The 288,358-nt window shown below is 44.2% G+C and overlaps 1 protein-coding gene across 1 annotated transcript; it reads left to right on the top strand.

The window, feature by feature from the left end:
* Positions 1–40,112: 40,112 nt before the first annotated feature.
* Positions 40,113–170,133, top strand: LOC147678675 (beta-1,3-galactosyltransferase 5-like). Its single transcript, XM_086946132.1, has 3 exons — positions 40,113–40,237; positions 61,560–62,144; positions 169,619–170,133. Exons 2-3 carry the CDS (start codon positions 61,580–61,582, stop codon positions 170,086–170,088), a joined length of 1,035 nt encoding a protein of 344 aa, XP_086802258.1. The 5' UTR covers positions 40,113–40,237; positions 61,560–61,579; the 3' UTR covers positions 170,089–170,133.
* The last annotated feature ends 118,225 nt before the right edge of the window (positions 170,134–288,358 follow it).

Here is a 288,358-nt window from a genome sequence, read left to right on the forward strand (position 1 = left end):
CTGACACACCTTTTTGTGTTATGTATAATTTTACATATGCACACCTACTCTTGAAATGTAACCCTACATGGAAGAAACCATCAATCTCAATTTGTGTTCCATTAAAACTCTCTTCAATTATATCAGAAGGTAATAATTTGTCATATCGAATAACATTGCTTAATTTCTCTTTGTAGTATTGGTGTGTTATGATTGTCCACAGTGAACCAGAATCCACCATGAGCATTACATTTTCTCCTGAAATGTGAAATTCAAATTTTTGGGATTTCATTTGATTGTTTAGTACACCATCAATAACAGACACAACAAAACCTTTGTTAAATTCAGATACATCACTAACTTCAATGGTATCATTGCGACTAGCCACATAGGACACTGAGCCACGTGTTTGTGTGGAATGACGTCAAGTGTCCCTGCACACTCTACTAAAGTGTCCAACTCTGCCACAGTTTTTACATTCTCTATTAATAGCTAGACACCCTGGAAAAGAAGCAATGTAAGATCTATTACCACATCTATAACACATGTTATGATTGGAAAAATTATCATTTCTCTTATGAACATGAGATGAGTTGAATCTGTTAAAATTAAATTTTGTGTTTGACTGAGGTAATGACTGATGATGTCCAGTCTTAACCTCATTTTTGGGTTTAACAAGACAAATCTTTTCTTCCGTAACAGTTTTACTAGAATTGTGTCTGACAACTTCCATCCACTTCTCGGATTGTTCTAACACTTTAGTTTCAGTAATTGCTTCAGTCAAATTGGGATCACCCATAACCCATAACTTCTCTTGTATTTTCTTATTTTTGACATGTACTATTATTTGGTCTCTTATCATTTCATCCGTAATAACACCAAAGTTAAAGTGTAAAGATAGTGCTCTAAAGCAGTCACAAAGTCATCAAAGGCTTCCTCCTCTTTTTGTGCTCTCGTGTAGAACTTAAATCTATTCTACGCAATACTCATGACTGGTTTAAACCCTTTCTCCATTCTCATCAATGCCTCTGTATATGCATTCATGTTATCTCCTCCTCCATCATTAGGTGTAACAATTTGAGGTAAAGTTCTGAAAATAACTTGTCCCTCAGAGCCTAACCAGTGCAAGAAATATTTATTTTTCTTTCGGCTCCCATGTGTTTTCCATCTATAGCTTTCAAGTACGTAATATATTCTTCTTTCCACCTTGACCACAGCATAGGTGGATCCCCCTTTAGTTGAAGGAACTTTGTTGGCGGGTCAAACTGCATTGTGGTTACTACAGTATAAACTTTGGACTAAGAAAGAATAATAATGCAGTACTGGATAAGTAAAATCGTAAAGGGTTACTAATGACAAAATAATATGTTGAGTCTTTAGTTAAATCAAGAATATAATGGTTGTTGACAACAAGTGATGGTGAATAAACCCCCAAAAATCCAAATATGATGCCCCAATGAGTAATTAGTGAATATATTCTTGCCCAACTTTAAAACAGGGGGAGATAGAGAGTATTAGGCTAGGTCCACCCTCCTTTCATTCATGTACACAGAAAAACCGCAATACCGGATATAGAACCTAGCTAGGGTGGTCTATGACCCCCAAATCAAGTATAGTTGAAGGGTCTGGTTTCTGACAAGAAAGAACAATTGTTTTATTGAGTCCCCTCACTCACCAGGGTTTCCGCACTGGTGACATGCTTCATCATTGAGGTCCACTCAATCTGCTGCGGATTGAGGCATGCTTCGACTTGCAAAGTTACGGAGGAGCACTAATATGAGACTAAGGGCCAGATGTAGGTAAGTAACATTTACCGAATCTTAATTACCGAAAATTACCAAATTTTACCGATTCGGTAATTAAGATTCGGTAAATGTGAGGGGTTGGTATGTAGGGAATCCAGATGTTCCCTTTTACCGAATCGGTAAAATTCGGTATTTACCGATTCGGTAAATACCGAATCGGTAAAGCCTATTGATTCCTATGGGCTTCAAAGCCCATAGAAATCAATAGGCTTTACCGATTCGGTATTTACCGAATCGGTAAATACCGAATTTCACAAGGGTGCAGGGGGTGTCACTTTGACACCCCCTGGCACCCCCTAAACTGGATTGGGTGCCATGTGGCAGGCATACCTGCCCTAAGGGCAGGTCTGCCTGTCATATGGCACAGGTGTGCATGCACACATGTGCATGCACACCAGAATCGGTATTTTACCATCAAATAGTTTTTGATGGTAAAATACCGATTCTGTAATGCTTGTGGGACTCAGAAGAGTCCCACCTATATATCAATTTTACCGAATCGGAAAAAATACCGATTCGGTATTTTACAGAATCGGTAAATTTACTGATCGGTAAATTTACCGATTCTGTAAAATACACGGCCCTACATCTCAAATTGCATTTACCGGTCGGTAACGGCCGAATTCGGCCGTTACCGACCGGTAAATGCCTACCTACATCTGGCCCTAAGTATCTTGCAGTGTTAGTGGAGTGGATGAAAAATAAAAATACCTGGCTAGTGGGCAAAATATTTTATTCTAGCTCCCAGTCGGTATATTCAAATCAGGGGTGCTAGAGAACAATGTAACCATAATGAGTTAAAAGCCTCTAGGGTTTGTCAACATGTTTCAAGCCTCCCCAAGACTCTTCCTCAGGACCACACAGGGGCCAACCCTGTGCGTTCCACTCCTAAGTGACCTAAAAAGTGAGGTGAATAAATAATTAGTGATAAGTGTTGTGCCACACCTACTGTGTGTGCACTATAATACATACGATTTAACTCAATGGATCGTAGTATTTTAAATGAGGTTCAGAATTGCTCATGGTCTGGAGGGATTGAGGGGCTCGTAGTCACACTTTGAGCTGAGTACACCTCGCCGGTGAATCACCTACTCGTACCGCTGGAGACCGCTGCTGTCCATGTACAGAGCAACACAAAAAGATAATGGGCGGAATTCTGAAAATTGTCAAACATTCACCCCAGTCACAGATCAGGGTTAAATCCATTTGTTTCTTGCTTACCATGCCATCCCAGTTTGGATCCAGTCATATGCAAATCAGTCTTGATCCTGCTCCCCATGGGAACATGGCCAGGCCAGTTCCTCCGTGGACTGGAAACAAACATCCTAGGACCGGTTTTGGGGTATCACCTCTCATCAGCCAGGCTAGCTTGAATCCAGTGGACACACCCTTACCACTTACGGCAACTATACCAACACAAAAAAATGATGGACGGAATGCTGAATATGGCAAACCATTCACTCCCATCATAGATCTGTGTTAAATCCATAGTTCTTTTGCTCACCATGCCACTCCAGTTTGAACCCAGAAATATGAAAATCAGCCTTGACCCAGCTCCCCATGGGAACAGTCCAGCCCGACCTGCCAGGCCAGGACCTCCCTGGACCGGAAACAATCATTCTGGAATCGGGTTCAGGGTATCACGCCTCATCAGCCAGGCTAGCTTGCATCCATTGGCACAGTGAGCACAGGACCCACGTCTGGGCATATCCTTCCCACTTAGAGCGACTATAGCAACACAAATAAATGATGGATGGAATGCTGAACATTGTCAAACAGACAGTTGTGTACAGACAGCCATCATGAAATAGTTTTTCTTAAAGCAAAAGAAAAGCAATCCAAGATCGCTGCCTTATGTGTGCACTTATGCACAGGTGGTCTTTTTGGAATGGTTTAAAAATCATCTAAAGATGTATTTGCATGCTGGTGATGGAGTGTGAGGTGGAAGGAAGTGGGCAACTATTTCAATAAATAGAGCGGGTGGAAAAGGGGAGGAGAAACAAAGAGAGAAAGAAAAGGACAAAGTGGCAAGTGGTTGCTGTGGTTGTAGCTAAATATTTAAATTAATGGAGTGGAAGGGGGAACAGGGACAATAAAAGAAAAAAGGGAAAGATAGCAAACAGTCCGTCATGCACTGCAATGTCCTGACTTCAGTAGTGGAAGGATACAACTTATTGAGTCAAAAACAGTGGGACTGAAATGCTTCTTAGGTGGGACAAACACTAGGGATGAAAGCCATTGAAACATGATCAAGGGCCAACCCAAGCCCACTTCAGATCTATATTGGACAGTCTAATGCAAGTCCATTGCAAAGCTATCTGTAGGCAAGCCCTAAAATGACCAGACCTATTGGCTTTGCCAATTATTGTTTAACAATGAAAGTACTTTGTGTGTGCTCTCCCTTGACTCCTTTTTTAGGGAGCATTTTGTTCATAGCTGTCCTGAGGGCAGTGCTTAATTTGAGACAGTGGTATCCGGTGCTCATCACCGACACTTAATTGTCAACACTGGCACCTTTACTCTTGTACTGAATTCCATCTGTTGATTATTTTCCTTTCTTTCTCTTTCATCTTTTTTCTTTACATTTCAGGTGTTTATTGTATCACAGTACTATTTAGTTTTGTCTCATGCATTTGATTAATTATCCTGATGATGATCCCATATTGATACAGGATCGAAACGCCATTGACCCACACTCTTAACTGCTAGATTATGTATAAAACGTCCGCTTGGGTGCAGAAGTGAACTGTTTTCTTAAATAACAGACCCTACTATTGTACATGAATATTGGTCACACTTGGCCTTGCCTGTATGTTTTCTATTTTTGTTTTGTTTCCTTTTTAACACCTGTTTTAGATTGACTCCAGCAGATGTATATTATAATCATTGGAACAGTTCATGGAAAATATTATTTTTCCAGAAGTACTGCTAACAAAAATGTAATTCTTAGGGCAGAGGTCTTCAAACTGGAGGCGGGTCCCCCTGGGGGCCATGAGTGATCTCAATGGGGGTGCCAGTCTCTGGCCAAGGGAAGCATCATGCTTTGTTTTAAGTGTTAAAAATGATCGGCGGTATGCCACCTTGTAATGGCCATCACTGAGAACTTTAGGCATTTATATCCTCACTGGGTGCGTGTGTTAAAAGGGGTAACAAAGTTTAACTGCAATGTTTAAATATGTTTAGACATATTTGAACATTGCCAATTCAGCGGAATAATTGTGAATAAATTGAGGGTTGGCCAGAGGATTTTTTTTTTTTTTACAGCGGGCACAGCATTAAGCAGTTTGAAGAACACTGGCATGGACACCAGTGTTCCTGTAGGGACACTGGCACCTATGGCAGTCTGCCACGTGATGGCAGTGTTTATTAATTTAGAGATCAGCACAAAAAAAGTTTTTTAATGATTCAATAGACATTAAAAGTGACTAATACCTGCCCCCCAACCCATTATTATAGCTTTTGGTGTCCTGGAATATCTTCACTGACACCCTTGTGGTGGTGTGATGGTGTGATGGTGTGATGGTTAGTAGTTGTATTTGTACAGTCATTGGCAGAGCTGTAAGGGCCAATGGGTGGCTCAAGCTGCAATGAGCTGCTGGTGAGAGCCCTGGCACTTACATTGTTTATACAAATCGTACTAAAAACTGCCTGAGGGCGGGCTTTACTCTGAGCCTTCCTTCCGGTCGCATGTGTCAGGCTCTCGACTAGAGATCTCAGCTATATTTCACTTGTCTGTAGAGGAACGAGGAAGCAAAAAAAAACTATTCTTGGAATGTGTTTTTTACTCTCCTCAGTGAGAGGAAACTCCCAGGCTCTGCCTAATCGATCAGATAAAAGAGACATAGGTTTCTGTGTGTCAACTGCCCTGGCTGTGATTTATTTGCTCCTCCATCAGTGTGGTTACTGGAGAGGGCTCTCACAGTGCTCACTGCCAAGTCAAGTCAAGTCAAGTCAGAAGATTTATATAGCGCGCTACATACCCATAGGGTCTCAAGGCGCTTGTGGAGGGGTGGGGAATTATTTGTCGAATATCCAAGTTTTAAGTTGCTTTCTGAATGATAGGTGGTTCTGAGTAAGGCGAAGGTGAGTAGGAAGAGAGTTCCAGGTTTTAGCTGCAAGGTAGGAGAAGGATCTGCCTCCCATGGTGGTTTTGTTGATGCGAGGTACAGTGGCAAGAGCTTGGTTGGAGGATCGTAGCTGACGGGAGGGGGTGTAAAAGGACAGTCGTGTGTTGAGGCATTCAGGTCCAAGTTCGTAAAGTGCTTTGTGTGCGTGGGTAAGGAGGCGGAAAGTAATCCTCTTATTTACGGGGAGCCAGTGGAGGTTCTTCAGGTGATCAGAGCTGTGTTCTTTACGCGGGATGTCTAGTATGAGCCTGGCAGAAGCGTTCTGGATGCGTTGGAGTTTTTTCTGGAGTTTTGCGGTGGTACCGGCGTAGAGGGTGTTTCCGTAGTCCAGGCGGCTAGTGACCAGTGCGTGGGTGACCATTTTACGAGTTTCGGTGGGGATCCAGCGAAATGTTTTTTTGAGCATGCGAAGAATGTTGAAACAAGATGATGAAACGGCGTTGACTTGTCTGGTCATCGAGAGTGAGGAGTCCAGGATGACGCCCAGGTTCCGTGCGTGGTATGTCGGGATGGGTGCCTTTCCAAGGGCTTCTGGCCACCAAGAGTCGTCCCAGGCGGAGGGGGAGGTGCCTAAGATAAGGACTTCTGTTTTGTCGGAGTTCAGTTTCAGACGGCTGTGCTTCATCCACTCGGTTACTTCTTTCATTCCTTCGTGTAAGTTGGTTTTGGCGGTGTTAGGGTCTTTGGTGAGTGAGAGGATCAGTTGAGTGTCGTCAGCGTAGGAGATGATGTTGAGGTTGTGTTGGCGAGCGATGGTCGCAAGGGGGCCCATGTATACGTTGAAGAGGGTGGGGCTGAGAGAAGATCCTTGTGGCACGCCACAAATTACTTCAGTGGCCTCTGATTTGAATGGTGGGAGGCGGACTCTCTGGGTTCTTCCGGTGAGGAACGAAGTGATCCATTCCAGTGCTTTTCCTTGGATTCCGACGTTTCTGAGGCGCTGTAGAAGGGTGCTATGACAGACTGTGTCGAAGGCAGACTTACAGAGAGGACTCCGCGTCCTCTGCTCTGGCACCTGGTTCACTGAGTTTGGCCGTGGTGACTCAGTGAGCAGCGACCACCCTCAGGGGCAGTGTCCTTCGTCTGTGAGCAGAACAGACATCTGGGAACCCTCTGTAGTTATACTAAGCAGTGACCAGGCAGCCTCGACGTGCTATAACATGTATTAGTAAAGCGCACGTTCAACCAGAAGGGTACCTTGAGGCTGAATAATAGATGTTTACTGTTACCCAACTCAATGGTTCTCATTTTATAGCCCTTAGAAGGATGAAAGGCTAAGTGGACCCGCCATGATTTGAACCTGTGACCAGGAGGTCGAACACAGGCCTCTACAGTGGATGATGCATTAGTCCACTGAGCCACCAGTGCCGGTACTAATCGACCTATGTGACCTAAAGCTGACTCCAGTGCTCAGTGCAAAATCTCAGTGAGAAAAGTCTAATTTTAGTGTGCAAAACCTAATCTTAGTGAGCAATGGTGATTGCCATCATGAAACAGTACCCAGCTTTAGTGAATAGGGTCTGCTCTCAGTGAGCACAGAGCACCCTCAGTGAGCAGCGGCCTGTTTTGGGTAGCAAAGTCCAGTCTCCATGAGCAGAGGCCAATCTCAGTGAGAGTGACCAACCTCAGTGAGCAAAAACCAACTACATTGAGCTGAGTCCAACCTCAGCCAGCAGTGACGACCAACCTAATGGAATAGGATCCAACCTCAGTCAGCCGTGACGACCAACCTAATGGAATAGGATCCAACCTCAGTCAGCCGTGACGACCAACCTAATGGAATAGGATCCAACCTCAGTCAGCCGTGACGACCAACCTAATGGAATAGGATCCAACCTCAGCCAGCAGTGACGACCAACCTAATGGAATAGGATCCAACCTCAGCCAGCAGTGACGACCAACCTAATGGAATAGGATCCAACCTCAGTCAGCCGTGACGACCAACCTAATGGAATAGGATCCAACCTCAGTCAGCTGTGACGACCAACCTAATGGAATAGGATCCAACCTCAGTCAGCCGTGACGACCAACCTAATGGAATAGGATCCAACCTCAGTCAGCAGAACCTAACAATAGGGTGTAGCCTGAGTGAGCAGTGGCTAAACTCAGTGAGCAAAAAAAAACTTCATTGGGCAAATTCCGACCTCAGCGAGAAGATTCCAGCCTTTGTGATCAAGGTCTGGCTTCAGGTCATACAAAAGAAAGAAATTATTTTTAAATTTCGCTGATATAAATTGAGTAGAACAGGAGGAGATGAGATAGATCTTTAAATGATTCAGAGGCACAAAATCAGGAAATGGAGAGGGGAGCTCTGAGAACCCCTTAATACTGTGAGGAGGAAGAGGGCTTTGCCAGGCGATCCTGGCACCTGACTGTTCCTCGGTCCTGCCAGTGGGAATGCTGCATGGGAGGGCTCTGCTCCTAACCTCTGACCGCTGTCAGAGAATATCATCAAAGCCTGTGGCTGCAATGTACCCAGAGGCCCGTGTCCTGCGGGTGCCTTTCAACCAGCAGGTCAGGTGTTTTGTAGAGAAGAGTAGGTAAGTGTGGCGCCTACGTCACTCGCGTGCAGCTCTGTTTGCTAATGAGCAAGAGCAGGCTGCAGATGTCTCATCTGATGTGACTGCTCTCAGCCCTACTGACCTGGGAGCCTGGGGCGGTCACAAAATACACTAGAATGCACATTCTGATTGCAGACACCCAAGTCAGACAACTAATGAACTCACCACGTGAATCAAAGATGGGAATCCGCTTCACCTTGCAAACCTTTTGTTGCCATTGTAAGTCAGGGACAACAGTTTCCAAGCTCTGACTTGTAACAGGTCACATACAGATCTGCGCAGCAGGCACACTAACCGTCTAAGATCTGTAATGTGGGTTACACTTGAGACATGCAGGTAACCTGTAGATCTCTGCGGCAGGAACATTAACCCGTTCAGGTACTCTACAGGGCTGGGACTTCGGTTTGCACAGAGAGCTTTGCAGCAAGTTGTTTAATACCGAGCTCCCTTCGCCTGATTGGAGCCTGCAGATCACATACTTACCTCTACAGAGGTCACGTTCACTCATTGCTCATTGACCTATCTTATTGTGAGGTGCAAGTTACACCCCACTCTCTTCAGCAGGTGCACGTACCCTCTGAGCTGGATTTAAAGATGTACCTGGACACTCAAGCCCTTCTTATTCAGATTGGATCCCTTGAACCGAAGGTTACACACAGGTCACTGCCGGAGGTGCACAACTCGTGAGCAAAAATCCTTCTGGGCAGCATGTATAGACACTCCAATACATCATTTTAAAGCTCATTTAAACCAAATTAACATGGGTTGATCTTATCGGCTTCAGAAGTTTGAAAGTGTCAGTTGGCCCATTGAGGGCCGGATCTCCAGGGCCAGAGACATCGGGGGCAACTAGGGACCAAGGGCCAGTGAAGTCGGTGGCAGCTAGGGACCGAAGGCCAGTGACGTTGGTGGCAGCTAGGGACCCAGGGCCAGTGACGTCGGGGGCAGCTAGGGACCCAGGGTCAGTGACGTCGGGGGCAGTTAGGGACCCTTGTAAGATGCACTGCTGTTAGATGGCCCATAGAGTGCCAGATCTCCCGGGCCAGTGACATCGGGGGCAGCTAGGGATCCTTGTGAGAAGCACTGCTGTCAGTTACCTTATGCAGGGTCAAATCTCCCAGGTCAGTGACGTTGGTGGCAGCTAGGGACCCAGGGTCAGTGACGTTGGTGGCAGCTAGGGACCCAGGGTCAGTGACGTCCGGTCAGCTAGGGATCCTTGTGAGATGCACTGCTGTTAGATGCCCTATTGAGGGCCAAATCTGCAGGGCCAGTGACGTCGGGGGCAGCTAGTGGCCGAGGGCCAGTGACGTCGGGGGCAGCTAGGGATCCTTGTGAGACGCATGGCTATTAGTTGCTGTTACATTCTCATTAATTATGCATTCCGGTTAACATAACTCTTCTATGTCTATAGTTAAGTCATGCTGGTCCTGTTAGCCTGGCATGAGATGTGTTTATCTTTAGATAAGGTTCCATGTTCCAGTCTGATGTATTGTAGCAGTACATTCTGCAACAGGGTCAGTTTTCATCTGAACCTCCACTGGAATGGTTTACACAGTCGTGCTGGGATAAATTTCAATTTGAAATGTATTGATTGTATCAGAAGACTTTTTTAATATTAGTGACGAGGGGAAAGGATAACACTGTCTGTTATCAGCACGGGCACAGAGGGGCAGATTTACAATAACTGGCGCATCCCCAGGGATGAGCCAGTTATTGTGCGCCGCAGCTCCGCCACCCATGGTGTGTCAAAACCTGCACAGATGCGTGACGCATCTGTGCCGTAAAGGCTGCGCATTGCTGGAGTTGTGTTGCAAGCGCGACGCAGCTCCAGCAATGCTCTGGGGGGCCCTATCTGTCCAATGCTGCGTCAAGCCTTACGCCTGCTTCAAGCAGGCGCAGGGATTTGATGCAGCAATGGCCGTTTGCGCTGCCGCTGCGTCACAAAAGTGATGCAACGGCGACGTGAAAGAGGCGCAAGGGGCTTGTAAATCTTCCCCAGAGTGTTTTTATTGGACCCATGGATTTTTACTGGACTGATTAAATCTGGAGCACTTCAGGTACTTTTTCTGCCTTTCAATTTTATTGCGCATGGTCTTTGGATTATTAATTTTAAGGATATACCAGTTTGTGTAATGATTACACCTGCGGCTGATAATCAATTTAGAAGTGCTTTGATTGCACCAGCGGCAGATCTTTCATAATTTTATATCGTACTCGGCCATTCCGATTTTTCATACTTCAAATATTAATAACTCTTACGTCATTATCAGCATGTTTATGGCAAATCGATATGGTACATATTTGGACTCTACCATGTTTCAGTGGTCGTAGCATCATTTGAATTGACAGTGCATCTTTCAATATTCACCGCGAGCGCTGAAGTAGCTGCTGCAGAATTTTCCTCAACGCTGCAGTCTATGAGCGCGTCACTGGGACAAAAACTACACGCACTCTGGACTCCTAAGTATATCGGGGCGCACACTGAGCGATGAAAAGGAGTATGGAAGGGAAGGCAGAGGCCACTTGAGGGGGCAGGCTTACCACTTTGCTTTTGGCCAATAAAAAACAACTAGGGCGACCAATAGAACGACCAAAGCGCATTGAGGTGCTAGTATCCCATCAAGAGTTCCGTGTATGGTTTATGAGGATTACCAAAAAAAAAAAAAAACCTACACGCACGAAGTGGAACGTATCTGCGCACGAAGATTAACGTGTCTACATCATCGCGCATGACGTATGGTGGCCATTTTGGTTGCCATGGTTTCCAATTAATGCTAGAAGAGCGTTCAAGACTACGTTCAATGCCGGCAAAGATCTTCTGTACATAGCGCAGCATTTAAAACTATTTTGACACATCGTTCCTCCTTTTAAAGCAAATTTTTTACATTCATTCAACTTAAGGTTATAATATTTTGTCATTACAACCACAACAAATTGACAAGTATTTCTTCTACATTTGGACTGTGACAGTGAGTTTAACCTCATTTTACATTTTATTTACATTTCCGGTTTAATCTATTGTACCACATTTCTTTCAAAAATGCAATTTGATCCACCTGCCAAATTCCTATAGGTTAAGGGAGACCCACCTATGCCTTGGATAAGGTGAAAAGAAGAATTTATCACATATATGAAAGCCATAGATGGGGAGGGTATGGGTTCTGAGAGGAAAAAAAGCATGTTTTTACATTGTCTAGGTTCTGAGGGGCAAGTAGTATTTAGAACTTTACCTCAAGTTGGTGCACCTAGTGATGGTAGTGGTGACATTTTAAATGACTATACTTTAGCATTAATGAGAATGGAGAAAAGGTTCAAGCCTGTAGTGAGTATCGCACTAAACAGATTTAAATTTTATACTTGAATACAAAAAGAAGAAAAATCCTTTGATGACTTTTTAACGGCTTTAAGAGCACTATCTTTACACTGCAATGTTGGTACTAACACAGATGAAACGATACGTGATCAAATAATTGTACATGTTAATAACTAGAAAATACAAGAAAATCAGTTTATCAGAGTCTATTTCTGAAGCTAAAGCAATCGAACAATCCAAAAAATGGATGGAAGTGGTAAAACAAAACTCTTCTAAAACTATTAAAGAAGAGATGAATTGTGTGGTAAAATCTAGAAATGAGGTTAAAAATGATCATCAGCAAATAATACCTCATAACAATGCAAAATCCAAGTTTAACAAGTTCAATCCACCTCAGTATCACAAAAGAAATGATAATTTTGCTTCACATAGTCAAAATATGTGTTACAAATGTGGTAATAGATCTCACATTACTTACTTTCCAGGTTGTCCTGCTATCAATAGAGATTGCAAGAATTGTGCCAGAATTGGTCATTTTAGCAATATGTGTAAAGATAATAGACGTCAATCAGCACAAATGCATGGTTCAGTATCTTACATAGCTGTAGGGATGACACATCTAGTGATAATCCTTCTAATCAGACTCCCCAGGATATAGCGGCATGGATTAGCAAATTTAGCTGCACAAAAATGGAAATTTAGCGGCACAAATATGGAAATTTAGCGGCAATTTTGCGGCATTTTATGTGGCCATTTTTCCTACAACAAACACAGATATCTTAGTTTTTTTAGTTACTTAACAACATGAAGCTATGTATATTTGGTTTCTTTACAATGTAGACACTTTGGGGCAGATTTACAAGCCCCTTGCGCTGCTTTTACACCGCCGTTGTGTCACTTTTGTGACGCAGCGGCTGCGCAAAAGATGCACCATGGTGCAGGGTATTTACTACGTGACGCATCTCCCAGATGCGTCACATTGCAAAGCCTTGCGCCAGAAGAGGCGTACCATTGCAGGTCAGTTTGTGTCTTGCAATAGCCTTAGGGCTTGGTGCCACTGTACCTGCTGCACTAATGATGGCAATACCCATTGCCCCTTTTATTAGTAAGCACGTTAAATAGTACAGTGTATTTTGAACACGACCTGATATCCCACCGGATGCCCGTTCGACAGACCTAAACACTAGAGAAAGAGCAGTCAAAACCGCCAAGTGGTCACTTGTTAAACAGTAGCGAACTGCATGTTGGTACTTGTAGTTTCGTTGCAAAATGTCAGCCTGCAAATCGTGTCCGATTTAAAAGCGGGGACTGATTGAAGTTGACACCCATGACATGGGGCCACTTGACGCCCGTGTTAAATTTCTCGCCTCTAGGATTTTTCCCATGGCTCACTCCCAGGGGGAAATGGTCTGCAATAGGTGAGCTCAACCCTCTGACTTCATCCCTTGTCCAGCGCGCCTCTGCAGATACCCCATCCCGTGTGCGCCTCAGCTCTCTCGGCTGAGTGGTTCTGTCTGTTTATCTTGAGGGACAGACATCTCTGCAAGGCACTCCGTCTCCAAGCCCGCGAATAGGGTGACCAACTGGCATTGGTGCAAATTCAGGACGGTGAGTGTAAAAATTCAGGACAAAGGGTCAAAATTCAGGACACAAATTCAGGACACGAGCTCAAAATTCCGGACAAAACTTCAGGACAATAGGTACGTTTTACAGACATATCAGAGGTCGCGCAATAGTATATAAGTAAGCCCAGCCATTTCCAAACATATTCAACCGTTTGCAAACCTATCCATCATGTATCCTTCCATCTATCATTTCACTCATCCATCCCTTCATCCATCCCCTCATCCATCCTTTCACTCATCTCCATTATCCATCCACCCTTTCACCCTATCCATCTGTACACTTATCCATCCACTCTTCATCCCATCCATCCATTCACTCATCCATTCAGCCATTTACCCTTTCACCAATCCAGCCATCCTTTCACTTACTAATCCTTCCACCCATCCACTATTTTAGTCATCCATCCATCCTCCCTTTCTCTCTCCATCGACCCTTTCACTTAGCCATCCTTCCTTCCATCCATCCTTTCACCCACCCATCATCCATCCATCCATCCATCCATCCATCCATCCATCCATCCATCCATCTGTCCTTCCCCTCATCATCCATCCTTCCCCTCATCACCCATCCATCCTTCTCCTCATCCATCCATCCTTCCCCTCCATCCATCCATCCATCCATCCTTCTCCTCATCCATCCATCCTTCCCCTCCATCCATCCATCCATCCATCCTTCTCCTCATCCATCCATCCTTCCCCTCCATCCATCCATCCATCTGTCCTTCCCCTCATCATCCATCCTTCCCCTCATCACCCATCCATCCTTCTCCTCATCCATCCATCCTTCCCCTCCATCCATCCATCCATCCATCCTTCTCCTCATCCATCCATCCTTCCCCTCCATCCATCCATCCATCCATCCTTCCCCTCATCCATCCATCCTTCCCCTCCATCCATCCATCCATCCATCCTTCCCCTCATCCATCCATCCTTCCCCTCCATCCATCCTTCACCTCATCCATCATCCTTCCCCTCATCCAGCTACCCTTCCATTTCTTTATTTTCTTAAATTATAGACTGCATGTTTGAAGAACCGAGGTTTGCTTACAATTTAGTGACAGTAATTGCGCTCTGTGAAGAGAACCACGTGCTGCCTCGGTGTAATAAGGGGTGTAATCTGGCCGAGTCTCGGATGTTTGGGGCCCTGGGTAGAAATGGAATGTGTGAGCCCCCCTCTAAATAGCAGAGACATGACACATTGCCTCGTACAGGAATTCACAGACGCAGGGCGCTTGCCGCCCCAGAGCTCGAGAGACAACCCTCCAACCTCACCTCACCCCAGCCCCTCTTCCACCTGCTGGCGCGTGCTGCCCTCCTGGGACCCTGTGACCTCTGCGGCTGGCCCCTCTCGGGCTCTCCGTGGCTGGATAGCTGAACCTGTCTGCTCCTTAACAAGCACGTGCGAGGTGGGATCAATGGGGCGCAGGCTAGCCACTGAAAGGTGCTTTTATCTGATAATTAGCATCAACTTGGAGACAAATTGATTGTTGGCTCGGGGTAACAAGAGGGAAATGGCAGTCGCGGATTCCACCATCAGGCAGGGCTGTTTGCATGTGAACAGATGTCGCTGCTCCTGAACCTGCAGCCCCTCCCTCTCAGTCACCTTCGAAGCACCTCTTAACAGGTCATCAAGGGCTGGAGGTGTGAGGGTTGCAATCCCGCTGTGCCTCTCCAATGCTGCTGATAAAGCAGACCCCCCAGGATATAGCGAAAAATGCCGCGATTTCTACAAAAATGCCGATTTCGCGGGCATTTTTGTAAAAATCGCAGCATTTTTTTAAAAGTGCCGATTTCGCGGCAAATCGCGAAATCGCGATATCCTGGAGGGTCTGTCTAATACTAACAAAGGGGTGGTGGTGTCCATTATTGACAAAGTATCTAAGAACCAAATTACTTCTCCTAAATGTGCATTTCGCATTCTAGGTAAACAACTAATCCTCATGGTGGATTCGGGGTTACCATGGACGATTATTACACATCATTATTGGATACACCTGGTCCCACTCTGGGAGCTCCGGTCGGAACACCCAGTCGACCCCATTCGAGTGACCTTGGTCTTTGCTTGGGTGCTCCGGATATCTTATCCAGTCGACCCCTACTAAGACAGTTTCCCCGCCCCTCTTATGAGGAATTCTGCAGTTTGGCACAAACGGTTGCCTCGGGCTCTCCGCTCGACCCACTACCTCCCAAATTTTGGAAGGTCTTCCATGCAGAACTCTTTCCACCGTTGCATGCCATCTGTCTCCAGTCTTTGGAGTCGGCTTGGGTTCCTGATTGCTGGAAGTTAGCAGTGGTATCTCCACTGCTCAAGAAGCCAACGTTAGACCCTGCCTGTCTCTCCAACTACAGGCCTATCTCTTTGCTCCCATTTCCTATTAAGATCATGGAAAAATGGGTGACCCGCTCGCTCTCTGGTTTTCTTGAAAACATCGGTTGGTTTGACGAGGCACAGTTTGGCTTCCGCCCCGGGCATGGGACGGAGTCAGCACTGGTTACCGTATTGGACAACCTCCGGACGCGTGTCGACAGTGGACGGGCAGCCTTTTTAGTGCTGCTCGACATGTCGGCCGCGTTCGACACGGTTTGCCATCAAACCCTCATCAGAAGACTGGAGGAGTGCGGGGTCACAGGTAGCGCAAGAGATTGGTTGGCTTCTTATCTGGGCAGCCGGCAACAGCTGGTCTCGCTTCCTCCTTTCCGCTCTGAGCCACGGAAAGTGGGACAGGGGGTTCCACAGGGCTCGGCCATCAGCCCGATACTTTTCAATCTGTATCTTCGCCCCCTAGTCCAGCTTATTAAATCTTTTGGTGTCTCGGCTTTTAATTACGCCGATGACACCCAGTTGGTCTTTTCTCTGGAAGGTAACAACGCGGTCTCACTGGAAACTTTCCATCGCTGTATGGCAGCTACAGCAGATTGGCTTCGAGCCAATTCCCTCCAATTTAACAGCTCTAAGACGGAGGTGCTCCACTGCTCCAGTGACCGAATTCCGCGGGCTCTTCCAGAGAACTTCTGGCCCACTGCTTTCCCGGAACCAGTAGCGGCGGCGGAATCAGCCCGCAACTTGGGGGTTATTTTTGGCCCGAACCTACAGCTCGACCTGCACGTAAACAAAACTATCTCTACGTGCATGATGCTGTTACGCATGTTGCGCAAAGTTCTGCCTCTTCTCCCCGCCCAGGCCAGGCCAGAGGTAGTTCGCAGTACTATTTTAAGTCGTTTAGACTACTGCAATGCGCTGCTTCTGGAGGCCCCAAAAAACCTGGTGGGGAAGTTACAACGGGTGCAGAACATGGCGGCCAAGCTGGCTCTCTCGCGGGCCAGATCTAGCTCTTCCACTCTGGCTTTAAGAGACCTGCACTGGCTCCCGGTGCATTTGCGAGTGATGTATAAGGCCGCGTGTCTGGTGTTCAAGGCCGTACACCAACAGGGCCCAATACCTCTTCGCGACATGTTTGCTTGGTATGCTGCTTCGCGGCCCCTCCGCTCATCCTCAGCCAGCTTGTTGGTGGTCCCGAGGTTCCAGAGAGTCAGAATGGGTGGCCGCTCATTTAGTGTTGCGGCGGCCAGACTATGGAACTCCCTTCCTCTCTCTCTGAGAAGCCATAAGGATTACCTACCATTTAGGAAAGCGCTGAAAACGCATTTGTTCCCGAAAATTGTTTGAGCAGTGAGTTGTGTGTCTGCCGAAGTTCAAAGCGCCAGGATGCCCTCTGGGTGATAGGTTGCGCTTTATAAGTACACAAAATAATAATAAATAAATAATAAATTATTATGAAGAGAATGTAAGTAGTGTCATGACTTATGATAAATTAGTACCTCCTGTCATAATTACAGAAAGTTTCGATGGTACAAGAATTGATTTTGATGGTATTTCAATGTTGAGCTGTTTTTCAAAAACAGATCCGCTTATGTGAAACTGTATATAACACAGAAAGGTGTAAATGTTTTAGGTTGGCGAGACCAATGGAAGCTAGGTATAATTTTAAATCCACGTGCTTCTGATCCTGTCTCTCTATGTGATGATTATTTAATTGGGAAAGTAGCAATGATTAATAATGGGGACAATAACATACATGAATTAGAATCCAAATTAATTAAGTCTTTCAAAGAAGTGTTTTGTGAAAAATTAGGGAAGTTAAAAGATTTTTCACACAAAATCATTTTAAAGGAAAATGTAACTCCTGTCAAACAAAAACTCTGCGGTGTCCCAATTAATGTTAGAGAGGAACTGAAAGAAATGCTTAAAGATTTGTCTGAAGAAGGAGTCATTGAGGCTATAGAATCCTCAGAATCGGTTTCTCCCATTGTACTGGTTCGCAAACCTGATCAAAAACTTAGGGTCTGTGTGGACTTGAGAGCACTTAATTCAAATATTGTGATTGTTTGTCACCCATTGCCCAACATTAATGAGGTAGTCAGTATGCTAGAAGGGGCACCATTTTTATCTACGCTTGACTTACGATTGGCATACCACCAGATTGAATTAGTAGAAAATTCTAAGAAATATACAGCATTCATAACACCTTTCGGTTTGTACCAGTACACTAGGATGCCATTCGGATTGGCGTCTGCTGCGTCAGTTTTCCAGAAAATCATGTTTCATATTTTTAGAGATCTGGACTACTGTGTCAAATGTTTCCAAGATGACATACTAATTTTTCTAAAATTGAATCAGAACACTTTACACATTTGAATGAAGTATGCAAAAGGTTAGAAAGTAAAGGTCTCACTCTTAAGGCACACAAATGCAAATTATTCAAATGATCAGTTAAATATTTAGGTCACACCTTATCTGGCGATGGTGTGCTACCTAAAAAATCCAGCATAGATGCCATTGTTAAATTCTCATCACCCACCAATAAAGAACAGCGGCTTTCCTTTTCTGGGATGTGTGAATATTATTTATTTATTTTATTTTTGGCGATTTTTAGAGCGCGCAAATACCCTAGGGTGTCTCGGCGCTGTAGTTGCAGATCACTCCAGAGAAGGGGGGATTAAGCAGGGAACAACCATGTCTTTAGTTGTTTTCTAAATTTAAGAAGGGTCGGAGCACACTTGATGTTTAGAGGAAGTGCATTCCACAGTATGGCTGTGGCCACGGAGAAGCGTTTGTCGCCCCAGTTGGCCCTTCTTGTACGGGGGACCATGAGTAGGTGCGCTGAGGATGACCGCAGGGTTCTTGAATGTTCAAGCGGTCGGAAGGCTCTTCTTAAGAATAGAGGTCCTTGGTCGTGAATAGCCTTATATGCAATGCATAAAGATTTAAACTTGATGCAGCTCCTCACAGGTAGCCAATGTAATTGTCGGATGTAGGGGGAAACCGATGCAAATCTAGGGATAGATAGCAGTGTTCTGGCTGCTGCATTCTGGACAGTTTGCAGTTTATTAAGAACCTTTTGTTGTGTGTTGAGTAACAATGCGTTGCAGTAATCTGTTTTGGAGAATATTAATGCACTGACCAAGGTTTTGCCTGCATGTGGCGGTAGGTATGGGATTAGTTTTTTTATCCTTTTTAGTACGTGGAAGGAAGAGGAAACCACAGCATTGACATGTTGCTGGAATGTCAGCTTGTTATCGAAGATAACGCCCAAGTTGCGTACCTTCGTCACAGGTTCTGGAGGTTGTCCCATCTGGTGAGGCCACCATTGAGGGGACCAGGTTGGTTGAAGCCTCCCGAATGTCATCACTTCTGTCTTATCAGAATTGAGTTTAAGACAGTTGGATGACATCCAGGAGCTTATTGCCTTCATTCCCATTTTGAAATTGGCTGCTACCGAGATTCCGTCATTGTATATCGACAACACCAGTTGGGTGTCGTCAGCGTAGGTAGTGAGGGAGATTCCATAGGATTTTATGACCCTCGCCAGGTCCGACACATAGATATTAAATAGTGTCGGACTTAGCGAGGATCCCTGTGGTACTCCACATGGCAAGGAAAAGGTCTGGGATGTGAAATTGCCTAGTTTCACTGTTTGTGGACGGTTTGATAGGAATGAAGCCAGGAGGTTTTTTGCTTTGCTTGTGATTCCTAAGGCTTCGACACGGTCGATCAAGGTGGCGTGGTCGACCGTGTCGAAGGCCGCAGATAGATCCAGGAGGACTAGAACTGCTGCTCCTCCGTTGTCCATCGTAGACCTAATCTCATCTGCTGCTTTTAGCAGTGCCGTCTCTGTTCCGTGGCCCTGTCGGAACCCAAATTGGGTATCGTCCAGTAGATTATTGTGATGAATGTAATTTGACAGCTGGGTATTCATGATCTTTTCAAAGATCTTTGCAGGGAATGGGAGACAGGCGATGGGCCTATAGCTAGCAGGAAGGAGAGGGTCTAGACTAGGTTTTTTAAGCAGCGGTTTGATTATTGCTTTTTTCCACTGCGGGGGGTATACACCGGATTCAAACATTGCATTACAGATGGTGGTTAGAGGAGGGGCAATAACCTCCGAGATAAGGTTGAGGATGCTTGGAGGACAAGGGTCCAGAGGTGAGCCGGATTTTGTTCGAGCGATCAGTGGTTGAATGAATTCACAGGAGGTGAGTTCAAAACCTGCGAATATGGGGCCGGTGTCAGCTATAGAGTGAGAGGGAATGGTCGCTATCTCAGGTGTAAATGTGTTAAAAATAGCTCTGGCCTTGTCCTCGAAAAATTTGGCTAATGCATCAGAAAGGGCTTGAGACCCTTCTGACTGAGGAACAGATGGGTTGGACAGGTAAGTTACTACTTGAAATAGTTTCCCTGAGGAGTTTTTCGCCTCATTAATTTGGCTTGTATAGTACGTGTTTTTTTCTGTTTTTATGAGTTTTTTATAGTTAGTGAGAGCGCTTTTGTAACTGATCTTGTCAGATGTGTTAAAGTTACGGCGCCACTGCCGTTCAAGGTTTCTGCAGTGCTGGCGCTGAAGTCTGAGCGGCTCAGAGAACCAGGGGGCTGATGGGCGTATTCTAGTCCGGTGGGAAGTTTTGGAAGGTGCTAATTTGTTGCAGGCTTCGATCAGAGTCTCCGTATAAGTATCTGACGCTGCTATGGGGTCGTGCTCATTAAGTAATGGGATATCCTGGATCATCTGAGTAAGACGTTCGAGATTTAAGTTCTTCCAGTCTCTGAATTTAGTAGAATGGGGAAGAGACAGGGGAGGGGGCGTGGGTTTAGTAGGAATAGAGAAACATATAGCGGAATGATCCGTCCAGATTAGAGGAATGATCTCTGTGATGGAGATTTCAGGGTTGTTGGTGAATAATCCATCCAACGTATGACCTGCTTTGTGCGTGGGTTTTTTAACAATTTGAGTAAGACCGGCAGTCTCTAAGTCTCCAAGTAACGTTGTAGTGTCAGGGTCTTCTAAAACTTCGAGGTTAAAGTTAAAATCACCTAGGATGGTGAAATGTGGTGCTCCAATAGATGTCTCGATTATGTGATCCAGGCGTGCTAGAAACTTGGCTCTGGATCCTGGAGGGCGGTAAATCAGCATGCCTTTGAATGTTGCTTTACTGGATAGGCCTATTGAGAAGAGGAGGGCCTCGCATTCAGGATAGGTTGTGTCTGTAGTGGATATTTTGAGGTGGTTTTTGTAAATGATCGCGACTCCTCCACCCTTCCTTATAGGTCTGTCTAATTTACACACACAGTAATTGATTGGTGTGGCGTCTCTGAAGTCGGGGCCAGAGGCCTCGTCTCCCCATGTCTCGGTGATAAATAGAATATCTATCTGTTGTGAGTCTATGAACTCGGCGATTTCATATTTATGTTTCGGCAGGGATCTTGCATTGATAAGAGCTGCTGTCACTAGTGGGGGAGGTATAGGGGAAGAGATAGGTGGAGTCTTGGTGCAAGTGGGACACTTGAGTGGTCCGAACCTAGGATCGTTATAGTTAAAGTTTGGTAGTGAGTGAGGGTACCTGGTTGTTTGTTTGATGCTGAGGAGTTGATCCGCAGTGTAAGTTATTGGCACGGAGCTGGGGGCGGGAAGAGGGGATGAAGGATCAGGGGGGGTGGCCCTTGGCCCGGCCTCGGCGCGGACGAGCGCAGACGAGCTTGCCTTATGCGCGCCTTCGGCGCGCAATCGTCGCGCCTGCTGCGCTCGTCCGCTGCGCTTCCGACCAAGACACATGTTTTATGCCGCTGATCGGGGGGTTGGAGGGGGTGTGGCCAGCCGAGGGGGCGTGTCTCGCCTCACCCTCGTGAATGGCGTCGGAATGAGGGAGTCGTTGCAGCAATTTTGCTACGATAATGGAACTCTTGAGAAAATTGTTGAAACAAAATGTGAAATTTGAATGGAGTGACACACAACAAAAAGCTTTTGATTGCATCAAAGAAGAAATTGTGAATTCCCCCACTTTGAAACCTTTTCGCTTAAAGAAAGAATGCATTATTACAGTAGATGCTAGTTTATATGGCCAGGGAGGAGTACTTTCTCAAAGAGAGGGTAAAGAAGAGTGGAATGTGGCGTTTGCCTCCCGCACTTTGAATGAATGTGAGCGCAAGTATGCAGTAATAGAGAAAGAACTGCTTGCTTGTATATGGGCTGTTGAGCAATTTAAACTGGATTTATGAGGCAGTAAATTCGTCCTTAGAACAGACCATAAGCCTTTAGTTAATATTTTATCGACAGGAGGAGGTTGGAACGCTACGGCTAGGATTGCTAGACTTGCATCGAAATTGCAAGAAAACAATTTTAAGGCAGAATATGTTCCAGGTAAAAAAAAAATCACTGCTGATTTTCTGTCTCGCTTACTAAGTGATCTGGAGGCTTTATCAGCTGTTAAAGAGTGTTACTTTGTGGTCACAAAAAATTAATGATGTTATTCCAGAACAATTCCAAGAAATTACAGAGGAATCTTGGGTTAAGTGTGAACAATTGGATGACAAGTGGGTTGAGTTAAAAAATGTATTACTGAGGGCTGGTCAAAGAAAAATTTGGTAAGATCTGATTTGTTACCATTTTTTAACGTTTCAGAAGAACTTGAAATAGAAGATAATTTAATATTCAAATCTAGCAAGTGTATTCCTCACGAAGGTATGCAAGACATCATACTCAAGTTAGCGCACAAAACTCATCCAGGAATATCATCTATGAAACACTTGATTAGAAGTTTCTTTTGGTGGCCAGGCATGGATAGGTTTATCGACAGGGTTGTAAGAGATTGCACTGAGTGTGTGTCAAGTGATAAAATGTTAAGAGTACATGTTCCTCCATTGAAACCTGTGACATGGCCTCATAAAACCTTGGAAAAAGGTTGCATTTGATATTTCCGGTCCATTCAATTTTTTACCTGAAAATTCAAGGTTTGCCCTGGTCATGATAGATTACCATTCCAAGTGGCCTGAGGTCAAATTTGTTCCAAATGCTACAACAAATGTTGTTATTGTTTTTTTAAGACATTTTTTCTCTGGAAGGATGTCCTTCTATGTTAGTTTCTGATCATGGTGTACAGCTTACATCCACAGAAATGCAAGGATTTCTCAAAGATTGTGATATAACACCTAAGCTGACTTCGTTATATGAACCACAAGAAAATGGTCAAGTGGAACGATTTAATAGGATTCTCAAAACCTTTATTAATGATTCAGTGAAATGTGGTGGAAACTGGATGAATGCATTAAGAGAACGTTTGTGGAATTATCGCATCACACCTCATACTACTACTGAAACCAGTCCTATTAAACTTTTTAAAGGAAGAGAGCATGCATCTTATGTTTGTCCCTGGTGGTTGAAGAACAATTGTCAGGACAAATTTTCCAATGGTGAGTGTGTGCACAATATTGCAAAAAAAGTTGGTATTAAACAACTTAGGACTGCCAAATGGTATAATGATAAATGGAGAACTAAAACACATTCCTTCCAAATTGATGATTGGGTAAGGGTTTTCAGAGCAGGTTTTTTGAGTAAAGGATGAAACAAGTTTAGTAAAGCTATTCAAATAAATAAAGCATTCTCTAATAGTGTCATTACCCATGGTAAAGTTTGGAATGTGAGGAAATTGCCAAAGTGTCCATGGGTAAAGAATTATCATTTTGACAATGGCAATGTTATTCGTCATTCCACCAAACATTCTAATTTATCTGATTGCATGTCAAATAATGGTACTGTTGCTTCTAGAGTTAAACTGTCAGAACGTGTGAGACAGCCGCCTCAACTTCTACGCTCCCAAACGCCAGCTTCGATCGACCAGCCTCGCCGCCGTCCCCCGCATCCGTAGAGCCACCACAGGGGGACGGTCCTTCTCCTACCTCGCAGCCAAGACATGGAACTCCCTCCCCACCCACCTCCGCCTGACCCAGGACCACCTCGCCTTCAGGAAGCAACGCAAGACCTGGTTGTTTGAGCAGTAGCAGATCCCCCCCCACCAGCGGCTTGAGACCCTCTCGGTAAGTAGTGCGCTATATAAATGTGATGATTGATTGATTGATTGACTTACCTAAATACATTTTGGATTTTGTAAATTGATATTCTGTTGTTATGTTATCTCATATTCTTCTGCTATTTATGTTGCTCATTTTTATTGGAAAAAAGGGGGATGTGTTACATTTTCATTAATTATGTATTCATGTTCACATACCTCTTCTATGTCTATAGTTAAGTCATGCTGGTCCTGTTAACCTGGCATGAGATGTGTTTATCTTTAGATAAGGTTCCGTGTTCCAGTCTGATGTAGTGTACCAGTACATTCTGTATCAGGGTCAGTTTTCATCTGAAGTCCACTGGAATGGTTTACTTAGCCGTGCTGGAATAAACTTCAATTTCAAATGCATTGATTGTATCAGAAGACTTTTTTAATAGTTGCCCTATTGAGGGCAGGATCTCCAGGGCCAGTGACGTCAGGGGCAGCTAGGGATCCTTGTGAGACACATGGCTATTAGTTGCCCTATTTGAGGGCAGGATCTCCCGGCCCAGTGATGTCGGGCGCAGATAGGGATCCTTGTGAGATGCATGGCTGTTAGATGACCTATTGAGGGCCAGGTCTCCCGGCCCAGTGACGTGGGGGGCTGCTAGGGATCCTTGTGAGACGCATGGCTGTTGCCCTATTGAGGGCCACATCTCTGGGGCCAGTGATGGGGACAGCTAGGGATCCTTGTGAGATGCACCACTATTGGCTCTGTAACCACAGATGTCAGACACTATTGCAAGCTCGCTGAACTGTCCAGTGCTTACTGTGCGTGCTTTGAGTTTCAGGGGTCGTGAAGACGAACAGTCAAGGTTGCCTCAGAGGAAGATGCGCCTCGATCACCAGCACACACATCACCTACAAGCCCCACTTCAGGAGTTCAGGCTGCTGTTCAGGAGGAGGGCCACTCTGCAGTGGGGGATGGTGTCAGCCTACCGCCCTGGTTTGATGAAGCCCCCACTGACTGTTGACTTGGCCAAGTAGTGACTACTGCTCTGTCCCCTGGGCCCCTGAAGAAGGAGGGCCCCCCTAGGTCCCTGAAGCTGCCGGGACCCTGCGCCACGCAAGCGCTGCACAAAGAAGCGCCTAGAAGGGAAGGAGCTTCTTTGTGCAGCGCTTGCGTGGCGCAGGGTCCCGGCAGCTTCAGGGACCTAGGGGGCCCTCCTTCTTCAGGGGCCCAGGGGACAGAGCAGTAGTCACTACAACCTGACCCCCCTCCCAGGAGGTGAGGAGTGTTACCCCGGGGCTTGCTGCTGGGATTGTCCGCCCCCTTGCGCTGTGTGCCTGGAAGTGCTGGCCTGCAGAAGACTGCTTGTGTCCCAAGAGCGCTGTGACCAAGACTGCCCTGCTGATTGCCTGCCAAGCGCTATATTCTGGGAAGCGCTGGCCTGTTAAAGAACTGAATTGCTGAGTGCCTGCTAAGCGCTATAATCGTGGAAGCGCTGTGCTGCAGAAGCCCTGGGTGATCTTAAACTGCCTGAACTGTACTGCCTGCTGCTGGCCTGAACGCTATCAGCGGTGTTGTGACGGCCTCCAAAGCGCCGCTGTGTACTCTAAGCGCTGTACCTGCTGAGCAGCGTGTTGGGAGGATTGTGCCCTCAAGGAGCTGTGGCGCTTGTATGCAGAGTTGTTCAAGGAGGGAGCCTACCCCTCACTGCCACCGGTACTAGTCTTTGACTGCCACGGAGGCCATCCTTCCCCCTGGAGACTGTAGTTGGGCCCTGTTGGCCCCTGGTAAAATGAAGCGGCCCGAAAGGAACTGAGGCTCCTGAGCTGGGCATCAATAGAACAGATGCCTAGGGTTGATGTATTAAATGGTGTACTCGCATCGAGGAGGATGCCCTATGCCCTGAGTTAAGCCTAGTGGTTGTATGAACCCAGGTTCATCTTCAGTACACCCCTGAGGTATAGGGAGATATATGCCCCAGGTGCTGATGTTGAGGTCCCTAGTTAAAGGTGTTTTAGGCCTGACAGGTTTCAGATTTACCTCCTGTTGTTAACTCTGTCGATGCCATTCATATTTGCAAAGTGTTGCTGGCCTAAGGAGTTTATCCACAAGGGGCTTCCAGATCAAATTTTTATCTTTATGCAGAGGGCTGTTTTATGCAGACTGATGTTACCCCTGAGATTAATATTTTACGCCTATTGATTGCTTGTATGCAGATGCCATGCAGGATGTGCCTTCACGCCTAATAATTTATTTTACGCTACAGCCTTCTACCCAGGTGATGCTAGGGATTAATCCCTGTGTTGGCCCTGCGATATTGACCCTATGTTTATGCATTTGCTAACATTCTTTTTATTTGAGCTGGACACTAATGGACTTCCTTAACCCTTTTTCTTACTTCTCCCATTTTTCCTTGTAATTAATCCCCCTGGTATACGTTGCTCTGGCGCCAGTTGGCGCCCCATTGTGATTACTGCTATTATTGTGTTTTACCTTTGCAGGTTGGAGATAATACAAAACGTATTCTTTTTCCAACCAGAAGCGGTGTTGTGTCTCTTTTGTAGTGTGCCTGGTGTGTCGTCTGTGGGTACTGCGTGAATGCTTCACGCATGTCCTCTGAAGTTTGGCCTGCCCGCTCTGCTCCATGCTACCCCCTGTAGAATTGGTGACCCCATTTCTGACACACGTGTCACTGGTGTGCGTCAGTTTCAAGTTTATTTATTATTGCTTGGTTAATGAAAACCTTTGCAACCGAGAACAATGATAAAACATGATAAAATAATTCAAATAACAATGTCACGTTACAATGATAACACGGTCACCGCACATTATTCACAGGGTTGAAAACAGAAGTTCTCAGTTTGAGTCCTACTGTGTTATATGCGGTCCTGTATTTAGGCAGTGGATAGGTCTTGCAAAAAAGCAGGCTGAGTGTGAAGCTTATGGTCATCATTTGTCTTCAATAAAAGAGCTTAAAAGCTTAAAGTGCAAGCTAGGCAATCTAAAATACCAAGGGGCAGATTTACAAGCTCCTTGCGCTGCCAGTACGTCACTTTTTGTGACGCACCGGCAGCGAATTTCTCTGCCCCATATTTACGAGAACAGGAAAAGCCACCCTGCGTGGATTTTCCTGTCCTTGTAAATACGGCCTCTTTACATGCAGCACTTTGCGTGAAAGTGGCAGGTGTTGCTGTGGGTGTTCCCACGCAACACCCATGGAACCAGACACATTTCCAGATTTATGAGGAATAGTAAACATGGAAATGTGTCAGTATGCTACACCCAGAGGCGCAAAGAGGAGAAATGTTTTCATTTCTCCTTGTTTTTGTCCTCTTTTAATGCGTGATGCATTCTACAGCACGCATTGAAAGAGGAAAATGCCTGTAGTGATTGTTTTCGTGCAGGAAGGTGCCCCTTCCTGCACAAAAGCAATCTCCCCATGGCGCAGGCATCCTTGTGCCATGGTGCCAGGGTGCCTGCACCGGCGCATGGCTGCTGTTTCTGCGGCAACGCAGGGGAGAGCACAGGAATGCAACATATCATTGTAAGTATGTCATATTCCTGTGCTCTGAAAGTGGCGCAGGAAAGGGCTTGCGCTGCGGCGCTTTCCTGTAAATCTGCCCCAAGTGTATTTCTAAAATATCTAAAAGGATGCCTAAACATTGAGTCTCCCACTAGGATGGTCGGCGGACTTCAGTTTGCCCGCCACCACAGTGGTGCTGGGACCGGCCCCCATGGGTGCAGCGGTCCCTGACCGCAAATTAGGATGCGACCGCCACCCGCATATTCAACATTGTGGCGGGCGGTGCTGTAAGCAGCGCCCACCATAATGTTGAAATGCATGTTGTGCATTGGCATGCGCAACGTAACAGGCACCATGCGGTGCCAGCTACCTTGTGGATGCCAATGTAGGGGGGTACCATGGGTACTCCCCAAGTGCATCCCCCACCCCCCTCCCCTGGGGCCCACAACGGCCTCCAAAGTAAAATTTGCATGCCTTGCCATGGCGGAGTCTGCGCCATGGAAAGGCATTCCACCACACATATCATAATATGGCCTGCACCGCCACTATATTATGGGCCTTTTCATGACGATTGCCACCCGGCGGAAAAGCGGCGGACGGTCTTTCAGTCAACCGCGGTACCCCCGCCATGCTATTGTGGCGGGGGGTAAATGGCCGTCCCGTGGGGTGTTTTGTCGGGCAGATCGCATCCGCTGGTTGGGCGGGTGCGATCCACCCGCCATGCCAATAGGCCCCAGAATCTGCAATGTGTAAAGTAAAGGGGTTTCCAGTGTAAAAAAAAGCAAACATAATGACCTAAGGTATCTAAAAATGCCTTTAATACTATAGTACAGGAGGGTTAACTGTAAGAGATTTTTTTTAAATACGTATAGTCGGCCATCAGTACTTTTTAAGGTAGTAATGAGACGTTTCGGCTACCTATGTACAAATTAACATGATATTATGGCGTTGCCTTATCAAATCAAACTGCAGTAGGAGTTAAAACACAAGCTACAGTGAGAATGTCAGGGGCACAAGCCTTTAATTTGCAAGTGCAAGAGATTAGCAGGTTTTCTAATCTAACCAAAAGGCCATGCCAGGCATGATGGCCATAAAATCGTATGGTGCAGCTAAGCCGTCATCAGTGTGTTTAAGGAAGTGCTAAGGTTCTTCAAGTTGCATGTGTGGAAAATAGCAAGATGTTCAGGCCACAGGAACTTTGCATCCTAACCTTGAGGTGACCTATATACTCATTGGTCAGTTTTTCTACAACTTTCTGAAATGAAGAGGAGCAGAAAACAGAAGTTGCAGTATTGTTTGGGTATCCTTGTGTTCACAAAGGGGGTCATTCCAGCTAGGTGCCGGCTTCCAGTGCGGGGGGGAATTTACTTTCTGCCGTAACCCGAAATTTCACCAAATGTCAGTTCAAATATGTGTCCTTGGGCGATTGTCCTCAGGATCAAATGATTCTTTGGTTGAAGAGTGGGAATAGCATAGCTCTTTACTCAGCCTTTAACTCCTTACAGATACACACTAAGTGTTCCATGTCTTCTTTCTAGTTACCGCACAGACGGCAATCAGTCGTAGTGGTGGTGCATTTCCAAGGCGGATGGTGTAGAAGTGATGGTGATAAGCCCAGTCAGTATCTCAGAAATGCTTATTTTATTGAGTTTGTGTACCCCGTTTCAAAGTAGGGCTGAGGTGTTGCTTTGCCCTAGCTGTGTAGCACATACCAGCTGTGGACTCTACCCGCCACTGATGAATTGTCCTCGGTTGACAAGACCAATTTGATGGTTTTATTTACTAGCTTTTTGAAGCTGGCCTGAGTTGTAGATGTTTCACAAAGGTCCTGAAGGCCTAGTTGAGTGACTGATTCCTTAAGATAGGCCTTGGCGGGAGAATTCCTCCTGGTCGACAGTTCCAGCCATAGATGAGCGTTTAGTGTGTTTGGTTCTGCATTCTTGATTTTATGTCAGCACTTGATGAATGTGCCTCTCCTGGCAAGAGATTGTTTCTGAAGTCTGAACTTCAATCGGATCTGAGTAGGAGAAGTATATTTGGGGAGACCAAAGATCATTCTATAGGATCCCACTATAATCCCCTCCAACATTGATGCGCCCCTTCTGTGTAATGGCACACTCCCATATATTATTGTCGGGATCAATTTTGCCCATTTTACCTGGAGCAGTGGTGTTAGCGTTGGTCCAGTCATTTTCTTCTTCAAATTTCTTAGGGCCAGTGCTAAGGCATTCCCCTTTCGTTTCAAGGCCTCTATCTGCGGTTTGAAAGAGTCCTTTTTTTAATCAAGGATGATGATGACTAAGTATTTGTTTTCTGATACCGACTCCAGGCGTTGGCAGGCGATGTGCGAGCTACACGGTTTTCTTTTCGGGCTGTGCACTGTCATTGTTTCTGTTTTCTCAAAGTTGATCCTTAGGCCATTTTCTGCAGAGTATACTGATGACATCAAGAAGGTGTTGCAAACCGATCAGGCTATGCCTTATTAGCACCAGGTCATCTGCGTAAAGGAGATTGGAAAGGATTACTCCACCCAGCTTTAGAGCTTGAGAGTTGCAACGCTCCAGATTTGTGGTTAGTTCAGCTAAAAAGTGATTGAACAGGGTGGGGGCAAGGATGCAGCCCTGCTTCAGGTCCTTGGTGGTCGAGATGTATATTGAGAGGTGTGTCCCTGACCCTAGCTTGACTTGCACCAATGTGTCTGTGTGTAGCCGAATCAATGGACCGGTGAGGCATGTAGACTGGCTAATATTACCCACAATTTTCCATGATCAATATGATCAAAAGCGGCGGGGAAGTCTATGAAGCAGAGGTACTGTGGAAGTTTTGTATTTTTGGACACATCTATTAGTAAGGAAAGGGCCTTGATATTCGTCTTAGTTCCCATGTGTTTACAGAAGCCGGTTTGGTTTAATGGAATGATCTGATTAGTTGCAGCCCATGATGTTAGCTCCCGTAAAATAGTTCAGGCCAAGTATTTGGCCTCGTTGTCAATAAGCGACACAAGACAGTTATTTTTGTGCTGCTTTTGTCACCATGTTTGTGTATTGGTGAAATGATGGATCTTCTCCAAAAGGAGGAGATCACAACATCCGCTGATATCTGTTGGAAAATTGGTTCAAGCTTTTCTGACCAATAATTGCTGTCCTGTTTGAATAGTATGGGCGGAATCCCATTTGGGTCCTGCGACCCCTCCTGCCTTCCTTTGACTATCTGTTGCTTTAATTGTTGCGAGCGCAAGGTAAGTGGTTTTATTTATTTTTTAATTTAATTTTACCTATCCCGTCGTCTGTCGACTCCCACCCGCTCTGCCCCGCCTCACCACTCTTACATGTGCAGGCCGCCACTGCCAGCAAGGTTTTAGCTAGAATACACATAAGATAGAACTAGTGTTAATGCATCTGCTGGAATGGTCTGCGTGCACTCGCTGGTCACAGACTTGAGTCATCCTAAAGTAGCTTAGAGATTTACGGGGCCCGCTGCAGAGCACAGCGTAAGCTCAGGTCTTCGGCTTGTATGTAAGATAACTCAGTGGGTAAAAGCTGCCATGTGCAGGTCAAAAGATGCAATTCTTTTAAAAATGCTCAGGTAGTTATACACCTACTCCATGTAACCTTCAAGAAATAAGTTTGACATTTTGCAGTTTTTAACTCCATTGATTCATTGCTCTAAGGTTGATAAGTTGAGAATCGATCTACATTAATAATTGGTATTGACGTGCACTTATTATTAGTACCAAATTAAGGGCCTGGTTACGATCTTGGTGGATGGGATACTCTGTCCCAAATATGACGGATATCTCATTTGCAAATTTACAAGTTCCATAGGATATAATGGAATTGTAATTTGGTGGACAGGATATCCGGCACGTTTGTGATGGAGAAACCCTGTCCACCAAAATCGTAATCCGGCCCTAAGTTTGTATGATGCGCTGTAGGCATGAATGTTGTTGGTCTACTCCACTTAAATAGACATACCTACGCAATAAATGACGCATGGCTGCGTGAAAACAGCAATACGTCACTTTTTATTGCGCCCTCTTTGCGACACCATTGATACGTCATATTTACAGTATGACTCATCATGTCGCAAGGGGTTACAGATACGTCAGTATTTTTGACGTATCTGTAGTCGCAAAAATGGCACATTGCTGGAGTGTGTCCAAAAGTGACGCAACTCCAGCAATGGGTCATTTACACATGGGCAAGCCCCAGGTGAAATGTGACTGTGCCAGTCTTACGCCTGCTGTGAGGCAGGCGCAAGATATTGATGCATTTGCGTCCTAGAAGTGACGCAGTGAAATCCCATAGATTTCACAGCGTGACTTCTTTGGGGCTTACTTGTGTCAGAACGACCACCCTGCATACATTATACCTGGTGCAGGTATAACGTGGCGCAGGGTTTTCAAAGTGACGCATCTACCTAGATGTGCCACTTTGTAAATTTGACGTAACATGCCACATTTTTTACCCTGATGGTGCGTCACAAAAAGTGACGCACCGGTGGCGCAAAAGTGGCGCAAGAGCTCATAAATAAGACCCCTAGTATTTCTGCAGATTATACGTTGATCTAGGTATCCTAAAGAGACTCACAGCTTGAGAAAAGCAAAAACACTTTCAAATGACTGCTCGTTCCTTAAACACCTAGTAGGTTACACTGCAGCCTGTGTGTTTGTTTCTCTAGATGGAATGCTGGGTGTGGCTGCCAGGTTTGATGTTCCAGCAATTCTACATCTGAATGTTTGATTGAATAAAATATATTTGTAAAGCATGCTGTTACCCAGAGGCATCCTGGAGTTTGACCCCCAAATGTTCCCAACCACCACACCATGTGGACAAAAGGAATTAGATTGTCCTTGAGGTGAAGTTTTAGTTTAGGAAAATAGCTGCATACATTTTTCACTTTATTCTTGCCCCACCCTGGACACACTAAAGTTTTTATGCCTCGCTTCTGGGGCGGCTGGTGTTAAAGAGTGAAAGGGTTATTGCCCTGCCATCACGGGGGAGAAACCCCTACAAGCAGCTCTAGTCAAAAAGCTAACGGTTGCTCTTTCGTGAACTATTTAGGTTTTTTAGGTCTCGCCTTGGCAGCCTATGTGCTGTCTCAGCAACACATAAAGTAATTTGTATGTTGGGGGAAATGTCATCTTAATTGTTTGCCTGTTTGCTATTGGCTTAGTTGTGGTAGTCTTCATTTTGGTTGGCTGTTGGTGATTTTCTAACTTCCGTGTAGTCCTGATACAGCGGCGCCTAACTACAGTATTTTTTCACTTTGCTTGCACTTTTTTTTTTGCTATCGGTTAGCACGCTGTAGGGTACCTTTGTAATTGGAGATCATCTGGAAACAATCATCCCTGTACTATTGACCTCTTACCTCTGTGTGGCTTCCTGCATGCCTCCTCCTTCCCACCCAGAATCCTGGGTGCCCACTGAGGAGGACAGGCAAAGACATCAGAGTGGGGGAAAAGCGAGTTTCTCTGTAAAACTCCATTTCCAGTTGCTCCACCGGGAAGACGCTTTCGCATACCACCTTAGATGGTGCCTTAAATACTCCCTCGGGCTATACTATACAAATCAAAATAGCATAGCCCTTGCTCAGCCCCTCGCCTCCTTGGTATGGCTGCTCCAAAGAGAACAGGGTTTCATAGAGCCTTGTGTTGTGCAGCTTTATGGAAAATGTGCATTCTAAGCTTAGATTTTGTGAGAAAACAAATGCAGTTTTGAGGAGTGCTGGTGTTTTTTTCATAATAACCCCACAGCAACTCTTTTCCCTGTCTCAGTTGGATGAAGCAGTTCTCTCGAGCTTCAGAATGCACACCCTGACATACACCGAGCAATGGAAGGGACAAAGGGGCGCACGGGGAGAAAGGAAGTATCCAGCCCTGTTAGACCTGGCACCATGGCGTGAGTCTCCCTTCCACTTTTTGCTGATGTGCCTCATATGTTTTGCTGATGTTAGCTGCTCAGAGCACTGTGCCACTGCCAATCAGTGCCACAGTGCAAGTGCTCCCTAGGAAAAGTGTATATGTGATTGGATTCCATGATTGGCAAATTTGGGTTACTACCAGACCCCAGTAAAGTGCACCAGGAGTGCCAGGGCTTGTAACTCCAAATGCTGCTGGTGGGCCTGCAGCACTGGTTGTGCCACCCAGAGAAGCAGCCTTGTAAAATGTGTCTAGGTCTGCCATTGCAGAACCTGCTTGCAGTCTGGTACTGTCATGCTGACTGGGCAAGTGCACCCACTTGCCAGTCCCTAAACCTTCCCTTAACTTCATATTAGTCACCCCTATGGTAGGCCCAAGGGCATGGTGCATTGCAAGCATAAGGTAGGACAAGCCCTGATGTGTGTGGCATATCCTAATAGTGAATTACAGCCATTTTCGTTTTTCACTATTGTAAGGCTACCTGTTCTCATAGGCCAGAATGGGCTGCTTGAATTATTACACTCTATAATCCCATCAGGCTCAGGGAACATGGTAGAAAGTCAAGTTTAGTATGCCTGAACTCAGAATAATAAAATACATATTTTAGCAAAGTTTATTTTAATATACTGTGTTTGCAAATACCACTTTTAGAAAGCTGGTATTTGCTTGCCTAACCAATTCAGCCCGCCTCTGCGAGGATGTGTATCTGCTGTCTGGTTTCTGTGTGTGACAGGGCTGGGGAATTCAGGGAGACAGGCTGGGGCTGCCAGGTGGTGAATAAAGAGATTACACCAGGATGGGTGGGAGGAGTGCCCCTTGACTCTGAATAGGGATGTGCTCTGCCACCACAATGCTGGCTCCACCTCCTGCGGAGCATCTGATGTATCTGCCCTGAACACTGAAAAGACAAGCTAGAGTCACCACAACAAAGTGCTCCAGAACCGGACTGAACAAGGTACAGGCCCCCTGGCCTGAAAGAACAAAATATTTGCTATATAAATGTAGGAGCTCTGCTCCTAAGTAATCAGATCCTGTTTACGCCAAGAAGAACCTCTGCCCGACGAGAAGGACCGGGAAAAGCTGCATGGAGGAGTACTGTCTCTGACCTGGGAGACTGGCCTGTGGTGGGTGCCTTGCTGCAAGAAGGAGAGGAAAAACCTGAAGTGATTTTTATTCAACTTGTGCATCTTTAAAAAACGATCCCCAAGGGCTTGTGTGTCAGCTTTTCCCCTGAACAGAGCCCTAGGACCATTGGGCTCCAACAACCTGGAGAGGAGCTGAAACTGTCCTCTTTCCCGCTGCACTGAAGCAGGGGGTCGTGTGCGCCTCCTGGAGAACCACCGTGCACTCTGAGGACCGGTGCCCAGCTGTCCGCCCCTAACAACGCGACTACTTGGCCCCCCTATGAGCCGTAGCTCGCAACATGAAGGCAGGACTCGCCCGGCCCGAGCAATGCAACTTCCTGGCCCTATGAGCCGTAGCTCGCAACGTAAAGGCAGGACTCACCCAGCCCGAGCAATGCGACTGCTTGGCCCTAGGAGTGGTAGCTCGCAACGTGAAGGCCGGACTCTGCTGTGCCCACTGGCTTCGGCCCTTGGCACCGTCCTGTTCCCCCCGAACCCTGCTTCTGACATTGACCGGCTGCAGCGCTTGCATGAGTATCCCGGCAGGTACGTCTCGCTCGATCGGACCGTACTGCTGGCATCACACTGCTCTGAAAAGGACATCCCAGCATCCGCTCCCCAAGTAGGGCGCGTACGCCGCAACGAGCAGCCCCCACACCACATAAAGCCCCGTCTCCTCTAGTAACGCGACTATGGGCCCATACGAGCCGTCGCTCGCAACACGAAGGAAGACAACGCCTAATGTAACGCTTGGAGCTAGCTTAACGCCTCATCCGTGACTACCCCAGGTACTGTGTACGATTCGCCCTCTGCAATTGCAGCGCTTCGGACCCGAGTGTCCGCATCGCACATTTGACTTGGTGGCTGCATTTTACCCCACAGGGTTGATCTAAGAGGCCTGACTCGCAAAGACTATTTAAACCACGCATTTTTAAGAACTCTTTTGCTAAGACAGTATTGTGGCCTAATTTAAAACATTATATGGATCTTGTGTTAAGCCTTACATAAATACTTATTTTTTATATAAATCTAGAGTGGTGTCCATTTGTAGTGTGTCATGCTATTACTGTATATTGTCATAAATGCTTAACCCATAACGCCCTGAAGTTTAGCCTTGTCTGCTCGCGCCACACTGCCTAGAGGGTGAGATGGGGTTATTTTTAGGAGTAAGTCCCTTGCCCTGACTAGAGGAGAGGGTCCCTGTTTGTCACAAGTACTCCCCGGTGCCAACCAGAGACCCCCAATTCTAACATCCTATGGGACGCCGACGTCAGTTATGGAAGTCTTATTACAGTTCACAGACCCTCGCGTGCCCTCCATCCACCCAGAGCAGCACTGCGTGCACTCTGATTGAGAGTATCTGACTGCGTCTTTTCGTAATTGCTCTCCTTATCTCCTGACCTCCTTTGCTGAGAGTACCCGGAGACACCAGGCGACATGCGAGGTGAATCCGCGGCCGAGGGGTGTTGCCCCCTATTACACCATCATGGACTTTAGGCAAATGAGGGAATTGCGAGGAGTCCTTTAGCCAGTGCTTAATTTGAGCCGGAGGGGGGGGGTGTTTCAGCACCACTACTTAAATGTTAAATGAAATATGTGGCGCAAGCTGCAGCGGCCTCCAGAGGAGAGCGCTGGCACTTAGTTTCTTTACATATTAAGTACTGCCATTAGCCCGTCTATAGCCCCCAATGAGGTCATTCAAAATATATATGTCCTTGCCCCACCCCCTTTTAACACCGCAACTGTCAGTAATTGGAGTGCACCGAAAACTGTGAGTGTTGGCTCTCTGCCGTTACCGAGGAATTTACACCAACCTCTTTTTTTACCTTAGAGCAGTGGTTCCCAAACTGTGCGCGGCTGCACCCCGGTGCGCCGTAATGAGGAGCCAGGGGCGCCGCGCACAATCTAGGGTGACCAACCGTCCGTAAATTTCATGGACCGTCCCTATGCCTTTTGTCTGTAATTTTGGCCTTCCCAGGGAGCAGCGCTGTTCCCCTGTGAGAGGCCTCACCCCCGCTGATGGAGCCGCCTCGCACTCCTCCTAGAGCACAAGAGCAGCCCCTCCCGCCCATTGTCATTCAGTATGCCGCTGATTGCCATTACTGAATGTCAATGGGGCAGTCTGGGGGTGTGACACCATGTGGCGGCCTCCTCCTGCCTCAGGGTACAGAAGCGCATTCTGTTAGATAAAAAGTAAAACGCCCAAACTGCAAAGTTAAAGAACACGTCATTTAAAGAAGCCTGTAAAACAAGTTAATAAAAAGAACGGGTTATCGTTCGTTCTCTGTCTCGTCATTTTAGAACTGAAGTATTTTCAATATTACATTCAACAAAGCCATGGTTGCTGCTTTATTATTTTAAGGAACCAGCAACCATTGACAAAGCCAATAGTCCTGGCTTGTTGTTGGTGTAATGATACTTGCTGTATTATATGTCTGGATGCAATGACAGAAACAACATAATACCAGTCGGGCGCAACACTATGCAAAGAGCAGATTTTTGGCCTAGGTGTTTTAAACTACGCTCCTAATTACATCCAACACCCCCTTTGAAGAGAACCCCTCAGTTTTTTTTACACCACGTAAAGCCCTGGAAACAGCAGCATGTTACAGTCACCTCACATCCTGGCACTGTGCATCATGCATGACTCATGACTTCTACGTTTTCAGTCTGCCTATGTGCAGGGTATAGTGAACTCTCCACCTCCCCACCCCTTGCTGTAGTTCGTTCTTGATAGGCCTCTTCTGTCTGCAACTCTGCAGACAAAGGATCAGCTCATAATGTGAAAAGGTGGGTGAGTAAATAAGTGAAGAAATGTGTGAATGGCTGGATGGATTACTGAAAGGATGAATGGATGAATGAAAAGGGGGGAATGGATAGATAATGAAAGAACGGATGGATGTGGGAATGAGTGGAAGTATGGATGAGAGAAAAGGTAAATAGATGGATGTATGGGTGGAAGGGTGGATGGATGGGTAAAAGGGTGGATGGGTGTGTGAAAGGATGGATGGATGAGTGAAAGGGCAGCTGATGGGCGAGTAAATTGGTGGATGGGTGTGTGAAAGGATGGATGGATAGATGAATGAAAGGGTAGATGATGGGCAAGTGAATGGGTGGATGGATGAATTGATAAGTGAAATGGTGAATGGGTGGATAAGTGAAAGGGTGGATGTAAGGATTGATGAGTGAGTGAAAGGGGGTAGATGGACACAAGGATGGATAGATGAGTGAAGTGAAAGATGAGATTAATAATTCAAGCATTCCAACCATAATAATACCTTCATTGCGTCCCAATTACTTTAAGGAAGACAACAGGAAGTACATACCCCCCACCCACTCACTGGTAAAAAATGGTGGGGAGCCATGGCCAACTGCCAGTTAGGTCAAGGGAGCCACAGGTCAAAAAAGTTTGGGAACCACTGCCTTAGAGCAACAACGTGTTCCTAGACTCGAAGTTAAGGGGTCAAAGTACTCCTCCCTGATTGACCGTACAGAGCAGTGTATTCACAAACTAACTTTACACCTGTGTTTGCGTGAAGAAAGAAAGAGTGAGACACACCGTGTGAGCGTGTGCACCTTCTCCGTGTGATCTTGGTTTCACATGCATAGCTCTGCAGACATTGTCACACTGCTAGTCACTCACTTGCTGCCCGTGGAAGGAGTCCTGAAGCATAACAAACAACGGCCCATCTGAAGACTGTGCCCTGCTCTCAAGATGAAATGTGCACCCCGAGGCATCACTGTGGAGACCTTAAGGACCGTGAGAGCAGTCCACATGCAGAGGGAAGCCCAAAGCAGGGTGCAAATAGACTGTGTGCAGGTCTGTGGACCCTGTCCACACCAGCTCCTGCCCCGAGGATGCAGAAGTGCTGTGAGGCCTCAGCAGCTCCGCCTTTCACCTGCACTGCGACCTTGACGCAGACAGTGCAGGGCTCAGCAGCTCCGCCTTTCACCTGCGCTGAGACATCATCACAGACAGTGCAGGCCTCAGCAGCTCTGCCTTTCACCTGCACAGAGATCTCGACGCAGACAACTGCAGGCCTCAGCAGCTCCACCTTTTTGCCTGTGCTGCGACCTCGACGCACACAGTGCGGAGCTCAGCATCCCCGCCTTTCACCTGCGCCGAGACGTCAAAGCAGACCGTGCCAGCCTCAGCAGCTCCGCCTTTCACCTGCGCCGAGATCTCGACTCAGACACTGCACACTTCAGCAGCTCCGCCTTTCACCACCGCCGAGCTCTCGACACCGAACTGTTCCTTTCTCGAACACCGCTCTCATTACTTTTCTTTTATAATGGCGGCACACGCGCTTCGACTTTGAACATCTTATATTAAAGCGCGGGTGCCCGATAGCTTTAATAGCAAAGAACTAAGAAGCATCTTTTCTTTTACAGCAATGGCGGCGCCTGCGCTTTAGCTTAAGATGTTCAAAGTCTGAGCGCGAGCGCTGCCATTATAAAAGATGGAGCATGTGCAGGGGACGAGTGGTTTGGTGCCTCTATCTCTCCTGCTCGTCACAGCCGGGAATGGTCAGCCGCGACCAACCATCACAGCACAATGCTCCTGGCACTTGGCTGTGATGAGCGGGGTCAGCGGATTAGTGGTAAACTGTGAGTGCGCAACACCTCTCGCCCGGTGTCCTCGTGGGACAGTGCGCCAGGTGCCTCTCTTCCCCATCAACCACGAGGGAAGAGTCCTCTGTAGCAGCCCCACTGGTCACATCCCAGAAGTCAAACACGCCTCTCCCTTATGGGCCCGAGTTATGACTTTGTTTTGTAAAGCAAAGGTTGAAGTACAACATCTCCTTTACATAACAGAGTAATAGATGCTCCTTCACGCGCCGTACAACAGCTGTGCGGCACGCGAAGGAGCAGCTAACCTTGGGTTAATAGTAGGTTTTGTTTCATCGTGGCAGCAGCATTATTTCTAATTAATCTACTTTGCTTTTTTCGTTTTGCGCCCCTAAAAAACATACTTTTTAAATACTAGACACTGTATTAATACTAAATTGGATAGTTTGTGTCAATGTTAGAAACACTTACCTATTACCTTTGAGATAATCGTTTCACAAATATCTGTGTGTTTTTTTTTTTTGGGGGGGGGGGGGGGCTGGGCGCTATCTTATGTTTTACGCCCGCACACACACATCATTTATAATAAATAAATAAGCTTTGAGGATCACGTAGTTATTTTATTAGCAAAATCTGCGTATTCTCAGTAGGGTGCTACAATTATGATGTTCAGGCTGAGTTATTTATGTTGTGCCCGAGTTATTTGTTTATTTGAGAGAAAGTGGTACTTTCCTTCAACATTCAGTGCGCCATGCGCGCTTCCACTTTCCACACAGCCCGGGACAGTAGCGGCCACTACTTTTCACGGAAATAGGTCTCACATTTACAAGAGTTTGAGCTATTGGCATTGTAAATGAGGATGCCTTTTATTTACGTGTTAATTAGCAAAACAGATAGATAAAAGGCATTGTCATTTACCATACCGATAGCTTAAATCCTCGCAAATGCGAGACCTATTGCATTGCAAATGCTTGTTTTGTATGGTACTGTAGTAGGAGTACCAGACGGCAAGTGTACGATTTTCACCCTAATGGCACAAACTAGGGCTGTGACATCACTGTGAAAGGTGTGACGAGTTGTATCGGCAATGCATAGAGTCTGGCCGTGTACTGCTCTGACCGAGGGCAGGGTCTGAAAAGCTGCATTCATTTGATGGGAAAGGGGCGGGGCTAACCCAGAGGGACACTGCTGGAGTGGGTGTCTACAATGGACAGCAGGCTGCACCTCCTTCATTCTTGTGTGGCTTATATCGGCTGGTGAGTGCTGTGGGGTGGACACGGAGTGCTGCGGTGCACGTGTTCGGCAATTGTGGGCTGTGGCAGATCTACCCCTCAAGGACTTCTACCTGGGCTATCTCACTAGTAAGTGATTTGCTTTGTAACTTGGTTTATCAATATAAATAAAAGAGAATCTTCTATATTTGCTAGTTGACTGCAAGTTCTCTGCATGCAGACATGCCGTGCTGCAGCGTTTTAGGAGAAAGGAATTTGCTATGTTAAGTTCCTGCAAGCTGTCACTGCAGTGACTCCTCCATGCTACTGGATGGATCTGTTATTCTTGCCTGTGCGGTGCATGTAGTGCTGTGAGGGTCCAGGAGAAGCGCTAACTAGTCCTGGGTATGTGGTGTTGTAGAAGGGGGGGGGGGGGGGGGCTCAGCTGCCCTCAGCCACTTCCGCTTATGCACTCTCCCCCAAGCCTCTCTGCAAGTTTCTCTGCTGTTGTCGCTGGACTGACTGCCCCCCATTTCTATGCTCTACCCCAGAAAGCCCCCTCTCTCCTATTCTCTCCCCTCGCCCTGCCTCACTCCTCCCCAGTGTGTCCCCTTTCCACCAGTCTGTCTGCAGTCCTCGCCTGCCACTCTACATATCCCATCGGCTCTCACCTAGAAGGTCTCCTCTTCCTCCAAGTCTCTCCTCTCCCTCTCTCCCTTTTCACTTCTAGTCTATCTGTTCTAAATACCCACCCCAGCATTTCCCCTCCTGTTCTCCCCCCTCTCACTGTCTATCCATCCTCTCCCCAATCTCTCTACTATTTACCCACTCTCTCATGCCTTTATGCTCCCTCAAGTAGCCTGACCTCTGGAACCCCTGCCATGCCAGATGGGTGCCCTCACCCCTCCCTCTTATATGCCTCTTTCCTCTTCCCCACCAGCCCTTACCTGGACCTGGCTTAACTCCTCTCTCTCCTGAGCTCCTTGCTATTTCTTCCAGAATCTCATTCTCACCATGCCACCAGGGCCGGACTGGCAGTACCGGGTATCCGCCATTCACCAGGAGGCTGGAAGGGTGGAGACTGGTTTTGCAGTAGTGCTGTGTGAGAAAGTGCCCTCTTTCTTGCATTGGTATGCCCCCACTTTTTGCTGAACTGCTAATGTGCTTTGATTGAGTGTGCCCAGGGCTCCTGCTAATCAGGTACCCAGGGTCCATGTTCTTTCCCTAAAACTGCATTGAAACCAAAACCAAATTGGCATCTCTGGCGAAGGTCAACCCCATGTAAATGGTACCACAGGTACCCAAGGCACTGTGACCAGGGAAGGCCTCTAAGGGCTGCAGCATTTATTGTGCCACCCTTCGAGGTCCTGTACCTTCACACACACACACTGCCTTTGCAGGCTGCATGTCTTGGTGCAGAACAAAGTGAAGAGTCGACATGGAACACGTCCCTGTGGGCCATGGCTACAAACCACTGCCCTGGCATAGATCAGTCACCCCTCTAGCTGAGTGCACTATACCAGTGGTGAGGGCACAGGTGTATGAGCCCTGTAGCCCGCCAGTGTCCATTCTTAGACATTGTAAGTACAGTGCTGCCATTAAAAGTATACGGTGCTGGGAGTTTGTCAATAGGAACTCCACAGAATTATAATGGCTACACTGGAAACTGAGAAGTTTGGTATCAAACTTTTCAGCACAGTAAACCCACACTGATGCCAGTGTGGGATTTAATGTAAAATGCACAAAGTGGGCATCTTAGAGATGCCCCCTGAAAAATGACCTACCACTAGTGTCCAGGATGAGTGGCTGCTTTCAGCTGCCACCACCAGACATGTTTCTGGACCCCTGGGTTGAGAGTCTGTTGCTCTCGGGGGTCTGAAACAATAGACATCCTGGGACGAGGTGCTAAGCCTCCCCCCCAGGATGGGCAGGGTCCATGAAAGGTGAACTTCAAAGGCTTGCCCCCTTTGTGAGCTTCCCCAGGCCACTTGCAGATTTTAGCAACTGGTCCACACTAGTTCTAAACCCTACTTTGGGAGGGAGAACCGGTGAGAAAATCAAGTGAGGAAGGGAGTTGTGCCCATCTCTGCCAACTCCAACCATAAGATGGGGGAGGCGAGATGAAGCACAACTCTCAGTCCCCTCCATCCTGCAGAGGGGGGGACCCAGCCAACCAGGGAAAGGCTTATGCCCTCCTCCCACTGGAGGTTGCATAATAGGGGGTGTACCCACCCAATGGAAGGGAACCATTGGTCCCAACCTTTTTACCTACCTGTAACGCCCCTAAATCTAGTATTTAGGGGCACCCCTGAAACTTTGCTTCCTCAGACAAGAACCTACAAGAAGAAAAGAGGAAGAATGACCGTAAAAGCTGTGCCGACGCTAACAAGAGGTGGACCCCCACTGACTTGGCCCCAGCCCTACCCTCCTGTCCTCACCTCGAACCTGCTCCAGTGAAATCCCGGTGTGTCCTGCAGTCAGCAACCTCAAGAAACCCAGAGGACCTGCCTGCCTTCCCTCCCAAAGACTCTTTCTCCTGTGAAAACCGGATTTGTTCAACAACAGGCTTCAGCTTCACAAGGATCCGCAGGTCTGCACCCAACTCCCACGGCCCGAGTTTAAGTGACCCAACACCCAGAGGAGGTCCCCCTGGCAATCCTGACCCAATATCCGGCAACCCCAAACCTGCCTCAAGCCTCCAGCCCACGCGTGCAGCCTCAAACCAGAAGGTCCCCAACCGCGACCAGGAGCGGGTAAGAAGATCCAACCCTAAAAGGCACCCCTGCTCCCGATGCTCCATTGCCTTGGGTGGCCCAACCGACGGTGCCTAACCAACCCCCAAGATCCCAACTTATCTCTCCAAGTGGGGGTCACACCCAGAAGACCTTCGTCCCCGATCCTGCAGTGATTTGCAATCCAGAGACTCCCTATTGAAAGCTACAGGGCTTCCGATGACAAAACAGCACTCTGCACCCGCCGTCCCAGTGCCACTGAGGGTGCATCTTTTGTGCTGGCTTGCACCCCCATTTGCCCTGAGCTTAAGTCCGGGAGCTTCGCTCCCACAACCTAGTGGCCTGCTCGTCAGCAGCCACCAACCGGAGACCCCGTATCCCCCGTTGGATAACATTGGGCCTCAACACTCTGCACCCGGTCGCCTTGTGCCGCTGAGGGTGTAACAAGGGTGCATCCTTGACCCTGGGGGACCCCTAAGTCTAACCCCAGAATACCAACTCCCACAACCAAGTACTTACCTCTTAACCGATAACCCTATTTTCCTCCATAGAATAACATTGACTGTTTTGCTATGAAAAGTTTCTAAGTGTGGGGTTGGAAAACCTAAGAAATCCTTTTCAAATTGTACGAACGAATAAATACGCTTTTACTTACCTGTTTACAGGAAACATCCTAGTGTAGTATCCAGGTATACTACAGTGTGTAAGAAAAGTAATCTGAAAGTAATGTACACGTCATTTTACTAAAAGCCCATTCAAAGTATATGTATTGTATTTACAAAACATTGCATTTCTCAGTAACAGGACTGTAAATCCAAACAAAGTGCATATACCATTGCAATCTAAACTGTATTACAATTGCATTACTACTGTAAAGTATTTATTGCTTACCTGTGCCAGGCTCGCTTGGTTCTAGAAAATAATATAACTAAAATAATTTTTTTATGGCAAAACAATTGTTCTGAAGATCAGTCTTTGAGTGTGTGAAATCATTTGCTGATTGAGTGTGTACAACAAATGCTTAGCACTACGGTCTGATACGGCCTTACTGCTCGACCACTCTACCACAAATAGAGAGTAAGGTGCTATCTAACTTTACCTCTGACTACCTTTGGGGTTCTACTGGACTCTGCGCACACTATACCTCACGTTAGCATAGTATATATAGAGCCAGCTTCCTACAGTCTGCCATACCGTCCCCAAGTAACAAAAGCAGCTAGCAAGCTTTTCCAGCCTCCCTTGGTCAGGCAGGGCTTCCCCAAGGGCTGGTCCGAGAAAACTGCCAGGGCTGCTTTGGGTTTCCAGCCCAGCTCTGCATGCCACCAGCGGTATATTCTGTCTCCTTTCAGCCTCTCCCTCACACTCTCCCCTCTGCCAGCCCCGATCTCATTGCCGGCCTGCTGCTCTGACATGGTCATGGGAAGTGTGGTTGCCATTCTGATCAATGTATGCCTGTCGGTAGGTGGCCTTCGATCTGTGAGACGGAGTGTTTCAATTAAGGGTGGGTGTAAATTGCATGAGCGGTCTACGCGGAGAGGCACGGAGAAGGAACCAATCTCCGCATAGCTCTGTTACGCGCCGCCCACCTCCCGCCCGCCTCCCGCCCACAGTTGTAACACTTGACAAAACATTATGAATGTGGTAAACAGAATGGAGAGCAAGGGTTATGTAAGGGGCCAGTCCCTACCCCTGAGGTATAATCAAATAAACAACGAGGACTGGCCCACTGTGTTAGAGTGATGGAATCTAGTTAGTATTCCATGTCACCTGTAAATGTAGCGGTGTCAGCTGGGCACAAGCAGTCTTTGTTTAAAAACCCCTCACACACCAACCTGGTTGGTGTCATGCTTCATCATCGGGGTCCAACCAGGCAGCCGAGTGCCGCCTGGTTGTGCTTCAACGCCTGACTACAGCGGAGCAGGTGTCGTGCAGTAGTGTGAAGTTAATGAAAAGTGAATGGCTGATTACAGTCCATTTCAACTGATTCTCTGAGTGTCCTTTATCCAGGAAATGTTCGACCAGTGGTGCATTGGCGGTTTTGCACCTGATTCTGCTGCGATGTTGTGATATCCTGAGTTTGATTTTTTGTTTCGTCTGACCCACATAAATCATGTTGCAAGGACACAAGATTGCATAAATCAGGTTGCAGCTGTTGCAGTTAGTAAAGGTCTTAAGTACATTTTTAGCATCTTTAAACACAAATTCCTTGCTCTCAATACAAAAATCACAAACCACACACGTACCGCATTTGGAGTGGCCTCTCAAGGGGGGAAGGAGCCACAGATCGTTTAAAGTGGTGTTGGTCTTTACCAGAGGTGGTAGTGCCGCACTCACCATCTGGTCTTTTAGGTTTTTTTTGCGTTTAAAGGCAAACAGTGGTAATTCAAGAGAATGGTTTCCAGAGTTAATGAGATGCCAGTTTCTTTTAATGCTTTTCTTTATTTTGTTGGAGGCAGAAGAAAAGGTAGTCACACAAACCAATTTATTAGACTCCTTCTTAGCCTTAGGTTCAAGCAATGTCTCGCGGGGGCAATACCACGCCCTCTTTATTGCATTCTTTACCAGTCGATTTGGGTAGCCCCTGAATCTAAGTTTGTTAGCTAGGATGTTTGCCTCCCTAAAGTAATCAGGTTTTTGAAAGCAGTTTCTGCGTAACCTTAAAAACTGTGAGTAGGGGAGACTGTCCCTAAGAGCTCGAGGGTGGCAGCTATCATAACACAGGAGCGTAGTTCTTTCTGTTGGCTTACGAAACAGCGAGAGGAGGGGATTTAACCAGAATGTTAAACAAAGAAGAATTGAAATGGATACTGAGAACTGATAGTCTCAATACAGGCCTTAATCTACAGGAGGATTGGACCAGCTTACTGTAATTGGGTCCTAAGTTTTGACATTTCAGTAGTATGTATAAATGTGTCAGTGATAATCTATGTACTGTAATCCTTTTGCCTTAACTGTGCTTTTGCACGCGTTCACCCACTCACTTAAGATGGCCGCCACGCCTTCCCCATTCATTCTCTTCTTTATTTTCACTTTGGGATCCTTCACCTCACTTAAGATGGCCGCCGCCGCCAGTCCGTTTTTTATCTCCTTGTTCCTGCTGGCTCGGCTTAACTATCCGGCATCCGCTTTCACCGGAACAGCGCAGGACCGCTGCATTGTGAAGCGCCTAAGTACACAGATTGCCAGCCACACACTTACTTAAATCCTCTATTTTTGAGGGAACAAACCATAAGAGACTTCCTGGTTCGTACGGGTATATCACTCAAACCCTTTTATTATTTATTTGTTTTTTATCTTTTTTTAAGTATTGATGTATGAAAGGGACACCTTATCGTTTTGTACACCTTATATACAATTATTTACAATTTGCGATTATTTACAACACAAATACATACACATAACTAGTTGTATTATACAAAGTGAATTGCTCTGATATATATACACTCAAATATTCATACTACGAAGAAAAAATCATCCGTAATTCCATAAAGACCACAGTCAAAAGTATAAACTTGATGACAATCATAAATCAATGAACTACAGTTGAATGTAGGCAGTTCAAAAAAGGAAAAATAGACTTCAAATTAATTCATTCAGTCCATTCAACCAATAAATGGCTAATCTTTTTACGCCAACGCGTTTCGAATCCGGTATGTCAACTCTACGGATTCTCATCAGAGCTCTGTCTTAATACGGGATATCTGCAAGTGTATAAAATAAAACTTGTTTTAGCTACATTTCTGACAGTTGTTTAGCTTCCAACTACATTTAACTCGGATTCCTCATATTACCTGTTGAACCAGCAGCCGCCGGTCAAGAGTAGGGTATTAGTTCTGACTGAGTTTCTTTTCTTTTCGGGATCTAAAAACAAACGAGTATGGCACTCGTTGCTCTACTCTGCATACCTGCTCTGGAGGATTCCTCGCTTGGGCTGTTCGTGTTCTAATCGGTTGCGGCGGTAAACGCTCTCTAACGATGTAGGCACCGCTTTCCTCAGTCCTTATTATTTGCGCTCGCTTTCCCTAGAGGAAATAACAGCGTTTTATTAGGTTTCTGAGGCTACTGCAATATTGGTGGCAAATCAAACCCATGTTAGCTCTAGACTTACTTGAACAAGCTGTGACTCGGCATCTAGCTCTCATTCACTTAGTTTGGCAGCGCAAATAATAAGGACTGAGGAAAGCGGTGCCTACATGGTTAGAAAGCGTTTACCGCTGCAACCGATTAGAACACGAACAGCCCAAGCGAGGAATCCCTCAGAGCAGGTATGCCGAGTAGAGCAACGAGTGCCATACTCTCTCCGTCTGTGCATAAAAAGCGCGTAAAACGTTATTCTCATTATTTTCAGGCTGTAATACAAGACTGAAAATTAACTCCCATTTGGTGGAAACGTAGGATCACGAGCATGATCCAGTAAGGTATGTTGATAACATATGTGCCCCATTCTGGTCTTAGAAAGTGAGCAAGAACAGGTCATGATACCTGCGTTTGTTTTTAGATCCCGAAAAGAAAAGAAACTCAGTCAGAACTAATACCCTACTCTTGACCGGCGGCTGCTGGTTCAACAGGTAATATGAGGAATCCGAGTTAAATGTAGTTGGAAGCTAAACAACTGTCAGAAATGTAGCTAAAACAAGTTTTATTTTATACACTTGCAGATATCCCGTATTAAGACAGAGCCCTGATGAGAATCCGTAGAGTTGACATACCGGATTCGAAATGCGTTGGCGTAAAAAGATTAGCCATTTATTGGTTGAATGGACTGAATGAATTAATTTGAAGTCTATTTTTCCTTTTTTGAACTGTCTACATTCAACTGTAGTTCATTGATTTATGATTGTCATCAAGTTTATACTTTTGACTCTGGTCTTTATGGAATTACGGATGATTTTTTCTTCGTAGTATAAATATTTGAGTGTATATATATCAGAGCAATTCACTTTGTATAATACAACTAGTTATGTGTATGTGTTTGTGTTGTAAATATTCGTGAATTGTAAATAATTGTATATAAGGTGTACAAAACGATAAGGTGTCCCTTTCATACATCAATACTTAAAAAAAGATAAAAAAACAAATAAATAATAAAAGGGTTTGAGTGATATACCCGTACGAACCAGGAAGTCTCTTATGGTTTGTTCCCTCAAAAATAGAGGATTTAAGTAAGTGTGTGGCTGGCAATCTGTGTACTTAGTTATATTAATGGTCCAGCTAGCCCCACGTCCCAGGACCTGACTCCCCCATTCTTCAAACATTGTGAAGCGCCAGCATAGCGAAGCCCTAGGTAAGTGCTGGTTCCCGCAGGCTTCTTACGCTCAACCGGGTATTATAACCAATCCCTAACCCGATTTCTACTTGTCCTCAGGCTCGCTCCTCCGCGCCTCATTTTTGGCGCTGGATTATTCCTCCACCCATTGCGGGCCACATTATCCTCTAGCAACCCAGTTCAACCGGGAACGATAATTGAAATCTTCCGGTAAGTTCGGCTACACTCCAGCCAATTGCGGTTTTAAGATTTTCTCCTGCTTAATTATAATCACCGTCCTCCTTCTTATCAGGTTCCCCACACGGTACCTCCTTTTACAAGGAGTTCCTCATGCCCTGGAACCTTCCAGTGAAGTGGCTGGGCTTCCAATTGAACGAGCTCCGTCTTCGCAGTACCATCCATAGGCAACCACCCCCTGGTGAGTTTCTTCTCATGACCTCCCCTTTGGTTAAATCTGGGTGGCGAGCAATGACCGAACCCATTTTTTCCTCCTCAGCTGTAACGGTGGGCGGCCAGCTACGCTCCGTGCACAGAGTGTGCGTAGTGCCGCCTACTCCGCATTTTGCGGAGCGGGCGTAGCCAGGCGGCACTACGCACGCTCCGCAGACGGAGCGTAGCTGGCCGCCACCCGCCTCCCTCCCGCCCTCCCTAAATACTTTAAATTAAAGGAATCAAATAATTTAAAACGCACTTACCTTGCCCGCCGCTGCCCGCCGCGTCCCCGGGGCTCGCTATCTTCCGTCTTCCGTCTTCTTTACTAATGCGCATGCGCGGGCGGCCGCGCATGCGCATTTTCTCGTGAGAAATGCGCATGCGCGGCCGCCCGCGCATGCGCATTAGTAAAGAAGACGGAAGACGGAAGATAGCGAGCCCCGGGGATGCGGCGGGCAGCGGCGGGCAAGGTAAGTGCGTTTTAAATTATTTGACTCCTTTAATTTAAAGTATTTAGGGAAGTTGGTGGGTGGCGGGGCTGGCGGCCAGTGGTGTTTGCGGAGTGGGGCTACGCGGAGTGCGGAGGTGGGCGTAGTTTCTCGCCCACTTCGCGTAGCTCCGCGAAGCCCCACTCCGCCAACTCCGCCCAGGGTTACTCAGCTGCATACCAGCAGTACTATTGGCGCCATCCCTATATAAGGCTTTCAGGGTTAACACTTCCCTGATGTTCACAGGTAAACCTCAGCCCTTTTCTGACGTCTCTCCTTAAGTGCCACTGCACGCGCAATCGGACGCCACGATCACTTACGACCTCACTCTCGGGGGCACTCTCCGTGTTCACTATTCATCGGACGCTCTTCCAACCACATTATAATCCCTTCTTCGCAATGCTCTTACCAATTAGGCCACGACTGACACTAGGCTTTCCACATTAATTGAGCATCCCTTCACATCCTGACACTCGCCGGAATTTTTAATGATCCATCACTCTTGTGATCACGCGTGCCACAATTAGTCGTTCCCTTAAGGAATTTTATTCACTTAAATTCACTGGATGTCACAAAATACAGGTTGTTCTGTTATTCCTTGACTGATTTATTCTATTTTTCCTTTCTTCTTTAGGCTATTGTGTAATGTAATTTTTAGGCACAATACTTTTGTCCTGATGATGATTCCGTGTATTGTGGTTATGGAATCGAAACGTCGTCGACTCTCTGTCACACCATATATGCAAATGTATATTGAATGAGATATGCGACTAATGGTGTCACTGAATTTCTGTTATTTTTTTCATTTCCCAGAAATCGTTCACTCTTTGCCTAAATAATTTCCTTTCTTTGCCTTTCTCTATCCTTTTAAATGCTAATTCCTAACTATAACTGGTGTGAAACCTATGTTTTTTTCAGTGAATTTCTAAGGTTTTTTAATAGCAAATTCCTAACTATATAAGACCTGAAAGCCCACCAGGAATCTCCAGTATGCGCCAGGGGACTGCATTGCAGAGAGGTGTAATGAAGCCACAACCCTTTTTACACCTCTCTGCAACGCAGCCCCCGTGCATGTTTGAAGAGGAGGAACTAATTCCCCTTGCATACTGGGGGCCCCTGGGGACCAACTAGCCCACCTGGAACCTCCAGTATGCACCAGTGGGCTGCATTGCAGAGGTGTAATGAGGCTATGCCCCTTGTTAACCTCTCTGCAACGCAGCCCCCTGCCGCGTTTGCAGAGGGGGAACTAATTCCCCTTGCATACTGGGGGTCCCTGGGGGCCAACTAGCCCACTAGGAGCCTCCAGTATGCGCCAGGGGGCTGCATTGCAGAGAGGTGTAATGAGGCCATACCCTTTTTACACCTCTCTGCAATGCAGGCCACTGGCGCGTTTGCAGAGGGGGGACTAATTCCCCTTGCATACTGGGGGTCCTTGGGTCAAATCTGCCCAAACACCGATATTCCGAACAATTGAAAATGACTTTTCTTGAGAAACATTTGGATTATCATGTCCTATACTTTGGAATTTTTGAAAGACTGACTTTGAGGATGCTATAAATTACTCAAGTCTGCCCGAATTGTGTGGGTAAAATTGATACCTAGTCACTTTGAATAAGAATGTACTTACGTCTCGTCTAACATTTGGAAGAAATATCTAGTTATATGACAACAGGATACCGACATAACTTAAAGGAAATAAGAACGCCCTGAAGAAGTTCTGTTGTACAGAACGAAACGTTTCGGCTGGCTGTGGTACATAAACTTAAGAAAAATAAAAGCATTTGAATATACACCAAGATTCAGCGCTTCAATAAGGACTCTAAGTGATATGATTTGATTGGACTCATTGTGCAAGTGGTGCTGTGCCAAACTTTGGAATATTCTCCACTACTCTCTACTACTTACTCTCTCCTACTCCACTACTCTCAAATACTCACTCTCTACTACTCATTCTCTACTACTCTACTACTCTCTACTACTCTCTCTCTACTACTCACTCCCTACTACTCGCTACTCATCACTCCCTACTACTCACTATCTACTACTCTCTACTACTCACTCTCTACTACTCTCTCTCTACTACTCACTCTTTACTACTCACTACTACTCTCTACTACTCACTCTCTACTTCTCACTCTCTACTACTCTCTACTACTCACTCTCTACTACTCTCTCTCTACTACTCACTCTCTACTACTCACTCTATTACTCACTCTCTACTACTCTCTACTACTCACTCTCTACTACTCTCTCTCTACTAGTCTCTACTACTCACTCTACTACTCTCTCTCTACTAGTCTCTACTACTCACTCTTTACTACTCTCTACTACTCACTCTCTACTGCTCTCTACTACTCACTCTACTACTTACTCTCTACCACTCTCTACTACTCACTCTCTACTACTCTCTACTACTCACTCTACTATTCACTCTATTACTCTCTACTACTCACTCTCTGCTACTCTCTCTACTGCTCTCTATTACTCTCTATTACTCACTCTCTACTCTCTACCTCTCTACCTCTCTCTACTTCTCTCTCTACTAGTCTCTACCTCTCTTCCGCTACCTCTCTACCTCTATCTCTCTACCTCTACACCTCTACCTCTCTACCTCTCTCTACACTCACACATATACACATATATGCATTTATTCCAACAACAATCTCCCTCAAAGAGATAAGTGAGTCGCACACAGACTTGCCTTCAATGCTTTATTGCGCGCATTTATATGCATATGCATTTATATATATGTATGTGTATGTATATATATATATAAAAAAAACAACAAAAAGATTTTTTTTTAAACAGCTACATTTTTTTAAAGCTGTCATTCTTTTTCCCCATGGTACGCTCCCCGGTACGCTCCCCGGTGCGCGTACCGGGCGCTCCTCCCGCAAAAATAATTGGGTTTTTTTGCCCCGCGGTGGCCTTTTATGGCCCCCACATCAAACCTAGGGGGTCAGGGGGGGTCTACTCTGCCCCCTTATGCTCAATTCCCCCCTTTGTTTTTGCTACCTCTTGTGTCTCGATCCTACCGAGACACAAGATGGCGGCCGCTCCGGACTGTTTAGAATGTTTACAGACACCCGAGAGCCAATCAGCTTTCTGCGCGCAAGTCGCGTGGCGCGCCCGGTGCGCTCCCCGGTGTGCGTACCGGGGCGCGGCTATAGATATATATATTTTTTTAACCTAAATTACTCAAAATCCACTGGAGCACATATCTTGAGACATAGCAAAGGCACATCGGGCTATCAGTCCCTACAATTTTGCCAAGTTTGGTGGAAAGCCATTCAGCCGTTCGGGCTAAAAGTGAAATCGACCGCCCTATGGAAATTAACATGGGGAAAACGCGTTTTGGGACTCCCCTTTTATCTCGGACCCCGCTTCACGAATCCCCCCCAAACTTTCAAGGAAGGACCGGAGCTTCGCGAGGCCATTTTGAGGAAATTTTCAGTCAGATTCATCAACCGGCGCCAAAGTTATTCCAAATAGAATTTTCAGATTTAACATTGAAAAAAATCCTAACTATAACTACCTACTGGCGACCGCCAGTAGGTAATTTTTATATATATATATATATATATATATATATATATATATATATATATATATATATATATATATATATATATATATATATATATATATATATATATATATTGTGCATTCTGCCGTCTCACCTAGCTCTGGAGTAACAACCAGCCAGGGTAAGTACCACTCGGACACGGACCAGTAAAGTTTCCTTTCTTCTTTATTTATTTAGTGCAGAAAAAGTCCATGACGTTTCGGCTCCACGAGCCTTGTTCACATGACAATGTTTGTTTGTCGGTGTCCACCTTTTAAAGTGCCAGTGATAATTACATTGATTTCACGTGTGAGTGTTTGAAGCATGGGCATAGAAAACATACTCTGTTGGGGTTTTCGATCAACTTATCAACATGGGTAACTTGATTCATATTGGACATAAATATCAGTGAAATACCAATGATACACAAAACGGGTGTAAATAAGTAAATAAATAAATATATAAATGAATGAATGGGGGTTCAATCCATAACATTTGAAATCCGTATAAAAATATATGCAACTATACAGATATACAAATTAACTCATCCTGCACTGTTTTAACCTTAAATTCTTGGTAAAATACAAGTTTTGTTCAAGGTTGCAGACATTAATTTTAAGTCAATTTGAAACAACATCACAGGTGTCCCCCAATTTCCAATGTATGGTGTCAGATAGCTATGGTCAAGTTAAACACACAATATCATAATACTGTCAATAATAAAGTGCAAGTGCTTCTTTTGGTGTTATACCAAACCGTGCAAATACGCTCATCAGATGTGCAAATTTCGCGTTCAAACATGTGCAAAATAGCAATTGAGTGTGCATAATCCGCAATATGTGCAAAATATGAAAATCCAACTCACATCCAGTTGTATTGGCCAAGTATCTGCATCAGTACTATTTAAAAAGAAGACCCGTATATATGGCATCAATATCCTGAAGTACAGAAATGAATACCTGTAGTATTCATATTTCCCTTATTGAGTAAACAATTCGGGGGGAATATTGGAGTACAGCCTGCCACCCTGTACCCACTGGTTTATATCCCCACCCTCCAACAAAGAGACATGTTATTTTCTATAGTCCTGTTCAATAATCGTGAGTGACAAAATACTGTGAATAATATTGACAGACTGACTGGGATTAAGGACCCACCACAGTCCGAATATTGTATATGTGTGCTCCCTAATAATCAATGATTTCACATAGTTAACAGCAACATCAGATTATCGTGAATGAAATTCAAAGTCAAACTCCTCTCCACATGGTTCTCCCACAGTATCTCCCAGCCGGGTGATTCCTATAGAAGAGAACTAATATGGAGAGTCCCTGCTGGTTTTAAAGGCCATTACGTTTTTTGTTTATTTCTTCAAGGCAAACATGTATATAGGTCCTCCGTGATATTGAGGCCCATAGGTGACTTAATATTAAGTAGTAGGATGTATTTAGTCTCCAGTTTCCTCAATTTTGCATCCCTGTCTCCCCCTCTCTTGCTGCTCATGATTGAATCAATCACCCAGTATCTGAGCTGAGTGTTGTCACTGCGATGGCATTCTCTAAAATGGTGGGCCACTGGGTAGGTGTTGTCACTGTTAGTGATGGCTCGCAGATGTTGGAGAATACGTATGTGGACAGCATTCTTTGTACTGCCCACATATTTCAGTGAGCAGGGGCATTCCAATATATACACCGCATATTCGGTTTTACATGTTAAAACCTGGGTGATGGGATGTTGGATGTTGGTAAACCCGTCCTTATAGGTTTTTGTGTTTTGTCCATGGATGCAAGCTTTGCAGGTTTTGCATCTATAAAAACCTTTATTATCTTGCCACCAGGTAGATTTGACATAGGGTTCGGGGTTAGTGACCACCACATGATCTCGCAGCGATGGTGCCCTGCTAAATGTGAGGGAGACTTGCTTGGGGAGACTGTTACCTATGACAGAATCGTGGGTAACCAAAGGCCAGTGTTTATTGAGTATTTTCCGGATCTGTTGATGTTGTCTGTTGTATCCGGTAATAACTCGAAAGCAATTGTTATCACCTGGAGCCTCAGCTGCTGTGTTGTCTGATTTCTCCTCATGCCTGCTGCTATTCCTAGTAAGCAGTTCCTCCCGGTAGACAGCCATGGATTTATCTTTGGCCCTGTGTATCAGTTGGTTCGAGTAACCTCGCTCCAAAAAGCGAGTAGTGCTCTGGTCCTGTGCTCTCTTTAAATCAATTGGATTACTGCAAATGCGTCTTAATCACAACATCTCACCATAGGGGATGCTTGATATTAAATGTGGTGGATGTGCACTGGCCGCATGCAGTATGCTGTTACCAGCAGTCGCTTTTCGGAAAATCCTAGATTCTAACTGGCCGTCCCTTATATACAATTCAGTGTCAAGAAACGTCACACTCTCCTGACTTAGTGTTGCTGTGAATCTCAAGTTCAATTCATTATTATTGCTGGGGGTCGCGTAACTAGTTAGCATGGAGGAGTCTCGTTCGTTATCGGAAAAATCTGGCGCTGAGGAACCAGTTAGGCTTATCCTTAACTTTTCGAGACAGGAAAAGCAAATCAGAGGGATTGTGAGAAAAAATTGTCCCATTATCAAAAGTGACCCTATAATAAGAGGCACCCTTCCTACAAATCCTTTGGTGTCCTTCAGAAAAACCAACAGCATGGGGTGCTCATTGGCGAAAAGCAGTATTGAGGCCAGGCCTAAAAACAGCTGGCTAAGGGCTAGAAAAGGCTTTTACAAATGCTCTGTGTGCAAGGCATGCCAATATGAGTAAATATAACCAGCAATAAAACAGCTTTTGATCCAGGCATTGACAAAATTAACTTACATTTGACGTGCAAAACAGAATTTGCCGTCTATGTGCTTACATGTAGCTGCAATCTAAAATACATATGAAGCACGAAATTGCCTGCACACAAAAGGATTTTGCAGCACATTAGAGCCATTTGTAATAATGAGGAAAGCTACCCGGTAGCCAGACATTTTAAACAAAGTCACAACAGCGATCCCAAATTTCTGAAATACTATGTGATAGATGCTATACTTCCTACTAAGGGGGGTGGTAATAGGGAAGCCAGGCTAAGGAGTCTAGAAACATTGTACATACTTAGATTTGACTCCCAGCACCCTAGGGGTTTGAATAATACGGAGGATCTGTATACATTTTTGTAATGAATTCTATTTATCAATTTTTCAACCTATGTGAGTATGTGTATAGTAATGATAGTATGTATATTTATTTCTATTTATGAACCCATTTTATGACATTCTGATATATATTTATACAATATTAATATACATATACAGGTTGGAGTTATATTGAGCACAGAGCCATATTTATTGGATGTTTAACAATTGCAAAAACAAGTATGAAATATTGATTCACTTTTTCCACTATCACTGTTCTTTTAGTATGTGAGTAGGATTTTAGGGCATTACTATTTATATGTTTTATTGATTTAGGGTTGATTTTAAGACCTATTGTACAGAAAATATTTAATATTTCTAGCAATTAACAATGGTTTTTTAACTGTATTGATCCTTGATGAAACGACTATGTAGAATGGATGTCCCATTGTCCTTAGCACTGCACTTTAAAAGAACATAGCACAGGTCACTTTAGTTGGAATAGATTTTTTGCTCTTGTGGAGGAAAAAAACTTTATGGTATTTGCACTGTCACAGGTTTGCACATTTATTTATTTATTTATTTATTCACTTAGGATATAGGGTGTTTTTAGACATAGCGGAATACGTTTAGTCTTTTAATGCATTTAAGCAGGTATTAATTCATATATATAATTGTGATATCATGTAAACGTGTTTTATTTAAAAACATGACGAAAATTATGAATTTATGCAAAAATTGAAAATGTAAAAGACATACAAGTATAAAGTATGGTTTCTATGTCTATGATATTAGAGTTGCACTAGCACTTTAAAAGGAAAAGAAAAAATCACTGAGATGTCATGTGATCAAGGGAGGGATCTCCCGAAACGCGTCATGGCGGCATCGGCGAAATAAAAGTATGCACTGGAAATTACCTTGGGTCTACGCTGGTCTTTTTCAAAGACATTGAAATTACGAGGCGAAGTTGGATTATATATATATATATATATATATATATATATATATATATATATATATATATATATATATATATATATATATATATATATATATATTCATATATATATATATATATATATATATATATATATATATATATATATATATATATATATTTATATATATATATATATATATACATATATATATATATATATATATATATTACCTACTGGCGGTCGCCAGTAGGTAGTTATAGTTAGGATTGTTTTCCATAGGAAAATCTGCAACATTCTATTGGGAATAACTTTGGTGCCGGTTGAGGAATCTGCCTGCGTTTTTCCTTAAATTTGCCTCACTGCGCTCCGCTCCTTCCCATCAAGCAGGGGCCGAGATAAAAGGGGGTCCCAAAACGTGTTTTCCCCATGTTAATTTCCATAGGGCGGTTGGACTCACTTTTAACCCGAACGGCTGAATGGATTTCCACCAAACTTGGCAAAATTGTAGGGACTGGTAGCCCGATGTGCCTTTGCTATGTCTCAAGATATGTGCTCCAGTGGATTTTGAGTAATTTAGGTTAAAAAAAAATATATATATCTATAAGCGCGCCCCCGCTACGCGCACCGGGGCGAGTTCGCGAGCGGAAAGCTGATTGGCTCTCGGGTGTCTGTCAACATTCCAAACAGTCCGGAGCGGCCGCCATCTTGTGACTCGGTAGGATCGAGACACAAGAGGTGGCAAAAACAAAGGGGGAAATGACCAAAAGGGGGCAGGGTAGATCCCCCCCGACCCCCTTGGTTTGCTGTGGGGGGAGCGCCCGGCACGCGCACCGGGGAGCGTACCGGAGAGCGTACCATGGGGAAAAAAGAATGACAGATTTTTTTTAAAATGTAGCTTTTTTTATAAATTGGAGGTAGTTCTAAAAAGAACTGTTTTTTTTATTCTTTTTGTTGTTTTATATTTTTTTATTGTTTTTTGGAACATTTTTTACTTTTTTTGGCTTTTATGAACAATTTTATATTTCTTTTGTTATTTTTATGGGGACAAACAAAAAACAGGGAATTGTAAACGGCTCAACTGGAGCAAAAAAAATCAGGAAAAAATTAAGGTTTTTTTGGGCACTTGTGGTTGTTACCAGCACGGTTGATGAGTTTAATGCTTTGCTCACAATAGCAAATTGTCCTTCCACAAAATATGCAAACTATTTTGAAAACTCCAAACTGGGTTTGGATGTTTGGGACCATCTCCCTTGTCTCTGGACCCGATGGAGTGGGTTGCTTACTTTTGGAGGTGCTGGGAGAAGATTGGGGAGGGTTTCTGGTCAGTTCTCTGACCTCTGCCGCAGCATAGTTGTTTGGGTGCCGGAGTTGCATGTGGCGAATCATGGTGTTGTTGCAAAAAGAATACTTTTTGGCAGGGTTCCCCCTGGAAAGTACAGTGCCACTTTTCATACAAGTAACCTTGTATGTGTTTCAAGGGTTACATTACACTGAAAGGAGGTCTGTCACTCTGTCACAAGGATGGAGTCATCAGTGATGTCATGAGTGATGTCACTGACCATGTCATGAGTGATGTAATATGTGGCGTCATCAGCAGTGCATTGCAGGCGCGCAAGTTATAGTGAGTCCAACTAACTATAACGTGGGAATTTCAATGGTTTTATGTCAGTAAAATTTCCAGCTAACTATAACTGCTGTGAAACCTATGTTTTTTTCAGTGAATTTAATAGGTTTTTTTAAATGCTAATTCCTAACTATAACTGGTGTGAAACCTATGTTTTTTTCAGTGAATATATATATATAAAAACAAAAACCACTCTTGAACCTCCTTTCGGCAAACAGAGTAAACGGACTCCAGGTCGGCTGCATTCAAGCCATGTTTCTTTTCTTTTTTTTTTTTTCTTATCATGCACCTTGCAACGCGTTTCGGGCAACGAATGCCCTTGATCACACAAGGAATCATGAATTGTTGTGCAAATATATACAATTTATCACGTACACCAATCACCATCACATGGTCATAGAAAGGGAAAACAGAGATATATCTGTCCTCACGAGATGACATATATATATATATATATATATATATATATATATATATATATATATATATATATATATATATTGTTTTTAATATTTATTTGTTATATTTTTATATATTTTTTAATTTTATTATAAATGTATTTTTAATGACTATTTTAAGAAGATATATGTAATATATATATTAACTATCATATATGTGTGCAACTTTTTTTTAATTAAGTTTATTTGTTATATTGGTTAAGTTATGTATCTTTAAAAAAAATCACAATTTAATATATTTGATATCTAATATTTTATTTTATAAATATTTTTAAAGAAACTATATTTTATACAACGATATTAATGACCGATATTTTTACTAATATTTTTATACTTACCATTATAAGTATAGGACGACAATATTTTTGACATCGATAATTTGGACACCGCATTTTGGTATGGCGATATTTTGAGGGTTTATATTTTGTCAGTGAGCCCCTGGTGCTATCTAAACTATAGTAAGATAGCAGTGCTCTTTTAGGGCTGCAGACTAGCTGCTGATAAAACGTTAAAGATTACAGTCTGTCTCTGCATCAGATGGCGCTCAGTATTGTGGTGCTATAGAAGTGGCATCACTGTGTTACTTGGGAAGATGCAGATTCCCTTGTCATCAATCGGTAGCCTACATCAGATCTTTGATTCTGGTACCTTCAGCTGTTATAGTCTGCTGAGATCCAGGCTTAGTGCATTTATCATATGGAGTTATAAGTTTAACCCTTCACCGCCCCATTTCTTCTCAACTCCTGCTTTCCACTTCTCTCCTAAAGGATGCCCATTCCACCCTTTCCCCAGACATACCAAGCTTCATGTGGCATCTCTTACATGCTGAAGAATGGTGCAATGGGCTTAGTAGCAGTACCGAGGGAGACATGGTGGCCCTGCCTTCTCTTTGGTACCAAGAAACTCTTAGAATGGCTTGTCTCCGCATTGAGGACAGATGGCTAATCCTCGAACTTCCACAAATATCTGAAAATCACAGTGTTTTTTAGATAGAGCACCTCTGAATGGAATAATCAGCCTGTGGGGTGTGTCTGTGTTTTGCTTCTCCCTAGTGCCAAGAAGTCCCATGAGGGTAGCAAGTGTGCTTTGCAAACAGCTTCACACAACAAAACTAGATGTTACAAAGACATGAAAAAATGGCTAATGGCTTCAATGATAAAAGTATTGCATGTGCAATTTTAGTATCTATCATGAAAGAATGAATACATGAATGAAACTACTGGTTGAGCGAACCTTCAAAGTTTAGTGGTGTCATTACACACACATGTGATTCAACACAACCAGGGATTTGGGTGTGGACAGGATCCCAAATAGTAGCAAAGGATTTGATGATCTAAAAATGTATCACCAATAAATGCACATCTTTGCAACTCAGACACTCTGGGACTCCCTGAAGCAGCATATGTGATGGCTCTTAAGTTCTGACTCAATATATGAAAACTGTGCAAGCTTGGAAGAGAGATCAGATCCTACTAAGCTAGGCATGAAACAACTGAGCAGGAACTTAACCAGGAAAAGGCGATGTTTCACACTATCACTTGACCAGAGTCGCTGTAGGACAAGTCTAACCTTGCGGGGACCAAAGAAGTGACCCTAAACAATGACTTGAAAGTTCTCTAAGGAAGGCGTTTTCAGCTGTGACCGGGTGGGTACCGCAGTTTAATCTCCTTAATTTACCTGCATACATTAGAGGGACTCCACGCATCACTCTATGTATACCTAGGACTGCAGAAAAGTATTCCACTCAAAACCACCTAACGGTTGATTTATATTTAAAATACACCCTAAACCTAATTTCAGAATGGTCAAAATGCAATACCCCTTGAGTAGGGAAGGATTTACCATAAGTGGACATTTAACTAATGACTTTTCCTAATTTGATACCATGTATAAGACTCAGCTTATCTTACACACTCACTTATCCACATCACAGAGCTGTACTGCACTGTTCAATGTATTTAAACCTGTCGTCCAGTTCTCCAAAGTGACCACCAAGTAAAGTTGTAGCACTTTAAAAAACACTGTACCTAGGTAAATTATAGTTTAGGGTATGTGATCTTAACCTTGATTTTTAGACAATGAAGAAATATTTTTTTTAAGTCAAAATAAAGAAATGTATGATTAGCAGGATGATGCGAGTAGAAAATAGTGCAGGTAGACATCTTTCTACTCCTGCTTGCTTCACGTGTATCAAGGGACACCTTCCACACATACAAAATATTCCCCTGCAATGCAGACACCCTTACACTATGATGCATTGGTACCTGCATTAGCGCTAGGCAGCTAAATTTAGCGCCAGCACAGTGGGAAACCCAAGCTGCACCATATTGTTTTAAATATGATGCAGCCCTGCGTTTCAGAAGAGGCGGAGCACAGCGTTAAGCCAAGGAGGCTAGCCCCATGCTCCATCACTCCTACTGTAAACATGTCTATCTGTGCCAAGTACATTTGCGGGATACCATGCATCCCCCAGTCCCAGGGCTAAGGTGCTTAGTGGGCAGATCATTTTTGCTTACCAATATATATGACTGTAGTTTTTCTTGAGGAGGATAAGAATTCCGGAAACATTTTCTCCTACTCTTATTTACGACTGCATTTGTTTGCTTGACAAGAAGCTTTTCAATAATGTAACAACTGTCTAGTTTGAGGCTAGTGGTACAAATCACATTGTTTTAAACTATTCAGAAACCCAGAAAACAACTAATCTTAGTAATTTATTGTTTAAATAGGATAGCTCAAGCGTAAGCACCAGAGTTTTGTGACCATATCAAAAATGAATGTCATTGTGATGGGCTTTTGGAAAGTAACCTTTTGTGTTTTCTTGTCAACAGGTAAAACTATCCTGAAGAAGATGAAGACATGGGGCAGGAGATGTCCCTTAGTTGGTCTCTTTGTGATCACAGTGTCTGCCCTCTGGGTCCTCATGCTAAGCAATCTGCATGATGTCTGCCCTAAAGACATCCGTTCCAGACCTCAACGACAATCCTTTACACTGAAAGATGAGTTTTCCACCTACCACCTCAACCTCACCCAGTACGAGGCGGAGTTCCCACACCTTCAAAGCTACAACTGTACCCTGTTGGTCGACAAGCCTGGGTACTGTCACTACCCTGGCGGGAAACCACTGCTGCTGCTGGCCATGAAGTCCCACCCGGCGTCGAGCGACAGGAGAGCGGCCCTCCGTCAGACCTGGGCAGTGGACAGAGAGGTGTTGGGCTACCAGGTCAAACATCTGTTCTTGATGGCCACAGTCCCGAGTCGGGGCCACATGGCGCTGGTAACAGAAGAGGTCAAGGAGCTCCAAGACATCCTGCTGTGGGACTTCACAGAAAGCCACCACAACCTGTCGCTGAAGGAGCGCTGCTTCCTGGAATGGCTGCATCACAACTGCAAGGAGGCGGAGTGTATATTTAAAGGTACGTCACACACACCTGTTTTTTCCCTACTCTTGAGATATCGTTCTACACAGAAGTCTGAGAATGAGAAATAAATTAGCAAGCAATTGATCTTCACAAGAGAAAAGTCACCATCAACACAAAAGCGATATTAGGGGTGGAATCTAATGCCACATATAGGAACTCTAAGAATAGTGAACACAGCACTGGGAGGTGGGGGTCTGATAATGCCTTATAGCCCACTGTAGCAGGCTATAGCGGCCATTAAAGGCCTGCTCCACAGTTAAAAGCACAAGCCAAATGTGAAAGTCTCTAATAAGCAATCAGGACTTTAATGCAGCGCTATTGTCCAGCTACAGAGGGCTATAAGGCTATTAGAAATTTCCACCACTAGAGGCAAGAATGTTCAAACAAATAAAACAAGGGCCTCACGGACACCCACGGGATTTCAGTCTCTTTGGGCTCCGTGAGGCATTTGTTCATAGCAACAGCTGTGAACAAACATTGGAACGTTGGAGCTCTGGGCTTCTACTGGACATTAAATACCCGGAGCCCTCCATTGTTTTCAATAGAGCTCCCAACATTCCATTGTTATTATATCAGATAGGGAGTATGTTTGCATGATCACTCACATGTCCTCTTGAAAATATGACCTCTAGTGCACTCTGCCCATACATCTTACAGAGCAGCACCTGAAGGTGAAATTGGAGAGAAGCAGTTCTGGTTATCTTGTACACTAAGAGGGAACATGTATGTATGTATGTATGTATGTATGTATGTATGTATGTATGTATGTATGTATGTATGTATGTATAGCACAACCAGATTCCAAGGCAGTGGAGTATTGTACAGGATCAAAAGCAAAGATGCAATCAAATAGGGGTTAGTAGGGAAGCCCATCTGAACTGATTGACCCCAGCTCCACTATACCAAGCACAAAAAGAGCAAGCATAAGCGTTAAAGGCTATTAGCACAATGCATTTGTGGTTTGATTTGTACTGAAGTGCAAGTAGTAGGCTGGGATGCAACAGGACTTCGTCTTGCATGGATATATAACACTGAGTGTTGCACATTCTCAATATGGTAAAGGTTATTTTACATTTGTAGGAATCCAAAAGTGCACACACTAAATTCTGATCGAGGTACTATAAATATATGTTACAGGGTGGCCTCAGCCTCTCGGTAGTTACAGTTCGGGTGACCACAAAAACGTATTTTTAGGATTTGTGTCCCTTAATAACTTTGCACCCATTTCAAATGTCCGTGAAACTTTTCAGACCTGCTGTCCCCATTTCCTTATTGAAGTCCTGAATGTTTTGGGGCATTTTATCAAAGAGGTGCAAAGAATTGTTTTTCGAGTTTCCAAAAATTTGGAAGGATTCTTTATTATGATGAGCAGATGATTCTTTGGAGTACTGCAGGTAAGTAGGGTAAGTATTGTATACGTTTTAAGTGTTTTTAATGTAACTATATGTTTGGCTGTGTAGTACTGTGGTACTCCTGTGGTAAATAGCAATGGTAGACCATTAGCTGATTGGCTAATGACTGCCTTTACAAAAGTGAAAGGCAGTCATTTTGTTTTCAGTTTGAGTTCCCTGTGCTCTGCATTAGGCCATTCAATGTAGGCAAGTATTAAGGGGCTCATTAAGATGTAGGGAGGAAAGCCGCCCCGACAGATGGAATCTTCTCGACCATGGGCCCTATTCTGATCTCGGTCGGAAGGACTCCAAATCGGATTCAGAATTGCCTAAACCAATCCAGAGCCCTTGTTTCCGACTGAATTGTTCACAGTTCACAACGATCAAGTACGATGCCTGGAAGCCATAAGCGTGACTGAATTGGTTCCTGAAGGCATTCGGAGAAGATGAGTCTTTCTGATCCAATTTGTGCAGCTCTATGGACTTGGTTTTCCGAACGCGTGAGTGATATGAACGATTCTCTCAGCCTTTCCTTTTTGGTTTGTCCGGTACAAAATAGCTGCTGGAATCGGTCTTTGGGGGCCCATAGAAGTGTCCCTTTTACCTGGGGCCCTCCAAATCAGGCCAGTGGAGGTACCCATGGGTCCCCACTTCCCAACCATGCACAGTGTGGCAGGCACCAAGGGGTGCCCCCCACAGGGTGCACGATTATCCCCAATCACCCCTTTTGTCAATGCAAGCCTGTGTACGTATTCGGTACACAAGCTCCCATTGAAGTCAATGGGAGTCCGTCTGAATCGTATCTGGATGCATTCAAATGCATCATACTCGTTCGGTCGGACTTCCCCGATCCGAGTCATACGGAAAGCATTCCGGACCGAGTCGTTCGGTATGCTTTCTGAACGAGATCAGAATCGGGCCCCATGTCGGAGCCTTTCCGACAGACTCGGTAAGGTTTACAGTCCAACCGCCTGATTATGATGTTCGCAATGATAACGTAAACTGACCGGTCATTCCGATTCAGTTCCTGTCAGTCAAAACCGCACCATAACCCCCTATGGACAGCGTTTCTGGTGTCGGGATTACGATGTCGGTTTTCAACTGCCTTTCCCCTCTGGCCTACGGTTGGTGGCCAAGGAAAACCCACCATGGGGTGTCTGAAACAGGGTGCAGGGTTTAAGACACACGCCCCATTTACCCATAGAAGCCTGGGCTATGGCCGGTTCTCAGGAGTAACACGAGCTCCCATTGGAAACACTGTTTGTTTGCATCGTAATCCAGTGGTCGGAACCGCCGAGCACAAGTCGGTGGGCCCCAAAACCAACATGGTGTTGGGCGGAAAATTGTAAGGAGCCCCTAAGTTTGATATTTTTCCCATACCTATTACAAATTTGTTACTAAGATTAGAAAAACCATTTAAATTCACGCAAAAACAAAAGTAAATTATGTTGTTTCTTTATGTTTAGTATACAAACCCATCTTAAACTACAAAAACATTAGAAATAACACTGGTATAGTTACATCTTTAAATTCTCATTTAAGCACCACTTACAAAGTATTACAAGTCATACTTATAACTCCCATTTATATGTATGCACTACCTTAAAATTCAGATAACTTGTGCACCTCCGTACACAGTCATCTCCCCTCACTCGCCATACTGTATTAACTATAACTCAACCCTTCTCCATGGACTACCTACACACACCCTTGCATATCACAGAAGCAACAGCATGTGGAATCCATGCATTATTAACAACATTTATGACACCTCAAATGATTTGCCTGAGCACACTGCATGGCACAGTGGAGAGTTAAAGTTTGGGGGTGATCAATCAAGTGGGGGCAGAGAACAAAGGCGTATTCCAAAATACAAATTTCCCATGCATTTTACGTAGACTTTTTTAGAGGCAACTACAGCTAAAATTGCTCAATGGTATTAAACAGAATTTGGCAGGAAGATAGATCTTGGTCCACAGACTGAAATTTTCATTATTTGGTATAAATCATTAGTTTTTGAAAAAGTTAGGGTAAAATGTAATTGTAAATGTTGCCAACTGGGTCCACAAGAGCCTTGCAAGACTCCTGTGTGAATGCCATTTTAAAAATAACATATTCTAACTGGCCCAGGGAGCTTCATTTCTTGGGCCAGCTCGCTCCTGCAAGAGTCACACTCCTGCGAGTGCAAGCGCTCTGATTAGCTACCAAACAAATTTGTTGCTGGCAGCTATTACGAAACTCAGGGACTTAGGGCCAGATGTACGACCCTTTCTTGTGTCTGCAAACGGGAGAACCGCCCGTTTGTGGCCGCAAAAAAGGGTAATAGAATGTACAAATGCTATTTTTGCAAGTCAATGACTCGCAAAATAGCTTTTGTGACTCTCGCTAGGAAGGGGTGTCCCTTCTTAATAGCGAGTCAACATGCTATGTACTAGTGTTTTGCGACTGCATTTGCGGCCGCAAAACACTCGCAGTTTACCACCTACTTCAAGTAGGTGGTAAACCACTCGCAAAGGGGAAGCCGTCACCAGGGGACCCCTTCCCCTTTGTGAGTATGTCTGAAAATATTTTTAAAGAGCAGGCAGTGGTCCCTTAAAAAAATGAAGCTGAAAAGTTTAATTTTTCTTTTTTAAATGCATCCTGTTTTCCTTTAAGGAAAACAAGCTGTATTTGAAAAAAAAATAAGTTGCTTTATTAAAAAGCAGTCCCACACATGGTGGTCTGTTGAGCCCAGCAGGCCACCATCCCTGGGAGGACTGGCATTCCCAATGGGCTCACAAATTGCGAGAGGCTCATTAATATTAATGAGCCTCGCAATTTGCAACCCCATTGGGAATCGCAAAACAGTGTAATTACACTGTTGTACATTTCATTTAGCGCCTCACAATTTGCGACACGTAATGAGTCGCAAATTGTGAGGCACTCAATGAAAGGGTTATACATCTGGCCCTTAGTCCCCTGTCCTGAAGTTAGAAAAAATAATAATATTATGGGGCAGGTAGAGGTACCCTGACTCCTTAGGCCCCATTGAAAGACCCCCCAAGGACAAAAGAAGAAAAGGGCAAAAAATTCAGAGATCCTGCAGGACTATCGCCTAAATAGCTTATAACCTGAGGAGCCTACCCCTGGGGCTGATTTCATAAAGGGGAGGGGGCTGTTTTGCCCCCTACTCTAGGCTTCAAAGGCCCCTGAGAGCCCACCCAAGATACTTATATGCCTCCAAGGAGTTTTTAAGAAACCATACAAACTTCCAAGGTCTTAGCGAGAAGATTACAATTTTTGTTTTATCTATATTAACTATAAGTTTATTGACCTCATAATATGCATGGAGGGCATTGAATATATGCTACAGACCGATAGCAGTATAGTCCATGAGGACAAAGCATACATAAGACAAGAAACGTGATATCCTCTGATTTTAGGGGAGAAAGATTTGGTCACAGCAAGGTTAATTGGGAGACAAAAAAGGAATAAACTAAAAACAAGGGGATCTAAAACACATCCCTGATGAAGGTCATTTTTAATAGGAATTGATCACCTGCACCTAATTTTGCGAATTTAGTTTGTGGATCAAAAGCAAGAGGTCAGGAGGAAGTTTGTATTCTTTTAATTTAATGCACAGTATAACAAGTCTACCAGATCGAACGCACCGCCATAGTTTACAAAGCTGCAACATAGTTTGCGAAAAGAGTTTATCAACTGCCTTGCCACCGTCCAAAGGGCCGAACAGTGATCCACTGTGGAATAATTTTTCCTAAAACCTCCCTGCTCTCTTTGGATGATACCTGATTCAAAGTCCAGTTTTTCCAGGAATAATAAAAGGATTTTGAATAAATATTTGGCAGGTTTGGAACTATTACCTTTCTCGTGAATTGGTTTTATAATGGCACCAGGCGAAGATTCAGATATTAGGCCTCTACTTTTGACCCATTTGAAGAAAGAACTAAGAATTTGGCCCACCATAAATGTTTGGCCTTAAATATTGCAGCCAAAATGGATCCAGTGCCACCAGCAGGGGAACATTTCATTTTGCCAATTAATTCAACAAAAGCAGGCACTTCCTGGGGGGATGTGACTGAGTACCCAAGATGGCAAATAGAATAGAGGCACATTTTAAGATCACACTCTTGTGTGTTTTTGTTTAATTCTTTGTGTCCTTGGACAGTAGTAATTTATTGGAAAATGCAGACTCACTTGTTTGGTAGTAACATAAAATATCTAACAAAAATCTATCTTTTGTAACCTGCTCTGTTTGTGTCCTTGCACAGAAGCTTCCTATGGGGATTTGTAGACATACTTATTATTGTATATGTTACATTACTACCGCATTCTTGATAGCACCCAAGCATCAGGTTTGTCAGAAGTTTTTGTGATGCCTTAGGCAAAACTGCAATGCGAGTCCCCTGGGCACTGGTTAATTTTCTGCCAGGTGCCAGAGCACCTCTTTCTAGGTATTACAAAAAAAGTAATACAGGGAAAAAGAAAAGATGGCATCTGGGGCCACCCAATGCTGTGGTCAGGTAAACAGTCTCTTTATTAATGAAGATTATAGGCTTTCTTTCATTTAAAAATCAAAAAATAAAAAGCAGAGTGGGCCACTGGAGAGTGCTGGTCCTGGGGCATCATGCCCCCTACCCTGACAGCAACACCCTACCATTTCAGACACAACTGTACCCTATAATGCATCACTCCACTCCTCACATCACTGCACAGCATACTGGTGTGTTACCACTCCACAGTGAGGTGCTAACCTAGTCCTTCAATTCAAAACCCCAAAACAGTACCACCACAGTAAACTACTGCATCCACACCCCCACTTCACTGCACTTCCAGCACTGTTCTTCTATCACAACACAATGCCAACCACCAACGCTTTACAACCACCCACCACAACTCACACCACTGTGCTATGATTGTCGCCATAACTTCCAACCCCATCAGTGTACACCTTCCTCACAGCATCACACACTACCACCATTGTGCTAAAACACTACAGTCCTGCACGTCAATCCCACTATTGCACTAACAGTTGCCACCACTTCACCAACATCACAGTCATACCACTTCACCACTTCTACTTTACCACTACCTCACTCACACCACTTCACCACTTCCACTTCACCACCACCTCACTCACACCACTTCACTTCTACCTCACCACCACCTCACTCACACCACCTCAAAACTTCCATTTAACCACCACCTCACTCACACCACTTCACCACTTCCACTTCACCACCACCTTACTCACACCACTTCACCACTTCTACTTCACCACCACCTCAATCACACCACTTCACCACCACCTCACTCACACTTCACCAATTCCACTTCACTACCACCTCACTCACACCACTTCACCACTTCCACTTCACCACCACCTCACTCACACCACTTCCCCACTTCCACTTCACCACCACCTCAATCACACCACTTCACCACCACCTCACTCTCACCACTTCACCACCACATCACTCACACCACTTCACCATCACCTCATTCACACCACTTCTCCACCACCTCACTCACACCACTTCACCACCACCTCACTCACACCACTTCACCATCGCATCACTCACACCACTCTACCATCAACTCACTCACACCACTTCAACATCGCCTCACTCACACCACTTCACCACTGCCTCACTCACACCACTTCCACTTCACCACTACCTCACTCACACCGCTTCACCACTTTTACTTCACCACCACCTCAATCACACCACTTCACCACCACCTCACTCACACCACTTCACCACCACCTCACTCACACCACTTCACCAACACCTCACTCACACCACTTCACCACCGCCTCACTCACACCACTTCACCACCACCTCACTCACACCACTTCACCACCACCTCACTCACACCACTTCACCACTTCCACTTTTTTTTATTTTTTATTTGTTTTTATTGCAGAATTATCAACAAAATTATCGATACAATACGACCATCCTCATCACCTCAGTATAAGGCGTCATACACTTTCAAGGTTGTACACGGCCCTGCAGCCCACATCCCGGAGGTCGGGCGGCGCAGCAACGAGCACCAACATGAGATCGTCATGAGTGTTACAGAGTGGTTTATGGTCAGCAGCCCAATGTAGTATCTGCTTTTTTGTCCCCCAACAACTCCCCCCCCTTTCCCCAGTCACCCCTTTAAAGGATCGTACGCCTCCTGCCGGCACCGCTCGGGCCCCCTAGGTCTATGTAGCCGGTCTCCGCTGACTGTTCCCCAAGTTGACCACCCGACCGGGCCTATCAATCAGTTACTCCTAAGGATCTCTGCAGCGTGTCCGCAACCTCCTCCCGCGGACAGTAGCTGCATTACTTGTTACCGGTGCATGGCCTATTCCTATCTAGGTGATTGTAACAACTCCCCCATTCCCCTCCCTCCCCCCTGCTGCAGCTGATGCGGGTTATAACTGTGGGTTCCGGACAGAATGGCTCGCTATTAGTAGGGATTACATCTATACGCCCCTGGTTTCATGGAAGTCCATGCGCAAGAAGCCTCTCATCCTCATCCTCCTTCAAGTAGTCACACAACGCCTGCACAATCATCTCCCAAGCTCTAGCCATCTCCAGGCTCTTCTCATTACCTGTACTGGTGGCTTGTCGCATTCTCAGCACACTTTCACACCTAGACCACTTCATCAGCTCATTCGTCCATCTCCTAATAGAAGGGCCCTCCTTGGACTTCCAGCGCCACGTAATCTCTCTTTGGGCCAGCATAAGCCCTAGATCGATAAACTTGCTTGTTATTTTCGTTTTCGCTGTGTGGGGAAACCAAAGCAGCAGGCATGCCGCCATATCAAACTCCACCTCCCTGTCGGTGATCGTGTTAAGAAGCTCGCCCACCTCTGGCCAGTATGTACCCAACCTCGGGCAGCTCCACAACATATGATCTAGCTCAACCCCGGGCGCTGAGCACCTCGGGCATACCGCCTCCTGCACCCGAAAATGCCGTTGGAGTTTCCCTGGGGTCAAGTAGGCTCTGTGCAGTATAAAGAAATGCACCTGCTGGAACCTGGCGTTCCTACTACCCTTCCACGTTCGTTCCATTATGTGGCCCCAGGCCGTGTCCGGAATGGGCTTGCCTATGCTGTCCTCCCATTTGGCCTTCAGCGTCGTGAGTGGTGCTAGCCCCTCATTCAGCATCCGTGAGTGGAGACAAGCGACCGCCTTTACCGTGCCCGCCGCCATTACCATATACTGGCATGCCCTAGTCGTTTCCGGCGCCGTTAAACCCACCCTCCAGTGTTTTTGCATTGCTGCAGAGATCGCCGCGTGTAAGAGATATCCCCCATCCGGGAGACCAAATTGTTCCTGCAGCACCCCAAACGGGGCCAGCTGTTCCTCCACATACAGATCTCCAATCACCTGGAGGCCTAACTCCTCCCACTCCAATAGCGGAGACCAGTCCCCCCGTGTGGCAGCGCCGTCAACATCCCTAGGGGGATCTCTGGAGCATAAGGTCGTGTGACCTGCGCCCTCTTCAGGCTCCTGTGCCAACACAACCGGAGGGTTTTCTCTTCCATGGCGAGCTCCCTTAGGTCCAATTTCTGTTGCATGATTATATAGGACAGGATGTGCCTCTGGATACCTTTCCCCCGGACTTGATCTGGGCCTCTGAATTCCCGTGCGACGTTCTGTGTCAGAACCTGGAGCTGGGCCGCCAGGTAATATAATTCGAAGTCGGGCACCGCCATCCCTCCCTCGGGTTTGGGTCTGGTCATATTGTGCAACACCACCCTGCGTCTGCCATGTCCCCAAAGAAAATCAATGATCATTGATCTCAGGTCCTTAAAGATCCGCTGCGGGATCCAGACTGGCAAAGTTCTAAAGTAGTATAGCAGTCGCGGCAGAGCCACCATTTTTAATAATGCCACTCGGCCCTGCACCGATAGAGGGAGAGAGGCCCAGAAGGACATGCATCCCCACAGCCCCCTGATGCATCGGCCTACATTACCCTCTAGGAGACTCCCGGCATCATGGTAGATCCTGACTCCCAGATACGTGAAGCACTGGTCTTCCCAGACCACATCTACTGCCAGAGGGGGATATTGCATATCCGTTCGCAGCGGGAAAACACATGTTTTAGCCCAGTTCACCCTAAGTCCTGACAGTCCGCCAAAGGACGAAAGCATTTCCATGGCTCCACTAAGAGCCTCCCCTGTGTCCTCCAAATACAGCAATAGATCATCGGCATATAGCGAGATATGATGGGTATCTTCATTATATCTAATACCGTTAAATGAAGCCCCCGTTCTAGCCTGCGCCGCCAGTGGTTCCATTGCAAGAGCGAACAGAAGGGGAGATAACGAGCACCCCTGCCTCGTTCCTCTGCGTACCGGATAGGCGGGTGACACGAGTGACCCCAATCTCACTCTAGCTGTTGCAGCAGAATAAAGAACCCTAGTCCACCTCCCAAAGCCTCCACCTAGCCCGAACTTTCCTAACACGTCATCTAGGTAACACCACTCTAAGCTGTCAAAGGCCTTCTCAATATCTACCGATAGCACAGCCGAGGCCTGCTCTGAGCCTGAGGCGTCGTGCAGAATGCGGATCAGCCGGCGGGTGTTATTAGCCGTGTTCCTGGTGGGAATGAACCCCGCCTGATCGTCGTGCACCAACTTAGTCTTGTGTGGTAGTAATCTGGTGGCCAGGATGCGACTCAGGATCTTGTAATCGACAGTCAACATGGAGAGGGGTCTATACGACGTCATCTCTAGTGCATCTCTACCAGGCTTCAGCAGCGGCACCACCAGTGCCTCCCTCATGGAGCTCGGAAGGTGACCCAGGGTCACAGCTTCTGAGTACACCGTCAGCAGCCTGGGCGCCAACACATCCACATATTTCACATAGAATTCAATTGGTAGGCTGTCCACCCCTGGTGTCTTGTTCCTGGCCATCTGCTTGATAGCCCCCCTAATCTCCATTAAAGTGATTTGTCCTCCTCAGGCCTTTGCCGATTCTTCCTCTAATACCGGAAGCTGCACCGTACTTAAAAAATCTCCTATCGCTGCCGGCTCCGCCTCCAACTGCGTATCATAGAGGCTCATATAGTACCTCTGAAAGCGCGACAGTATTGCCGTTTGCGAGTGGACCACCTCCCCCGACTCAGTTCTAATGCCCATGATCGGGTTGCCCCTAGGCTCCGGGTTGGCAGGCTTCGCAAGCAGTGTGCCCACCTTATCCCTCTCCGCATGCATCTTAGTAAGATACAATTTATAGTCATAACATCTCAGACGCTCCGTTTCTTTCGCCACCAGTTCCTTCGCTTCCAGCAATCAATCCTGCAGGTCAGGCCTCTCAGGCCTGCGCCGTTCAAGCTCTCTCAGCACACATTCTGCCTTCTCCAGATCCGCCAAGACAGTCGTCCTCACATTCGAAAAGTTGCCCATACAGGTCCCCCTCACCACCACTTTCATTGCATCCCACTCCACCGATCTCGTGGTGGCCGACCCCTCGTTCTTTTCAAAATAAAGTACCACTCCCTGGTGGATCATGTCACTAAACACTGAGTCCTCAAGGGTATCAGGCCTCAGCCTCCATGTCGGGACCGCTGACCTCGCCATCTGCCATCGTATCGCTATCAGTAAGGGATTGTGGTCCGTGATGGTCCTAGCAAGGTATTCAGTGTGCGTCACCATAGCAGCTAGGGGGCCACTACATAGGATGGAGTCAATTCTGACATGTAGTGCGTGCAGTGCTGAGAAAAAGGAGTAATCTCTAACATTGGGATGCTGTTCCCTCCACACGTCCATCAGGCCCCATCTCTCCTGCCAATCCTTCCTGTGTGCCGCCAGCCTACGTACAGGGGAGTCGGCCAACGGCAGGTGTGATCTATCCCATGTCACATCTGTGATAGAATTAAAGTCCCCCCCGACTATGACGGGGCCGGTCAGGAAGTGGGCCAACGTGCCCGTAAGAGTATCAAAATAACGGGCCTGATCAACATTGGGGGCATAAGCACTACAGAGGGTCACCTCCCTGCCATATAGCCTCCCTTCCACCACCACAAACCTACCCCTAGGATCCACCAATTGACTCGTGACTTGGAACGGGATCCCCGCTCTAATCCATATCAGCACCCCTCTCGCGAACGCCGAGTAAGATGTGCCAAATACTTGCCCCCGCCACCTTTTCTGCAATGCACCACATTCAAGTTTGGCTAAGTGAGTTTCCTGCAACATAGCTATTTGGATGCCTCTTCTCACCAGATAAGCGTGCACCTTGTATCTCTTAGACATGGTCCTGAGTCCACGAACATTCCATGTGAGGCACTTCAAATCAGGTAACGACCCCATCGCATCCATCCCCCCCCACTTCAGTAGTAGGAAAAAACTCCCCGCACCATTGCAGCAGTACCCCTCCCCCAAAACACCCCAACAAACTACCCCAACCCCACACCCCAGGACAGGACCTAACAACACTGCCGTAGCCCCCATCCAAACCTGCAACATCACACACTGTTCACTATCCTGTGTTAGTCGCCACAGAAAGCCTTAAGGGCAGCGGGGGTGTGTCTCAGGGCCGACCCGGGGCACGGCCCGCTCTCACCCCATGCCCTTGATCCCACATAATAGTCACAACAGAGTACCTGCCAGTCGCCAAGCGACAGGAACTGTCTGGTCCAAGAAAGAGCCAATATCACGCCCCAACACTATTCATTAAACAGATCATCCGCGGTTTGCGGTGTGACCATCGGCCCTGCTGTGCTATCCACCTCCGAAAGTTCTCCTCCAGATTTTCTCTCCCCTTCCTCCGAATCCGAGTCCTCCAACAACTTCTCCTGCTGTGACCCCGTGATGATCACAGTGGCAGCTAACGCCCCCTTACGGTCCGCTGCCAACAGGTCCGCTCTCAACGCCTTCTTAAGTTTATTGGGCGTCCGGATGCGCTGAGACTTGCAAACCTGGGTCGGCCTCTGTTTCTCCTTTCCCCCTCTGTTCTGGCGGTCCAGACCCGCCCGGTATAATTCCAGCCATGACCATGCCTCATCAGGGGTCTGGAAAAATTGGGTTGTGCCATCAAGGATCACTCTCAGTCTGGCCGGGAAGAGCAGTGAGTATTGTATCCCCTCTTCTCTCAGCTCTTTCTTCACTGCCAGGAAAGATGCCCTGCTTCTCTGAACTTCCTGGGTGTAATCCGGAAAGACCGTTACTGAGCTATTATCCACCTGGAAGGGTCCCGTGGCCCGTGCTCTTTGTATCAGTAGGTCACGATCTTTGAAATGCAGGAGCCTGACCACCATCGGTCTGGGGGGCCGGCCCTGCAGGGGTGGGCGGGCAGGGACCCTGTGCGCTCTCTCAATCGAAAAGAATGGAGATAGGCCATCCGGGGCAACCACTGACTTGAACCAGTGTTCCATATACGCCACTGCATTGTCCTCCTCAACTTTTTCCGGAAGGCCTACCACCCTTACGTTGTTCCGGCGGTTGCGGCTTTCGGAGTCCTCCGCCCGTTTCTCCATCGTTGCTAGTCGGGTAAGTATGTCGGACAGTTTATGTTCTGCAGTGACCACCGCCGGTTTTAGTTCCTGGAGCAGCTGCTCATTCTCCTTCACCCTATCAGAAAGTTTAGCATGGTCTGCTTTCAGCAAGCCCAGCCCCGTAGCCACCTGTGCAATGTCCTGGTGCAGGGATTCTTTGGTCGCTGTGATCGCTTCCAAGATGCTGTCCAGACGTGTGTTCAATCTGCTTTCTTGTGCCGACATAACTGGGTCCTCTTGGAGGAGGCTGTCCATGTCCGGCATTGTCGCCTGGCCCTGCTTCCGCTCTGCCGCTGCTGCGCCTCCGACTGCGGCCATCACGAGCCCCACGTGCTGCGTCCCAATAGGGCCTCCAGATGGTTTATGTGGTGGTATTACTTATGTGCCAGCCAGCGATGCACCCCATGCACCCGGATTCCTCACCATGCATTTATCAGGCCGTGGCCCTTCATTCCGGAGTGCAGAGTGTGCGTGCTTGAGGGGTACTGTGCTTGTGTCTAAAATGGCCGACCTCCGTCTATCCCCTCCAGGCGTGGATCAGCCGGCTCCGCTCGTTCACAGGGCCCCCCTTGCGGGCCCGCACCGGTCCGTCTTGGGGTTAACCAGTCCGCCACCCCGCGTTAGATGTGGGATTATCACTCTCCGATGGTCAGCGCAGTGGTAGGGCATTGGGCGGGGAAAGGAAAGCCGATGACCCCAATCGACCAGGGAGGTGTCAACTCCAACCGGCCCCTCAGTCAGTGCAGGGGTCCTCAGCCGCCCAGTGCCGCGGTCACCGGTAACATCCAGGCCTGGTCCATTCCCCGCACCATCTAACCGCAGCTACGCTCTGGTGGCAGGCGCCTACCTCCGTCCGTTGCTGGAGCCGGGTGCAGTCCGCGCTGCAGTCTTTCAGCCCTTACGGGTGTTGGTTGTACTCTGGGGCTCCACGCATGTCTGCACTCGCTTGCCGAACTTCGCCTCTGGGGGCCACAGTGCCCTCCTCGATCCACAGCGTCCGGGCGCCGCCTCGGTCCCCGCTGTGCTGATCCGCAGGGCAGCTCCACCGCCAGAGAGCCTCCGAGGTCCGCTGTGGGGGGATGGACTCCCCGATCGCAGGGCCGTATCATGGCAGAGCAACCACACGTCCTCCTCCGCTATCGGCCACTGGCTGCTTTCTCGGGGTGGGCTCCCTCTCCGTGGGTCCCGGTAGGCAGCGGCTCCCTCCTCACCACAGCCGCAGAGCGCCGCAGTCCTCCGGTCCGTCTCCACCAGTCCGGGCAGCCGCCATCTTAGATCTTTGTCTCTGGCACTCCGGGATCGCAGCGCCGGCTCCCCGCACCTCCGTGGTCCAACCGCCCGTTTGCCGGAGTGTGCCTTGGTCCGCCCGGCGTGGCAGACAGATTTTCGGTGTTTTCGCCGACCTAATGGCGAGGGATCTCAGGAGTAATACGGGATCTGGCACGGAGCTACAGGCTCACGCCCCCATCCCAGTCGGCGTCCAAGCCACCTCACCACTTCCACTTCACCACCTCCTCACTCACACCACTTCACCATCGCCTCACTCACACCACTTCACCACCACCTCACTCACACCACTTCATAAATCACATATCATTGCCAAAGCCAGACAACTGCAGTACCACATTATGACATCCTGAGCTTGGTATTCTAATTTCTCTCAATGAGGTGAAGTGGTAAACATGGAGAGATTGATCTCATAAAAACTGCAAAGATCTTCCGCATCCCCTAAGTCTCAATTCTGTCTCAAGCGCTGATCGCTCTGTACATGGAGGCACTGGCTCTGATCTTTGGAGAATCAGGAATCTCCGCTCAACCAATACAAAAATGCAACCGAGGTCTACTTAAACATGCATTGTACCTAAACCATCCACCCTCTCTGCTTACATCTTGAAATCTCGACCTGGTTAACGTCTTTAGCCTAAACCAAAATAGAACAGATTTCCTTCTCATGTCATGCAACCACAGAATCCATTTCTCCCCTCACCTTTAAATGTCCTGGCAAATGTGAACTTCTCACCGCCCCTCTCACCCACTGTAAAATCTTTGGAAAGGTTTACTCCTAGACATCAGAAGTACATCAGCTCTCTTCATGTTCCCTCTCCATGTGAACTAAGACTTACCTCTTCTCTCCATGATCTATAAATCCACTGATGATATCATTCCAGTTCTCATGTCTGCTGTGTTGTAATTCATTGTAAAGCACCCTAATCCCAGCCATAGGCACTGGTCAGCCGTATGAATTTGTTAGATAACTCAATTAAAAAAAAAAAACTCAGAAGAGGCCATGCCACTTTCAGCCAACATATCTGTCTCTAGTTCAATCCCCAACTCTCCCTCCGAGTATTCCTCAATCGTTTCCACATTCATACTGTTATTTTGTGATTTCCCCAAATGTGCTTCTTGGGCTTCCACAAAACAATCTCCATATCGGCTTAAAGGTGATATGGAGACATGGGCTTGGCCCTTTGCCATCCCTTAAGTAGCCTTACAAATAGTCAATGCCTCTAATAATAGTGATAGTTTGCCTCATAGTTTGTAACTAATGTTGAAGCAATAAGGATGGGGTTGGTAGGAGCACACTCCTTTTAAATCCACACAAGTTTCTAATCTGTATCATGTCTGAGCCATGTAACTGTCTGAGCGATGCTGCTTTATTGTCCTTTATTTGCTATGGCAGCCCAGTGCTGTCTCTTCCTACATGCAGTTGGAGCCTTTTTAAACTGACACCGGGGCATATCATCAAGGACAGTATCGCCGCTTTAGCAGCACTTTTTGCCGCTAAATCGGCGATAATCTTAACGTCCTATCAGCAAGGTCACGCTATCGCCCAAAAATAACGTGAGAAATTACGCTAACCTACATTTCTCCTATCAAAAAACCTTCCGCTAACTTGCATGGCGATAAGAAAAGTAGCTCTAACCGCGCTTATTGCTACTTTTTTTACGCATGCTTTCAATCTGACTTAGCCATCATATTAAAAGGAAGGTGGATATAATGGCTATGTCTGCACTGCCCTATCAACAATGTATTGCCAATCGTTATGCGATTCTCGCTGGAATTCCAGTGATAATCACACATTTGGCAGCTAACGCTGGAATTTTTATCACTTTGGAGATAAGCGTCGCTGATGGCGCTATCTCCGTGATAAAATCCAGCGATAGCCGGTGATAACTATGCTAGCGCTAAGCGCGCTTAGCGATAATTATCGTCGGTTGTTGCTGACATGCCCCACTATTACTCCTGTCCTTTCCTCACAAAAAGTGCAATATAATTATGTTGTCTTTCTTGAAATAAATCTTCCCACATGGAAAGGACTGGTGACCTCTGAAGCTGATGGGGCATAAATAGGTGACTAGAATCGCAGCGAGTGATCTTGCATGGTTTCTGCAAGGAAGACATTTGGATTCTATCCCCCAAGCAATGTTTAGATGAAAAACAATTGGACTCTCTTTTATCTTGCCTCATTCTGCCTCCCTCTCTCTCTACGTGTATTTCCCTCACACTCTCTCCACCTTTCATTCTCTCAGCCTCCTACTGCTTATCTAGGCTTGCCTCTCAGTTTCTGTTTCTCACTCTTTGACTGTTATCTTCTATAAGTTCTTGCTCTGTCTGGCCAACTTCATCCTTTCTTACATGCTTTTTCCCACATCACTCTCTGGTTCCTTTTTCTTACGCTGTCTCCCTTCATTTCCCTATTCCTTCCTATCACCTTCTGCCTATTTTTTTCCTTTGTTTTCTGCTGCCTTCCATTGATTCTCTCCTTAACCCCTCTAGTATTCTCTCTCGTCTTCCTCTCAACTCTCGGTTACTCCAACAAGAACAGAGGTTCTCCTACTGGGATCCAATACCTCTTTTTGGTCTCAGAACTGGTGGCCTCCTGGCATGGGAACTCTTCTAGTCCCAGTATGTTTGATGATAGATGGACCTTTCAATACCAGATCAACAAGGTCTACTGGGATCCAATACCTCTTTTTGGTCTCAGAACCGGTGACCTCCTGGCATGGGAACTCTTCCAGTCCAAGTATGTTTGATGATAAATTGACCTTTCAACACCAGATCAACAAGGTCTCTTCTCTGGTCTTTCTAACTTTAAAGTCAATCAGGAAAGTGTGTATGTTCATCCCCCATGAGGCAGTTAAAACACTGGTGACGGTTCTTGCCATGGCTGGACTCAACTATGGAAACACCCTATATGTGGGCCTTCAAAAACAGTACATAATCAAGCTCCAGCGGGCGCAGAACGCAGCCGCCAGATTATTGCTGGATATCCCCAAGTTTCATTCCATTTGCACAGGCCTAAAAAACCTCCATGGCTCCCCATAAAAAAGAGGACAGAATTTAAATCTCTTTGTCTAGCATGCAAAGCTGTTCATGGAATCAGACCTGCGTTCCAGAAACAACATTTCACCTGGTATCATCCACCCAGAAACCTACGCTCATCTCAGAGCTAACTCCTCGAGATACCCAAATTTAAGAAAGCACGATGGAGAGGAAAACGCTTTGTTCTGAACACAGGGAAACTATGGAATACGCTTCCTATGGACATTAAAAATAGCCCAACGTTATTCTCTTTTAGAAAATCTCTAAAAACAAGGCTATTCTCCAACTCATAATCATCCTATCCACTCTACCTCTGGCAGACACCTCCGCACAGCACCTAATTGCCCATGGGCATTCGTGCACTATATAAATCAAATCAAATCCTTCAATCAAATCTCACCACCGGTCTCTCCCCATTATCTTTCTTTTTTTGTTTCTATTACATTTATAATCTTGCTAACTCTTTCCCTCTGATTGGTTCTCATGCCAATTTTCTCTCATGTTTGTTTTCTCACTGTCTCCCGCACACTGTCAAGCCTACGGCTTCTAGCCCTTTAACTCACTCCTGCATTTTTACACTCACATACTTGGTTCCCCGCTCAAATCACCTACCTTTCAATCATAACCTCCATCTCAATCCCATAATTTGCAACCCCTTACTTTCTCATTCTATCGTTCCTCATGTTCTATCTCCATTTATCACACTCCTCCGTCTCAGCTATTCCTGTCAATTTTATTTCCACTCCAAGATCTTCTTTTCTCAATTCCTTTTTCTGTCCAGCAGGCTCCTAACAGTGCTTTGTACATCTCCTGGTCACTTTTCCTTTGGGTTTGGATCTGTAAGGATCACTCCTCTTGTCTGCTCCATATATATCATTAGATTTAAGGATTTTTTATTCAAAATTTCAGTAAGTTAAAAAACCTTTGTATAAGGGTGTTGCTTGTTTGATAGATGGCATGCACCAGTATTCTTTTCCGCCGTGGAAAAGCATGTGTAACTTCACTGCGGGGGCCAGTTGCGGGCCCCCTAGGTGAAGGTGGCGTGGGGGGTGCACATGGGGGGTACCTATGGTACCCCCCTGCATTTGTATGCAGAAAGCGGCAGGCACCGCGCGGTGCCTGCCTCTTTCTGCATGCAAATGCAATGCGTGCATTTTTAACATTGCCGCGGGTGCAGCTTGAAGACGCACCCGCCGCAATGTTAAAAATAGAGGATGTGACCGCCACCCTGGCGGTCACATCCTAATCGCACAGGAGGGGACTCCGCAGCCCATGCGGACGTCCCCTCCTCCTCAATGATCGGGGACGGACGCAAGTCCGTCAGCGATCATAATCGGCCCCTTAGCGTGGTGGGTGGCCTGCATTTTATCATTAGGGGCCTAGTTATATTTTCGCATTTAATTGTTCTTCTTTTTGTAAAGGAACAAGGTTGCACAGTTCAGTAAATTTTCTCCACTTGTTAAATTTGCATTATTTAATCATTTTACTATGTGGCCTAGTCTGGCAAGGGGCCATCCATGAGGCCCAGGGCATTGCTAGTCATGAGTGCATGAAACCACAGTTTCTGAGGTATATCTTGTTTTAAACATTATTTGGAGCTGGGAGGGCGTTGGATTGAATTAAAAACAAAATATTTCACGTTTTTTCTTTACAAAAGGTATGTATGTGGGGATAATATCTGATGTCTTGAGAGGATGTGTGTTGTTGCAATAATGTTTAAAGCTCAGTTCATTTTCGTTTTTGGCATTTCAGAATTTAAGGGCCCCATTACGATATCGGGCGGATTGCCTCCGCCAGGGTGGCGGTGGCCACCGCCACCCAGGCGGAGGCAATCCGCCCGACAACCACTCTTGTGTTCCCCTCCGCCTGATTAGGATGGCGGAGGGGACAGCAGCGGACGGAAAGACCGTCCGCCACTTTACCGCCACGGTCGGCTTGCGACCGCGGCGGTAATAGATTAATATGGTGGCGGTGTCCAATGGACACCGCCAGCCATATTACAATGGCAAAAAGCAGAGGCCTTTCCGCGGCGGCAATGCCGCCACGGAAAGGCATGCGGTGATTGCTGCGGGGGCCCCCTGCAGGACCCCCAGGATGGTGCCACTGTCTGGGGGGCACATGGGGGGTACCTATGGTACCCCCCCACATTTGCATATGCAAAGCGACAGGCATCGCGCGGTGCCTGCCGCTTTGCATATGCAAATGCAAAACAGCATTTTTTACATTGTGGTGGGCGGTGCAGAGTGCACCGCCCGCCACAATGCAAAAACTACAGGATGTGCCCGCCACTGTGGCGGGCACATCCTAATTCCCCCCACGGGACCCCCGCCCTTATGGCGGGCGGTCCTGTTCTACGATAGGGTGGAGGGCGGACAATGTCCGCCCGTCATCCTAATGGGGCCCGTAGTGTTTTTTTCAGAGATGCCACACCGCCTATGTCTTTCCAGTATGTGTGTGTGTTTGCCATAGGCCACTGTTGATTTGTCTTTGTTTTACATACCATGTGGCCAGGGGCCATTCTGTGGAGTCTGCCTCCATAGCAAGTAAAAAGCAAGTCTTCCTTAGGCCTGAATGTGATCTCTTTGTTCCCCATGTCTCCAAGCTTGCAGTTGTTTGGACATGTGTCTGGCAGCCATTTTGTGCATCCAGCCAGTGTGTCTTTGCCATAGGCTTGCATGTGTTCTTTGTTCCCCATGCCGCCTTGCTCTCTGCTGTTTTTTGACCAGGTGGCACTGGCTGGTAGCCATTTTGGACATCCAGCCAGTGTGCCTTTGCAATAGGCTTGCATAGATGGATGTGCTATCAGTTTAATAATATGCTTGAAGATCATTTGATGATGTACATTAGGAATATGATATGCATGTTTTATTTATTTTTTCCTGTGCTTCATATAGATTTTGTCTCATCTTCCCTTACAAGCATTGGCAATTATTGATGTTTTTTTTAATTTCAATTTGTATTTTATCTTTTTAATTTGTTTTGTTTTATTTTATTATTTTGTATTTTTTTTTTCATTTTGCCTTAGTCGATCCATTCATACATCCACCCACCCATCCATCCACCATAAACGCACAGCCACACAGCAGCAGTCAGTTTTTTTTTAGGTGTAATTACATTTCCGTCTGGACACACTGGCCGCGGTGCACTGCAGAAACATCAGCATCATCTAGGAGACACCAGGAGAAGCAAAGGAAAATAAAAGTTCCTGAGAGCCTTAGGATTATGGAAGTGGATGATGAGGATTAAGAAGATGAAGAGGTAGTCATTGTGGAAGGTGGCACAAAGGGTTCTGACCTTGCTACTCAACCTGCTCCGAAGGATATGGAGCAGGTAGCACCCCTAGCTCCCATATTTGCAAAGCCCCAGCTGAGACCTGCAATAACCACTACCTCAGTAGAAGCATGCACTGCAGAGAGGCAATCTAAGACATACCCACCCACTTCATGCCCACCACACTCCAGTTGTTCTTCAGGCTATGGCAGTAGTACAGTAAAAAAGTACTCCTCCCCAGTTTGGGATTTTTTTTATGGTTATCACACAGGGGAATCACATTGTAGTATGCAGCATTTGCAACACCTATGTTAGTAGAGTTAAGTTTGGTTTACATTATGGTACTGAAGGCAAAACGACCCATATGAAAAAATGATGTGCAATCCAGTGGGAGGAGCACCTTAAAAAATTGCTGAATGTGATCGTGGGGGTGAAAGTGAGGAGAGCAGGGGAACATCATCTACAAGTCCAATCATGTTGGGAGTCGATGATGAGGAAGAATAGAGTGACAGCCTCATGCAAAGAAGTACTGTCCCCAGCAGTGTCCCAGCAGAATCACCCTCCTCAGTGACTTCACAATGACACAAGAAGACTCTGAGTGAGATTGATGGCATACAGTGACTGTTCCACCATGACATACACTGAGTGTACCACCACCTACTTTTCAAAAGTCACCTGCATCAGTGGACTCAGAAAAGACGAACAACATACATGCTACTATTATTTTGTCCACTTGCGGGCTGCCTTTGACCTGGTCCCAAGGGGAAAGCTTTGGGCAGTCCTGAGTGAAATTGGCCTCCCAGCCGAGTTACTTACCCTAATTATGAGGTTGCACGAGGCTAATTTTGCCAGGGTCCAATGGGGCACGAATGGTGAATCTTCCGCAGACTTCCCCGTTGAACGTGGTGCTCGCCAGGGATGTGCAATGGCACCGTTGCTCTTTTCGATATTTATTAACGGAATTGTGGCTCGGATGTTGGACGCCTGTGTCCATGCACCCTCGTTGGCGGGCCTCAGGGTCCCGATCCTGATGTTCGCCGACGACACTCTAATTCTGTCTAAAACACCGGGTGGCCTGCAGCGTGCCCTATATATTTTTGACCACTTTTGCGTGGAACACGGCTTGGAAGTGAATGTGAGTAAGACCAAACTGATGACCTTCTCGTCTAAGCACAGAGTTTGCCCAAAAATATTCTTGAATGAAACCGAGTTAGAGGTGGTCAGTGTATTCACTTACCTTGGGGTCCAGATCACCAACAATCTAAAGTGGTCCCACCATATAGAAAAGGCGGTCCTGAAACACCAACAGATCGCGGGAGCATTAAGGGTCGAACATAAAAAATCAAAATCTAAACCTATCAAAGCAGCCCTGGCGGTTTATGGTGCAAAGGCCATTGGGTCTGCCCTGTATGGGGCGGAACTATGGGGCTTTGACAAGGTTCTTCCCTTGCAGACATCAGAGAACAGGTTTATTAGGGGTATAACGGGACTCCCCCAGAGCACCCCACTAATCCCGCTTGGTCTTGATCTTGGGAGAAGATCAGTCAGTGACCGAGTAAGATTGCGACCAATTCTCTATTGGCGACGTCTCTGGACCACCCCAGAGATACGGCATTATGCAGATGGATTCCTTGCAATAATTAAAGCAGATGTTTTCCACAAAATAACATGGCTTAAACACCTCAGGGCTGCCTTAGGTGATCTTGGCCTCTCCAACCTCTGGAACAATCCCTCTGGGGAAGTTATTCCTAGTAAAAGCACCATTAAAGGTTTATATTGGGACAGGATTGATACCAGACTCTGGAGCAGAACGAGATCTGATTCGATGGGGGGGCGCTTCTTGGAAATTAAACAGTGTCCACTGTTAGAATTATACTGGGACAGTATCACCGTCCCAGGAGACAGGAAGCTAATGTTCCAGTTAAGATCAGGTTCTCTCCCCCTGAGATCTTTGACGGGTAGGTGGAGGAGTACGACCAACTCGTGCTGCCCGGTGTCCGGAGTAGCCAAGAAAAGCATAGGACACTTTCCATTCCTCTGTAAGGCATACGCAATCCCTCAAAGAGTATGGCTAGTTCCAGTCTGTAGGAACTTAGGGACATCTAGTGGTGTAGAGGCGCTAAGAATCATTTGTTCTTCCACAGATCTGCCAATTGTTGTGGGTACAGCAAAATACCTGGGGTGGGCATGGTCCATCAGACGGAGGGCTATCTCTTTTAATGTATATTGATCTTTTGAAGTAAATGTGTATTTAATTGTTTTTTCTCATCTCTTGTTAAAGCTTGCACAATGGTTTTTATCTTTGAATGTATAAGAGGGTTAATTTTATGTCTTGTTTTTTAAATGTATATTGTGCTTTTATGAGTATATTGCTCGAATAAAGCTTTGATGATGATGATGATGCTACTATTATGGGCATATTTAGGCAGGAGAGTCCCCACGACTGCAACCATCCACCAGCATGTTTGTACAATGGGAAGCTGGCAAAAATGTTAACGCTGGAACTCCCTTTTTTCGTGGAAGGAGTTGGATTCTTAGAATTTGTGCCAGGCATCTACCTTTAATGGAAGGTTCCAAGTTGGACCTATTTTGCCAGAGTTGCTGTTCCAGCACTGCAGCACGGGGTGCTGCACTTGGTTGGATACGCTTTTCAGCAAAGTGTTATACACACTAACCACCTGATGATAGACATGTGGACCAGGTGTCAGGGGGGAACAACCATTACAACGCAACTTAAACAACGCACTACCATTATAACTAAACTTTTACAACGCAGGATCTATTACAACGCATTCCATTACAATGCATGCCATTACAACGCAGCTGCTATTACAATGCATGCCATTACAACGTACGTATTTTTTCATAATAATTTAATACTTATATTACATTTAAAATTACTAATAATTACTGAAATGTTTATTTTATTTATTTAGTTATTTATAATAATTTTTGATTTTGTTTTTAATTAACTCTTGGGACGGGATGTAGGGAAAATAGGAGTTTTGCGTGGGGAAGTGTTTTTAAATTTTAAAAGAAACTTTTAGTTTGTTTATAATAAAATATACTAATTAAAAAAATATTTAAAAAAATACTCTTTAAATAAATAGTAGTAGTATTTATTTAGTAATTATTTTAGAAATTAGTAATAAAAATACTCTTTAAATAAATAGTAGTAATATTTATTTTTTATGTAGAAAAACTACTCTTATAATAAATAGTAGTAGTATTTATTTATTAATACATTAATACTCAAAAAATATTTTATTTTTAAAAATTATTTTGTAAAATACATCCTGGGATGGGAATGCAGGGAAAATAGGGGTTTAGGGTGGGGAAGTGTTTTGAAATTTTTATTGAACATTTTAGTTTGTTTATAATAAAATATACTAATTAAAAAATGTTTTAAAAAATACTCAAAAACAAAAATAGTAGTAGTATTTCTTTAGTAATTATTTTAATAATTATTATAAAAAAATACACTTAAAAAAATAGTAGTAGTATTGATTTATTTTTATATTAATACTCTAGAAATATTAAAAATTTTAAATGTATTTTGGTAAAATACCTCCTGGGACGGGATGCAGGGAAAATAGGAGTTTTGGGTGGGGAAGTGTTTTAAAATTTGTAGAGAAATGTTTAGTTTGTTACTAATAAAATATACTAATTTAAAAATTATTAAAAAAATACTCTTAAAATAAATATTAGTAGTATTTTTTGTAATCATTTTTTAATTTAGTAATAAAAAAATACTCATAAAATAAATAGAAGTAGTGATGTAAGTTAGTGATGTAACAGCATGTCCTCAGCATGACCAACAGCAAGAAACACACATTATAAAATCGCCAGAATTTGGGATAACTGAAGAGCTTTGCCCTGGGACGCCTGAACTTTATATGGCGGCCGCCGAGGACATCCAGCAAAGTGAATAATGATAACAACTGTCCCCACCCCTCAATGATGAATATGCAGCTCTAATCTCCACACACTCCAGGACAGCGTATATAGACATCAGGATTGAAGGAGTCCAAAGGGAAAATAAAGTCAAGTCTGTGGATCAATAGTCCAATATGGTGGCCTCAACTAAGAGAAAAGGAAAAAGGACCACTAAGGACCTCCATGTTACACTATGTAAAGGCAAGTGAAAGAGGACTACACAACAACAGAAAGAGAGAAAGGCAAAAAGTTCTCAGAGAAGTCTAGCAAAAGCGACGGCCATCTTGAAACATGTTCAAGGTAACAAAAAGAAACTATTATCTAACCGAATAAGGAGAATAATGGAACTTTTATCACGGTTAATAATTAATTAACATCTTTTTCTGTTCTATTACTACTCCCCCGGCCACTAAACTATCATGACGGACAATTACTTAGAGCCAGTAAACATGAACACCCACATAATAAAGTACCCCACCAAAATGACCAAGAATGCATCAAAAAAATTCAAGCATAACTTACTGAGGAAAAACCCTGACATACTGATATCTGACCCTACTCGCAAAACAGTGAACACAGTTAATGGCATTATCATAAATGACATTATATTCTTTACAAGAAGAACGGCTAAATGGCGCGCTGCCATCGCTAATACGCTCAACATAAAAGCAATAAACAATATACCTCATGGCATATAAATTATGACCATCTATTCACCGAGATGCAGAGCAGACCTCTGGATAACTTTATACAAGACAGGAATAGTTCTGATTCAAGCCTCTAACATCGAACTAGAAGAATTTGGTAACTTATTTCCAATGTTAAAAAGGCAAACAGAGAACACAAGACAGGAACAGTACCTGAGTCAACTAGATGTCAATACAGACCAAGGGGAAATTACTAACACAGACATCATAATAGTTAGAGAACCTCAGGAGCCACAACTGCCTACGAAAGTAGAAGGATCTTGCGAAATTGGAAACGCGTCTTTCAAAGAGATCAATAACAGAACAGAAATATCTACACGTCTTGAGGAAAACGAAACAGGAAACAACATATGTTATGTTATGTTATAACAAGTTTTTCTTAAGCGCTCAGCTACTCGGACCGAGTGTCCCGGCGCTGTCAGACCCAACACAACACAACCATCACGACCAGGGGAGTTAATTGCAGAACAACCACGTCTTCAGCTCTTTCCTAAACGACAAAAGGGTCCCGCATTTCCTAAGAGACAGTGGCAGTGCATTCCAGGCTCGAGGAGCAAGATAGCCAAAAGAGCAGCCCCCGATGCGAGCACGCCTGACTGCCGGGACAGAGGCCAAAGAGAGGGACGCAGAGCGAAGTGCTCTGGATGGAATATGAAATCTCAGCCGCTTCCTTAGGTAACCTGCACCAGAGCCATGGAGTGCCTTAAATGCCAAAGTCAACGTCTTAAACTCGATGCGTTTCCGTATCGGAAAGCCAGTGGAGGGATTTCAGCAGGCCCACAGCGTGGGACCTTCTACCAAGGCCATAGATGGCGCGGGCGGCAGAATTCTGCACCACCTGCAGGCGTGAGAGAAGGTAATCAGGGAGGCCGAGGTAGAGTATGTAGGCGTAATCAAGCCTAGATCCTACCAAAGCCTGCACTATACTTTTCCTGTGGGCGATGGATAGAAAAGGAAGGAATTTCCTGAGCATTCTCAGTATCCTGAAGCATTGACCCACCAAGCCCAGAATCTGTGGTTTAAGAGACAAACCGATGTCCAACTTGGCTCCCAGGTTTTTTGCCATCCCCGTCTCCACAGAAGGGGGGTGGATATCAGCCGGCCACCAAGACTTCCAACAAGGGTCAAGAGGGCACCCAAAGAAAAGGACCTCAGATTTATCTGGGTTGCATTTCAGCTGGTTTATATGAAACCAGCCGAACACAGCGCCCAGACAGTTCTTAATAAGCTCTCAGTCGAAGTCCCTATTTCTGCCACAGGTGAAGAGAAGCATAGGAAAACAAAGAGAGGAAACATCACCCCGCCTCAATCAAAGGGCTGCTCCGACGATAAGAATGAACGCTGAAGGCAGCGAAATACAAGACATAGAAGACTCCTCTCCAGCTGTACCTCAGTCTACTCCAGCTCAAAGGTATTCGAGAACGACAAGAAATGCATCTCTTCCAAACATGGTATTAACTGCATAAAGCTTGGATAGTACATCCAACAACACAAATAAAAGAGAATCAGCCAACCGAACCAATTTCAAAACGAAAAAGAACCCGATGAAGAGAACAGAGCAAAAAAAGAGGAAAACAAAATGTCAATCCCGAAAAAAGCAGGGGAACACACTCAACACACCACCCCAAACCCGGAGATAAATCAAAGAACTTCATACAAAAATGGACAAAATGGCACAAGACACGTCAAGATCTTTGCATGAGATGAAAAAGTTATATGAAGCTTTAGACAGCACCCACAAGAAAGTTGAGCACATCATAGATCTAATGTATAATGCACAAAGAAAGAATAAGGTGACTGGCATGCCATTATCAAACAGGCCTAATCGACCCGACAGGAAACGCAATGACTTAACTGAAGAAGAAACCCTATCATTACTTCGGGAGTATGAGTAAATGGAAAGCAGGATAGGGGAGGTAATCAGAACAGTCCCGATCAATACCAATAGAACATCAAGACAGAATGATAGGAAACCCAAACTTAACAACTTACAACAAATACATATAAACACCGAACAGCAAAACCCAAACTTTAACAACATTGGGAAATCACTAAAATATCTTCTGATTAACTGTAGATCTGCCACTAAACATGCATCAGACATAGCTGACATAATCATTAACAAGGAAATTGATATAACAATCCTCACGGAAAAATGGCTATGGGAATCATCATCTCCTGTCATGGACTTACTAGTGTCCCCTTCATATAACATTGTAAGACTGGAAAGACCAAAAAAATCAGAGGGCGGCTTAGCCTGCATCCACCGCTCAGACATAGAAGTAAACCAAATACAATCGGAACCACTCAAATCCTGTGAATACCTAGGTCTAAATAAAAGATCGGCTAACAACCAATATTTCTTTTATAGAACAACTAATGGAGATCATTACGGCAAACACTAACACAGACGCAAATAATATATTCTTAGGGGATTTTAATCTGCATTGGAATGACAACAAGGACAAACAGGTCAAAACTCTTAAAGCTTTCTTAACCAAGCTAAAACTATCTCAAGCATGCAGACAGCCAACTCACTCGAAAGGAGCTACTTTGGATTGGATATTTTCAAAAAAAGAGAATTCTTCAATCCTATCAGTTGAACCATGCGACTGGTCGGATCACCATGCTATAACCTTCCGGATTCCTACATGGAAAAAGAATAAACACTCTCAAACGAACAAAGATGGCATGTATCACTCACAAAGCGCTTCATTACAGGACACCTAGATACCTGGCCCAGAAAATTGAACTATCTGGAGGAATCAGACCAGCAAGGAGTGCCAAGGAGTTAGTATTGAGACCACCCTTCTTCTGGAAGAAGAAAACCTATGATAGAGCCTTCTCAGGAGCAGCACCCAGAATCTGGAACTCTCTCCCACCAAACATTAGAAAAATAACAAACACAGAATCATTCAAGAGGGAACTAAAAATGTTCCTAATGAGCAAATTCCTTACATAGACGAGACACTTCGTTTTTAAGATCCATGTTAGACCATGGTAACTGTTTATTCTGTTTATTAATTTGTACTTTTCGACGTCATTTAAACAGGCATGGTTCTATTTTAGAAAGCTGTATCTGTTAAAATATAATTGACTGTATCTATTCTACCTCATTCAATGTAAAGCGCTCTGATACCCAAGGTTCTAGTTCGCCCATACAAAACTCTCTAAATAAAATAAATAAAAATTAATAAATTAATACTCAAGAATTTTTTTTAATTTTACATTTATTATGTAAAATACATCCTGGGACGGGATGCAGCGAAAATAGGGGTTTTGGGATGGGGAAGTGTTTTAGAATTTTGAAAAACTTTAATAATTTTAAAATTTAAATAAATTAATTTTAAAAGTATTGCAAATAATACTCTAAAACATTAGTTATATACTTATTATTAATACAATTACATTTTTAATTTAAAAAATATTAAAACATATTTATTGCAATTATTTAAAAATATATATTTAAAAATTTAAAGATTAATAGATTTAAAATAAAATATTTGACAAGGAATAGTTTTGTTTAATAATTCTTTATTACATACTCGAAGTTTTTTCTCACGCTTTACAATTGAATTCAATGAAAAGAATTGTCCTTTATTTATTTTCATAGCAGGCTGTATGTTGGACACGGAAATCATTTTCAATGTCATTTGAAGATAGATGTGGGACAGATCAGAAGGAAACGGAACAAGGATAGAGGTAAGTACATTATTATACTAATATTAAAAACATAACATTAAGGGGTCGATTAGGATCGCGGACGGACTTGAGTCCGTCCGCGACCCCAGAGTATGAGGGAACGTCCGCAGGGGCTGCGGCGTTCCCTCATGTGCGATTAGGATGTGACCGCCACCCTGGCGGTCACATCCTGGATATTTAACATTGCGGCGGGTGCTGCTTCAAGCAGCACCCGCCGCAATGTTAAAAGTGCATGTTTTACATTTACATGCACAAAGCGGCAGGCACCGCGCGGTGCCTGCCGCATTGTGCATGTAAATGCTGGGGGGTACCATAGGTACCCCCCATGTGCACCCCCCACCCGCCAACACCCTGGGGGCCCGCAATCAAAAGTACACATGCTTTTCCACGGCGGAAAAACCGCCGCGGAAAAGCATGTTTACTAATGCTTCCTAATTTGGCTGGCGGTGTCTGATAGACACTGCCAGCCAAATGAGAGCTTTTCCGCCGCGTTTGTAATCCGACCGCGGCGGAAAAGCAGCGGACAGAAACCAAGACCCACCAGCCATCGTAATGCGGCGGTGGGTCTTTGTTGAGTCCGCAGAGGATTTTCCGCCTCCTCCGGGCCGGAGGTGGCTTCCCCCGGCCCGGAGGAGGCGGAAAATCCTCCATCCTAATCGGCCCCTAAGTTAAGAAGGTGTATAAACATATATTAATAAATATTACTACATAAAGCACGTTTGATTATATTGATTTTAATTTGCAAATTTTTTAATAAAATAAAGTTTAATTTTGTACATTTAAAAAAAATTCAAATGATAACATATGTATATATTATATAAAAAAAATATTTTAATAACTTTAATGTATAACATTAATAAATTGTCCTTTTATACTCTTCATAGCTCTTGATGATTTAGACGTGTTGACGAGCTTGATCGTGGCCATTTTGAGGAGCGTCGATGGACAATGCAGCAGCAAGCAGATCTGCGCTCAGGTAGGAAATAATTTTAACTTACATTTTAAACAGTTTGATGTTTTAAAGTATATATATTGTAAGGAGAGAATAGGGAGGTATACTATATTATAGTTGTTAAGTTGTTGTCACTCTTTTAGCATGTCGCTGATCGTGTAGATAAAGTATGCCGTTGTCGGGTCACCTGCTATTAGTTATAAAATTGAAAATGTATATAGTACAGTATAGAAATGTAGATAAGATGTTTTTTTTGGAACTTATAAAATGTGTGTGGAAAACCGGATCAAGAAGAAGATCAAATGCGATGATTTGGATAAAATTTGGAGTTTTTTTCTTTAAAAATTGATTTTTTGCAAGGGTTCTTTTGAGTAGTGGATTTAAAAGAAGTTTTTTTGGATTGTGTTTTTTTCGAAAACTGAATCGAATTTTCAATTGATGGTGGATTTCGAAAAGAGATGGAATTTTCGAATGCAAACTTGGGGATTTTTTTTTCGAGTATACTTATAGAAAAAAGGATTTTTTTGGGAGAACTTTTGAGTCGTGGATTTTGAAGAAGAATCGTTGGATGTTTTAAAAAATAAATGGAAGCGATACAGATCAAAGAAGGTGGATCGATTTTGTTTCTGGAGAAGGATTTTTGAAACAGAAGGAATTATTGGATTTGGATATGGATATTGTTTACAAAATTGTGATTCGATCTTTTTTTGGTCCAGTTTTGACACATTTTGAGTGGATTACCGTCTTTGCTGAATGCTTTTTTTTAATTTGGACATTTTGGGAAATGAATATTTAAAAAGAAGAAAAAAAATAGATTTCCTTGTTCTTGCACTGGAGTGGATATGTTGAAGGATTACCACAAAAAATAGATTTGTTTGGGATTTTTCAAGAAAAAAAGAAGAAGAGAGAAAACATCTAAGGTAAGGTGACCCGACTTTTTAATTTTGAAAAAAAGTTTTGGAAGAAATACCAATTGAATTGAAATGTGTTGTGAATTTAGAGCAAAACAGGAAAGTCATGTTAATGTTTGTGTTAATAATGTTTTATGTGTGCAACATTATCTAGGTAGTCTAAAGCCACACACAACGAAAATTGTTGTAAGGTACCCAATAGTCACTCAGACATTTCTTTTGATTTTTTTAGAGATGCGTGGATTTAGATAACCAGTTAATGCTTGTGAGATTCTTATTTCTTGGAAACTTTGCTCCTTCCTCAAAGTTTCCAAAAAATGATAGAAGTCAGGGTGAGGTTTACCAATTGTATGATTGAAGGAGTTATGCCATCCCTCTATGGCATTGTTTGTCTTTGGTTCTCCTTCTAAGCAGCTCATGTAGCAGTTCCACCACTCCACATGGAAACGTGGTTTCCTCGTGCGACCCGACCTGCTTAGATGCCCAATCCATGTGTCCTCAAAATAATTTAGTAAGGGTGCAATTTTGCCTCATTTTCTGTATAAAATTCAGATTCTGTAATTGCAGTGGAGTATTCGTCTACACTTTCAGGAGGAACAAAGCAAAGAACTGTTAGTTTTTTTAATTCAAATTGCAGTTTGCTATCCGAAGAATAATCCACAACTAGGGATGTTTTTTGTAGTTTATGCCAAAATGCCTGGGAAAAATTGAAAAAACATCCCTGAATTTGGGTATCTGTGTACGTTTTGGTAATAACATTTACCATTGCGAATACAAAATCAATAATTATTTTCCTAGGACTTTTGTTTGATGTTTTGTTTTTAATCACTGTCAAAAGATCAGTGTAGGTTGTTGAGTGTTTGTCAGGTAGCAAACTGTACACTAAGGGGACTACATTGTTGTTAATTTTTGCATGAATAGTGTAAATTTGAATGAATGGATGGGGCGTGCTTTTAAATGTCCCATCCATCATCCATATTTCACTATTCTCTAATTTGACAAGGTTGCGGGGTGTACTGAAGATAAGTATACGTTTAAGAGGGTTTTGGTTATCATGCAGGAGGAAAGGTTCTGTAGAAAAAGATACAGAGAGTTCAGGAAGAATGTGAATATCACAATAGGTTTGTGGAGCAGTTCTCTGTGGGTTATTTGCCTGTTTTTTTCTTTGTATTATTCTTCTCAGATTAGGTATTATTGGCATACTGCTAGCTACATGACTAGGGACATGCTGAGCGGCCTGGCCTCTCTTAAAATTGAACCAGAAGTGTCATTGGAGGTGCTTGCAATATCCTTCATTTCGTTTATTGTTGCTCTAACTTCAATGTCCATTGCAGAGGCAGAGTGGTTATGGTTGGATGTTTTAATAACTCTTTCGCCTAAGGTAACCGCTCTGCCTTTGCAATGGCTTGAGTAATATTGCACGCACCTCCAATGTCTTCTTGGTTCAGTTATTTTCTCCTTACAAAATATATATATATATATATATATATATATATATATATATATATATATATATATATATATATATATATATATATATATATATATATATATATATATATATATATATACAGCATGTTTTAATAGTCTGTTTCCTTTGTTAGACTTGATGTATCTGGCAGTATTATCCGCTGACATCATCTGAAAAGGATTAAAAAAAATAAAAAATATGTTTTTTATTTATCCAACACTTACCCTACTGCTACACCTCCCTGGAGTTAAAATACTAATTTTAACAGCTACACTATCCAACACTTACCCTTTTGCTACACCTCCCTGGAGTTAGATTAGTAATTTTAACCCCTACAATATCCAACACTTACACTACTTCAACACCTCCCTGGAGTTAGAATAGTAATTTTCACACCTACACTATCCAACACTTACCCTACTGCTACACCTCCCTAGAATTAGAATAGTAATTATAACCCCTACACTATCCAACACTTACCCTACTTCAACACCTCCCTGGAGTTAGAATAGTAATTTTTACCCCTACACTAGCCAACACTTACCCTACTGCTACACCTCCCTGGAGTTAGAATAGTAATTTTTACCACTACACTATCCAACACTTACCCTACTTCAACACCTCTTTGGAGTTAGAATAGTAATTTTTACTCCTACACTCTCCAACTCTTACCCTACTGCTACACCTCCCTGGAGTTAGAATAATAATTTTAACCCCTGCACTATACAACACTTACCATACTGCTACACCTCCCTGGAGTTAGAATAGTCATTTTAACCCCTACACTATCCAACACTTACCCTACTTCAACACCTCCCTGGAGTTAGAATAGTAATTTTTACCCCTACACTATCCAACACTTACCCTACTGCTACACCTCCCTGGAGTTAGAATAGTAATTTTTACCACTACACTATCCAACACTTACCCTACTTCAACACCTCTTTGGAGTTAGAATAGTAATTTTTACTCCTACAATCTCCAACTCTTACCCTACTGCTACACCTCCCTGGAGTTAGAATAGTAATTTTAACCCCTGCACTATCCAACACTTCCCATACTGCTACACCTCCCTGGAGTTAGAATAGTCATTTTAACCCCTACACTATCCAACACTTACCCTACTTCAACACCGCCCTGGAGTTAGAATAGTAATTTTAACTCCTACACTATCCAATACTTACCCTACTGCTACACCTCCCTGGAGTCAGAATAGTAATTTTAACCCCTACACTATCCAACACCTACCCTACTGCTACACCTCCCTGGAGTTAGAATAGTAATTTTTACCACTACACTATCCAACACGTACCCTACTTCAACACCTCTTTGGAGTTAGAATAGTAATTTTTACTCCTACACTCTCCAACTCTTACCCTACTGCTACACCTCCCTGGAATTAAAATAGTAATTTTATTAGTAATAGTATTTGATAGTTTTTAAAAGGTTACCTTTATATTTGTTTGGATGGCTCTTTCAGAATATGTTGTTTGTTGGTCTTCTTTTTTGCAATGTGGATTCTTTAATATGTTGTCCTGTTTGCAATATAAAATAGAAAATATTACTTTTGTTGCCTTTACTTTTTTGACTGCTATGACCTAAAGGATTGAATAGTGGTTAATTGATTTCTTGGTTTACTTTTCATTAGTTTTTACCTTTTATTAATATTTTGTTGATTTCTAGTTGCTTTCTTAGTTTGAAGAAGTTGGTCTTCTGATGTCTTTTTTCTAGAAGATGGTTTTGGATAAAAGGTATCTGTGTTTGGAAATAGAATTTTAAAACATTTATTTATTTGTTTGAAACATTTGTTTGTCATCTGTTTAAAAAAAATTGGAAACTGTATAGTTTTTATGACTTGTAACATTCAAAAGCAATTTTCACTAGTTTTTCTGCTGCATTATTTTGTAAGTTCCTTAATGCTTTATTCCTGTTGATTTACTTTTCAAACTTTTATTGCTGCATTATTCACTTATTTGCTTTATTTTGTGCCACACTGGACTTGTCAAAATATTTAATTCACTTGTAATACTCTTCTCTTACCTTATTTTAATATTTCTTTTGACTTATACGATCTTTCGTGATTTTCTTTGCGCTTTGATGTTCTGTGGTTTTCTTAATCTGTTTAAAATGTAAAAAAGCAAATGTTAGTTTTGTGTGCATTTTTTTGGTTTGGTCATTGTTTGAGGATGTAAATGAGGTTAATAAATGACTGTTTACATTTTGCCTTTGAATTTACCTTTAGTTTAATTTGGTTGTTTTGAGGATGGTTTCGCTGATTTAAAGAGGATGGTTTTCAGATGCAGATTCAATTCTGTTTTCAAAGTTTTTTTTATTTCTATTTATCTGTTGTGGGATGTAAGAGTTAAACAAATCTTTAATTTCTACTTTTTATAACTTTTTAAATATTGCAATATAAGTTATTGTTAGTATTTGCATACGCTGAGGTTTTAAAATGTCATTTAAAAATAAATTACATTTTGTATTCTTCAACGTATTTGAATATATCATTTCTATGCTGTCTAAAAATCAGGTTAATAAACATTTATCTTGGTTTTACGTAAACATATAATTTTTATGGTTTAAATGTTTTTATTGTATTTAGCAGAAAAAACAAGAACGTCATTTCGTGTACATAAATGATTTACTGATTCCCAGTTTAATTTGTGAAGTTGGTATAAGTTGTTTGGGCTCTGTCTTCAATCTTTGAAAGATGAAATGATGTCTTCACAAAAAATTATTTAGTAAGCTGGAAAGTTGAAAATATTATACTGTTTAGCTTACTAAATATGTTTACGTGTTTTAGACATAAAGGGGCCCATTAGGATAGCGGGCAGATTGTCCCCGCCAGGCTGGCGGTAACCAGCGCCAGCCTGGCGGGGGCAATCCGCTGCAATCCGCACCTAAATTCCCCCGCCATATTAGGATAGCGGGGGGGACCGCGGCGGACGAAAAAAACATCCGCCGCTTTTCCGCCCCAGTCGCCTTGCGACCGGGGCAGAAAAGGTTTAATATGGTGGCGTGTCTAATAGACACCGCCATCCATATTATGATGGGCTTGTATAGATACCTTTCTGCGGCGGCGATGCCGCCACGGAAAGGCATGCGGTCTTTACTCTGGGGGCCCCCTGCGGGCCCACAGAGTGAAGGAGAGGTGGAGGTGCACACCCTGCATTTGTATAAACAAAGCGGCAGGTACTGCGCGGTGTCTGCCGCTTTGTTTATGCAAATGCAATAATGCATTTTTTGCATTGTGGCGGGTGGTACTGAGAGCACCGTCCGCCAAAATGCTAAAAATGCAGGATGTGCCCGCCACTGTGGCGGGCACATCCTAATACCCCCCACAGGACCCCCGCCCTTATGGTGGGCGGTCTCAAACCCCGGTAGGATGACGGGCGGACAAAGTCCACCAGTCATCCTAATAGGCCCCAAAGTCATTTTTGAGTAAAATAGAACCGTGTAACATTTTTTTCGATTTTTTCGATTTTTTAAAACATTGTTGCATCTTAAATATAAAAAATTCTTATACATTACATTTTTGTTTTTTTAAATGTACTTACAACTATTATCGCAAAATATTTATCTGTATTTTCACATTTTTGCGAATCGATTTTCAAGTATGGTGAAATCTGGAATATGTAATTATTTTATTTTAGCAAAATGTTCTAAATTATTCACTTATATGCTATTTATTTCTTAGCTATGACTTATACTTACTTGATTTTATCAGAGTTGATATACTGTTTTTGTTGAATTGTTGCTGATTGAAAAATGGAGGAGTGTCAGGAAATTCTGTCTGCTCTCTCTGGTAGTCAATTAACTACTGGTTTCAAAATGGTGTCTGAGCTGTATTTATACGTTTTTGTGGGTGTCACCATAAATTTTGAGAATAGTTCCGTTTTAATATGGGTTTTTTTCTGATTCGTTTTATGTGAGGACTTATATTTTAAATGTTATCTTTCAAAGTGAGTGTTTTATCGTTTGAATTGTGTTAAATCTTCCATTTTGTTTTCTGTGGCTTGGTGTCCGGGTCATGAAAATTGTTGTAGGACTTAATTTTTCTTTCGTTTTTAAGATGGCGGCTATGTTTATGTCTTAGTAATTATTTTTCGGATTAGTTCCCTGAATGTGATTAATTTATGTTGCTTTATAAATAATATATAGTGAAAAATGTTTTGTTATATTTTTTAATACTGTTTGTTACAATTGTAATACTCGAGTATTTTTTGTAATAATGTGTTTAGTTTATTTCCGCATTTTAATATTTTTCCCCACCCAAAACCCCTATTTCCTCTGCATCCTGTCCCAGGAGCTTGTTTAAATATATTATTTTATTATTAATACTGTTTTTTTCCTGTGTAATATTTGAATATTTATTTTAATACTTGAGTATTAATTTTGTTAAAATGCACTTAAAAAAATATATATATGTTCAGTTTCTTACTAAATTTTAATACACTTCACCACCCAAAACCCCTATTTTCCCTGCATCCCGTCCCAGGAGGTATTTGACAAAATTATTTAAAAAAAAAAATGTTTGCGTTGTAATTGTATGCGTTATATTGTTTTTCGTTGTAATGGAACTTTTATAACATTTAAATTACTTTGCGTTGTAATGGTATGCGTTGTTTTAACTTTCGTTGTAATGGTACTTGCATTGTAGAAAATGCTTTGTAATGGCACGCGTTGTAAAAGCTTGCATTGTAGTGTCATACATTCAGTGTCAGGTGACTGATTACATCTGAATCATTGGACACTGGGTCTCTTTTGATGGGGTAAAGTAAAAGATATCAACAGGGCTCTTCCCTAAAGAAGGCTTTAAAAACTTTTGGCGGCATGTAACAGTGGCCATGTTCGCCATTGAGAAATCACATCCAACTGTAAACATCTTGGACAAACGTGACAGCAAGGTCTCTGAATGGCTGCAACCCAAAGGTCTCAGAATTGGACTTATTGCACGCACAATGGTAATAACATAGTCAATGCCATGGCAATATTGTGGCTACTTAGGGTCATATGTAGGTATGGGCCGAAAATTTGTTCCACTCGCGGAATTTGCGGATTTTCTGCAATTTCGCGATCCGCAAATCTCACGAAATTGCGGTAAAATCCGCGAATCCGCGAGCGGAACGAATTTTGTTCAGGAAGCACTTACAGGGTTACAGCAGGTACCCAAGCTGAAGCTAATTTCTTTGTAACCATTTACAAAATGGTTACAAAGAAATTAACTTCAACTTGGGCACCTGCTGTAACCCTGTAAGTGCTTCCTGAGCGGCGCCTCGTTGCCTACTTGCAACTATTCTCTGACCCTGCTCTGACCCTCGAAGCAGGGTCAGAGAATAGTTACAAGTAGACAACGAGGCTCCTGTCACAAAAATTAAACCTCAACAGGAAGCACTTACAGATATAAATAAAGCAGGTGCCCAAGTTGAAGCTCAAATTCAGTAACTCCGTAATTAGCCCAAAAAAATTGTGCGCTTTGTCGAGTCTGGGCAGGTGTGCTTTCTCCCAATATCTACCGTCAGAAATTAGCTATGATGCTTGATGGAGGACTTTGCATGAATTAGTCTACTGTCAATCATGAGTGCTAGGTCAGTAGGTGTACAGATTGAGAGGTAGGGAAGTTGAAAATAGACAATAGATTTCCTAATTAAGCTGAATTCAGTGCAGATCTAATGTTTAATCTTATGCTATTCTTCAATTCAAGTGTTTTTAGATAACACTTTTGCACTGTATACTGCTGAAACCTTTTGCACCTTCAAATGCGAATATACATTTATCAGTCAAATAAACGTGAAAAAATACCGATTGCAGCTTAATTTATACAGAAAACACAATAAAATTGGACAAATACAGACGAAATTAGCAAAACATAAAAATAGCTAAATGCAGATTTAAACGTTAAAAAAATAAATACCCCCAAAAAACAGGAGCCCTATATATTATTGAGTGATTGTGAGTGGTGACTGATGATTCATGTGGTGCCAGACAGTGAGGGAGGGTGTTGAACTGTAATTTGTAAACTTGATTGAGATGATTTCAAATGTTTGGGGCCTGAATGATGGGTGATCATTTTCCTGGAGGTGATTGGCCCTTTCACACTTAGCCAGATTTAATTGCAGGGTCCACACCATTTTCTGGTTCTTCAGAGACCATATCAGTCACTTTATTTAACAAACAAAAGCCTATACAAAATACTGCAACTCTTTTTCTACTTGATCTTCAACAGCAGTGCACTGAGCTTCTATCTTCCTCGAGTTGAGACTGGGACAGAGTTACTCACAGTCAAGAAGAGGTTGGGAAAACTAAGGGCGGGACTAACTATTGAACAGCTAAAAGAAAAAAGTTGCTGACTTCAAAGGCAAATCATGACTGAGGCTTAGTACTTAGCTATGTGAAATGGAGAGAGGTGCGTTGATTTGCGAAAAGCTGCTGTGTGTCTGTGCACTGGTGGCAAAAGGGAAACTACAAGTCCTCTTGTTTTTTGCTTTGCCTTTGAGTCTTCTTTGTACAACACTCACAAAGCTTCCCTTCCTTCCGTCCTTCTCCTTGACTCTACATTACAATACAGTTTCTGTTTTACAATCTGCAGGCCTTCTCATCTCCAGCATGAACAAAGGCAAACGCTGAGTTCAACACTTCAACGCTAGAACGCTTAGCTATCGGACCAGTTCAGACAGGCACCCAAGAGTGATAGACATTCTCAAGGATAATGCAGATGTACCACCTACCTTAGCAATATAGTATCATTTTTTTATTTAAACAATCATATTTTTAGAATTGGGTGGGTTCACTCCTCCATAATTTGATATTTTTCCAACCTAGAAGATAGAACATTTAGATATCTGATAACATGAGTCTCTGGGGCAGAAGGGCTATTTGCACTGCATTTAAATGTATTGTGCCATATGGCCGGGATACCCGTCACCCCCTCCCAACACAATCCCCAAGGATGGGGAGACGGACACAGTTCTTGACTTTTGGAAGGCGGGAGGGAGTTACCCTCCCGGCCGTATTTATTAAAATATGAAACAAAATTAAAACATTAAAATAACAGTTTCATATCATGTACAATTTCATTTTCACATTACGATGTTTATTGGCTAACCTTAACACATCTCTAATACAAAGGTTCTCCTAGCCGATTCTAAACATCCTGCAAATGCATATACTCAAAATTAAATTGTACATCCTAACATTACGGGCCAAAGGCAAGGTCGTAACCGGTGTCAGATCCCTAATACCAGAACTCCCCCCCTTACTTGTGAGGGGCGGGCGCACAGAGGACTGTACCTCTGTGCCAACTTCCAATTTCCCTTGTCTTAACGGAGGCCCCATATTTACTCGACGCCATCTTAGTGGTCGTCCAAGGACTCGTGTGAGGTGTCTAGAAGGTAGCGTAGACCCCCCTCCCACCCCACACTGCTTACCACATCCGCCGTCGCGGATGTCCTGGCCCCGGGAAATTCCCAGGAGGGGCCCGTAGCCCCTCCTCCCCTGGGAGGGGCCTATGACCGCCTTCCCTTTTTCGGCGGGCCCATCCTTAGAGGGGTACCGCCTCCCCGTGTGAGGGGCCAATGGCCGCCTCCCCCCGGGCGCTCCCATCCATAATGGGTGGCGCCCCACCTCTAGGGATCTTCCAATTACTGCTCACCGATCATGACCTTACCGCCACAGGCCGGATAGTTGACCGGCTATCCGGACCCCCCCCAAACTCCTACTAAAGGTCATGGCTACACATACTCTTTAACCAAGCTAAGAAGTCTCCTATGAGTAAGACATTCCCCTCCCGGGACAAATGGACCCCATCTTCAAGATACATATGATCCCCTCGAATACATCCATGTGGAATACAATGCAACTGGCCTGAACGAAACAACCTACTAAGTTTGTTATTAACTTTCTTTACCGACTGATTCAAAGCTGACACAGAGAGGGCCCCCCGCCACACCTTTCTAGGAATCATGTGTGACCATGCAATCGTGCACCCCGGAACCCTTCTCGCCAACCAACTCACTGTGTATAAAATTGACTCGAGAAGTACTCGTCGACCAATGGTAACCAAATCATTGCCCCCGAGATGTACTATGATTACAGACGGCGGTGACCTCGTCCGCCCTAGCAGTCCCTCCATAAAAGTTTGAAACTGGTCAATACAGAGTCCGCCCCTTCCGTGGAAGGTCACCCTGCACCAGTATTCCCCAGCCACGTGAATCATGTCACCTGCTTTGAATACGTCCGCGGCTCGCCTCACGTATGAGTGGCCAACGACCCACACCACTCTTCCCTCAGCCGGTGATCTTTGACCGCTGGTCCCCAGGTGTCGGGTCAACTGCACAGTCCGCCCCGCAAAGCCTGCTCGCGAAACTGTAAACCAAACAGAAAACAAGAAGCGTGAGTGCATGACATTAGCTTCACAACATGTGCAACCGCACATACCTTTTATAACAATTCGAGGACCAACGCCCCAAGTGTTTCACCTTTTCAACACTCAGACCCCTGGCTGTAGCCTCTGTAGCAGCCCCTATCCGGAAGGAATGGGTCCCAAAATCGCTCGGGTTCAAGCCCACTGCTGCGATTGCCATTGTCAGCACCCGCTGGAACTGAAACCTAGTCAGTGGGGTGGCGTCGGTGTGCCTCAGCAAGCTTCCCCCCCATGATGCCGCCCTCTGCGCTAAATACTCCTCCACGCATTTTACCGGGCACATGGGAGACCCTGGAATCCGCTGGACTACCACACAATCCCCGATCGCTCCCTGATCGGTCTTGGACCTGGCTATTGAGACTACCATCGTCTCGCCCTTAATTTGAATGTGTTCTCGACACAGACCTCCCCCCGTATCCTGCTTATTCCTCGCTACCAGTTCGCTCACCCGCATAGCCCCATGGAATGCTAATGCAAAAGCGGCCCGGAACAGCACTGTCTCTGATTGAGATGAACATGTCGCAGGGAGTACGGACATTAACAGGGACAACCTTTCTAGACCTATCGGGTGCCTCTCATCCACTCTACGACCCTCAAGGCGTTGCCACCCACGCAGAGCCTTTCTTACGAGAAAGGACGATGTGGGGTCCTGGATGCCATGAGCCTGCGCCATGAAGGCAATGGCGGCCCTGTGCCTATTGGCTGTTGCCAGTGTTCGGCCTGCCTGATGTAGTGATACCAGAAATTTCAGGACATACTCCTCCTGCCCCCAATGCTCCCTCCTAGCTGAACCCAAAAATTCCCAATAGGAACGGAACGTCCCTTCATATGCCTTCCTTGTCCTGGGTGCTAGACTCTCTCCCACGAGGTTTTGTAATCCGGGGCACCGAGAGACCAGAGAGCTTCGGGGAATGGTGCCGCCACCAAGTCCGCTGAGGGCAGAAAACCCCGGAAGGCCTGCATGTGGGAACGAGAGAGTGCATCAGCCGCCTGGTTCAGTACCCCAGGCACGTGTCTTGCCCTAAAGTGGACGTTTAGTCTCATACACAGCAGGACAATTTCTTTCAGTAATCTCAAAATCCATTTGCAGCGTGCTGCCTGATTATTGATACATTCAACAACTGTCATATTATCAGACCAGAACACCACAGTGCGATCACGAAACCCTTCTGGCCATGTTTTCAAGGCCACCAGAATGGGGAACAGCTCAAGAAACCCAATGTTACCTGTAAGCCCACTATCGTGCCACCACGTCGGCCATGTTCGTGCCGACCATTGATTACCAAAGATGGCACCAAAGCCCACACTCCCCGCCGAGTCGGTCCACAACCCCAGCTCCTCGGAGGAAGCTGGCGGTTTGTTCCACACAACGCAACCGTTGAAATCCGCCAGAAATGCCAGCCATATGCGCATATCCTGGCGAACCTCTGCTGACAGTCGTGTGCGGTGGTGACCTTCTTTGAGGCCAACCATGGCTTGTGCGATAGAGCGGGAAAAGGGGCGAGCCATCGGTATCACTCTCAGGGCAAAGTTAAGCTGACCCACAGCCTGCTGCAACTGATGGAGAGTTACTTTTTTCTCGCTGAGGCATACTTTAAGTGAGGCTATAAATTTCATTACCTTCTCCTTGGGCAAACGGAAGCACCCCTCTACCGAATCGAGCTCAATTCCCAGAAACTCAAGTGAAGTAGATGGCCCTACCGTTTTGCCTGGTGCCAGTGGCACGCCAAAACGTTCCATGAGATTACAGAATTCCCTCAAAGCCTGTGCACATTCCGTGTCCCCAGCTGCCCCCAGGAACAGAAAATCATCAAGGTAATGCATAACTTGCGTAAAGCCCGTGGCTCTGGTGAACGCCCATTGCAAAAAAGTACTGAACTTCTCAAAATACGCACACGAGATGGAGCATCCCATCGGCATACATTTATCCATGTAGTAGCGTCCTTGGAACACAAAACCTAAGAGATGCTGATCGTGTGGGTGTACCGGGAGCAACCGGAACGCTGACTCGATATCAGATTTAGCCATCAGCGCTCCGGGCCCCAAGCGATTCAACATGGCGACGGCCTCATCAAATGATGCATACCGCACCGAACAGACTCCCGGGTCAATCGCATCGTTCACCGAAAGACCCTTAGGAGCGGACAAATTGTGGATTAACCTGAACTCACCCGGGTCCTTTTTGGGGACTACTCCCAACGGTGAACAAACAAAGTTAACAACCGGCGGGTCTCCATATGGACCCGCAACCCGACCTCGGGCCACCTCCTTTGCAATCTTTGCCTGTACCACTGCCGAATTTTGTTGAACCCATAGTTGGTTCTTACACTGTGCTCCCCCCCGAAAATCCCCCACCGGGATGCGGAAACCATATGAGAAACCGTCTCGCAACACCCCGGCAGAGACATGATCAGGGTATTCGTTCAGCCAAGGGATCATTGCCATGATATCAACGGGAGTAGGTAATGGTGCCCCTCGGTCGATGTTAGACCTGTTTGGCCCCTCCTCTACCTCCTGTATCACCATTCTTGGCTCTGCACGAACTCTCGGGGTGTGACGACTGTCCGCACCCTGCACACTCATGCCTAAACTTGCAAGTCCCTTGTGGCCTAGTGCACTTGCCCCTGTTAAAGCTCCAACAAACCCCTTTTCTACCCGAGTTCTCGTTATTCCTTCTGTGCTGATCACTGTTGGTGCCCGCCCGAAAGCCGCCACCATAAAATGGCGGGAAGGCTCCGCCTCGTTCCCGCCGAAGGAAGACGACCTCGTCGTGTTCGGCATAACCTGCTTCTGCCAGGAAATGGAGTCGAAACAATCCCACGTCAGGGATGAGTCGTGCTCCTTGGCCTTACGAAATTTGTTATCATAACCCATCCACTGATTACCTTCATACGATTCATAAAATTCCATTATACGTGTCTGGTAACAAGCTAATCCCGACAATACTTCAGGCCTACGTTCCCCCATGATTGCAGTGAACATTCCAAACGCTCTGGCCCAATTAGCGATCGTTTCATCTACCCTGAAACCCGCCATTTTTGCACGCCATACACTCGGATGTAACAACTCCTTCTGATTTCTAACATGCTCTATCTCATAGTGATCGGTCAACAGCGAAAACATGTTCACATATTTATCCGCCCAAATCCTTTCTTTCACATCCATCGGGATATGTTGAACCACCTTTTCCCTCCTTGAGGGTAACGATCCCTCCCCCGCCATTGGCAACGGCTGCTTACCCGAACCAGTAGCTGGATCTGTTGTTGCTGCCTTCCCCACGCTCGACGCCGGTTGTTCCGAGGGAATCTGCGGGGAAACAAGAGGACAAGGTGCCTTCGCAGCATCTCTCGATTGCCGCAACTGCTTCATTATTAACCTGGCCTCCTCGGCCGTATCCCCCGGTGCCACAGCACCCTCGTTCCTCTTGCCTAACCACGCCGCCAACTGGGCGGCCAGCTCGGGAGGCATATCCCCCTCGTTAACGGGTGTAACTACCACAGGGATCGGCTGCCCCTCGTTCGGGCTCGGAACTGGGGCCTCCACTGGACTGACCGGGCTTGCTGGAGGAGACTCGGGAACTGGGGCTTCCACCCCTGCCGCCCTATTCCTGGCCCTTTTACCTCTCCCGGTAGGGACTACTCCCGGCAATGCTGGCCCGATGACTTTCTTCGGTCTACCTGTACCATTCATTGCCGCCATCTGCTTCTTCATGTTCGCCATGTCTTTCACCAGCATGCGAAGCATTTGTTCGGTCCCCACCTTCTTTCCGACCTTCTTGCCAGGCATCGTTCATGGCTATCCGCCTCGAGGTCCTGGATCCAAAGCTTCGGAATCACTGAAAGGAGAAACACAAAAATTACAAGTTTCAAAATTGGCTCCTTGTTCCGTCTCGGGCTCACGTGCAACGATGAGGTGCAGCTTCCAAGCACAGGAACAAGAGGATGCTTCCTTAGATTGTTGCTCCTTTTATTCTTCCACGGGAGGGCGTGTACCCTCCTCCGATCCGCCTACGGGGCGTGGCCAACGGTGTAGGTGTCTAGGACAACCCCTCTTGGGCGGGAAAAGGCGCACCCCGGCTACGCCGCTTCGGGCATACCAGCCGAGACACGCCTCCCGCCCAAAATGGTTTCCCGGGGGGATCAGGGTACCCTACCATACGTTCGGGGGGACCGAGTGGTCGCCCCTTTCCATACTCATTCCTTTGCTTCCTTCCACTACAGATTGATGGAAATTATGTGTTGCTCATTACCCAGATGAATATCCTCCTTGTGTAGTGTTTGTCATTGTCACACCTATCACCAAAGCCCCTTTCCCATCCATTCATCAAAACCCCTTACACTGTACCCCCGGGCTATTTGATTTATTGAGGTGTGACTTAATTTACGCCATAAATGGATCATACCAGCCTCTTCCACTGCAGACGGACCGTTATCTCTTTCCTCCTGCGTAGTATGAGTGGTCCAGCAGGAGTAGCCATATTGAAAACAGAAAAAAGACAAATTGTAAGCAATGCTCTCTGCAAACATTTGTTTAATATTAAGTAGTCGGTGGCATTGTAGTAGTACATTGATGGTCCCCTAAGGCCTTTGGAATTTGATGTGATTATGATTAGGGGAGAGAGAAGGCCAATTTTATTGTTTATCCACATATGCTTCACATAGAAGCACAGACTGTCTTGTATATGAATTTAGCACACTAGTGTAATTTTCCCGATTCATGCCAATATATAGGTATAAATCACCCTATCCTTATGTAGGTATAGAAATCATAACCATGTTTAGACTTAGCCCATGTAGTCCAAATACGGCATGGTTACTTCCACTAATTCGGAGAATCCACATCGATATCTTGGAAAAACCAGCCTTCAGCAGTGGGGGACTTCCCCTTGCTTGAATATTGATTTATCCAAGAACTCATGGAGTTTTCAAATAACTGAGTCTTTGATGACGTTATTATGTCCAACCTTACGTCAAACTCGGCACCTTCAAGGTATAAATATGCCCACACTTGCCCAGGCAAACACACAGTGGTTTTGAGCAGTTCGACTATCTACCTCCACGACACAGCTCGCCGCAGCAAGTGCCAAAGGAAGCCGACCCTACAGCAGACACACTGAGAGACGCTGTCTCTTCTCCTGCTGTGAAATCCAGCTCCAGTGTTTCCAGGCAACCCTTGCGGGTTTCTGGGAAATCGAGTTCTGAGAGAGAGAGATACCAGACCTCCTTCCTTCTAAACGAAGGTACGGAGCTGATTAGACCCTTAGAGAATTCTTGGATAGATTCTTGGCAAAGAATACTAAAACTAAGCTACATCTCACTTACTTCTTCCCTTGTACTAGGCCTAGGCTAAGTACACCGAGGTAGGCGTATTTTAGAAGCACCAGTTGAGTACTTTTAGTCATTATTTATTAATGTATGTATTTCATGTTATTTTATATGGCTTAGAAACCATACCATGCTTTTACAGTATTATTTTATAATACTCTTCGTACTGTACGCATTGTACTTTGAAACCAGTATTAGGATTGTAGCAGTTAATTTCTTCTGCAAGAGAAAGAAGACTGTTCAATAAATACTTTTATTAAAAACGCCTGTCTCTCTATTTCTCTGCAGCTCTGGTGAAACGAAGCATGCACGATTGACTAAGTGAAATATCTATCTATTGTTTCTGAGACTCTAGAGATACGTTTCTTATTCTTGGGAAACAAAGTTGTCATGTTTTAAGCGGTTGTCAGAAACTAATACATTCTTGTTTATTCAAGAAAGTTTCTAGTGACCTCTGAGCTAGCTGGCACTCCCAATTAAGTCTAATATATTCGATAGAGACCTAGTCGACCTCAGTCCTACGTCTAACCTCTAGTATATATTATTCCAATGTGCAGAGCCTATTGGGAATATAGGAACTACACTACATGGCGCCCGACGTTTAGTAAGGCGATAATTTAACGCTAGATACTAGAGTAACTCAGTCGTGCTTTTCACACAGACCCCTTTTTCCTGTAAAAACTCCAATAGACATCTGGAGTGGGTGAAAGGATATAATATCCACCATAACTGAGTAGGACAAAAATCATATGTATTAGTTCTTGGTTTATTCAAAGGATAAGCAAAACAGTGGACTATATAGCGCCGGCCAGTACTGCCACATCACGCAGAGAATCTCCCTCTGCACCGTGGTTCACCCCTGAACTCAAGGCCGAAAAAAGTAAATGTAAAAAACTGGAACGCCTTTGGAGAGTTAACTATTGTGACTCAGCCAAATCCAGCTATAAAAAAGCCCTTCATGCGCTACACTTATCCATTAAAAAAGCTAAGAAAAACTTCTTTGAGGCCTCCATTCTACAGGCGGAACAATCAAGCAAAGAAGTATTCAAGATTGTTCAATCCTTTTTCAAGCCCAAAGCTATCGAGACGGATATCATCCCATCGGTAAATCTCTGCGAATCCATTTCAGACTTTTTTGATACCAAAATTTTAAAAGTCTATGACACTTTCACGGACCCTGAGCCGACACTAATGGATGAACCGAGAGTCTCTGAGTGCCCCATCACCCCTTTAAATCAATTTCAGCCTATTACCCTCTCTGAGGCAGTAAAAGAAATACAAAAATGTAAATCGGGAGGCCCGGATGATCCCTGCCCACCTAAACTGTGGAAACTTATGTCGGAAGCAATTGCTGCTCCCCTCCTACACATATGGAACACGTCCATTGCCACGGGTACGTTTCCGGACTGTTGGAAACAGGCCACACTGCTCCCGCTGAAAAAAAAACCCCAAGGTGCACCGGATGATCTGAACAATCTCCGACCCATCTCTCTCCTTGCAGCCCCCGGCAAAATGCTTGAAAAAATAATCCAGCGGCAGCTTAATAAATTTATTGAAGACAGCGGCGCCCTACATGAAACTCAGTCGGGCTTTAGGGCCGGCTTCAGCACTGAGACGGCCCTCATTGAGGTTGCCGAATCTATCAGATGGTCCTTAGATTCAGGGGCATCAGCAATGCTGGTGCTCCTGGATCTATCAGCTGCTTTTGATACTGTAGATCACAGCAGATTGCTGACCCGACTTAAGGACATTGGTATTGGAGACAAAGCCCTCAACTGGCTACTCTCCTACCTCTCTAATCGTTCCCAGAAAGTGGCCCTGGGCCCCTTCTCTTCTGGACCAAAAAATCTCTGGTGTGGCGTCCCACAGGGGTCGGCACTCAGCCCCCTGCTGTTTAATGTCTATTTGGCCCCGCTTTTCACCTTGATTGCCAAATGGGGGGTCAAGGCAATATCCTATGCGGACGACACGCAATTAGTCTTCCCATACACAGACACGTCCGAGGCAGCATTCAGCAAAATCAGGGGCTGTCTGCAAGACGTGGCCAAATGGATGAATACCAACAAACTCAAAATGAACGCGAGCAAAACGGAGGTGCTATTCTTTGGAAACTCCAAACATCCCCCTCCGGATCTGTGGTGGCCAACGGAAATGGGCCCTGCCCCATCTCCCAGCTCCCATGCAAAAAATTTAGGAGTAAAATGGGATGAGAATTTGTCTTTCTTGCCGCATATACAACAGCTCACCGCAGGCTGCCTGCATAAACTAAAAAACTTGCGGAAATTTCTGCCTCTGCTACCTGTCGAGTGCCGGAAAACGGTTGTTCATGCAACAATCACTTCCCGACTCGATTACTCTAACGGCCTCTATCTTGGTCTACCTAAATATGCGGTGCAACGCCTACAAATCGTGCAGAATGCGGCTGCGAGATTAATAAAACGGATCCCTTTCAGGCAGCACATCTCTCCGCATCTGCACGAGCTGCATTGGCTACCAGTGGCAAGCAGAATTAAGTTCAAAGTGTTAACCCTGGCTTTTAGAGCGCTAAAAGGCACGTGTCCAAACTATCTGAAACTCCGACTCCCCCGCTACCACCAAAAACGTGAGCTGCGCTCCAACTCCCTACTCAAACTAATTGTACCGCGCGTAAGGAAAGCTAGACTTGGAGGCAGGTCCTTTTCGGCCGGCACGGCGAAACTCTGGAATACCCTGCCCCCTGCCATCCAATCTGCCTCGTCAGAAGCAAGCTTTAGGAAACTCCTAAAAACCTGGCTTTTTACGCAATAACTCTGCCCCCCTCCTGACTACTTACTCTTGCTGTGGGACTCGTTAGCGCCGGGACACCTCCCCAGAGGTAGCTGTTCGCGCTCAATTAAGTTTCTGTATTATTATTATTATTATTATTCAACATTGAAGGATACAGTGTTCCAAAAATATTGTGCACCTTATCTTTGTTTCCTTGAAAACTTGCTCTGCAAACTTTCGATCAACAAAATGTCGGATAGTGACGAGGAATTGGCTAGAGTTGCAGCGGCATCTCAGGCTGTTTTAGACGACACAAGTCTCCAACAAAATGACCCAGATACTATATTGATCCCGGTAAATATAAGAAAAAGTATAACTTACAAACTTATAAATAATGGGAGTATCATTGAGAGGTGGTAAAGTAATATTTGTCATAGAGGCACATGAATATCGGCAGACAGAGGTATTCTATTTATGGATTCTGTTTCCATCAGCAAATCTAGTAACACGTGAGTTCCACTACTACAAAGTGGAGGAACCTCCAGCGGAATACATTCCTTTCGAGGACATTGAAATTCCACTAACTTACCAAGAGCATCAGCTCTGGTTTAAAGGCGCCCTACAACATCCAAATCACATTACCAGGCTCGGTCCACTAAATAGGCCAGGAGCAACATGGCCAGTACTAACCAGCTATACACCGCATCCTGAAATTGAAAACATGATAGGTCAAGAACTGTTAGCACAGCTGAAACAGTTAAATAAAATACATAGACAGTTGGTTCAATATGTCATGCGGACTTTAACAGACCAACCTGCTGAAAGGATTCCACAGCACACCCCTAACCAGGGGAACACAAACAAAATCACACCAGACTATACAATCAGTCATTGGTAAATTGCCCGCAAAAAGGGAACAAATTCCATTCTGGTTAGCTCAAAAAATTACTCAGATAGAGGCAGTATTCCCTGATAGTACATCTCATGAGAAACACAGAATTGTAACAATCTGTTTACCAATGGGTATTGCACCACACGTGGAGGATTGTGACACTTGGGGTACAGTCTTTGCTTCAATTTACACAAAAACACATGGTTTTCCATCTATGACGGTGATACCAGACGTCCTAAGATAGATTCAAAATGAATACGGACCAGAACCTGCTTTAAATCTTGGTATGAAATTACTAAAAGATTTCAAACAGGTGTCGGCGATATTATTAGCTAACATTAAAGGTGAAGCAGCATCCGTGATAATCCGCCAAAAATGAAAAGAAACAGATATAGCAGAGCAACCATATGAACTTGCAAGAATTATTGAAAAATCCTAGGAAGAACTAGGAAGAGATAGTTTGGGTGGGAAACCTCTAAAACCCCAACTAACAGAAAATCCTAAAAAGGTCTTTATTAAAAATAATCTCACTACTCCTAAAAAGAAGTGGGAAAACACTAAACAAACACTTCCTAAAGAGAAGCGTTCTCAGTCCAAAGGAAGGTCTCCTCAACAGGAGTCCTCTGCAAAGAGGTATAACCTCAGGAATAGGGATAATTTGAGAAAACCTGATAGATATCAAGATAATGATACACGTTCCTCTTGTACCTTTCAGACTTCCTCACAGAGATCCGAAAGAAGTGAACAATCAGAATAAAAGTAAGAACACGTAAAGTCCTAAGACCAACAGCACGTTCCAAAAAATAAGATAACTCAATTCACCAAGAAGAAGGTGGGAAGTGTAAAGATTAGACATGCTGAGTATCTTGAGGACACAACTCAAGAACGGGGAGTGGGCCCAGACAATGCTAGACAGTACGACAGAAGTCACCATAGCTCACAAGATCCTGAAGGATCATCTGGACACAGTGGACTTGAATTAATGCATTCAAGTGGAAACTGCCGACACCTGGGTTTGTGTACCCCATAAGTTATATGAAGTAACACTCCGGATGGAGGGGGGCATAACTAGAAAAATAAAAGCACTCTTTGGGAGAAGCTATCTAAGGGTTATGACATACTTCTAGCTGAACAAGACTGGCCACCTGAATTTGTCAGGGAGTGCCCACAAGGCGAAAAAATCATTATGCCAGCCTTCTCAAATCACATTCCAATTCATAAAAAATACACCTATGCCACAAAATGGGCGGTAGCCCAGGCTCCAGCATTATATAAAAATCACGCAGGATTGGATGAGGATTCTCCTCATCATAAAATCCAGTTAAAAACTCAACCAACAATGCAAAGGCAATCTCCTGTTAAACAGGAAGCTAAAAAACAGGTCAGGGAGATTTTAAATCAACTTGAATATCAAGGGGTGCTTGAAAGATGCACCTCGTCAATGAACAATCCTTTGTTTCCTGTCTCCAAACAAGACAATTCATATCGTCTAGTTTTGGACTACAGACATTTAAACTCTTGTTGCAAAACTTTTGCAGTACAAAATGCACACAGTGCAGCACTGATGAAAAATATTGTGCGTAAAAAATACAAAACCACATTAGATATTTCAAATGGTTTCTTCTGTCAAAACATTGCACCAGAAAGCAGGTCCTTGACCACTTTCTCAATAATCGGGACACAGCGACAATTTTGCCGTCTCGCCCAGGGATTCAAGAATAGTCCAGGGTTATTTTCAGCCAGAGTAACAGAGTTACTACAAACGTATGATGATGAGGCATTATCCTATGTCGATGACATCTATCTTACAGACGATGATTTGGACAGGCACTTGAAAAGAGTGAACACCATTATACTTGGGTTCACCTCTGAAGGGTACAAATTCAATTTTAAGAAATCTTGAACTGCCCACCACAACGTCCTGTTCCTAGGATATGAACTTTCAAGTGAAGGCAAAAGCCTGGCAGCAAACTTTGTAGAGAAATGTGTGCTGCTCCAACCTCCAAAAACACTGAAAAACTTACAGTCAATTCTAGGTTTCCTGAATTTTGGAAGAACTTATGTTCTAAATTACCCAGAAAGGGTTAAACCTCTCTACGAACTAATGAAAACTGATTTCAAACAAACTAATTGGACTCAAAAACACACAGAAAGTTTGCGTTCAGTGCAAACAGACATGTTAGCGAAAACACAGTTTACAGACATGCGACAACGTGCACAACCTTGTGATCCGAATCATCCCAGGAAGATGCGGATTCACATACCTAACCTTTAATGAAGGTGAAAAGGTACCAATAGCTTAGCTTACAAATCACACTTGTACACACAAGCTGAAATGAAATTAACTTCAACAGAAAAAATTCTGACAGCAGTTCAAACTGCAGTAGCAAAAGAGGGAGCCCTCGCACAGGGTAAACGCATACTGATAGTTACACCTGTACCTGCTTTAGCGGCAGTGACAAAAGCGAGCATTAAAAATGCTAAAGCTTTACATCCAATATGGATACAATGGGTTAATTCTCTTGCTGCATCAGACGTTGAATACGTTTTTGATCCTTACTGCCTATTGACATCTGCCTCCCGAACATTACGGATGTATAATTTATACAGACGGATCAGCACAGCCCGCATTTGGGAGTGAACAAGCCTATAGTGCTGCGTGCGCGATTGTTAAAGGTCGTTGGCACGAAGGTAAATTTAGACTGATGGTCACTAAAACTCAATCACTCGGAGACTGTACAGCTCAGCGAGCTGAACTACAGGCTTTCAAGATGGCGCTTGAAAATACCGATCGTGAATTCCCCACACTCATAGTGTGCGATTCGTATAACTGCGTCAGGAATTACAATGAATATCTGCAGACCTGGGTTCAAAATGGTTTTAAAAATACAAAAGGTGGCACAATCAAGCATAAAATGATTTGGGAACAAGTAGTTCTATTACAGAAAGAACTACAAAAGACTCACGTGATTCATACACTGAGTCATCAGCGTGATGGCGTTCACGTTGCAGGGAATTCATTGGCTGATGAAACCGCAAAGGCAGCTGTACAAACGGCTTCGGTAGCTACAATCAATCGTTTGAAAACAACGATAGACGGTGAAACCATGCTCGCTGTAAATGCTACAAGCAAAGGCAGCGGAGTCGCGTTACCTCTAAATTACCCACTCAAATATAGATACATAATTGATGCAAACTCAGTCCCTTTTGCTCGAATCCCTGGAGTGGGGGAGAGAGTAATTCCAAACAGGAACCAGAGAGGTGCTTTGAATCATGAAGCACACATGGGAGAGGCTCTGACACACCAAGGGATCTTAAAATCTCTAATAGAATTAGAAGAGATGTACTGGTGGCCGGAAATGAGCATCCAAGTGTACGAATTTGGAATTAATTGCGATGACTGTTACAGAGATCAAAGTTTTGAAAAGCAACAGATACCTGACTACAGTGTAGCCAGCCCTGTTCAGACACCGTTGTTAGACAGCATTAGAATATCTACACTAAGCATGGGCGGAAAATCCGCTTCGCTCGCGGATCTTGCGGATTTTCGGTAAATTCGCAATCCACGAGATTCGCGAATCTCCCGCAAAATCCGCAAATCCGCGAGCAGCGGATTTTATGGCTTGCTCGCACTGTTCGCGTGAGTTCGCGGCTTCCCAGTACAACTTCGCGCCCCGCGAATAAGCGCTAAATTGCAGAAATACGATCTTAGCAAAACTGAAACTACTTACCAGGTTCAAAAGTTCAGGCTCATCATTAGTAGCCATTTCCTGTAGTGCTTCCTGAGGGGCCCCTCCAGAGTTCAGTTGCCAGTTGCAACTATTATGTGACCCTGCTCTGAACCTCAGAATAGTTACACATATGCCACAAAGGTCCTGAATTACAGCTAAGGGAGACAAGCAGGAGCCAGGCTGGAAGTTCAAATCCATTAATCAGCCCCTAATTCATTATTGTCAGTTGGGGCAGGGCAGGTGTTGTAACTAATTTTGCAACAATGAAAGCACTTAGCAAGTGCAAAAGATCACTAATCAGGAAGCACTAAGGAAGCAGGTGCCAGCTAAAAAAATATTCTGTGACACATTAATCAGCCCCAAATTAATTCAGGTCACTTGAGGCAGGGAAGGTGTGCTTTGCTTTGCCACAATAATGTACACTGACTGGACAACCAGAGGGTGCTGTGATGAAACAGAGGGTGGCATGGGTGGGCCAGAGGGTGGCATGAGTAGTCAGAGAGTGGCAGTGGTGACAGAGAGTGGCAGTGATGAAGAAGAGTGTCCCAAACAGGCTGGACACGTAGAAACAACAAGTTCGCAAAACTTGCGACCCGACAGGTAAGTTCGCGTTTGCGAAATTGTACAAAACCCTCGCGAACTGGCAGAAACCCGCGCGAACACACAAAAAAAAATCCGCAAATTCGCAATAATTCGTGGATTTTGCGGATTGCGAGTTCGCAAATCCGCAAAATTCGCGGACGCGAGATTCGCAAAATTCGCCCATGCTTAATCTACACACAAACGTCACCATGGACGAATGCGGTCCCACAACTATTAGGACAAGATTCATTTGGATGTGGAGTCAGCGCTTGGCTGACGCCCAAACTGTTATAAAAGATTTGCGAGTCTTTATCAGCACATACACAATTGACACGCTACATTCTGACCAGGGTCCTGCGTTTAGCTCTCGAGCTTACAAAGAGGCCATGACCAGCTTGGGCATTGCATTGCGGTACTCAAGTCTATTCCATCCTGAGGGAAATGCGGTAGTGGAAAGAAAAAAACGTGACATAAAGCAGTCTATAACAGCTAGGGTATTAGGCTCGGGTGACGGGTGGGTCAAACATCTAATAAGTGTCCAATGTAGTCTTAATAATCTGCCAAGAAATTCTCTGGGTGGAATCACTCCATATGAAATGCTTTTTGGTACTAGAATGATTATCGAAGACCTCAATCTTCAAACTTCAGTGGTGGAACAAAAACCCTTTGATATCAAAGACCGTTTGGCTGTTTTGCAGGACTTAAATGAAACAAGAAGAAGTCTGAGCAACACAACAAAGCTAATGACCACTGAAGAGAAACCACCTGTCACAGCAAGACCTGTATGGATTCCAACGATTGGGGATCTAGTCAGAGAAAAGTTTGCAGATAAGAAGGAATTTTGGCCTTCTTACAGAAAACCAGTACCTGTACTAGCAATCCACAGATCAAGAACAGTGTTACTGCCGCCCCTTGCTGGAAGAAAGGAGAACAGGTCCGTATCCATTCACCTGGTAAAACCACACCATGTGGCCGTTAATAAGTAGTAGGCCCAGTGGACTCCCAAGATGCAGTAAAAGACCTAATCTGGCTGCAATCCAAGAGGTTCAAACTGAAAGACTTATCACGTTTGATAAACCTGCAGTGAGAAAAGAAGGACTATGCAACAAATCGATGGAACTTGTGCCTCTTGAGACTCAAATATCAGTTTGTCAAGAAACTCCAGTCTACAATGATATATCCTCTAACTATACAAATATAAAAAAGGAAGAAGCAGCTCCAACGATTCCAAACAATCCTGATGCTATTCCAACAATTGACAGAACTGCCTCTGGCTATTTTATCAACTTTGATACATTTTCTGAGGATCCCAGTGAGGAACGAAGTGAACCTGAAACAACGCCAGCAAATAAAACTTTGAGGAAAAAATCACAGAGCACTTTCATCAACTTGAAAATACATCTCTGATTTCACCATGGGTTGAATTCTGGATTGTGTTAGGTGTACCTTTTCTCCTACTTTGGCTCATTCTTGTTTTAAGGAAAAATGATAGATGGAAAATACGGTACAATGGACACAGCAAGTAAGAACAGCAACCTGCTCCTGAAACCTCACAAATCATCTCATCGTGAGACCTGTCATCCGTAAACATCACTGCCGTTCCTATACCTGGTGGTATAGCATGGTATACACTGATTATGACATTCATGCTCCGGTAGAATTGTTGAAAATTCTGCACCAGTTTAAGGTTTCTTTGAGTGACTTTGTTTCATCCAGCAGTTTTTCTGATGATTGGGACTTTGAGACTGTTAATAACATGATGATAGATTTAGAAATGGCAGCTAAATTCACAAAACATGAATACCTAGAAGGTTCATCAGATTATGAACAGATGTATTGTTTTAATCATTATGGTCACCAATATTTGCACAAATCTGCAATCCCTAGAATTGTGTTTACTTATAATCAATGGGAACATTGTCCAACGCCGCCAAAGGGCAGCTCAAAAACATTTTATTAAAAGTTTCCGTACTTCTCAGGGTTTAATGTCACAAATCAAGAAACGTTTTATTTCAAAAATATAAATAAGACAGGAATGAAAAACATGTTGACTAAACAAATTTCTTCTGCAAACTTTTATGCTCAGCTGACAACATTAGGGTTTGACTTTTGGAACGACAACATTGAGACAAAAACTGTCTGGGGCACAAGAGACTGGCAGGTACAAGATTTAGAAGCCTTATCCCAGAACAAATAATGTTTTTCAATGATACTATTCAACACACATCTTGTCTTGGCTTGGCTAAGATAAAAGATTTAAACAAACCGTCCATACCTAAACCCACACCTGATAGTAATAGTAATATAGATGAGGAGGTAGACGTAAAACAGATTTTACAAAACAACAGAACTAATCCTGATTGGAAAAAATGGTTAATCTGGCCCACAGACACGAATAACTGTCAAGATAGATTCCTGAACAAAACACAAGGGTTCACAGTGAATAGGCAAGATCCAAGATATTCCCAGAGACAACATCCAGGGATAGTAACAACATACAGTGTAGGAAAACTATGCCTTGAGTGGCTACAGAAATCCACACTTCCAGAAATTAAACAACACTTAACTTTACTTAAAGAAGGCGTTGATGTACGAGACTTCTTACTTGGACCTCACAAACCACGTCAAAAACATTTCATATACGCCGGTATATACGCTGCTTACAATGAAGCATGGAAAGTCACGCAAATGGAAACTGCAGAAAGAATACGAGAAATTGATCGTATTCATTTAGAGAAAACTCTCTCTGTAGTGGACAATGGGTTAACTACTCTGTCCTCTAGAATGTATTCTTTAGACCGCATTCTATCCTCTGCCATTGACATAATAGAACAGGATTTGCTAATGTTACAACATGGCCAGTATCAATTGCGTTCTATAATGCTGCTAGGCTGGACGTTACAAAATCTCTGTTCAGACTACATGCCATGGCGTCTAATCAACACCACATCATTGTTTGCTGTATTTAACCTTACAGATAAACAAATCTCGTTGGCACAAAGAGGAGCAGACTATACGGTGCTGAGCATAGAAAAACTGGAAAGATTACCATTAACAGTTTCTGAGAAGCCTGTCATCGAATGGATAATACATGGCACCATCACAATAGCAGTGACGATTTTCCAGTTTCAGTATTTCTTAGGACACATACCAGCAGGCCTGTATGAAACATTGGGTAAAGAATATATCAAGTCAACCTGGAAATTACCATGCACACACAAATGTTGGAGTGGGGGAAAGGAGGTATTTCTTAGTGGCAAAAATTGTAAGAACTCACTAAGCAGTACACTTTTGTGTCAAGGTATTAATTTACACAGAACCTGCGAGGGTTCTTCAAATAACCTTTCTTGCCACCTGCACAGTTCTCCAGCAGCAGTGATAGATCCAGTTTTTAGGCAGCTATCCAATGGTAGCTACATAATGTTGAATGATCACAGCTGTTGTGGCATGTTACCAGGAACAGCCTATCTAGTTAGTGTGTCAGCCAGGTGTGGTTCTGAAAATTCCGGACCCCGCCATAATGGTGTACCAAGGCCTAAACACTTGTGCAGAAAATATCATCATACCACAACGAATTTGGTATCAATAGACCGGTAATGATCAGGACATTATGCCTGTGTATTTGCGTCACGATCGAGTGATGCTATCACCCTTAAATCACTGTTTTTGTCCTGAGCCCACGGCATCCATCTTGTGTCTTGCCCTCATATAGTCAATTGATTAAAGGCTGAATTTGATCCAAAGGACACGTCCACCTTTCTCTGACTTCTCCATGACCTGAACAGGCTGAATCTGCCTACGTGATGTTGGCCTCACCAAACCAGTCCATGCCCTCTAGTCAATCTATATTAAAGATCTGAGCAACTTGTTGTGTACATTGGCCTGAGCAAGATTAGAAGGCCGAATACAGTAGCCATGCTTGTTTATGACCCACAAGCATCCCTTATCCTACATTTCTATCTTCCACACCTGGCTCTGTTTCTCTGCTTCTGGGCTTTTACAATGGGGAGGTGGCTGTTTATATGATGGGGAGGAAACCAGTCTATTGTGAGCTTCTCCGGCCTGCACAGGAAAATATGTGAAGTTTGACATATGTTCATGATGGAAGATGGGTTGGTCAGTTTGGGCAAGTAGAATGGAATTCATAATTATAGCCTGCTTTGTTATGGTACCATGGGAGCGACCTACAATGATGTGTTTCACAGCAAGAATGTGAGCCTAGGGCCAAACTTTTTGTATAAAAGGCCTGCCTGAGAAAGCTCAGGCAGGCTCCCTCTTTCAATTGTAAAACTACGGTTGGACGACGAAGCCTCATAATTAATTATAATAAAGATGTCTTTTGATTTTACAGATTGGCTGTCAATTCCTATTCTGCTTTATTATGCAAACTGCTGGATAGATCCCTGGTGGGGAGAATGAGTCATTTTCCACTTTTCCTCAGTTGGCGCCCAACGTGGGGCCTTATCATGGAGTGGTTATCTGCAGGAGTGTTTTGTCAAAGGATGGAAAAACTGCTGGGGAAGACAAGACAGAATTCTACCAAAAAGAGGTACTCTGGGCACAGGGTTTTCTGGGGGATTATCTGTCTCTGTGGCCCAGTATGTTTTTTGATTTTTCTGACTTAAGACTCTCCTAAAGATGTCACTCCTGACTAAGGAACCCATTCTTTTTTTTGCTGTAAGTATTTTTTTTAACAGACTGTTAGTGCAGTGGGGAATTGACAGTTATAATCTGGACAAATATTTGTGTATATGCAAATTGCAATTTGTATAGGCAGTTGAAGAGATATTTTCTCCATCTGTTTTAGTTGAAGAATAAAAATGGGTCGCTCCCAGTCCTTTGGTTCTGAGTCCTTAGTTATTTATTGGTCGCAGAAATGTGACGCAGTCCTTAGTTATTTATTGGTCGCAGAAATGTGACGCTTTGGTTTGGGTACCGGTACATTTGGTTCATTTGGTAGGCCTTTGGTTGCTGTGGTTCAGATTATCGTTGGATAATCTTCCTCAGTATTGGTTCCTTAGTTTTATTTGAACACTGCAGTATTCAAAAACCGTGGGTCACGTACATTTGCGTGTATATCGTTGGAGATAACCCCATGAAGTTTGAAACCCGACTAGTGAGCGCAGATGCCTGGTCGCGGTATTTTGTTTTGTATTAGTATTGACTAGGTTGCAACAAAGGATTCCCAGTTGGAGGATTCGCGTCTGATACCTCCGGTTGGAACTCCAATTTATGAGCTCTCTCTAAAGGTCTGTGAGGCTGTCTCTTTTGCAGCCTTCTGGAAATCTGTTGAAGAATTTAAAAAAAAAAAAAAAAAAAAAAACCCCAAAAAATAGGAACTAAAACGTTTTTGTTGTAAATATGGTTTACAACTAGTATTGGCAGGTTATTTTTGAAGACAGTCTGTAGGCTGTTCCTTGTTCCTGTCCTAAGTGTTGACCTATGGGTTAAAATGGATGTTTAAATGTCTATGTTGTTTGTGGGTTTTGTTGTAAATTGCGACGGCGCTATGTACAAGAACGGCGCTATGTACAAGAAATGGTTAGAGCGCGCTGTTTTGTGTGTCCTGAGTGTTTGACCCCCTTTCTGTTTATGTCTGAAATGAGCTCAATGTGAGTGGTTCACATTTAATGGATATAAATGAAGCCCTAGACAAAAACGAAATTACATGTTTCTGCAAAAATAAATTAATGTACAGCATTTTCACTTAAATGCACTGTGTTAGATGTTCACAGCCAAGTCTTTTCAGCTGCAGTATATCTAATAAGAATGTTCATTCAGCCAGCACCTCTCTAGTTAAACACGGGTGGCGGAATTTTGCAAACAGTCCTTTTTAAAAACAATTGTGGCACAGTAATCTCACGCAGTCCCAGTTAGGCAGCTGCGCCTAGGCTTGTGTGTTAATATATATCTAAATAATAGGCAAGGGATGTAGTGAGCATTTTATATGTAGAATAGTCACAAATAGCAATAATTAGGCTTTATTAGGGAAAAATAATTATTAATTATGAAATATAATTATTAAAAACAAGTGCTACAAAAATCGTTTTTTAATATTTGTGAAGCTTAACACTCATACTATGACCCCCTAGCATTAAAATGTTTGATTTAAGTTATGTTGTACCACGAAAATGACCAAACACCTCTGTGCGCAATTTCCCTTACCCTAGGCGCAAACAAGCTCATTTCTATAAGGTATAACTTAGTATTTTCAAAAGTATGGCTCATAAATTAGGTATTAGACATTCTAGTAATACCCATTAAGCAATAAAATTATAGAATATTTATTTCTTAGTATCCAGAATGCAAAAGTCGATTTTCAGACAAATAGACTGTTTTGAATGGTTTCAAGGCCCCTTTTAAAGCGTCTCTTTAGTAAATGCATACATTTAGACCTTAATATATATGTTTGCAGGTTGTGCCTTCTTATGATTCAGTGAGTCAATGTGTCATAGAAGTGCAAGAAAAAAGAGAGAAATTATTGTTTTAAATATAGTGAAATATTGCAGGTTATGTGGAAGTGGTTAAAAAACCTACTGGCCTTGTCAGCTTCAGTTACCACGAGCAGGGGACTGGCAGAACCTGTATAACATGTTTCCAGCAGTAGCGGCTGAGATGTTATCTTGTAAGGCTGTCTTGTTGACATTTGTGACCTTTTAATTAGGGCCTCCTATGGAATGCAGCATGCTTTGTATTTAAATCCCTGCCCCTGCCACGGTCCTGACCTGAGGTCACTTGAATAGCCTGACTTGCTCCATAAATGTAATTCCTGCTCATGTTCACAATTTAAAAGTATCTTCTTAGAGAGTTAAAAATATGATATTAGCTGGGATGAGGTTTTTGTTTTTGAACTAAAATGAGCAGAGGATGCAGGGCCATGTACAGCAATGATGATTGCATTTTAGCCAAAGAATAAATAATAGCTCCAGCATGTTCCCACAAAACGCTTGTTGTTCGGTAAATTATGTCATCAACACATTTATCTCAAATTAGAAATACGGCAGGGTTGACACAGCATTGCATCCCGCTAATAATAATAATAGGAACACTATTTAATTTGTAAAACTGCAGCCTCATTTGTCAGTACCCTGAAGGATTGTATAGCCCACACCTGGTTTGCATAGCTCCCAGTTGCTTTCAAAATGCTGCACACAAGCGCTTTATATGAGATGTAGTTGATTGTATATGATTTAAATCTGAAACCTTCATTCATTGCAGGCTGGCTTGTTCTCATTTGCCGCATTCACATTACATCTGCGTTAAAAGCGCACATCTGAGATAATAAACAAATAGGAAAGGTATTCCTCATGCAAAATTGTAGCACCTGCACTTCATGTCTTACAAATTAAGCACTGTGTAAAATGAGGGAACATGATTTAAAAAGGGGAAATGCAAAAGCGATTTCATTGAAAAAAAATATATCAAACATTCTGCTAAATGATCTGTAGAACTGGTATATGTGTGTCTCCATGCTAGGAACTAATTTTTTTAAGTTAAGTTTATTTGACAAAATGAAAAACGAAGTGTTACATTGAGTTTTAGATAGGCAATAAGTAGAAGCCCTTCCCCAAAATTCTGCAACTTAAAGGCCTTAGGCCTGAGTGAGAATGGGCGTTTTTGCAAAGGTACATGGAAAAAAAAGTTACAGGTAAATAATGAAAAGTTTTTGTATGTCACATTGTGTCATGTTTTGTAGTCTGATAAAAAGGGTTATAATTGATGTTGTATTATGAGAAATGTGTGTGTTGTGTATCTTTTCTGCTTCTTCCTACAGATAATTCATGGATTAATTCACAAGACACGTGAGTTGGCTGGTTGAGGAGAAATATTTTTTTTTGCGTAATTTCTTTAAGGAAAAAATGTGTGTGTTTATGTTTCATTTATACATTTGGTCCACTGAAACGCGTTATTTGACACAGCAACACTATATTTTACAGCAGAGTATCAATTACCTGATGCCCTGCTGTCAAAAGAAGGGCATGTGCCATGGTATTATGCATGACCGTTTATTCATATATGCTGTTTGTTTGTCTGGGCTGTTTTTCCTTGTGCGTGATATACAGCAAGTATATCTTATGGCTTGAGATGGCTTGAAATGTGTATTTATTTTTTAATGTTTTGTGTGTATGTTCTGTTCTATGGTGCTACTTTGAATTACAAGTTCCCCTGTGTTGTGAAGGAACGCATATGACGATATGCATTGTTTCACAATAAATTGGATGAATTTGTATTAAGATAAATTTCACAGATATGGACCTCATACTGTGAGCGAGTAAGGCAGCAGTTTTTCCAGTGCATGCCTAAATTTGGCTGTAATAATTTTTAAGAAAACTAAAATGATATACTGGATCAAAGTGTGCCACGCGTCACTTACTGCCTTTTCCTTAAGGACAGGCAGCTCTGCATTTATGTATCCTTGATTGGGCCTAAGGATGGAATTATAGATCCGTGACTAAAGGTGGCCTAATTTCGATATCGCATTTTTTTATCGCATTTTTTGATTCCTGAATAAGCCTATGGATTCATTTTTTTCCCTGAAGAGACAACTGAACATTAGTTAGAATTACCGTGTAGGGTATAGATTGTCAGCGGTAGAGTTAAGATTCTGTAACATTGGTCTTTTCATGTATCCCCGTGCTCTTGGTGCTGTGTCACATGCCTTAGGCCACCCAAGCAAACTCTTGTCCTTCCTATAGATTTTTCTTTTTGCTTCTTCCCTGACCAATGTTGCATCATGTTTAGTTATTGAAGATTTTAGTTGTGCCCTACTTCCATTTTTTCCCTTCTCCATCTTCCTTTCACCAGTCAGCCCATTTATTATTATGGGTGTATTGTTCATGTTCACACTTTTAGACTGCAGTGATGTATTAGGAACCCCTCTTATGCTACATACCATTCCCTTTTGTGTGACCAGACTAGTTTTCGAGAATTTTCTTTAGGCCCACTTCAAATGTCTTTTTCAGACTGACTGTCAGGATAGTGATAGCCTGGTTAAATGACCCAATACAAGTTTTCCATCTCAATAGGAGATATCTCAAGTTTACATTCTTTTTAGTACGACATATTTTTAATGTCTATTTTTGATTTTTCAGTTCTCTTCTGTTTCTGCTGTTTCAATTTTTTTATAAGATGTGTTCTAATCATGCAGATACCAGGACTCTCTAGTTCTTGTCCTCTTTTCTGCGCAGTTGATCATTAGCCTTTGTATTACATAGCGCATTTGATGCACATTGTTTAAAGAAGGGACTTCTTCATGTCCTTGATAATCTGAATCATGTTATTTCTCTATTTGAGATGTTCTAGATAAGGAGTTTAGGAACACCTAGGCTTCATCATTAAGGAGAATATGTATTTACCCCATTAAATAATGTATCCTATTAGATAATGCCACTGTATGAGGGCATCCATTTAGGTTCCCATGACGAATTGCCACTCCTTTGCAGATTGCAGGCCACTTGCTTGCAGCCCTCTTGTCAAAAAGCCAACCCATGAACTGTTTTTATATCTGACTTGAAGGAAACTAACAATTGTGTTACACTTCCTATACCACTAGGTTCTGCGGGAATCTTCCAGAGTCAAAAAGGAAGAATGTTACCCTGCAGACCGGTAATCAAAAAAAAAAGCCTGGTCCCCATCAGTAAACATGGCAGACGACTACAGACTTCTTGGCCTTGCAATTCCTGACAGCAATCAGCAGCATGAACAGCAATCAGCAGCGTGAACAGCAATCAGCAGCGTGAACAGCAATCAGCAGCGTGGGCAGCGGTCATCAGCATGGACAGCGATCATCAGCGTGCCTCCAGTGGTACCTCCTAAGCAAGCCATTTGTTTCATCAGAAGGCGTTGTGAAAAGAAAAGAAAAAAGGAGCTGATTTTCTGTTTTGCCTCAGAAGTTCAGTGCAAAGATGCGATGGATCCCTGCTTTTGATGGCAGGACTGTCATCCACTTTGTGCAATTTGTTCAAACTGTCATGTGCTTGAACCTCTGGCAGCGCGCGGTCCCCTGACCCCCTTGGCCTGATTTTTTTGGCCTTTCCCCACACACACCTCTTTTCCCTTTGCTCCAGCAGAAAGGCAGTGCACCTGAGAATCCAAGTTTGGAAAAGGCACTACATTCCGGTGCCCATGAGAAGAGCAGCTTGATCGTCCTCTGACACTAAATGATGAGTGTTGGAGTCTGAAAGGAGCTACTGATCTTGAGAGGTTGATTCTCAGTGGTGCTTGTTTCTGCACAAGATGTTTTGTGCCCTTGATCAATGAAGAGCACATTTCCTGAGGTGTCACAGAGAAGAGACACTGGTGCATTTGTTTTAAGACATTGAGACTTTGAATGAACTGTGGGTGTTCCAGGAGGGCACTCCTACTGAGCATGAAAAGGCCTGGATCAAGAGGCCCAACGCGAAGAAGACACTGGAAGCGGATTTGATGGATAATAGAAGCCTGCCAGGAGAGGCTTTGACGGACTCTGGGTATTTTCTGTGAGCTTGCATAGAATTGGAGTTTGGAAACTAATTTTTGCTGCTTTGCTGGCATTTGTTTTAAAGTACTATTCTGTTTAGTAAAAGCAGAATGAAGTCTCTCTGTGGAAGTATATCCCTTTTTCATCTGAGAGCATTGATCAGGAACGCCACTGTTTCACTTGAACATATAATAGATTACTGAAATGCATAGGAAGCTATATAGAATGTTATTAGATAATTCTAGGATTTGCCTTCTGCTTAGGATTGTGGAAAATTATGATTTCATTCGTAATAATGGTCACTACTTCCTACCGTGGTCTATGTGTTCTCAACAACGTGTTTCCTAGTGTTATTCTAAAATGACATTGTCTTTTATGGGTGGGATTGTTTTGTTGCTACCCAAATTAACATCTGTACCCACCTTCCAACCTATGTCTCTTCCTACTATTACTTCTTTGCATTTGACTTTTGCTTTTCCTTTTCTCTTGCTTTTTCTGAAATTGTATTATGGTTTTTTGTTAAATTTTTGATTGGTTACCATTTGCCAGTTGCAGGGTCACGTAGGAGTACCAACGGTTCAGTTTGTGACCTGAGTAGTGGCAGTAGGCCTGCAGGACTTGCAGTGTCCCTATGACCTGCTAATAATCACAGCTGAAGTACTCTATCAAGATCGCGTGAGCGACATTAGAAAATGGAGATTGTATTGAGGAATGACGATAAAAAAGCAAGAGATGAAAAACCGAAATTATAGAATATTGTTCTCTAAGTGTGGTATAACTTTATCTATTTTAATACTTTTATGTATTCTATTAGTTATTATATTACGTCTGCACCAACTTCTCAACCTACTCTTTCTTTACTGTTTCTTCACATGATTTTCATATTTTACCTGAACATACATTGGTTAGGCCAGAGTTTACTGATAGACCCTTCTGTACAGCTTCTACATCAACACTAGAACATCACTAATTGTTGGGTGGGTGATCTTATACCACATACTACAGATAGAGGTGTTCACTATTTGGTCCTGCCATATATGGCCTTTGTACCACTACGTGTGTAAGAAGACTTGTCCCGAGAGAGTTGCTAAGTAGTAAGATAATACTACAGCAACCCCTTGATGATCTGATAAGTATAGACCTAGATTCAGACTGACATGGGTTTAGGTTATTGCCTATATAAGGGCAAAAGGAGCGTCTGTGGTTCTGAAAATTCCGGACCCCGCCATAATGGTGTACCAAGGCCTAAACACTTGTGCAGAAAATATCATCATACCACAACGAATTTGGTATCAATAGACCGGTAATGATCAGGACATTATGCCTGTGTATTTGCGTCACGATCGAGTGATGCTATCACCCTTAAATCACTGTTTTTGTCCTGAGCCCACGGCATCCATCTTGTGTCTTGCCCTCATATAGTCAATTGATTAAAGGCTGAATTTGATCCAAAGGACACGTCCACCTTTCTCTGACTTCTCCATGACCTGAACAGGCTGAATCTGCCTACGTGATGTTGGCCTCACCAAACCAGTCCATGCCCTCTAGTCAATCTATATTAAAGATCTGAGCAACTTGTTGTGTACATTGGCCTGAGCAAGATTAGAAGGCCGAATACAGTAGCCATGCTTGTTTATGACCCACAAGCATCCCTTATCCTACATTTCTATCTTCCACACCTGGCTCTGTTTCTCTGCTTCTGGGCTTTTACAATGGGGAGGTGACTGTTTATATGATGGGGAGGAAACCAGTCTATTGTGAGCTTCTCCGGCCTGCACAGGAAAATATGTGAAGTTTGACATATGTTCATGATGGAAGATGGGTTGGTCAGTTTGGGCAAGTAGAATGGAATTCATAATTATAGCCTGCTTTGTTATGGTACCATGGGAGCGACCTACAATGATGTGTTTCACAGCAAGAATGTGAGCCTAGGGCCAAACTTTTTGTATAAAAGGCCTGCCTGAGAAAGCTCAGGCAGGCTCCCTCTTTCAATTGTAAAACTACGGTTGGACGACGAAGCCTCATAATTAATTATAATAAAGATGTCTTTTGATTTTACAGATTGGCTGTCAATTCCTATTCTGCTTTATTATGCAAACTGCTGGATAGATCCCTGGTGGGGAGAATGAGTCATTTTCCACTTTTCCTCACAGGGTCACTTGCTGTATGCAAGTATTGTTTCCTAAAAGCAAGACAGACGGGGAGTCGCCGTTATGGCCTTCACTGAATATCTCTTCTATATGAATTGATACTTTAAGCAGAATGAAAGACATTCTTTTTAAAAAAAACTGTGCCACTGACCTCGTCTAGAGAGACGTATGACCTGCAAGTTGCAACGACTTCTGCAGAGATACATACCTTATTATCAACAAACTGCCCAATACATTTTGCAGAAATGTTGATTCGTATCTTAAACATGTCTGATACGAGTGGTAATGCACATGTATTTAAGGCAGTTTTTTCAGGACTGTTAACACCCTTTGAAGCAGTCCTCTGCATATTTCCAAATTTCGTGCATTCTGTGTTCGGCTGTCTGCCTCTCATTTTGGGACTCGTAGCAGGAATTCTATTTTTGTTTCTTCTGCTCCGATAAGGCAAGTCCAGTCAGCAACGATACCCAGACAACCATGGAGGATGCTCTCCTAGCCATGCGGTACCGTGAGAGAATTACACAGATTCTTGGCTTAGCTCGTTTAATAGATCTGAATACCACTTGGTTCCTTTCATTCAGACCAATGTGGCAAGATTGCATCTTACCTGTTCTACGATGCCTGCTTTGCGGAGAAGAATGCGTGTTAGACGTTTGTCTTACACTCCCATCAGCACTGCCAATGGATGTTGACGCGTTGCTAGGTCCAGTCACGGCTCATGCACCATGTTGCCCCCAACGGCTGCCAATTCTGATGACGGCATTCATTGAGATCTCACTGGCAATTCCATCTGATGGTGGGGTACGTGGAACTACAGGCAAACAGGTACCATCTACAACGAACATTGCTAATACGGATGACGCTGACGGCGATGCTTCTCATATGTGCACAATTGATCTACTTAATGAAGTAGTTCCACTTTCACCTACTGTGGTAGACGATTTCTTTGCCAGCTTAGATGATTTGATGTTTTCTCCTGACACTGAGAATAACTTTTGAATCTTGCACACAGCGTTCCACGAACTCTGAAATTCGACCTTTGCTTTTTCAAAACAAACCTTCTAACTTGGGAACTCTATTTTTCTATGATTTACATTGAACATTTTCCAAAATAGAACTTTTGCTTTTGGCACAGAGTAATCTGCTTAAAGTAGAACTATTCTTAGAGAACAAGAATTCTTTTGAGTACTTCCTAGAGACAATATTTGGCCTTGTCCTAAAACCAAAACAGTTTGTATATTCTGCTATGGGATGGTCTCGAATTTGTTTTTTTCCTGTAATTAGGAGCCATTTCATAAATGTAATTTCGTGCTTCATTAGGCTAGCATTGATACTTTCACGCTATATATCATATATGTAAACACTTTTCTCAAATGCGTACAGTTATGCTCATTTCGTGTACAGCCTTTTCAAATGCAGTTTGTATTTTGGGAAGGGATTGTAAACACATGCTTTAGATATGTTTTACTGCTTATAATTTAGTAATGTTGAACTTAATTAAATGAAATGGGTGTTGTATATGAATTTAGGACAAGTGTAATTTTCCCGATTCATGCCCATATATAGGTATAAATCAACCTATCCTTATATAGGCATATAAATCATAACCATATTTAGACTTAGCCCATGTAGTCCAAATACGGCATGGCTACTTCCACTAGTTCCAAGAATCCACAACGATTTTTTGGAAAAGCCCGCCTTCAGCAGTCAGGGACTTCCCCTTGCTTGAATATTGATTTATCCAAGAACTCATGGAGTTTTCAAACAACTGCGTCTTTGATGACGTTATTATGTCCAACCTTACGTCAAACTCGGCACCTTCAAGGTATAAATATGCCCACACTTGCCCAGGCAAACACACGGTAGGTTGGAGCAGTTCGACTATCTATCTCCATGACACAGCTAGCCGCAGCAAGTGCCGAAGGAAGCCGAGCCACTAGCAGACGCACTGAGAGACACTGTCTCTTCTCCTGCTGAGAAATCCAGCTCCAGTGTTTCCAGGCTACCCTTGCGGGTTGTTGGGAAATCGAGTTCTGAGAGAGAGAGATACCAGACCTCCTTCATTCTAAACCAAGGTACAGAGCTGATTAGACCCTTAGAGAATTCTTGGATAGATTCTTGGCAAAGAATACTAAAATAAGCTACACCTCACTTACTTCTTCCCTTGTACTAGACCTAGGTCAGGTACACCGGGGTAGGCACATTTTAGAAGCACCAGTTGAGTACTTTTAGTTATTATTTATTAATGTTTGTATTTCATGTTATTTTATATGGCTTAGAAACCATACCATGCTTTTATAGTGAGTATAATAGTAATTGTCAATAAGAAGGCAATACGGCTTACCACCGCCCGTCTCTCTAACGGAATCTCCCTCTTCTCCTGCAGTGGCACTCTGTGTGGCTAGAAAACAACATTATATATTTTTTAGATGCCAGATATGCCTCCCCTTAATTTTTTTAATCAAACAAATACAACCACAATACTGCAGTTCAGTTAGCACTGCAGCATCCGCTATCAAAAATATCACTCTGGGCATTTGGTTGGTTCACAATGTTAGAAAAGCCAGGTAGTCAAGCCAATTAAAAACTTTCATATGCAGGGGCATAGCTATAACCTATGATGGAGATGACTATGAGTCATTGAAGTGCAATGAAGCTGTGGAATAATAATGGTCAATGAAAGACACATGGTGTTGTTTGGAAATGCAATGGGGCCTCCTACTTTCCAGCCAATGCTGCACTTTAATGGGAACTGCATGGTATACTGTATAGATGCATAGCACAGCACAACATTGGGGGCTGCGGTGTGGTCCCTGACAATGGCCATTCTTTCGTTTCGTATTAAAAGAAAGCCTCCTCATCAAACATACATGGTAAATATTTATAATACTAGCTTAATTGCACCTATCCTCTTAACAGTAGGACAGTAGAGACCCAAAAATCTGTTCTTAGTCTTACAGTACCCCAAGATATTAGGGGAGAGGGAAAGATAAACGACAAAGCAGAAGAAAACTACAAAATTGCACAGACAGCACAGTCACAGTCACCTACAAAACAATAAAAACATGAGTTGAGAAAAAATGCAGGGATAACAACTAGGACTGGATAGGGGAGATGAAAAACAAAGAAGATAGCATAAAAAATAAACAAAGAAAAATTAACCGGTATAGAGACAAAATATCGACTCCAAAATATCGACTGGACATAATATCGAGTTTTAAATATAGACTGGACAAAATATCGACTGGACATAATATCGACTACAAAAATATCGTTTTTCAGGTAAGTGAAGTAATATCGACTGTAGAAAATATAGATAGCAAAAATATCGATTTTTTAATAATATATAATATTTTATAGTGTATTTTTATGTAATAATATGTGTGAATAGTGTGTATTAATGTTAAAAAATATTTTATTACATGAATTTTGTTTTGATAATAATTGCGTAATGTAATTCTGTAGCGGGTTGTGGGTTTATAGGGGAATAGGGTGGGAAGTAATTTAATAATAATTAATTAATTAATATATGTTTGTTAATATTTTTAATTATTAATTAATTGATAATTAATTAATATTAATTAGTTAATTAATTAATATAATTTTGAATATATTTTGTATTAGTAAATAATTGTTAATTAATTAATTGTAATTAGTTTATTACATTAATTAGAGTAAATTTTTTATATATATAATTTTGTGTTATTTTTAAGTAATTAATTTTGAAAATATAATATTAATTATTAAAATAATTACACCTTATGTTCTAATATATTTACTTTATTGTTATTGTTAATTAATAAGTAATTGGTAATTAAATAATATTGATAAATTTTGGGTAAAGGAGCATTTTTAGGGTTCTGGGTCAGTTTTCAGTTCATGGGTAAAGGGGTATTTTTAGGGTTCAGGGTCAGTTTTCAGTTCATGGGTAAAGGGGTATTTTTAGGGTTCAGGGTCAGTTTTCAGTTCATGGGTAAAGGGGTATTTTTAGGGTTCAGGGTCAGTTTTCAGTTCATGGGTAAAGGGGTATTTTTAGGGTTCAGGGTCAGTTTTCAGGTCATGGGTAAAGGGGTATTTTTAGGTTTTAGGGTCAGTTTTCAGGTCATGGGTAAAGGGGTATTTTTAGGGTTCAGGGTCAGTTTTCAGGTCATGGGTAAAGGGGTATTTTTAGGGTTCAGGGTCAGTTTTGGGTTTTTGGGTAAAGGGGTATTTTTAGGGTTCAGGGTCAGTTTTGGGTTTTTGGGTAAAGGGGTATTTTTAGGGTTCAAGGGTCAAAAAATAAGATTTAAAAAAATTATTTTTATTATTTTCATTTATTATTTTATTATTATAATTTAATTTAAGTCGTTTTAAGTATATTTTAGTAATTAAAATTTAATATTAATTTAATTTAACACTGTTTTTAATAAAGTCGATATTTTTTACATCTATATTTTTGTTAACGATATTTTGTACTCGATATTTTTGTACTTACCTGTTTGTAGATACAAACTCGATATTTTGACTGTCGATATTTTGTCCACGATATTTTGGCAAGTCGATATTTTGTCAGTCGATATTATTTCAGTGATCCAAATTAACCGTAGTATAATAGTGAGCAGAGGCAAAAGTTAAGGAAATAATAATAATATTAAATAATAGGAGGACTTTCTGGGCTGAGCAGAGTCCTCAGCAGTGGAGCTGGTGGTCGATGCCTCCTTTCCTTGTCTTCCCTGACATGCCTGTGCGCTGCCCCTCTTTTGCCCTTGAGTACGGATGTAAGAAATAAAGAGGATAAAATAAAAAAATTGATTAGTGTTACGGTTAATTTCCACAAAATTCTTACTCAGTAACATTTCAGCAGATTGTGCCAGATCACCTATAGTACTAGTATTGACTATTGTTGAGTTGGCCATACTAATCCTAAAATCCCCATTCTGAATTTTCTTAACAAAAACTACATTTGGAACTAATGCATTGCATTGAATAATCTTTGATTATAGTCCCATTTCTCAATCCGCTTGATGGACCAACTTTGTCTCCCTTCTTTGCAATGCATAGATGCATACTAGCACTACACATCACTGTGAAATAGCTTGGGAATGTATGAGCTACATAAAGAGAGACACAGAGAACACCAACTCACTGATAGCACCAATTCAATATGCTGCTGGGTGGTGCACTGGACTTGGCTTTTGTGACGCACACACTTGCACACCCTGCCCCAACACAGCAAATGCTACTGCAGGGGGTACCCACTGCCGGGCCTGCTGCAAGCATGAAGAGGAGATAGAAATGCACACAAATAACAGTGCTGCAACCTCCACCTCAATCAATCAATAAACCAAGGGTTTATCGAGCGTGACTACTCACCTGTGTGGGTCTGAAGGTACTGGGGGGCCAGCTGCAGGTCCCTCTGGGTGTGGAGGATCATTAGAAGAGCTAGGACTTGAGGTCTTGAATTGGGTCAGCAATGCAGATTGCCTGAGGTGGAGGGGTAGGTTGTTCCAGGTCTTGGTGGCCAGGTAGGAGAATAAACTTCCTCTGGTTCTGCTCTTGTGGATGCTGGGGAAGAAGGCTGGGCACGTTGGTTGAACGGAGTTGTCTGGTGCGTAAGTGGAATGCAAGGCAGTGGTTCAGGTATGTTCTCTCGAGTCGTTGGCATGTACGTCTAGACTTGCGGTGGGTGGGTGTGAACCAGCTGACTTTATTGGATAGTTGCTTGCTTGGTCTCTTCTTGAGGGGTGCCAGAGTGTCAGTGCAGTTGGAGATCCATTGGTGGAGGTTGTGCGCTGCGGTGTTCTCATCAGTTGGCATTAGCGGAGTGATTGTTCTGAGGGAGTCAATGAGAATTTCTTTGGTGGCCTTGCCCCAGCTGTGACAGGGGGGCTATGAGGGTGGTGCTCCACGGTGGACATCATGAAGGCAAGATGCATGCAGTGGTGATCGGTTGAGGAGAGTTCTGTGGTATTGCTGTACCTGATATTCCAGTTGGCAGGGAAAACAGCGTTGAGTGTGTATCCAGCTGTGTGGGTCAGTGAGGTGACTAGCTGCTTGAGTCTTATATAGGCAAGGTTCTCCAGCAGGGAGGCATTATTTTGGGGAGCTGAGGTTGTCTATGTCGAAGTTAAGGTCTCTGGGTAGGATGTAGATGGGGTTGCAAGAGCTTAGGGTGCGATAAGGTAACCACAGCGTCATAGACGAGGGTGCCGCAGAGGGTGGTGTGGAGTTTGCTCTGGATCTGCAAGTGGAGGTGTTCCATTTTCGTTGTTGGGTCTGTAGAGTGTGTGGTTAGTTGGAGGTTGTTCTTGTGGGCGTTACTAACGCCTCCTCCTGTGCGGTCTGTGCAAGAGATTTTGTAGCTGTCGGGGATGGTGATGGTGATGTCTGGTCCGGAGCAGGGGTCGGTCCAGGTTTCTTTGAAGAAAACGATGTAGGAGAGGTGGCGTCAAGGAGGTCGCAGATTTCTGTGACATGTTTGTGGAGCGATCACACATTGAGGAGAATGCAGTAGATCCGGTTGGGTACGCTGTTGGTCTGCTGTCCGATGAGAGGAGCTAGCATGCTGGTGTGGGTGAAGGTGTGGTTGCAGTTCTGGCAGGCAAAGGATCCATGGGTCTTCTTCAGTGATGCTAGGTGGCAGGCAGCTTGTCATTCAGGGTTGAAGGAGAGTAGGGTCTGGCATCGTAGTGGTGGAAGGTCAGAAAACCAGGGTCCCTGGTCCTGGGCGCGGTCTAGGCATGGATGGGCACAGATGGGCTTGCCTTTGTCATGCCAGCGGCGCTGCCACCATTAAGTAGTGCTGCGGGGTGGGGTGGATGGCTGGGAGGTTAGAAAACGCGAGAGTGTGAAGGGATGCTGGAGGGGGGCCATAGGGGATCACAGCGGCAGGGGCAATGAAGGATAAGGGAGAAAGCAAGAGAAAAATGAAAAAAGGACATAGAAAGCAAGGCCCAAAAAGGCAGAGGCAGAAAAAGATAAAAGAGAGAGAGAATACAAAAAAGCAAAAAGAGAGATAGATAGAGCAGAGAGAGACTGAAGGGCAGTCAAGCAGCAAAACAGTGATGCTCTACCCCTGGACCACCAGGGATGAGGCACAAGCAAGAGCCTGCAGCTGGAGGAGGGCCTCAAACTCATGCCCTCTGGGTCAGCAGCAGCAGCTACCAGACGGAGCTGCACTGTGAAAGGAGCAAGTCAACTAAAGATTTAGTGGACTGCACTTTCACCGCACAACAGCCATTATTAATTAGTGCTACGGGCGGGCTCAACAGCTTGGAGGCAGGAAAGTTTGGGTGCGGGAAGGGACACCTCACAAAAGATTGAATGAGGATGCACCAGCTTCATGATCCTGCCGTCTACAAGGTAGGCGGGTGCTGCTTCCGCTCCCCTGGTTGCCCTGCTCTGCCATAGCGCAGAGTGGGGTAAAGAAAAGGAAAAGGAAAAGGAAGGAAGAAATAAGGAAGTACAGGAAAAATAGACAAAAATACAAAGAGTCATGAAAAAAACGTAAAATACACTGACACAAAAACACATACTAATGCAATTAATACAAATGAGGGATTAATTAGGAGGGTGGAGGATTAAAAACATTAAGAAGGGATTGATAAACAAGCCCAGTACCATAAACAGCGTAGGAAAACAAGATGGCCTCACCCATGCACACTACGTGGTGCCATTTGCGTGCCGTTTTGTTTGTGAGGACATACTCTGCATTGGGTTTGACGTTAAATGCAAAGCGAATGGGTGTGCTGGAAATCTCTGCTTGCCAGCAGAACTCCGCTTAGTGGTCAGAGTTGTTTAACCACTTCACAGAATTTTGTGTAGTATCAATGTGGCTGTCAGTGGGGGTTACGATTCAAGAGTTACAACTGTGTCTGGGCACCCCACATGGGGACAGGTAGCAGTGCAGTAGGGAGAAGACACCCAGGTCTCGCCTCCTCTGTCTAAGCAGGGTCTGGGTACCAGTTCAGTAATGTGACTCCGGGGGATACCGCAGCGGGTGGGTAAAGCTCAGAGGCAAAGAGCTCAGACAGTGGATGAAATGCAGTCCATGTCATCAAGGTGTATTTAATGCGTATAAACTCTTTGTGGGCTGTGCCTGGTATGGCTTTAAACAGTGTTCACTGTTCGTTGTTAAAGAATGTTACGGCGACAGATTTGCTCAGATCCCAATGCTACGTGTTGTGAGGGTATTGTGGGTACTAAGCACTTCGTCTGTGTGTTATCACCCATTCATTACCACGAGGGTGCTGCCAACTCATTTATGCTGTTTAGGGGCTCTATTCACTGTACCTCTAGAGTTGTGTGCACGAGGGCCACACCATCTGCAGGGCATGTCTTATGTGTCTCCACCACACGTTCACGTCTGCAGGCGGAGTCAGAGAGAAAGAGTGATACACTGCCCCCCCCAAGCTCCCCATCTGTCAATTTAGGGAATTCTCTCCTTCTGACGATGAGAACACTCTGGCTGTTCTGAAGTCCATGAAATCTGGGTCTCCCACCAATCCGTGTCCTGCTCCTGTGCTGGGAGGGGTAGCAGAAGCGATCTGTTCAGAGGTTACTGAGATTATTAACCTCTCCTTTAAGACAGCTACAGTTCCTATTTGCTGGAAGCAAGCCAAACTACTGCCGCTCCTAAAGAAATCAGGTCTGGACCCGTTGGTTCCATCTAACTACCGGCCTATTTCTTTGTTACTGGCGCAGGCCAAGGTTTGTGAAAAAATGGCGTTTCGCCAGTTGGACGCCTTTGTGGAAGCCTCCCATGCTCTGCACCCAGCCCAGTCTGGGTTTCGCGCTGCCTATAGCACTGAAGCAGCACTGGTTGAGATGTCAGAGGCTATCAGGGAGTGCCTGGACGGAGGCGGCAGAGCAGCATTGATTTTGTTGGACCTCTCTGCCGCCTCGACACAGTGCCCCATCAGCTTCTTCTCGCCAGGCTGTCTGCTATTGGTATCACCGGCTCTGCATTAGAGTGGATGACATCCTTCCTGAATAATCAGAACCAACAGGTGTGGATGCCGCCCCACGCGTCCTCAGCCAGGATACTATCCACTGTGGTTCCTTAGAGGTCTACTCTCAGTCCCCTGTTGTTTAATATTTTTCTGACCCCCCTGATTTTCTTGGCCAAACAACTGGGTGCAAAAATGATTGCCTATGCCGATGACACCCAGTTATTGTTCACTTAACCAGGTGCCGATCTGGATACCTCTTCTGTCCTCTCATCGGTCTTCCATTGGCTTGCACTTGCACAACTGAAGTGCAACGAGGAAACATCAGAGGTTCTCCTCTATGGAAATTTTCCAACTAATTTCAGAGAACTATTGTGGCCTCCTGGTGTTCCCTGTCCCCATTCGACGGGAAACCCGGCAAAGAATTTGGGAGTGTGGTTTAGTGAAGACCTTAAATTTGAGGATCACATCAATAAATTAACCGGTGTATGCTTTGGCACTCTCAAAGCTTTATGCAGATTTTTCCCTTTGTTTCCGAGGGAGGCCAAAGAAACAGTGTTGCGTGCCCTTATTCTTTCTCGTTTAGATTACATGAACGCCTTGTTCATTGGCATCCCTGCTTACTTGACCAAGCGTCTTCAGATTATTCAGAACGCTGTCACAAGACTTCTCTTTAACATCTCGAGGAGGTCCAGCGTATGGCAACATCTGCGTAGTCTTCTTTGGCTGCCAGTGGCCAAACGTATTCTGTTTAAGACTTTGGTTTTATCTTTCAGAGCCACACATGGTCAAGGTCCTCATTATTTGAGGAGGTGTTTTTCCATGTATGTCCCCAACCGCCCCCTTCGGTCGGCTAACCAGTGCCGGCTGGTTCTGCCACGATTTCAGCGGGCACGTTTTGGTGGACAATCTATCTCTGTGAAAGCAGCTAGGGCTTGGAATGCACTTCCTGTGCAACTTCGCGCCATGCAGGGTCTCAATCTTTTTAAAAAAATCAATAAAAACTCATCTTTTTACTATGACACTATAATTCCTATTCTTTCTGTCTCTCTGCATGAGTTCGCGCCAGGACACTCCAGAGTATGTGAGCCCGCTATAAAACCTCTTATAACATAACATAACATAACATAAGGGAGGGCTTTCTCTAGCCCTCGTTGCGCTCGGCCGAGTAGCGTGGTTGCCGAGCTGTTGCTCGCCACAACGGGTTGTGGCCCGCTCCTAACCACAGCTTCGTGGGGTTTAGGCAGATCGGCATGTCGCCGGCTTTAGTGTAACGGGGGGCCACAGTGCCCCTGGAGTGCTTCATATTCAGCCCTGATTTTGCTTGCCATGGTGTCCATCTAGTATGACTCTGGCCGGGCCGGATGGCATTTTCTGTGCTGCAGCATGTAGTTAGGAGCACTCCCCCGGGATCAGCTCAGTCCTTGGGCGGCGGTCCAAAGCAGGCGAGGTCGCGGGCGCAGCATGGCCTCTAGGCCCGAGACCTCAATCCAGCAAACATTTGCCCCCGAGTGCAGTTGCTCCTAGTTTCAGGGACAGGGACTGCGCATGCACAGTGTGATTACCTCATGTTCCACTCGAACAGTGGCAGTGGTGGTATTTTCAGGATTAGTGGTGGGCCGCAAGCGGAGCTTTCTATTGCATGTCTGCCTCAGTTGCAATCTTAGCCATGCCCCCATTCACTGAACACAGTTAAAGTAACATGTTTAGAACACAAATTATTGAGACTTCTTTTTACAAAAAATCTCTCTGAAACTCATTTAAATTGAAGTTATGGTTACAATAAAAAGCTTTAAAAAATTGAAGTTAACTAGTAAGTTCAACAGTATCCAAGATGATATAATAAGTGATGCAATTTAACATGTCTTCAGAGGTCATGAGTAATGCATGGTGGGTACAAGTGCAAATTTCAATGTTACGTTTGCCATTGGCCACTTTGAGTGAACCCCATTCAGCCATTTTTGGAATGTACATCAGGCTGAGGAAAGGTCAGCCTGACAGACATGCTTCATATTTTGGACAGGCAGTCAGGTGCTGTACATGTGCTGAATGATCAGTTGGCTGGTTGTCTGATTCAAACTTTCCCAGGCTGAAGATTTCACATCCCTCTGGGGGCGTGACTTCCTCAGCCCAGCAAAGAGCTTGGAGGCCCTCCCCCACATGACGAGGGGGCACTTTACAGATAGACTCAAACAGGAGGATGGGAGCACACTGCCTCACGTGCATTTACCGCGATGCATTGGGGCAAACTGACGGCTGGGATGTGAGGCAGTGTGCTCCCAATCTCTTTTTTTTAAAGACTCCCCTGAGCTAATGAGCTGTTGAGCTCTAGGTGATACATCTGTGCCCAGTTAGTGGTAGAAAGACCTGAGAAGACTTGCAACAGCATTTCCAGCACCCCCAAAGAATATGTTGCTCGCTACTTAAGAAGGACAACTATACTGAATTACGTATCTAAAGAAACACAGCATTGGCTGCACCAACAAGAGAGAAAAACTAAAGACTGTCACTGAAGTAAGTGTTATCATGCACTGCATTTACCATGATGCATTGGGGTAATCTGGCTGCTGGGATGTGAGGCACTGTGCTCTCCATCTGTTTCTGACAGAAGGACTAAGACCTTTGCGCTTAACTTTTAAGCCCTGTATGAGGCAGGGCTGACTGTCCTTCAGTGACCCCTTGTCACAGAGTGTGGTGGGGTCAGCATTCTCACTGACCGCATCCCACTCTGTGACAGCAAAGTGACTACTGCCTCCTCTCATTGGCTGATCAAAAACAAGGTCAGCCACTGAGAGGAGGCAGCAGTTCCAATCCTACGGGAACCACTGAGGTTTCCGTCCAGCCACCCAAGATCATTGATGCAGCACAGTAATTTTATTTTTATATTTTAATGTTGGGTGCATGCTTGCTTATGTATATGCATTAATGCCTATGTATTTGTGTGCATATATTGGGAATGTGTGTGTATGTAGGTGCATGTGAATGGATGGGTATGAGAGAGTGTGCATGAAGATGGTTCAGTGTGAATGTGTGTGTGGCCAACCCACCCCTTGCTCAAATTCTAGCGACCACTGCACCCACTACGGTCAACTACAGTACACCACACTGGGCAGTTGCGCACCTCACTTCAGCCCTCTTCAGCCATTGGAAAGCGTCACTGTGAGTGACTGCCTTCTGCCCTTTACAAGGAGAAAAACCACACAAATGGTAGTTCCCTCAAGTGCTAGGGACTACGATGCTGATGTGCCTTTATGAAATCAAAAAACATATTTTGATCTTGCCAATTGTTTTAATTGACAAGAGACATCAGCTTCACTAACAATAAAGTTCTGAAAAGCCATGTAAAACAAAACAAATAGTAAAAAAACAATACACTGGATGCCAACACCAGACCTATTGACTTTGTCAATGCTTATTCTCTAAAGTCCTATATCAAGATACGCTATGGAAGACCCATATGGCTTCATAATATTAACAGCCTTGATGTTGATGTTTGTGAAATGCCCATAGGTTCCTACAGATCATTTACACCCTGTGTTGAATGTCTTTGATTTGAAATCCATGTGTTTGTTTGTTCATGCGTCATATTGCTGCTCTCATGTTCTTTGGCAAATCTGACAATTTTTTGTCATTTCCATCCTGCGCCACTGCCCTCCAAGGCTTTCAACTAGGGTGACACTTGGGTTCATTAAATTGCCCTTTGTGGGTCCTATTAACTTTGATCTGTGATACACTGGTTGGTCACAAGACAGAAGCAGAAGCTACCATGACTGAACTGAGGAGGTAGAATCCAGTAGGTGCAAAAACACTACAGCTGTGAGACAGAGAAAGACTATTCATAATTATGGAAAAGAATTAAACAAAAGTAAAATAGATTCAAATGGCACAAAAAATGGAAGGAAACAAGAATGCAAAGAAGTAAGAAAAATTACAAACGAAGAATGGGTGTAAGGAAAGATGGAAATGAGGAAAGAGACAAGACACAAGAAGATAGAAAAAGAGATCAGAAAAAACAATGGATGGAAGCAAGTGCAGCAAGATGAAAGGAAGGAAAAAAGATATATAAAGAAAAAGAAAAATGGAAGCATAAAGAATGAAGTAAAATTGGATTAAATTATGTGAGAAAGGAAAGAAATATGGTAAAAAAGAATAGGAGATAGAAGGCTGGAAGGCTTATGGAGGGAAAGAAAAAAAGGTAACATTTGCATCAGAAATAAGAAAAAAGAACTGAAAATAGGGAAAGAGAAGGACAGGGGGGGTGATAAATTAAAAGAATAAGGGATGGGAAGAAGGAATGACGGAAAGAAACAATGTTTAGTTCAGCATGACAGAAAAGTAGATATGAAAGGAAAACGAATTGATTATAAGAAAGATAGAAAAAAATGAATGACAGGAGAATTGTAAGAAGGAATAAAAAACTACAGTAGTAACAAAAGATGAAAAGATGGAAATTGAGTGGCAGAAAGGAAAGTAGGGGAGAATGAATGAAGAATAGGAAAGAAAGACGACTGAGTGAAAAAAAATCTAAGAAAGGATGAATGAAGGAAAGGTTGTCAACATGTTGCTTTTTGGCTGACTTAGTTTTACACTGCAAATGTAACAAAATATGCACAGGGAGATTCAACTTTCAAAAACATATACTGATTTTGTAATCAAATGTATTACCTCATTCTGCCACAACAAAAACCGTTATAGGTGAAATAGGATATTTTCTCACATACATTTTCAATAGCATAGAAAGTGTTTTAACCAAACTTTAAAACATTCAGCAGAACTTGGACATATTATCAATCCAATTATTTTCTCACAAGTTTTCCCAACACTTTAAAAGGTATTTCACAAATTGCTGCATACACCAGTCTGATTGTGTTTTCCATGCAACACCTTTGGAAATCCTTGTCGCTTGCTTACACCTGCTGCAGATTAGGGCTGGCTTCAGCGTTGGGGGCGACCGGTGCAACAATCTTTTTTGGTGCCACCCCACTTCCCCCAATGACCTCCTTCTCCACATATTCCCTCACTACCACCCTTCAACAGTGCCCCTCATCTTTCCATAACCCCTCTCTCACATTTATTAAAAAAATGTATAGAGCTGGTTGGCGTTGGCTTTACTAATATTAATGTATTTCAACTCAAACAAACCCTTTTCAGCAACATTAGGAATACATAATGAAAGACTGGGGAAAAAACCTACATGTCCTAACATATACAATGCAATTTGCATACAGCTCATTGATAACAGGTCATAAGTCACTGTATTATATTAGTTTTATAACTAGGCTTTCCTGTTTTCAGTTTCCCTTTTTGGTAAATTCTGGTGGTGTTTTTTCAGTGTTTTCAATACCTTAAAAACAGTGGTTATCAGTGGTTACACAATTTTGCTCCATTAAAATCAACAGAAACAGTGTTTTTCCAGTGTTTATGAAACTGTTTGCTTGCATTATTACTTCATTTCTGCACTAATAGTGTATGGCATGTAGCAAGGGTACGTGCAGTGTATATGAGGCCCAAATACATTTTTACAAATCGAACTCATTGTAGTACACCATTCAGTTCTTCTTCAGTGAGTCTTTGGTCATGTTCTCTCGCTATTTCCTTCCCATGTAAAAATGTATCTGTGAAAAGGCCATCTTAACATTGGCACTTGGGACAGACAATGCCAAAATAGCCAGTACACAATTTGCTAACTCTGGCAACTGACATAGATTTCCATGTCAATACTGGTGTACCTGATGATTGTGATTCTTTGGGACGGGTTCTGCAACATATACGTTGAACTAGGTGCATATGCACACAGAGTTCTTGAAGTTATCAAAAATGAAGCAATACTTTTCAAAGTCTGAAAAAAACTCCCCTTAATGGAAGGCATGTAGAACTTGCGCAGAGTACCGCTGTGAGGCTTTATTGCCTTCAGATGCAATGGTTGGGGAAGGGACATGTCTCTATGCATCATTGCAAGCCATCTCTCATGCATTGTAAAATACAATTTCCTGAATTGCTGCTCAACATGAGGAGGCGGTAGTCACAGAGTGGGATGTGGTCAGCCTCCTTTTCTGAATCATAAGTTATAATTAGGCTTTCCTGTTTTAGGTTTATACCTATAATAACTGATACAACCCCACCCTAAAGGAAATAACCCTCACCAGCGTAAACATATTAACACTGTAAAAACTCCTGCACAACCACAAACTTCTAAGAAAAGAAAGGAAAAGGAGAGTGAAAGAGTCATTTTAATTTCTTCCTGTAGGGGGCAATACATTGTAACTTTATTATACAAGGTAGCAGCAAGAAAGACTGGGCTAACAATATTGTGCTTGAGTTTTGCTGTTTAGGGATGACTCTAAAATATTGTTTCTTCTTCCCTTGTTTCAATTTTGTGGTCTTTGGCCTAAAAATGCAGGGTTAGAAGCATGTTTTAAGTCTTATTTAATTATGTTATGAACTATAGAGAATAATAAATATCAAAATCATGTTTGATATTTTGGCTATGTTTAATTCTTTCACCGATAGATAAAATGACTGGTTTTACAAGAATCTTTTCCAATATGTAGCATCACATTTACCCACAGAGAGAATGGGTGAATCCCTTTGATACATCAGCCACCTTTTCTAGTGAGTCAGTAATGATAGTAGGTGAATTACCAAACACTCCAGGCTTTAAGCATTCAGTGAAAGGTGTAGTGACAGGTATATGTGAAAAGAGTGCAGTCGACTAAACATCTGGGATAGTGGTGAAAATATGACATCAGACTTTTGGAAAACATGGAATGCAGTGTCACTTGGATTGCTGCTGCAAAAGGTTCTTAACAAGTCAAAAAAGATTGGAGGGGTATTGTTTGTATTTGCAGTGATTCAGTTATGTAATTTGTGTGATGACCCCGTCAAAATCGATACCTGAGCGGAAGTGCTTCCCTGTAGGAGATCCTTGCCACTTGCCAGATGGTATGCTGAAAGCATCTCTACGATCTTCAGAGTTAATGTGTAATGTTATTGACCTTGTAGTCCATTCTGGTTCACTAAGCAGGCTAAAACGCGAATATTTCTAATTTTGTGCTTTGTGCAGCATCAAAGAAAGAGTAAGTTAAACAGTGTCATTTAGCCAATGGTTCTCAGTCCTTGAGGTCATTAATGCCATATTATTCATGTGGGAATCATTTACAGAATTGTTGCTAAGTGATTATGCCAAATGCAAGAAATATGAGGATCTTTGGTCGCATATTGATAGAGATGTGAAAAAAGTGCACTCTACTGCATTCTTAGATTTTTACTGCTGTAGTGGACATAATCATAGATTTGAAAATACCCTTGTCTACCAAGAGTTCAACCTAATTGGTGTAGATGTGAAACATCTCCTTGAGAGTAGGCTGAGCGACACTTTTGGTGACCATAGCATTGCTGCATGTTCCCTGTTAGAATGCTTGCCATTTGGTAAGCAAAGACATGTTGACATGTTTCTGAATCGTTTTTGGCCACTATAGGTGTGGCAGGGTACTCTCAGACATGAGTCCCTTTCTCACTGCACCATCAGGATTCAAGCAAGCCGGGCCGAAGAAGGCTGAAATGCCAGAAACCGGTCCCCGGTAGCTTGTCTCCTTTCTGGTGAAGAATTGGCTTGGTAGTTTAGTCTGCCCTGTTCCCATGATGCACTGGGCCAGGGACGACTGATTTGCATATAGCCAGGTTCTGAGCTGGGATGGTGCAGTGAGATAAATAACGGTGATGGATCAAGCCCTGATCTTTGGATTGGGTAAGAGTGGTCTGCTTAATTCAGACACTCTGTTCATCACCACCCCCTTTTCTGAATCGTTTTTGGCCACTATAGGTGTGGCAGGGTATACTCAGACATGAGTCCCTTTCTCACTGCACCATCAGGATTCAAGCAAGCCGGGCCGAAGAAGGCTGAAATGCCAGAAACCGGTCCCCGGTAGCTTGTCTCCTTTCTGGTGAAGAATTGGCTTGGTAGTTTAGTCTGCCCTGTTCCCATGATGCACTGGGCCAGGGACAGACTGTTTTGCATATAGCCAGGTTCTGAGCTGGGATGGTGCAGTGAGATAAATAACGGTGATGGATCAAGCCCTGATCCTTGGACTGGGTAAGAGTGGTCGGCTTAATTCAGACACTCTGTTCATCACCACCCCCTTTTCTGAATCGTTAATTATAACTTATGAACTGCAAGTAACAAAAGGATCTCTGTGACAAAAGCCGCAACCTACTGAACTATCCACATAAAAAACAGTTTTGTGATCTGCATAGCACACGTTCTTTTTATGCTTTTTTTATGATGAGTCAAACTGCCACTAGACAAGACTCCACCAGAAACATTAATCACCAGAGTTACTTTGACGGTTTTATTGTTGCCTGAAATCTGATGGCTACAGAGGTAACTTGCAGCAGGTGCTTGTAAACCCATAAGTGTTTTCTTAACATAGCATCATCCCCCCACCCTACCAAGGCCAGCACTAGGTGCGGCTGCACTCGTCACACCGCTCTAAATACGGCCCTGTCGGACATCGTTGTTCGCACTGGGTTGGAAATTAACAACATGCAATGGCCTACTCCTATGCCAGAGCCGCCAGGTGCAATACATTTGCATTTCAGCAAAGGCCTGCTGGCAGGAGTAGAGAAAGTGCCTAAGAGGTTTCATTTAAGCAGTGAATAGTTTGATGATGAGACTAGAGCCCTCCTGAGCAGAGATAAAATCTGATTCACAGTGTCTCAAAGCTATGGCTGAAGGAAGTTTACTCAAGCAAGCCAATTGTTTGAAGGGAGGTGACACAAAGCACATTCTCTTTAAGTTGCACACAATAAGTTGACTTTACTGACTGAACAAAGAGAAAGAGGAAGATCTAATTTCCAGACCTGGCCAGCAGAGTTTCAAGTTATTACCAGTGGCTGGGATTAATTCAAGCAATCCATTAGTCACTGTTTTGTCCTCATTGCACTATTTGATGCATACATTACAGACAACTGAGTCTCTAAGACAGGATGGGGGAGGTAAGACAGTAGATATAAGAAGAGTGCTTGAAACTTTACAGCTCTTCATGGTACATATGACACCATCTCTCATCTTGTATCTTGGAGTTAGTGATCCTTCTTCTTTTATCTTTTTTTGTTTGCATATCACAGTTGCAGGTTTGCTGAAATTTGTGCTTGCTTTGTTGTATTCAGAAAAGGGGTTGGTGATGGACAGAGTATCTGAATTAAACAGAACACTCATACCCAGTCAACAGATCAGGGCTTGATCCATCACCGTTTTTTAGCTCACTGCACCATCCCAGCTCAGAACCTGGCTACATGTCTGTCCCTGGCCCAGTACATCATGGGAGCACGGCAGACCAAACTACCAAGCCAATTCTTTTACTGGGAAGGAAACAAGCTTCCGGGGACCGGTTTCTGGCATTACAGCCGTCTTCGGCCCGGCTTGCTTGAATCCTGATGGTGCAATGAGCAAGGGACTCACATCTGAGTATACCCTTCCACGCTTAGGGTGGACAAAACGATTCAGAAAGGGGGTGGTGATGGACAGAGTATCTGAATTAAACAGAACACTCATACCCAGTCAACAGATCAGGGCTTGATCCATCACCGTTTTTTAGCTCACTGCACCATCCCAGCTCAGAACCTGGCTACATGCAAATTAGTCTGTCCCTGGCCCAGTACATCATGGGAACAGGGCAGACCAAACTACCAAGCCAATTATTTTACTGGGAAGGAAACAAGCTTCCGGGGACCGGTTTCTGGCATTACAGCCGTCTTCGGCCCGGCTTGCTTGAATCCTGATGGTGCAATGAGCAAGGGACTCACATCTGAGTATACCCTTCCACGCTTAGGGTGGATAAAACGATTCAGAAAAGGGGGTAGAGATGGACAGAGTATCTGAATTAAACAGAACACTCATACCCAGTCAACAGATCAGGGCTTGATCCATCACCGTTTTTTAGCTCACTGCACCATCCCAGCTCAGAACCTGGCTACATGCAAATTAGTCTGTCCCTGGCCCAGTACATCATGGGAACAGGGCAGACCAAACTACCAAGCCAATTCTTTTACTGGGAAGGAAACAAGCTTCCGGGGACCGGTGTCTGGCATTACAGCCGTCTTCGGCCCGGCTTGCTTGAATCCTGATGTTGCAATGAGCAAGGGACTCACATCTGAGTATACCCTTCCACGCTTAGGGTGGACAAAACGATTCAGAAAAGGGGGTGGTGATGGGCAGAGTATCTGAAATAAACAGAACACTCATACCCAGTCAACAGATCAGCGCTTGATCCATCACCGTTTTTAGCTCACTGCACCATCCCAGCTCAGAACCTGGCTACATGCAAATTAGTCTGTCCCTGGCCCAGTACATCATGGGAACAGGGCAGACCAAACTACCAAGCCAATTCTTTTACTGGGAAGGAAACAAGCTTCCGGGGACCGGTTTCTGGCATTACAGCCGTCTTCGGCCCGGCTTGCTTGAATCCTGATGGTGCAATGAGCAAGGGACTCACATCTGAGTATACCCTTCCACGCTTAGGGTGGACAAAACGATGAAGAAAAGGGGGTAGAGATGGACAGAGTATCTGAATTAAACAGAACACTCATACCCAGTCAACAGATCAGGGCTTGATCTATCACCTTTTTTAGCTCACTGCACCATCCCAGCTCAGAACCTGGCTACATGCAAATTAGTCTGTCCCTGGCCCAGTACATCATGGGATCAGGGCAGACCAAACTACCAAGCCAATTCTTTTACTGGGAAGGAAACAAGCTTCCGGGGACCGGTTTCTGGCATTACAGCCGTCTTCGGCCCGGCTTGCTTGAATTCTGATGGTGCAATGAGCAAGGGACTCACATCTGAGTATACCCTTCCACGCTTAGGGTGGACAAAACGATTCAGAAAAGGGGGTGGTGATGGACAGAGTATCTGAATTAAACAGAACACTCATACCCAGTCAACCGATCAGGGCTTGATCCATCACCGTTTTTTAGCTCACTGCACCATCCCAGCTCAGAACCTGGCTACATGCAAATGAGTCTGTCCCTGGCCCAGTACATCATGGGAACAGGGCAGACCAAACTACCAAGCCAATTCTTTGACTGGGAAGGAAACAAGCTTCCGGGGACCGGTTTCTGGCATTACAGCCGTCTTCGGCCCGGCTTGCTTGAATCCTGATGTTGCAATGAGCAAGGGACTCACATCTGAGTATACCCTTCCACGCTTAGGGTGGACAAAACGATTCAGAAAAGGGGGTGGTGATGGACAGAGTATCTGAATTAAACAGAACACTCATACCCAGTCAACAGATCAGGGCTTGATCCATCACCGTTTTTAGCTCACTGCACCATCCCAGCTCAGAACCTGGCTACATGCAAATTAGTCTGTCCCTGGCCCAGTACATCATGGGAACAGGGCAGACCAAACTACCAAGCCAATTCTTTTACTGGGAAGGAAACAAGCTTCCGGGGACCGGTTTCTGGCATTACAGCCGTCTTCGGCCCGGCTTGCTTGAATCCTGATGGTCATTTATGAAAACAAGAGAGTGACACAACACTCCCACTAGCAGAACTTGAAGTTATAAACTGCCCATAAATTGAGTAACAATCAACGTGACCCTTCTTAATTGTAGCATCAAGTGATTATGGAAAAAAAGGATTTTTTATTTGATTAAATTATTTTTATTTTTATTTTTTTAAATATATTGCATCTCTTAAATAGTACATTAATCAACATACATTTCATACATTAATATATATATACAATAATCACTACAAAAATACACTATACAAAACCAAACACAAGTTTTCCGGTCGATGTAGCAGTGAAGTAGGCAAAGCGGTGGAATATAGCATCTGAGTATACCCATCCACCTGTTTGCTGTTAGCGCTTTGTGGGACTTGCGCTCACCTGCTGCACTTGCCGTCTTGCTGAGAGAAGCTCGCCGCACCCGCTCCGCGGGTGCCGCTTCGCGCTGGGACTTGTGCTGTCTCTGCCTGCTGCCGTGGGGGCACCTCGGATTGGCTTTTGGATCTGGTAATGCTACAGGGCTGCGAGCGTGCAGGGACTACCTGACCCAGGTGTCCCTGCGAGACCGAGCCCACCTTCCGGTCCGCTCTCCCTGTAGCTCCGCCCCCCGCCCATCGGAGGGCTGTTAAAAGCAACTGGAGTGGCTCCTGACCCTTGGGACACCTGTTTGCTGTTAGCGCTTTGTGGGACTTGCGCTCACCTGCTGCACTTGCCGTCTTGCTGAGAGAAGCTCACCGCACCCGCTCCGCGGGTGCCGCTTCGCGCTGGGACTTGTGCTGTCTCTTCCTGCTGCCGTGGGGGCACCTCGGATTGGCTTTTGGATCTGGTAACGCTACAGGGCTGCGAGCGTGCAGGGACTACCTGACCCAGGTGTCCCTGCGAGACCGAGCCCACCTTCCGGTCCGCTCTCCCTGTAGCTCCGCCCCCCGCCCATCGGAGGGCTGTTAAAAGCAACTGGAGTTGCTCCTGACCCTTGGGACACCTGTTTGCTGTTAGCGCTTTGTGGGACTTGCGCTCACTTGCTGCACTTGCCGTCTTGCTGAGAGAAGCTCGCCGCACCCGCTCCGCGGGTGCCGCTTCGCGCTGGGACTTGTGCTGTCTCTGCCTGCTGCCGTGGGGGCACCTCGGATTGGCTTTTGGATCTGGTAACGCTACAGGGCTGCGAGCGTGCAGGGACTACCTGACCCAGGTGTCCCTGCGAGACCGAGCCCACCTTCCGGTCCGCTCTCCCTGTAGCTCCGCCCCCCGCCCATCGGAGGGCTGTTAAAAGCAACTGGAGTTGCTCCTGACCCTTGGGACACCTGTTTGCTGTTAGCGCTTTGTGGGACTTGCGCTCACTTGCTGCAATTGCCGTCTTGCTGAGAGAAGCTCGCCGCACCCGCTCCGCGGGTGCCGCTTCGCGCTGGGACTTGTGCTGTCTCTGCCTGCTGCCGTGGGGGCACCTCGGATTGGCTTTTGGATCTGGTAACGCTACAGGGCTGCGAGCCTGCAGGGACTACCTGACCCAGGTGTCCCTGCAAGACCGAGCCCACCTTCCGGTCCGCTCTCCCTGTAGCTCTGCCCCCCGCCCATCGGAGGGCTGTTAAAAGCAACTGGAGTTGCTCCTGACCCTTGGGACACCTGTTTGCTGTTAGCGCTTTGTGGGACTTGCGCTCACCTGCTGCACTTGCCATCTTGCTGAGAGAAGCTCGCCGCACCCGCTCCGCGGGTGCCGCTTCGCGCTGGGACTTGTGCTGTCTCTGCCTGCTGCCGTGGCGGCACCTCGGATTGGCTTTTGGATCTGGTAACGCTACAGGGCTGCGAGCGTGCAGGGACTACCTGACCCAGGTGTCCCTGCGAGACCGAGCCCACCTTCCGGTCCGCTCTCCCTGTAGCTCCGCCCCCGCCCATCGGAGGGCTGTTAAAAGCAACTGGAGTTGCTCCTGACCCATGGGACACCTGTTTGCTGTTAGCGCTTTGTGGGACTTGCGCTCACCTGCTGCACTTGCCGTCTTGCTGAGAGAAGCTCACCGCACCCGCTCCGCGGGTGCCGCTTCGCGCTGGGACTTGTGCTGTCTCTGCCTGCTGCCGTGGGGGCACCTCGGATTGGCTTTTGGATCTGGTAACGCTACAGGGCTGCGAGCGTGCAGGGACTACCTGACCCAGGTGTCCCTGCGAGACCGAGCCCACCTTCCGGTCCGCTCTCCCTGTAGCTCCGCCCCCCGCCCATCGGAGGGCTGTTAAAAGCAACTGGAGTTGCTCCTGACCCTTAGGACACCTGTTTGCTGTTATCGCTTTGTGGAACTTGCGCTCACCTGCTGCACTTGCCGTCTTGCTGAGAGAAGCTCACTGCACCCGCTCCGCGGGTGCCGCTTCGCGCTGGGACTTGTGCTGTCTCTGCCTGCTGCCGTGGGGGCACATCGGATTGGCTTTTGGATCTGGTAACGCTACAGGGCTGCGAGCGTGCAGGGACTACCTGACCCAGGTGTCCCTGCGAGACCGAGCCCACCTTCCGGTCCGCTCTCCCTGTAGCTCTGCCCCCGCCCTTTCAAACTACCATAAACAGTGTGTGTTCTCCCGCAGCGTGGGACGCAGCTCGGGGCGAAGACCGGGCTAAGAGCGGGCCGTTTGAGGCCGTTCGAGGTCTAAGAGGTCTGGTCTGGGCCATTTCCCTTGGCTAAACTCTTTTTTCATGTGAGTTAGCATTTATCTATTTGTGTCACTGCTCCTTGTTGCTTATCATGTGTACACGAGCCACCCGCAGCAAAACTGCCAAGGGCCTTAACAGACCTAGTGGGACCCTGGATGATTTCCTCACAAAGACCAATTTGGCCATTGATGCAGAAATTAACAAAATGCAGCATAGGGTTTCCTTTGAACTTGATGCTGCGCGTAAATTGTCCTTAAATATAGCTTCTTCCAAGAAATCATCTTTAGGAAACCTTGCCTTAGCACTAACCCCAGAGCGTATATCTAGCCCTCGTTCCTTGCTTACAGTGGTTGATATACACCACCCTCCAACCTCGTTTCCATCCGAGCAAGCCAAGGAACCCTTATTAATTCCTCTGGAGGAGTCTGCACCACCCACTTTCGTGGCTGGTGTAAGCTCCCAAGTAAAAAGTATCATGCCCAAGGTTGCTGCTCATGCTAAAAAAGTTGCCCTACAGCAGAAGAAAAGTCTGGCTAGGTCCACATTTGCTCGCAAAAAGACCAAAATTGCGAGAGCTCAGTTTTTTAATTGTCGACGGCCATTGGGCACCTTTGGGTTTGGGGAAGCAAATGATAAAACCAACATAGTTTTGCCTGGCAGTGACACTGTCCATGCCTCAAGTGGTGTTGTGCATGCTCCCCCGGTGGCAATCCTTCCTGACATGAGCAAAGATGGGTCAAGGGAGGGTAGATTGAGTGTGGTAGAGGGGGACAAGAGGGGGGACGAGGAATTTTTACAAACTGTTTGGGACACACTTAAAAAGTTACTTATCCCCCTGGAACTTAGACTCTCTAGAATGGAAAACCATTTGTTAGAAATGGACAGGACAATAGTCACATTGGCTAGCTTCAGTCTTAAGCAAATGGAAGCTAGATTTTCACAGGGTGAGGGTCCAACTTCCCAGCCATTAGAGCCAGAAGCCCCGGCCCCTCTAACGCTAAGACCTAAACCTGTACCTAAACCTCGCACGAAAGTTGGGGACAACCCTATTACTACTCCAAATCCTAGCGTTTGTCTCCCGTGCCAGGACCCAGTACCATCCAAACCCAAACAAAACGCTTGCCGCGCTAAGGATATAGCACATTCTAATGCTAGGGCTCAATCTTGTCCACAACAGAATGTAGTACGCTCAAAACCCAGGCCTCAAGCTGCCGTACAGCAGCCTAACCAATTGACTCATAATAACCTGCCACCTTTCGAATCTAGCCGACCTAATTTTCGTGGTGGTTATATTGACCTACCGCCGGAAGCCAGTCCATATGTCATTGTATTAGCTGGTGTACCTACTCTTGACCCACAAACAAAAGAGAACCACTGGTCTCTTAAAAATAAGGTAATACACTGGCTAAATACAAACAGACAGCTTCCTAGTCATCAAAGAAGCCGGGTACTAATGGTGCGAAGAGTACCATGGGTTGGACCCACCCATAAAACCATCATGGGTGACTGCATAGTGGTGTCATTTGCTGACCCCCATACAGCACAGCATCTTTGTTCATGGGCCCCTTGTGAAGATGACCACACAGTCGTTGTTAGACCCCTCACTTTTTTCTATCCTCCTAGAAACCAGCATGGAATGGGAGGGTCTTGGACGACAATCCATAAGCCCAGGCATAGGGGATTTGGGAATGGTGGACCAAACCAGAGTACCTGGTGGCAGGGGGCCCCTACATCAAATATGTTTGGCTGTTTAGATGAGGTTGACTGACTCGGAAGGCAGATGCTATAAAACACCCAGCTGACCCTATTCCGTCCACCCTGTCAGTTCCCAGCACGGTTTGTTCTATGTTGCCATCAGGCCCACGAGTAACACTTGACAATGCCCATAATTTCATCCCGGCTGAGTTAGGAGCTTTGGAACAGTCTGAGACTCCTTGCCCTAGTACCCCAGCTAACGAAATTAAAATAGCCTCCTGGAATATAGCAGGTTTACGGGGTCGCCTGGACAATGATGATTGGGTAGACTACATTACTACACATGATATCATCGCTTTCCAGGAAACCTGGTCAGTTGTCCCCCTGTTTAGAGTAGGCTTCCTAAACTTTTGTAAACCAGCAATGCAGGGTATGAAGGGTAGGGCTTCGGGTGGTCTCACCATATGGATAAAAAACACACTTGGCTTCAGCGTTAAGGAAATCCTGGTGACGAACCCTGATCTCCTTTGTATATCCCTAAGCAAGGAGAACTGTAAGGATATCATTCTTATTAATATCTATGCCCGAGGATGTCAGGGTGGTAAGAAGCAACCTATCCTTAATGATTTAGAAGTTTTCCTAAATGAGTACAAAAGTGACCAGCTCACTATAGTGGCTGGTGATCTGAACTGCTCATTTGAACCCATCCAGAACCTTGCTGAGGATGTAAGTATAGATGAAGATTCTGTCTGGAATATTCCCCCGCTAGCAATAACTAAGGGTGTCAGAGGTACGGAGGCTGCCCTCCACTGGCTTGGGCTTTGCCTGGAATGGGGGCTCCGGGCGGTGAATGGCCGTAGCTTATCCGACAAGGCGGGAAAACCAACCTTTGATAATGGGTCTAGCGTGAGTCGCATTGATTACATATTGGTCAACATTGAATCCTGGGCTACTGTAACTGACATCTCAATAGAAACCAGGCCAGAGAGCGACCACAACCCACTCTCACTTGTACTTAAGGTCCCTGGACTAGGGCTTTCCCAGGCAGAAACAGCTTGTATTACATCTGACCTAGTTTTGTGTGACAACAGAAGACGGGTCAAATGGTCAAGGGTTATAGCCGATCAAGAGCTTGTCTGCCAAATAGAAGAATTGGCCCTAGATACTAGAGATAGGATGACTGCATCATCTCCTAATGACATGCCAAAGCCCAATATTGTTGATCTCCATGAGGCATGTTTCGCGGCTATTAAGGAACTTCTTACTAGGCCATGTAGAAAACAGAAAGCGAAGCAATTCAAAGGTTGGTATAATAAAAATTGCAGAGAAGCCCACAGCATTCTTATTGCTGCAGTTAAATCTAGAAATACCCCTGACATCAGGGCAGCGAGACAGGATTATAAACGCATTATCTGGGAAGCTAAAAGGGAATGGGACGATTCATATTGGCTTGATCTTCTTCAAGTCTGTGAGTCGTCAAACCAAACCAAGTTCTGGGAGATAGTCAGATGGGGCAGGGGCTCAGACTCACTAACCCCTGAAAATCATGTTTCCGCTGCAGATTGGGTGGAATTTTTTTCCGCTCAATTTAAAAATCCTAATATCGCCCAGTTGGCAGGTGAGCCCTTAGCAGGGACTATATCAGTTTCCTATGGGGATAGGCTCACCTTTTGTACCTCAGACACTGAACATGCACTAGGCTCTATTCAGTCTGGGAAAGCACCAGGCATTGATGCAGTACCAGCGGACCTTTTTAAATTGAATTTAGATCTGTGGGTCCCTTATATAACAACATTAGCAAATTCCATTGCAGCAGGGGAAAGGATACCGCAATCCTGGAAAGGGGCTGGGATACTTCCAGTCTATAAGAAAGGGGATTGATCTTCACCGAAAAACTATCGCCCCATTAGCCTGATCGATACTATCCAAAAAGTGGTATCACGAATGGCCCTGGCTAGAATACAGGGGTGGATCGAGCAGAATAACATACTCTCCCCCATGCAGGCAGGGTTCAGATCAGGCACCAGCACCCTAGACCAGGTGCTTCGTCTTACCATGCTGTATTGGAAGGGGGTTCTTTTGGGCGGTGGTGTCATCTACGCTGCCTTTGTCGATCTCAGGTCGGCATTCGACCTGGTTCCCAGGGCAAAACTTTGGGAAGCCCTCAGACTCATGGGCCTTCCACCTGAATTACTAGAGCTGGTTAGGCGCTTACATGAGGATAATTTTGCCCGTGTAAGATGGGGGAAACAGGGTCAGGTGACCGCTAGCTTCCCTGTCAAACGTGGGGTCCGGCAGGGTTGCGTGCTGGCCCCTACCCTGTTTCTCCTGTTTATCAACCGGGTGGTTGCATTCTTTAATGAAGTACATACTGATGCTCCCACCCTGGGGGGATCAAAATATCCCATGTTAATATTCGCCGACGACACCCTGCTCCTTTCCAGGACCCGGAGCGGCCTACAGGCTGCCCTAAATAGATTTGCTGAATTTTGCACAATAAATTACCTTCAGATTAATGCTGACAAAACTAAATTTATGATTTTTAACAAAAATAAACCAATTAAAAGTTCATTTTTATTAGATGGTGTCCCAATTGAACAGGTGAAAGTCATGACATATTTGGGCGTGACTCTTGACCCTCAACTTACGTGGAAACCCCAGTTGGAGGTGTTAACTCTTAAATTTGTTCGCCTTACAGGATGCTTGTTGAAGGAACAGAAAAAACCTTGACCAAACGCATTACACCGGCGTTAAAAATGTATGAGGCCAAGGTGAATGCAGCTACCCTGTATGGTGCGGATATATGGGGCTACAAAGGCTTGTCGGCACTAACCACAGCACAGAACAGGTTTCTTCCGAACCTAGTGGGGCTTCCTCAATCGTCTCCTGTTAAACCATTGCTTCTAGACTTAGGCTGTAGACCGCTGAATGAGATGGCACAGTATCGCCTTGCAGCTCTTTGGCGTCGCCTCTGGACGACCCAAGAGCTTAGTCTATTTGCTCATGAATTGGGCGAGGTTAGATCATTGTGGGGTGCCCAGAAAATCCCATGGCTACGGGAGGTCAAACAAATATTGTATTCTATGGGCCTCCCTGAACTATGGCTACATCCTGAATGTTCTAGCTTCCCATCTAAAGTGGAATTCAAAGAGCTATTTTGGGCTGCAAAGAAATCTGTACTGGTCACCCTTTCTTCAGAAAACAGCCTAACGGGACAGTTCCTAACGCATAAGATAACTCCGTTCCTTGAACCCTACTGGGACTTGATATGCAAAACACTTGACCGTAAGCTGTATCATCAGTTTCGGGTGGGAACCTTGCCGATCAACTCCTTTACTGCGAAGTGGGCAATGAATACAAGTAGCAAATGCCCCTTCTGACCTGATCAGGTGGAAAGTATAGGTCATATATTTTTTGCATGCCCTGCTTATCGATTGCCTAGACTGAAATGGTTGAAACCAATCTGTAAAACACTAAACTGTGGGGGGAATCGCGCAGCCTTGCTTAAATTACGCGATTTACGCACTGCAAAATCTGTGATTTGTGTTGCCAAATTCTTGGGGTGGCTGTGGTTAATTCGCGTAAAGAAATTGTAACCCCTTTTTAAAGCAATTAGATTTTAATGTTTGTATATGTCTGTAACAAATTTTTTTTATGTACCTGGGGATCCATTGTAAAATGTTAAAATGTCGATAATGTTTTTAAATCTGCTGTCTTTTATGAATTTTTATTCGAAATAAAGACTAAATGAACTGAACTGAACTGTATACTCGTCCACGCTTAGGTTGGACAAAACGATTCAGAAAAGGGGGTGGTGATGGACAGAGTATCTGAATTAAACAGAACACTCATACCCAGTCAACAGATCAGGGCTTGATCCATCACCGTTTTTTAGCTCACTGAACCATCCCAGCTCAGAACCTGGCTACATGCAAATTAGTCTGTCCCTGGCCCAGTACATCATGGGAACAGGGCAGACCAAACTACCAAGCCAATTCTTTTACTGGGAAGGAAACAAGCTTCCGGGGACCGGTTTCTGGCATTACAGCCGTCTTCGGCCCGGCTTGCTTGAATCCTGATGGTGCAATGAGCAAGGGACTCACATCTGAGTATACCCTTCCACGCTTAGGGTGGACAAAACGATTCAGAAAAGGGGGTGGTGATGGACAGAGTATCTGAATTAAACAGAACACTCATATCCAGTCAACAGATCAGGGCTTGATCCATCACCGTTTTTTAGCTCACTGCACCATCCCAGCTCAGAACCTGGCTACATGCAAATTAGTCTGTCCCTGGCCCAGTACATCATGGGAACAGGGCAGACCAAACTACCAAGCCAATTCTTTTACTGGGAAGGAAACAAGCTTCCGGGGACCGGTTTCTGGCATTACAGCCGTCTTCGGCCCGGCTTGCTTGAATCCTGATGGTGCAATGAGCAAGGGACTCACATCTGAGTATACCCTTCCACGCTTAGGGTGGACAAAACGATTCAGAAAAGGGGGTGGTGATGGACAGAGTATCTGAATTAAACAGAACACTCATACCCAGTCAACAGATCAGGGCTTGATCCATCACCGTTTTTTAGCTCACTGCACCATCCCAGCTCAGAACCTGGCTACATGCAAATTAGTCTGTCCCTGGCCCAGTACATCATGGGAACAGGGCAGACCAAACTACCAAGCCAATTCTTTTACTGGGAAGGAAACAAGCTTCCGGGGACCGGTTTCTGGCATTACAGCCGTCTTCGGCCCGGCTTGCTTGAATCCTGATGGTGCAATGAGCAAGGGACTCACATCTGAGTATACCCTTCCACGCTTAGGGTGGACAAAACGATTCAGAAAAGGGGGTGGTGATGGACAGAGTATCTGAATTAAACAGAACACTCATATCCAGTCAACAGATCAGAGCTTGATCCATCACCGTTTTTTAGCTCACTGCACCATCCCAGCTCAGAACCTGGCTACATGCAAATTAGTCTGTCCCTGGCCCAGTACATCATGGGAACAGGGCAGACCAAACTACCAAGCCAATTCTTTTACTGGGAAGGAAACAAGCTTCCGGGGACCGGTTTCTGGCATTACAGCCGTCTTCGGCCCGGCTTGCTTGAATCCTGATGGTGCAATGAGCAAGGGACTCACATCTGAGTATACCCTTCCACGCTTAGGGTGGACAAAACGATTCAGAAAAGGGGGTGGTGATGGACAGAGTATCTGAATTAAACAGAACACTCATACCCAGTCAACAGATCAGGGCTTGATCCATCACCGTTTTTTAGCTCACTGCACCATCCCAGCTCAGAACCTGGCTACATGCAAATTAGTCTGTCCCTGGCCCAGTACATCATGGGAACAGGGCAGACCAAACTACCACGCCAATTCTTTTACTGGGAAGGAAACAAGCTTCCGGGGACCGGTTTCTGGCATTACAGCCGTCTTCGGCCCAGTTTGCTTGAATCCTGATGGTGCAATGAGCAAGGGACTCACATCTGAGTATACCCTTCCACGCTTAGGGTGGACAAAACGATTCAGAAAAGGGGGTGGTGATGGACAGAGTATCTGAATTAAACAGAACACTCATACCCAGTCAACAGATCAGGGCTTGATCCATCACTGTTTTTTAGCTCACTGCACCATCCCAGCTCAGAACCTGGCTACATGCAAATTAGTCTGTCCCTGGCCCAGTACATCATGGAACAGGGCAGACCAAAAAGACTTTGTTGTATGACGTAATGCCCCATGTACATTTGCTTGCTGTATTCACTGTCTTGAGTTTAGATGAACTTAATTTAGGCTTCTGGCACCTTTAATGTAACCGGTGCAGACTGGTGGTTATGGGCTTGGATGTGTTTTTCCTTTCCTAACTTCGTGGGAGTTTTGTTGTGTAGTAAGAGCGCTGTTTGCTGATAGCATGCTCTTTGCTGGGTTGAGGGTTGGAGTTCTATTTGGCTGATATTTTACGTCTCCATCCTTATGATAGGATTTTCAGAATGATCACATGCTTTATTTTCGGTATAAGCTTGACATTTAAAATAAATGTCATGTCTATGATGTCATTTTATCCACCTACTAAGCTTTGCTCGCCCTTCGTCCTAACATGCTTTTTCTGGTCTTGTCTTTTTGTAGGTTAATTCAAAACAGCATCTATTCGAACACTTGTGGAATGGTTTGAGCAGACCTGTTTTGACATTATCTCTACATGGTAATGAGTAACATATATGGGTCTTCTTATCATTTGACTATCCTTAACCATATATCATGGAACAATCAAAGTCCAAATTTGGATTGCCAAAACTACACGCATCTCCTAAAGGTGATGGAAGTGCAGACTTTACCCACTTTCTCATACGCTCTCGTTACCTGGTGTGGCAAAGAGGCTGGGTTGTTAAACAACCTTCAAATAAAGGTTTACAAAGCGGTGTCAAACCTCCCCAAATCAGCCTCGCCAGCACAGGTACGACTGGAATTTGGACTACGGAACCAGAAGTTTCGGGGCATGAGTAGTTTTGTGAAACTCTGCCACAAACGACATCTTTCAGTACAAGGCTCACTAGACAGCCTGTGTTGGAAAGAAATTGAAAACCAGCTGAATCAAACCACCTTAAGCGGTTGGGGAGATTACTTGAGCAAAGCATTGAGGGAGTTAGAAATCCAATCGACATGGGATACTAATCCAGACAGAGCCAGCTTTGATAAAATATTAAATAATGCTGCCAAATGGTAATCCTTTCTGGAAGATAAAGCAGTAACCTCCAAACGACGTCATGGGTGGACAATGATTAACTCATATTGCTTGATAAAACACCAGCCATATCTAGAAAGTCATTTTAACATGAGGCTGAAGAAGAGATACATAGAATATTGGCTGGGCCTACACCACTCAAAGGATTTACAAGCAGCTTGGAAAGGCGTTTATACGGATCCTCATTGTCGCCTATGTGTTACCAAAAAGAATGGCTACCCCACCTGTTATGCGTATGCATATGTCCGGCTCTCATTGACCCAAGGAGACGGCTTTTAAAGGACATTTTTAACAAATTGAATATTCGCACGTGCAGTCAAGCCGTAATTCGATGGCTGGAGGGATCATCACCCATGTTGGCTTGTAGGGGGGTTAAATACATGAGAAAAGTACAATTTCTCCTACGACAAGCGGAACTTGGGGAAACAAGTAAAGTAGGAAACAGCACCCTAAATGCTTGACAGATAAATTTCTTCAAGGGTGATCAAAAAAAATGTCAATATGGTGTTAGAAAGTAGGACTGAATTGAGACGACCAGTTAAAAATACTCTAACGGACCTTTCGCCCACTAACTTACTGTGATAAAGGTGAAATACATGTCAATAATGGATTAAAAACAAGGACAGAATTGAGATGACCAGTTAAAAAAAAAGAACTTTTACGGATCATTCACCCCTCACTTAATGTTGTATAAAATAAGCCTTCCAAATGAATTCTATGATTTTAAGCATATGGTAATGGGTAAGGTAACAAAACGAAAAGTTTTAAGTAATGTGTTTTACAAATCGCTTGAAAATTTTAAGCAGCACTTTTCTACTGTGTTTGTAATGATTTTAAATAATTAAAAACAATAAATTGTTTGACTTTTTATTGTATAGCTCCACAAATGGGGCAACTGGATTTGTGTAAGAATGTCAATGTTCCTTCCTTAGAGCCCCAGTTACCAGTGAGAATTTAACGTAGGCCTTGTTGGGATGTTGTTTCCTGGCCATACCTTTGGACAATTTAATGCCCAAATAGTCGAAACAACTTGCTGTCTCTAAAAGGATGTTATTTAGGGTTAGGCATCCTCTAAACGATTTGTGGGGATTCTGCAGCATCAATTTTGTCTTTGAGGTGTTTATTTCAAGGCGCATCTCATCACAAAAGGTCTTGAATTGATTTAATAAACTTTGCAGCCGCATAGGTGTTTTGGAGACGAGAAGGGTATCGTCTGCAAAAAGAAGAGTTGTGATTTTCTGATTCCCTAAAGAAGGAGCATCCGTTGGAGTTGCTGATAAAAATTCAACCAATTGGTTGATATATAGCGAGAACAATGTTGGTGCCATGACACAGCCCTGGGGAACCCCATGCATGATTTTAACAGGATCGGTGACTTGGCCCTGGCCGCCCCATCTCACCCGTGCGTAGTTTTCTGCATGGAGTTTTATAAGTAGTGTCAGAATTTCCAAGGGCATACCCATCTCCGTAAGCACCGGCCAAAGCTTGTTTGTGGGTATAAGGTCAAACGCCTACTTCAGATCTATAAAAGCTACGTAAAGTCTCCCTTTGCCCAATAATACCACCTTCCAATAAAGAAGGAGAAAGCAGAAAACCTGATCAATTGTTCCAGTTTTCTTGCGAAACCATGCTTGAAGTGGGGACAGAATATGGTTCTCAGCAATCCAGTTTGGGATCTTCACTAAAAGGGAGTGGCAGAATACTTTTTGGAAGCAATTGATCAAACTAATAGGCCGGTAATTGGCCTGATTGTCCCTGTCGCCCTTTTTATAAATAGGGATCACTTCAGCTCCCTTGTACGGTTCGGGAATGGGGGCCCCCCTGGCAATGTCATTGGAAAGTGCCATTATATGAAAGTGCCATTATATAAGTGTCCCAGTTGTCCTTGTCAGAGTGGAAGAGATCTCCTGGGGTCCTATCCGGTCCGGATGCTTTAGCTGGTACAATTGCCTCTATGGATGCTAGGATTTCCCCCTTAGAGAAGAAGAGCGTCAATGTAAAATAGGGTAGATCTAAAGGAGATAAAATGAAGTCATGGCTAATGATATTCATGTACAAAGCACTAAAGTGCTCATTCCATGCATATGCATATTATTACCCCGCCCTCTAGATAGAATAAGAGGGGATGACTCTGTCCCTAATGGACCCATTATCACATATCAATGTTTAGAATGATACAGGCCACAAAGGAGCTATAAAGGACTAAAAAGACACCAACAACACTGAGCAATGAAATTAAGAACTAACAAAATTGTACATAGAAGGCACTCTCAACCTATTAGCGATGCCATGTTGGAAGATACGTAGTTAGAGCTACTTACCTTCATGCAAAAAAACTGCCTGGAGTGAATCATGATTCAAGTATCTGAAATTTCAATGGAACCGTCAGGAAGACTGCCTGAGGTTGAGTGCGCTCCTATTGTCCTAAGTTCCTATGGAGCAATCAAGAAATGTCCCAATTTATTTTTTCATTAAGGCCAGATTTTACCATATTAAGCAAAACAATGCAAAGGTTTCCCTTTCCTTGTGTATTTCACAGGTGGGGCGCCCTTGCTTAGGTCTTACTTTTTCCAAGATTAGCCACTCAAGATCGTATTCTGTGTGTTGTTTGTCTTGGCAATGCTGGACCACAGGAGCACAAAGCTTCTTGGTCCTAATAGCTGATTTGTGCTCACTGAAACAAGTTCTAAACTCTCTACCAGTTTCACAGATATAGCCTAGGCAACATTGCCATAGAATAAGATACACTGTATTTTTGCTTTTGCAGTGGTTTGTGTTCTTTAAAATACCTCTGCAACCTCTGTATTCCCATTGCTCCATAGTAAGGGCTGATACACAGGTTCTCTTGCTTGAATCTGGTGTGGCCCAGTTAAGCATGGGCGAATTTTGCGAATCTCGCGTTTGCGAATTTTGCGGATTTGCGAACTCGCAATTCGCAAAATCCGCGAATTCTCGCGAATGTGCGGATTTTTTTTTTGTGTGTTCGCGCGGGTTTCTGCCAGTTCGCGAGGGTTTTGTACAATTTCGCAAACGCGAACTTACCTGTCGGGTCGCAAGTTTCGCGAACTTGTTGTTTCTACGTGTCCAGCCTGTTTGGGAAACTCTTCTTCATCACTACCACTTTCTGTCACCACTGCCACTCTCTGACTACTCATGCCACCCTCTGGCCCACCCATGCCACCCTCTGTTTCATCACAGCACCCTCTGGTTGTCCAGTCAGTGTACATTATTGTGGCAAAGCAAGCACACCTTCCCTGCCTCAAGTGACCTGAATTAATTTGGGGCTGATTAATGTGTCACAGAATATTTTTTTAGCTGGCACCTGCTTCCTTAGTGCTTCCTGATTAGTGATCTTTTGCACTTGCTAAGTGCTTTCATTGTTGCAAAATTAGTTACAACACCTGCCCTGCCCCAACTGACAATATTGAATTAGGGGCTGATTAATGGATTTGAACTTCCAGCCTGGCTCCTGCTTGTCTCCCTTAGCTGTAATTCAGGACCTTTGTGGCATATGTGTAACTATTCTGAGGTTCAGAGCAGGGTCACATAATAGTTGCAACTGGCAACTGAACTCTGGAGGGGGCCCTCAGGAAGCACTACAGGAAATGGCTACTAATGATGAGCCTGAACTTTTGAACCTGGTAAGTAGTTTCAGTTTTGCTAAGATCGTATTTCTGCAATTTTGCGCTTATTCGCGGGGCGCGAAGTTGTACTGGGAAGCCGCGAACTCACGCGAACAGTGCGAGCAAGCCATAAAATCCGCTGCTCGCGGATTTGCGGATTTTGCGGGAGATTCGCGAATCTCGCGGATTGCGAATTTACCGAAAATCCGCAAAATCCGCGAGCGAAACGGATTTTCCGCCCATGCTTAGGCCCAGTTTGTCTCTTAAATGAGCTAGGCTCCTGTATGCCAGCAGGGGTTGTTGTAGCTTTTCCTCCTCGTCATATATGTTTAAAAGCTTCTAATTTTTGTCAAATATCTTTTTGATCTTAAAATTGTGATTAGTGTGATTGATGACACAAGCTAACTCTGGGAAAAGCACTACGCTACGTAGTTTGTGAAGTTTGCGCAACTGCGCACTACGCGAACTGCACATAGCACAGTGCAAACACACGTAGTGTAGCGTAGGAGGTAAGGTTTCTCATTGCGAGTGGTCGTGTATGATTGCACAGTGCCTGATGCTTGTCCGCACTGTGCAATCATTGAAAAAGGCATCTTGCACAGTGCGAACAGGGTACTACGCAGTTCGCGTAGTGCTACGCCTAGCTCTCGTAGTGCGAAGTGCACTTTGCATAGCTACGCGTATCGCTACTTCGCGAACTATGCCCAGGGTTAACACAAACCAACTTATCTTCTTTCATCCAGTCCCTACTCTGTATAGGAGCATCACGGTTGGTGTATTTAGCTCTTTTGAAAGTCTCAGGTATCCTCTCTCTAAGAGTCTCTTTTTGAATTGTTCACCATGGATGCCATACTCCTGTGTGTTAGAGCAATATTGCGTGATTCTTAAAAATTCCCCAAAGGGAATGGATTTTTTTTTTTATTAGGATGGTAACTATTGTGTTGCAATATAGTGCCCTTTGCTGTAGGTTTTCTATAGAAACTGACCTGTAGTACCTCGTTGATTCCAGAAATCCAGATGTCTAAGAAATCAACTTTCTCTTTGCTGTATTTAGCTGAGAATTTTAAGTTCTTATCACTTAGATTAATCCATGAAATAAAATCTTGTAAGGCTTCCTCATCTCCTAACCAAACAAAAAAGATATCATCAAGGAAACGAAACCAATGATTGACATTTTCAAAGAATGGCACAACCTCATTGAAGATATGTTTACATTCGTACTGCCCCATATAGAAGTTCACAATACAGGGGCGTATCATGTTATTGTTATTGTTAATAGGAATTTGTTAAGCGCGCGTACACCCAAGGGTTTCATGGCGCTGGTAGCTGGTAGCATGCTCCCATGCTGGTGCCTTTGACTTGGTGGTAGATATTATCATTGAATTCAAAGAAGTTGCTCCAAACCACTATTTCTAGGCAATCCAAGATGAAAAGATCTGTACAATTGCCTGGAGTTCTAGTAAGAAGAGCTGCCACTGCCCCTATTGCCTCCTGCTTAGGAATATTAGTAAAGAGTGTTTCTATGTCAAGGAGGACTAACACTTCCTGCTCTGAATTAAAGGGCACATTCTCTACTTTGGCAGTGATATCGCCAGCATCCCTAATATATGACTGATAGTTCCTACTCCTGGTCACAGGGCACAAAAAGGTATCCACGTACTTGGATAATGGTTCAGTGCTGGCATTAATGAATGAAACAATCAGTCGCAAATGCGAGTCTCCGACATCCTTGTAAGTTTTAATGCACTCCATACAGGGCTGGAGTTACAGGATTAGCTTTGTTCAAAAACTCATATTCTTTTTTTACCAATCTATCTTTCCTGAATTGACTCGCTTGTAGAGTTCAGAGACTGATAATATGGTTTGTATTTTAGTTGTATACACGTGTATCCATAACAACTATACTCCCACCCTTATCGCAGGGTTTGATGGTAATATCAACATTGTTTTGCAATCTGTTGAGGGCAATCAGTTTATCTCTCAATAAATTTGGTGTAACTGGGGGAACATATTTAGTGACATGTTGAAGATCATTAAGAGCCGCTTTTTAAGAAAGTGACAACTTCTGGACCTACCATGTCAAGTGTGGGAGTGAATTTAGATTTTTGTTTACATTCCGAGAAATTAAGATCTAGATCTTCTTGTGTGTTTTGCTTTAAATATTTTCTGAGCCTAATTTTCATGAAGAATGCATAATTTATGGGGATAGCTCTAGTTAGCTTGCTAATTGACCATTTAACATTATCCCTATTCATGTTACTGAGAAAGAATTTTCGTTAGGTAGGATACACCTTATGAGTGTAATTTGCCAGGAGAGCGTGTCACAATCATGCCAGCGGTCTAAACAAAATCATTCTTTCAGTAGACGCCCCTCCTTGGTCGGGAGGTCAGTGTCAGAGTCTGTGACAGGGATACTAAGTCCTAGGTGCCTATAGTTACATACATGAAATTTTTCATTTTTTGAAACTTGGACCCATTACGCTGCTTTGCAATGTATCAGCCTTCAGAGGCCTATGAATATTTTATTAAGAAATCACACACGCATATATAGGTTGTATGACAGCTCATATACCCTTTCCGTCCAATCTACAAGCCTCTGTGATTCAATAGCATTCCTTGGCAAACACCTCACAGTTGGAGCATTTGGAGATCTGGGCATAAGTTTCTTGAAGGTATGCACATCGAACAAGACCTAGGCACCTTACTCTATATATGTATATTAGTGCCTATCACTTCAGATACTTGGGGCCATATTATCAAGAAAGGGCGATACATTACAGCCATTTTTATCGGCAGGAAACTGCAGATAAAGCGGCGATAATGGGCTTGATAATATGCCCTTGTAAATTCCCATTGAAGCCAGGTTCTGGTGTTAACCTAGGCTTCTATGGAAATTTACAAGGGCATATTATCAAGCCCATTATCGCCGCTTTAGCGGCAGTTTCCTGCCGATAAAAGCGGCGATAATGTATCGCCCTTTCTTGATAATATGGCCCTTAGTCTCTTTTGTATGTCATTTTTAGCATCTTCCCAAGTTGTAAATCATAGATATCAGTGCCACCAACTGGACCCATATGTATAGAAGGATTGGTGTCATTACAACGCATACATTTACAACGACCTACCATTACAACGGAACTTTTACAACGCAAAAACTTTTACAACGCATGTATTTACAACGCATGTATTTACAACGCAGGTACCTTTACAACGCATACCATTACAACGCAAGTATTGGTAAATATAAATTAATTTTATAATCGTAAATTAATTGAAAAAATATATAATTTAATGTAATTTAATTTAATTTAATTTTATTTAATTAATTTAATTTAAATTTAATTTTAATTTATTTTTACCCTGTACCCCTGTACCCCAAAAACCCAAAACTGACCCTCAACCCCAAAAATACCCCTTTACCCAAAAACTAAAAACTGACCCTGAACCCCAAAAATACCCCTTTACCCAAAAACTAAAAACTGACCCTGAACCCCAAAAATACCCCTTTACCCAAAAACTAAAAACTGACCCTGAACCCCAAAAAAAACCCTTTACCCAAAAACTAAAAACTGACCCTGAGCCCCAAAAATACCCCTTTACCCAAAAACTAAAAACTGACCCTGAACCCCAAAAATACCCCTTTACCCAAAAACTAAAAACTGACCCTGAACCCCAAAAATACCCCTTTACCCAAAAACTAAAAACTGACCCTGAACCCTAAAAATACCCCTTTACCCAAAAACTAAAAACTGACCCTGAACCCCAAAAATACCCCTTTACCCAAAAACTAAAAACTGACCCAGAACCCTAAAAATACCCCTTTACCCAAAAACTAAAAACTGACCCTGAACCCCAAAAATACCCCTTTACCCAAAAACTAAAAACTGACCCTGAACCCCAAAAATACCCCTTTACCCAAAAACTAAAAACTGACCCTGAACCCCAAAAATACCCCGTTACCCAAAAACTAAAAACTGACCCTGAACCCTAAAAATACCCCTTTACCCAAAAACCCAAAACTGACCCTGAACCCTAAAAATACCCCTTTACCCCAAACATATAACATTTAAAAAATAATTATATACTTACTAATACTTACGTTGTAATGGTATGCGTTGTAAAGGTACCTGCGGTGTAAAAAAATGCGTTGTAAATACATGCGTTGTAAAAGTTTTTGCGTTGTAATAGTTCCGTTGTAATGGTATGTCGTTGTAAAAGTTGCGTTGTAAGTGATGTTTCCCGTATAGAAATATCGAGGTAGAGTTCCTGACCGTGTGGTGGACACATTTAAACCCTATAAGGCCAACTATAGTGAGCTGTGGGTACCCATTCGTACCCATTCGGACAGTAGCTAGTACTTCTGGGTTATAACCTAGGATGATATTGGGCTCCTTATTTTACCACGTATCACGTCCGTCTCGTGCTAGAAATAATTTTTCCTTGCAATATTGGCATTTAAGGTGGCACATGGAATTAAGGATTTTCTTAATCACGCAACAAACATGATACACGTGATATATGGTCTATTGTCTCTAACGTCCTTATTTGGTAATATTGTCTTTGGTGTAGATGCGGTTTCATAATATTTTTAATTATGTCATTTTCTATTATCAAATGGAAAAAGAAATTACCTTTAGATATATAATTAATACGTTTTTACAATCAAATAAGAATACGTTTTTACAATCAAATAAAAAAAAAACAACAGTATGTACAGGTTTATGATTTATTGATTTCAGTATTTGGTCAGCCCATGGAGCCTTAACAGGCCTACATAGAAGAAATAGAGGTCGCTTGGGAGTTTTTCTAGTTTCCAAACAAGGATACATGCGACATACGTTGTAGCAAAAGTGAAATATTTTCAAATGCATGTCCCACAATGACAACATATGCAAAGTGAGCCAGGTTGTCAAGTTTCCTACAGACCTAGGAGGAGTTTGGAAAAGTCTTTGAGCACCCCTTATTTAGAGGCAGTGCAACAGCACCACACCAACAGTGTTTGCTTGTCTATGTTGATATATTGCATAGGGGACTACGTCTGTGACATTGTTTAGATACATTTTAATTTAATTTAGGTGCTTTGTAAACTGTTATAATCATCCCAGAGAAGCAGGTCAGCAAACTGCAGAAGATGTAAGGGCAAGGAATTTCACTACTTATTTCCTAAATAAGAAAAAGCAAGATCCTCAAATGTTTGACAGCAGACATTTTAATTGGGTATCTTTATCTGTGTTCTAAATTGGTTGAATTTAGAATCTATCTGAGGACCATCCTATATCCTCTTCCCAAGGGGGACAGGGCTTGAAATTGGCCTTTTGTAGTATGCACTTGAACTATGGGTTAGTTTGATAATTTACAATACCTATCATTTATCCATTCTGTACTCCAGGGCTCATTGAAATGATTTCTTCAAACTGAGTGAATAGGAGATTTGAATATTGTCAAAAGCAATGAGACTATAGTTTAAAATTAAATATAATAAGGTTTAGCCTAATCAGGTGCTTTGTAAATAAATGTACAATAAGGGAGCATTTAAACATAAAGTATTATTAGGTTTGGATGTGTGCATGTTCCATCATGTTATGAAGTATATTGCTGACATTAAATAGTATGAAATGTAATAATGAACTAATTTTAGGTAAAATTACTTATTAATCAAGAGTTGTTTGTGTGACTTTATTCAAATGGAAATTTAAGTAATGTTGTCATTGATTTGGTCTAACTTTTATATGGATTGTTGCCTTGTCAAAGCTAGGATATAGGGGTACAAACAGAATGTTATACTACGCACACACTTCAAATTTGTGGTCCCTGGACTGTTCCATTGCATTCATGTACTGCTGTTCGGTCACCATTTGCTTTTTTTGCTATTCTCTACAGGTGATGATGATATGTTGGTGAACCCCGACGCCTTGATTAAGTACATGAAGACCATCGACAATGCCTCCTGCTGCCTTCATGGATGGGTGAGGGACCACTCTGATGTGATGCGGAGTACAAAGTATGGAGTCACGCATTCCTTGTTCCCTTTCCCTAAGTATCCAGATTTTCTGTCTGGTGGAGGCTTCCTGGTGCCAGGGGCCACAGTGACAGCTCTCCACCATGCCTCCATCAAGCTGCCAGTATTCCCACTGGATGACGTCTATTTGGGGATGCTCGCACTGGCGGCCAACATCAAACTGCGAAACAGCCCTCTCTTTTTCGTTGCTGGTTTGAAATATGAGACCTGTCCCTACAAGGAGGCGATGGCTGTCCATGGAATTAAACCAGACGATCTTTTACAAATCTGGAAGGAAATGAAGGAGACAGAGTGCACAAATGTTTTCCAGTCGAACAAAACAAATACCTAAAACAGTATACAAATGTTGGCAGACAGCTGTCCAGGCAGGTGTGGGGGGGGGGGGGGGGTAGATTCTGATTGGTCAGCAGGATGGATGGCGAGAAAGTCTTTTGTGAAGTTATTAACTTCTCCACCTGCTACTTAAGGAAGGAGAAAGACTTGTTTGGTGAAACATGCACATCCAGTTCAGGAGACATGCCAGAACATGCTCTGGGAACATGCTCAGGGTACCTCGCTGACTGCCAAACCCAGGGTGGAAAATACATTTCTGGCACTGGCTGCAGCCGCACCGGCTAGCTGAGAAAAGGAAATGGGCGAGGGTGAGGGGGTGAGAAATGTATTCAGCTCATACTTTTTATTAATTAACCACCGGGCACTTGTACTGGCGAAGTATCGCGAAGAACCATTGGAAACATTTTAAGTAACTCCGTGCAATTTCTCTGAATGAAGACGAGTGGTCTGTGGTGACGCTGGGATTCAAAGTGAAGACTTTGATCCTCTCCTGAGCCACTTGACAAGATAGTTGGGACTGTTGGAAAGATGTCATTTTCAAATGTTTATGATCAAAATAAATTATTTTAGTAGCAAAATCATGGCAGACAGACTAATTCCAATAGATTGAAAAATCAAACACATAAAATCTCTTAGTCTTTCATGGGAGAAAATAAATATACTTCCTTCATTGTTATGTCCAGCCTATAAATCAGCAAGGAAATCTTGGATTGTTCCTCTGTGCAGGAATTTAGGGTTTGCACACTGTGCAGAGGCATTCAGAGTTTTAAAATACGACACCGGCAGACCCATTGTATTTGCTGTATCGTGATTCTTGACCTCTATGTGGCACTGGAAGTTGGTAGACAAGATCAAACAGTAACAAAATTAATTTTGTCCTCATAAACTATAGGTCCCGCAAATAATTTTTATCCCTCACTAGCTTTAACTCACAAAAAACTAATTAAGTCGGCATGTTTATAGAAGTATAAGTCACTGTCTGGTTTTATTTAGTCATAACGTGTTCTAAGGAACTGACATTTCATGGCTATTTTACATTTTTAGACCAATTCACATTATTTGGACCATGTGTGCTAACACTCATGGGCTTTCACTAGGGCTTTGTTCCATCAGCCAGTGCCTCTGTCTGTGTAATTATCCAACCTATATGAGCCTATGAATTATTGTACATAGGTGAGGTGCCACTGTATATTTGTTCTACTGTTAGATCCATGTAGGTGCTGTAACTAGATCCATGCAAAAAAGTATGGTAACTACTGTATAATTTTAAAGTGACGTGAATTTTAATGTACTGCTTTTCTATGCACGCTTTTATGGTCACTCGACCGAAATAAAGTTTTATGAAGGAAATAAATATCACCAGCAAGCACATTTAGAGCTTCTGTGAAACCTACATTGGTAAAACATCATCCTTAAATCAATCATTCATTAGACTCAATGGTTTAGTACTTATTCAGAGAGTTTTAATTGTGACCAGATTTCTGTCTACTCCCCAACCTTTCAGGACCTTATGTTTGGTTTATTTTTGGTTTGCTTCCAGAGTTTTTTGTTGCTTTATTTAAAGTTACAGCAAGGCGCCTGCGGGTCAGCTTGAAGCTGCACATTAGGAAATGTTATGCACTTAGTAGGCCATGATTAAAAGGCTGTTGCCTGACAGCAATTCCATGACCAAAAAGAGGTAGGGGGTTTTATGTTTCAAAAACCACTACTTACCATAATGGTGACATTACTAGAAATTATCACATGACCTTTGACCTACAGTGACTTCCCCCAAAAAATCACATGACATTGAATGGGATTCGGATTTGAACAAATTAACCCCTTCCATGCTCTTGACGAGCTCAGCTCGTCATGCAGCACAGTGCTCGTGTGCTCATGACGAGCTGAGCTCGTCATGACCACACCCGTTTCTATTGTGGTCCGGCACAGTAGAAAAATATTTAGAGCATCCAAGAGGTTAATGTTTGTCTAATGACCTATGATGTCCTTATTATGTAAATGTAATAACATAAAGTGGGGTTTGCCCTTGTGGCCAGCCTGTACCTCACAAACAATGTGACAGTCATAAACTCCAACTGCGCAGACTTTACAGGGTGTTTGGTGATTCTCTCCCCGCTCATGAACACTGCTCTACACATGTCTACAGATAAAAACTGAAGCTTGTCCAAAAGCAGTAAGATGACCTGGATAGGAGAAGGTTGGCAGTAAACAGAGCCCACATGATCTGCCTCTAGCACGTGCCTGGTTCCTGCCCCCTGCTTGTGCTGTTTCTACTTCCTCAGGTCCAATGCTTGTGAGCCACTGCTGCCAGCAACTACACTGCACCCATCCAGCATGTAGTGCTATGAAAGCTAAAGAGGGGCCAGTACCATAATGGTTTTCCTCGATAGAAGCAGTCTACACAAAGAAGAGTCTGGCTACTCAAGAGGATGAGCAGATGCTGCGGGCCGATGCTGCTGTAGATTTGTTTTCGCTATGCGGGCAGAAGGTGCAGCAGCCATGCATCACTGTGTAGGAGGCAGGTCTATCCAATTGAATTTCTTTCTTTCTGCAGAAAATGTCTTAAAAAGTGTCACATACAACAGACTACATAAAATCATTTGTATTTAGAACACATTCGTACAAAAAATTCATACATTTTTTAAATAATAACCATCAGAACATCATTAATATTAAGAAGATAAGAGCAGAAGAAGAAAAAAATATATGTACACAATGTTAAAACAGCTCAAAATCACTTTAGTAATAATTGCACAGTAAAAAGCCTCCTTGGTTGTTGGCCAACAGTTTGTGATGGTGTATCCCCTATATAATGCATCGAGGGATAGGCCATTTAGATACTAGTAGCCACTCTGCTACATGTTGGGTGACCTGCCTGCCTCTTTGACCTGATACCCCACATGTCGCAGAGGAACTTAGCAACTGCCAAACAAACACAGCCATTTCCGTCTTGGACATGCGTAAGCAGGACATGCAAACAGCACATGGGCTATGGATTCTACAGGAGCCTTGCATCCTAGACAGTTACTGAGGCATGGGTCTTTAGTGTGCCATCTGGCTTTTACCTTATTTACTGGGAGTGTGCCAAGCATGAATTGGACGTAGAGCTTTCTGGCTTGGGTTACTTGTATTAGATCAAAATAGGGTTCAAGAAGTCTGGTTTCTTTGTGGAGTAGAAAATATGTAGTTAGTTTACCCCTCTCGACCCTGCCAATGACTGCTTGTGCTACCCATTCCCAATAGTGCTTTTCGGGTCTCGGCTAGAAGCGCGCGTATCGCGTTCTCGCCGAAGAACTATAGTTGTCGGCTCAGCCGACAAACGAGTGGAGACAAGAGCTGGCCACGCGCGCAGCATTGTCTATGGCAGAGGCGGATTCAGACGCGCGCCTTCGGATTGGGTCGCGCGCGTGAGCTTGTAACGTAAACAGTTCACGCACGTGACCCAATCCCAGGGCGCGCATCTGAATCCGCCTCTGCCATGATGGTGCCCTGTCCGCTCTTGCTTGGCGCGCTGTTCATGCTTCGTTAATGCGAATACATTCAATATATAGCATGCGTACACAAAACAATATCAGGTTAGTATTTTGCGACATGTGATGTGCTGTCGAGCATAGTGTTCGTCCTGCACTCATGCGCAGTATGTGTCATTGGTCCGTCTTTAATACATGAGGGATCCATATGAATCGGATGCGAGTGCCTGAAAAAAGCTATGTAATTCTGCCTCCAACCTTTATGTATCAGGCTGACTGTCTTACACTCAAACATACTTGCGTTTAATACTATTTACAAGTGACACGTGTAAAAACAGTGTCTACGATTAGCATGCGCATGGAATATCTTCTACTAACCATGCGCATGCGTGAGAACACCTTCTACATACCATTAGACGTGCTGTGTTGCGGAACGATGTGACTGTATAGCACACATGCGCAGTTCATTCAGGAACTTTTTTTGCAACACATGATCATACATCTGCACTGTCACTGGCTAACCGAATTGAGAGACGTGTTTAAAAAGAGGTGTCTCCTCAGTACCGCAGGGGCGTAACAAACGCCCCCGCAGCCCCCGCGGTGCGGGGGGGCCCCACTCTCTTCAGTAAATGAAGGGGGCCCCCTCAGCTCTTCTGAGAGCTGTGAGAGAGGCTTGCGCTACAGCACGCCTCTCTCCCTCCAAAGCAGGTGCAGGCTGTCTGCAGCCTGCTCCTAGCTCTGAGCCCCTCCCACTGACTGAAGAGAAACAATGTATCAAGTTAAATTGTTTCTCTTCAGCCAGAGCGCTTGAGGCCAGAAAGAGAATGGGGTGGGGGCCCCAGAGAGCAGGAGGCACTGGGAATGAGGGCTTGCAGAGACCTGCAAATATCTTCCCCTAACCAGTTTGTGGTTAAAAGGTAGCTGCAGTTAAACGCTAGTTGTGTGGCTAATTAAGGGTGCGCACCTTTTATTCTTCCAAACAAACCAGTAGTATAGTATTTGAAAAACATGGGATAGTAAGAGCCAAGCTAGGGGGCGCTAGAGGGCGCACTGCAGAATGGCCGCACTGCCGTGAGGCTCCTGCTGCCCGGAGCTATTATCCGTTTATTGATCCTGCTGACCATCACTGCGCCCTGATCTGACCCCGGATCTTTGCTGATATACCTGCTGGGCACCCACGGTCAAACTCCTGTGCTGATCGGTGCTTGCTAGCTGAAGTTACGAGGACTCCAAGTTTTCCCCGACTTGCGCTCTGGATGTCGGCTGCTTCATAGCCCGGCGTCACTTTTTACTCTAGCCCGAGGCTTCGCACTTGGGGTGGAGGCCCGAGCCCCCCTCCCTCCTCCGGGCCAGATTGCCGACTAGGCGCGCTGCGGAGCGCTCCCTCGGGACGAGTCTGGGTGACGGTCTCCACTTCTGGCTGTTCCGGAGCTGTGAAATAGCGGAGGTGTCGCGGCCTGTCGATTGGGCGCGAAGGAGGCGAGCCCTTGGCCTGAGAGGAGCGGCGGCCATTGTTTCATCGGGAGTGGCGGGGAATCCATGCCTGCTCATGCCCCCGACTGCGGTGAGTGGTCGAGTGTTGGAAACAGCCTACGATTTGGCCTTTGTCGATTTGTTTGCCCCCTCAAGCTGGTGGCTGTTTGTCATGGGGAAACCGGACACTAAGCAGTCCAAATTATCCTTTGACTCGGGGGCGGCCAGGAGGGGTATGCGCCTGGTGCAGGAGGCCGGGAGTTCACGGTCTCCCCCCCGGCCTGTCGCTGACACGGAGCCGCGGCTGCAGGCCCCGGACTTTCAGCAGATGATGCAGGAGATGAGGCAAGGATTTGCCACTATAGTGGACAAAGTGGACAAACTGTCGTCGCGCATGGATGCGGTGGTGCAGAAACTGGATGTGCATGAGGAACGCCTAACATCGGCGGAACAGCGCATCTCTGATCACGACGATACTGCCGCCACCCATACCACCCAGTTGGCGAGAATGGACAATATATTGCGGGTGATTGCCGCTAAGAATGAGGAGTTGGAGGCGAGGAGTCGGCGCAACAACGTACGGATAGTAGGTGTGCCGGAGACGACGAATGTTGGGAAAATGGAGACATATGTGGAGAGACTCCTTGTCGGTGCCATTGGTGCGGATGCCTTCTCGTCGCAGTTCATCGTTGAGAGGGCGCACCGCTCGCTTGGGCCTAGGCCGGCCTCTGGGGCTGCGCCGCGCCCTATAATTGCACGTCTGCTGAATTACCGGGACGCTGCCCTCAGAGCGGCCCGCACTAATCGTACCCTGTCCTTTGATGGGGTTAACTTTACCGTATACCCGGATTTCACGCCGATGGTGCAGGACCAGCGTCGTAAATTCCTAGGGGTAAAGAAGAAGCTTCGGGACCTTCAAGTTGACTATGCTTTGCTTTATCCTGCTAAGCTGAGGGTGACCCATCAGGCAAAGCAACACTTTTTCACTAACCCGCAGCATGCTGAGGACTTTGTTAAGCGTCTCAAGCAAGAACGATCTGCTGCTGACCGGGGAGATGACCGGGACCCCGGCGGCGATCAGTCGGCGGCTGAGGAGGAGGTCGCTTGAATAGGGTGATTTTCCATTCATGAGACGGTGATGGCGCCGACTGCTTCTGTGGCCTCGGCGCTGCCTTGCCTAGTACTGTGGAGGATAATCATGTTGGATTGCTGCTTTGTGTTTGAATATCGGTCCTTGGGGACAGCATGGGGACGATGGTTGGCGCCTTTTTTTGTGCTCCGGGCACCCACCCCCGCACTGCGCCTGGGCCGTGTGAGACTCGTTGGCTCAGAGACTGGCGTGGTGTGTGGGAGTGGTGCTGTGCACCTCTAGTGGGTACCCCATAGGGTGTCCCCCACTATTACCTTTGTTTGGGATTCTAGTCCTTTGTTGGTTGACTGGATGGATGTTTGGGGTGAGAGGGGGGTGGGTGTTTGTGTGTCCTGATAGTTGGGGATTCATCAGGTGGGAGGTGGGGGAGGGGACTATATGGTTGGCACGAGGTCGGCCCGGTCCTTTTGATTGTGATGCTTTTTGCTTTGGCTGTGTGCTTGCGCGGATGCGGCCACATTTCTGCGGTACTGGCTGGTCCTTTGGCCTGCTGGACCTTATTGGTTCTGTGACCTTTGCCTCCGTGATCCCTAGACCGGGGTGTCATGGCCGCTATCTCCGTTTGCTGGATGGACATGAGCGTGCTACGTGGGGAACGCGCATGCGTGTTGAGGACCGGGAGAGATGTGTATACTGCGCATTGAGTGTTGCACTTCTTGCGTGCCTGTTGCACGTATGGTGCTGTTTGGGGATGGGCGGTGGGTTTCTTGTTGGTTGGCTTGGAGATGGCTGGGATGATTGTGGAGTGTATGTAGTGGGGCGGTTGTGGGGTGGGCGGGTGAATTGCTGTTGTTTGACATTGAAAGTCTGTTACACTGCCCCGCATCACTGGGTCCTATGGTGCCCGGATTATGGCTGATGTCGACTGAAACTACAGACAAGATATCGATATTGTCCTGGAATGTACGGGGTCTTAATGATGCCAGAAACTGTCGACATGTGCTACAGTATTTGGATAGGCATGCTATTAATGTGGCCCTCCTGCAGGAGACGCATCTGCGGCGTGGGCCTGCTCCTAGGTTTGGTGGGCGATGGGCTGCGGTTAGGGTATTTGCATCGTACTCCTCGTATGCTCGTGGGGCTGTTATTCTTGTTAAAAGATCACTCGCCTTTCAAGAACTGGGGTCGGTGGAGGATCCTGAGGGGCGCTATGTGCTGTTATGGGGGCGGCTTGGGCAAGTCACTGTGCTGTTTGTCAATTGCTATGCTCCTAATGTTGATACGCCAGCTTTCTTCCTTACCCTGTGGGGCCATGTTTTTGCTGTCGATGCCTCCCATATTGTGTGGGGGGGTGATTTCAATTTTGCATTTCAAGCTCTGATGGATAGGTCGGAAGGGTGCCCTCAGTACAATGTGCAAGCTAGGGATGTGTTGCGGGGCATTGTTGAAGAAGCTGGACTGATTGACTGTTGGAGGTATGCTCATCCTGCCACTAGGGAGGGCACGCATTACACTGCGCATCCACGCTCATGGGCGAGGCTTGACTATGTCTTTCTCTCCAGGGGGCTGGTAGCCGGTCTGCGGGAGGCGGTACATTTGGCTCGGACATACTCGGATCACTGTCCGGTGAGGGTTGTGCTTTCTGTGCCCGGCCTGCACAGGCCGCGCCCACCTTGGCGCCTTTTCCCGACTGCCCTGCTTGACCCTGTGTTTAAGGCGGAGCTTGGTGAGGAGGTGGAAGCGTTCTTCCCGAGGAACAAAGGCTCTGTTGATAGCGTCGAGGTGATATGGGAGGCTTTTAAGGTTACGATCCGGGGTGTCACTATATCCAAGAGTTGCGGGATGCTTAAATTGATAGTTCGAACTCTCGAGGGCTTGGAGGGGGATTTACGAGACTTGGAGCGCAGATTGCAGGCTGGTTCTGATCCCGATCTACTGGGCCAGTTCCGCACCAAGCTCTCCGAATATGAGGAAGAGGCTGCCAGGGAGGCAAAACATAGGGGGAAGTACTGGACGGCGAGGAGATACTGTGAAGGAGAGAGGCCAGGGAAGGTCCTTGCTGCGCTTACTAGGCATCAAAGGTATGGTTCGGACGTGCTGGAGTTGGTTTTGCCGGATGGCACTCGCTGTCGGGACACTGAGGAGATTCAGAGTACATTTATTCACCATTACACCCAACTGTACACAACACAGCAGTCAGGGGAGACACGATATGGCGGATTCTTGGATGATTTGGCGCTCTGTTGGTTGTCGGACGATCATCGGGCGTTCTTGGGTAGACCTCTTGAGGTAGAGGAGATCAGGGGTGCCATCATGTCTTTGAATAACGGGAAGGCCACAGGGTTGGACGGCCTTCCTGCTGAATTCTATAAATGTTATGTGTATATTATGGCCCCCGTTCTCCGCGAGGTTTTTGAGGAATCCCTGGAAGAGGGACGGCTGCCAGGCTCCATGAGAGAGGTTGCTATTACCTCGTTACTCAAGCCGGGTAAGGATCCCCTGGACGTGGGCTCCTATAGGCCCCTCTCATTACTTAATTGTGATGTCAAGATACTTGCAAAGGTTTTGGCGGTCAGATTGTCTGAGCTCATGCCTGTTATTGTCTTGCCGGACCAGTCGGGGTTTGTGCCTGGCCGCGCCACTTACCACAATCTTCGGACTTTGTTTTCCCTTATCCCGACTATTGCTCCTGAGCTTCCGGTCGCCGCCATCTTCCTAGACGCTACTAAGGCGTTTGATTCGGTGGAGTGGGGTTACCTTATTGATGTCCTCTGCCGGATGGGGTTTCCTCGGATCTTTATATCTTGGATCAAGCTCCTGTATACCGACCCGGTGGCAAGAGTGGTGGTAAATGGTGTGCTTTCCCCCCAATTTCCTCTTACTAGAGGAACCCGACAGGGATGTCCCCTTTCGCCCCTCCTATTTGCCATCGCCATAGAGCCCTTGGCTTGCAGGATTCGCCAGAGACACCAGCAGAGCGCGTTCAATTGTTTCCAACGCCAGATCGGGATCTCTTTGTATGCGGATGATGTCACGCTCTATGTTAAGGATCCACAGAACAACCTTAATGCGCTCTTGCGTGAGCTGGTGGCTTTCGGGGGTGTCTCCGGGATACACATTAACTGGCAGAAGTCCCAACTCTTCCCGCTCACCGCCGCGGTTCATAGATTTTCTCTTGATTTCCCTTTGGAGTGGTGTGATTCGGAGCTGCGGTACCTTGGCATTGTTGTGTCATTGGACAGGGGAGAGACTGTCAGGCTTAACTACGGCGTGGCTATTACTAAACTAGCGGATGACGTCACTAGATGGATGTCGTTGCCTCTTTCCATGGCTGGTCGGGCGTCCCTTATCAAAATGGTGGTCCTGCCCCGGTTTCTGTATCTTTTTCAAAATATTCCGTATCACCCTGGGGCTTACTTTTTTCGTAGGCTCCGTTCGGAGCTCATCCGATTGTTCTGGGGTGGCAAACAGCCACGTGTGGCGTGGGCTACCCTTACATTACCCTATGCTGATGGGGGCTTTGATGTCCTTGATTTCGAGCTTTATTATCTTAGCGCTCAAACGCACTATGCCTACCATTGGATGCGCCCCACGCCATTTATGCCACAAATCGCGGCTGAACATTGGGTTGCCCATCCGCTCCCACTGGAGGGGATGGTGCTGGGCACTGTGTCCGATGTGGACACACCTCAAACGACGGTGACATGCACAGTGGACGCTTGGAAATGGGTGGCGCGATTGTTGGGTGTTTCCTTTCTCTACTCGCCTGCGCTGCCCCTAGCCTATCACCCGGCTCTATCTCTTTTGCAGGAGACGGGGTTTCAGCGGCTTTGTAAGCGGCTTGGTATCCTTACATGGGGGGGCGTTTTTCATGAGGGTGCTTTCCGTACACAGGCTCAGTTTTTTGGATCTGCCGACTGTTCCCCTTTGGAGCTGTTTTATTATGTTCGTCTGAGACAGGGCCTGCGTACCTTGTTGCCGGATTTCCCTTCGGAGCCGGAGGTGAACCTTCCTCTCCATGTACTCTTGGTCTCAGATGGTCGTCATTTAGTTTCGAAGTTGTATGGGGCCATTCGGCGGCAACGGTCTGTCCCGGCCAGCCGGGTGCGGGAGCAATGGGATGCTGAGCTGGGCGTCACTATTACTGACGAGCAATGGACGTACTGCTGTGGTCTTACTGCCAATGTCTCCTCCAGTTGCCGTCTGAAAATCATACATTACAAATTCGTCCAAAGGTTTTATTACACCCCGGCGAGGAAACTTCGGTTTCATTTGGCGGAAGATGACAGATGTGCTTGGTGCCGAGCAGAGGGTGCTGACTTTCTGCATTTGGCGTGGGGATGTGCGGGTGTTCTGGAATATTGGGTTCAGGTCCATGCGGCTCTTCAGATTATGACTGATGATGGAGTACTGTTTGACCCCTTGGTGCTACTGCTGGGATATACCAGGGACGTACCTGCCCTCCACCGTAGATTTGCCGACGTGGCATTGTTGTTGGCTAAACGTAGAGTTGCCTGTTGTTGGGGTCGTGGCAGGGTGCCACAGTTCAAGGATTGGCTACGTGATCTCATTTATTGTCAGGACCAATATAATGTCTATGCGGAGCTGATGCCCGTGAGGTGTAGGCCCAAGGATTTTTGGAGCCCGTTACAGGTGTACCTCCTCACTAGAGAGGTGCAGGACTCTGAATCTGAAAGTGAGGACCGGGTTGGGGTTGGTTAATACCGGCGTAGAATTTGAGATATTACACTGCATTTGCTGGTCCTCTGGCATTGGTTGGGGGGTGGATTATCTCCTTCTTCTGCGGAGATGAGGGATCTGTATGCCTTTCTGTGTCACTCCTATGACCGCAATGGTGTTCCGATACCTGACTGCTTACTGTTGGCGGACGGGGGGTGGGCCTGCGTGGACTACATCACGCTTGGAGGGGGACTTTTCCGCTGGTAGGATGGGACTCTCCCTCTCCTTTGGGGTTGTGTTCTGACGGCTTCTGCTCCTGCCATTGTATGCCATTCTGTTCGGATGTACTATGTAATGCCCGTTTGTGATCACTACTTGCCTTATCCATTGCTGACTGCACTGTATTATATGTCGACCTGTATTCCAGACTCGCTGATTGTATCGTCCTTTTGTATTATCCATGAATGACTGTATATATCATGATTGCACTGCCTTTTGTCTGGCTTATCTCCAAATAAAGGTTTAAAAAAAAAAAATATAGTAAGAGCCAAGCTCTGATTCGTCCTCGTGAAATGACAAAGCACACACAGGAAACGGGCAAGTTCACTCCCTCTCCCAAATCTATTATGAATCAGTATTCAGTATAGCGGCTAGGAGATTAAAGAAAGATAGCTCAGCTGCTAAAGTGCCTGCTGCAGAGTTCCATGCCTAACCCTTGTAAGTGACAGTTTCGAGTGAAGTAGGTAAAATGAGCACCACTGTCTTGCAGTATCATCACATATCAGTGAGGCACCCGCAGATAATTCAACATTCACTCTATTTGGTATGTAGATGTTAGTTGTACCCGTCCAGGAGGGGATGACTTTCTTCTCTGGCCCTCTCTCCCCAGAGGGAGGAGTCAGTCCCTCTCTGCAGGGTGATGTCATGCAAACAATATTAAAACACCTCCTTTTGGTTTGGCGCTGTCATTTCTGCCTGGAACACACTGGGGTCATCCCCCCCGCCCCCCCTTGGACTATCACTGACACATCCCTCACTCCTGAGTGCCTGTTTGTACATTCCCCTCAGGTACTCACTCCAGTCAAAGAGTAATGCAGGCTTTATTGCCAGCTCTTCAGTGCAATGCCCCCCCACCCCCCCTTCACCCCACACACACCTCCCTCAGGAACTTGATTCAATTCCACCGCCACTGGCAGGCAACTACTTTGACTGCATTCTCAGTCAGATCCATTCATTTATTTGCGGTTTTATACCGTGGACTAAATGCAGCGAGTGGCGGAGCGCTTTTATAAGAGAGGAAAATGTATGCTGAATATACAAAGGCATTACAATGCAAATTAATTTTATGAATTGTACAAAAAGTATATATAACTGGCAAGAAAAGCTATTTATATACAGAAATACAGAGAGTTCCTCCCAACAAATGTAGTACCTGTAGAATAAGTAAATTGTGGAAAGAACCCAGAATTTTGAAACGGGTCCCCAGAGGAAGTCACGTTGGAACAGAAAAGATTTCAACTCTCTTTTAAAGGTCAGGACTGGTTTTAGGTCAGTGTGACCAGTGCGGCCGCCCTGGGCGCCAACCTGGAAGGTGGGGCACTGTGTTTAGCAATAACTTAGGATGTAAAAGCATTTGATGCAGAGTTCCTTGTGCGTCCAGATTTCAGGCAGCAATAAAAATGTCACGATAACATTTGTGATTAATGTTCCAGAGATCTGAGTTTTGTGGAGTGGTGGTTTTGACTCGCTATAAAGTAGTGCAGAGGGTTAATATGCCTGCTGCCAACAATAGATCATTTGTAAAGGAGTCCCATCACTTAGAGTTGTGTAAAGGAAGGAAAGCGCCACTTTATCAGTTTTGAGGTGTTATTTCTCAGGCACAATAGGGACTACCTTACAATGTACTGCTCTGAATTAAGAGCGTACACACTGATTGTTCTGTTATCAGTAGGGGAACTCATTATTGATCTACTTGTTTGTGATATTTGTATATGTTTGATATATGTTGGACATGTATATATTGTATATATGTAGTGTATCATATATATGAGCGTGATTTAAATGTGTATGTAATGAAGTGTATATTGTGTATATATGAAAACTTTATATGTGTTAGTTTGTTGTGATCATATTGGGCTTTGTCCTGTCACCTGACACATACACAAGTTGTAATAGTAGAAATTAATTTGTCATAAATAAGATTTGGGACTAGCAGGGTAATTAATTGTACTCTGGTTGTAAATAAATGTTTTGATTGATCCCTTTATACCTTTTTTCTTTGACTCTACATCATTGATGTTTATTGCCCAGGTATATGAGGGTAATTTGGGCATGACCCCGACTATATATATACCTGTCCAGATTTCAGGCAGCAATAAAAATGTCAAGATAACTTTTGTGATTAATGTTCCAGAGATCTGCGTTTTGTGGAGTGGTGGTTTTGACTCGCTATAAAGTAGTGCAGAGGGTTAATATGCCTGCTGCCAACAATAGATCTGTATTCAGTGTGCAAAGGAGGAGCTTTGGAAAGATTAGGGGCCTTTTTGTGGGTGTTGGTTAGAAGCAGGTGATGAGGGAGAGTTTGCTACAAAAAACTGCTGCACCGCACCGGGTGTCACCATCACTAAAGCTGACACTGGGTGTCCTTTTCCTACTGAGGGATAGGATCTGGAGTAAGAGGGAGTTGGTGCCCCCGGGGCACAGGATAAAACCTTGATTGGTCAGTTTCTTTGCTGGATTGTTCTGAGCACCAAAGTGGAGAGATCTGTGGACAGTGCATGCACGTTTCATGGTGCTGTTGGCTTCACCGAGGGCAGGTGGGTGTACATGGAAATATTTAGTACTAGTTTATTGCATTTGCAGTGTTTAAAAGCTGGAAGCAGCTTGGCCTTAGCAAGCAGTGCAGCCGCAAGCAAAATCCAGTATATTTTCCGAACACCTCCTAGAAAAGAAGTGTCTTTGACGGTAAACATCGTTTACTACAAATCCTTTTCCCTGGTGGCAATTACAATGCAGTGTTTACAACGACCGTGTTGTAACAACGCATACCATTACTCCGTAAGTCAGAACAACGACTTGCGGAGGGGGCAGAAGGTTTTGGATTTAAAATCCAACACCTTCCCTACTGTTGCACAGACTTGAATTGGAATCGTAAATTATGCTATTCCAACATCCAGCGCCCCCGAGAGCAAGTCATTATTACTGCTTGCGGGGTAATGGTATGTGTTGTTATAACGCGGTCGTTGTAATTGCATGTTGGGAAAAAGCATGCAGAATAAAGGGGCATATTCGTCTTCGACTAACCTGGACGGGTTTTCGATTGTACCACTGTCTTAAATGTGTTATTACTTATATGATATTGTATTTCTTCCGGAGGTCTAAGGTCCGGGAGTAGAGAGAGAGTAGAGAGAGAGTGGAAAGAGAGAGTGAAGAGAGAGAGAGTGGAGAGAGAGTGGCGATAGAGAGAGAGAGTGGAGAGAGAGAGAGAGAGAGAGAATGGAGAGAGAGAGTGGAGAGAGAGAGTGGAGAGAGAGAGTGGAGAGAGAGATGGTAGAGAGAGAGAGTGGAGAGAGAGAGTGGAGAGAGAGAGGAGAGAGAGTGGAGAGAGAGAGTGGAGAGAGAGAGTGGAGAGAGAGTGAAGAGAGAGTGGAGAGAGGGTGGAGAGGGAGTGGGGAGAGAGAGTGGAGAGAGAGTAGAGAGATAGAGTGGAGAGAGAGTAGAGAGAGAAGAGAGAGAGTGGAGAGAGAGTGGAAAGAGAGTGGAGAGGGAGAGAGAGCGGAGAGAGAGAGTGGAGAGACAGAGAGTGGAGATAGAGAGAAAGTGGAGAGAGAGAGAGAGAGAGAGAGAGAGAGAGAGAGAGAGTGGAGAGAGAGTGAAGAGAGAGTGGAGAGAGAGTGGAGAGAGGGTGAGAGGGAGTGGGAGAGAGAGAAGAGAGAGAGAGAAGGGAGACAGTGGAGGGAGGCAGTGGAGGGAGACAGTGGAGAGAGAGGGAGAGTGGAGAGAGAGAAAGTAAAGTGGAGAGAGAGACAGTGGAGAAAGAGAAAGTGGAGAGAGAGACAGTGGAGAAAGAGAAAGTGGAGAGAGAGACAGTGGAGATAGAGTGGACAGAGTTGAGAGAGAACATGGAGAGAGAGAGTAGAGACTGACTGACTAAGAGACTGAATACTGAATGACCGAGAGACTGACCAGCTGAGAAACTGACAGAAAGAGAGAGAGAGAGAGACTGACTGACTGACTGACAGAAAGAGAGAGATAGAGAGACTGACAGAGAGAGAGAGAGACCGACAGAGTGACTGACAGAGAAACTGACTGACTGAGAGACTGAATGACAGTGAGAGAGATAGACTGACTCACTGAGAGAGAGAGAGAGAGAGAGAGAGAGAGAGAGAGAGAGAGAGAGAGAGAGAGAATGTGATAGAATTGGGGTCACAGTGTGTATGAAGCACCTCTTAAGATTGCTATTGTCTACTAACAAAAATGTATTATCAAAATGTGCTCTTTGTAGTTACATCTGCTTTTGAAATACTGCATTGCCGCGTTGTTTAATGTTTTAAAACGGAAACGAGAAGGAGCAGTGGATACACTTTTGTCAAAACTGAACGATGAGTGGGCCCGATGTTGTATATCATGACAGGAGTCTGCATCAGGAAACCCACCTAAAATTGGGCAAACTTCCCGACGTACTGATGGCAGGGACCCTGTAATGAATGGACCACCACCTATTATAGCCTGCTGGCAGACTAAGCCCAACCTTTAACTCCACCATCCAGTGTTACTTATAACGGCTGGATTGGTGACAGTGGCGTACCAATAGCCCCGCATCCCCTGCAGTATGGCAGGTTGCTGGCCTGCGAGCTCTAGACTGGCACGGAGGATGGGAGGGGGGCTCCTTCCATGTAGTTTGCAGGGGGACCCCCTCAAGTTTCGTTACGCCACTGCAGTCCCGGTACCTCCGGCTCAAATCCACGCTGACGCACCGACGGACAGGTAAGCCCTCTTACGCTCTCATCTTTCTCTTTTTCCTGTTTTTTCCTGTTATTTGTTGGATCAGCGTGTTTGGTGGCCCGGTAGGAATCAGGTTCCTCCTGCTCTTGATGTCTGGGTTTAGCGAACAGCCTGTTAACCTTCATAGCTCAGAATGACCTGCATTATAAATGATTGTGACTATTTTGAAGCAGACATTGCTGTAATTAGCCATTTGTCACTATTTATACTGGGTCTACTGACCAGTGTGCTGTTATTGGAGAATTGTTTTACTCTTAAGAACTTTATAACGAGATGTGTAGGCACTGTGGTCAAATATTGGATGGTCTCAGTTAAGATTAAGACAACGTTGTGGCTCTATCAGCTTTTTGCCTCTTTTCTGGGTTAGTCTCCCTCTTTGTTTGTATGGCTCTTTATACATTTTCCTGTCAGAGGTATTGTGACATTTAGTACATTCCTCATTTGTTGATAAAGACATGTTGATACTCACAAACTGAGACAACATGCGCTGGTATGCGTTTAGAGACAGTACACATTAAAAATGGAATACGTGATAATTGGCTCACAGCTGTTATTATTCACACAGCTCTGATGAGGCACCTCAGGCAGGGGCTGCCTGCTGTTATTATTTACACAGTTCTGACAATGCACCTCAGGCATGGGCTAACACAGTTATTATTCACACAGCTCTGATGATGCACCTCAGGCATGGGCTCACAGCTGTTATTATTCACACAGCTCTGATGATGCATCTCAGGCACGGGGCTGACGCAGTTATTATTCAAGTATGTGTGTAACCTGCACACCAATCTGTTTGTTAACTTTTGCACAATCTTTTCTTTTTTATACTATTGGTGCAAACCTGCTTCCTGACTACCCCCTGTCAGGTATTTTTTAACAACTGCTCATTAGGACACGAATGTGTCCATTGCAGGCATGCACTGTTCAAAATTGCTCGGGTGCAATCTTTGTTATAACTATTATCCCAATGTGATCGTAATAGTTATCAACCTATACATTTGTACATATTTGATCAGATCTCTTCATGTTATCACAACAGAAAATGAAATCATTTCATAAATCAATTCATGAAGCAAACTTTTACTTCGGTGTATCAAGTTCACAATCAATTCGAAAAACACATGTATTTGACTTGATTAGCAATTCTTGCTCATTGCCAATATGAATAAGCTACTCCCAACACATTTCAAATTGATACATCAAAGAAACAACGTTTTCATCTGTATTTAGGTTGAATCCCAATGCATTTCGATGCGTCTGCATCTTCTTCAGGGGAATAACTGTGTAAAATAAATGAAAATAAATTCAACAATGCTGGCCATCTGTTTTTTTCTCCATCCTATACTAGTATTCTAACTATACAAGACAACTTTTACAACCTCTTCAAATCTTATTAGCTCCAAACGTGCCAACTGTCTCAGCAATATGATAATTACCATTGTGGCATTCCCTATACATGCCATTGAGTCAAACCAAATGTAATCAACATGTACACTAAAAATTATGTGCCTACGTTATGATGACATCAAGTAGAAACATTGTAAAAACATACCCTCCAATCGGGCATAAATCCTTCTTCCCAATATCTTGAGACAAGCGCCTGTCCAGTATACTGAAAAAAGTAAAACTAACATAAGTGAACTCCGCCTGTAATGCTCTATGTAATGCTAATGAACGGCAAAAATGGTAGAGCATTACAGGCGGAGTTCACTTATGTTAGTTTTACTTTTTTCAGTATACTGGACAGGCGCTTGTCTCAAGATATTGGGAAGAAGGATTTATGCCCGATTGGAGGGTATGTTTTTACAATGTTTCTACTTGATGTCATCATAACGTAGGCACATAATTTTTAGTGTACATGTTGATTACATTTGGTTAGACTCAATGGCATGTATAGGGAATGCCACAATGGTAATTATCATATTGCTGAGACAGTTGGCACGTTTGGAGCTAATAAGATTTGAAGAGGTTGTAAAAGTTGTCTTGTATAGTTAGAATACTAGTATAGGATGGAGAAAAAAACAGATGGCCAGCATTGTTGAATTTATTTTCATTTATTTTACACAGTTATTCCCCTGAAGAAGATGCAGACGCATCGAAATGCATTGGGATTCAACCTAAATACAGATGAAAACGTTGTTTCTTTGATGTATCAATTTGAAATGTGTTGGGAGTAGCTTATTCATATTGGCAATGAGCAAGAATTGCTAATCAAGTCAAATACATGTGTTTTTCGAATTGATTGTGAACTTGATACACCGAAGTAAAAGTTTGCTTCATGAATTGATTTATGAAATGATTTCATTTTCTGTTGTGATAACATGAAGAGATCTGATCAAATATGTACAAATGTATAGGTTGATAACTATTACGATCACATTGGGATAATAGTTATAACAAAGATTGCACCCGAGCAATTTTGAACAGTGCATGCCTGCAATGGACACATTCGTGTCCTAATGAGCAGCAGTTATTATTCACACAGCTCTGATGATGCACCTCAGGCAGGGGCTCACAGCTGTTATTATTCACACAGCTCTGATGATGCACCTCAGGCACGGAGCTCACAGCTGTTATTATTCACACAGCTATGATGATACACCTCAGGCACGGGCTCACAGCTGTTATTATTCACACAGCTCTGATGATGCACCTCAGGCACGGGGTTCACAGCTGTTATTATTCACACAGCTCTGATGATGCACCTCAGGCATGGGGCTGATGCAGTTATTATTCACACAGCTCTGATGATGCACCTCAGGCAAGGGGCTGACGCAGTTATTATTCACACAGCTCTGATGATGCACCTCAGGCACGGGGCTCACAGCTGTTATTATTCACACAGCTATGATGATACACCTCAGGCACGGGCTCACAGCTGTTATTATTCACACAGCTCTGATGATGCACCTCAGGCACGGGGCTCACAGCTGTTATTATTCACACAGCTCTGATGATGCACCTCAGGCATGGGGCTGACGCAGTTATTATTCACACAGCTCTGATGATGCACCTCAGGCACGGGGCTCTCAGCTGTTATTATTCACACAGCTCTGATGATGCACCTCAGGCACGGGGCTGACGCAGTTATTATTCACACAGCTCTGATGATGCACCTCAGGCAAGGGGCTCACAGCTGTTATTATTCGCACAGCTCTGATGATGCACCTCAGGCACGGGCTAACGCAGTTATTATTCACACAGCTCTGATGATGCACCTCAGACACGGGCTCACAGCTGTTAGTATTCACACAGCTCTGATGATGCATCTCAGGCACGGGGTTGATGCAGTTATTATTCACACAGCTCTGATGATGCACCTCAGGCAGGGGCTCACAGCTGTTATTATTCACACAGCTCTGATGATGCATCTCAGGCACGGGGCTGACGCAGTTATTATTCACACAGCTCTGATGATGCACCTCAGGCACGGGGCTGACGCAGTTATTATTCACACAGCTCTGATGATGCACCTCAGGCAAGGGGCTCACAGCTGTTATTATTCGCACAGCTCTGATGATGCACCTCAGGCACGGGCTAACGCAGTTATTATTCACACAGCTATGATGATACACCTCAGGCACGGGCTCACAGCTGTTATTATTCACACAGCTCTGATGATGCACCTCAGGCACGGGGCTCACAGCTGTTATTATTCACACAGCTCTGATGATGCACCTCAGGCATGGGGCTGATGCAGTTATTATTCACACAGCTCTGATGATGCACCTCAGGCAAGGGGCTCACAGCTGTTATTATTCACACAGCTCTGATGATGCACCTCAGGCACGGGGCTCACAGCTGTTATTATTCACACAGCTCTGATGATGCACCTCAGGCAGGGGCTCACAGCTGTTATTATTCACACAGCTCTGATTATGCACCTCAGGCACGGGCTGACGCAGTTATTATTCACACAGCTCTGATGATGCATCTCAGGCATGGGGCTGACGCAGTTATTATTCACACAGCTCTGATCATGCACCTCAGGCACGGGGCTCACAGCTGTTATTATTCACACAGCTCTGATGATGCACCTCAGGCACAGGGCTGACGCAGTTATTATTCACACAGCTCTGATGATGCACCTCAGGCACGGGCTCACAGCTGTTATTATTCACACAGCTCTGATGCGCTCTCTAATACTCTTTACTAATAACTCTCTCCTACTTACTATCAACTTCTCACTCTACTACTTACTCTGTGTGTGGGTGCTAATGCAATAGGTCTCGCATATGCAAGCCATGAAGCTATTGGCAATGTGAATGACAATGCCATTTATTTATGATTTAAAAAAAAAATCATGAGCAATGCCGATAGCACTACCTTTAATGCTGCCGAGACCATTGCATTGTAAATGCTTGTTTAATACAGCTTTCTGAAGCAGGAGCGAATCGTCATTTTCCCAGGCTTCTTTTAGCCCTATGCCAAATACAAGCTTCTTTATTTTGCTCAGCCACCCTCCTTGTTAAAAACATCTAAGCGGGTGACCTCTGCCATAGCTTCAGCATAAGATGATAACGCTGGGGTCCTCCTGACACTGGCCCAGAATAGTAGCGGACGAAGCTTAGCAATATCGCTAATGGGACCTCGGCCCATGTCTAGCATAAGTGGGTAGATTGGGGTACTTTGGGGCAGCATCACTAGGTTCCTTATGAATTTGTGCTCTGATCTAGTGAGCTCCAATATCTTTTCAAATCCCCACAGTTCAAATTCGTACAGGGCAGAGCTGATAGCTTTTGAGATCATAGACCTATAGAGCAGGGACTACTGGTCTGGTGTGGAAAGAGAGATGTTCTTTCGCTAATGCCCCCGTTACACATTTGTGGTTTAATGTAATTTTTCTCATGTGGGGGTTCCAAGATATTCTCTCCACGAGTTTATCACCTAGATAATCAAATGTACTTACTCTCTCAAGGGGTATCCCTCCTAGAGTTGGATTACCCTTGTATGACCAGTTAGGGTTGAAACCCATGAATTTCGTCTTGGAAGTGTTGATTTCGAGGCACCGGGCAGTACAAAAATGGTTGAATCTATTTAATAGTAACTGCAGCCCTGCCGGAGTTTTAGACACCAGTAGGGTATCATCTGCAAATAAGAGGGTCACTACCTTCTCTCCACCTGGAGTTTGAGCATCAGCTGGCTCTTGTGATAAAAAGATTACAACTTCGTTCATATAGAGGGAGAACAGGGTGGGCACCAGGACGCAGCTTTGGCGAACACCCCTGCTAACAGGAATGCGGTCAGTAAGCTGCCCCTGTACACCCCATCTTATCCGAGCATTATTATTTTCGTGGAATCGGATGACTAGATTCAGGATAGGAGAAGGAATTCCCATGTCATTCAACACTTGCCATAGCTTAGATCTAGGGATTAAATCAATAGCTGTCATCAAATGAATAAAAGCCAGATACAGACTACCCTGAACAAAAGTTATGACTTTCCAAAAAGGCAATATCAGACAAAAAACCTGGTCAATGGTCCCTGTCTCTTCTCTGAAGCCAGCTTGGTATTGTGTTAAAATAGCATTGTCATCTGCCCAAGCCACAATCTTCTGATGGAGGGCTCTGCTTAAACCTTTTTGTAATGCGTCTATTAGGCTAATAGGCCTATAGTTACATGGCTGGGCTCTATCCCTCTTTTGTAAATAGGGACCACTTCCACCCCAAGCCAGGAACCTGGGACAGAGCCGCCACTTGCAATGGTGTTAAAAAGAAAAAGTATATAGCGGGCCTAATTCAGGGTGTCAGATAAAAAGAGGTCCCTCAGAACTCCGGCTGGCCCTGATGCCTTGGCCTGGACTATTCACCCAATTGCACCATCAATCTCCTTCAGAGAGAAGATGTCTAAGTCCATATGATGGGGAGGGCACACATAGTCTCCACAGAAAGAATATCTGTGGGATTAGTGTAAAGCTTTGTGAAGTGATCATGCCAGACTTGGGCTTCAATATAGTTAGGGGCCGAGGAGCCCCTGTGTCGTTACTCCAAACAAATAAGGACCAGAATAGTTCAGAAACTTTGTTGGCACAAGCTTCCTTAAGTGTCTGCCAGCGGGACTCGTCCCACTCCTTCTTCACATGAGTGATGGCAGCCTTATAGCTACTTCTAGAGGCTCTGATTTGGATGGAGTCTTTAGATTTAATAGCCAAGGCAAGATTTAGCCGTTGGGGCTTACAATCATTGTTATACCAGGATCCTTGGCCCGTTTTTGGTTTTCTGGCGCTTGATTTATGCCCTGGTTCAATGAAATAGGAGCCTATCTGATCAAAGAAACGAGAGTGGACTGAACCTACATTTGCTTACCATTCTTGGCTCTTAGGTAGAGATTGTAATTCAAACATACCCGCCGACAGATCCTGCTGAAGGCCCTCGAAGTTTGTCTTCACAGACAGTGACCTTTTGCCATTTCAATCTATGTCCATTGTATGTTGGGAGGACCTTTTTTGATATATTCGGAGGTCGGAGCTCATTGAGAGTGCCACCCCACGCTGGCTTCATACCTAGGTAGAGCGGGTTATGGTCACTGTCAGTTGTGTGACCCACAATCATGTCAAAAACACTCCTCCATAGCCTCAAATCTATTAAAAATAGTCAATTTGAGATGATTTATTTGCTCTGTTGAAGGTGTTTGCTCCCAAGGAATCCAATTTTGATCTCCCATTTGCTGCCCTACGCCCATACTCTAGGTTTAGGGCAGTTTCTTGAATTTTACGGTTACTAAAGATGGGGAGCACATTGCAGTATGCATCATTTGCCATATAAATATTTGTCGGGGTAAGCCTGGTACACATTATGGTACTGGCGGCCAGACGACCCATATGAAAAACACTGTGCAATCAAGTGGGAGGAGCACCTTAAAACATTGCTAAATGTGGTTGTGGGGGTTGGGGAGAGCCCGGGAACATCAGCTACAAGTCCAATCATGGTAGAAGGTTAGGATAAGGAAGAAGAGGGTGATATCTTCAAGCAAAGTAGCCATGTTCCCAGCAGTGTGCCAGCAGATTCATCCCCCTCAGCGTCTTCACAATGGCACAAGAAGACTCAGTGTGAGATGGAGACACCATGGCATACAGTGATTGCCCCACCACAATGCACATTGGGTCTACCACTACCATCTAATTCTCAACTGATGCCTGTATCAATGTCTCATGAAAAGAAAAACATCCAGGCTACCATTAAGGACATAATTAGGCAGGAGGGGTCGCACAAGCAGAACCACCAGCCGCACATTTGTACATTGGGAAGCTGGCAAAATGTTAGCACTGGACCTCCTCCCCTTTTATTTTGTGGAAGGAGTGGGATTCTTAGAATTTGTTGCAGCCGTCTGCCCAAAATGGAAGGTATCAAGTAGGACCTATTTTGCTAGAGTTGCTGTTCCAGAACTGCATCACAATGTGCTGCAGTTGGTTGGACAAGCTTTGCAGCAAACTCTTATTCATACTATCCACCTGACGACAAACATGTGGGCCAGTTGTCAGGTGACTGATTACATTCCCATCACTGCAAACTGGATCTATTTTGCGAGGTAAAACAAAAGATATCTTCAGGTATTGGCTCTTAAGAAAGTTTTAAGAGAGTTCTGCAGCATGCTACAGTGCCATGTTCGCCATGGAAAAATTACAAACAGCTGTTAACATTATGAAGGAATTTTAACAGCAAGGTGTATGAATGACTATGACCCAGAGTTCTCAGAATTGGATTAATGCCACGTACAATGGCAGTAACATAGTCAAGGGCAAGTCAGATCGAGGATATTTCAGTTCTTGTGTTTGGCTCATTGCATCAATCTGGTGGTGCAAGACTTACTAAAAAAGGAAGACATAGTCAGCAACATGCTGACCACCTGCAGAAGAATCTGCACTCATTTCAGCCATTCTTTTAAAGCCTAGAAGCAGTTGCAGATTATTTAGCATTAAAATAGAGCACCAGTTAAAGCCCTGATACAGGAGGTGTCAACATGTTGGAACTCAACGTTTTATATGTTGCAACATCTGTCTGAGCAGTACAAGCAGATTAATGACTAGGTCATTAAAAGAGGAAGGGGATGCAGTTGGGAAGACTATGACCATTGATTCAGACAAATGGAATCTAGTCAACTGCCTGACACAAATGCAACTCCCTTTCTAGGTTTTCACAAGGGAAGTTAGCAGGGAGTACAGTACCATTGTTGCATCTCCTACAGACAGTCAAAATCAAGGTTTCCCTTTGGATATAAATGGAAACCTTGATTTTGACTGATCGTCATTTTGGCGCCCTGTCCCTTGGGTGTGAGGGGGGCCACTGTTGGGTCATTTTTTACAGCATCTCCTACAGAACCAGGTAAAGAAGGTGTCTGAAAGGTTCGCCCCCACAGGAGTGAATGAAAACACAGAAGCGCATGCCTTGGTTAAGATCTTAGTTTCTCGCATGCCTTGTAATACAGGACTGCAGCATGACATCATTGAGAGCACAGAGTACATCTATTGTACACTACTTGATCCACAGTAGAAAAATATTCTGCCCACTTTCATTCCTTTTTATGAAGGGAATGTTTTAAAATACAAGAAGTCGATTGTAGAGCAAGCTGGAAACTTGGAAGAAGAATGGCTGGTACTTCAAATCCAACCCCGCAGTTATGGGGTGCCGCCTTCAATTTCCAGAGGTGGCAGTCTGGTCTCACAGCAGTCAACAGCACTATCAACCAGAACACTGGCAACCACAGCAACAGAAGGACCGGATCAAACCTCTGCACTGTATTGGTTTCAATTGGCAAGGCTCAAGTCCAGTGCACGGACAATGGCAAAACAGGTTGAGCAAATGGTAACACCAATGACCATCCACAGGATGTTCCAGAAGTATCTGGATGATCAAAAAGAGGTCTATGTGGATCAAAATTCATTGATGTATTAGTATGGGAAGATGCACCAATAGCCAGAGCTCAGAAGGCTGGAAATAAAGTCTGGTTTGTCCATTCACCAGTGTGTCTGCTGGACGTGTGTTCAGTGCAGCTTGTGCAGTTGTGACAGGGAGAAGGACCAGTCTCTCACCTCAAAACGTGGAGAGATTAACTGTGATCAAAATGAACCAACATTTTATACCACACAATTACATTGTTCTGGAAATAGCAGCACAAGAAAAGGAGGAGGGTGATTGGTCCAAAATTGAATCAAATGTGTTTGAGGACACATTTTAGATCCAGGACTAAGTATGCACGTGCTCCATTAGAGCCTTTTATATTTCTTTCCAAAACAAACACAAGAAAAGTAGCCTGAGGAACATTATTGTTTTTATATCAGATTTAAGCTTCCCACCTTTTTTATTAGTCACGTATATTGCTGGATTGCAGTTGGAACAGTGTGCATTGAAGAAGCCTCCACAATTCCTTCAGGACATTGGGGACAATGCCTGCCCCTCTCACGTGTCTATTGCCTATCCCTTTTTGCATCACTTAGCACTAGAAGGTCTGCCCCAGCAGATCATATATTATCTACAAGATTGCCTGCCAATACCAAATTCCAATGTGTTGCCTGCATCAAAGATGACTGAATACTTAATACCTAGACTACCCATGCATAGATTGGAAGAGGTAACTTCAACTATTGCAACAGTGAGTGACTGATTGCATGACTGATGATGATGATTGATGAGTCAAGTGGTGGCAGACAGTGAGGGAAGGTATTCAACTGTAATGTGGCAACTTGCCTGATTTGCAATGTTTGGGGCCTGAGTGATGGGCAATCATTTTTTTCCATGGAGTTGATTGACCTTCACAAACTTACTTAGCAAAAATTAATTCACCTGTATGGTCCACTCCTATGACCCTTCTGTTTATTTTATGAACTAGGATAGCTGCCCCAGTCAATTGTTTGATTTACAAGACTGCCAAATTCCAATCCGTTTCTTGCATGAAAGGGGAGATAGAACACCTACCACCGTGCTTGGAGTGGTACAGGTAACTATTGCACCAAGAAGTGATCGATTATTGAGTGACTGTGAGTGATGATTGATGTGCAGGCTGACAGTGAAGGAAGGCGTGTTAAACTGTAAAAAGGGAATTTCTTGAGATGATTATTGATTTGCAATGTTTTAGGCTTCAGTGAGGTGATTGGCCCTTTCACACTTAGTCAGATTTTATTGCAGGGTGCTCTCCTTTTTTCTGTTTCTTCAGGGAACAGAACAGTCACTTTAGTTAGCAAACAAAAACCTATACAAAATACTGCAATTCTGTTTCTCTACTTGTTCTTCAATAGCAGTGGACTCCACTTCTATCTTGCTCGGGCCATCATCATCATGATTGGTCTGGGACACAGTTACTTGGAGTCAGGAGGAGGATCATGGGAGAACTAACGGCTGGACCTGCAGGAATACCTCATCAACACATAGAAGTAAGAAGTTGTTGAGTAACAACTTCAGTTCAAAGATAAACCAAGAGTCTGAGGCCTAGTACTCACCTATGTGGAATAGAGAGAGGAGCATTTGTGAAAGAGTGGACATTCTTAAGGAGAATGCAGATGCACCACCTCATTTTGCAATACAGTATCATTTTTCTTTTAACACTTATATTAAGAGAACTGGGTGTTTGAGTTAACTTCCCAACTTAGAAGACAAAACATTTAGATATCTAATTACTTGGGTCTCAGGGGCAGAAAGACTGTTTGCAATGCATGAATCTGCACTCTTTCATACTCATTCCTTTGTTTCCTTCTAACAAAAGATTGATGGCAAATTATGTGTTGCTGCTCATTGCCTAGATGAATGTTGTCCTTGTGTTGTAGTGTTTTTCTATTTCAAACCATTCCCTAAATCCCCCTTCTCATCCATTCATCAAACCCCTAACCTTCTTCCCCTGGGCTGTGTGATTTATTGAGGTGTGGCTTAATTTACACCATCAATGGATCACACACTTGGTGGGGTGGATGTGGTGAAAGCAACACCAATTTACTGCAGTATCATACAAGCAATAGCCCATACCAGCCCATTACTCACCCGCACATTAAAAAATCATCCATATATTAGATATAGAATGAAGAATATCAGTCGTCAGCATCATCATTCAGGCATTGTGCTGGGTAACCGTAAACGCCTAACCTAAGCTTGTCCAGTCCAGACGTTGAGTTGATTTTTTATCTGTATCTGAGTGCTACACTCTCTCTTAAGTTACAAGCACATAAACAGGCTGTGTAACACTACTTAAAGGCAACAGTGCAAAGTAAAAGTAAAAGAAACAACTTCAAGTATACATTTAAATAAAATAAAATAGTTTTCCTCATAAGTTATTTACAAAGAAACCCACCCTCTCTACCCAAACAACATGCCCTCTCCCCAAACAAAAGTGACCCAAGCCCCAAAACTCAAAATGTGCAAGGAAAACGTCTCTCCAGTCCCAACACTCTTCCCACCCTCTGCACCCAGACTGACACACAACAAGTCCCTCCCATCAAAACAAAAAATGTAAAAAGGGCTAGTAGAAGGCATTTTATATATCGGCCCAGGCTCTGCTCCATCGTGGTGAGCCATCCCTCGAAGATATTCAGCCACTGCAGGATGCGGCACAGCAATGGCCTGTTGTCAGTGGAGTAGGGGGTGGCAGCACTTGGCTGGCAGCAGTGCTGGCAATGGTATGGCTGTGAGGCTGGAGGCTGAGGGGAACCAGCTATACTGGGGCACAGCTGTTGTGTGTTCATTCCCTCCTCCTAATCTTCCAGGACCACCAGCTACCGGTATTCCAGCTGGATGCACTCCAGCCTCTGCCAACGCAAATGGGCTACTATCTCCTGCTTGGTGGGTGGTCCAGTTGGACCAGCAGGAGCAGCTATATTGAGAAAACAACAAGACAAATTGTATATAATGTTCTGTGCAAACAATTGTTTTACTGGGTGGCACACTAGCAGTACATTGCTAGCCCCCTAGGGCCACTGGAATTGGTTTGATGTGATTATGGTCGGCCTGGTCGCCCCCCTGCTCCTCACCGTGCCTGCCACTGCAGCCCAGCCTACCTGCTGACCCTCGCCGACGCCGCCAGCAGCGCCCCAGCCGCCGCTGGGCCGCCCGCTCTGCCGGTCCCGTTCCCGCGCCTCCTGCCTGCGGCCCCGCCCCCCCGCCACACGATTGGTTAACCCCTTCCCGCCTCCCAGCGGACCCGCCCTCCCTGCTCCCCTCTTAAGGGGACCTCACCTGCTTCCAGGGAGCGACCACTGCGCCTCCGGCCTGGTCGCCCCCCTGCTCCTCACCGTGCCTGCCACTGCAGCCCAGCCTACCTGCTGACCCTCGCCGACGCTGCCAGCAGCGCCCCAGCCGCCGCTGGGCCGCCCGCTCTGCCAGTCCCGTTCCCGCGCCTCCTGCCTTCGGCCCCGCCCCCCCGCCACACGATTGGTTAACCCCTTCCCGCCTCCCAGCGGACCCGCCCTCCCTGCTCCCCTCTTAAGGGGACCTCACCTGCTTCAAGGGAGCGACCACTGCGCCTCCGGCCTGGTCGCCCCCCTGCTCCTCACCGTGCCTGCCACTGCAGCCCAGCCTACCTGCTGACCCTCGCCGACGCCGCCAGCAGCGCCCCAGCCGCCGCTGGGCCGCCTGCTCTGCCGGTCCCGTTCCCGCGCCTCCTGCCTGCGGCCCCGCCCCCCCGCCACACGATTGGTTAACCCCTTCCCGCCTCCCAGCGGACCCGCCCTCCCTGCTCCCCTCTTAAGGGGACCTCACCTGCTTCCAGGGAGCGACCACTGCGCCTCCGGCCTGGTCGCCCCCCTGCTCCTCACCGTGCCTGCCACTGCAGCCCAGCCTACCTGCTGACCCTTGCCGACGCCGCCAGCAGCGCCCCAGCCGCCGCTGGGCCGCCCGCTCTGCCGGTCCCGTTCCCGCGCCTCCTGCCTGCGGCCCCGCCCCCCGCCACACGATTGGTTAACCCCTTCCCGCCTCCCAGCGGACCCGCCCTCCCTGCTCCCCTCTTATGACGCCCCCTCAGCGACCGAGAAGCGGGAGCGCCGACTGAGCGCCGAAGGTGCGCCAAAGGTAAGCCCGTCTGCGCCCGTCCGTGCCTGGACCGCGCCCAGTGCCAGGACCCCTGGCCCCCGCAGCTCCCAGCCCACCCGCCGGACGTACGCCGCCGCCACCCTCATCGCACTCAACGACGGACGAGTCCCGGGATGCTACCGTGCCACCCCGAGACGCTCCCACGGACCCTTCTGCTGTACCGCCTGCAAGTTCACCTGCATCCGGACCTGCCTCGCACCAGCACCCGCCAAGACGAACACCAGCAGCAACCACCTCAAGTGCATCCTGCTCAACACCCGCTCAGTCCACAGACACGCCATCGAACTCTGGAACCTCATCGACACCACTGCTCCTGACGTTGCCTTCCTCACGGAGACCTGGATGAACGCCTCCTCAGCACCCGACATCGCCATCGCCATCCCAGAGGGCTACAAGATCACCCGGAGGGACCGCACCGCCAACCAGATAGGAGGAGGCATCGCCATCATCCACAGGGACACCATCCGCATCACGACCTACACCGACGACATCCTGACCACCGCCGAACACCTACACTTCCAGATCCACACCGACACGAAGACCACCCTCAGAGGCACCCTGATCTACCGACCCCCGGGACCACGCACCCAATTCAGCGAGGACATAGCCGACTTCATCAGCCCGCATGCCCTCCCCTCCGCTGACTACATCCTCCTGGGGGACCTCAACTTCCACCTGGAGAACAACAACGACCGCAACACCACCACCCTGCTCGACAACCTCGCCAACCTCGGACTCAAGCAACTGGTGACCACCCCCACCCACCTCGCCGGACACACACTCGACTCCGTCTTCTCATCCAGCAAAGACATCGCCTTCAGCCACGCCACAGGACTCCACTGGACGGACCACAGCTGCGTCCACTTCACCTTCAGAAGAACGACGACCCACCACCACCAGCAACAGGTCGCCCGCAGAAGCTGGAGCAAGATCACAGCCGACCAGCTCGCCGCTTCCCTGAGCCAGCACCCTCCCGCCAGCTCAGCGAACCCCAGCCAGGCCGCCGACAACCTCACGAAGTGGATCAGCAACTGCGCGGACGAACTCGCCCCACTGAGGACCCCGCCCAGCAGACCCGGCAGCAAGAAGGCCCCGTGGTTCACCGACGAACTCAAGAGCTCCAAGAAGCCCTCGAGAAAGCCTGGAAAAGGGAGCCAACACCGGACAACATGACCACCCTCAAGCTTGCCACCCGGAAGCATCACCAACTGATCCGCGACACCAAGAAAACTGCATTCAAGGACCGGTTGGATAACAACGCACACAACAGCAAGGAACTCTTCAACATCGTGAAAGAGCTCTCCAACCCCAACGCCGGAAACAACGACATCACCCCATCGCAAGAACTCTGCAACTCCCTCGCCTCCTACTTCCACAACAAGATCGCGGACATACACAATAGCTTCAACACCCAACCGACGAACGCCACGTCCAACTCGACCAAACCACCGCCCCCCAACACCACCCTTCGCGCCTGGACTCCGATCTGCACCGAAGAAACCGTCCGCATGATGAACTCCATCCACTCCGGATCTCCGACCGACCCCTGCCCTCACCACGTCTTCAACAAGGCCGACGCCGTCATCGCACCCCACCTGCGGGACATCATCAACACCTCCTTCACCACCGCCACCTTCCCTGAGAGCTGGAAGCATGCCGAACTCAGCGCTCTACTCAAGAAACCAACAGCGGACCCCACCGAACTCAAGAATTACCGCCCCATCTCGCTGCTCCCGTTCCCAGCCAAAGTCATCGAGAAGACCGTCAACAAGCAGCTGGCCGCCTTCCTCGAGACGAACGGATCCCTCGACCCCTCACAGTCTGGCTTCCGAGCCAACCACAGCACCGAGACCGCCCTCATCGCTGCCACCGATGACATCCGAACCCTGATGGACAACGGAGAAACAGCGGCCCTCATCCTACTAGACCTCTCCACGGCCTTCGACACCGTCTGCCACCGCACCCTAGAGCAGCGCCTCAGCAACGTCGGAATCCAGGAGAAGGCGCTGGAATGGATCATCTCCTTCCTCGACGGAAGAACACAGAGAGTCCGTCTACCACCGTACAAGTCAGAGGCCACCAAAGTCATCTGCGGCATCCCTCAAGGATCCTCGCTGAGCCCAACCCTCTTCAACGTCTACATGAGCCCCCTCGCGGCCATCGCACACCAACACAACCTCAACATAATCTCCTACGCCGACGACACCCAGCTGATCCTCTCCCTGACCAACGACCCCGCCGCCGCCAGAGCCAACCTGCACGAAGGGATGAAAGAGGTAGCCGAGTGGATGTCGACCAGCCGCCTGAAGCTGAACTCGGACAAGACGGAAGTCCTCATCCTGGGATCCTCGCCCTCCGCCTGGGACGACTCCTGGTGGCCCCCCGCCCTGGGCACCGCACCCAAACCGACAGACCACGCACGCAACCTGGGCTTCATCCTGGACTCCTCCCTCTCCATGACCAAGCAAGTCAACGCCGTCTCCTCGTCATGCTTCAACACCCTGCGCATGCTACGGAAGATCTTCCGGTGGATCCCCACCAAGACCAGGAAGACTGTCACCCAGGCACTCGTCACCAGCCGTCTGGACTACGGCAACGCCCTCTACGCCGGAACCACCGCCAAGCTCCAGAAGAGACTCCAACGGATCCAGAACGCCTCAGCCAGACTCATCCTCGACATCCCACGACACAGCCACATCTCCGGACACCTAAAAGACCTGCACTGGCTCCCGGTCAACAAGAGAATCACCTTCCGTCTCCTTACCCACGCACACAAAGCTCTTCACGACCAAGGCCCGAGCTACCTCAACAACCGCATCAACTTCTACGCTCCCAAACGACACCTCCGATCAGCCAGTCACGCCCTCGCCGCCGTCCCCCGCATCCGAAGAACGACAACAGGAGGAAGGTCCTTCTCCTACCTGGCCGCCAAGACCTGGAACTCCCTCCCGACCGACCTGCGCCGGACCCAAGACCACCTCGCCTTCAGGAAGAAGCTCAAGACCTGGCTGTTCGGGTAGCAGCAGCACACCCCCCCGCTAGCGCCTTGAGACCCTCCGGGTAAGTAGAGCGCTCTATAAATGCCTATGATTGATTGATTGATTGATTATGATTAGGAGAGTCACAAGGCCATTTATATGTTTTATCCACACATGGCAAACATAAAAAAGCACTGACTGTGAGGTAGAAAAGTACTAACCGGAAGAATAACATCACTGGATAAAAACAAACAGTGATTTGATTATTGTTTTTCTTCTAAAGCCTTTTCAGGAACTATAAACAGAGTCAGATGCTTTAAGTTGGAAAATAAATTACCTCTCATCAATGAGTATGGCATTATGCACTATATGGAGTATAAGATGTGTGTTGTGCTAAAATAATGAAGCCATGCTGGAGAACAGTTTTTTTTATTCTTTCTGTTTTATATTTTTTTATTGTTTTTTGGAACATGTTTTACTTTTTTTGGCTTTTATGAACAATTTTATATTTTTTTTGTTATTTTTATGGGGACAAACAAAAAACAGGGAATTGTAAACGGCTCAACTGGAGCAAAAAAAATCATGAAAAAATGAAGGTTTTTTTGGCACTTGTGGTTGTCACCAGCACGGTTGATGAGTTTAATGCTTTGCTCGCCATAGCAAATTGTCCTTCCACAAAATTTGCAAACTATTTTGAAATCTCCAAACTGGGTTTGGATGTTTGGGACCATCTCCCTTGTCTCTGGACCCGATGGAGTGGGTTGCTTACTTTGGGAGGTGCTGGGAGAAGATTGGGGAGGGTTTCTGGTCAGTTCTCTGACCTCTGCCGCAGCATAGTTGTTTGGGTACCGGCGTTGCATGTGGCGAATCATGGTGTTGTTGCCAAAAGAATACTTTTTGGCAGGGTTCCCCCTGGAAAGTACAGTGCCACAGATCATACAAGTAACCTTTGGTGCATTAACGTTTTTGAGGCCCCTTGGGATTTTAAAAAACTCCCAGACAATGTGCTCCTTTGGCTTATAGGTGGTAGTATCTTCAGGCAGGTACTGCCTCTCCTCCTCCTCCTCCTCCTCCTCCTCTTCTTCTTCTCCACCACTGTGGTGTTGTGGTGGTCCTTGTGGTGGTGGAGGTGGTGGTGGTGGTGGTTGAGATGCTCCTGCTGCTGCTGCTATTGTAGCCATTTCTGAGTACAAATAGGTACAAATAGGTCTGCAAACAGGTCTTCCTCACTCAAAGTACAAAGTGAGAATGAGGAAAAAAGTTGGGGGCTTTCATCATTGGAAAACAAAACTGTCCTGAACCAATGAAAAGTGTTATTTTCAGGTCACATGACCCGGGCTTTCATCATTTGGAAACCAAAACTGTCTTGAACCAATAAAAAGTGTTATTTTCAGGTCACATGACCCGACATGCTTACGCTACGCGCCCCGGGGCGCGCCCCGGGGAGCTTACGTAGCGCGATCGTATGCGCTCGAGTGCTTCCGGGTGCGCTTGCGCCGTGCGTATCACGCGGATGCGGCTACGCGATACATCACGATGATGTTTTCGTTCGCGGAAATAGCGCAAACGGGATGCTCACCGGTACGCGCAACAGGGCGCGCCGGAAGACTGCGCTTACCGGTGCGCTCACCGGGAGCGCTCCAGGGCAAAAAAATAAAATTAAAATTAAAAAACCATGAACAATATACATAAAAAAATAGTATTATATAAATATACAATATAGGATTAATTATAAAAAATATTATATTTCATAGCTATAGAAATTTGCTATTAAAAAACCTTTGAAATTCACTGAAAAAACATAGGTTTGAGGCCCTATATATAGTTAGGAATTAGCATTTAAAAAACCTATGAAATTCGCTGAAAAAACCATAGGTTTCACACCAGTTATAGTTAGGAATTAGCATTTAAAAAACCTATTAAATTCACTGAAAAAACCATAGGTTTCACACCAGTTATAGTTAGCTGGAAATTTTACTGACATAAAACCATTGAAATTCCCACGTTATAGTTAGTTGGACTCACTATAACTTGCGCGCCTGCAATGCACTGCTGATGACGTCACATATTACATCACTCATGACATGGTCAGTGACATCACTCATGACATCACTGATGACACCATCCTTGTGACAGAGTGACAGACCTCCTTTCAGTGTAATATATTCCTTGCCCCTTCGTAATGTTAAATGAGAGGTTTTATGCCGATCCACGGCTATATATCATTGTGAGCAATTTTTCTAATTGTTCAAAGATTTGCTACAACTTTAATATTGCCATATAAATTATGTGGAGAACGTTTATTTATTGCTATGTTATTGTTAACTGACATGCACTAGCAACATGGCGCTCACGCGTCAGTCCTCTCTCTATGTCCCACAATAAAACCTATGTGTGCATTTTGAAATAAAATGGCGCTCTGGCACGCGTTGCGATGTAACAACATTGAGGAAGGAAGTGTGGCTTCCGAAACGCGTCTGTGCAAGTAAAGTTGCCTTGAATTGAAGATTCCCGTGTGTACAGTCTTTATTTCCCACCCGGGACCGGGAGGGGTAGAGCTTGTCTATTGGAAGCGCGAGGCTCCGACGCGCTTGGACTGCACCCACTGTAAAGAGTGCCACGTACTTTGGAGCAGAGAGCGAGGATATATATATATATATATATATATATATATATATATATTCCAAACAGTTGCCTGTGAAATGGAGGAGCCTCACAACAGGATATAATATTGCCACCATCAGCTTTATTAGAGGGGTTGAAGCAGGGCACACACCAGCAAAGTCTCACAAGATAAATGAAGTTCCGCCTGACGCGTTTCGTGGTCATTCCACTTTATCAAAGGCTCTCGAACTGAAGAGGCAGCAGCACCGCACTTAAAAGCACCACTAACAATTCTCCGACCCCGCCTCCATGGGCGTAGCCCTTCCGGCGGCACTCTGGTCTTCGTAGTGCTTAATGTTTCTTCAATGAGCAGCTGCGCTGATGCTCCCCATAATGAATGTCAAAATTGCTACCACAGTGGGCCGTGGGGCTTTGCACGAGTCCTTGCTTACCCAGTCTTCCTCCAACTGCCCGGCTCCTGTCCCATAAATAACGGCGCTTTACACGTCGTTGCAGGAGTGCTTAGACAACACCGGAGCTCCTCCGCGGCTCAGGCAGGCCGCTATCAATTCCAAACAGTTGCCTGTGAAATGGAGGAGCCTCACGACAGGATATAATATTGCCACCATCAGCTTTATTAGAGGGGTTGAAGCAGGGCACACACCAGCAAAGTCTCACAAGATAAATGAAGTTCCGCCTGACGCGTTTCGTGGTCATTCCACTTTATCAAAGGCTCTCGAACTGAAGAGGCAGCAGCACCGCACTTAAAAGCACCACTAACAATTCTCCGACCCCGCCTCCATGGGCGTAGCCCTTCCGGCGGCACTCTGGTCTTCGTAGTGCTTAATGTTTCTTCAATGAGCAGCTGCGCTGATGCTCCCCATAATGAATGTCAAAATTGCTACCACAGTGGGCCGTGGGGCTTTGCACGAGTCCTTGCTTACCCAGTCTTCCTCCAACTGCCCGGCTCCTGTCCCATAAATAACGGCGCTTTACACGTCGTTGCAGGAGTGCTTAGACAACACCGGAGCTCCTCCGCGGCTCAGGCAGGCCGCTATCAATTCCAAACAGTTGCCTGTGAAATGGAGGAGCCTCACGACAGGATATAATATTGCCACCATCAGCTTTATTAGAGGGGTTGAAGCAGGGCACACACCAGCAAAGTCTCACAAGATAAATGAAGTTCCGCCTGACGCGTTTCGTGGTCATTCCACTTTATCAAAGGCTCTCGAACTGAAGAGGCAGCAGCACCGCACTTAAAAGCACCACTAACAATTCTCCGACCCCGCCTCCATGGGCGTAGCCCTTCCGGCGGCACTCTGGTCTTCGTAGTGCTTAATGTTTCTTCAATGAGCAGCTGCGCTGATGCTCCCCATAATGAATGTCAAAATTGCTACCACAGTGGGCCGTGGGGCTTTGCACGAGTCCTTGCTTACCCAGTCTTCCTCCAACTGCCCGGCTCCTGTCCCATAAATAACGGCGCTTTACACGTCGTTGCAGGAGTGCTTAGACAACACCGGAGCTCCTCCGCGGCTCAGGCAGGCCGCTATCAATTCCAAACAGTTGCCTGTGAAATGGAGGAGCCTCACGACAGGATATAATATTGCCACCATCAGCTTTATTAGAGGGGTTGAAGCAGGGCACACACCAGCAAAGTCTCACAAGATAAATGAAGTTCCGCCTGACGCGTTTCGTGGTCATTCCACTTTATCAAAGGCTCTCGAACTGAAGAGGCAGCAGCACCGCACTTAAAAGCACCACTAACAATTCTCCGACCCCGCCTCCATGGGCGTAGCCCTTCCGGCGGCACTCTGGTCTTCGTAGTGCTTAATGTTTCTTCAATGAGCAGCTGCGCTGATGCTCCCCATAATGAATGTCAAAATTGCTACCACAGTGGGCCGTGGGGCTTTGCACGAGTCCTTGCTTACCCAGTCTTCCTCCAACTGCCCGGCTCCTGTCCCATAAATAACGGCGCTTTACACGTCGTTGCAGGAGTGCTTAGACAACACCGGAGCTCCTCCGCGGCTCAGGCAGGCCGCTATCAATTCCAAACAGTTGCCTGTGAAATGGAGGAGCCTCACGACAGGATATAATATTGCCACCATCAGCTTTATTAGAGGGGTTGAAGCAGGGCGCACACCAGCAAAGTCTCACAAGATAAATGAAGTTCCGCCTGATGCGTTTCGTGGTCATTCCACTTTATCAAAGGCTCTCGAACTGAAGAGGCAGCAGCACCGCACTTAAAAGCACCACTAACAATTCTCCGACCCCGCCTCCATGGGCGTAGCCCTTCCGGCGGCACTCTGGTCTTCGTAGTGCTTAATGTTTCTTCAATGAGCAGCTGCGCTGATGCTCCCCATAATGAATGTCAAAATTGCTACCACAGTGGGCCGTGGGGCTTTGCACGAGTCCTTGCTTACCCAGTCTTCCTCCAACTGCCCGGCTCCTGTCCCATAAATAACGGCGCTTTACACGTCGTTGCAGGAGTGCTTAGACAACACCGGAGCTCCTCCGCGGCTCAGGCAGGCCGCTATCAATTCCAAACAGTTGCCTGTGAAATGGAGGAGCCTCACGACAGGATATAATATTGCCACCATCAGCTTTATTAGAGGGGTTGAAGCAGGGCACACACCAGCAAAGTCTCACAAGATAAATGAAGTTCCGCCTGACGCGTTTCGTGGTCATTCCACTTTATCAAAGGCTCTCGAACTGAAGAGGCAGCAGCACCGCACTTAAAAGCACCACTAACAATTCTCCGACCCCGCCTCCATGGGCGTAGCCCTTCCGGCGGCACTCTGGTCTTCGTAGTGCTTAATGTTTCTTCAATGAGCAGCTGCGCTGATGCTCCCCATAATGAATGTCAAAATTGCTACCACAGTGGGCCGTGGGGCTTTGCACGAGTCCTTGCTTACCCAGTCTTCCTCCAACTGCCCGGCTCCTGTCCCATAAATAACGGCGCTTTACACGTCGTTGCAGGAGTGCTTAGACAACACCGGAGCTCCTCCGCGGCTCAGGCAGGCCGCTATCAATTCCAAACAGTTGCCTGTGAAATGGAGGAGCCTCACGACAGGATATAATATTGCCACCATCAGCTTTATTAGAGGGGTTGAAGCAGGGCACACACCAGCAAAGTCTCACAAGATAAATGAAGTTCCGCCTGACGCGTTTCGTGGTCATTCCACTTTATCAAAGGCTCTCGAACTGAAGAGGCAGCAGCACCGCACTTAAAAGCACCACTAACAATTCTCCGACCCCGCCTCCATGGGCGTAGCCCTTCCGGCGGCACTCTGGTCTTCGTAGTGCTTAATGTTTCTTCAATGAGCAGCTGCGCTGATGCTCCCCATAATGAATGTCAAAATTGCTACCACAGTGGGCCGTGGGGCTTTGCACGAGTCCTTGCTTACCCAGTCTTCCTCCAACTGCCCGGCTCCTGTCCCATAAATAACGGCGCTTTACACGTCGTTGCAGGAGTGCTTAGACAACACCGGAGCTCCTCCGCGGCTCAGGCAGGCCGCTATCAATTCCAAACAGTTGCCTGTGAAATGGAGGAGCCTCACGACAGGATATAACTGGCAACTGTTTGGAATATATATATATATATATATATATATATATATATATATATATATATATATATATATATATATGTAGTTCAAAGGCTCTAGCGGTAGTAGAGGCACTCACAGCAGGTAGGTAAAATCCTTTATTTTAGCACATCAGAGGGTGATACAGCAACCGTCCTTTTCTCTGCATGCCAACGCGTTTCAATGCTGTTTGCATCTTCTTCATGGGCTTAGACGAAAAGCGGCATTTTAAAACAACACAGTTCCAGGTTTCCTCCCTCTTTAGTAGTGATTGCAGGCAGGTGTGGCTTCGTAGCCTTCTGGGACTTGTAGTGGTTGTAATTTATTACTCACAGTGAGTTCCGCTTTCTTGTCTCTTAATGGCAGAGTCACAGCAATATTAATCACTCACTGTGACATTTCAAAGCACTCCAGTGTGCTCCGGTATTTTGTGTCCCCTCCGTGGTTAGAGCATTCTGCTGCGCCGATTTCCAAACAGAAGCATTGTGTTTGGATGGCCCCTGTCTCCGGCGGCTCCCTCCTCTCTTCTCAGGCGGTGCTTCTACCCACGACGAAGCTGTCGTGTTAAATGTTTGTAGTAGAGGCACTCACAGCAGGTAGGTAAAATCCTTTATTTTAGCAATAAATTACAGTTTGTTAACTGGCTTGCTGCCGAGTGATCCTTTGAAAGCTGAGCCTTTGTGGAAAAATATATATATATATATTGGCACATTCGTCAATGTGTATCCCATATGTCAAACTTGACATCAAATCATGCACTTACTCCTACTTCACTCTGTGGCTTCACTCACCACCACATATTTCCAAGAAATTTATTCGCTGTTCTGTAAGCAAGGAAAGGAACCTTGATTTACTCTACTGCAGAGGATAGGGTAGAGGGATTAGACAAGTAGGGTAGAGCTTTTTTGATATGTAATAAAGGGGCCACTACACTGATCATGGATTTGTCATCTTTGGCTTATTTAGTCACTGTACAATTTGAAAGGAAAAATCTTAACAAGTATAATATAAATCTGTTATGGGAAACCACAAAATATATTCTGGAATCACATCACTTCACATGGGTATAGAATTAAATGTGGCACATGCCAAGAATAGATTTTCCAATTTGGTAGGCTGAGATGGAAGAACTTAGGAAAAATAAAGGTGTGAAGTACTACGAGGTGACTGAGTGGGCGAAGGGAAACAGCACACCTTGTGTGTTCGGTTTTCAATGGATTGAAAACATTGTAAAAGCTGCATTAACAGAAGCAAATGCACATTACACGGCCAAAACTGCAGTCATGAATTGACCCATACTGCACGTTGGCCATAGTTGCCAATAATGCCATGGGCGGGGAGAGGGGATGATGAATGAAAGGTAGGATAGATCTTGCTGACTTAACAAATACACTGAGTCAAGGGAGCAGAACAAATAATTAAAAATACCCCCTCTTAGATCCATTGCTTTGAATAATGAACCTACATAAACTAAGTAAGCAAAGTAGGTGAGGAGCATGCTTCTCATGGGAAGAGCTGCCTTGCTTATTTATCCAAATAATCCAACTATTCATTCATCCTTTCATTCAAATACACCCATAGCAACCATAATTAGGCTTTAATTTCTCTCATTTAGTCTTTCACCAAAATTTCCAATCCATTATCCATCCATTCAATAGCCACCCTTTCTTCAAACCATCCTTTCGCCCATCCATTCCTTTATGTTGATGATGATGCCTTGGCAAAAGCTAGTGAGCGTAGTAATTGCAAGAAATTATGTGACTTATCAGTGCCCGCCCCTGCTGAAGTTTCTCCCTCTCCAACTGACCTGTCTAATCCTGTAGCAGCACTGGAACCAGCAATCACCAATGTTCTGTGCGGCTAGAATAAAACATCACATATCATTTAGATGCCAGGTGCGCAACCCCAAATACAACTGCAATATACCACAACAGTTCAGTTAGCACTGCAGTATCTTCCAAATATCACTCTGGGCATTTGATTGGTTGGTTCACAACATTAGTCAAGCTGGGGTGGATGAATGGTCAATGAAAGACATATGGTGTTGGTTTCCAAATGCAATAGAAGTGGCACCTCATACATTTTTTCCAGCCTTGCTGCACTATCATGGGAAACTGCTGGTATACTGTAACTATAAATGAACGAGGCTGCAGCATACTACATTGGGGGTGAGGGGAGTCCATGATGGCTATAGCCACCCTCTTGTGAACTCAATTGTGTTACATCTAGGCATGAGCAGGAAAAGGAAAGCCTTCTCAACAAACCTACATGGTGAATTTTATTTATAATACTAGCTTACTTGGGCCTGCTATCTGAATCTTCATGATAGACAGCACTAACATTCCAATACACCAAGAGTCTACCCTAAGAAGTCCACAACAATCATAAAAGCACTTACAGGGATCAGCAGAGTCCCCAGCAGCGGCGCTGATGGTCTGCCCTGGCCGACCAGATTCTCCGGGAACCTCAGAAACATCCCTCATCTTGCCCTTGGGTGCTGATGAAAGAAATTAAGAAGATAAAAAACAGATATTAGTGATTTGGTTAATAATCTCCACAAATTGTTTTATGACAAGCAAACACAGTCACAATGTACTTCTCTAAAACTGATGCCCTACAGTACTACTAGTTTCGACTCAAGTCTATTGACTGTGGTTGAGTTTCCCATATATCCGTATTACAAATTTCTTTAACAAAAACTTCCTTTGGAACTCGTGCATTACGGAGAATGATCTTTGATTCTATTCCTATTTCTCAACCCCCTTGATGGACCATCTTTGTCTCCTTTTTGTAACAACATAACACCACAGGGAAAGATAGGGTCCGAGGGATGTTTTAAGACCTGCCATGGTTCATATCCCCCAACAACAAGTCATACAACAGAAAGAGAACCAGGGGTCTTCGTCAAGGGTCAGGTCATACAAATCCTCCTCTAGTGACAACTGCTAATAATTCAGTTGTAGGTATCAAATCACCATACTATTTCTCGACATCCAGGGTACATACTAGTGTAACTAAAAAGAGAGCATGAGTGGTTGTAAGTGAGACTCACAGAAGAGATGCTAATGGATTCCCATCAAAAGTCTTGCGATGATCTATAGTCTCATTTGGTCATCCTAACAAACATGGGGTGGTTCGTCCCTAGATCATTGGGACCATGTCCACACCCAGTTGGTAGAGAAGTCTCAGTGAGTCAAACCCACATACACTGTGCTGGCCATGAGATATATCACAAAGTATGGGAAGAAGTGCAGTGCAAAGAATAATAGGTGGTGTGGTGAGATAAAATAGAGTGGTAAAACAGTAGTAACTACGTTTTATTCAAAAGATTTGTTTCACCCTCTAGTTAAAACCAAGAACAGTGCAAATAGACTAGCAGTCCTAAACAAATATCGACTGCCACAAAAAAGGTCAACATGTTTCAGCCACTAGGAAAAAGAGGTTCCTCAGGCTTTTTTCAGGGCCTCTGTTCTCAAACATTTGCTACCGCTAATGTGAATCTGCATACAATGAAAAAAGTGGAAACAGAAAAAGGATATAAGTGGACATATTAGTCCATCAGCATGATCCGTGTCAATTACTGGAGTGATCTCACATCCAGATTGCCCGGGGACTGCGCCTCACCTCTCCTGGACCCTGCTCAGGAAGATGGAGGCCCCGCTCTGTCCGTCGTTGCCCCGTTGTAGGCGCTGAATCAGGATGATTCAATCACATGTGTCACTACATTTGAATCAGAATCGAATCTGATCAAAAAGATAGTGACAAAAAATTGGCACTTAATTCAGAAAGTTGAACCTCAGCTTTCGCTACTGCGATTTGCATTTACAAGAGGACGTAATCTGAGGGACTACCTTGTGAAGGAGTACAAAGAACCAACTATGAGTACAATTCAGAGCATTTGGGGCTTAGCGGCCGTAGTGGGACATTACCCCTGCGGATCCTGTGTAGCATGTCAAACTACGTGTGTAACAAAATGCTGTATTAATGGAAAAAACTGGATTATGAGACAGCATACAAATTGTTTGACAAAAAATGTTATGTATTGTATCAAATGCCCATGCTCCCTATACTACATAGGAAAAACTACCCAGGAGGTTAAGAAAAGGAATATGCAACACCAATCAAGAATAAGATGCAAAATTGAAACAGCACCTTTGGTGGAACATTATCTCAAAGAACAACATTCCCCATGTCAGATGCAATGGTTTGTCTTAGAAACAGTAAAACAATCTAAAAGAAGACGTGATGTGGATCGTCTGCTCACAGAAAAAGAAAATAGGTGGATTTGGTCTGCCAATACTGTTGCCAAGGGATTAAACTCCTTTGTGGAGTGGCAAGTATTGTCAACTCTCCGCTAACTAACATAATCTGTCTGAACCTTTTAGAATTTTTCATGATAACCGAGTTATATCTTGAGCACTGGATGACCTGATGTAACTTGTGCGCTAAGATATACCTTTGTTTGGGGCAGTTTCTTTACATTAATAAATTGGTGAAATGGAGATACTTGTTGCTGATAACCAGGCTTGGTTTATCGCATTTCTGGTCTTCTATTAATGGTATTGTGGACTAATGGGCGGCTGTTCATGTTGACATAATGGTCAATCTAATAATCATATCACTATTAGGTGGTGCTGAGTGATGTGTCTTGATACGTGGTTGTTTTGAATATGCGTGAGGTCTTGACATGTGGTGGCTGCCATATGCATGCAGTTTCATATAAAGGACCATGAATATACGAATGAATCGCGTATAATGGGTAGACTCTACATGCCGGCTGCCTGACCTCTAGTTAGAAGTCTATGGAGAGCGAGGCAGCATCTAAGATCTCAGAATGGCGGACGCGTCACGCTGTAGCTCACGTGATCGCAAGTGTTTTCTAAGAATGCTGGGTAAACGCCGAGAGCGGCTGGCGTTTGTTGCTGTCGAAACAGGGAGGTTATCGAGGCGATTTGCTCGCTTACACGAAGTAAGTTCTGATAAAAGACTGAATGATACGTTGATAGGACTAGATAATTCGGGGGTGAGAAACAGGAAATTAATGACACTTCGTTGTTCTGTTTCGCCACAGACCCAAAGAGGAAGATTGATTACACCTCTGTGACAGCTTATGTACTGTAAGTAATCAAATTCATTGGTGTATGAGTCCTATGCTTGAACAATGGATATATGAGTAGGTGACCTCATATCCTTCCATCTTTTTATTTAGGGTGTATTATATAAATAGGCAGAAGGTAAGATGGAGTGTTTTGGAAGTAGGTATGGGCAAATTTTGCGAATCTCGCGTTCGCAAATTTTGCGGATTTGCGAACTCGCAATCCGCAAAATCCGCGAATTCCCGCGAATTTGCGGATGATTTTTTTTTTATGTTCGCACGGGTTTCTGCAAGTTCGCGAGGGTTTTGTACAATTTGGCAAATTGCGAAATTGTACAAAACGCGTGCGAACTTGCAGAAACCCGTGCGAACACAATGTGCCCAGTAGGGTATGTGCCTCGTCTTGTGTGAATAAAAGGTCAGAGAAAGATCAGTTCAGCAGATGAAGAGAAAGAAGATCCTGGTCACAGGAACAGCACGGGTATTGCGCTCGTGAAAGTCAAGGATGCAAAGCCTATCCAGCATCACAGCTGATTTTCTACGGTAGATTTGGGAAGAAGGCACACCTGTCCAGCCTCGACGACGCTCACAATTGTTTTTGGGCTAATGAATGAGTCACTGAATTTGAGCATCAACTAGTTCGAGCGTCCATGTGTGTGTTACTATGCAATCGTCCCGAAGGGCGCAGGTGTCCCTTGAGTGAGCTGTGAGCTGTAACTATTTTACAATGGCGCCAGCAAGCTGCCAGCGTCGTTGTAAAATAGTTACAAAGTTAGCTTGCACAGGAAGCACTTAGATAAAATAAAGCAGCACCTGCTTCGTTTTATCTAGTGGTTCCTGTGCAAGCTAACTTTGTAACTATTTTACAACGGCGCTGGCAGCTTGCTGGCGCCATTGTAAAATAGTTGCATGAGTGGGGGTTCAACTTTTGAACCCGTTACGCTCGCGGATTTTTTTTTGCGGATTTTGCGGGAAATCCGCAAAATTCGCGGATTACGGATTTCCCAAAAATCCGCAAAATCCGCGAGCGTAACGGATTTCCCGCTCACACTTATTTGGAAGTCTCTAAATGAGCAAATAGCAAGTGAGACATGAATCTTATTAATGGATTTTCATTTTTGTGTCATATAGGAATAGAGAAGTAACACTGTTGTAAGTATTTTGGTGTACATATTGCATTTATTCACTTGAGGTGTGGGTGCATGTCATTTTGGGGCATGACCACATGGTTGTATTGGTGTATATAGGTGTATATATAGGTTTTTAATCCCTCGGCACAATGGTTCAGACACTCAGTAGGTTGGTGAGAGCAGACTATTCAAATTGTGTTCTCGAGAGTATGTATATATGTAATTCTGATTGGATGTATATTATTTTGTGCTAGGTTCATGGTGCAACACGTGTCCTGATGATGGTCTCGGTGAATTGTATGATATGAGACTGAAACGTCGACGATACAACACTTCTTTGTAAATAGAACCCCTGGATTTAAATGTGTATATAGTTGTCGAACAATGTATATATGGTAGATATGTAAATACTATCCATATTGTGTATAAAAAGAGTCAGTAAGTACTGTACATGTCAAAGAACTGAGTAACAGTACATCTTTTGTGTTGCCGTATATGGAATGACATATGATTTATACGTATGCAAATGAATTACAATTTGACATAATGCAATAAAATAGCTAATGAATTGTACATATGTCTCTCCAGTGCTTTGGAATTCATGTTCACTGCTGTGACAATATTTGACAAATTGTAGAGATAATATGGAATAATTCCTTCAGGAACATTTTTCTATTGTGTTATTGAATCAGGGGGGAGGCCAATGTTGTATCCCTTTTTTGTAATGCATAGATGCATACTACATATCACTGTGAAATAAATAACTTGAACTGTACGAGCTACATAAAGAAAGTCACGGAGAGAATGGTTACTCTCTGGTTCACTATGGTGACAGAGAACAGTCTGCAATGGCTTCTTAATTAATCAGCAAAAGAGAGCACCAATGAAGAGTACGATTAGGTAGTGCTGAGCACTCGTCTAACAGAAAGTAGACAACGGAACACACAATACCATACCAGCGTAAATAAAATGTAATCTACCTGCATACTATTCGGAAAATAATTTAGCACTATAGAACACAAACACAACAAATAATTAATATACTCACCAAGCCCCTGAATCTCGACGCCTAATAAGTTGAGCAGGTCCTGTTCACGGCCAACAATGTCCGCCGTCAGCTGCTGGGCAGTGCGCCGAACCTGGCTGGTGCGCCGCATGGACTGGTGCACCCTCCCCATGCACCACTGACGCTCCCGAAGAGGGTAGCCGCTATCGGGCCTGCCACCAACATAGAGGGGATGTGACGCTGCACACAAACACTAGTGCTGCCACCTCCTCCTCCCCAAAGATCGCCATGGGGCTGCACACCAGGGTGGTGCCCCGCACGCAAGGAAGTTGCCTCCATGCCATGGCGCTGGGTGGGGTAGAAAAAGAAGGAAACAGAAGGGAAAGGAAAGAAGAAAGAAATAAGGAAGTAAGGGGAAATAAAGTGAAAAAGTCACTAAAAACACGAACATATTTCTTAGAAATGTAAACTACACAAACACAGAGAAACACACTATTATAAAAAATAAAAAATGTTGGTTGGATAAGTAATAAAAGAGGAGGATTAGAGAGATTAAAGAGAGATAAAATGTAGTCCCACTACCATAACAGAGAGCAGAAAGACATCACTGTGCCCATGTGGCCCGCATGGCGCCGTTTGTGCGCGACTTAGAACGCAAGAACACACTTGAGAACTGTGTAGTGCTATTCACGTGCAATTTGGAGAGCGAGGATGCACTCTGCGTTCCCATCGCAATGCAAATGGGCATGCCGGCAAACTCTGCCGACAAGCAGAACTCGGCGTAACGTGGCAGTGTTTTTTTCCCACTCCGCAGAGCTCTGCATAGCCGAACTCTGCTAACTCCTCCCAGGCCTAGTTGTATTTGGATTACCAATCATCTAGTAAATATGCAAGCCAAGTACAAATTCAATAAATACATCAGTTCAATAGGTAATATCTCAGTTGACTGGCATGCAATAGAATGAGATACAGAATTGTGACAGCCACAATAATGCAGAAACAAACAAAAGTGTACGAGTATTCCATATGAAAACTTCCCTTCTCTCTTCCCAAAATAAGTCAATTATAGGGTCATCTATCAAGGGTCAATAAATCAGGAGCGTAGACGGTGTCAGCATGATCAGACTTCAGTTGAAGTATAATGAAGTAAGTGTTTAGCATAAAGCCTCATATTTGCAAGAATAAGGCAAGCAGAGAAGCCTGACTCTTCACCTTTTGAAATCTAAAGGAAATCTGCTGTGTTTATACCTGTGTGAATACCAACATTAAAGTAACATGAGACACAGAAACATTCTTATCTCCTTTCACACTACCAGGGACCAATCAAAACATCACTTGAGTGCATCTGTAACATAGCTCTGAATTCCCAACCCATCATACGGAAACTACGGTTCTCAACCTTGAACCTCTTTCCATCCTGAAACATTGTTAACAGAAAGCTTCAAACATTGTTTCTCCACGTTCACTGCCCCATTTCCCTCCAGGCCTCTCTATCAGCAGTCTAGTACAAACCTTTCTCTAACAAACAAAATAATTAACCTACAAGGAATGGAAAAACGAACTGGCAAAGCAAAATGCATTTAAACTAATGCCCGTAGTCAGGCTGCTTCTCAAAAAATCTTTATTTCGGTACGTTAAGTACCATAAAAGATACATAAGATACATAAACGATTACTTTAGTATTTAACATAATTCATTAAAAAAAGGTCACATGATGGGAAGTATTATATATTATAAAATAATTCATTTAAATCCCGAATACAATTTTTGGTGAAGGAAAAAAATCACATTAATATATTTATAAATAATTATAAAGGATAAGAAGGCATGTGTTTAAAAAAACCATTAATAAAATCTGAATATCCGGCGCTGACAATAATTGGTAAGTATTATTGTGGCAGGTAATAATATCATTTAAAAAAGCATATATATATATGTACAAATTTGGTGATAACTACATGTATAACTGGCAGAATAATCTAATTCATAAATGTCTTACACAATTGATCTAACAATATAACAAAAGTTTTACACACAAATAAATAAATGATATAATTTCATAGTTTCAGACCCATTTTCATTCTTATAAATTATATGGCCAGCAAAAATCGACTAATACTGAAAACTATAACCTGGCTGGTATCTGTGTTTAGGATTCTACCAGCCTCTTTATAAGATCTGGTACCTATATTCCGGCAAAGCGGCTGGATCCACCTTTTTCTTGATACTTCATACGTCAGACAAAAAAACAAAATGTGTGAGTCATCTTCCTTTGCCTGATTCAAACATAGAGTACACAGATTGTTACTGCTATGTGACCACCTAAGTTCACAGACATTTGTCCTCAGAGTGCCATATTTGAATTTCATATAGAGTGTCTTAGCTAAAGGAGGGTGAATCTCATCCCAAACAATTTCATAGAATGCTGTATCTTTAAACAGTAAAAAACCATTTGTCAGAGATCCATGTGTTTTTCTGTTCACTACCTCATAACTCACAAAAGCCCAGAATGACAACTTTAACATTTTCTTTGAGGATTAATTCAATAATGCTGGTTCGTTCCAAAAGTGTGCCAGACCTTTTTTTGTCAACCAAGATCTTACATGTTTAAGCCATTGGACTTTATTGCAACAATCTAAATCCATGACTTATTTTAGACCATCTTTAAAATCTATCAGCTCTGGGGTCGTCCAAAGTCTGACCCAGAGCGCCATGGGTCTCAAAATTATATGATGGTCTATTCGTTTCATGTTCAGATCTAGAAGAAGTGGTATTAACGGGGTACTAACCGGTAATCTTAACAGAGCCCTAATAAATTTGTTTTTCACCAATTTCGAACGAATTCCTACACACAGGGCCGCATAGTTCTGACCCGTATAAAACAGCCGATTGTACCTTAGATTTAAAAATCTCTAACGCTGGTGAGATTGCTTTGTTTAGGCTATTACCATGTCTTTTTATTATGGGTAACAAATGTTGTTTAAAAACTATTTTGCTTTTTTCTATCTGGCTTTTCCATGTTAAATTCGAGTCCCGGGAAACACACAGATAAAATTCTGGACACACTCCAGTTTGTGTCCATTCAGCGTCAGATTTCCTTTAACATTTTTATGGGCATTTAGGGCCATGTATTTTGTTTTCTTTGTATTAATCTCTAAGCCCTTTGTGCTGCAGTATACCTGGGACCTGTCCAGTAGATTCTGTAGGCCCCGGGGTGTCTGAGATATAAGTATGGTGTCATCGGCGAAGAGGAGGGAGGAGACCCGTTCGCCCACCAATTTTGGGGAATCGTTTTTACAATCCTCCATACAAGATGGAACGTCGTTAACAAACAAAGAAAAAAGTGTCGGGGCCAACACACATCCCTGACGGACTCCCCGCTTTATTGGTATTTGTTGTGTTAACTCCCCTTTTGGGCCCCACCTAACTTTTGCATAATTATTCCTATGAAGTTTTATGACCAGCTCCAATAGATCAGCGGGTAACCCCTGGAGCTTATGGGTCTCCCATAACAATTCTCGGAGGATTAAGTCGAAAGCCGCCCGAAGGTCTACGAATGCTACGTACAGGTGGCCTTTCCTCAAAGTGATATACTTCCAGCACAAACAGCAGATTCCTAGTACCTGATCAATAGTACTAGTTTTGGCCCTAAACCCTGCTTGATATTTGGTTAGCACTAATTTTTCATCCATCCAAGTATTTATACGATTTAAAACATGCCTTGAAAACATTTTTTTTAATATGTCAATTAAACTGTTAGGGCGGTAGTTCGCTGGATTATTCCTATCGCCCTTTTTAAAAATAGTGATTATTTCCGCACCTCTCCATGTGTCCGGAATTTCTGCACCCGCAGCGAAAACATTACATAAATGATTAATATAAGGAACCCAGATATTAATTTCATGTTTAAATAGATCGCCTGGTATTTTATCAAGCCCCGGGGCGTTCAGAAACTACGGTTCTCAACCTTGAACATCTTTCCATCCTGAAACATTGTTAACAGAAAGCTTCAAACATTGTTTCTCCACGTTCAATGCCCCATTTCCCTCCAGGTCCCTCTATCAGCAGTCTAGTACTGAAAATAAACCTTTCTCTAACAAACAAAATAATTAACCTACAAGGAATGGAAAAACTTACTGGCAAAGCAAAATGCATTTCAACTAAGGCCCGTAGTCAGGCTACTTTAATTAATTCAATGTGCTCTTCGAATACATGCTTTTACGTGCATACATGCACACGTGTAACTTGTAAAATAACGGTAAAACATGAGCAAAAGAATACATGTTTACATCTATATAAATAAAAACGTGACTGTTAAAAATTTCAAATCTACGAAAGTTCTTCACCAATTGCTTTGAAATTTTGACACAACATTGCATTCGAATACGGGCATGTTTTTATGTACACAACATTGGATTCGAATACTTGCATGTCAAATACGAGCGTGTTTTTAATCGAAAGGCCAAACAGACACATAAAAATGTCAATGTGCGTTTGATAAAGATCCTAAATCTACGAAAGATCTTCAACGATTGATTTGAAATTTTGACGCAACATTGAGTTCGAATAAGCGCGTTTATATATACACAACGTTGGATTCGAATACACGCGCGTCAAATGCGCGCGTGTTTTTAATCTAAAGGACGAACAGATCCTATCGATTGGGTTGCTGTGCAACAATTCCAATAGACGCATAGAGACAATAGTCTACATATATTAGGATGGACAGTTGGTGTCAGGATGGCAGACCGGGAAGTGGGAGGAGGGAGGGGGGAGGAGTTGGTTCACTTGGCAACATTAAGAAAGGACACATAGAGACAATAGTCTACATATATTAGGATGTACAGTTGGTGTCAGCATGGCAGACCGGGAAGCGGGTGGAGGGAGGGGGGAGGAGTTGGTTCACCTTGCAACATTAGCGCATGTTTATATATACACAATGTTGGATTCGAATACGCGCATGTCCAAAACACGTGTGTTTTTAATCAAAAGGCCGAACAGACCCTATTGATTTGGTTGCTGCGCAACAAATAGAAGGGACGCATATAGACAATAGTCTAAATATATTAGGAAGGACAGTTGGTGTCAGGATGGCAGACCGGGAAGTGGGTGGAGGGAGGGGGGAGGAGTTGGTTCACTTTGCAATATTAAGAAAGGACGCATAGAGACAATAGTCTAACTAGATTAGGATGGACAGTTGGTGTTAGGATGGCAGACGGGGAAGTGGGTGGAGGGAGAAGGGAGGAGTTGGTTCACTTTGCAACATTAGCGCGTCAGACCGGGAAGTGGGTGGAGGGCGGGGGGAGGAGTTGGAGAAAAACATATTGTATACCCACAAGCAATGTGAAATTAAACATATTAGAAAAGTGCGCTTACTCTTTTCTTTCTCTTCCATTTAACCAGACTGAGCCACAGCAAAGCGTGGCCAGGTACAGCTAGTATGTAAAAATTACTTGAAGTGCAAGTGTAAAAACAAGAATACAGAATACATGCTTTCATTTAGAAATTGAACATTTAGTGCACATGTTTATAAATCACTAGTCGCTACAGTAAATACATTTCATTAACATGTTTGAAAGCACGTTACTAAAGTTAAGGAATACAGGGCCAGATGTACGACCAATCGCAATTGCAGCCCATTTTCCTTAAAGGAAAACAAGATGCATTTAAAAAAATGTAAATGAAACTCTTTTTTTCATTTTTTCAGGGCAGGTAGTGGTCACTGGGACCACTGCCTACTCTTACAAAAATGTTTGAGCACCCATTCACAAAGGAGAAGGGGTGCCCTGAGGACTATAGTTTGCGAATAGTTTAACAACCTCTTGAAGAGTGAAAATAGATGCAAATTCCTCCTTTGTTTCCCAGAAGACGGCAATTAGGGCGAAAGCGCAGGCCCTTAATTACGGCTTCTCGTCACTGGCCAGATCTATTAAAGGTCACGATCTACAGTCTATGGGATCAGTTCTAAAAGCCAAACTGTTGCCAACCCTTGCATATGGAATGGAGATTATGTTGGGCGAAGATGCTCTTTTGTTAGAAAAACTGCTGATAAGAGCATATAAACAAATTTTTAGGCTTCCCAAGTCGGCTTCTCCGGTGCAAATCCGGCTAGAATGAAATAAAACAGACACTCGTTAGGCAGGCGGTGTTCGTAAAGCTATGTTATAACTTGCGAGCAGCAGCAGAAAACACTCTGGCAAATCTAGTCTGGACTGAAATTAACTTGCAAAGGGGCAACTGTGCTTACAAGACATTTTTAGAAAACAGCATTAAAACGCTTGATCTGAGTGACCTTTGGAACTCCAATATCTGTAGGCAAATCTTTAAGAAGCTCGTAAATAAATCTACAAAATTGCAAAGTTGGATGGCAGACAAAGATACCCTATAAAAGTGGTTGAAAAGGAGCACTCCCTCATTAAATAATCTTAATATTAACTGTTTTATGCCAGGCGTGCTGCGGAGGCATGCACACTGTCCCTATGTGCCTGGGATTAAATCAAGGGATTTCACGTGTTTCCACTTGGCCTCTGCGCACAGTTGCCTAAATCAAAGATTGATCATAGTCTAATACTTGAACGGTCAGTATTCCTTCGCAAGATTGGAAACAGAAAGGGAGCACACTCCTGACCTCTTAACCGGGTCGCCCCATCGCATTGTGGTCAATGCAGTTCGTACACCTCAGGATACAATTCATGGGTATAACACCGAGTTGGTGCAAGCAGGTGCTAGTATATGTTGTCTCTAGACGCGAGACATGGCTCGCGTTTCTGGATAAAATCCGTCATCAGTAGAGATAAATCCGGGGTGGTTAAGAGGCTGCAAACAATCCAGGCTTCGTTGCCTCTCGGGCGTGGAGGTGCATCTCCTACGGCTCGTCAGCCAGGAGGCTCAAGGGAGCCCCAGAAACAGGAAACAGAAAGGGAGCACACTCCTGACCTCTTAACCGGGTCGCCCCATCGCATTTTGGTCAATGCAGTTCGTACACCTCAGGATACAATTCATGGGTATAACACCGAGTTGGTGCAAGCAGGTGCTAGTATATGTTGTCTCTAGACGCGAGACATGGCTCGCGTTTCTGGATAATATCCGTCATCAGTAGAGATAAATCCGGGGTGGTTAAGAGGCTGCAAACAATCCAGGCTTCGTTGCCTCTCGGGCGTGGAGGTGCATCTCCTACGGCTCGTCAGCCAGGAGGCTCAAGGGAGCCACAGAAACAGGAAACAGAAAGGGAGCACACTCCTGACCTCTTAACCGGGTCTCCCCATCGCATTGTGGTCAATGCAGTTCGTACACCTCAGGATACAATTCATGGGTATAACACCGAGTTGGTGCAAGCAGGTGCTAGTATATGTTGTCTCTAGACGCGAGACATGGCTCGCGTTTCTGGATAATATCCGTCATCAGTAGAGATAAATCCGGGGTGGTTAAGAGGCTGCAAACAATCCAGGCTTCGTTGCCTCTCGGGCGTGAAGGTGCATCTCCTACGGCTCGTCAGCCGCAAGATTGTTTACGCACACCGTAAGGTTTAAACTATGGGTTTTTCAACAGCATTTATTTGTAATCTTTTTTTTTTAGACTTGGTTGTTTGGTGAGAGAGAAAGGTTGGATGAAACAACTTCACTGGAAGTACCCTGAACCTCATGGCCACATAAACAGGTCAGTGGGGAGATTGTTTGTAAAACAGCAACCCTCAGATTGTTAAGAATTGTGACTGGTTAATCTAGAATGGTCTGTGTCTTATTTGCAGATTTCTTTATCGACTGGCCTATACCATCAGAGTGATCCGAAAGTAAGCAGTTTTGTTTATGAGCACATTCACCACCAGTATTAGGGCTATAGTTGAAGCACTATCAACACGTTGGGGTGACTCGGCAGTAGTTTAGCGTTTCAGTAGGTGCATTTTAATCACAAGCTCCTTCTGTGTCTCTGGATTTTATATTTTCTCACCCTTTCACTAACCTGAAACATATTTCTTTTTAGCACTCAATCATTTTATTTTGCGTATAATGAACAAAGTGCATCTAATATAATATCTCTATGAATATGAGAGTATGTTTTATTTACTTTTGTTTACAGATCAGCCTGTGAAGAAGGGCCAATGGGGCCTGAAATGCATTAGGCAGTTCAGCAAAAGAATGTTTTTACATATGTAATTCATGTTTGGAAAGAAATGTTTTGTGATATAAACAAACTAGAAAGTGAATGTTGTGTTTTTTTATGCGAATATTCTGTAGTGGAAAATACAGATTATTGAAATAGTGAAAAAAGCGCAGTATCATCACTTGTTATTAGACTATGATCAATCTTTGATTTAGGCAACTGTGCGCAGAGACCAAGTGGAAACACTTGAAACCCCTTGAGGCAAAGATACCCTGTCAAAACGTCGCCACGGGAGGCTGGTGTTGAAATCATATTCCACTTTAAGGGAATCATCCTTGCTAGCTGCGCCTTACCACCGGAAGATCAAACAGTCGTTTTTGGCCCTAAGATTTGGAGAAATACCCTCGCTAGACCTCATGCCAAAATGGAGGATGTCCAGTCAAAGTGAAAACCTGTCTTGCCGTCTAAGCCACCAGGGGCCTGAATCTCTGCTTCACATCGTCTGCGTTTGTCCCTCTTTGATGGTTCAACAAAGAGTTCTATTAAGACGGGAGTTCCTTGAACGGGGAATTAGGTCCTGCAGGCATGCACTGGTGGAGTCCATGGACCCAATGAACACCATGCTGAACATTAGACTGACTCAGTTATTGATCTATTTTAAGAAAATGATCAGCTAACAGGATACGTGATGTGTGATCTGGAGGTGGTCCCTGAATGTAATCCTAAATCGTGATAACTCGGAAACCCTTCATGTTAACCGAGCACGCACAGTAACTGTGAAGGACGGGTTGCGAGGGACTAAAACTAGTAGTTCCCTATCCCATTAGACTCAGATAATTACTTTACCTATTTCTATATTTTTAATGATGTGAATATTTGTATAATTGTTTTTTTATAGTGGGTTTTATAGTCCATCTGGCACGGTCTTCATACCTTTCTTAGTACTGCTTATAGGTATTTTAATTATATATATTATTGTACTTGAGAGACATTTTAGTTATCTGTGCAAAAAGTTTGCCTTTTTTATACATTAGGGTAACAAATGATTTCTGTTTAGTCACTTTTTTTCTAACATAGATTAGTGTTGGTATCCTGTCTAAAATTTCTAGGAAGGAAAGTTGAAGAAAGCAAATGGTATGTAGCGTGAAGAGACGAGGTTGTACTGGCTGGAATGTCTGACATAATATCGACAGACATAATATCGACATGCAAAAATATCGGAGCAAAAATATCGACAGCAAAAATATCGGAATCCTATCTTCATTAAGGTAAGTACAAAAATATCGAAAAAATAATATCGTAGTACAAAAATATTGGAATCAAAAATATCGTTTTTTTAAATGTATTAATAATAATGTAAAAATAATATTTAAATACATATAATTTTACAACTATTAAATAAAAATATTAAAACAAAATTAAAACTAATACATATACATTTAAAATAAATAAAAACTTAAAAATGTAAAGTAATTTTAATTTTTTTCATCTAATTTATTTGATTTAATGTAATATTTTTTTGTTTTTACCCTGTACGCCTGTACCCCAAAAACCCAAAACTGACCCTGAACCCTAAAAATATCCCTGTATCCCAAAAACCCAAAACTGACCCAGAACCCTAAAAATACCCCTTTACCCAAATACTGAAAACTGACCCTGAACCCTAAAAATACCCCTTTACCCAAAAACTGAAAACTGACCCTGAACCCTAAAAATACCCCTTTACCCAAAAACTGAAAACTGACCCTAAACCCTAAAAATACCCCTTTACCCAAAAACTGAAAACTGACCCTGAACCCTAAAAATACCCCTTTACCCATGAACTGAAAACTGACCCAGAACCCTAAAAATACCCCTTTACTCAAAAACTGAAAACTGACCCAGAACCCAAAAACTGAAAACTGACCCTGAACCCTAAAAATACCCCTTTACCCAAAAACTGAAAACTGACCCTGAACCCTAAAAATACCCCTTTACCCAAAAACTGAAAACTGACCCAGAACCCTAAACATACCCCTTTACCCAAAAACTGAAAACTGACCCTGAACCCTAAAAATACCCCTTTACCCATGAACTAAAAACTGACCCTGAACCCTAAAAATACCCCTGTACCCAAAATTAATTAATATTATTTAATTACCAATTAAATATTAATTAACAATAATAAAGTTAATATATTAGCACATTTGCTCTAATTAATTTAATTTAATAATTAATATTATTTTGCCCAATTAATTAATTAAGAATAACAATAAATTATATATAAAAAATTACTATAATTAATGTAATTAAATAATTAATATTAATTAATTACCAACTAATTAATAATTATAAATATGTAAACAATTATAATAATTAATTAACTAATTAATAGAAATTAATTACCAATTAATTATTAATTAAAATATGTACAAACATATATCAAATAATTAATTATTATTAAATTACTTCCCACCCTATTCCCCTATAAACCCATAACCCGCTACAGAACATATTTATCAATTAATCAATTAATTAAAAATAATTAAAAAATAATTCTCAATTAATTAATTAATAATTCCTACTAATTAATAATTAATTTAACATAATAAAATTACTTCCCACCCTATTCCCCTATAAACCCACAACCCGCTACAGTAGTAAAAGACAATATTTAATTAAATTACACTAAAAATAAATAATAAAACATAATAAATACAATATAATATACACTAAATTTATTTAAATATTGATATTAGTAACATCAAAGTTATTAATTTCGATATTATTGACATCGATATTTACAATTTCGATATTACTGATATCATACCAATATCGATATTTAGACTGTCGATATTACTTACCTTCGATATTTTTGTATATCGATATTTAAACTTCGATATTTTTGTATATCGATATTTAAAAATCGATATTTTGTCTGTGTACCGTACTGGCTGTATGACATACCTGTTTAATATCCATGTTACTTTTTATTCGTTATGTACATTTTAACTGTGTGATTTTGTTTATGGTTTTAATTGACTAATAAACTAAACTACTACTTGTGATACCCATACAGGATTATCTAAATGCTCTACATGATAAATCTTCGGGAAGACTACTGCTAGGTAACGTGCCATACCAACCTCGTTGTAATGTAAAATATGTGTGATCCCCACAAACATAATAGACCCTGGAAATGACAGGATCCTGGCCTCCCATGAATAATGGCCAATTTCCCCCATATGTGATAATAAGCACTCTTTCCCATACATTTTTTGTGAACCATGGATTTGCCGCTAAAAATACATATATTTTTGGGGGGTTTTTAATATAGAGTTATTACAGCCATAGTTCCTGATTCTTTATGTTCTACCTCTTCTTTAGCCTACTTATTTCTGCATGTTGATTATACCCTGATTTCAATCTAGCATTCATTTCCCTTCTTCTATCTTCTACGGAATCTAAAGATATCTTTTTAACATCACTCAAGGAAGAAGTCAAGTTATTCAGGATTACAGGAAAACACTGTTCTTAACTTAATCTCAAATGTACCATCTCAGGAGAGGATCATGAGAGCTGACCCGGAAGCACATCCCCCTCAGAGTCCCTCCAGGCGATTATGTATTCGACTCTCGTGAGTATCCCACCAGAGTCACCACGTTATAAAAAAAAGAATATTACAAACATAATTTAATGACTCTCTTTTTAGAGATTAATATTAAATAATAACCGAACACATGAAAAAGAAATGTAAACAGTAGATTTAAACAAACTACAGAACTCTACTGAGTTACACTTACGTAATGTAACATAATACTATACAATATTCAAAAAGCTGATTACTTCCTTTCTAAATTATAATTACGACTTTAATGCAAATACACAAACAAAGGCTTTGAAAAGTATGGTATTACAATATTAATGAACAAGCTGGGAAAATGTCTCAATATGAGAGTCAAATCAACTGAGGAGATTGACAATCTCAACATAAATATTGTTTTATTTCTCTGTGTTATACTCAAACTTCCTTTTTTAAAAACATTTTGCAAAGTGTGCATCCTATCCTGCTAAGTTACAATATGAAAGAAACTTTCTTTCAAAATAATGTCCGCACTCAGCATATATTACTCAGTTAATTTACTATAATGACACTTAAAAAAATATTCACTTAAACAAAAAAACTGAAATTCACTGAAAAAACAAAGGTTAAAATAATATTTTAGGGGCTGATTATGATGCAGGTTGGATCGCAACCGACAGGCCTGTGAGTCCTACCCCCCACATTATGATGTGGTGGTTAGAGGCACCATGCTAAGGAGTCGACCGCTGCTGTACCGACAGGCTCAAGGAGCCCATCGGCCCAGCAGTCGCAATGTAATCCCTAAAATAAGGGCTATGCCTTCTCTGGCACTGCCGTAAGGATTACAATGTCCCTTTTGGTCTACCTTTCTATGGCAGTTAGACAGCCATAGAAAGGCAGAAGGAAACACGATGCCGGTCGGATGCTCGTCTGACCGGCATCGTAATTAGGGCCACAGTTGGGTTTAATAAAAATATGTTTTCTTTAAAAAAAGAAAAACCTTAACATTTCACTGAAAAAAACAAAGGGTAAAGTAAGTTATAGTTAGGTGAATTTCTCAGTAACAACATTAACATGTTGAACTAAAAAAACACAAAGATTCAGCCGTTACAGTTAGCAGCACTAACTAAAATTTGCGCCCCACATTGAGCTACTTATAACATTACATACAACATCACTCATGACACATTCTGTGACACCATTTATAACATCACTGATGACATCTCAAATGACCTCATTCTTGACATCACTGATGAGATAATCAAGCTTCACTTTTTCACACATTGCTCTATAAATTAGTATGACATTAGAGACCTGACAGTAAGTACCAAATAGCACAGGAGAATATCACCCATTATTAAAGCCACCACACAAACAGTTCACTGACATGTTAAAAATAAGAATTATGTGCAACGTTAAGCCTATAACATACACTTTACAGGTAGCACAGATCAAATTAGCAATCGACCACAGATATGCAAGAAACACTTATTGAATGCAGTGTTCAATATCTATACAATTGCTGATATGAAGCCAAATTATTAGATGCCAGTTCAAAACAAATGACCTACTATGGAAAGATTTTATCAGTAACAAACCTTTATCACTCATCAAACCTAGATTGAGGAATGAAGTTGATACTGTAAACATTATTTTCACTATGAAGAGAGTTTACTCTTTATCACACTGTTTGCAGACAGTTAAACTCTCATGAGAAATGCATCACAGAGTATTAAAAAACTCTACTAAAAACAGTGTACACTCTATGCAACAGTTGTCAAAAAATCAATTTGCTAAAAATAACCACAATCTGAAGGTGCTAAAGAACATTCTACCTGCACCCCTCACGCTGTGGTGAAAACTTTACAGATAGCTCATCTATTCTAGCAAAGCTAGTACACATGTATATCTCAGTCCCTAGTCCACACAGTCTTCTATGTTAAGTATAATGTATCAGGCTGACAAGATTCTCTCTAATAACTCATGGCCGCTTGGAAAAGTTAGTAGCTACTATGTATAATCTTTCTACTGTAGGAAACTTTTTCAGTAGAACCAAAAAACCTTTCTGAAGCATAATGAACACAAGTCAACTGTCACCCCCACACAGAATTACTCTTGAATAAAAAAAATATATATAACATGTTCAATACCTCTACACAGCTGGGGTGCATTGGGAGCACAGGCAATTTGTAAACACTTACACATTAGCTGAATCCAAGCTGTACAAAATTAGGTAGAAAACAAATATTACAACTACCCACCACTATGTAAATTATAAAACAAACTAGCACACTCTCTGGATGATGTCATCAGTGATGTCATTTGAGATGCGCTCAATGATGTGATCAATTATGTCATTTGAGATGTCATGACAGAAGCCCTATGTGAGGTCATAAGCAATGCATGGTGGAGGCACAAGTTATAGTTAGTGCTGCTAACTGTTACAGCTGCATATCTGTTTTTTTAATTCAAAACGTTAATGTTGTCACTGAGAAGTTCACCTAACTATATTGTCACTTCAACTTTTGGCTTTTTAACATTGGAGTGCAGGTTTGTGGTTTGAAACCCCCCTTTTTTCTTTGCACCCTTTTGACCAGACACCTCCAAAATGTTAATCCTTCACCAATGTAACAGGTAAAAGAGGTCTGCAAAGTTTTGCTAAGATTTGTCAAGTTGGTAACAAAAATCCAAGAAATACTTATGTCTGGTAACCGAAACTATGAATATATATATATATATATATATATATATATATATATATATATATATATATATATATATATATATATATATATATATATATATATATATATATATATATATATATATATATATATACATTTTTTTTCAGCATAAAGACGTCTCGCAGCAATGCAGCAGCAGAAAAGAGACAAGGCAAACCCAATTTCGTGAGTAGTGAATTAATTGCTCACCACCATACCACCATGACGCGTTTCGGTGCAAACAGCACCTTGATCACAATACAACGTTATTAGGCGGGTGTGCTCAATTTAAAGGGCTCATAGCCAATTGTTGCATGCCAGATGTATGGAAAACATACTGACATATTCAACTAACTGCTTAAATGCAGAAATGCAAAATTAAGTAATGACAGTTCATTTGCAGGAATGTGCATTTGAAAATTTGGTCCGTGATGACCCAATTGTGAGAACCATATTGTACACTGAATATAAATAAATAAATAAATAAATAAATAAATACATTGATATACATACTTATTTAAAATTCATCTATATAAAACAAAGCAGCAACAGGTAAAGTAAACACCACTGTGCAAAACTTCGCAATGTTACAGAATAAAGTGCAATACGGAAAGCTATCTATAAATATTCATAAAACCAAGCATGATGTCGCATATAAATATATAAATATGTGCATATAAATATAGACTAGGTTCATCAGAAATAAATATACCCATAGATATACAGTCATCATTAAGATTGAATAATTCATTATAGGCACCCCCCATGCCCAAATGAAATTATTTTCATTCCTGCAAGAAGAGCAAATTGTCCGCTTAATGAAGCCCAAAGTGAGCTATACTGATGTACCCCACGGACATATGACTCTACTATAGGCTGACCAACATTGGCTTAAGAGCAATTACGTGCAACCCTGTGGTAATAAAATCTGTAAGTAATACAAATTTAAAATGTGATATTTAAAATGTGATATTTGGCAGAGGCAGCTGCTATGTTACTAGAATTGTATGCTCATTATTTGTTCAGCATGTTTGGGGTTGAAAGGTATGTATGGCAGTCTTCTCCCGCATTCAGTCCGTTAGGATTCTTTGTATCAAGCAAGATTATGTGACGTGTCTCTAATCTGCGTAGCAATAGGTCACGTTCTCCTCCTCTTCTCTGGGGTGGCACTGTGTCTATTACAAAATAACGCAGTTCAGAAGCCTTTTTCTCATGTACCAGGCCGAAGTGCCTGGCTACTGGGTACGCAGTGTCGCCGTTGGTAATGGCCCGTAGGTGCTGGAGTATGCGTTTGTACACCTGTGGCCTCGTGCTACCAACATAGCGCAGGCCACAGGGACACTCCAGCACATACACTGTGTACTCGGTGCGGCAGGTCAGCCTGTACCTGATGGTAGTAGGAATGTTGTTGAAAGGCGTGACATAGTCTTTCCTGCTTACTCCATTCTTGCAGGCTTTGCAAGTTGAACAACGCAAAAACCCTTTACTCGTCTCTAGCCATGGAGTTTTAGTGCGTATTTCTGGGCTGCTTGATACCAGACAATTGTCAAGTATTCTAGCTCGCTTGTAGGCAATCGTGGGAGCCCCCTTAAATTGATTACCTAACACTGGATCACTTGTGATGAGTGCCCAGTTGCGCTTAACAATGTTTCTTATGGTGCGATGCTGGTTACTGAAAGTGAAGATCAAACAAATTTCACTTTCCACCAAGCGGTCGTTGGACTGCTCTACACAATTTGAAGTACCCTGTGGTTCAGTGGGCTCAGAGGGTGTGATTGCTAGCAGATATGTTCTGTCTTGCGCATTTGCGCGATTCATAGCTCTCTCTATCACGACCCTACTGTAGCCTCTCTATCTGAATCTGTCCCCACACTCACGCTGTGCTGATATGCAACTTGCTTGTGTACTACATACTCGCCTGATGCAGAGCATTTCTCCATAGGGTATGCTCCTGATTGTGTGGGCAGAGTGATGGCTACGAGAGTGGAGGATGCTGTTGCCAGCTGTTGCTTTTCTAAATAGCTTGGTTTCCAGCTTGCCCCCACTCACAAAAATCTCCACATCTAAGAAGAAAATTGATGTATCACTAATCTGACTAGTGAATTGGAGGTTCATGCTGTTGTCATTCAGTTTAATGATGAACTCCTCGGCTTCGTGTGTGGAACCGTCCCAAATCACAAAGAGGTCATCTATGTACCTTAACCATGTCACAACTTTAGTGGCCATTGTGTCTGCAAAATTAAGCGACAGGACCTGCTCCTCCCAGTAACCCATATGCAAACAGGCATAACTGGGAGAGAAGCAGGCCCCCATCGCAACTCCTCTTATCTGTTGGAAATATTGTTTCCCAAACAGAAAGAAATTGTTTTCCAGGCATAGGCTGATCATATCCATGATCTTGCGCGTGTGTTCTCTCTTCTCTGCATCCCTCTGGTCTGGAGTTAAGGTAATGCTGAACTGCTCTCAAGCCGTCCCGGTGATGTATGCTAGTGTATAGTGCAGACACATCCAAAGATATCAACAAATAGCTTGGTTTCCATTTTACGTCATACACCTTTTTGAGGAAATCGCTAGTGTCTAACACAAAAGATGGTAATGATTTCACAAAGTCTTGAAGAAAAAAGTCTACATATTTACTGGTGTTTTCCAGTAGACTGTTGCATGCGGAAATTATCGGACGACCAGGAGGCACCTGATTGTTTTTATGAATTTTGGATATGAAATAGATGACCGGAGTGATAGGATTGTCATTCTTCATGAACCTAATTTCGTCCATAGTTATCACTCCGGCGCTCCTCCATGCTATAAGTTTAGAATAATTCAGAAAAGGGGGTGGTGATGAACAGGGACAGACTAATTTGCATATAGCCAGGTTCTGAGCTGGGATGGTGCAGTGAGCTAAATAACGGTGATGGATCAAGCCCTGATCTTTGGACTGGGTAAGAGTGGTCTGCTTAATTCAGACACTCTGTTCATCACCACCCCCTTTTCTGAATCTTTTTTGGCCAAAATAGGTGTGGCAGGGTATACTCAGACATGAGTCCCTTGCTCACTGCACCATCAGGATTCAAGCAAGCCGGGCCGACGACGGCTGAAATGCCAGAAACCGGTCCCCGGAAGCTTGTCTCCTTTCTGGTGAAGAATTGGCTTGGTAGTTTGGTCTGCCCTGTTCTCATGATGCACTGGGCCAGGGACAGACTAATTTGCATATAGCCAGGTTCTGAGCTGGGATGGTGCAGTGAGCTAAATAACGGTGATGGATCAAGCCCTGATCTTTGGACTGGGTAAGAGTGGTCTGCTTAATTCAGACACTCTGTTCATCACCACCCCCCTTTTCTGAATCGTTTTTGGCCACTATAGGTGTGGCAGGGTATACTCAGACATGAGTCCCTTGCTCACTGCACCATCAGGATTCAAGCAAGCCGGGTCGACGACGGCTGAAATGCCAGAAACCGGTCCCCGGAAGCTTGTCTCCTTTCTGGTGAAGAATTGGCTTGGTAGTTTGGTCTGCCCTGTTCCCATGATGCACTGGGCCAGGGACAGACTAATTTGCATATAGCCAGGTTCTGAGCTGGGATGGTGCAGTGAGCTAAATAACGGTGATGGATCAAGCCCTGATCTTTGGACTGGGTAAGAGTGGTCTGCTTAATTCAGACACTCTATTCATCACCACCCCCTTTTCTGAATCATAAGTTTAGAATAGACCTGGGTTTTGGCCAAAGTAACATCGTTGGCATCTACCCTGCGATAGCATGTGCGGTCATTCAGTTGGCCCATTGCCTCGTCCAGATACATCTGAAGGGGCCACAATACGACGTTTCCGCCCTTATCAGATTGTCTTATTACCACCTTTATATTGTTCTTCAATTTCTTTATAAGTTGGTGATATTCGAAATCTCGATATCTGTGCTTTTTAGAGAAATCCTTATGCTTGAGGTACAGTTCTCTCAGTTCGTGGGACACCTTGTCGTGATATTGGTCCAAATTGTCCTTGATCATAAGTGGGCAGAATTTTGATTTTGGTTTGAAATTCGTAGCCGTTAGTGCCTGTAATTGACCCGAGCCCGGGCCATGCTGTGGTGATATAGTTTCTACTTGCATGTCAACAAATGCAGATAAGAGACTTTGATCTATTGCTGGCATAGTAGATTGTTGTGTGTTAGTCACAGCCGTATTTAAAGGAACAACAGTTTTGTGTGTACTGTGGTATTTGCGCAATTTCAACTTGCGAACATACTTGAACAACTCTATTTTGGTGTCAGCGTAATCAAAATTACTTTTTGCGCTGTAAGATAAGCCCAACGCCAATATTTCAGTTTCTTTGGTGGATAGGGTAAGGTCAGTCAGGTTAATGACCGTTGGAGGTATATATATATGCAACACACCCAATCCAATAGCTCTCGAACTCCACCATTCACCGGAGCACTGCAAAGCGAGGAAAGACATATATATCTATTCTATACTACTATTATAAAGAGAGAACTTGCACCTTTCGGCCAGGTAAACTCGGGAACCACAGCGCCAATCCACACACCCGATACATCTTTGTAATCCTCAGGGTGTGCAGATGGACATAGGCTATATAAAGTAAAAAAATATGTTATATTTAAAAAAAATTACATTTAAAAAAAGTAGTCCCTGAGAAGAAGCGCCGGCCGTGACCTGCGTGCTGACGTCAGGACATGCAGTCCTGCCTAGCGTCATGCATCACGTGTGACATTAGCGCATTTCAGTGGGGTGATCTGCATCACCGCACTGAAATGCTTTGTCACGCATTTTTAATCCCTTTGAAACGATCTACCGTGCTGGTGCTATCGTGCCGGCTCTGCTGCTCCAGACTTACCACCAGCAGGCCTCACAAACAGTTAAATTCGTGTGCCCCTGCCTCAGCTCTGGCTGAGTGAGTCACGAGGGTGCTGCTGGCTGCAGCGCTACGTTACATTGTGGCCTCAGCCGCCTGACGTCATACATTAATTAATTTCCGGGCAGCCCGCCCCGTGGTGCGCCAGGCTATCTTCCAGCCCACACTCTCTGCCCATTAAACAAAGGCGGACCGGATGTGACCTCACGCTGCTCTGGAGCAAGTGAGGTTGCCTGAGAAGAAGCGGCGGGGGATTTGTAGTGCAGACATGCCAATAGTAGACCCGATTCCAGTGTGCTGCCTCAGTTGCTGCTGGCTGCGCACACATTAATAATTATAGACCACTCAGCCGGCCGCAGCAGCCCGAGGCATTTGTCGCACACTAGAGAAAAAGACAGCAATTTGGGTGATACATTGGGTTGGAGCAAAGCCGGTAGGTTGTTTCTTACCATTTTATCTCATCTTTGGTGTTACTTGATTGCCCGTATTTATGGGATTTACATAGTGTATGCACTGGCATCTATTACAGGTACTGGTAACTCGGAGACTACGAGTACCAGTGCCACACGGTCCTCTAGCCAGCATTGGAAACTTAGCAAACAAAAGCGGAACTGTGGCTGAGTGCAGAGACTTACAAGTACGTTGTATTTTTTAGGACTGTGAGCTTGGCCCCACAACCACTGACGTGTGTGTTTATTTGGAAGGTTGTTCATGTCAAGGAGGGGCACCATGGGAGTCCGTTCTTATTCATTTCAACTGTTGTGTTCCGGGTGAGCGAGCCACTTTATATTCAGTTCCAGCTGGGCCCACCTCAATTCCTCACGCCAGCTATGCTTTTGTTCAGGTGTCCTCCTGGCTGCTGAATAGGTGCAGCTTAACATCCTAATGCCAGTGTCATTAAAAAAATCAGCTATTCACTTCACAAATATTTCAACTATGTTTTTTGAGTTTCCATAATCTATTTGTGACCTGAATGAGTGCTTCCTCTGTCAGCTTTGCAGTGCAGCCATGCTTACTGCTCATGTCACCAGTGGCAGACTAACAGCCTGATTCATGTACGGGCCGTTTTGCGTGTCCCTAATAGCGAATAATAGCGACTCGCTATTGAGAAAACGCAAAACGGCATTCATGTATTTTTCTGGGAAAAAATAGCGACTCGCACGCGGGCGCAAAAGCCGTTAGCGACCTACAAAAAACGCAGAAAAATCGCAATTTCCGCCCACCAGCGATCGGGATTGCGACACGCAATCCCGATCGCACGGGATTGCGACTCGCAATCCCGTGCGATCGGGATTGCGTGTCGCATTATCGCGGGATCCGGAAATACGGGATTACGCATTCCGAGCACCGTGATGACATCACAACCAGGAAGCTGCCAAATCCCACCTGCAAACACCACAGTGACGCAATCATCCGACTCGACACGACGGAAAGCAGCCGCCAAACCGCCGATAGCGACTCCCGACCCGGCAGAAATTGCGCCCGCCATGGCTGAAGAACCACTGCCCGGCCCCAGCAACAGCGCTAGCCGAAAGCGCAAGCTGAAATTCTCCGAGTCGGAGTTGGAGAACCTCATTGAAGGGGTGGTGGCCCACCACGCCCAGCTGTTTGGTGCAAACTCAAGGAGGGTCCCCGAACAAGAGAAGAGGAGGATCTGGGTGGGGATTGCCTCCAGCGTGAACGCAGTTGGCGTTGCGGCAAGGTCGGTGGAAGAGATCAAGAAGCGCTGGTACGACCTCCGAGGGCGTGCCAAGGAGAAGGTGGCGGCGCGTCTCGGAGAGTCATCAGGCACCGGAGGTGGTGGACCGACTGTCCCACCCAACACCCCCCTGGAGGACAGGATTGAGGACACCCTTGAGACGGAGGCGTGTGTTGGTGTGACCACCCTGGACTCCTCCCGCCCAACCCACAACACCCAAGGTAAGTGGCATGCGACTGCAACCCTGTCCCTTATGACCGTCCCTGCCCAAATAGGCTCACTCATTGGCCCTTAATCATGCCTATGTTGTGCATTGTGGGAGACGTAGTATGTCCACAATGTAGTTGTACCACTATGCGGCCTGAAAGGTTCCTAAGCGCACATATCCACAGCCATCCAGGGAATGTCACCCAGCATGCATGTAACATCTGCACGTCTGACAGTCACATGCACCTAATGAGTATCCACTTACCCTCACAGGTGCAGACGATAGCAGTGACAGTGAGAGGCTGGTGATCGTCGAGGAGGCCCAGGAGGAGGTATCCCTACCCGCCACCCTGCCACCATCCCCTGCCGCTGCGGCAACACCAGCAGCCAGGCCCACCACCTTACCTGCAGCAAAATCTGCAGGACCACCGCCAGCCAAGGTCAGGCCCCCCACCAATGTGCCTCCAGTGCCTGCCGCACCTGCGACGCCAGCTGCCACAACACCTGCAGCTCGTCCTCCAAGATCTGGCCCAGCCACATCCGCAGCACAGCGGCAAAAGAGCAGGAGGGGCTAAGGGCATCTCCATGCCTGCATGTCCGTGGAGCGGCGAATGCTCCGTCTCCACCAGAGGCAGTCGCAGCAGCAAGGAGCCATCCAGCTCCAGCTGCAGAAGATCGGCCGCAATGTGGCAGGAGTGGGCCAGCGGGTGGACCGCATGACGGCGGCCATTGAGCGCATGGCGGTGGCTATGGAGGCCAACACTGCTGCGCTGGGGAAGCAGCGCAGTGCTGCACGCAGGCGCCACCACCATCTGGTGAGCCAGATGGCAACCTATAGTCGCTCCAATTATGTGGCAGCAAATGCCACCACCCAGCTCTCCCGGCGCTCAATGACACAGCAGCACCAGCTGGTCCAGTGCTGCGAAGAGATCACCCGAGTGCTGGAGCACTTAACCACCGCCGTGGTCCCACTGCTCCAACCTGTGGTACCGGCCGTCGTTGGGGGAGACGATGGGAGTGAGGCTGCCTCCAGCGTGAGCAGCAACTCTGCCACGCAGGCCCCCCCACCTAGGCGCAGCACCAGGGCTACGCCTGGTCCATCTGCCCAGGATGAGGATGAGGAGCCTCAAAGGCGGCTGGGAAATGTGCGCAGGAAGCAGCATTGACATTGTGTCAGGGACACAGGCACAGGCTGAGGATAAGCCTGCCAAGCACAACAACATGCAGTATGCTGGAATACTGTATTTTTTTTGTAAATAGTTATTTCCATGTCCCTGTTCTGTTGTGAATCAAAGAAATACATTTATTTTGAAGCATACATTTGCCTTGTGTTATCATTATATTTAGCATGCAATTGTGATATGTGGGGTGGGGGAAGGGGGTGGGCTGGAAATTGTTATCTGTGATGTGGTTGCGACGTCTGTGGCCTTCAGCTGGGTTCTCCCCGCGTGCATGGTGCGCATTTGCTGGTGGCCGGTCGTCCCCCTCAGATTCACTGCCTGAGATGTCAACTGGTATCCGCCGCTTGGTAGCAATGTTATGAAGCATTGCACAGACAGCCACAATGCGGCAGCACGCTGCAGGACTGTAATACATGGCCCCACCTGTCTTGTGCAGTATACGGAACCTGCTCTTGAGCAGGCCAAATGTCCTTTCAATACAGTTCCTTGTCCGGATGTGCGCAACATTGTAGCGCCGTTGCTGAGGTGTGGCAGGGTTGAGGTAAGGGGTCAGGAGGTATTCCCGTAGGGCGTAGCCACTGTCACCTGAATGAGAGGAGCAGATGTTGATTGCCTGTGCAGCGCAGTTACTTCATAGCAATGTGACATTGTCGACAAAGTGTACTTACCAAGTAGGTGTCCTTCCCCAAACTCTCCCCTGATCAGTCGTGTGTGGAGTCCGCTGTGCCTGAAGATGAAGGAGTCATGGGTACTCCCTGGGTACTGGGCCACAATGTCAGTGATGATGCTCTTGGCATTGCAGACCATCTGTATGTTGAGGGAGTGGTAGCACTTTCTGTTGCGGTACATATACTCCGTGCCAGCTGGTGGGCAGATGGCGACGTGGGTACAGTCTATGCAGCCGAGGACATGGGGAAAATGGGCAACATTATAAAATTGTAGTTTAGTGAGGTCCAATTCCTGTTGGCTCGTGGGAAATGTGATGTACCGGTGGAGCTGGCTGAGCATGGCGTCAACAAAAGTGTGGAGGCAGCGTGACATGGTGGGCTGGGATATCCCCCCAGCAGCGGCTACTATGCCCTGGAAACTGCCGGAGGCCAGGAGGTGCAGGCTGCACAATACCTGCGCATGTGTGGGCACAGAATTGTTTCGCCTTGTTGGGTGCTGCATGATGGGGTCCAGTTCTTGTATCAGCCAGGTGATCATTTCCCCATTCAGCCTGTATTTAGCATAAATCTGTTCTCTGGTTTGGCCCAGCAAGGTGACCCGCAGCCGGTAAATCCTTGCCTGCCTCATGCGTCTCCTCCGTGCTGCTCGCTGTAGCCTTCGCCGCCTCACCACCATGTACATCCCTGGCATTGTGGAAAGCCTAATGCTGCTGCTGAATGTCCTTATGTGTGATTGGTCAGGCCTGGCCCTGTTGGTGATAGGTCAACGGTTTTTTGAAAATTTTTTTCAATGCCTTTCATGGTTACCACCTGCTTTGAGTTGTCCTTATTTTGCGCCGTGCAAATAGCGATTTTTGGGTTTTTCGCACATTGCGATTGTTCTTGAATGCCGATAGCGATTTTCTATTGCGAATTCGCTATTATTTTCGCAGATTCCGTGGTGTGTCGCAATTTCCGAATCGCTAATGCTCAGCAGCAGGGATTCTGCGATTATATTAGCGACTTCGCAAATATGTGTTAGCGAATTCGCTATTTTGTTGTTGAATGCCGATTACGGAAATTGCGCCCGCATTTGCGTTTTCGCAGCGATTGCGGGCGCAATTTCACTTCATGAATCAGGCTGTAAGTCTTTTCTTATACGTTGCAGCAGTTAACTTTGAGTTTCTCTTTGTTCAAATGGATGTAAATTGGATATTTATATGTTTCCCATATCTTCATTGCTTGATTTTGCATGCGAAAAAGTGTCACTCATAGTTGTTGAAATGTCACTCATGATTGCACTGAAATTATGAAAATGTCCCACATAGCAATCTGAAACCTTGGCAGCTATGGACATGGCGCGGGGGAGGAGCGGTGGCGAGCGGCCGGTGAGAAGCAGCGGACCGGGCGGACATGGTTATTGATTAGGGCTTCATGTCGTAGTAAGTTCATCTTGCGTTACAGGTTTTAAAACGGGAAATGTCCAAAGACTGTTGGCAGGTTTGCGCTCCGTACCGGTCCCAGGCAAGCCAAGCACTTCACGGCCTGCTGTTCGCCCGACTTTGGTTTCGTCTCTGCTTTCCAGGGAGGGCGGAGGGGAGAGAGCGGGCGGAGGGGAGAGAGCGGGCGCTGGACGAGTGAATCGGGCTTTCAGCAGCAGAAGAGGGAGTGAAGAAATCTGCTGCTAAATGAACCCAGTTTGTTCATAATGCATAACGTCACCATCAGCTATGTCTCTGTTATTTCGGAAAAGTCAAGAAATAAACACTCTCTGTAACCTAAACACTGCATCGACAGTTAATTAACCCTGTCACTTGACATTTCTGCAGGGCCTGGAAAAATGTACATTACTATTTGTATATATATTTTTTTAAATCTCAGTAAGGTGTTTACATGTGTTGCATTGATGGGATTAAAGTTTTTCTCATTACATGTAAGAAACAACAATGGTTAGTATAGCACTCAGTGATATAATGTTATAGGAAAATGCGGAAGTAATATAGCAAAAAATATAAGTAGTTGTTTTATCTATACTACTATTATAAAGAGAGAACAGACACCTTTTGGCAAGGTAAACTCGGGAACCACAGCGCCAATCCACACACCCAATACATTGTTGTAATCCTCAGGGTGTGCAGATGGACATGGGCTGCATAAAATAAAAAAAACATAAATTAAAAAATTAAAGTTTAAAAACAAAGTGTCCCCTAAAACCGCGACCTACACCTGCGTGATGACGACAGGCGGGGAGGAGCGGTGACGTGCGGCAACGTGCGGCGAGGAGTGACGTGCAGCGAGGAGTGGCGCGGTGCCTCAGGTAAGGCGAGGCGGGAGCCGGTCCGGGTAATGTCGGTGCGGGTGGGGGCCCGGGAGTGGGGGTTAAGTCCGGAGCGTGGCTGAGGTAAGGCAGAGGCGGGAGGCAGGCGGGCGGGCAGCGGCATTTGCAATGTGAGGGTGGGCGGGGGGGCGGGAGGGCGGGCGGGGGGCCCGGCCGGGACTAAGCAAATGCTCAAAATGCAGCCCCCAGCCCCCTTCTGCCCCCGGGCAACGCCGGGGCGGGCTGCTAGTATACATATATAAATACATATACATATACATATATATATATATATACATATATATATATATATATATATATATATATATATATATATATATATAAATATATATATATATTCACTGAAAAAACATAGGTTTCACACCAGTTATAGTTAGGAATTAGCATTTAAAAAACCTAAGAAATTCACTGAAAAAACCATAGGTTTCACATCCGTTATAGTTAGGAATTAGCATTTAAAAAACCTATTAAATTCACTGAAAAAACCATAGGTTTCACACCAGTTATAGTTAACTGGAAATTTTACTGACATAAAACCAATGAAATTCCACGTTATAGTTAGTTGGACTCACTATAACTTGCGCGCCTGCAATGCACTGCTGATGACGTCACATATTACATCACTCATGACATGGTCATTGACATCACTCATGACATCACTGATGACACCATCCAGTGAATGTGTGTCTTTCTGAAAAATAAATATGTTTTATATATGTATATTTAAAGGTCGATGGAAGAATAAATGTTTAAATAAGTGTTTTATTGAATGTTTTTTTTTAATTGATTGGTTAACTGGCTTATTAAGTGTATCTTAGTGAATACATATATTAGCGAGTATTGTTTAAATATTTAAATATATGTATCAGTGTTTCACTTTGTGTATAAGTGGCTGCATGGGTTGGTGAGTAGCTACATGTGTGTGTATATGGGTTATTAGATGCTTTTTTAGTGTCAGTATGAGTGGCTGTATGGTTTGGTGGGGGTATTACTTAGCACATAGATGCATCAATGACTGACTCACTGTTTGTATGTGTTTTGAAGACAGCATATGTGCAGGACTGTATGGGTGGATGAGTGTGTATATGTGTGTGTTAGTGAGTGAATGACTGTCTCACTAGTGTCTTTATCAGTAACGCCATATGTTTTATTCTAGTATATTTGAGTATTGATGTATACAAGTGAGTATATGTGAGATTGTAAGAGTTCCTGTTTGAATAAGTATGTGTTTCTATAAGTGATTGTTTAAGAGAGTAAGTATGTGTAAGTTTCCTTAGAAGTAAGGTGGTAGTGTGTGTATAGTTGTATATGCAAATAAATGGATGTTCAATAGTTTATTTGCATGTGTGAGTATGTGTGTGAGTAACTTTTGAATGACTGTCGGTGTGTAACAGGATGTATAGGTGTATCACTACATATGATGAGTGAGTATATGTATGAGTGACTATATAGAACTGTTGGTGAATGAGAGAATGTGTATATAGATGGTGGAATTACTGAATTGGTTGTTGTAACAGGTATGGATATCTCCATTTTTTTGAAAATGTTAATTTCTATTTTCGAATATGTGTTTTAAGGGTTACATTACACTGAAAGGAGGTCTGTCACTCTGTCACAAGGATGGTGTCATCAGTGATGTCATGAGGGATGTCACTGACCATGTCATGAGTGATGTAATATGTGACGTCATCAGCAGTGCATTGCAGGCGCGCAAGTTATAGTGAGTCCAACTAACTATAATTTGGAATTTCAATGGTTTTATGTCAGTAAAATTTCCAGTTAACTATAACTGGTGTGAAACCTATGGTTTTTTCAGTGAATTTAATAGGTTTTTTAAATGCTAATTCCTAACTATAACGGATGTGAAACCTATGGTTTTTTCAGTGAATTTCTTAGGTTTTTTAAATGCTAATTCCTAACTATAACTGGTGTGAAACCTATGGTTTTTTCAGTAAATTTCATAGGTTTTTTAAATGCTAATTCCTAACTATATATAAGGCCCCAAACCTATGTTTTTTTCTTGGAATTTCAAAATGTTGTTAATAGCAAATGTCTATAGCTATGAAATGTAATATTTTTTAAAATGAATGAATCCTATATTTTATTTGTATTTAAAACAATTTTTTAATTTATTTTTTTGACCCTGGAGCACTCCCGGGGCGCGCCCCGGTGAGCGCCCCGGAGAGCGTAGTCTTTTGAAGCGCCCCGGTGCGCGCTCCGGAGAGCGTCCCGTTAGCGCTATTACCGCGAACGAAAACATGATCGTGACGTATCGCGCAGCCGCGTCCGCGTGATACGCACGGCGTAAGCGCACCCGGAAGCACTCGAGCGAATATGATCACGCAACGAAACATCCGACACGCTTACGCGACGTGACCCGGGGCGCGTCACGTAAGCGCGTCGGTCATGTGACCTGAAAATAACATTTTTTATTGGTCAGAACAGTTTTGGTTTCATAATGATGAAACCCCTGGTCTTGTGACCTGAAAATAACACTTCTCATTGGTTCAGGACAGTTTTTTTTCCAAATGATGAAAGACCCCACCTTTTTTCCTTATTCTGACTTTGTCCTTTGACTGAGGAAGACCTGTTTGTACCTCTCTGTACCTTTTTGAACTATAAAATAGCTTCAGTAGCAGCAGCAGCTGGAGCATCTGCACCACCACCACCACCACCACCACAACCACCAAGAGGACCACCACAAGATTACATTGGCGGTCAACAAGAGGAGGAAGAGGAGGAGGAGGAGGAGGAGGAGGGGAGGAGAAGATGGCTTGAAGAACACAATAACCCATACCAGCCAAGACCACACATTGTATGGGAGTTTTTTTCGATCCCAGAGGGAAGAAAAAAGTCAATGCGGCCAAGGTGACTTGCCTAATCTGTGGCATGGAACTTTCTAGGGGGAACCCGAATAAAAAATATTAATTCGGAAACAACACAATGATTAGACACATGCAGCGCAAGCATCCAATGAACTATTCTGCTGCAGAGATGAGGGAACTGGCCAGTAACCCTCCCCAATCTACAAGCACCACCTCCAAAAGAAAGCAACCCACTCCGTCGGGACCAGAGGCAAGGGAGACAATCCCTTGCATTCAGCCACGGTTTGCGGATTTCCGAATTACTTGTATTCATTGTGGGAAGACCATCTCTTATGGTGAACTGAGCATAAAGCTCATAGTCCCTGATGGGGACAACCACAAATGCCCCAAAAAACCAAAAAATTTCCTTTTTTTTTTTTGGGCTCCAGTTGAGCCATTTTCAATTCCCTGTTTTTTCGTTTCTCCCAATGAAAAATACAAAAAAAATATAAAACTGTTCAGAAAACCCAAAAAAAGTAAAAAATGTTCACAAAAACAATAAAAAAAATATAAAACAACAAAAAGAAGAAAAAAAACAGTTATTTTTAGAACTACCTCCAATTTATAATTTTTTTTAAAACTCTGTCATTCTTCTTTCCCCATGGGCCGCTCCCCAGTCCGCTCCCCGGTGCGCGTACCGGGCGCTCCCCCCGCGCAAATCAAAAAAAATATATATATATATATTTTGCTCCGCGGGCCCTTTTATAGCCCCCACATCAAACCTAGGGGGTCAGGGGGGAGCAACCCTGCCCCCTTATGGTCATTTTCCCCTTTTTTTTTCCACCTCTTGTGTCTCTATCCTACCGAGACACAAGATGGCGGCCGGTGCGGACTGTTTCGAATGTTTACAGACACCCGAGAGCCAATCAGCTTTCCGTGCGCACCTCGCGTGGCGCGCCCAGAGCGCTCCCCGGTGCGCTGCCATAGATATATATATATTTTTTAACCTAAATTACTCAAAATCCACTGGAGCACATATCTTGAGACATAGCAAAGGCACATCGGGCTACCAGTCCCTACAATTTTGCCAAGTTTGGTGGAAATCCATTCAGCCGTTCGGGCTAAAAGTGAGTTTGACCACCCTATGGAAATTAACATGGAGAAAACACGTTTTGGGACCCCCCTTTTATCTCGGCCCCCGCTTGATAAATCCCCTCGGAGGCGAGGATTTTGCTTAGTCCTTTCTCCATTTTATTGGACAGCAAGTTAAAAGTAAGAAAAAACATTAAAACCATGGACTACCCAAACCAACATGGCAGCGGTAGTCATGGTAGCACATCAACCAATAAGAGTCCATCAATCAGCATATAGGGATTCCCAGCCGGTAGTCCTTCCGGCTGGGAGCTGCCGCAGGAAAGAAGTCATCTATCCACTAGTCCGCTTTCTGATCGGAGCCTAGGGAAGAGAAACAATAATAATATCTTGTCCAGAACAATGTAGAACGAAGTCAAGAACATTGCAATAGAGTAAGTAAACAATTTGCAGAAAGAAGAAAAAACATAATTGAACAGTAATCCAATATGTACATTAAGACATAGGATAAAAAGGTACTTCCCTCAGACGAAGAAAAAATCATCAGAATCCAGTCTTGGGAGGGAAGGCTCGATAAAGCTTGGGTGGGAAAATCCTCGCCTCCGCGCCCTTAATAGAATTGAAACTTTCCTTTGTGATAACTAGGAAATTTCTCATTCTATGTCAGGAAGCGGAGGCGAGGATTTTGCTTGTTCAAAGCTTACTCACCACCAGCGATGCAGCCTCATGGATTGGTTTAAAGTAGAACTTTTTAAAAGTTGAATCCGAAGACCAATCCGCTGGATTCATGATATCTTCCAAGCGTCCCCCTACCTGTACAGCCTTGGAAGCCATTGCACCTCTAGTGGAATGAGCCCCAAAGTCAGTGATATTAATTCCAGCTTCGGACATAATCCACCTGACCCATCTGGCAATGGTGGGAGAGGAAACTGCTTTAAAAGGTTTTTTAACCGCAATAAGCAATTGTCTCTCGCCCGGAGGGCGGAATTCAAGAGTAACATCCTCATAAGTTTTGAGGCAACGAACAACACAGAGCTTTGGTGAATCTGGGAATGCTGGATAAGATACTGACCTGGTATTACATTTAGTTCTTCTTGAAACTGTAAACGTAACACCTTCCGGGGTAAACACCCTGGCCGAGATATCCAGAGCACGAACATCCGAAACATGCTTACAAGAAATCAGGCAGAGAAGAATCGCCAATTTAGCAGAAAGTTCCTTGCGCGAAAGGTACTGATTATCCTGCCAGGATTTAAGGAAATTCAAAACCACATTAACATCCCATAACCCAGAATAACGGGGTTCTGGGGGACGCGAAAGGCGAATACCCTTGAGGAGTTTACAAACCCAAGGATGCTCACCCACCGGAGAGCCATCAACAAGAGCATGACCAGCAGAAATTGCCGACCTGAAAGAATTAATGGTGCTGTATGCCAATTGCTTTTGGAAAAGATCCGCAAGGAAGTTAATCACGTCAGTGACAGAGGAGCCCATGGGATCCAGGTGTTTTGCCACACACCAACGAACCCATCTTTTCCACGCTGATTTGTAACGCTTAGTGGTGTTGGGGGCCCAGGCTCCCCTAATGAGGAGCTCAGCGTCTTTCGAAAGTGAGTCGCAAGACCAACGTCCCCTGAAATCCTCCAGGCCATGAGATGTAGATGGCCTTGCAGAACTAGAGGATGCGGGTGACCCAAAGGATCCGTCAGAATGTGATCGAACGACGTTAACCGAAGAGGTCTGTCCCAGGACAGCTCTAGAAGAGAAGGAAACCAGCATTGAGCTCTCCAGATTGGTGTGATCAAAATCAGAGATGCTCTCTGTCTGCGGACCTGAGCTGCTACCCTCTGAATGAAAAGGAAAGGAGGAAATGCATAAGCTGGAAACTGGGACCAGTCCTGTAGGAAGGCATCCACTGCTTCCGTACTTGGGTCCGGTTTCCAGCTGTAGAAGCGGGGAAGATGGGCCGTCCATCTGGACGCAAACAAGTCCATCACTGGCAGACCCCAAAGGTCCCAAATTCTCTGAAATACCGAATGATCCAGCCTCCAATCGCTGACATCCCGAAAATTCCTGGACTGCCAATCCGCCACCATGTTCAGATCGCCTGGGAGATACTCCGCCGTGACCGAAATCTGACGAAGAAGGCAGCCGTTCCAGAAGTCCTTCGCCAGATCCGCTAGGACCTTGGAGTGAGTGCCGCCAAAATGATTGATATATCTGACCGCAGTCGTGTTGTCCATCCGGAGAAGAACACAACACGAGACCTTGGTCGTGGTGAAAGAGCGGATTGCGAAAGAACCCGCGAGGAGCTCCAAGCAATTGATGTGGAGGTGAAGTTCTTCCTCCGTCCACCTGCCGCCCACCGAGAGGGAGCCGCACCGGGCACCCCAACCCTGGCGACTGGCATCCGACTCGATCACAAGATCCGGACGGGAGCCGAAAATCGCCTTCCCGTTCCACGCATCCATGTGATTCAACCACCAAAGAAGTTCTGACCGGGCTTCCAAATTTAAGGAAATCAGTTCCGAGTAAGTGAGACCCTTGCGAAGGTGAAACGCTTTTAGTCTCTGGAGAGCCCTGTAATGAAGAGGGCCTGGAAAAATGGCCTGGATCGATGAAGACAGTAAGCCCACAATCCTGGCCAATTGACGGAGGGATATTCGATCCCGACGGAGAACTTTGCGAATCTCCTTCTTGATCTTGGAGATCTTTTGAGAAGGAAGATGAAGCGTTGCATCCGTAGTTATGATCAGAAATCCAAGGAAAGTCATTTCCTGACGAGGAATTAAATCCGACTTCTGGGCATTGATGATGAAGCCCAGTGACTGAAGAAGGGAAATTGTAACCTGAAGGTGGTGAAGAAGGAGGTCCTTGGACTGATTCATTAAAAGAATGTCGTCCAGGTAAATTATTAGGCGAATCCCCAAGGTACGGAGATGTTCTACCACCGGGCGCAGGAGTTTGGTAAAGCACCAAGGTGCTGAGGAAAGACCAAAGGGGAGCGAACGAAATTCGTAAACCTGATCCTTCCACAGAAACTGGAGGAACCGACAATGAGGAGGATAGATTGGAACCGAAAGATAAGCATCCTTCAGATCCAAGCGAACCAACCAATCGTTTTGCAACAGAAGGTCTCTCAAAAGATGGATGCCCTCCATCTTGAAATGTCTGTAAATCAGCCATTCGTTGAAGGAGCGGAGGTTGATTACCGGTCTGAACTCCTTGCCTTTCTTCTCCACTAGAAAGATATTGCTGAGGAAACCGTTTGGGTGAAGAAAAGAGGGGATGATGGCGCCTTTTTGCAACATAGCCCGAACTTCCAAGTCTATAAGCTCCTGCTCTGTGACTGAAAAAACTAGAGGGCGAGGACGAGAGAGTTGAACAGGGGAACCGTAAAACTCGATGTGAAACCCCTGAACGGACTCCAGAACCCAAGAATCTGATTTTATCGACGACCAGGCCTGGGGAAACAACGCTAACCTTCCCCTCATTCAAACCAGAGAAATTATGCAAAATCTTACCATTAAATCCTCAGGAGTTGGACTGGTTGCCACCACGTCCCCTGCCTTGGCCTCTGCCTCGTCTGGAAGGGTAAAAGGTACCCTGACGTCCATCATTCCAGCCGTTGTTTCTTCTGGATTGACCTCTATTGGGGCCTTGCTGGAATTGGCGGCCGGAAGAGCGACCCCTGCCTCTGCCGGCCCCGCCAAAAACCTTTTTGGGAAAAAACTTCTTCATAGAAGCTTGTGCTTTGTCTAGGGCAGAAAAAGTAGCAACGAACTTCCCTAACTCCTTCACAAAGGGGTCCCCAAACAAAGCACCCTGCGCAATCGGGCCCGCTTCTGATGACGACAACTCTCCCAGTTTTGGGTCAATTTTAAGTAACAAGGATCGTCGACGCTCCGCTGAAAGAGCACAGTTGGCATTGCCAAGAAGGCACATAGCCCTTTGCGACCAACCAGCAATGTCATCAACCGAAAGAGGCATGCCTGACTCTTTAGAACGTTGGGCTAATTCAATTACTTTTGTCAGAGGACCAACGACATCCAACAGTTTATCTTGACAGGCTTTCCAAGACCTATCTATACCCTTCTTAGGGTCTTTGATATACTTGCAAAGAACGTGCACAATTTCGGATCAATTTCAGGGGTGCATGCCACCCTAAAGGGAAGAGAAGGGCATGGGCACCCAGAACGTAGGCGTAAGCTTACATCCTGAGGTAAAGGCTGTCGACGCTTAGCAGAGACATAATCAGCAGTAGACTGTTCAGGAAACCATTCTGATGACCTGGGTCTAAAAATAGTAGATGGGTCAAACATATCAGGAGGCACAAGTTCACCCTCTGAAAAACCAGGAGCACTAGGTTTTGGGTGCCAAGACCTGCTCACATCTGAAAAATCCTCTGAGGAAGCATCCTCATCCTCATCTACATAATCGTCCTCTTCATCATCTCCCTCACTGGGAAACCCTTCCTCTGGGTCAAGGTCCTGGGTGGCAAAACCACCAGTCTCTCCGGGTGAGTCATCCCCGCGGTAGGGTGCGCTTCTTAGCATGCGCGCACTCTTACGAAAGACTTCAGTTAATTTGTTGAAGCCCTCCAGGTGCCCCGCGTCACGCTTCCTGGCCATACGTGGTGGAACACAAGGAACACCACTGGGCCCTGCCCCGCTGTCCCCAAAAACACCCGAATCAGTCATGAACACATGGGCTGACAGCTTATTGACACTGTCCTGCAGAGGTGCCAGAGCTTGAGCTATCGCAGAAGAGAGAAGCCTGTCCTCCTCTGCAGGAGGGCGCGAAAGGGGCAGTTGTGGCTGATCATTAGAATTCACCACCTCAACATTGGAAGGACCGGACTGCATTTTAGCAGAAAAACTGGTACCCATAAAACAAACACCCCAACTATATACCAGGGGAAGCCCCTCACACAGGTACCACAACAGGCTAAAACCTTACACAAAGCCTGGAACTTAAATGAACTGACTGAAAAAAAAGAGCAATTTATTTAAAATTTCAGTCAGAAAATATATCGTGCCGTCAAAACACAGCGTCAGTGTGAGGGACGAGGCAGAAAAATAACAGAAGCGCAAAGCCTCAGCGACTTTCTACACAAGCGCGAAGAGCGCTGAGGAGAACAGCCGGTCGGCGTCAGAAGCCGACACCAAGACCGCGCACGCGCGTAGAAGAAACGCTCGGGCTAAAAGCCTTCCGCGTTAAATATACATCAATTAAACAGCCTACAACAAAGGCGAAGTCAAAGACTAATCACACAATACAAAAACAAAGCTGTCTACAATCAATTTCAAAACTGCCACGACAAAGATCAAGCTGAAGTAAAAACGGTGACTTATCTTGCCAAGGCAGCAATGGAGAAAGAGGAAGGACTACCGGCTGGGAATCCCTATATGCTGATTGATGGACTCTTATTGGTTGATGTGCTACCATGACTACCGCTGCCATGTTGTTTGGGTAGTCCATGGTTTTAATGTTTTTTCTTACTTTTAACTTGCTGTCCAATAAAATGGAGAGAGGACTAGCAAAATCCTCGCCTCCGCTTCCTGACATAAAATTGGGATACATTTGGGCTCTTTTGTCTCTGGTGGCCATCTTGGGAGACTGCATATCAGAATTTTTTTAATGAAATATAAGAGGATTTGAAAAGTCACTCAAAATGTGCCCTAATTTTTCTTTCTTTAGCACTAATCATAATTTCTATGGCAAAATGAACCCCCTCATTTTGTTCCTTTGTAAATTAAATGTTTTAAGTGTTAACACTTTATTCCAATCAAGATGACTTCAGGTGTGCCATACTTTTGTCATAAGTAAGACTGTTAGCGCTTTAGTTGTTCTTTAGAACACTCTGGGACATTCTGTCATTGGGCTATAGTTGGGCTACATCTGGCTGATATTTGGGCTACATTTGTTTTTTTTGTCTCTGGTGGCCATCTTTGGGCTACATTGGGCTACATTTGGGCTCTAACATATATATAGCCCAATGTAGCCCAATATATATTTTTTCAAAGTTCATTTTCTCAGCAACTACTGAACAGATTTACACCATTCAAAGAAAAGCGTAATCTGCAAGCCGGACTCTACCTTTCTACCAAATTTCTTATAAATCCATTCAGCCGTTCGAGCTGTAGCCATGTCTAAACGTCCTGTGGAAAATAACATGGGGAAAACACGTTTTGGGACCCCCCTTTTATCTCAGCCCCCACTTGACGAATCCCCCCCAAACTTTCAGGGAAGGAGCGGAGCAGGCCATCTTCTTTGAGAAATTCGCAAAGATTCGTCCACCGGCACCAAAGTTATTCTCAATAGAATGTTGCGGATTTCCTATGGAAACTAGGTCCTAACTACTGTTTTTGGGCTATAGTCGGGCTACATCTGTCTGATATTTGGGCTACATTTTGGCTCTTTTGTCTCTGGTGGCCATCTTGGGAGACTGCATATCAGAATTTTTTTAATGAAATATAAGAGGATTTGAGAAGTCACTCAAAATGTGCCCTAATTTTTCTTTCTTCAGCACTAATCATAATTTTTATGGCAAAATGAACTCCCTCATTTTGTTCCTTTGCAAATTAACTCTTTTAAGTGTTAACACTTTATTCCAATCAAGATGACTTCAGGTGTGCCATACTTTTGTCATAAGTAAGACTGTTAGCACTCTATTTGTTCTTTAGAACACTCTGGGACATTCTGTCATTGGGCTATAGTTGGGCTACATCTGGCTGATATTTCGGCTACATTTGTTCTTTTTGTCTCTGGTGGCCATCTTTGGGCTACATTGCGCTACATTGGGCTACATTGGGCTACATTGGGCTACATTTGGGCTCTAACATATATATAGCCCAATGTAGCACAATATATATTTTTTCGAAGTTAATTTTCTCAGCAACTACTGAACAGATTTACACCATTCAAAGAAAAGCGTAATCTGCAAGCCGGACTCTACCTTTCTACCAAATTTCTTATAAATCCATTCAGCCGTTCGAGCTGTAGCCGTGTCTAAACGTCCTATGGAAAATAACATGGGGAAAACACATTTTGGGACCCCCTTTTGTCTCAGCCCCCACTTGACGAATCCCCCCCAAACTTTCAGGGAAGGAGCGGAGCGGAGCAGGCGATCTTCTTTGAGAAATTTGCAAAGATCCGTCCACCAGCGCTAAAGTTATTCTCAATAGAATGTTGCGGATTTCCTATGGAAACTAGGTCCTAACGACTGTCATTGGGCTATAGTTGGGCTACATCTGTCTGATATTTGGGCTACATTTTGGCTCTTTTGTCTCTGGTGGCCATCTTGGGAGACTGCATATCAGAATTGTTTTAATGAAATATAAGAGGATTTGAGAAGTCACTCAAAATGTGCCCTAATTTTTCTTTCTTCAGCACTAATCATAATTTCTATGGCAAAATGAACCCCCTCATTTTTTTCCTTTGCAAATTAAATGTTTTAAGTGTTAACACTTTATTCCAATCAAGATGACTTCCGGTGTGCCATACTTTTGTCATAAGTAAGACTGTTAGCACTCTAGTTGTTCTTTAGACCACTCTGGGACATTCTGTCATTGGGCTATAGTTGGGCTACATCTGGCTGATATTTGGGCTACATTTGTTTTTTTTGTCTCTGGTGGCCATCTTTGGGCTACATTGGGCTACATTGGGCTACATTGGGCTACATTGGGCTACATTTGGGCTCTAACATATATATATAGCCCAATGTAGCCCAATATATATTTTTCCAAAGTTAATTTTCTCAGCAACTACTGAACAGATTTACACCATTCAAAGAAAAGCGTAATCTGCGAGCCGGACTCTACCTTTCTACCAAATTTCTTATAAATCCATTCAGCCGTTCGAGCTGTAGCCGTGTCTAAACGTCCTATGGAAAATAACATGGGGAAAACACGTTTTGGGACCCCCCTTTTATCTCAGCCCCCACTTGACGAATCCCCCCCAAACTTTCAGGGAAGGAGCGGAGCGGAGCAGGCCATCTTCTTTGAGAAATTCGCAAAGATTCGTCCACCGGCGCCAAAGTTATTCTCAATAGAATGTTGCGGATTTCCTATGGAAACTAGGTCCTAACTACTGTCATTGGGCTATAGTTGAGCTACATCTGTCTGATATTTGGGCTACATTTTGGCTCTTTTGTCTCTGGTGGCCATCTTGGGAGACTGCATATCAGAATTTTTTTAATGAAATATAAGAGAATTTGAGAAGTCACTCAAAATGTGCCCTAATTTTTCTTTCTTCAGCACTAATCATAATTTCTATGGCAAAATGAACCCCCTCATTTTGTTCCTTTGCAAATTAAATGTTTTAAGTGTTAACACTTTATTCCAATCAAGATGACTTCAGGTGTGCCATACTTTTGTCATAAGTGAGACTGTTAGCACTCTAGTTGTTCTTTAGAACACTCTGGGACATTCTGTCATTGGGCTATAGTTGGGCTACATCTGGCTGATATTTGGGCTACATTTTTTTTTTGTCTCTGGTGGCCATCTTTGGGCTACATTGGGCTACATTGGGCTACATTTGGGCTCTAACATATATATAGCCCAATGTAGCCCAATATATATTTTTTCAAAGTTAATTTTCTCAGCAACTACTGAACAGATTTACACCATTCAAAGAAAAGCGTAATCTGCGAGCCGGACTCTACCTTTCTACCAAATTTCTTATAAATCCATTCAGCCGTTCGAGCTGTAGCCGTGTCTAAACGTCCTATGGAAAATAACATGGGGAAAACACGTTTTGGGACCCCACCTTTTATCTCAGCTCCAACTTGACGAATCCCCCCCAAACTTTCAGGGAAGGAGCGGAGCGGAGCAGCCCATCTTCTTTGAGAAATTCGCAAAGATTCGTCCACCGGCGCCAAAGTTATTCTCAATAGAATGTTGCGGATTTCCTATGGAAACTAGGTCCTAACTACTGTCATTGGGCTATAGTTGGGCTACATCTGTCTGATATTTGGGCTACATTTTGTCACTGGTGGCCATCTTAGGAGACTGCATATCAGAATTTTTTTAATGAAATATAAGAGGATTTGAGAAGTCACTCAAAATGTGCCCTAATTTTTCTAGGATATATATATATATATATATATATATATATATATATATATATATATATATATATATATATATATACACACACTTCATTCTACAAGTTGCCCCTAAAGCAAGGATGCACTCAAACAGAGCTTGCTCGTGAAAGCCTTTATTGCAATAAAAACTGCAACCTGCATTCCACATTCCAATTAAAGTCCCAGCCTGACACGTTTCAGAGCTCCTTGCTCCTTTCTCAAAGGCTCAACACTGAGGCTCACAAGCTGACACACCTTTGAATGATTGCTTACCCGCCCTCTAATGAGCATTGCCTTCTGAGATCTGTAGTGTGTGCCAAACAATACCTGCCCAAATGGGTGGAGTGTCTCTCAGGTTGTTGCAGATTTTCAGCCCCACAATGGGCCTCAGAGTGCAAGTTTGTTTTTCAATTTAAAATGCTACTGTACCACTTTTAGGTTCTGGCATGATTTCAACCTTGTGGGCCCCTTTATGTCAGGGTGGTGCAATCCTCCACGGCTGAGCTGCCGCGATAAACATCATTCCACAAGTTGCCCCTAGAGCAAGGATGCACTTGAACAGCAGCTTGCTTGTGAAAGCCTTAATTCAACAAAAACTGCAACCTGCATTCCAAATAAAGTTCCAGCCTGACGCTTTTCAGAGCTCCTTGCTCCTTTCTCAAAGGCTCAACACTGAGGTTCAAAAGTTGACTACAGATTCCAGAAGGCAATGCTCATTAGAGGGTGGGTAACTATTCATTCAAAGGTTTGCCAGCTAGTGAATCTCAGTGCTAAGACTTTGAGAATTTTTCAAAACTAATGGGGCGCTCCGGTCAGCTGCTGTCTTGAACGTGTTGGGGCAATACGTCAAGCAGGGGCCGAAAAAAAACGGGCGTCCGAAAACACATTTTCCCCATGTTAATTTCCATAGGAACTTTAGACAAAGCTACAGCCCGAACTGCTGAGCAGAATAACACCAAATTTGGCATAAAGGTAGGTATTGGTTCGGAAAGAGCCCTGTTTTTTAAATGGTGTATATCCATTCAGAAGTTGCTGAGCAATTTAAAAAATAAAAAGTTCGATATCTGAGCACTGAGGAGGAGTCGTGACTTCACCTGAGCACGACCTGACTTCTGATTGGCTGCCAACACTCCAAACCAGGAAGTGTTGGCAGCCATCTTGTGACTTGGTAACCAAGTCACAAGAAAAAGAGTGAAAAAAGGTTGAAAAGCAAGAAAAGTGTACAGGGTAGAAACACCTGACCCCCTAGGCCTGCTGGTCCAAAAAAGCATTAAAAAAACATAAATCAACAGAATTTGCGCTGGGTGAGCAAATCCTGCAGTGAAAATTTAAGAAAAACGAGATGCAGGCTCCTGCACTTTGTTATCTGTAAGCTCCTGGGTGGGCCAGGTCCTGGGGGCAATGATAAATTATATAGCGGGGGCCCCCGCAGCCCCGGGGACTGCCAACTCCACTGGGCTATTCTATTTATATAGGGGTACATGGCCCCCTCAGCCCCGGGGACCGCCACCTACCTGGGGCATGTTTTAATAAGAGGCAGGCGGGCCTCTCAGGCCCCATCCAAGCCCCGGGGACCGCCACCTCCCCGGGGCTTCATTTACATAGGCATCGGGGTACGCAGCCCCCTCGCTGCCCCGGAGACCACCACCTCCCCAGGGCTACAAAACTATTAAATAAATAGGTATGGGGGGCCTCACGGACCCCCCGAAACCCCGGGGACCGCCACCTCCCTGGGGCTTTAGAAACATTGTAAGGGGACCCTGGGGACCTCCACCCCCCAGGGCCGGCTCCTGCAATGTTCCGGGGTGCCCAGCCCTGGGACATTGCCGTTTCCTATGACAGGGCGGGAGCACGGCTCCTGCCCTGCCATAGCAAACTATGTTTTGCTTCATTGAAGCAAGAGCAGTAAAACCTGCTGTCGCTTCAATGAAGCAAAGCAGATTGCTTTTGAGCAGGGGGAGCAGCATGTCAACAGCTCCCCTTGCTTAAAAGCAAATTCAGCTCCCTCAGGAGGCAGGAAGCCAGTGGGACCATGGGGGCCATAGGGACTGTGGGGCCAACAATGACTGATGTAATATGTGACGTCATCAGCAGTGCATTGCGGGGCGCGAGTTATAGTTAACTGAACTAACTGTAACAGACAAATTCCTCTGGTTTTCTATGAGTGAAATGTCCAACTAACTATTACGTCCCTGAAACCTGTGTTTTTTTCAGTGAATATATATATATATATATAATTGTGAACACATAACAACCGCCCAACATGTCCGCTGCAGCGTTGAGGGTTCAGGAATCCGCTGCTAAGGAAATGTTTTCTGAAACAGTTCCGGAGCAGGTGGATACCAATGGGAGCACTAATGAGGAAGCAAGTGGGGGACTGAGGAGCTTGAAAGACAAATTTCGGGCACTGGAGAAACTGATGTGCCAAGAAATGTCAAAATGGTGGGAAGCAAAATCCCTACAAAAATATCTTGATGTGGGGAGGATTCCCAGGGGCTTAAGGATTATGATTGCCCCAAGTTATGAAACAACTAATCCAGCAATGTTAGTGGAACGGGCACAATGTAATTTGGAATCATCGTGTAAACTTGTGGCTATATTAGTAAAATATGCCGAGGGTGAGAGACAAGATATCCAAGTAAAAATTGACAACATGAATGATGAAATTCAGGCGCACAGAGATTCCCAACATAAACAGAAATTCTATGAGGAGATGAAAAGTAGATTGAACAAGGAGGAGGACAAAATTAAACAAAGAAAAGTATATAAATTCAAGCGGGACAAAAAGATGATTATGCCAATGGACAGATCTTCACGTTTGCCCATACGTTTGCCACGCTCAGAAAGGGAACGGAAGATGGGAGAACAGCGGGGGCAAAATCCAACAATATGGGGCAGTTCGTGGCAGGGGCTGCCTCAACTTCAGATTTCAGCTCAGCACTTGAGAGTGAGTCTGACACAGAGGGACAAAGAGAAAGGAATCGGGCAACCCAAATCACCATCAAACCAACATTGGGAGAAGAATTGGAGTTGTCAGATGAAGCCAGAGGGAAACCCTGCGCCCCAGAAATATACCTGCTTAAAATGAAGGACCAAAAGCAGACGGGAAAGGAGAAAGGCAAGAAAAAGGCGTGAAACCCAAATGTCCGACAAGGGGACGGGGAGCGTGGAAACGGAATTAAATAGAAAAACAGTGCCGTATGTAACTCTCAAAAACACCAATACCATCATCAATCTATCAAACTGTGTGTTGAACCCTGCGGAGGAACAACTTCTTTCCCTAGGTCTGTCATTTTGTCCCGAGACGCATTTTAATTACACGCGTACAAGAGCAGGCATCTATAGATTTATTATAAAACTAAAATTGAGAAAATTTCACCAGCTGCAATTATCAAACAAAGACAAGAAGGTCAATTCGACCGTAATGGAAACAAAAAATATTCCCTGTCTTACGGTAGCAGATGTAAGTGCATTGAGGGACTTACAAAGCTTGGAGAAAGAAAATGCCATTACAGGGGAGGAGTAAATGTATCATGATTACCTCAATGACTCACAAGGTAGTGGAGTCCTTCATAAGGAAACATGTGGCAGACGCAATACAAATTTTAAAGTAAAATAAAAATGTACACCAATCATGCTGAGGGATTCTATAGGCATTTTTAATGACCAAATTGTGGCTCAAATCAAAAGACTCAACATCGACATTAATAAGAACAAAAGGAAAATCACTGATCACGAAAGGAAATATGGTCAATTAATTAGAGGCTACGTAAAGACAAAGAGGTGGTCATAAGAAACTCGGACAAAGGTGGGAACATTGTCCTCTGGCCTCTGAAGGAGTATATGATTGAGGCTATCGGCCAATTGGGCAATACAGAATGCTACAGGAAAAGCTCCTTCCAAAAATTCAAAAATACCTTGGATTGTTTTATGACAAAATTACTGGCATGGAAAAATTTAGGAATGTTAAGTCGTGATGAATATAAATATCTTAAAAAGGAACATCCAACTATACTGAAAATCTACTTCATTTCTAAGGTTCATAGGGACAGATATAAGCCACCAGGAAGACCAATTATCTTGGCCGGTGATGGACCTTTTGAGAATATGTCGTGCTATATTGACTATTTTCTGCAAGAACATGTCCACGGCCTAGATTCCTATGTACAGGACACAACCGATTTCTTGAGGAAAATTAACAACAAACAATGGCAAAAGGGATATTGCATGATTGCATTGGATGTATCAAATCTGTACACCTGCATCAGAAACGGGGATGGAATTCGAGCTACGGCATATTTTCTATCATGAAGACCAATGCAATATATCCAACACAACAGAATGATTATTGACTTATTAACAATTTGTTTAAAGAATAATTTGTTCCATTTCAAGAACCAGACATATCAACAAGTGCATGGGGTAGCAATGGGGTCCAACTTCTCCCCGAGTTACGAATGTCTATTCATGGGATGGTGGGAGGAGCTGGTCCTCAAGAAACAGTACGATTACATCTGTCAGGAGAATATAATTTGTTGGCTGAGATTCATAGACAACTTATTCATAATTTGGCGGGGTACAGAGGAAAGCACAGAGGAATTTATATCACAACTGAATGTGAATGATGTTAATTTGCAGTTCACATCAAATATAAGTGAGGAAACAGTGACTTTTCTAGATGTAGAGATCACAATTCAGAGCAACTCCATATCTACCACTCTGTACCGCAAAGATACGGCGGGTAATGCGCTACTGCACGCATCAAGCGCTCATCCCCGTCGTCTGATAAATAGCATCCCCTATGGGGAAATGCTTCAAATAAGAAGAATATGTAGCAGTGAATCAGAATGTGAAAACAAACAAAATAAGAGTAAAGCTAGATTCTTGGAAAGAGTATATCAGACAAAAGTAGTTGATAGAGCCATGCCAAAATCAAAACTAAAACCCAGAGATGAGCTATTAACCTATAGAAATAAGCTAGAGGTTGCACCAAACAACTCTGTGGGATCGCAGAATCAACCGATACAGCTCGATATGTAATTCTCGAGACAAGAAAAACAGATTAGAGAAATAATGAAATGAAGTTGGCCCATAATCTTTGATGACCCGGTTATAGGGCGGACTTTAACAACAAAACCAGCTATTTTGTATAGGAAAACTGCTTCTATGGGCAATGCCCTGGTACGCAACAATGCAGAGGACCCGGACATCTGTTCTTTGCTGACCGCAAGAAAAGGGTATTTTAAATGAAGTAGTTGCAAGGCCTGCAAGTTTGGTACTAAAAATACAGAATATTGTACAGCTTTTAATAATGTTCCCCGGCCTATCGTTCAACATTTGACCTGCAAGACTGAATATGTGGTCTATGTTTTAGAATCTAGCTGTGATTTAAAATATATTGGAAGTACCAAACTTGCAGTACATAAGAGAATCCTACAACATGCAAGGGCTATTACCAATAATGAACCAAGCTACCCTGTGGCCAGACACTTTAAAAAATGCCAATGAAGTAACCTCTCAAATGTGCAATATTATGTGGTAGATGCCATTCTACTAGAAAAAAGAGGGGGCAACAGGGAAGCCGAACTGAGAAGATTGGAAACTCAGTTTATATTGGAATTAGATACCAAACAGCCGGGGGGTCTCAATACAAGCGAGGATCTCTATCCATTTTTATGAAAGTACACATTTTATATGATTATGTTTTAAGGAAGTTTTTTTTCTAAAATATATATATATATATTTTTTTTTTTTTACATAATCATTGTATGAAAACCATGTTCAATAATGAATTCTCTAACTGATTGAATATCTTCCAAAGAATATTTACTAAACCCAAATCTTTATTTTCCATTTGATTACCATACTATAGATGAACTGGAATTTGGCGGTTTTTATCATTAATGATGTCCAACCTCTATGTATATATGTATATACAGATGTACATATCTATACTACTATTATAAAGAGAGAACAGAAACCTTTAGGCAAGGTAAACTCGGGAACCACATCGCCAATCCACACACCCAATACATTGTTGTAATCCTCAGGGTGTGTAGATGGACATAGGCTGCATAAAATAAAAAACAAACGTAAATTAAACTTTAAAAACAAAGTAGTCCCCTAAAAGTAGCGCCGGCCGCGACGTAGCGCTGGCCGCGACCTAGCGATGTCCGCAACGTGCATGATGACGACAGGCGGGGAGGAGAGGTGACGAGCAGCGAGGAGTGGCGGTGAAGTCCGGAGCGCGGGGAAGAGCGGCGGCTCAGGTAAGGCAAAGGCAGAGGCGGGAGGCGGCCGGGATGCGGGAGGCGGTCTGGGTAATGTCGGGGCGGGCGGGTAAGGCAAAGGCAAAGGTGAGGCGGGAGGCAGGCGGGAGGCGGGCGGCTTGGCGGGAGGCGGTCTGGGCAATGTCGGGGCGGGCGGGGGCCAGGGCGGGAGTTCACCCAAGCCTGAAATGTTGCCCCCAGTCCCCTTCTGCCCCGGGCAACGCTGCCGCAATCCGGAAATGCTGCCCCCAGCCCCCTTCTGCCCCAGGCAACGCTGGGGCAGGCTGCTAGTATATATATAGATGTGTGTTTCCTATTATTGAGATAGGAGTAACAATAAAAATATTAGCACGTCCTCATAGAATTTCAGATGCATGGATATTAAATCCATGCAACATAGACAGATAATATAGCAATTGTATGGAATATTTTACCAATGGTGGATGATTTTAACAACTGAGTTGTATATTTTAGATACTATATGTATTTATTTATATATTTATTTAACTACATATTTATGTCTATGTTTACAACCATGGGAATCAATTGTATAATGGATCTATCAATCTCTCCATATATACTTGCTTATTTGCACATGCCAATATTTGCACTCGATGTCCATACCAATATAGAGATGCTCCAATAGTAAGGTCAAAGACACTAACAGCCTGATTCATCATTCTCCCGTTTTGCGGGCCCCCAATAGCGATTCATAGCGAATCGCTATTAAGGACTTGCAAAACGGGATTCATGTAGGAATTGCATAAAGAAATGCGATTCCTATATAATTCTTATTTGCGATTAGCAAATTGCTAATCGCAAGTAAGGAATAACTCGCCATTCATTCCTATGGGCCAAAAGGCCAATAGAAATGAATGGGGAGTATTCCTTATTTGCGATTAGCAATTAGCTAATCGCAAATAAGATAGCGATTTGAAGGGTGCCAGGGGTGTCCAAAGGACACCCTGTAGCACCCCTCAAATGAAATTTTACACAGGTGTTGCACACACACATGTCCAAAGGACATGTGTGTGTGTAACATGCAACTCAGAAAAATGCATTTAAAAGCATTTTTCTGAGTTTTCGAGGTCTGACCTCGCGGTAAATTGCGGCCAGAAATTGAGAATTCGCAAAATAAGATTGGATGATGAATTGCATTTAAGGAATCTCAAATAGAGATTCCTTAAATGTAATTCCTCGCAAAATTGCGAGCTCACAATTAGCGATTTTTGCATTTGGGATGATGAATCCCAAATGCAAAAATCGCACTCGCAAAGGGCCAGATTCTCAGAATCTGGCCCTTTGCGAGCCGATTTCGGCTACATGAATAAGGCTGAATGTTAATACAAATGGAGTCTATAGGTATAGGATAATGTAGTAGTATATGTAGTATACTTGTAAAGCGCACAGCTGCCCCAGCAACGGGGCGTCCCGGCGCTGTATAACTCTGTGTAACCCTTCCTGGTTCTCCCTGTGAGATGCCCCTCCTGGACACCCCCAAGGTGAAGCCAGGCATCCCAGTGTTGTTGGGGCTATTGTGGAGATTAGGCAAGCTATTGCCCAGAGTTGCAGCGTGGGACCCATGATTAGAGTAGGCGCCGAGGCGAGAATTATCGAGTCCGCGGACATTGAGCCCAAGACCTTGCTGCGTCGGGAATTGAACCCTGGTCCCGGGCCTGATCTCTTCTTCAGGGTCTGCAGCTTCTAACCAGTGAGCCACACTTCTCCACAAGGAAACTCTATGAAATACAATTGTATTGTTTTTAATATAACACTTACACCTTTTTCATATTAGAAGTGTTTCTAAATTTTTATTATTTATACACAACACTTGGGTAATATCCGTTTCCTTGAATGGTATATATCACACATTAGTTTAGATTTTTCGGACAATTTAAATGTGAAATGGATGGATGATCACTGTTTTTTAATTGCATTTATGCAAATAATGTATGATCAAGGCTAATGACAAAATCAAGATTATCAATGCATGGTAATTCAAGAAACTCATGAATAAGCATTGTGTTGAAGGAATTTTGAAAATGCACTTAAGGATACAATAACAGTGGCAATGCTTCAATGTACACAATACTGAGGTGAAAGTATATTTTCCATTTCCATTTGTGACTCTGACCATATATATATATATATATATATATATATATATATATATATATATATATATATATATATATATATATATATATATATATACTACTATTATAAAGAGGGAACACAAACCTTTGAGCCAGGTAAACTGCAAAAGTAATGCACCAATCACTACACACAATACACCATTTGAAAGGGGAGATGTAGCAGGAAGACATAGGCTATAAATGAAAAACAATATACATTTAAAAAAGCAAAAACGCTAAAAGTGGAAAAGTAATCCCTTGGGGGCGTGGTCGAGTGTAAGAACATGGCTGTGGGCGTCTCAACGAACAAATGTGGCCGTTTACAAAGCAATGCCAAATGCTAATAACAAACAGCGTCCAAGGTAAAGAACAACACAGATACATATGCCCAGATATCGCGGAAATGCGCTTAATATGCAGACAAAGAGTGGAAACGTAATTTAGGACGCACATTTAAAAAAAAAAACGGAAATAGAGTTTAGGATGCACATTTCTAAACAAAAAAACATACAGCGGAAATGGCCTTAAAACTCACGACGTCCACGAAAACACACGACAACGTTGTCCGGGGGCAATGAGGCTTCAGGGCCAACCGCCCGACTAGGCCCCCGCCTGCCCCGACATTGTCCGTGTCCCGGAGCCACCTCCCGCCCTGGCCCCCTCCCGCCCCAACATTTTACGTGTCCCTTTGCCTTACCTGAGCCGCCGCTCCTCCCCGCGCTCCTGACTTCACCGCCGCTCCTCCCCGCCTGTCCGCCACTCCTCTCCGCTCCTCCCCGCCTGTCCGCCGCTCCTCCCCGCGCTCATGTCCACCGCTCTTCCTCGTCATCACGCACGTCGCGGCCAGCGCTACGTCAAAGCCAGCGCTACGTCGCGGCCGGCTCTACTTCCAGGGGACTCCTTTTTTGTTTTTTAAGTTACACTTTTAAATTTACATTTAATTTTTATTTTATATAGCCTATGTCCGTCTGCACACCCTGACATTTTCAACGATGTATCGGGTGTGTGGATTGGCGCTGTGGTTCCCGAGTTTACCTGGCTCAAAGGTTTGTGTTCTCTCTTTATAATAGTAGCCTATACTACTATTATAAAGAAAGAACACAAACCTTCGAGCCAGGTAAACTACAAAAGTAATGCACCAATCACTACACACAATATAGATAGATGGCTGGTAATGGCAGAGGTTCCAAATAGAAAAATGTGACCTGTTTAATACATTTATTTATTTTTTGAAGGCTCTTGAAGTGTGTTTCCTCGTTTTAATAATGTGTCTGTTTATTTTTTTCAATTTTCTGGCCAATCCCTTGGACTGTTAAATTGATTAATTTGAGGCTCTTGAAGGGTTTTTCCTTGTTGTATGTTTGGTATGCCTTCAAGAATTCTCCGTTTTGTTTTGTTAATTGTCTCTGCAAGCCCTTGCACTGTTAAATTGATTTTGTTCTGGCTCTGTAAGGCTGTTTCCTTGGTCTTCGTTTTAATAAACTGTTTGTGGTTTTTTTGTGAATTGTGTGCAAGCCCCTTGTGTTGTCTAAACTTTCCGAATCCTTTTTTTAAAATTCTGTGTGTAAGTCTTGGCCCTGCTCGTGTGAATATGCCTAGTTGTGTTTTTATTTTAATTGCTAAGTATTCTTTTCAGAGTGGTGGTTCGTCAGGTTATTATTCACCCGATCGAGTTTCACTTTCCGAATCGTTTCCTCTCTTCTGTGTGCAAGTCCTGGCCCTGCTCGTGTGAATTTTCCCAGTTGTTTGTTTATATTTATTTCGTAAGTATTATTTTCTTCGTTGAGGATAGTCTGCAGATTTCGCCCCAGTTCGCGTTTGCCCATGAATAAAATGCACCTTAGTTTGTTCCTGTTTACCCCCCTGTGACGTCGTTGTCTAATGGTTGAAGACTTGTGATGTGTTTTTGCAGAAGTCGTGTGTTTATTTCTTTATTAGCGTTGCCATTGGTGTTCTGTCCGTTTAACCCTGCCCCCTGTGTGACGTCTTTTGCGTGTCAATGGAAGACAGTCATCGTAGATGCAAGTCACGCTTGCTGTTGAATGTTGTCTGGGTAATTCCTTGCAATTTGTGTATATTTCTTATTGTTATAGCGCGCACGTCGTGTGTTTTCGTGGACCTCGTGAGTTTTAAGGCCATTTCCGCTGTATGTTTTTTTGTTTAGAAATGTGCGTCCTAAATTCTATTTCCGCTTTTTTTTTTTTTAAATGTGCGTCCTAAATTATGTTTCCACTCTTTGTCTGCATATTAAGTGCATTTCCGCTATATCTGGGCATATGTATCTGTGTTGTTCTTTACCTTGGACGCTGTTTGTTATTAGCATTTGGCATTGCTTTGTAAACGGCCACATTTGTTCGTTGAGACGCCCACAGCCATGTTCTTACACTCGACCATGCCCCCAAGGGATTACTTTTCCACTTTTAGCGTTTTTGCTTTTTTAAATGTATATTGTTTTTCATCTATAGCCTATGTCTTTCTGCTACATCTCCCCTTTCAAATGGTGTATTGTGTGTAGTGATTGGTGCATTACTTTTGTAGTTTACCTGGCTCAAAGGTTTGTGTTCTTTCTTTATAATAGTAGTATAGATAACTTGATGTACAGACAATTACAGGGTGTCGCCATGGGGGCCAGTTTCTCCCCCAGCTACGCGTGCTTGCACATGGGCTGGTGGGAGGAGCTGGTCCTCAGGGTTGAACATGCAGAAATAATGCAATCACGAGTAATAAAATGGTTATGCTTCATAGATGACCTGTTTGTGATTTGGAAGGGGGATATGACATCTGCAGAAACCTTTATTTCAGACCTTAATAGGAACAACCTTAACCTCCAATTCACAGCTACTCTCAGTCAGACATCCATTACATTTTTGGACACAGAGGTCTATATTGATCAGGGAAGAATAGAAACCAGATTGCACCGCAAAATCACAGCGGGAAACTCTACCCTGCATGCTAAGAGTTCACATATCAAACACCTAGTCAACAGTATCCCATACGGGGAAATGTTGCGCTTGAAAAGAATACACAGCAGGGAGACTGATTTGAAAGATGCCCAAAGAGGTAGCAAACTGAGATTCTTCGAAAGGGGCTACTCCCATAAGATTATAGATGCTGCTATTCACAAAACGGAGCAGAAAGACAGATCTGATTTACTGACTGGCAACACACAGGTAGTGCCAATGAGCGGGGACAATACCACCAAGCCACCTGAATTCAGATTCATTGTGCAATATAACGCTCAACACAAGCAGATACAAACTATCTCCAATAAGAACTGGCCTCTCATTTTGAGTGACCCAGTGATAGGGAGGGATCTCCCTAAAAGGCCCTCCATTACATACAGTAGGGGACAGTCTATGAAAGACGAACTGGTTAAAACCAGTCCGGAGGTCCTGGAATCAACAGTTTGGTACCAAACACATGCAGGATTTTATAACTGCAAGGTATCCAAAGCCTGCCAACAAGCAGTCAACAAAACTTCCTACCACTCGCCATCTGACCGCAGGGAACATAAGATTAACAAATTGCTAACATGTCAAACGGAATACGCCGTCTATGTCTTGGTTTGCCCCTGTGATTTGCTCTACGTAGGAAGCACTAAGCTTCCGCTGCATAAGAGAATCCTGCAGCACCTTAGAGCAATAAGCAACCAAGACAACACTTACCCTGTCGCGAGACATTTTAAAACCAAACATAATTCCAGGAGCAGTGGTCTTAAATACTTCGTAATAGACTGTGTACCGGCCAGCAGACGGGGTGGCAATAGGGAGGAGAAATTGCGGCGCCTTGAAACTCAGTACATTCTTGAGCTCAACACAAAGCACCCGTTGGGTCTTAACATCACGGAGGACCTCTACACCTGTCTGTAATGTAAAAAACTGAGGCCTTAGTGTTATTTTGCACAGTTTCTTATAGGATCAACAAATTATTTAACATGCCATATAAGTTTTAGGAGGTTATTTATATTTATATAAATTATGAAATAATTTTCTTATATTCCACCATCTTTTAAACAATCATATTTATATGATGGTTTTTAAATACACTGATTATGAATTAATTTTAGCCATTAACTAACCATTTTAAAGGTTTTTATTCCTTGGCGTATTTATGAATCCTATGACTGTGTATATTTATTGATTACCATTGATTGTTACTATTTTTAGACTGTTGGAACTAAAACACCATGCCTAGAACATATGCGTTATTTGCACATTTACCTGTATAATAATAAGAATGGTGGCCGAACGATAAATTTGTATCAGTGGGCGTTAATGTACCGGTATTATTTTGTGTGCCCCCAAAAGTCAATAACAACATCCTGCCTGTGAGGCAATTCAGCTTGCACACCGCACTTTCTCCTTTGCCTTAGTGATTAAGAACAACACATGGACATTTTCAACATATGGGGCTCCATATCGTTTCCATCTTTGCACTTGATGGCAAGCTTTAACAATGCCGGGTATTTATCGATACTGCAGGATATCATGTACCAATATGAACATTATAACTTTACTGCACTTTCTAAAGAAATTAACTTCAAAATGTGACTTTTAAAACACTGTTTTGTTTATTGCACTATTATCAATCTTTAGGACATGGTTTTGCTACTCGCACATAGCTGAGTGTTTATGCATCTCCCCACCATTTCATATGGTTTTCTATCTGCTATTCCTATCCCTCTCTACACATTTACTCCTTCTACCCATGCTACAGGTTGCACAATGTGCTTCATAAAAATGAGCATATTTACAACTCCAATGAAACCATTACACAATTTCTAAACCAGCATTGAATCCAAGCATAAAAAACAACTTATAAAGAAGACTACCTTATAAACACACAACTATATTAAAGATTGCGCACGCAGCTGTAAATATGTCTCTCTTTTTTGTATATTCTATCTCAATTTATGCCATTTTGAAAAATATTTTCCAGCAATGCATCCTTTCACACGGGGCAAGCCTAACTGAAAGGGCCTGCGTCATTCTTACACCTACTGTGAGGCAGGTGCAAAATAAAGACACAACAGCGTCCTCAAAGTGACGTAGTGAAATCTCATAGATTTCACTGCGTCACCTCTACGACCCTTCTTTGCATCAATACGCCCCCTTTGCATACATTACACCTGACGCATATATAATGTGGCACAGGGCTTTACAAAGTGACGCATCTACCTAGATGCGTCACTTTGTAAATATAACTCAACAAGGTGCAATTTTTACACCACTGCTGTGTCACAAAAAGTGACGCACCAGCGGCATAAAAGTGACGCATGGTCTCATAAATGAGGTCCTCAAGCGCACCACAGGGAAAAACATTGTAAAAAATTTTAGTAAAAAAAATAATTTCCAGCAATGCATCCTTTCACATGGGGCAAGCTCATGACCATACCTTATGTAATGTGAGAGATGTTAACATTGTGAGAGTCTACCTTATAAATACACAGCTGTGTCAAAGATTGTGCACACAGCTTGTAAATATGCACTCAGACAAGAATATGAAATGCTGTGAGAGATCTTATCACTGTGAGAGTCTACCTCATAAACACACAGCTATGTCAAAGATTGCTTTGTCTGCCTGCATATTTACAAACTGCGTGCACAATCTTTGACACAGCTATGTGATTAGGCATCTTCCCACCATTTTATATGGTTTTCTATCTGCTATTCCTATCCCTCTCTAGACATTCACTCCTTCTACCCATGCTACAGGTTGCACAATGTGCTTCATAAAAATGAGCATATTTACAACTCCAATGAAACCATTACACAATTTCTAAAGCAGCATTGAATCCAAGCATAAAAAACAATTTATAAAAACGTCTACCTTACAAACACACAACTATATTAAAGATTGCGCACACAGCCTGTAAATATGTCTCTCTTTTTGTGTATATTCTATCTCAATTTATGCCATTTTAAAAAATATTTTCCAGCAATGCATCCTTTCACACGGGGCAAGCCTAACTGAAAGGGCCTACGTCAGTCTTACACCTACTGTGAGGCAGGTGCAAAATAAAGACACAACAGTGTCCTAAAAGTGACGCAGTGAAATTTCATAGGTTTGACTGCGTCATTTGTACAACCCTTCTTTGCGTCAATGCGCCCCTTTTGCATATATTACACCTGACGCACAGAGGAAAATTGTGAGAAAAAGAAGGCATGAGATGAAAAAGAGATGTGAAATGCACATTTGAGAAAATATAGTGGGAGAAGGGAAGTATCTGTGAGTAAACTAACTATGTAATACAGAAATGTTGCACTCTATACTATAAGTCTCACTTTATACTCCAATTATTTCACTACTATCTTATAAATTTCAAATAAAATAACAGAAAAATGTCTCAAACAATTTATAATTTATAAATATAAATGTATTCTTCAGAATTTCCATAACTTAGAAGTACTTCTAGCATTAATTGATCAGGAATCTCCTCATCAGAACTCTTCATAAATGACTCCTGGATCTCAACATAGTCCAAGCATTCCATTAATTCAACATCCAAAGTCTCATCATTAAAATCCTCCATTCCATCTTCTCTCAAAACAAGGTCTTTTTCATGGATAGTGTTATGAATAGGATCATTTGAGACCTCAATCAAAGTATTCTCAACAAAGGTTGCAGAAATTTCAAAATTAATATTAACGGTGTCCTCATTGAGATCCATAATCTTTTTAAATTTCTTGCTGTAAATAGTAGAAAAAACACTTTAATTTATCGTTTTTAGTAATAGATAATATTAAACTAGCTTTATCAAGTATTAAATTCCCCTTACAAATTAACAACTCACCTTTTAGAAAGCAGTAGAAGAGATAATACTGTGTAAATTTTTACACCAGAAATACAACATCAGATCGGTGAAGGGAACTGGAATGTTTGGCAGACTTTTAAGGCAACTATCTGTGGGGAGTGCATGTGGGTACAGGCGGGGATCTTGAAATCCCTTAGCAATACATTGTAGGACATTGACCACAGACTGCATATACTGGGACGAAGTTATGAACACTTGCCCATGCAGGACATATAAGCTCAGATGAGGGACTTGATCTCAGAGCACACAGACATAACGGAGCATGAAGTTCGACATGAGTCTAGGAGATGGAAGGCGTTGGGCAGTGGGGAGGAAGGAAGACTGGGGTGCTCACTCGCCTCTAGATTAGCGGAGCGAAAGGTGCAGGACTACATTGTCGAGATAATAGACAGTAACTCTGTTCCATGTTACACAAGAGTCAAGTATATAATTCCCTTTAGATTCACTTATCTTTCAGATCAACCACTCCTTATGTACTCTACACACATACATTAACACAATCTTAAAGGATCTATGAATTCCATGAGGTATCGAAACACTTATAAATCCAATTTAATAAAAATATTCAGTTATATAATACATCCTCTGCAATTCAATACAGAAATATATTTAAAAACATATATTACAAACTTTACAATATAAAAATTGGAGAGACAACACGAAGGCAATCCCATTTGTCATAAAAATGTTAATTTGTGACGATAAATCAAGACATCACATTGCATAAACAGTTTCTTATCCAAATGTGATTCTATGTAGCACAAATGTAACGACATCACGTCCTTTAACCGGCTCAGAGGCCACAGGAGAAACGGATCTCTTTGTTCTATCAAGGCCTAATAAATAAAACCACCTTCTTCACTCTCACAAAAACCTGCATATATATATATATATAATTCCAAACTGATCCTTCAAGCTTGAGTGCGCTCGACAGTGTGTGCTCGGCCCAAGGGCTGGATCCTAGCCCCGAATTAATATTTAGAACAAAGAGGGCGGCACAGCTGGATACTCTTTTATGAAGCTTTATTCACACAAACACTCCACCGACGCGTTTCAGCCTCACGGCTTTTCTCACGGTCAGCAAGTCCCTTTTTGCTTTCTGTTTATATACTATCCCATCTCAGCCATTAAGTGGCATTATGGGATATGTAGTTTATAAAGCAAAACATTTGAAAATACAAATTAAATTAAAACAAAGGACTGGTGTGCTCTGAATATGAAAGTCTAGTACTTAGGCGCCGATAGTTCTTAATACTTGGGGCGTTTATGCAACTAATATTTAATTATGCAGTATTGGGTATAGTACCCTATTGCTATCAATTAAAGTCTGTGCTGAGTTCATCATCACTCCAGATGTATGTGGAGATCTTCTCCAAAGTTCATGCCTCCGGGGTATTTTGTTCGGAATTGAATAATGAGACGCGATTCCATCTGTCATAGGAGACGCACCGTGTCTCCCCCTCTGTCGAGTTTGGTCAGCATTCTCAATCCGTAGAAGTTCATGGCACGCCAATCCCCATTTTGACAGGTTTTTAGATGTTTTGCTGTAGCATATAGCATATTTGAATTCTTTACAGCCCGGATATGCTCCACAATTCTTTTCTTCAGCATACACGTTGTGGATCCTATGTATTTCATACCACATTTGCATTCAATCACACACACGACGTTTTTCGATGTGCATGTGATGTATTGTTTGATTGGCATGTATTTTCCATTTGGTTCCATTACATTTTTCATTTTCTTGCCTATCTTACAGGCTTTACATGTGGTGCATGGTTTGAAGCCCACACTTTGTTCTGTCCACCATTTCTGTTTTTGATCAATCTGAAAATGGCTTTTAACTAGTAAGTCTTTAATAGATGTGTTCTTTTTGTATGTAATGGAGGGGTATTTACCCGCTAGTTGTCCAATGTCTGGATCACTGGTTATTAAATGCCAATACTTTTTCATTTTCTTTGCAATCAACCCACTCTCTTTGTTGTAGGTGGTTATGAATCTTGGAGGATCCTTATCTTGTGGGGGTTTCTTTTTTTCAATCAAAGTTTCTGCTCTACTGATTTTGTCAACTTTCTTTTTACAATCCTTTAATACATAGTCTTTATATCCCCTGGATTGGAATCTAGTTTTACTTTCAAGTATCTTTGTCTCCGCATCTTCAGGTTTCGAGCAATTTCTCTTTAGTCGAACATATTCTCAGTATGAAATGCTTTTTAATAGTGATTTTGGATGAAAACTGGTGCCATGGAGAACACTATTAGTCCTTTGTTTTAATTTAGTTTGTATTTTCAAATGTTTTGCTTTATAAACTACATATCCCATAATGCCACTTAATGGCTGAGATGGGATAGTATATAAACAGAAAGCAAAAAGGGACTTGCTGACCGTGAGAAAAGCTGTGAGGCTGAAACGCGTTGGTGGAGTGTTTGTGTGAATAAAGCTTCATAAAAGAGTATCCAGCTGTGCCGCCCTCTTTATTCTAATATATATATATATATATATATATATATATATATATATATATATATATATATATATCTATTACCTACTTGCGGTCGCAAAATCTCAAAATTCTATTGTGAATAACTTTGGCGCCGGTTGACGAATCTGCCTGAAAATTTCCACAAATTTGCCTCGCGGAGCTTCGGTCCTTCCTTGAAAGTTTGGGGGGGATTCGTGAAGCAGGGGCCAGGATAAAAGGGGGGTCCCAAAACGTGTTTTCCCCATGTTAATTTCCATAGGGCGGTCAAACTCACTTTTAGCCTGAACAGCTGAATGGTTTTCCACCAAACTTGGCAAAATTGTAGGGACCGGTAGCCCGATGTGCCTTTGCTATGTCTCATGATATGTGCTCCAGTGGTTTTTGAGTAATTTAGGTTCAAAAAAATATATATATCTATGGCAGCGCCCCGGTACGCGCACCGGGGCGCGTACCGGGCGCGCTACGCGACTTGCGTGCGGAAAGCTGATTGGCTCTCGGGTGTCTGTAAATATTCCAAACAGTCCAGAGCGGCCGCCATCTTGAGTCTCGGTAGGATCGAGACACAAGAGGTGGCAACAACAAAGGGGGAATTGACCATAAGGGGGCAGAGTAGACACCCCTGACCCCCTAGGTTTGATGTGGGGGTCATAAAAGGACCTTGCGGGCCAAATTTTTTTTTAAAAAAATTCGATTTTCGCCGGGGGAGCGCCCGGGGAGCGGACCGGGGAGCGTACCATGGGGAAAAAGAATGACAGTTTTGAAAAAATGTTCCTGCAATTTCAAAGGAGCAGGCGAAGCAACAAATGCATTATCATGTGTGAAGATGGGTCACTGTACCACAATCTGACTGCTTGGTTTGTTTGTTCCACATGGCAGGACTTGGTGTACTGTGCCCGAGGTCTCGTGGTTGGGATTACAGCGACATTGATCATCGGAGGAACTTTCCCTGTCTGCTTTCTACATCTATGAGTCCCAGCCAACGAGAACACTCGGTGTATTCAAACAGCAGCCCCGCAAAATGAATCACCATGACACATTCAGCACTTACCTGGCACTGATGAGGCACACGCCGAAACGCGTCTGCCAGACGCTGTAATAGTGGACATCGCGACGTTGGCAAAAGTGCACCGGTGGCAATAAAATTCAGTTTGGCAACCCGAGCATGTGTCAGACCTGTTTTAACTGAAAGCAGGATTGGAGGAGTATGTGAGGCGGAGGTCGGCTCCGCAATATCTGACACGCCCCTCGTTCAGGAGCACCGCAATATAACTGACAAACCTTTTGACTTTGAGTGCTTGGAAGGCACATTGCGGCGCCCCCCCAGCCTGAAGTGTCTTGGAGGTACTGGGGAGAGGGAGCAGGCAGGCTGTCTGCTTAAAGGAATGCCCGGCTGTGATAATATTCCACCCGTTCGTTCCTGCAATTTCAAAGGAGCAGGCGAAGCAACAAATGCATTATCATGTGTGAAGATGGGTCACTGTACCACAATCTGACTGCTTGGTTTGTTTGTTCCACATGGCAGGACTTGGTGTACTATGCCCGAGGTCTCGTGGTTGGAATTACAGCGTTATTGATCATCGGAGGAACTTTCCCTGTCTGCTTTCTACATCTATGAGTCCCAGCCAACGAGAACACTCGGTGTATTCAAACAGCAGCCCCGCAAAATGAATCACCATGACACATTCAGCACTTACCTGGCACTGATGAGGCACACGCCGAAACGCGTCTGGCAGACGCTGTTATAGTGGACATCGCGACGTTGGCAAAAGTGCACCGGTGGCAATAAAATTCAGTTTGGCAACCCGAGCATGTGTCAGACCTGTTTTAACTGAAAACAGGATTGGAGGAATATATATATATATATATATCTATTACCTACTGGCGGTCGCAAAATCTCAAAATTCTATTGTGAATAACTTTGGCGCCGGTTGACGAATCTGCCTGAAAATTTCCTCAAATTTGCCTCGCGGAGCTTCGGTCCTTCCTTGAAGGTTTGGGGGGGATTCGTGAAGCGGGGGCCAGGATAAAAGGGGGGTCCCAAAACGTGTTTTCCCTATGTTAATTTCCATAGGGCGGTCAAACTCACTTTTAGCCTGAACAGCTGAATGGATTTCCACCAAACTTGGCAAAATTGTAGGGACCGGTAGCCCGATGTGCCTTTGCTATGTCTCAAGATATGTGCTCCAGTGGTTTTTGAGTAATTTAGATTAAAAAAAATATATATATCTATGGCAGCGCCCCGGTACGCGCACCGGGGCGCGTACCGGGCGCGCTACGCGACTTGCGTGTGGAAAGCTGATTGGCTCTCGGGTGTCTGTAAATATTCCAAACAGTCCGGAGCGGCCACCATCTTGAGTCTCGGTAGGATCGAGACACAAGAGGTGGCAACAACAAAGGGGGAATTGACCATAAGGGGGCAGAGTAGACACCCCTGACCCCCTAGGTTTGATGTGGGGGCCATAAAAGGACCCCGCGGGCTAAATTTTTTTTAAAAAAAATTCGATTTTCGCGGGGGGAGCGCCCGGGGAGCGGACCGGGGAGCGTACCATGGGGAAAAAGAATGACAGTTTTGAAAAAATGTAGCTGTTTTAAAAAAAAAATCTTTTTTTTTTATTTAAGTACCTACATGTAGGTACCGATGCTGAGACTTAAATTTAATGTACACCGTCTCCTCTGTAGATATCTTGCATGTTGTTATAGAAGTTATTGTGGTATATGGAATCCATAACATAGTCTGTCAGGAAAGCAGAAACAGATCCTTTAAGCACTCCCTGAGAAGTTCTAGGGGATCATGGGTAGTCTATCCTGCTCCCTTATGATGAAAAAGAGATGTAAAATACACATTGGAGATAATATAGTGGGAGAAAGGTAGTAATTATGAGCAAACTTACTATGTAACACAAAAAAGTTGCACAGTATACTATAAGTCTCATTTTATAATATAATCATTTTGGTACTACTTCATGAATTACATATAAAAATGAATATTGTCTCAAACAATTTTTAATTATTAAATATAAATGTATTCTTCTGATTCTTTTTCAAAATTTAATAAAACTTCTAACATAATATTGTCCGGAATTTCCTCATAATCATTAGTACATGATTCTATTTGTTCCAAACATTTTATTAACTGTTGGTCCAAAGATTCATCTATGAAATTAAGTTCATCTTTTTGTTCTTCTGGATTTTCCACCCTTATTTCGAAAGAAATAACAGTTGATTGTTTTTCTCCTTCCATTTTCTTTCTGAAAATTGCATAAAATTAACTATATTAGTAGAGTTAGGGTACTGTTGGGTTTAAGTTTAGACAGGTACTTCTGAGTTTTTAACAGTGAAGTAATTTTTGGGCAGTGTATGGTTTCAGGCAGGAAGTAGAACTATTAAAAAAGTGCATGTGATGAAGCCTAAGTAAATTCATAATTATACCAGAGAAGCCTAACTCAATCCATAATTATAACAGAGAAGCCTATCTCAATCTATAACTATTACAGAAGGACAGTATATAACTATCAGAAAAAGTTTTCCCAAATTAACTTAAAGTGCACAACATAGTTCCCCTTTCAAATTAACAACTTACCTTTTTCAAAGTAGTTGAAGTTTTCTGTCAAAATTCTTTCAAAATGTACCTCAGGTAGTATTAGTCAAAATGGCTGTTTCCCTCTCATTTTTCATATATATTCATGTACTTAACCAATCAAATGTCAGCACATAAAAGTACAAAATATAAGTAACATTTTAATTGGTTGTAAATTCCAACACTTTCATATGTGTTTTTGTCATGTAATTTACCTCAGGATATTTAGACAGGGCTACAGCCCAAATGGCTCAATGGAATGCCATCAAATGTGGGATAATGGTAGGGACTGGTATGTAGAAGGGTCTATTCTATATTTGGTGAAGGTCTGTCCAGTGGTTTTTATGTAATTTTGTTTCCCACATTTTTTTTGGGAGCGCTCACCGGTGCGCGCCCCGGTACACGTACCGGGAGCGCTACGGGAGTCCGCCATTTTGTGTTTCGGTCGAATTGAGACACAATATGGAGGACAAACAACGTCGGGAATGGGTGAAAAGGGGCACAGTAGACACCCCCTGGCCCTCTAGGTTTTCTGAGGGGAGTTTAGGAGGGGCATATATGCCAAAAATAAAAATAAAAATTAAATTTCACGGTGGGAGCGCTCCAAGACAAAAAAAACAACAACAAAAAATATATGAACAATATACATACAAAAAATTGTATTACATAAATATACAAGATAGGATTCATTTTAAAAAATATTACATTTCATAGCTATAGACATTTGCTATTAAAAAACCTTTGAAATTCACTGAAAAAAACATAGGTTTGAGGCCCTATATATAGTTAGGAATTAGCATTTAAAAAACCTATGAAATTCACTGAAAAAACCATAGGTTTCACACCAGTTATAGTTAGGAATTAGCATTTAAAAAACCTTTTAAATTCACTGAAAAAAACAGAGGTTTTACACCAGTTATAGTTAGCTGGAAATTTTACTGACATAAAACCATTGAAATTCCCAAGTTATAGTTAGTTGGACTCACTATAACTTGCGCGCCTGCAATGCACTGCTGATGACGTCACATATTACATCACTCATGACATGGTCAGTGGCATCACTCATGACATCACTGATGACACCATCCTTGTGACAGAGTGACAGACCTCTTTTCAGTGTAATGTAACCCTTGAAACACATATTCAAAAATAGAAACTAACATTTTCAAAAAAATGGACATACCCATACCAGTTACAACAACCAATGCAGTAATTCCACCATCTATATACACATCCACTCATTCACCAACAGTTCTATATAGTCACTCATACATATACTCACTCATCATATGTAGTGATACACATATACATCCTGTTACACACCGACAGTCAACCAAAAGTTACTCACACACATACAGACACATGCAAATAAACTATTGAACATCCATTTATTTGCATATACAGCTATACACACACTATCACCTTACTTCTAAGGAAACTTACACATACCTAGGGCCCCATTAGGATGCCATCCTGTCGGAAATCGGGCCCGCCCGCCCTAGGGGCGGGGATCCCGCACACACCGTTAGGATGTGCCCGCCACAGTGGCGGGCACATCCTGTATTTATAGTATTGTGGCGGGTGGAGCTCTCTGCTCCGCCCGCCACAATACTAAAAATGCTTAAAAGCATTTACGTAATCAAAGTGGCAGGCACTGCGCGGTGCCTGCTGCTTTGATTATGCAAATGCAGGGGGGCACCACAGGTACCCCCCGTGTGCCACCCCCCTTTGGCCTTCACTCCGGGGGCTCACAGGGGGCCCCCAGAGTGAACACCGCCTGCCTTTCCGTGGCGGCATTGCCGCCGCGGAAAGGCATTGCACACTTGCCATTGTAATATGGCTGGCGGTGTCTCATAGACACCGCCACCATATTAATCATTTTCCGCCCCGGCCGCAATGCGACCGGGGCGGAAAAGTGGCGGGCGGTGTTTTGCTCCGCAGTGGTCCCCTCCCCCGCCATTCTAATATGGTGTGGGGAATACAGGGAAGGATGGCGGGCGGATTGCCCCTGCCAGGCTGGCGGTGGCTACCGCCAGCCTGGCGGGGGCAATCCGCCCGCCATCCTAATGGAGCCCTTACTCTCTTAAACAATCCCTTATAGAAACACATACTTATTTAAACAGGAACTCTTACAATCTCTCACTCTCACATATACTCACTTATATACATCAATACTCACATATACTAGATTAAAACATATGTAGTTACTGATAAAGACACTAGTCAGACCCCCCGGGATATAGCCGCATGGATTAGCAAATTTAGCGGCACAAAAATGGAAATTTAGCGGCACAAATATGGAAATTTAGCTGCAATTTTGCAGCATTTTATTTGGCCATTTTTCCTACAACAAATACAGATATCTTTGTTTTTTGAGTTAATTAACAACATGAAGCTATATATATTTGGTTTAATTACAATGTAGACACTTTGGGGCAGATTTACAAGCCCCTTGCGCCCCTTTTACACCACCGTTGCATCACTTCTGTGATGCAGCGGCAGCGCAAAAGATACGCCATGGTGCGGGGTACTTACAACGTGACGCATCTGGGAGATGCGTCACGTTGTAAAGCCCTGCACCAGAAGGAGGCGTTCCTGCGCAGAAACGCCTCCTAAAAGTGGCTGAGTGAAATCTACATGATTTCACTCAGTCACTTTTGGGCTCATGCTGCGTCAAAACCCTGCGCCTGCTTGAAGCAGGTGTAAGACGTTTGGCAAACAAGCCTTTCTATAGCCTTCCCTCTGACTCTTCCCCCTCCATCTCCCCTTTACTCATCCCAAACCTCCTCCTACTACTATAATCTCCAAAGAAACCCTTCCCTCTTCTATCCCTCTACTACTCTTTTTAATCCATCCAAAAGACTCGCAAACTTTGCCTGGCTAGTAAAAGATCAGGAAAACACTGCAGGGATATAGAAGGGAAGGTTAGTGAAATAATATAAAAGCCTTGGAAGGACTACCAATTTCAGGAGTGCCACGTGTCCCATCACAGAGAGAAGCAGCGTACACTAGAAGGACATCTGAGACGCAGGGTCGTCACCACGCGTGAAATGTTTCCATCAAACGGGTCAGTTTTGTTGTGATAAACAGATACTGCAAGGTAATAAGACGTGCTAGGCTGCCAATCCACCTGTATCTTATTCGGAGGTGCATTAGGAACATCCACAATGAAGGGGAACAAACATGATTTAAACTAATTAACCCTCAAACCAGAAAGGATGGCAAATGTGCTAAGTGTCAGGGCATTATCTGGGTACAACAAAAACAGCGTATTATTAATCACATACTTGAAACCTAAAATATCTGCCAGTGCTTGTTTTAATGCACTTACCGCTGGTGGCAGCACACATTCCAGCACCACTGTACTGATGAGGTTAAACTTTCAACCATACAAAATTAATGTGTATTAAAATAACAAAAAGCGAAATGATTCTTCCACAGAAGATGCTTGGTTACACCGCATACTTTCCATGCTACATAAATCAGTTCCCCGGACGCGTGACGTGCTCCCCCATCGCCTGACAGTCATCGGGCTCGATTACACCACGTCCCTGGCCCTTCAAAAGACTCGCTCCACCGCCTCATCCTCGTGATCACCTCGGCTGTAATCCGGAACCTTGAATGAAGCCCGAAGTCTTTGCAGAACAGACCCCCCAGGATATAGCGGCTTTTATAAAAATGCCACGATTTCTACAAAAGTGCCGATTTCGCGGGCACTTTTGTAAAAATCGCTGCATTTTTACAAAAGTGCCGATTTCGCGGCAAATCGCGAAATCGTGAAATCGCGAAATCGCGAAATCCTGGGGGGTCTGACTAGTGAGACAGTCATTCACTCACTAACACACACATATACACACTCATCCACCCATACAGTCCTGCACATATGCTGTCTTCAAAGCACATACAAACAGTGAGTCAGTCATTGATGCATCTATGTGCTAAGTAATACCCCCACCAAACCATACAGGCACTCATACTGATACTAAAAAACATCTAATAACCCATATACACACACATGTAGCTACTCACCAACCCATGCAGCCACTTATACACAAAGTGAAACACTGATACATATATTTAAATATTTAAACATTACTCGCTAATATATGTATTCACTAAGATACACTTAATAAGCCAGTTAACCAATCAATTTTTTTTTTAAAAAAACATCCTTTTAGACACTTATTTAAACATTTATTCTTCCATCGACCTTTACATATACATATAAAAAACATATTTATTTTTCAGAAAGACACACATTCACTGGATGGTGTCATCAGTGATGTCATGAGTGATGTCACTTACCATGTCATGAGTGATGTAATATGTGACGTCATCAGCAGTGCATTGCAGGCGCGCAAGTTATAGTGAGTCCAACTAACTATTACGTGGGAATTTCAATGGTTTTATGTCAGTAAAATTTCCAGCTAACTATAACACTGGTGTGAAACCTCTGTTTTTTTCAGTGAATTATATATATATATATATATATATATATATATATATATATTACCTACTGGCGGTCGCCAGTAGGTATATATAGTTAGGATTTTTTCTCTATGGGATTTTTGAAAATTCTATGTCTAATAACTTTGGCGTTTGTGGACGGAATTGGCTGAAATTTTCAGGAAAATTGAACATTTTGTTTCTGAGCAGCCCCTGACAATTTGGGGGGGTTTCATCAAGGGGGGGCCGAGAAAAAAGGGGGGTCCCAAAACGCGTTTTTCCCATGTTAATTTCCATAGGGCGGTTGGCCTCACTTTTAGCTCGAACGGCTGAATGGATTTGCACGAAACTTGGCAAAATTGTAGGGACTGTTAGCCCGATGTGCCTTTGCTAGGTATCAATATATGTGCTCCAGTGGATTTTGAGTAATTTAGGTTCAATCAAAGATATATATCTGGGCGGAGCCTAACCACACATCTGATCTGATTGGCTGTCAGCACTTCATCCAAGAAGTGTTGGCAGCCATCTTGGGACCAATATACATGATAGCACCTCATTAAAAAGCATTGTAGTTAATAGAGGGTTTTAGGACTTTAGTTACATTATAAATCATTTGTTGATGGTACCATACTCGTTTTAGGAATTGTGGTGGGTTCTAAGGTGATTTTACCATGTGAAAAAACCTTCTGCTGTGATATCATGAATATTGTTTGAAAGAAAACTAATATCTCATGATTTTCCCACAGTGGTTTGGAAGGGGATCTATAAGCTAAACTGAAAGCATATTTTCTGTAAATTCACATTATCTTTCTCAGTCATGTGAAAATGAAGTCTGACATTCTCAGTAAAACATGTACATCCAACAAGGACAGAGACTGTCAGTTGATTCCTTTGTGTTCTACTGCAGCCTCCTAGAGTGTTCTAAAGAACAACTAGAGCGCTAACAGTCCTACTTATTACAAAGGTATGGCACACCTGAAGCCATCTTGATTGGAATAAAGTGGTAACTCTTAAAACATTTAATTTAAAAAGAAACAACATGAGGGGGTATATTTTGCCATAGAAAGTATGATTAGTGCTGTAGAATGAAAAATTAGGGCACATTTTGAGTGACTTCTCAAATCCTTTTCTATTTCATTAAAACATTCTGACATGCAGTCTCCCAAAATGGCCACCAGAGACAAAAGAGCCCAAATGTAGCCCAAATATCACCCAGATGTAGCCCAAGTATAGCCCAATGACAGAATGTCCCAGAGTGTTCTAAAGAACAACTAGAGCGCTAACAGTCCTACTTATTACAAAGGTATGGCACACCTGAAGCCATCTTGATTGGAATAAAGTGGTAACTCTTAAAACATTTAATTTAAAAAGAAACAACATGAGGGGGTATATTTTGCCATAGAAAGTATGATTAGTGCTGCAGAATGAAAAATTAGGGCACATTTTGAGTGACTTCTCAAATCCTTTTCTATTTCAATAAAACATTCTGACATACAGTCTCCCAAAATGGCCACCAGAGACAAAAGAGCCCAAATGTAGCCCAAATATCACCCAGATGTAGCCCAAGTATAGCCCAATGACAGAATGTCCCAGAGTGTTCTAAAGAACAACTAGAGCGCTAACAGTCCTACTTATTACAAAGGTATAGCACACCTGGAGCCATCGTGATGGGAATAAAGTGGTAACTCTTAAAACATTTAATTTAAAAAGGAACAAAATGAGGGGGTATATTATGCAATAGAAGGTATTATTAGTGCTGCAGAAAGAAAAATTAGGGCACATTTTGAGTGACTTTTCAAATCCTCTTCTATTTCATTAAAAAATTCTGACATGCAGTCTCCCAAAATGGCCACCAGAGACAAAAGAGCCCAAATGTAGTCCAAATATCACCCAGATGTAGCCCAAGTATAGCCCAATGACAGAATGTCCCAGAGTGTTCTAAAGAACAACTAGAGCGCTAACAGTCCTACTTATTACAAAGGTATGGCACACCTGAAGCCATCTTGATTGGAATAAAGTGGTAACTCTTAAAACATTTAATTTAAAAAGGAACAAAATGAGGGGGTATATTTTGCCATATGAATTATGATTAGTGCTGCAGAAAGAAAAATTAGGGCACATTTTGAGTGACTTCTCAAACCCTCTTCGATTTCATTAAAAAATTCTGACATACAGTCTCCCAAGATGACCACCAGAGACAAAAGAGCCCAAATGTAGCCCAAATATCACCCAGATGTACCCCAAGTATAGCCCAATGACAGAATGTCCCAGAGTGTTCTAAAGAACAACTAGAGCGCTAACAGTCCTACTTATTACAAAGGTATGGCACACCTGAAGCCATCTTGATTGGAATAAAGTGGTAACTCTTAAAACATTTAATTTAAAAAGGAACAAAATGAGGGGGTATATTTTGCCATATGAATTATGATTAGTGCTGCAGAAATAAAAATTAGGGCACATTTTGAGTGACTTCTCAAACCCTCTTCGATTTCATTAAAAAATTCTGACATACAGTCTCCCAAGATGGCCACCAGAGACAAAAGAGCCTAAATGTAGCCCAAATATCACCCAGATGTACCCCAAGTATAGCCCAATGACAGAATGTCCCAGAGTGTTCTAAAGAACAACTAGAGCGCTAACAGTCTTACTTATGACAAAAGTATGGCACACCAGAAGCCATCTTGATTGGAATAAAGTGGTAAGTCTGAAAACACTCAATTTAAAAAGGAACAACATGAGGGGGTTCATTTTGCCATAGAAAGTATGATTAGTGCTTCAGAAAGAAAAATTAGGGATCATTTTGAGTGACTTCTCAAATCCTCTTCTATTTCATTAAAAAAATTCTGACATGCAGACTGAAACATGCACTTTGAATACCAGCAGCAGACGTCCCTGGTGAGCAGTAGCTTTACTACAGTGATCTAATGTGCAACTAGAGTGCTAACATTCAGAATTTATGGCAAATGTGTGACACATCTGAATGCCTTCTTGATGGAACCAAAGTAAACAAGCATTGAAAATGCAATATATCTCGCCCTCGTTTAAGTTAAAGCCATTCTGTTTGTAATGAGGTGGCTTTTTAGCTTTGCTTTTATTAGTGTTTTTTCAACTTTCATGCAAATAACATGCATCTGTATGCATATAAGTATATGTATGCATGCATTTATGTTTGTATTTATATAGATATACAGATGATATATGTTTATATATGTATGTATATATATATATTCACTGAAAAAACCATAGGCTATAGACCATATATAGTTAGGAATTAGCATTTACAAAACCTTGAAAATTCACTGAAAAAACCATAGGTTATAGACCATATATAGTTAGGAATTAGCATTTACAAAACCTTGAAAATTCACTGAAAAAACCATAGGTTATAGACCATATATAGTTAGGAATTCGCATTTACAAAACCTTATTTTACTCACACAAAACCATTGAAATTCCATATATAGTTAGTTGCACTAACTATATATCGCGCACCCGCAATCCACTGCTGATGATGTCACATATTACATCATTCATGACATGGTCAGTGACATCACTGATGACATCACTGATGACATCTCAAATGACATCACTGATGACATCACTGATGACAACATCCAGTGACTGTATGTTTCTGTAAAGTTAAAATATGTCTTACATATTGAAGAATGAGTGGATGTATAAGTGTCTGGATGAAGGATTTAGTAGGTGCATGACTGACTGTATGAGTGAGTGATTAAAAGTGTCTCACTGAGTGCATGGGTTAGTGACTAAACTGTCTTAATTTGTGCATCATTATGTCTGTTGTTCTGTAAACTGTTGCATGTGTTGATAAGTAGCTATATGAGTAACAAATGGGTTATTGATTGGTTGCCCAAGTATTTGTATGGGAGACTGAGTGTGTGTGTGGGTGGCTGGGAGGTGTATGACTCTGTGCATAGATGTGTGAGCAGTTAATTCACTAGATGTATGGTTTCAAAAGTGCATGTGGAAACAGCTGTATGGGCGGTTGACTGTGTGCATGAGTGTATTGGTGAGTGAATGGATATCTCAGTGCTACATGTCAAAGTAAGTACATATGTAAAACACAGTACATGTGAGAGTTGACATATATAAATAACTGTGCATAAGAGCCAGTGAATGTGTGAGTGGCTGTATGGATCATTGTGAACTTGTATCAGGGATTGTATAAGAGAGTAAATATGTGTTAGTATATGTTTGAATAAGTAAAGTTTGTATAACTGTATAGTTGAGGAAATGGAGGTGTGATTGATTCTTTGCATGACTGACTAGGTGTGTGAGTAACTCCATGGATGAGTGACAGTCTGTGATTGTCTGTTTACACTGATTGTATCTAAGGTTATATTAGAGTCTGAAGAGGTTCATCGTATTATCACATGAATGATATCATCAGTGATGTGATCAGTAATGTCAAATGAGATGTCATCAGTGATGTCATCAGTGATGTCATTTGAGATGTCATCAGTGATGTCATCAGTGATGTCACTGACCATGTCATGAATGATGTAATATGTGACATCATCAGCAGTGGATTGCGGGTGCGCGATATATAGTTAGTGCAACTAACTATATATGGAATTTCAATGGTTTTGTGTGAGTAAAATAAGGTTTTGTAAATGCGAATTCCTAACTATATATGGTCTATAACCTATGGTTTTTTCAGTGAATATATATATATATATATATATTACCTACTGGCGAAAGCCAGTAGGTATATATAGTTAGGACCTAGTTACCATAGGAAATTCCGAACAATCTGTTGGGAATAACTTTGGCGCCGATTGAGGGATCTGCCTGTAATTTTCCTTAAATTTGCCTTGCTGCGCTCCGCTCCTTCCCTTAAAGTTTCGGGGGGATTTGTCAAGCTGGGGCTGAGAAAAAAGGGGGTCCCAAAACGTGTTTTCCCCATGTTAATTTCCATAGGGACATTCTGAGAAGGCTACAGCTCGAACGGCTGAACGGAATTACACCAGATTTGGCAAAATGTTAGGGACTGGTATGCAGCAGTGCCTTTTTTTGTATGTTTGGTGAAAATCCCTCCAGTAGTTCTTGAGAAAATTGAATTTGAAATTTTTCAAATGGCATTTTCTATGAGACCTTTAGACACGGCTACAGCCCGAACGGCTGATTGGAATTACACCAAACTTGGCAAAATCGTAGGGACAGGTATGCAGTAGTGCCTTTTCTATATTTGGTGAAAATCCCTCCAGTAGTTGTTGAGAAATTGAATTTGAGCAAATTATATATCTATCTGCGCTCAACATTCTATTGGGAATAACTTTGGCCCCGATTGAGGAATCTGTGTGTAATTTTCCAGAATTTTGGCCAGCTCCGCCCCGCTCCTTCCCTGAAAGTTTCGGGGGGATTCGTCAAGCGGGGGCCAAAAGGGGGGGTCCCAAAATGTGTTTTCCCCATGTTAATTTCCATTGGGACCTTTAGACACGGCTACAGCCCGAATGGCTGAATGGAATTACATCACACTTGGCAAAATAGTAGGGCCTGGTATGCAGATGTGCCTTTGCTACGTTTGGTGAAAATCCCTCCAGTAGTTCTTGAGAAAATTGAATTTGAAATTTTTCAAATGGCATTTTCTATGGGACCTTCAGACACGGCTACAGCCTGAACGGCTGAACGGAATTACACCAAACTTGGCAAAATGGTAGGGACAGGTATGCAGTAGTGCCTTTTCTATATTTGGTGAAAATCCCTACAGTAGTTGTTCAGAAAATTTTATTTGAGCAAATTATATATCTATATGCGCTTACCGTACGTGCACTGTACGCGTACCGTACGCGTACGTGTGCGTACCCTTACGTGCGCGAGCGAGTTTCTGATTGGCTGGCAGTCGACTGTCAACATTCCAAACTGTCCCAACCAGGAAGTGTTGGCCACCATCTTGTTTTTCAGGAGAACTGAGGCACAAGAGAGCCCAAAACAAGAGTGGAAAACACAAAAAGGGGGCAGGGTAGAGACCCCCAACCCTCTAGCCCTTCTCAGGGGTCCCAAAAAGACCTCCAAGGGCAAAAAATAAAATAAATAATTTGAAAAAATCACGGGGTACGCGCACCGTACGCGTACCGTGCGCGTACCCCACGATTTAAAAAATATATTTTTTTTTTTGCACTTGGTGGTCCTTCTGGGACCCCCTGAGAAGGGCTAGGGGGTCAGGAGGTCTCAACCCTGCCCCCTTTTTGCGTTTTCCACTCTTGTTTTGTGCTCTCTTGTGCCTCACTTCACCTGAGAAACAAGATGGCTGCTCAGGTGGTCCCAGAAGGATAATAACATATATAAACGTTATCCGCTAATAGAATTAGCATTTACAAAACCTTTGAAATTTATTGAAAAAAAATATAGGTTTCACCCCTGATATACTTAGGAATTAGCATTTAAAAACATTGCAAATTCACTGAAAAAAAACATAGGTTTCAAGCCTTATATAGTTAGGAATTAGCATTTAAAAAACCTTGCAAATTCACTTAAAAAACCATAGGTTTCAGGCCTTATATAGTTAGGAATTAGCATTTAAAAAACCTTGCAAATTCACTTAAAAAACCATAGGTTTCAGGCCTTATATAGTTAGGAATTAGCATTTTAAAAACCTTGTGAATTCACTTAAAAAACCATAGGTTTCAGGCCTTATATAGTTAGGATTCAGCATTTAAAAAACCATTGAAATTGCTCCTATATAGTTAGTTGTACTAACTATATTTCGCGTAGCCGCAATCCACTACTGATGATGTCACATATTACATCATTCATGGCATGGTCAGTGACATCACTGATGACATCACTGATGACATCTCAAATGACATCACTGATGACATCTCATTTGACATCACTGATGATGACATCACTGATGACATCATCCAGTGACTGTGTGTTTCTGTAAAGTTTAAATATGTTTTACATATCTGCAATGCAGCCCCTTGGCGCGTTTACAAAGGAGGAACTAATTCCCATTGTAAATTGGGTGTCCCTGGGGGCTAACTAGCCTATCAGGATCCTCCAGTATGCCCCAGGGAGCTGTATTGCAGGAGAGGTGTAATGAGGCCACGCCCCTTTTTACACCTCTCTGCAACGCAGCCCCATGGCGCGTTTACAGAGTGGGAACTAATTCCCCTTGCATATTGGGGTCCCTGGGGGCCAACTAGCCAACCAGGAACCTCCAGTATGCGCCAGGGGACTGCGTTGCAGAGAGGTGTAAAAAGCGGCGTGGCCTCTTTACACATCTGTGCAAGGCAGCCCCCTAGCACATACTGGAGGTTCCTGGTGGGCTACTTGGCCCCCAGGGACCCCCAATATACAAGGGGAATTATTTCCCCCTCTGTAAACGTGCCAGGGGGCGTGTTTTCAGAGTGGTGCTTTACTGGTTTTTGGGGGGGATCGGCAGTGTACATGTACCCTGTGATTTTTAAAAAAAACATAAACTTTTTTGGGCCTTGGGGGTCCTTGTAGGATCCCCTGAGCAGGCCTAGGGGGTCAGGAACCTCCAGTATGCGCCAGGGGGCTGCATTGCACAGAGGTGTATTGAGGCCCGCCCCTTTTTACACCACTCTGCAACGCAGCCCCCTGGTGAGTTTATAGAGGGGGAACTAATTCCCCTTGCATATTGGGGGTCCCTGGGGGCCAACTAGCCCACCAGACACCTCCAATATGCACCAGGGAGCTGCATTGCAGAGAGGTGTAATGAGGCCACGCCCTTTTTTACACATCTCTGCAATGCAGCCCCCTGGCACGTTTACAGAGGGGGAACTTATTCTAAGCATGGGTGCAAAATCCTTTCCGCTCGCAGATTTTTGACAAATTTGCGATCCGCGAATTCCCGCAAATTTGCTAAAAATCCGCAAATCTGTGAGCGGAACGGATCCGGGGGGCAAAAGTTCAAGCTTCAAGCTTGTAACTATTTTAGAACGGCACCGGCAAGTTGCCAGCACCATTCTAAAATAGTTACTAAGTTAGCTTCAACAGGAAGCACTAATAGATAAAATGCAGGTGCTCTAGCACCTGCTTTATTTTATCTATTAGTGCTTCCTGATGAAGCTAACTTAGTAACTATTTTAGAATGGCGCTGGCAGCTTGCTCGCGCCATTCTAAAATAAAACAGGAGTGGGGCAGAGGGCAGAAGGTCACAGAGTGGGGCAGAGGGCAGAAGGGCACAGCAACGAGTGGGGCAGAGGGCAGAAGGACACAACAACGAGTGGGGCAGAGGGCAGAAGGGCACAACAACGAGTGGGGCAGAGGGCAGAATGGCACAAAAACGAGTGGGGCAATGGGCACAAGGGCACAACAACGAGTGGGGCAGAGGGCAGAATGGCACAAAAACGAGTGGGGCAAGGGGCACAAGATCAAACAACGAGTGGGGCAGAGGGCAGAATGGCACAAAAACGAGTGGGGCAAGGGGCACAAGGGCACAACAACGAGTGGGGCAGAGGGCATAATGGCACAAAAACGAGTGGGGCAAAGGGCACAAGGGCACAACAACGAGTGGGGCAGAGGGCAGAATGGCACAAAAACAAGTGGGGCAGAGGGCAGAAGGGCACAAAAACGAGTGGGGCAGAGGGCAGAAGGGCACAAAAAACGAGAGGGTAGCAGTGATGAACCAGAGGGCGCATCGCGGTCTCGCACAAAAAAAACCCCCACGAACACGCAAAGCACCCGCGAACACGCCAAGCACCCCGCTAACACGCAAAAATAAAAAAATCCACAAATTCGCGAATTTTGCGGATCGCAAATTCGCAAATCCGCAAATTGGCGGATCGCGAATTCGCAAAATTCGCCCATGCTTAACTTATTCCCCTTGCATATTGGGTGTCCCTATGGGCCAACGAGCCCACCAGAAACCTCCGGTATGCGCTAGGGAGCTGCATTCTAGAGAGGTGTAATGAGGACATGCCCCTTTTTACAACACTCTGCAAAGCAGCTCCATGGCGCTTACTGGAGGTACCTGGTGAGCTAGTTGGCCCCCAGTGATCCCCAGTATTCAAGGGAAAACTTCCCCCTCTGCAAACTCGCCAGGGGGCGTGTTTGCAGAGGGGTGTGGGGAGGGGGCAAGGCTTGAGGTGACGGATTGCACCACTCTGCAAACGCGCCCCCTGGCGCGTTTG

The sequence above is a fragment of the Lissotriton vulgaris genome, chromosome 12, assembly GCF_964263255.1.
Source record: "Lissotriton vulgaris chromosome 12, aLisVul1.2, whole genome shotgun sequence".
NCBI lineage: Eukaryota > Metazoa > Chordata > Amphibia > Caudata > Salamandridae > Lissotriton > Lissotriton vulgaris.

Coding starts and splice junctions, on each gene's coding strand:
- LOC147678675 (XM_086946132.1), top strand. CDS start 61,580: ATGAAGACATGGGGCAGGAGATGTCCCTTAGTTGGTCTCTTTGTGATC. Junction 62,145..169,618: donor GGCGGAGTGTATATTTAAAG/GTACGTCACACA, acceptor TATTCTCTACAG/GTGATGATGATATGTTGGTG.